The sequence below is a fragment of the Apodemus sylvaticus genome, chromosome 1, assembly GCF_947179515.1.
Source record: "Apodemus sylvaticus chromosome 1, mApoSyl1.1, whole genome shotgun sequence".
In the NCBI taxonomy this organism is placed as follows: Eukaryota; Metazoa; Chordata; class Mammalia; order Rodentia; family Muridae; genus Apodemus; species Apodemus sylvaticus.
In genome coordinates, this window is record NC_067472.1 from 82,418,698 (window position 1) to 82,656,559 (window position 237,862).

The 237,862-nt window shown below is 45.5% G+C and overlaps 3 protein-coding genes across 8 annotated transcripts; 1 reads left to right on the forward strand and 2 right to left on the reverse strand.

Annotated features, from left to right (window-relative positions):
* Positions 1-5,737: 5,737 nt before the first annotated feature.
* Positions 5,738-59,738, reverse strand: Lcmt1 (leucine carboxyl methyltransferase 1). Of its 2 annotated transcripts, XM_052199745.1 has the most exons (11): positions 59,487-59,738; positions 40,648-40,739; positions 39,603-39,724; positions 34,028-34,104; positions 32,518-32,579; positions 25,676-25,778; positions 17,960-18,080; positions 14,497-14,598; positions 13,376-13,467; positions 7,936-8,033; positions 5,738-5,957 (listed from the first exon to the last, which is right to left on the reverse strand). In XM_052199745.1, the coding sequence occupies exons 1-11, from the start codon at positions 59,591-59,593 to the stop codon at positions 5,935-5,937; spliced, it is 999 nt and encodes a 332-aa protein (XP_052055705.1). In that variant the 5' UTR covers positions 59,594-59,738; the 3' UTR covers positions 5,738-5,934. The 2 variants fall into 2 exon arrangements, with proteins under 2 accessions (XP_052055705.1, XP_052055713.1); XM_052199753.1 differs by lacking the exon at positions 7,936-8,033.
* Positions 59,739-66,453: 6,715 nt separating this feature from the next.
* On the forward strand, positions 66,454-151,535 carry Arhgap17 (Rho GTPase activating protein 17). 5 transcript variants are annotated; one of them, XM_052199784.1, is made up of 21 exons: positions 66,454-66,663; positions 101,061-101,100; positions 104,781-104,885; positions 108,163-108,236; positions 109,781-109,892; positions 110,094-110,170; positions 113,004-113,115; positions 116,006-116,074; positions 116,231-116,312; positions 121,657-121,784; positions 122,987-123,098; positions 123,600-123,681; positions 126,531-126,611; positions 128,959-129,072; positions 131,963-132,054; positions 133,174-133,330; positions 134,793-135,026; positions 137,443-137,612; positions 143,302-143,805; positions 146,494-146,542; positions 150,687-150,784. In XM_052199784.1, the coding sequence occupies exons 1-20, from the start codon at positions 66,611-66,613 to the stop codon at positions 146,499-146,501; spliced, it is 2,406 nt and encodes an 801-aa protein (XP_052055744.1). In that variant the 5' UTR covers positions 66,454-66,610; the 3' UTR covers positions 146,502-146,542; positions 150,687-150,784. The 5 variants fall into 5 exon arrangements, with proteins under 5 accessions (XP_052055744.1, XP_052055734.1, XP_052055725.1 ...); XM_052199774.1 differs by lacking the exon at positions 146,494-146,542 and adding an exon at positions 144,783-144,830 and having other exon boundaries at positions 66,460-66,663; positions 150,687-150,785; XM_052199765.1 differs by lacking the exon at positions 146,494-146,542 and having other exon boundaries at positions 66,460-66,663; positions 150,687-151,535.
* A 5,956-nt stretch (positions 151,536-157,491) lies between these two features.
* On the reverse strand, positions 157,492-197,108 carry Slc5a11 (solute carrier family 5 member 11). Its single transcript, XM_052174804.1, has 15 exons — positions 196,964-197,108; positions 192,818-192,889; positions 191,602-191,706; positions 190,261-190,320; positions 182,611-182,715; positions 180,901-181,006; positions 177,392-177,472; positions 171,400-171,605; positions 169,435-169,570; positions 165,078-165,185; positions 164,643-164,793; positions 162,326-162,494; positions 161,012-161,227; positions 160,169-160,337; positions 157,492-157,729 (listed from the first exon to the last, which is right to left on the reverse strand). Exons 1-15 carry the CDS (start codon positions 197,099-197,101, stop codon positions 157,527-157,529), a joined length of 2,025 nt encoding a protein of 674 aa, XP_052030764.1. The 5' UTR covers positions 197,102-197,108; the 3' UTR covers positions 157,492-157,526.
* Positions 197,109-237,862: the final 40,754 nt, after the last annotated feature.

Sequence of the window (237,862 nt, forward strand, 5' to 3'; positions counted from 1 at the left end):
CTCCGTGAGATCCAACTGTGAGGCATTTTCTCAATTAGTGATGGTGGGGGGAGGGCCCCTTGTGGGTGGTACCATCTCTGGGCTGGTATTCTTGGGTTCTATAAGAGAGCAGGCTGAGCAAGCCAGTAAGAAACATCTCTCCATGGCCTCTGCATCAGCTCCTGCTTCCTGACCTGCTTGAGTTCCAGTCCTGACTTCCTTTAGTGATGAACTGCAAGGTGGAAGTGTAAGCTGAAAAAACCCTTTCCTCCCCAACTTGCTTCTTGGTCCTGATGTTTGTGCAGGAATAGAAACCCTGACTAAGACAGCAACCGAGAACAGCCATCACCAATAGGTATGGAGAGAGTGGACAATTTGTCTTGTTCCTGATTTTAGTGGAAATTCTTTAAGTTTTCGTCCATTTAGAATGATTTGGCCGAGGGCTTGCTCTGAATTGCTTCTATCATTTGTGCTATGTCCCTTGTATTTATAGTCTTTCCAGGACTTTTTACCATGAAGCTCTGCTGGATTTTGTCAAAGGCCTTTTATGTATCTAATGAAACAAACATGTGGTTTTTGTCTTTCAGTATCTTTATATGATGAATTACATTTTTTATTTACACATGTTGAACCATCTTGGCATCTCTAAGATGAAGCCTATTCAGTCATGGTGAATGATCTTTTTGATGTGTTCTTGAATTTAGTTTATAAGTATTTTATTGAGAATTTTTGGCATCTACGTTCATAAGGAAAATTGATCTGTAATTATTTATCTTGAGTCTTTATGTGGTTTAGACATCAAAATAACTCTTTGGCCTTATACAAAGAATTAGGCCATGTTCAGTTTGATTCTATTTTGTGGAATAATTTGAGGCGCATTGGCATAAACTTTCCTTTGAATGTCTGGCACAATTCTGTGCTAAAACCATCTGGTCCTGGGATTTTTGTGGTTGGGAATACTTTTAATTGCTGCTTCTATTTCAATGGGGGGTAACAAGTCTAACTTGCTTATTTGATCTTCTTTTAACGTTGGTAGGTGGGATATATCAAGATAATTATCCATTTCCTTTAGATTTTCCAATTTGGTGGAATATACATTTTTAAAGTATGTCTTTATAATTCTCCAGATTTCCTCGGTGTCTGTTGTTATGGTGCCCCTTTCATCTCTAATTTAGTTAACTTGGATATTTCCTCTTCTTTTTTTAGTTAATTTGACTACAAGTTTGGCTTTCTTATTTTTCTCAAAGAACCAATTTTGTTTCATTGATTCTTTGTGTTTGTTTGTATTTTTATTGCTTTTAGCCCTTAGTTTGATAATTTTCACTTACTCTTTTGTTTTAGAGCTTTCATACATGCCATTAAGTTGCTAACATGAGATCTCTTTCATTATTTTACATAGGCATTTAGTGCTATGAACTTGTCTCTTAGAATCAACTTCATTGTGTCCCATAGGTTTGGGTATGTTGTGTTTCATTATCATTCCATTCTAAAAAGTTTTTAGTTGCTTTCTTAATGACTGTCTTGGTCCATTTTTCCTTCAATAGAGAGTTGTTCAGTTTCCATGAGTTTGTAGGCTTTCTGTTGTTTCTGCTGTTATTAATATCCATCTTTAATCAATGAAGGTCAAATAGGATATAAGATGTTATTTCAGTTTTCTTGTATTTGTTGAGACTTGTTTTATGTCCACATATGTGTTCAATTTTGGAGAAAGTTCTATGAGCTACTGAGAAAGTATATTCTTTTGTCTCAGTGAAATATTCTAAAAATATCTCTTAGATCCATTTGGTTTATGATGTCAGTTAGCTCCAGCATTTCTCTGATTAGTTTTTGTCTGGACAACCTGTATATTGGTGAGAGTTGGATATCACTGTGTGATGTTCAATATGTGATTTTAGCTGTGGTAGTGTTTATGACTTTGAGTGTCCTAGTACGAACACATATGCATAGATCTTTAGACTTGCCCTTTTGGTGGATTCTTCCTTTAATGAGTATGTAGTGCCCTTCCCTATCTCTTCTGATTAATTTTGGTTTGAAGTCTATTTTGTCAGGTATATAAAATGGCGACACTGGCTTGTTGGGGGGGGCGGGGTCATTTGCTTGGGATATTATTTTTCCATTCTTTTGCCCTAAGGTGATACTATCCTTGATGTTATGCTGATATCTATCCTTGGATGCCTAGAAGGATGGATCTTGTTTTTTTAATCAAGTCTGCTTGACTATATCTTTTTATTGGGGAAATTGAGATTATTGCTGCTGTTGAGAATTATCAATGAGCAGTATTTGTTGATCCCCATTGCTCTGGTGTGCCTTTTGATATATATAAAATTTTCTCTGCCTAAGGTATCCATTTCCTTTATTTTGTCTTCAATGTCTGAGAGTCTCTTCCACATCTTGTATTCTATTGGTTAGGCTTGCCTGAAAGGTTCCTGGTGAGCTCCAAAGTTTTTCATTTTCAGATTTCCCTCAATTTGGGCCTTATTATTGAGTCAATTTCCACTTCCATGCCTTGAACAGGTTTTTGTTTGTTTGTTTGTTTTTTGTTTTTACTTCATTCCACTGTTTGATATTTTCACAGAGTTCATTAATGGATTTATTCATATCCTCTTTAAAGTCCCTGAGCACATTCATAAAAGGTATTTTGAAGTCCTTGTCTTGTGCATTAGCTATAGTGCCATTTTTCTGGGACTACTGTAGTAGGGTTGCTGGGCTCTAGTGGAGACATATTGTACTGGCTGTTACTGTGTTTTTGCACTGGTGTCTAGTCATTTGGTTTTGGGATGATTGTAGTTCTAGGTACTGCTAACTTATCTTGAGTTTGTTGGGTGGGTGCTCCATTCTTTGTTGCCTGTTGCTTTTTCAGGTTCTTAGGAGAGTGTGATGGCTATGGGTTGCCTAGTAAAAAATTCTTCTGAGATCCCACCAGGAGTGGCATTGGGAGTCCTGGGTAGAATGTCTTACTAGGTACTGGGAGCTGACACTAAGGGATGAGGATGGGTTAGAAGCATCTGAGAGAGTGATAGTGCCTCCCAAGTACTTTTGTTGTCTCTTTATACTCAGCAGAGCCTGGTACCAAATAAGCATTAATGTAAAGCCCAGCCAATCACTTCTCTCCGTGCTGCATGTATCAGTGAGTTTCTTTAGGGTAATAAAATCCCAAACCTATAGCTTAAAGCAACTACTTTAAGCTGGCTCACATTTCTGAGAGTCTACTGGTGGATCTTCTTGTCTGGTTGGCTTGGCTGTTCTTGCCTGGTATGCTTAGACTTCTGTGGTCAGCTGTGGAATTGTTGGGCTAGGATGTAGATAAGGAGGGGCCTCATCTGAAAAAGCAAGGCTATGCCTCGCATGGTCTGTTCTCTGGCAATGAGACAATTCATCATCACACAGTGGTCACCTAGGTCACAAAAACTATGAGAAGGCAAAAACCTGCAAATCATTTTTTCAGTGGTTGCTAGTGTTTCTTCTTATTCCATTGGTTCATATGAATCCCACAGCCCCAGGGACCCCACCTTCTGCAATGAGGTAGAAGCTTCCATTTGGGAGACCTTCCCTATGTCCCTTCTAACACTACTTCTTCACCAGAATGGTTCTGGCGTCTCCTTCCTTGAGTTCCAGTCCTCAAGGACCACTCTCGCTTGCTTGGTGAGTCTCCCATCTTCATGTATCTCACACCTTCCATTTTTCCTATTTCTATCCTCTGAAGCTATGACCTCAGGTTTCAGACCTTCACACCCCAAATTTGTCCATGATTGGGAAACAATTGGTGGCCAAACATAACAGAGCTATACCCCTCCCCCAGATCCCACTGAAGAAGAGAAAATATTGCAGGCAGGGGAAGGTGGCACTGGAGATGGAGGTGGGGCGGTGGCAGTTAGGGTCTTGGGCTTGAAAGGATGGGGAGGAATTGAAGGTTGCACCAAAAGAATAGAAATGCTGGGGGCTTAAGATAAAAAAAGTGGACTGGCCCATCTTACATTTGTGGCAGCTCACTTGGGATGAAGACCCTCATTTTTGATGCTAAGGCCCTCATTTTTCTGTGAGGAACATAAACCTACTTCCTTCTCACTGGGCTGGCTCTGAAAGCATTTGGATCTTGGCCACTCCCACAACCTGGCCTTTGCAATTCCACCAAATACCTCAAATTCATTGCCATGGAATCTCCTATAAAATACTCAAGGTTCAGGGACTACACTTACTCTGCAGCTTTCACTCCTGTACTTTCTAAAAACCCTCCTCTTGATTTGACATGGATCCCCACACTGTAAAAACTGGACTGCTTTGCCCTGAGCTCCCAGAACTGCCTTCATGAATTTCATTTCTACATTAACTCAGTGGTTTGCATAAAGGGCCCTGGGCCAGCAGGGACACCCATAAAATGAGCATGGGTCTCGGACAGTTCCCTACAGTTCTGGCAGGAAGAGACTCTCAAGTTGTGGCTCTCCATGATTTTATGGAAACTGAATCACATCTCAACACTCACTGGGGGGAGTCCAGGGTTGGAGTGTCCTCTCATTCTCCGCCTCTCCCTGAACCCAGGGTTCACTATTTTGGCTGGACTGGCTGGCCAGCAGCAAGCTCTGGGAACCCCTTGTCTCTACTCCCCACCCCCAGAGTACTGGGGTAAACAGATAATGTGCCTCGCTTTTACATGGGTGTTAGGAACCCAACTCAAGGTTTTATGCTTGAGCAGAATGTACATAACCCTCTGAGCCATCTCCCCAGCCCCTAAAGAAACTCAGTTTTAAAAATAAAATTGTTTTGGTTTTGTTGTGCTAGGATGGACTATATTAATCTCATTATTGCTGCTCTGGCTTATCACAACCCAGTGGCTGAAAACAGCACACATTTATCTGCTTGTAGTTCTGGGGGTCAGCAAGAGGAAATCAGTAACTTTAAAGTCAAGTTTTTTTTGGGAGGGGGGCGGGAACCTGTGTGTGTTTGAGGGTAGGGTCTTTCCTGGGACCCCTGGCCTTTTTAAAGATTTAATTTTTATTAGTTTTTGTGACATATATACATTCACATCCATTTGTGGGTGTGTGCATGTGCTGATGCCCACAGAGAACAAGGGCTTGAACTCCCTGGAGTTGGAGTAACAAAGTCAGGAGCCACCCAGTACGGGTTTGGGGAACTGGACTTGGGTCCTCTGTAAGAACAGTAAGTGCTTTTAATCTCTGAGCCGTCTTTCCAGCCCCCTGGCCTTTTTAGCTTCTAGAAGTTGCTTTTATTACGTATTCTATGGACTTCTACATCTTTGAAATCCATCTCTCCACAATCTCTGCTCTGTCACTGCCCCCTTTCTGGCTTCTGTGGACCTTGTGATTACACCAAAGCCCCAGACGATCCCTAACAAATTTGAGACCCTTGACAAAATCTCATTGACAAAATGCCTATTTCCCACAAGTGACATATGTCAGAGTTTCAAGGAGTTAGGGTCCTTTACAGAGTCATTATTCAACCTGCTAAGGCAACTAAAAAAGAGGCAAATAAGCAGGCCAGCCTGGCAAAGGCGGCAGCAACACCACAGGAGCTCCAGCACCTGCAGCAGGTCAAGGGTTAAGGGTCACAGCCCATGAGGCATTGCAATAAAGAGCACAGGGAGGAGTAAATTTCCAAATGGATTCTGACTCACAGGGTAAATCAAGGTCCAAGTGAAGAGTCGGGATCCTGGATTTTAGCTGCCATGGATTTGAACCCTCCCCCCCCCCCCCCCCCCCCCCCGCCCCCAGAGATTAAAGAGTGTCACTGGACAGCAGCAGAGTCTGAGACAAATGGCAAGTGAGATTTATTTAAACAATGATACTGACAGAAACAGGATCTGGTGTGACCACCTTTGTAACCAAGGGTTCCGGATGTGTGACAGGACCAACAATGGCGACGAGGCTCCCCTCCCTCAGGAGGTCAGGCACCCCCTTAGCTAGAGCCTTCCCCATCCACCTCAGCACAGCCTTCAGCAGATCAGTAGGTTATCTCCTTCAAACCTGAGGGAGAAACAGATGCTGTCAGACACTGAGGCGGAGTGAGGGAACCAGGGCGTGCACACTGGCCCTGGGCACCGAATGGACCTCACTCTCTTCCTGGGTGAAACAATATCTCAGAAGGAAGTGAGAGGTCAGGGCAGCTTTTGTTTATGGGTGGTTTAAAACAGATTTAGAAAGCATTTCATAACACTTTATGAGCTCTCTGCAGTAAATGTCCAAAATTTACTAACTGTTGAACTTTGAGCAAACACAAAGAGGGTTCTTCACCTAGTGCTGACACACCAACAACATCTGACCTTAGAATGCTTACTATCCCAACCTGGGTGTGGTGTGAATACCTATAAACCCAGCACTTGGGAAGCTAAAGCACAAGAACCAGTTTGAGGCCAACCTGTGCTTCAGAATGAGACCACCCTGTTCCCAAAGCACACCAAAAACAAACAACAATAAAAAGCAGTTCAATTCACTGTTTGAAAAACAACACTTAACTTAAACTCATGAGAAACCTATCTTTCCAAAAGCTTGTGAAGGTTAAGAACATTCAGACCTAGTCTCATGATAGGATTTAATACACTCATTACAGCTACGTTCACCGAGAAGCTTAGTAGCAAGGGAGAAAAGGCTCGTGTCACATGATTACACTGAAAAAAATAAATGCAGGGGCTCAGCCCAAGGGCAGGGTGGGTCAGGAGTGCCCACCCTCCCAAGGCCCCTCTGCTTCCACATGTGTGTGTGCACGCAGCTCCATCAGGTCAAGCGAGGCACGTGAGGAATGCCAAGTTTAAGGCCAGGTTGCACTTAATGTCTCAAAATAATCAAAGAAACACAGAAATTAATTTTTGTAAATGTAAGTAAGCAGTGTCTAGAGAGCAGGAGAGGCGCGCCACTGGAGGCTGCCTGAGGCCAGACCGCGGGGCCTTCTGCGCTCTTCTGTTCATAAGTCTCCCAAGTTCCAAATACAACTAACTCCCTTTATAATTAGGAGAGGTTCTGATATAAAACACAGCAAGAAAGGGCTTTCCATCCAAACCATATTGGAGGGACTCTGAGGGCTGAAGTGTGGGGGCCCAAGAAGGCTGCACGGCCACTGCCTGCCTGTCAGGTGTCCCTCAGGTCACATCTGTGGGGGCACCAGGGACCTGGAATCTGATGTGGTCTCACTGAACTATTCTGCTCAAGGAAAAAAAAATCATCACTGGGAAGCAAAAACAATAGAGGCAAGAGTCAGCAGAAGCTGGATTGAAACCTGGAGAGCCAGGCGCCAAGGTGCCTGTCTAACCTCATGGTCTTGCCTGCCTCTGTCAGAGAACAACACCTTAACCCTAGACAAGGAGAGAGAAACTGCCCTGAAACTGAGCAGGTCCATTTATCTATCTATCTATCTATCTATCTATCTATCTATCTATCTATCTATCTATTTATTTATTTTCATGTGTGTTGGTGTTTGCTGTATGTGTGTCTATGTGAGGGCAACAGATTCTTTGAAACTGAAGCTACAGACAGTTGTGAGCTGCCATTTGGGGGCTGGGAATTGAACCTGGATCCTCTGGAAGAGCAAGCAGTGCTCTTAACTACTGAGCCATCTCTCCAGCCCCTGAGTGTGTATTTGGGACATCAAATGATCCACATGTTAGTATCTAGTAAACCTGGCTATGAGCTCGTGAAGGGCAAATGCTGGTTATTATATTAAAATTATTTACTTTAACCCCTCAAGGTTTTCAACTTTCCCAAATGCAGAAATCCCATAGCCAGCAGGACAAGGGCTGGCTAGTTATATGGGGACTTGAAGTTTAAAGAATCTACCTCATCTGTGCTATTGAAACCTGGAGAAGGAAACCACGACGTCTCTGGACACACTGTGCACATGCGTAGACGTTTCTCTAGTTCTCTGAACCTGATTGTCCAGGCGTGACTTTCCTTCTTGGAGAAGAAGGCTACCCTGCCTTTAGGCCCAGGTGAGAGGAACGCAATGCCTTACCCAGCTCCTGGCCGCCTCGGGTGGCCCAGCACAGGCAGTAGTGCCGCATGAGCTGCTCCAGGAGCTCCATCTCATCCAGGAACTCGAGGGATTCTATTCTGTGCAGGAATCAAAACAGGAGATGCAAATCACAGAGTTAGAAAGGAAGCTGCTGATCCAGTCATGTGTTCATGACACCACATGGGAAGGAGCTGGATACAAAACAGTGTGCACGCTGTGGTGAGGACGAACGGAGGGGTGACATGACTCGGCAGTTAAGAGCACTGCGGCTCTTCCAGAGGATCCAGGTTCAATTTTCAGCAGCTACCCAATGGAGACTCACAACTGTCTTTAACTCTAGTTCCAGGAAATCTGGTGCCCTCTTCTGGCCTCCAGGGACAGACACAAGACACACACTGCATGTGTACATACATACAGGCAAAATACTCATACATGTGAAATTAAAATAAATATATTTTCAGAAAGAAGAAAGAGGGCTGGAATTTTAGTGCAGGGAACAGCGCACACTTAGAATGTGCAAGTTCTTCAAGAAAGAAGGAGGAGGGTAAGGAAGATGTGGGGGGAGGGGAACAAGGAAGGGTGAGAAGAGAAAGGAAGAAGAGAAGGGTTATCTCAAAAGTCAAGACAAACAAATCAAAAATATGTTAATGGAAAATGACTAATTTCTTTGCCCTATAAAGAGCCAAAACTTCAGTATAAAAAACTATTACAATAATTTAAAAGATGAAAAAAAAAGATCATTTTGATAGAAAAGAAAACCAAGAGGTTTTCAAATTCATTTATGAGAAAACAAATATAAATAAAGACACAAGAGGGATACACTGCTGTGATGAAACACTATGATCAAAGCAAGGTGAGAAAGAAAAGGTTTATTCAGCTTACACTTCCACGGCACTGCTCATCATCTCGGGAAGTCAGGGCAGGAACTCAAGCAGGGACCTGGAGGCAGCAGCTGGTGCAGAGCAGCAGAGGGGAGGGTGCTGCTAACAAAACTGCTCCTCAAGCCTTGCTCAGCCTGCTTTCTTATCCAGGAACCCACAATGGGCTATGCCCACCCCTCCCCCCACACATCAATCGCTAATTAAGAAATGCTCTACAGCTGCATCTCATGAAGGCACTGTCTCAATTCCCTGCTCTCAGGTGACTTTAGCTCGTGTCTGGTGACATATAACTTGCCAGCATGATAGTTTTCAACTCTCAGACAAAGGTTGAAAGCTGGACAGAGAAGAAAAGGCACTGTGTCAACTGCTAGTGAGATGACAAAACAGGACTGCCTTTCTGGAGGGCACTTTGGCCTCTTTCACATGAAGAACATCTTCTGACCCTGTCACTAACCCTGCCTCTTAAGAATTTACCCTGTGTCACAGATACATGGCCAAGGGCATTTCTACAGCACCACAGCCCCAACCTAGCAACAAGCAAAACCCGAACCACAGAGGACCACCTGAATGAACTAAAACACACACCTCCAGTCTCTAAGCAGGCTTGGAAAGAGCACTGGTCTGCGTGGATTAGCACGGTAGCATGGGATAACTTCCAAGACGAGTCCTGAGCTTTCCAGGCAGGCTGCTAACGTGGAAGGTGTGCTTAGTATGCCACCATTTGGGGGACATAGCACAATCTGGGAAATGCAAACAAAGCTCGAAAAGCAAGTTGTCTCAGGATGTAGGTAGTAAACCAATAGGCAGTGGGTGGCAGGTAGGTTTCCCTTTGGTTTTTACTCTGTAATTCTTGGTTAATTTGGAAATCAGATACACAGCATGACTTTACCAAAAAAGCATTTTAAATATAAATAAATATGCACAGAAACATGTAAAAACAAAATGGCAGTACTTCTTGTACTCTCTCCACAGGAATATCGTCACATTGTGAGGGAAACTGAGGCAAAACCCAAGAGTATCAGAATGACATAAACAGGGTCCACACCCCACTGTGTGCAACAGCCTCTGCTAGGAATCCTCGCAGGCCTTGTGCAGTCTGTGTGTGTACACGCATGTGTCTGTAGCTGTGCGCTCATTCCTATCACGGCCTGTGAGCCTAAAGACCACATCTGGAGGGAAAGTGACTCTCCATTGTGGACTGTGGTTGCTTCCCAACTACTCCTACTCAGCGGCATCTATCTCACATGGTTTAAGTAAGAGTAACCTAAGCGGTTAAGGGATTAGTTCCCAGGGCAGTGCCCTTGTGAAGTGGTGGAGTCTATAAGGGACCTAACAGGAGGAATTTAAGAGACTGGAGGTATGTCCCCAAATAGAACTGTGAAGTTCTAGTCCCTTTTTTGTCCTTCCTTCCCTTTGCTGCAAGGTCAGGAGTCATGTTACTTTTGCTCTAACATGTTCCTACTATCATGTGACTTCACAACAGGTCAAAAGTAATGGTTCCCACCAGTTGCAGACTGGATGCCTCTAAAAGTCTGAGGAAAATATTTTCACTTTACACATTTTCTCAGGTATTTGTTATTAGTAACAGAAAGCTAAGTAGTGTAGAAGATTGGCAAGACATGTAAGTAAGACATGTTATGCTGCTGCCACAGACCTGATTGCTGGATAGCCTTTGAAGATGGTGTGCTGGAAGATGGTGTGTGGGAAGTGTAGAGAGGCAGGCCAGAGCCAGGCTGAGGTGCTGGTAAAAAGCAGACATTACAGCAATGCCAGGGAAGTTTATGGTGGAAAGGAAACTGGCCTGGGAACTGGACATGAGCCTGGCCTTGTCACACTGAGACAAACAAACTGACTGCATCTTGCCCACACCAGAGACTCTGTGTGGGCGGAGATGAGAAGTAACAGCCTAGCCTTTCTGGTGCACATGGCCCATAGCAGCAGGACTGGTCACGGTGAGACCCAACGCCAAAGCCCTGGAGTGGAAAGATTGGAAAGAATGCAGCCCAGCCTGGAAAAAAGACTGCTCTGCAGTTAGGGTGGAGCTACTTCCTGCCCTTCCAGTTGTCAGCACTCACTCCAGAGGACACCAGAATCCCAGCACCCATGCTGGGCAGCTCTTTACAACTGCCTGTAAAAACAGCTCCAGGGGATCTATATACTCATCCGGCCCCACAAATATAGCATACATAACAGACACATACATATAAATAAAAGTTTTTAAATGGTCAAGTTAGTGTTTATTGTCAACTGGACACAACTAAAAGTCGCCTGAGAAGAACAAACCTTTGAGGAATTGCCTAGATCAGATGGTCCTGCAGGCACCCGTCTCTAGGACGCTGACCCCACAGATCACTGAAGTAGGAGGGCCCAACTGCTAGGAGAAGCATCATCCCTAGGCAGGTGGTCCGGGCTATGGGAGAAAGGACGCTGAGCCTGGGCCTGCGACATAGTGAGCCAGTAAGCAACATTCCTCTGGTTTCTGCTTCAGTTTGCATCTTGAGTTCCTGCCTTGACTTCCTTCAAGTATGGATTACAACCTGGAAGTATAAGCCAAACTCTTTTCTCTCCAAGTTGCTTTTGGTTTCAGTATTTAATCACAGGAACAGAAAAGTAACTAACACCAAAACCAAAGCAAAAGACCAGCTAACAAAGATAGAAAAGAGCCAGGATAGCTTGGCCCACAGTAGAGTTACTAGAACCTGATTAAAGAAACAGTGCTGCCCAGGAATCACAGGAAGGACACCTCAAAGAGTATCTTAGTCTACAGGGCCACCCAGGCCCTTCCCAGAAGGCACAGCCTCAAACAATTCAGATGCGGAGGCATCTTCTTTTGGGGACTGACTTTCCAGGTGGCACTGGGTACCCTGCCTGCAGTCGGCTGCCTGTCATCTCCTCTGGTTCCCGGCCATGAGAGGACAGGGTGCTCTGCTACACACATTAACACAGTCAACAAAGTAATGGCTAGCCAGCCATGGGATGAATTTCCACACTGTGAAGCAAAGTACCTCTTTGCTGCGTTGATTTCAGATGTGTCATCATAACGGATGCTGACTAACTAAACATCCAGGGCAAATAGAGTTCCAGAAAAGAATGTGCAGAGCCTAACGGATCTTCCAGAACTGAGCACCTATCACTAAGAGCACACAGCGCAACTGTGAGGCTGTTCACTAGTGTGTGAACGCCCAAGAACTGGAGTGCTCAGGGCCTGTTTTGATCCCATATCTCTTGTGCAGATAAAACCCATGTGACACCCAGAGTCAGGAAACCTGTTCAGGGTAAACAGAGCAAAGCCCAGCTCCTGTCTCTGTTAGGGTTACATGTTGCTATTTGTAAAAAGCCATGGCTGCATGGGACAAAGGCACGCGTGGAAGAAAGTTACCCTCCCTGTGGTTGATGTCCACCACCAATTCCCCGATGGCTGTCTAGAATAAAATTTGCCAAAACAACTGCATTATAAATACCAGACCAGGGATGTCCAAAACATCGCCTTGATGTGCACCCAGGGGAAGCCAGTCTCACAAGAAAGCAGCTTCCAAAAGGATCTAGAAAGCACCAGCCTATAAGACTGCACTCCCAAGGCATTGCTGCCTAGATAAGTGATACTTCGACACAAGAAAAAAAGTGATACTTTTAAAAATGTCAGCAAGATTTAATCAAGAGCAAGGTCAAAGGTTCTTGACTTTATAATAGACCCCAAACTGTAGCTCTAGGTCTCCAAAGGAAAGGGGAAAGGACAGAAAGGAAGCACAGAGGAAGAAACGAACTAAGTAGGCACCAACACAGATGATATTACCTAGCACTGTTAACAGAGACACTAAAACAAAATACAAGACCATACTGAGCATACGGTTCTGGCCATTTTACAATTTCTTTAAAATTACCACAATACCAGTCAGTATTCTGTACATTGATATGCAAGCCTATGTACATGCAAAAAGAATATGAAGACCTCAGTATTTTGATACTAAAATATAAATATGGTCCATTAAGCTTTAAAGGGAGAGTATGACTTCTGTGACCACTGTGTACAGTATGAACTCACTGATTTAGAAGCCAGAAGTCTATGTATCAGAAAATATGTGTAGACGCCATTGGAGAATAGGCCCAACTTGTTAATGAGCACTAACTATATAGTGTGACTGCACAAGACTTCATGCCATTGACATGAAATGGTTTTAGAACAGTGAATATAACTTTCTTTTATAACAGAGGAAGAGTCTGTCTAAAGGTGTCATCTAAATCCATTAAGGGATGGCATTTAAAGATGGTAACATCATCTTCTCTCCAAAACAAGGATTACACAAAGACAGGGATTACATAGTTTCCACAGCAGAGGTGGCTCTGAGAAATTTCAGGGCGTAACTGCTTATTTTAGGTTCGAATCACTTGCTTTGACAAAGGCACTATCTCAGCCAGCGGCTAATGAGTTACTCTTACAAGCTTCTACCAATGATTACCTTATTTCAAAATAAGTCTGGTTACGGTTAGCTTTGTATTCACATTAAAGAGCAGTCAGCCTGATTGGCAATCATCTGAAGCCTGGCCCGGCACTCACATACCTGTTCACCTCTGCCCGAGGCAGCCCACTGTACAGCTCCATCATGTTCACCGCAGACGCTGTCTCCCACCCATTCAACAGCAGTCGTTCCTTCTGGAAGGGGAGAGACACGTGGAGCATTCAAAGCACGGTGTGTAAGCCTGAGGCCCTAGGACACACAGATTTCTCTGAGAATAGTCCTGTTTTTTATCTTTCTTTTCAGGTTTTCATTCTTTGTATGAGCATACAATGTTTTCATAGGGAAACCCACCAGAGTGTAGAGACACACAAGACACGCTCTTCCATTAGCTGTTATTTGTTTGGTTGGCTGAAGGACTAGCTGCTTTCAAGTCTTGCCATGTAGACCAGGCTGGTTTTGGAACTTGCTAGCTCAAGCTTGTCTCAAACATGTGATCTTTCTGCCTCAATCTTCCATGTGGTAGGATTACAGGTGTGAGCTACCACACTCAGCTTAAGTAACATGTCATGTGACAAAGTTTATTTAAATAGTGAAACGTATAGGCAAATGACTTTTTTTTTAAAGGGACTACTATAGATTAATCAGATACAATGCTATGTTAATCATCTATAAAGTGTAGATCATGGATAGATGCCAAATCAAATATACTAACTATAAAACATGCCTTTAAACTCCCAGGGAAAACTAAGGCTGGTCTGAGATCAGGGGTGTGAGGAGCTCTGGTGACTTGTGAGGGGTTAGCGTGGTAATGCGGTCCACGCCGGGAGGCTCTCTGACAAGTATTAAGGGTGAACCCATGCATAGTCCAGTGTATGTCTAAAAATACTCTGACACCACCAATAAATAACAATGTGGGCGAGATCATGAGCTGTTACTGGCAAAATACTGATAATCACTGAAGTGGCTGAAAAGATAGAGGTGTTTACTGTACTGTTCTTTTATGCTTGGGTGAAATTTTTCATAATAGTCAATTGTACAAAAGATCTGCATAATGAAAATAATACACTGTAGGAAATGCTAACGTGTGCTTTCATATCAGGGAGCCAGGCAGGACTTGAGGCTTCCTACATAGGAACCCTCTGTACCCAATCATAGGCACAACAGGGCTTCTCAGGCTGCACTGCACCAGGAGTCCTGCTTGTTGGCTGAGGGAATGCTCTGACCTGTGACTCCAGTGATTTGCAGGTTTCCACTCCTGCCAGGTCACACTGTCGCCTCCGGAGGTTTTCAATCATGATCTGCCCAAACCGGTCGTCCATGTTGACCTGAGAAGGTGAAAAGCTCGTTAGCCTCAACCTTAAAGATCTGTCCTAAATAAGCAGAGCACAATATCCAGTCAAGGCTGACATTTGGTAATGCACACAGGAGCAGCTCAGGAGGGTTGTGGGACGCATGACACAAAACTGAGCTGGTATACCCTACAAAAGGCAGCACACACCCACTCATTTGCCCACCTAGTACAACAATCCCTTTGCTGGCAGAGAGGCTCACATATATGTGCAAAGATGCACTATTACATGTAACTGGAAGATTATGGAACGAAAATACCTATTAAGTCCCATCAATTCTATTACCTTCATAAAATGACATACTATACAGCTGAGAAAGAAGACAGACTGACAGACAGACAGAGAGATGAAGGTGGGGGGGAGAATGAGACTGGCACAGAATGACTTTAAGATATTCTCTTAAGAAGCAGAGTATAGGACTGAGGAGAGTTCAGCAGGTAAAGTCACTTGTTGCCAAGCCTGACTGCCTGAGTTCAATTCCCAGGACCCACATTAGGTAGAAGAGGATAACTCCCCAGGCTGTCCCCTCTCCCCTCTCTCCTCCCTTCCCTTCTCCCCCATCTCCCTCTCCCTCTCCCTCTGCCTCTCCCTCTCTCTCTCTCTCTCTCTCTCTCTCTCTCACACACACACACACACACACACACACACATTCAAAATAGTATATGTGTCCCCACATACATGTACAAACATATACAATAAATAAATATAAAGAAGAATTTTTTTTTAAGAAGAAGCAAGGCTTAGAGAAATGTGAACAGAATGTTCCCACCTATCTCTTCTGCACTTACAAACATAAAACACAGCAGGCAGTACTGTGTCCCCGACAGAAGACTAAGATCTAGGGTCAGAGGGAAATTTGCTTGTCTTGTTATAACCAGTCTTATATTCCTGAGACTGTCTCTTGCCTAAATGGGCCTTACACTGGTGTTTTTTCTGCCTCCAGCGAGCCAGATAAAACGGTCTTAGTGTGGACAGCCATAGCATAAACACCAGTCCTTTGTCAGATACAACTAACTTATGTACATGCACAAATGTTGGAAGAAAGATGTCACTGTGCGCTGTATAGTACGCACACCTTGTTTACACTCGAGGGAACAAAAAGGAATCACTTTACCAATAAGACCCACCCCTGGGCCAGACTGGCAGCAATGCATCAGCATGTGCGTCAGGACAGGTGTCTGAGAGCAGATTCTTCATTTTATGAATGATGGCTTGAATCCTGCCTTGACAATAGCTGTGACCCTGAGAAGACTGGATGGCTAAACTCTGTCAGGAGAGTCCTAACATCAACCTTATGGACTTCTATGATAACGAAATAAGCAAATACATGGAAGTCTTACACAGTAGTGTCTAGCACAGAGTATGTGGAAAGCCCAGTGTGCACTGTCATCACGTGATTACCAGCATGGCTTTGTCACTGTAAACAATTAACTAGGAAAAACACACAGGCAACTAATCTACACTGTTGATTCAAGTTAAATTTCTACTGAAAAAGTGAGAATGGTGGGAGCTGAACCAGGTGACGGACAGCTGGGGCAGTGCTCTAGAATCTGGCCCAGTCCCAGGCGTGCTCCTGAGTGAAAAGCCTTGAGTCTGAATCAACCTGGCATCTCCCAGGGTTTGCTAGATAAATGTTCTGGGCAGAGTAGAGGCAAGGCCAATGAACAAGAGCACGCACTGGACATGTGCAGCCATTCTCCATGGGTGTACACCATAAAAGCAGACCGCCCAGGATGCAGTCACACTAAGAGAGAAGCTGAGGGGCTGGCTTCCATGGCCAATGCTCCTGGATAGATGTTTGCAGTTGTAGATGGGAAGAAAGAAAGTCAGCCAACCAAGAACCAACAACTCTAGAACCTGAACCCAGACTGGAGGGGGAGAGGAGGGAGCGAACCCTAGTCTAGCCTAGACCTGTCCATACTTATACTATATGGCCAAGATGGCCAAGTCTCCTCGTGGTGCTCTTACATACAATGAAATAAAAAGGAAATAATGAAGTGGATGAGGTAGGGCTACATAGTGAGATTCCATTAAAAGGAGAGATTTTTTTTTAAGCTAGTTATTGTGGTACACATCTGGTATCCCAATACTTGGAAGCATAATGATTACCCAGGTATGAGTCTAGCCTAGTCTACACAGCAAGCTCCCAGCTAGCCAGGGTGCACAGTGAGACTCTGTCTCAAATAAGCTAAGGAAATAATGACAACAGCTAGCACGTGTTCTGTGTAGCATCTCACGGGTTTCTACAAGGTAAGCATGCAACAGCAAAAGCCTGTGGCTAGAGAGGCAGCTCCGTGGGGAATCTGCTACACAAGCACAGGCATCTGAGTTTGGTGCTCGCTACCCATATCAAAAGCCACTGGCCACACGAGACTATAATCCAGTCCTTGGGGGCTAAAGACAGGAGGATCACAGGGCCTATGCTGGCCATTCAGCCCAGCCAAAGAGCTGCAGGCTGCAGGTTCCGTGAGAGAACCACCCAAAGGAAGGAGGCAGAAAGCAACAGAGGCCGCCACATGTTGGATATGGGTGTATAACCTCACCGGTATCCCCATCAGTAAACTACTAGAGCTCAGAAGAATGTGGACAACACACACTTACTAAACGAGGGCCAGTGGCCCAGGTGTAAACACACACTGTGTACCTCACACTATTTTCAAGCAAGGAAACAGAGGCACTTATCCTCATCACATAAGACTAAGACTTAAGCTGGATCCTTTCAAAGCTCCAAAGGGGCCTTCTGTAGCCACTGTGCCAACATCAGCAACTAGGGACTGTAGGAATAGAGCATTTTATTCTTATAGTCCTGTATATCAGACTTCTCTTACAACTCTAAGTCAAATGCCCACATGAAACTCCTTGCTAGGCATAAGGAGTGGCCACTCTAGGCCCCTAAGTTCCCAACCTCTGCATCCTTCACAAGTAGACTCTCCAGCCCCCTCAGGTCATTCCCTCTAAACCACCTGGCAGCCCCAGGTCCCCATCCTCCTCCACACCATCACACAGTCAATGTCTTCTGTTCACATCCCTGCCTATCTGTAAGGGCCTTTGAGCTTGCTCTTCCTTCTAATATGGCCAAAATTATTTCAATCCATGTTCTACAAGTCTACTGATAATATATGATAAAATAAAAATTTGAAAACTTTACTGAAGAATCAAGGTCCAAAATCTCTGCTAATAGCTGGGGGTGAGTCAAGAAAGCAGGAGCGCAGGGGTTGCTGGAACAGACCGATGAAGCAGACACATGCGCCTAGACACAGAAGGAACTGAACAAGGAAGGACAGAGGCCAAGCTCTCTGGAAGCCCCTGTAGAATCCACCACCCAGCAAACTCTTACCTGCTCGTAGTTTATGAACATGGCTGTCTCAAATCTGCTGGCTGCCCACTTTAGGAGGTTGGCTGACTGTTCTGGAGTCATGTAAACCAGCACACATTCAGTTATCAGGAGTGTTGGCAATCTTAAGAAAAAACAAAGGCGGTAAATGTGTTTTCATCAAGTCGACACATCAACTTAGGCAAACATCACAGAGCTGGTGTTTCATAGCCAAGAAATCCAGAATCTGCATGCATGTGGCTTGATGGATGTCTAGTTCAAGTGTCAAGAGACATAACTACAGAAAGGAGAGCCAGGAGCTAAGGTCTGTCTATTTTAGGAAAGTGAGTTCAGTACATGGGGCAAACTGCAGAAAGGGAGACAGGTCTGCTGCTGCCCTGGGCCTACTGTTCAGGGGCAACAGAACCCTGTAGTCTCTCCCATCACAGGAAATTATTCTCCTAATCTAGAACTAGGGCTGTGTAGACCCTTGTTCTTGTCAAAGGGCAGCAGAAAACAGACAGTGTGGAGATCACACACACTGAGAGTGACATGTTCCTACAATGGAATCCTCACAGAAAATGAATGAACTCTAGATAGCCAGGTGATGGGAAGAAAATAAAGTGTCTTTGCTGATAGCTGTCAGCTGGCCTGTCTGCTGGTCACTCAAGTGGCCACTACAGCTATCAGCATACTTGGCCTCAAGAAAGACCCCCCCCCAATCAAGCCCAGCCCCTACTGCAAATCACAGAATCCTTAGCAACATGTGAACTGTTTCAAACCTCTGAGCTGAAATATGGAGAAATTACAAATATTCACTTTAACAGAATCTAATCCTTATTAAGTGAAGGTTTGCTATAAAGAGCTGAAAAGCAAAGACTGACGTCAGAGTACAATTTAGTGGTTTAGAGCTTGCCCAGCATGCATGAGGCCCTAGGGTCTAACCCAGAACCAAATACAAAATAATTAATTTAAAAAGCTGAAGACAGTGCCATTTCAAATGGTTATATTCTTTGAGAATATAATAATATATGATGTATAAGAATATAATAATTTAAGAATAACATAAGAATATAAGAATAATTATATTATTAGTATACACTGATCTACCAGACACAAGGTAACAATACATACTGAAACAGGAAAAATAATACATTCCTATACAGTTATCCAGAAAGTATAATTCTTTTTAAAATATATTTGTACAATTCCACATATGTATGCCTTGCATACTGGGCATCCTCACCCCACTCTGTTACCCTTCTGCTTCCCCACTTCCAACAAATCTCTCTCACATTCATATCTATTCATTTTGTTTTATGTCCACCAAGATTCAGTAAGGCCACCTGTGTGAGCATGGGTTTAGAGCTATCTGTTGGAACCTGACGTGTTCAGCAGCAGGGCTTCAACTATAAACAATGATCACCCCTTTTCTAAAATCTATCAATAGCGGGTAGTTGGGGTAAAGGGGAGGGCTCTGTGAGCCCCTCCTCCTTCCTTGACTGGTTGTTGATAGAGGTAGTCCAGTGTGGACCAGCACAAGGAACCAGCTGAAGTGAATTAATGACTGCAATGGTGTGTCAGGTCTGGCGGGGCAGCACTCCCAGCCCTTTCCTATCACTGGCTCTTCCACTCTTGCAGCCCCTCTTCTACAGCTTCATCCTGAGCCTCAGCAGGGTGGGCCGAGCGGCTGGTTTAGGGCAAGCCCACAGGGCACACTGGCAAACACTCCCTGTGTCCCTAGAACATCTCCACTTGTCTTTTCTAGGCTTATTTACATTCCTTCTCAGACTCTGCTAGATCCTCATTTCCTCCCTTCTCCCTAAATAACAAGATTCTCATCACTGGCTATTTCTCTCAAATCAGGTGGCTTTCTTTTGTCTTTAATTTCAGGTTACAGAATAAATAAACTACATGAAATCAGATGGTAAAAAAAAAAAAAGAAACTGATAAAAAAAATAGTGCATCTTTTAAATGTATTATTACAAAAAGTGTAATAATTTCTTTTTCTTTTTTTCTTTTTTGTTTTTTGAGACAGGGTTTCTCTGTGTAGCTGTGGCTGTCCTGGAACTCACTCTGTAGACCAGGCTGGCCTCAAATTCAGAAATCCGAGTGCCTCTGCCTCCCAGAGTGCTGGGATTACAGGCGTGCGCCACCACTGCTCAGCTAATAATTTCTATACACCAAAATTAGAAGTTATTTGTAGCTTCTCCTCTAAGAACCATAAGCAACAACTAAAATTATAGAAATGTAATAGCGGCTCAGAGTCTTCTGTTTGTCTTTTGAGAAAGCCTCACTTTGAAGACCAGGCTGGCCCTGCAGCACACACCACCACACCTGACCATTTCTCACACTTTTGTTTTCAGTACTGAGAATTAAAACTAGGGCCCTGCATACACTAGGCAAGTACTCTATCTCTGGGCTATATCTCCAGTCTTATTTTTCAGATTTTAAAAAGTCTGTTAAAATCGACATAAATTGTAACATGGCTTGTTGGGTTCTGATATTATTCCAGTACTCAAAAGAGAAACTGCAGAAATACAGACATGAAGTAAGCTGCTCACAATCACATCCTAGTATAGAAACACTTCTACCAGAACCCCCATCTGTACACTGCACATGGCACCGATGCGCATAACTGCCATCAGTGAGAAAAATGGTGTCCAAAACAGCCTAGCACTGACCTGGTAGCACCAACCAGCCACTGTGTTCAGCTGGATTCCATTTTGGCTTTTAAAGAGTGAAATGATCTATAGCCAAGACTCAACACCCATTGCTCATTAGAAGACTGGCCAGCCACCAGACATGTGCAGGGTGTGTACATGTGTATGTGTGCGCGTGCATGCATGCATCAAATGTCTTCCTCTCCCACTCTGACCTTATTGCTCCTCACAGAAGCAGAAGCTCATCATTTTGGCTGGGTAGCCAGTGGGTAACCAGGATCTACCTGTTTCCTCCCCAGCACACTGGCCCATCCACATATGTACGCTGAAAGAGCTCAGACCATTGAGCCATGTCCCCAGCTCCACCAGACATCTTAAAACTCAGTGCAGGGTTACCTCACTTAGTATGATGTTCTCCAGCTACATCCATTTGTCTAAGAATTTCATGAATTCATTGTTTCTAATGGCTAAGTGAGGTAACCCAGTCTCAAAAGATCAATCATGGCATGCACTCATTGATAAGTGGTTATTAACCTAGAAACTTGGGACTACCCAAGACATAATCCACACATTAAATAAGGTCCAAAAAGAACGGAGGAGTGTCCCCTGGTTCTGGAAAGACTCAGTGCAACAGTATAGGGGAATACAGAGAAGTGGGAAGGAGTAGATAGAGGAACGGGGGGAGGGAAGAGGGCTTATGGGACTTGCGGGGACTGGGGACCCAGAAAAGGGGAAATCATTTGAAATGTAAATAAAGAATACATCGAATAAAAAAAAAAAAAGGTGCTTGCTGTGCAAGAAAAAGGAAAAAAAAAAAAAAAACTCAGTGCAGCTAAATCACAGTAGAGAAGGGAAAACACTGAATCCAGGAGACAGAAGTAAGCCTGTACTGCAAACATGGTGAATATCAGAAAGCAAAACCACTTTTTTCCAATTTGACAATATAATCTAAGTCTAAAGCCTTCAGCTATACAGATAGGGGATAAAACTCAGGCTAGGCTGGTATCCATGGAGTGCTGCTAATACTCCAGCAGTGCACACACTGGACACGGTAGTGCATGGCTACAATCTCAGCACTGGGGAGGTGGAGAAAGGAAAATCAAAAGTTCATAGACACCCTTGGCTGCATAGTAAGTTCAAGGTTAGCCTGGAATACATAAGACCATGTCACAAAACAAAATAAGACAGATAAACAAACAAAAACAAAACCACAAACTAGAAAGATTACAAAAAGAGAGAAAAAGTGATATTACTATATCTCATCTAATAAGTTAATGACCAAAGAAGAACAGCCCCAAGCTTTACAAAAATCCAATTATACTTATTTACATGTATGTGTGAAGAGGTCAGAGGACAAGGTGTGGGAGTCAGCTCTCCTCGCCCACCATACAGGGGTCCTAAGGATCAGACTATAGGCTTGGTGGTGAAGGCATTTAAACTGTGTCAGAAGGGAAGCCTCAGGAAAGGCTTCACAGGAAAGTTCTGTAGGATTAAGTAGTGCAGTTGGTGTTGTCAGCTTGATAGAATCTAGACTCGCCATGGAGACAGGCATCTGATAACGCCTGTGGGGAGTTACCTTGACTGAGCTAAGGTGGAAGAGCTCTCTGGCTTGGGTTCAGGGCTGCACAAGCAGAGACAGAGTGAGAGCAACATGCAACCACTGCTCTGCTTCCAGCTGCGATGTGACGCAAGCAGCTGTTCCCAGCTCCTGCTGTCCTGACTTCCTGCTGTAATGAACTACACCTTGAGCTGTGAGATGAAACACTTTCTTCCTTGAGTTGCTTTATTTGTGTTGTAGCATTTAATCACAGAGTAAGGAAAAGAAACTAAAAAATACATTTGAGTTATTTGAAATTTAAGTTAAAAATGGTTAGAGCCAAATACAGTGGCATACCAGAGAGTCCGGGATTATATGGGGAAGCCTTGTATCATGAAACAAAAACAAAAATGAAATATAAAATAAAGACCACGTAAAACTTAATGGTGGTGGTAGTGGGAGTTCTAGACAGAGTCTCTTTACGCCCTTGGCTGCCCTGGAACTCACTCTATACAACAGGCTGCCCTTAAACTCAGAGATCTTCCTGCCTCTGCCTCTCCAGTGCTGAAATTAAAGCCCTGTGCCACCACCACCCAGCTACTTAAAACTATTTTTTTAAAGATTTATTTATTTATTTTATGTATATGAAGCATTGAATCCCATTACGGATAGTTGTGAGCCACTGTGTGTAGTTGCTGGGAATTGAACTCAGGACCTCTGGAAGAGCAGTCCCTGCTCTTAACTCCTGAGCCATCTCTCCAGCCCCTTAAAACTAATTTTGAAGGTACTCATTAACATTAAAAATAGGATTAACATTTGATATTGTTTTTTAAAGACAAGATCTCACTTACTGTATGCTATGTAGCCCCGGCTGCTCTTGAACCCACAGTGACTTACATGCCGTGGCCTCCCAAATCCTGGGACTGCCAGCATGAGCCGTGACACTCAGTTCAGGATCACTACTTTTAAAAAGGAAAGCACTGAGGAGATAAGGAAGCCGCCCAGGAAATGAGGCACGGCTCTCAAACTGTAACAACTGCTCTTCACCTTTGGCATGGACTTCCAAAAGTGAGGCCAACTTTCCCATCGACAGTAAGCTTGCTCACTTATAACTGGTACTTCCCTGCTCTGTCATGCCACTACAGAAGCCACAGGTCCCTAGAGCCGAAGTCAGACTGAGGTGTGACTTACTCCGTAAGTGACCAGCACATACTCCTTTCTGTTCTCCCACCCTCACACGCATTTCTTCATCAAATCTTCAAACCCATCTAGTGATACAGTATGTAACCCATATCATTATGTAGAAAAGAACTAAGGACCAAATACATTTTTAAAAAATATTTTAAAGGGCCATTATCAAATAACTAGTTCATTAAAAGGTTGGCACTAGCCAGGCAGTGGTGGCACACGCCTTTAATCCCAGCACTTGGGAGGCAGAGGCAGGAGGATTTCTGAGTTCGAGGCCAGCCTGGTCTACAAAGTGAGTTCCAGGACAACCAGGGGTATACAGAGAAAGCCTGTCTCAAAAAACAAAACAAAACAAAACAAACAAACAAAAAAAGGTTGGCACTATGCTCAGGGTAAGAGTCTAAGACTCCTGATGATGAGGGTACACAGTAATCTAGAAGCATCCGATTCCATCCCCTGGTGACTCTCACTAACATGCTCTCTAAGCACAAGCCTGAGGAAACCAGGGTCCTTGGATATCAATACATTATATTCAGCCAAAGGAAAAATATGCTATATGCTATATACTATACTATACTATACTATACTATACTATACTATAATCTGAGATCTGTGGAGTGGAAAACCCAGGCGGGCCCTCAGACCTCCCTGACTCAGTTCTCTCCCACTCTGTAACACACCTGAGAGCCAGCTCAGAAATAAAAGGTTACTTTGGCACACAGTGTTAGAGGTTCTCACTCAAGATTGGTGGGCCCTGTTGCTTTGAACTCATGCCCAGGCTCCATATGGCCAGGAACAAATAGAATAGGGTGCACTGCATAACCAGGGACAGGGACAGAGAAAGGGATTGGCTGTAGCTCCAACACCCTTCAGGAACCTGCGCCCAATGTAACTCCTACCAAGTTCCCTTCCTAAAGGCCCCGCCTCCTCCTAAGGGCACCATGGTCTGGGAACCAACAGTGCCCTTGTAATACTCGGTGAGATAAAGACAAAGACCCCAGGATAGCACTAGGCCATCAGAGCTCTCTGTTGCATGGGACATGTGGACCTACAAGTGCTACTGAGGCTAACAGTGCTTCTGAGTGTAGGCTGAATACATCAAGAGCTCCAATGTGCAAGGACACTAGCCCACATGGGAGAAGATGAGCAGGGAAGCCATGGAGACTTGGTGCTCCCTGTTCTCTCCGTCCATCTGGCAGAGCTCACCCGTATTTCACATTCATTCCTACTCCCCTCCCACTTATGTGCCCCGCTGCTGATTTCTTTAACCTTCTGCAATGGATGCTTTGCCTTGTTTATTCTTGTAAGCAACATTGCCTTTACCACATCATCCCTTTAAATGTGCTCCTGGGTACTAACTTCAGATGGAGACTACCCAATGTTATCCTCATCTGTGCAGTTTGACCTGGACTTGGTTCCAAGGCCACACACCACTCCCCTCTTCTCTACAAAGGACAATCTCAGAAACTTGTCACGGGGGACCCTTCTTTTCACCCGTAAGCCATTTCTGCAATCTAAGCGTGTACTTCTGAAAGCACGGCGATCTGGAGGTGAGGCTTTACGTATGTGGTCTCACAGTGAGAGAGAGTGTTATTCTGCAACTTGATTTTTACTTCCTCTGGATTTTGAGTTCTCTCCATGTGGGCTTGAGTCATGCACTTCGTGTTTTATTCATTCAGTCTCCTTCTGGTGAGCCTTTCCAATTTTCTGCTACTCTGCTTGCTGCAATGAACACCCACCTTCAGCTTGAAGTACCTCGTCTGGAAAACACACCCAAAGAGGGACTTTTGTTCACACATTCTAACTCTGCTAGCTGCTTCCCACTACTCCTCACCATGGCTTATAGGCAGTGCACTCCCACTTGGTGAGTCACCGAAGCCTACCCCTACCAGCCACATCCTCACCAACTTCATACACAGTCAGAGTCACACATTCTTGCCACTTTGGTCAGAGAATACCAGAACTTTACCCGATGGCTACAGCAGTTTGACAGCCCGTTTCAGGCACACGTCGTACATCCTGACGACCGGTGGCAGTCACCATCTACCTATCTTTGGCTACTTTTCATGAGTGTTAGCCTCTATGTATCTAAATACTCGCTCTCTCTTTGCATGTTGTTGGTATAGGCTCTCGCACACTTACTTTACTATATGATGGCCAGCATTTAAAAATGGAATCACTGGTAAAAAGCACACTTAAGAAAAAGACTGCGTAGAAATCTCAGAAAACTACAATAAGTAGCAATGACACGATACAGCATAAAGAGAAAGAGCAAGCAGCAAGCCGTACTAACTGGATCTCATAACTCCCATGAAACCACAAACGCAGAAGGGGTTAAAAAAAAAATCTCACTGTGTATTCATGTTACATTTCTTTAGTTTCTCTTCCAACTCAGAAAGGTCTCGGAGATCTGCTCCAATGATGGCGTATCTTTTTGAATCCAGCATGTGACTATCTGCAAATGCAAAAAATAAATGTTCATTCAATACAAGCCAATGATATCATATTTTTAATGGACATGGCTTTTTGTTTTTTAAAGGTTACTTTATTTCAAATTTTAAATTTTTATGTGTATGTGTTTTGCCTGTAGTATAGCTGCATATTATGTGCATGCCTGGGGTCCTCGGAGGCTAGAGGAATGCATCAGATCCTCTAGAACTGAAGTTACAGATGATTGTGAGGCTCCATGTGGATGCTGGGAATCAAACTTAGATCCTCTGGGAGAATAGCAAGTGCTCTTAATGCAGAGCCATCTCTCCAGCTTAGATATGGCTTTTTCAAAATTAAAGTAACTTTAATACAGGTATGGTGGTGCACACCTTTAATCCTAACACTTGGGGAGGCAGAGTCAGGAGCTCTCTGTGAATTCAAAGCCAGGACAGTCAGGGCTACAAAGAGAAACCCTATCTCAAAAAACTAATAATAATAATAATAATAATAATGAAACAGAAAAATCTAGGTTCAGTGAAAGTCCCTGCATCACTGCAATGAGGTGGAAAGCAATAGAAGAGGACTCCTCTTCTGGTCTCCTACAGGCACATGCATGCACACACACATACACATGCATGCACATGCATGCACGTGTGTGCACATACACACACACACACACATTCTCACACACATACTTGAACATACATACATAAATCACACGACAGGAGAGTTAAAATTAGCCCAAGTCACATCTTCTAGAGATGTCAGTTTAACACTGTAGTTTTATTTTTTCTTTTATGCTTTAGCTCAAGTAAAATACTTCTCTCTTGCACACAGGTATTTAAGAAAATAGGACCACTTAGTTTTACAAACTGTTTCCTATGTAATAAAAGCATCAAAGACATCATTCTCTTTGTTTTGATTAATTTTCTCAAGATAAGGTCTTGTTGCTCAAACTCAACTTGTCCAACTTCAGCTTGTCCAGCTGGGACTACACACCTGCACCACTATGCCCAGCTGGGACTACACACCTGCACCACTATGCCCAGCTGGGACTACCTACCTGCACCACTATGCCCAGCTGGGACTACACACCTGCACCACTATGCCCAGCTGGGACTACACACCTGCACTGTTAGTATTCTGTCTAAGCTCTACCCCACAATTACCTGGCAACAGCCAGGTATGCCCTGTCCCATAGTTGCCTGGCAATAGCCAGGTAGACCTGGCCCACTATAAAAGGGGCTGCATGCCCCTCCTCTCTCTCTCTCTCTCCCCCCCCCTCTCTCTCTCACACACACACACACACACACACACACACACACACACACACACACATCGCTCTTGCCTCTTGACACTTGCACCTCTCTGCCCCTCTTGGGCTCTCCTCCCCTCCCCCTCTCTTCACGTGGTCATGGCTGGCCTCCACTTCTCTACTCTTCTCTTCTCTCTCTCTCTCTCTCTCTCTCTCTCTCTCTCTGTGCCTTCATTACCCCATTAACTCCCATCCTCTGCCCTAAATAAACTCTATTCTATACCATGTCTGTGTGTATCTGGTCCCTCAGGGGGAAAGGGTGCCTGGGCATGGGCCCGCCTAGGCACCCCCACACACAAACCACTGTATACCATTCTCTAAACTTCTCTCTCTTTTTATGAACCCATCATTTGGTGCCAAAACCTGGGAACAACATGCACCACTATGCCCAACTCAGGGTACCATGTTCTATATTGATTTCCTAGCATGCCACTAAAAGGAAAACATAATCTTTCACTGCTGAACATATGAGATCACCAATCAAAACCACCTTGTATTTTGCCAGTCCCTTACTATTGGACATACAATATTGACAAATTTTCTCCATCTGAGACACTGCAATGAACATCCTGGTATACACACTGATGAAATACCTGTCAGTCATTTCTTCAAGGCAGAGGATTGTGAGTGGAATTACAAAGTCAAAGACTAAGCCTATTTAATCACTGATACCTATTGGTGAGTGGTTCTCCAAACACTACACCATTTATAATGTGTTATGTGTTAAAAGTTTATATAGCAATAAATACATTTTCAAAATGAGTAAGATCATGAATTTTCAGGGGTGCCAGAGGTAAGATGTAGTGGTGTCTGCAGTGGTTCTCAAGCTTCAAGACCCAGAGTTGCGACTGTGTAGACCTTGCCACCGTAGACTCCTGCATCTCTAGCACATTCCCAGGGGCTCTAATGTTCTCAGTCTGGAAACTACACTCACGGAACCATGGATTCTAACACAATGATACTGGCCTTTGGTGGCCATCAGTGTAGTCATGATGCCTCAGTGTGCCCTTACAAACTCTTTCAATTATCCACTGACTGGGTTTTGTTGGTTGGTTGGTTTGAACAGGGCCTTGCTGTTTAATGATGCAGACTGGCCTTGCACTTCCAGTAATTCTCCTACTGCTTGAGTGCTGGGAAGACAGGTTGTCTGCTACCGTGCCTGGACCAATTAGCTTTCTACCACAGGACTTAGTTACTATTTCCTCAGTGGTACAGAAAATGTAAGACGGTGACAAGCACCAGTCATCCTGAACTACTGGTACTGATTCAAGTTCTGGCTCTGAGACCCCCTACCAGCAGGTGCAGAAAGTGCACAGTGCCTGCCTAGCATGTATAAAACCCTGTATTCAATCCCTAGGACTAAAGAAAAGAAGCACTACAGCATGGAAGTAGGTCCCCTTATCATCTTCATTGGCCCATTTAGCTGATGCAAATACACTGAAAAAAAAAAACAAACCACCTTCTGGGAGCCCTTAGATGTCAGGAAAGCAATAAAGGACAAACAGGGAACCCAGAGTCAACCCCCATGGCACCACAACGCTATATCAAGAAAATAATATAAAGAATACAAAAGTGCTTGTCTGACCTATAACAAAAACAAACTATTCCCATGTGCCCGTGTGCCTTTTGAAAAACAATACATTGATGATAGTAGGCAAATCTTTAATGAGTTTTTCCATTTCTGACAAAAACTTGAAAGGCACACAACAGAATCTTGAGGCATACAGTTCTCTAATGGAAATAATATAATATAATATAATATAATATAATATAATTAATATAATATAATGGTGGAAAGGGACAACCAAGTGGTTTGGGAGAGACTTATCTGACTAGAACCAGTATCAATCAGCAAACAGTACACAAGGACAGTAGATGTGAATGCACACAGTGATCTGAGGCTCTCAAGCCCAGCCTGTAACAAGGAGGCATTCCACACAACAGGCAGAAAGCCCTGGACACCTTGAGCCTTTGATGAGACAGAATCTGAGGACTAGAACAGCAAACACTATCCCCACATACAGTTGTCCCTAAGGCAAAGTTGTTGGAGTTGTTTAGATATACAAGGTCCATTGTCCTCAGAGAAAGCCTCTTTACTACCACAGGGAACACAGTGGACCTATGAGGGACAAGGGCTCAGAGTAAGTTCCAAGGAAGTTTTATTATCCTCAGAAAACAGACACTTTTATGAAATACAGCACTGGCCAGAGCCCTCAGATTGAGCAGAAAGCACTGTATCCAAGGTGACAGAAGGACTTCCCATAACCACAGAGACTCGTCCCTCCTCTCCTTCTAGGTTTTCTGGTAAGGGAAGGTGCAGGACGGTTTATAGTATTTTGTGCATTGTTATTGAAGGCTTTCTGAAATAATGAACATACCCAGGTTTGCAAAGCCAATTAACATTGATTTAAAACCTGTCTATTGGGTAGTGGGGTGCAATCCTGAAATCCTAGCACTTGGAGGTAGAGGCAAGAGGCCTGAGTACGGAAGGACAGCCTCAGTTACGTAGTAAGTTTGGGCCAACCTGAGCTTCATAAGGTTTTGTTGTTGGGGAAAAAAATTATACATGACACTTGTGTGTTACTACAGTCAGTTTTGTAACCAGCGCTCCTTTAGAGGACTTGTGGTTAAGAGAACTAACAAAGGAGAAACTTTGAAATACAACTAATACAAAGTAACAACTAAGAACTGGCTTATACACAGCCAAATGAGAAATAATTATGAAAATCTCACTGCATACGCTTAGCCATTCTTCAGTATAAGCAGTGGTTCTCAACCAGAGCAACTTCACCACCACTAGAGAGCTTGGAGCAGTACCCAAAAACGTATTTGCTTGTCATGACTGAAGGATGTGCGTGGAAGTATGCCATGATGAGCAGAATCAGACCCTAAACATCAATCAATAATGAACACGAAGAAACTCTTACATAAAGAGAGGCACAAGAGCCCAAGATCTTCTACTCCTAAGTAGTAAATTGTTAAAAGTCCTTAAATAAAACACAGTCCCAGCTACTCAGAAGGCTGAGGCAAAAGGATTGCTTGAACCCTGGAATTTGACACCAACCTGCACAATGTGGCAAGACCCACCTAAACAAAACAAATAATCTTTAAGTGGTCCTAAATATTCTGTGATTGAGAAATTACAGCACATTGTGATCCATGCAGATCACAAATTAAAACCCAAAAGTAAAACCTTTTTTAAACCAAATGGTCACATTTCAACTTAGCCACTGTCAGCCCTGTAGCTCTGGGCAAGTAACATAACCACATGACTACATTTCTTTTAACTATAAAATGTAGACAATACTGATCTCAAATGATTATATTTAGTATTGGAGATGTTAAACTGATGACCTTAAGGTTCCCAAATGTGCGCTGAGGTATCCTGGGTGGCATAGCAAATTCACAGGGATGAAGCAGAATGTTTTGAATTTCTACAGGAAATGGATACTTAACATCAGACAAACATAAGCAAAACACAGTTTCAACAATACATCGCTTTGAATTCCTCCAATGTTACCACCCCCTTAGGAAGTTAAGCTCTCATATGCTGTGGATAAAAGCAAACCATGAATGTTGATGTAGACATAGGTGGTACCCAACCTAATTCCAAGGTGAAGTTGTTAAGCATCCAACAGATACACAGATCTCATTAGTAATAGCAGTTAAAGATTGAAATAGTCACACATAAAGCAGTGGTGTACATCTGGACTCCTAGTACTTGGGAAGCTGAGGTAGAAGAACTCAAACTTTAAGGCAACCTTGGCTGAATAGCATGTCTAAATGTCTAAATGACTAAATACTGCTTGTCCAACTTGTCCATTGCCTTCAACTTACTAAAAAATTGTTACATATATACTTAAGAAATTTGAACCCAACTAATTAGTAAACTGAAGTGTGGGAGATGTCTTTTGGCATAGAGTACTGGGGATTACTGAGACCTTCAAGGCACTGTAATTTTAAACAGATAGGGTCAGCCTGACCTAGCACAATGCCTGGGGACGCACAGGAGGCCTTTGGCAAAGACCAGAGCCCAGCTGAGACATTCTACCCAAATGAACTCAACTAAAGAGACACGTTACACTGTGAGCTAAACAGATGGCATATGCTTTGAGCCACATGGTTTGTTACAGAGCAAAGGGTAACTGATAAAGGCTGTGGTCATCTGCCTTCTAAAGCTACAGTTCAGGGAAAGGCATGAGTCTGTCTATAAATAACACTCACATACATGTGTGCAGAGTGACTCAATAGTACTGGTATTTTTCAAGTAAGCATCTCAAAAGGCACTGATCTGAACTCAGCCAATCCAACCCATTATTCCTTCAATTAAAGGCTAATTTATTATTTTTAAAGATTACAAAATGTTCTTTTTAGATAAGAAAATTCCCAAGAACACTTGAGTTTTGTTTTTTATTTTAAGATAAAGGGGACTCTGTCTCAGGTGGATTTCTTGACCACATGCAAGATTAATTTACCCATCTGCCCACTCATCTGATAATTTGTTGGCACTATGTACAGAGCACTGAGCCAATTCTCAGAATACAAGGATAACCAAGATGTGGTGTGAGCTGGGCATGATGGCATTGCCTGTGACCCCAGCACTGAGGAGGATAGGCAAAAGAAACCTAAGTTCCAGGCTAGCCCAAGCTACCTATCAGGATCCTGAAGAAAAAACAAAAACCAGCCAGCAATAAGCCCCTGTTATCATGGGGCTCATTCTCCAACAGCAAAGATGAAAACTGGACCCAGCCAAGCAGGTTAACGCCATATGGGGAGTATGTACAATGGGAAATGGTTCTATGTCATACATTTCCACATTGTTGATCAAAGGGATGCAAAGCGCAAGGGTGGCCATGACATCCTAATGTGACACCAACTAACCAAGTGCATGGATGACTGTTACAGAGAAGTGAACAGCCACAACAGGCCCAACTGATCTACACGGGAAACAAAGGCTGGCAGCCATACATACTTCTGTTGAAACTTTAGTATACTCTGCTCACAGAAAACATAGTTACAGCACTGTAGTTGTGCACAAAAGGAGGTCTGTTGGGGTGCCTGAGGACTACTGTGCTGGTTATCAGAGAAAGCCACTCTCTGAATATGTTCTTTCACCTGTATGACTTAAAACCTTGACCTCTGTCAACCACAAGTGAACACAATGGAAAATGTTGATAAAGATCTACAGACAGACAAACAAAATACCCACTACAATCTGTAAGGTTCAGCACTGAGAAAATGTGTCATAAACAGTTATCATTGCATAGGGGTTTGGAAATATGGCTAAGTGGTAAAGAGCTTGACAAGCATGTACAAGTTCCTAGGTGACAGCAGGTTAGTATAAATGAATGGACTGCATTTACAGAGAACATTATATTGAGAATGGACCCTGCCTCAAACAACTAAGCGTGTTATGATCCTGACCGCCCCACTCATAGGCTATACTTGCCCATTTGAAGAGTGTCCTCTGGGTGTAACTCCATGATGGGTCTGAATAGAAGCGGCTTGCTTCTATAGGAAGATGGAAAAGAGGAGAAAAGAGAGTCAATAAATATACCAGTGAATTTATTACCAAAATGCAGCCATCTGTCACAAACTGTGTTTACAGATTCAGGATGTTTGTGAGAGTCTGTAAGATTTGCATAGACTTTACCATTACACTTCCTAACTGGACATGATGCTGAAAACATTTCTGATTCTGGAGCATTTTTGCTTCAGACTTCTGGATGAGGGGAGTTTGGTGTACTGCTAATGTCAGAACAAGGCCCACATCAGAAATCTTTCACTCCACCTACAATTGGCCCTACATGCACAGTAGCAGTTCTATCCATAGGCGTCAGGTTAGGGCAGCACTGCATTTGCCATTAAAATCACACACTGATCCTAAAGTAATTCAATTTAAAAATAACTAAAAGTCTAACACAAAGTTTCTAAGTATTCCAGGATTTTCCAGCTACCTCCAATTTCTTGCTTGCTCTCAAATAAAATTGTATCTTATGATGCTGGCTGTTCTTTGTCATACAGGTACAAAGAACTGACTCTTAACGTCAACTCAGCAAATGAAAATAATCAGAAACTAGAGACCCGAGTGCTACACTCAGGTAGAACCTGTTTTCTTCCCAGGAAACCACCTTGAGTGTGAGCTTCGCCCAGGGCCATTCACTCGCACTTCAGCCAGGGTGCTAATGAGCTCAACAGAACTACACGGTGCCCAGTACCCGTTCGTCATCTGAAAAGCCTACTTAATATAAAATGTATTTAATATTTAAAAAAACTGGAAAACTCATAGTAGACCACAGAAAAGGTTGAAAAACACTCTCAATGTATGAGGATGCAGTAACTCTAAAGAATAAACTGAAAGTTTTAATGTCTATGGAATTTTAAAACATAATAGTTAGGGTTTTATTTAAATATCTTCTTAATAACAAAACTATTAAGTCCTGACAGAGGGCTTTCAAAGTTGGGGTTTAGGTCTTAGTTCTAACCAGGTGACCCTGAGCAAGTCAACTTGTCTAAGCAGAAGATTCTCAACTCCAGAAGAGGACTGAGTACTAAGCCCCGAGTCTACTATGAGGACTGGGCCACCCAAGAAATCATGAGACAGCAAGAGGCAGAGAAAATGACACTGATGTCCTCAGCCCTGTAAGCCCTGAGAAGAGCCCTCCCAGCACTTCACATACTCAAAGCAAAACAAAATTACTATGCTAATTCAGGGCCCCATGATAAAGCAGTAATCACGAAGAATTTTCAGAGTATTCAACTATGCTCTGCATAGGTTGATTTTTAGTGTTCAGAGAAGTTAGATAACTGAACAAGGAGGGTTGTGCAGAAGATGCACTGACTGTGGACTGCACTCATGGGCCCAGAGCAAGAAAGGAAACAGAAAGCTAGCACTCTCTTCTGACACACCAAGAGCTGAGTCTCCAACCGGCATCCTGCCCCCCAACAATTCCACTTACTTGATGGTGTGCAGCTTTCTTGTGACTATCATTGGAAAGTCGACTTCAAAATACTTGTTTGGGAGAAGACCTTCATCCTGAAGAAAAACCACACAGAATCACTCCTTAGCTCACACACGAGATGCAGCAAGCACTAAGCACTTACCTAACTGCTTAGTGGGATAGTGCTTAGTGCTTAATAGGGATTTTAGGTCAGGAGACTCATATGGCCCGAAATGTTTTATTTATTTTTATTTGTGTGTACGAATGTTTGATGAGCCTGTATGTATGTCTGCATAACATGTCTGTACCTGCTGACCTCAAAAGTCATTAAATCCTGTGGAATTAAAGATGGTAAACTGCTATGCGGGTGCTGAGACTTGAATTGTGTCCTCTGCAAGAACAAGTGCTCTTAATTGATAAGCCAACTCTTCAGCCCCCAAAAGCATTTTTCAAATTCCTATGGCCTCAATAAGAATGTATCTAAGAGGAGCAAGAATGAATACAGACGCTGGGAACAGCTCAGTTAGTGGCATGCCTGCCCTGTGAGTGTGAGAATCTGAATTTAAGCCTAAAAATCATGGAGTTGTTTGGTGGTGTGAGTTTGTAATCCCAGGGCCAAGGAGACAGACAGAGGACCACTGGGGCTCCAGGCAGTCTAGCCTGTTTGCTGAGCCCTAAGCCAATGAGAAACCCCCTCTCAAAGGAGGTGGATAATGTTCCTAAGGGTGACAGCCATGCTTGCTCTCTGGCCTCCATATGTGTTTTTATACACATGTATATACATATACATAGACATATACACATACACATACATATGCATATACATATATATGCACGCATGTATGCACCACTACCACTCTGATACATACACACACACACACACACACACAAAACACATATATTAAAGAAAGAATAGATTTAGGAAAAACTAAACTAAAAGGTTTCGTATTTGTCCAGGTAAGGTTTATAGATCTTGAAGTGGGATAGTGGAGAGGAGTTGTGAGTTGTCAAAACAACAGCATATACAGTGCACAGGGTTAGGATCATTTTCTTGCTGTTATAAGAAAGTCTGGTGAAGAGTGGAGCTTGAGTCCCAGCTCCACCATTTATCTGAGTGGGCCAAGAGGTTATCTCTTAAGATGTGATGGAGAACTAGAGAGGTGGCTGAGCGGTTAAAAGTATTGATTGTTCTTCCAGAGGACCCAAGTTCGATTCCCAACACACACACACACACACACACACACAAAGTAGTTTACACACATCTATAACTCCAGTTCCAGGGATCAGATGCTGTCTTCTTATCCAGGCATATACATGGTGCACAGACACACATATAGGCAAAGCACCTATTCAAATATATTCAAAAAAATTTAAGGACACTGTTAACTCTCATGTGGTTGAAATGAGTTAATCCATGAAGGGCACTCTGAGAAGGGCCTGACTGTAGCAAATTCTATGTCTGTGCCTTTATTATTTATAAACACAGGCAGAAATATGTAGGATTTACCATTAATTTCTCACTATGGACTACAGTAACAAGTGTGAAAATGCACAGAGAAACATAAGACATGTGTGCACACCACACAGCTCCATTCCTTTCTTCTGTGTTTCCTAGCATGGAGAGTGGCTAGACCCTATCCACCCACCCACTACTATTCGTCCTCGCCTTTCTCCATCCAAATGGTGCTCCAGTCACTGACTCACTCAACCCTGCTGTTCTCAGATCCTCTTCCACTGTCCCCTCTCCCCACGGCGTCCCGCTCTTTCTGCACTACACTACCTCCTCAGCTCTTCACACTGAGCCAGCGGGAGCAGGTGCAGCCAGCCTTTCTCCTCAGTGTCTGTGCCATCCCCTGCTACCTGCACTTACATCCCAAAAACACAGGCCTGTGCACACCTAAAAGGAAGGGCAAGAGACCAGACATCCTGAATCTGGTGATGGCTTCTCGGGTGCCAGATGCAGAAAGGGAAAGGAGAATCCGGGACAGGGGATTCCTACTTTCTGCCTTGAGCAACTACAAACATGAGAACCAATCATGAAGACAGTTGTAAGAGATAACGACCGTGTGTGGAGGTATAAACTTGTCTGAGGGACCAAACACAGCAAAGACAACCTCATGGGGACAGAGCCACCACAGCCGCATGCTCACAGAAAGTAATCCTTCAAGTCTACCAACATGGAGATAGCTCCTCTGCTGCATTCCAAGGCATAGCCTGGGCTTCCTTTACAAGGGAGGCAGGAAGGAAGGACAGTATTCTGATACCCTTGGCTCAGAAACCTCAGCTGTCCACACTTAATGGTTTGTGCTCTGCAAAGCTGAGCTGTGGAGAAGCAGCCCAAAGACACACAAAAATGAAGGATATATATTCAGGGGATATGGAAACATTTCAATAAGAAATCTTATTAAGACTATTCACGGTGTAAAACCTGCTCGGGCTGTAAGAACTGTTCCTGGAGCCAGAGGTGCAGCTCAGTAGTAGAGCACTTGTCAAACATGCAAGAAGCCCTGGGTTCCATCCTTAGCACCACAAAAGCAAAGCAAGAGCACTTTACTCAAGGATACATAAGTTACAGGCCATCCACAACTCCAACAGACAGCAACAATGGAAGCAAACACATACGGTCAGCTGTCTGTCCTCTATTCCACAGGAAGGTGTCTTCTGTCAAGTGCTAGCCCAGGCACTTCCTCTCCTGAGCTGCTCAGCTTCCTTCCCAGTTGAGAGGAAAACAACTGTAGCCTGTCCTGCTTTCCTCACTGATGCCCTGACTCTCTGGACCATCAGCACTGCAGGCCTACAGCGCTCCCAGCTAATGAGCTGGTTCACAGGCCCCGAATCTCTGTCAGGCTCACACAAGGGCAGCCTGGAATGCAGAGGGAAGCCACCATGGCTAACCATTTCCCACACTGCCAAAGGCAATGCTGCTTCCTTCTATAGAACTCAAGAGACATCAAAAAGCTGAGGTACATTCTGTGACAGTCCTAGCTTTCTTATCTCCAGGGAACCGCAGCTATACAAAGGGCCTTGCTCCCCTGAGATCACACAGAAGGAGCAGAAAGTCCATAGTAATAGCTTCAGTTCTGCAGATACAGCCTTTCTAGCAGGAAGGCACGTGACACAGTAAGAACATGAGGACTCCCTATGCTTCTATGCAAAGGCATACATCTCTAAAGTATAGATTCATGGATTGTTTGTTTGTTTGTTTGTTTTACAAAGAACCAGAAAACAGTTTAACCTTTACAGGGCATATGGTCTCTGTTATGACTAGTTAACTCTGTTGATGTCCTATTCATATAGCTGCTGAAGACAGACAATATATAACAAATCAGTGTGACTGTGTTCCAACAAAACTTTATTGACAAAAACATGTGGGCCAGATTTACCCTATAGTTTATATCTGGCAACTCCTGCTCTAAAAGAGCAGACATGGAGCTGGAGAGACAGCTCAGAGGTTAAGAGCACTAGCTGATCTTCCAGAGGACCATGGATTTAATTCCTATGACCCACAAAGCAGCTCACAACCATCTGTAACTCCAGTTCTAGGGGTTCTGCTTCTGAGTACACCAGGCATTCACTCAGTACATAAAACATACATTAAAGCAAAACACCCTGATGCAAAAAAAAAAAAAAAAAAAAAAACATCCAGGCGTGGTGGCGCACGCCTTTAATCCCAGCACTTGGGAGGCAGAGGCAGGCGGATTTCTGAGTTCAAGATCAGCCTGGTCTACAGAGTGAGTTCTAGGACAGCCAGGGCTACACAGAGAAACCCTGTCTCAAAAAACAAAACAAAACAAAAAAATTATTGAAAAAAAAAAACAAAAAACAAATACAGAAAATATCTACTAAAAAAAAAACTGGAAAAAAAAAACTTTAGAAAAAAGTGTTTCAGAACAGCATGATTATCAGTAAAACTAAGAAATTTTCACAAGAGACTTCCAAACTTTCTGCTGTTCTCCTTACAACTTAACAGGAAATCTTTCTTCTTAGAAGAGGTAAACTTTGTTCATATATAAGAACCCCAGATTTAATAATTATCAAGTTATCTACATGAAGGGAAAGAAAGCAACCCATGTGATAACGGGACCTTGGGCCCAGTGGAAGGATCTCTCAACAGCAACACCCTTCCACAGACTCTACTCAGATCCTTCATACAAACCATGAGCACTCTGCCACAAAGACAAAACAGGCCTACCCAAAAAATGTCTGTCAAAAGGGGACCCCCTGAACTTCCTCAGTACCGTGAGTAGACAAAGGCTTGAGTTCACTGCATGTGTGTCCAAACTCTAAAGCCATTGGTTGTCAGATCCCAGAAGACACTTGTCCCAGCCCCTCTTGCTCCATCTGTGAAACCCTCACAGACTCATGCTAATGTCTGTCACATAAAAGTCCTTACAAATGCTAGTCATCTTATCTTAGAGAATGTGAAGCAAACAAGAACACCAAGATCACAGGCTCCTCACGTAAAACAAAAGCTGGGAGCTTTGATGACCAAAGTCTTTATCGGGTGACCTGATTAGGGACAAAGATCTAAGCAGGTCGAATTGTGTACATACGTTCTTATCTATCTTTTTCTACACTTACAAACAATCTGGGGAAATGCACATACCCATTATTGCACATGGCTGACCTCACAGAGAAGTCAAGAAGTCTGCACAAACCTACAAAGAGAACATGCAACATAGAAGATATGGAACGGTAAACACCAAGCCACGGAGTAAAGGCAGAACACCAGCAGAATCCTATTTCCCCTTATGAACACGACCAGACCTGCCTCTCTGTCCCTCATAGGGTAGCCACAGACGCAACCAGAACAACTACAACAGGCTTTATGTCACACCCCTTCCATCTCACACATCTCGGACTGACAGACATGACCAGAATGACATTACATGGTCAACTGATCTTAGTTACTATTGAAATTAAAAAATTCATAGATTTGTCCTCAGTGATTCTAGTAGAATTTTTCCTTCCCAATGTATATCAACACATATAGAAGAAAATAAGTGAATTTTTAGTATAACTTTTAGTATAATGTAATTTGAAAAACAATCTAATTTCCTGGGCCCTGGTAAGACAACACAAAGGTTGAACGTCACTGCAGAGGTTATTGGGGGAGGCATCTAGGCAGGTGGGACTGGATGACAAAGTCTGCCACTGAATTTCTTTTAATGTTTTTTTTTTTACTTATATGCATGTGTATATGCACAGTGTGTGTGTATGATCCCTGTTAGTATGCACATATATATGAAGTCAGAGGACCACCTCAAGGCTCATTCCTCTCAGGTATGATCTACTTTTTGTTTGAAATAGGACACTCCATTGTCTTGGAAAGCCCCTGAGTATTATAGGCTAGCTGGCTCAAGAACTTCCAGGGACCCACCTGTCTCTGCCCCCCAGCTCACCAGCACTGGGATTACAAGAGCAAGCTACTATGTCCAGTTTTTTCCTATGGATCCTAGGGGAAGAACTCAGGTCTCTGTGCTTTACCAGCTGAGACAGTCCACTCTTTAAATATATTTAAAATTTTTTCAACGAGGTAATCATCATCAAAAAATTAAGCTGGAACAACTGTAGTAGGAGAACCTTTAATTACCTTTAATTTCCAGAAGGTGGTATCCATCCCAGCCCCAAGGTTGAGAATTTGACAATGGCATTCTGTCTTCCGGAGAAAAGCTTTAATAAGCTGACTAACACCATGAACTCGAGCAAAATATCCTTGGAGAGAGTTTCAGAGAAATAAGCTGTCAGTCACTCACTCAGGGACAACACACATAATCCCTCAAAGTCATCAGAGAATCAGGTGCCACAAGGGTTCCTGGTTCAGCAACACTCATTAGGAAATCTGCATCAAGACTACAGGGAAGGCTGCCAAGTAAGCAGCATGGCCTTACCTCAGGATGCTTGGTATTCAAGTCTCTGCACTGCTCACAAAGACTATCTGCGAAGATCTACCTTTAGAGCTCAGGTCCCACTATATTACCCACAGATGAATTAAGATAACATGGTTGGATTTCACTGTGGCAAAAAGTAAGCCCTGTTTCTGTGTTGACAAAATTACTTAAAAGCCTAACAGCTGTTGTTACTAAACACTGTAAGAAATCACAAAAGGTTACTCTCATACAGGCAGATAGTGCATAGCAAAAGATGCATGATATTTTTGTTCTGTTTGGTGTGTTGGTTCTTTTGAGACAAGGTTTTATTGTGCAGCCCAGATGGATTTAAAATCACAATCTTCCTGCTTGAACCTTCAGAGTGCTGGAAATAGAGGCATGCCCCACCATACTTGGCTTATAAAGAAGTTGTGTGCATCTGCACATGTGTTCACGCACGTTTCAGTGCTAGGGACTGAACCCCTGAACTTGTACATGCTAAGCAGGTGCTCTATGACCGAGCCATATCTGCAGCCATTAATAGGTTCTTATAAATGGGAGAATTAGACAACAAAATTCCAGTAACATCATTTTTATGATCGAATTGAGATTAAAAGTTTTATAGAGTGCCATGTCGGTGAGGAAGCTGGAACTAGGCCCTTTCCTGTCCTTTATAAAGAGCATATCCTGGAAGGCTCTCTAAGAATAAATCTACAAACCTTCAGGGCCTACGGGGTTGAGATGGCGGGGAGGCAGGTAGCCACTTACCTCTGTTAATTTCGGGGGCCTTCCTCTCTTTAGACTGTCGTACAAGGTGCTCGATGTACGGGTCATGCCAGTAGCCGATGCTCACCGCAAACCTGGAAAAGTTGAAAAGGTAGGCAGTGAGCATGGGTTTTTCATTCCAAGGAACTACTGTCAAGTTCCCAAGAACCAGACAGAGGATCTAGAGGAAAATCAACAACTTCTAAAGGCCAATATATGCACCTGGACTGCCTAACAGCCCTTTAACAAGAGCCATCTAACACGTCCACACTCACGTGACACGGCCCTGCAAGCCTCCCACTTCCATCATGTCTCGATCACGTCTCGTCTCCTCTCCACACTGCGCATTTGCTCCCCAGGACCCTAAGCAAACCAACCTCAGCTCACCCCTCACAGGACCTATGAGCACCTGTTCACTATGGAAACACTCTAGCCACTCACAGCGAGATTTTATCAACTGTAACAGAGTTTCCTACCTGCTACCCCGAGTCTTCACACTTCACACCCCATGTTCCTTAATAACCAAGTCAAGATGTAAGGGTGCATGCAGTACATCTCCAAGCTACAATTTAAGCTCCTAGAAGCAGATGCTACATCTTTTCTTTGTATCTACCAAATTTTTCTTATTTGTTTTTGGTTTTGAGACAGGATCTTGCTCCTGAATTTGTCCTGCCCCACCCTTCCAAGGGCTAAGGTTAGGTGTGTACTACCACACAAAGTAACAAGGTTGGCTCTGCTCACCATTGCGGGTACCATTTTCTGTACAAGCTTGTGTCTCACTGATGTTTGCATATGTGTGGATACCATGAAGATGTTGCATATGTGTGGATACCATGAGGATGTTTGCATATGTGTGGATACCATGAGGATGTTTGCATATGTGTGGATGCCACGAGGATGCTTGCATATGTGTGGATACCATGAGGATGTTTGCATGTGTGTGGGTACCATGAGGATATTTGCATGTGTGTGGATACCATGAGGATGTTTGCATGTGTGTGGGTACCACGAGGATGTTTGCATATGTGTGGATACCATGAGGATGTTTGCATGTGTATGGGTACCATGAGAATGTTTGCATATGTGTGGAAACCATGAGGATATTTGCATGTGTGTGGATACCATGAGGATGTTTGCATATGTGTGGGTACCATGAGGATGTTTACATGTGTGTGGGTACCATGAGGATGTTTGCATGTGTGTGGATACCAGGAGGATGTTTGCATGTGTCTGGGTACCATGAGGATGTTTGCATGTGTGTGGGTACCATAAGGATGTTTGCATGTGTGTGGATACCATGAGGATGTCTGCATGTGTGTGGATACCATGAGGATGTTTGCATGTGTGTGGATACCATGAGGATGCTTGCATATGTGTGGATACCATGAGGAAGCACATAACTGAGATAGTTAATGCAGCATGTAAAATACTCACTGATTTGCCAGGCCCTGCTACATCTGTCACTATAGTCCAAAGCAAACAGCGCACTTATAACTTGATCAGTCAATTTCCTTGGTCTTTAAACAGTGCCTAAAGCTCAGAGGTAGACCCAGTCAGGGCTACATACCTTTAATGCCAGCATGTGAGAGGCAGAGGATCTCTGAGAGCTCAAGGCCAACCTGATCTATAAAGTGAGCCAGCGCTATGTAGTGAAATCCTGTACCAGAATGCAAAAAAACAAAACAGAACAGAACAGCTCAGTGGAACCATTCTTACCTAAGGCACTACATTCAATCCCAATACCACAAAATAAATAAATAAAAACAAACAAAAAATGTAACAGTATAGCTGTCAATGGTATGTGACTCACTACTATCAAATTCAATTAGAACAGTGTGCAAATCATTTTTTAAATATAAAAAAGAGCTCAAAGACGCATGAAGTCTGGGAATGTGTTGAGTCCTCGCTGTGGAGATCTGCTTTCAGGGAATCGTGTAGTGCCATCTAGTGGCAGAGGCATATATTCAGTCCTTTCCAATCCTTAGCACAGGGGATCATTCTCAGCTGAGTTGCTGAACTCAGGACCTCTCCATTTGACAGGCACAGCAGCCAGCTCACTGAGGTTTTCAACACATGGTTGGGGAGGAAGAAAAATAAGACTGCTTGAAGGAAGGAAGATGAGCATCAGAATCTGGGATTCACAGGCCACCCATTTAGATTAACTAAGCAACACAGAGAAATGCAACTGGGCTCCAGTGCCCAAAACCCATGAGTTGGGGCAGGTTTTTATTAAAAAAACAAAAACCAAACAAAAAGTACCACTGTATTCTCTGAGGTTTCTTTCATCTGACTTGAATCAGAGGGCATCAAAACAGTTTCAAAAAAGCAATTCAGGTTTACATTCCATAGCCCTAGGTGTGTGGGGGAGGGAGGGCAGCTGCCCAGCCGTGCCAGCAAACACCTACTGCATCTAACTGCACAGGTGATGGCAACCTTTACTGACAGAGACCATGAGACACACAAAGGGTAAACAGTATCTAACTCCAAAGGAGTAAAACACAAAGCCCTACATGACCGGAATTGAATGGTTGCCTTCCCTATAAGAGTCACTTAAGCCTGACTATCAGGTAAATCTAAAGGGCAAGGATTGAACCAGGAGAAATACCAGAAGCCCATTACAAAGCACTTACATTCTCACAAAGTAAAGAACTCTCAAAAATTAGGAAGAAATTCCTAGAGGTAAAAATGGGTGAAAACACATATTTGGGGGACAATTCATAAAAGAAATAAAACTAACTAATAAACATAAAACCTCAGCCTTAACAACAATTCTTAAAGGCAAAAGAAAAACTCAAATAAGGTGCCATTTCTCCTTTCAAATTGGCACCAAATCTATTTCTGAGAGGAGCCTGGATTTGGAGGATGAGGAAGCAGGAGGTGGCAGGCACGCCTGTGCCAGGAGGTGGCAGGCAGGCCTGTGCCAGGAGGTGCTGTGCCACAGGAATACAATGCAGGGATACATGCATACGCGATGAGCCAGCAATCCCACTTTATCCTAATAACCAACGATGGACACGAAGAGTTTGCCGTGAGAACATGGAAAATGACAATTCCATGTGAGGATGTCCAACTTGTTAGGAACTAACCCACAGGAACCCAAGATGCCCCACAAGATACCAATCGCTTGAAATGCTATTGGCAGCAGCCACACCACCCATGATGCTAAGCACCAACTCTGCTTGCTGGATCTACTGTGCTCTCGTGTGTGTGTGTGTGTGTGTGTGTGTGTGTGTGTGTGTGTGTGTGTGTGTGCGCCCGTCTGTGTGTAGTGTAGACATGTACATAACACATATATTTGATTGCAAAGACTGTTTTTAGTACCATGCTTCCATCCTGGGTGTAAACTGAACTCTGCTTGTGGTCTCCAAGGCCTCTTACTGCCCCAATTGTAATTTTATTGGCTCTCTTTCATAACTTTCAGTTTCACTTTTACAGTCCATGGCCTGAGCTTCTTGCTTTATGAATACAAAGAAGCAGCAGCCCCTTCCGGGACATAGGCTGCCCCAACTAAGCATTTACTGAGGTCTGAGTGGACCTGCTGACCTGACTTGTTGAAGCATCCAAGAAACTACACACCTTGGGAGACCCACCCCAAATGAGGGAGACGCCAGGCCTCTGGCTGGGAGCCTGGATGGAATTAAAGGAGGAAAAGGAAAAGCTAAGTGAGTATGTGTGTTCCCCTCTCTGCTTCCCAGTCTGCTATGGCCAGAACATTTTTCCTCCACCACAGGCTCCTGACACCATGATGTTCTGCTCAGACTTCTGGAGCAAAGACATAATGGACTGACTGTATACTCCTAACACCGGGAGTCAAAAGAAATCTTCCCTCCTTACGTTATCTACCCTGGGCAATCTGGTCCCAGCAATTAAAAAGGAGTCCACACACAGCTGAAACGGTACCAACATTCACAGCAGGGTGCAATGGCAAGAGTTCGCCCAGAAAGGTCCCTTGGTACGACGTCTGCAACTTAGCAAACCATAATGCTGAGACGACGACGACGACGACGACGACGACGACGATATGACAGTCTATCTCCATTGTCAAGTTGATGGGATCAACACTGAAGCAAGTTTCTGGGTGTTTCTAAACTGGGGTAACTGATATGGAGGCAACACAATTCTGTGGCTGGAGTTTTAACTGAATAAAGGAGTGTGCTAAGCACCAGTGCTAATCTCTCTCTGCTGCCCGCCTGTCTGCTGGATTGCTGGACTGACCTCCCTCTATGCCACGGTTCATTACAGTTTACAGTAAGCTTTATAACTACAGTTAGTGTAAAACACCAAGCACCATACCTTTTCTACTTCTGACCTTTTCAAAACACTTTGAATCTTTTTTTCCAGATCCTTTATATTTCTCTATGTATTTTAGAATGAACCTATCTCCTTAAAAGAAAAAAAAAATGGCCTGGATTTAGAACCTGAACAGAAATCTACTTTTTGTTTTATTCTGTTTCTGAGACAGGGTCCCAGATTGGCCCTAAACTGACTATATAGCTAAAAAATGGCCTTTGAAACTCTTGATTCCCCTGCCTCCACTTCAGACATGCTGTGATTATAGGTTTGCACAACCCCATACTTGGCTCAGATATCTTAGCAACACCCTAACTCCAATGTGAGAAAGTACATCTCCACTTAAATCTTTCATCTTGTTAAGCAAAGCAGGTTTCTGTGTGGAGAGGTTTCATATCTCTCATTAGATTTATTCCTATCACGTATAGTTTATCTTTTATACTATCACAAATGATATTCTAGCATTTTATTTCCCTGTGCATGCAGATACATGCACACAGAACATGTATGCATGACAAAGATTCTACCTAGAACATTTAATGACCTCCAACAGATAAATAATAACATCGATAAAAACAGGCAAAAGGTTTTAACACAGCAGACAAACAGCGTAGAAAGGGCAATGAACACACCAAAACGTGTGTGACCACCATTAGCCATCAGTGAAATGTAATTTAAGACCACAAGGAGATCATTTCACATACAGACACGATGCCACACTTGACAAAGATCTACAGAGACTGGAGTTCTGGTGCATCACTGGAGGGACTTGTAAACACAGAAGTCAGGAGGGAGACCAGTGTGCTGGTTGAAGATGAGCCCACCTATGTCTGGGTTTGACGATAGTAACGAATTGGCAATGAACTCTGAGTGACCCATAATGCATCAGTGTGGCATGAAGACGACTTCCCCTTGGAATCATTTAATCAAGTTCAGGTTTGAATTGCCTACGTTGTGCTCCTCCTGTCTTCTGCCCTCTGTCTGTCTGTGCCATGAGTCTAAATCTGTGCCTGTCTGAAAGCTGTCGTATAAATACATCCCTGTATCTGTGTGTTCTATGTATAACTGTGTCTTTGTGTGTGTGTGTTTATCAGTGTCTATGTGTCTGTCCCTCACAATGAGCTTTGTTCTATATTTACTGAACAGCACAGAAAGCATCACGCAAGGAAGGGCTAGGATCCTTGACAGAATTTTTTTTATTTTTATTATCATATTCAACATAATATTTTTCTACCAATCATAAAAATGGACAGGTTATTAAATGAACATAAAAAATAAAGTATTTCTGTTTGTTCATTTTGTTTTCAATAGAGCTTAAAATCCTAGCTCTTACTGTGTACAAACCCAAAATAAGAACAATTTTTAGACATTGGAGTTCATTGTGATAAGGCTGTACTTCAATGTCCCTCCCATCACCGAAGATTTTACCTCCATAGTAGCTAAGAGTTGACAGTTCTGCTCTGCCAAGGAATGAATTGTAAGCACAATTATTTGGATACAGATTTCCTATTATGGTCAAAGCTATTTGACTCTAGTGACTGTCATCATTCTCAGCCCACAGGGAACAGGTTACATTCAAGAAATGATGTGTGTATTAAGGTTTATCCATGAAGTCATTCATCAACTGTTTCAATGAACAATGGTTCTGCTTGGAGGGTAAAACAGACATTAGGTGAGGGTAAGATTCTGGTTTATTGGCTGTTATGATTTTGAAAATCATTCATCTTAGAAAAAAATAACTTATAAGGTCATCTTCTTCAAAGTTGATACAATAATTATAAATATCAAGCAAAACATTGAGTCTTACTCTTTGTTGTTCTCTTACAAGTCACCTCCCAAATTGTCTACATTTCTTTTGGCTGTATAATATTAATGAAAAGTGCTACTTCCTGTTATTTTTGTTGTTAGAGGTGGAATTATGTTTGTGTAGCTGTCTTCTTTTGTATTTGTTGTAAGATTACTTACGTGCTTTTTCTAGGGTGTAGTTTCCCTCCTTGTGTTGGTATTTCCCATCTATTATCCTTTTTTTTTAAAGATTTATTTATTTATTATATGTGTACACTGTAGCTGTTCTCAGACACACCAGAAGAGGGCCTCAGATCCCATTACAGATGGTTGTGAGCCACCATGTGGTTGCTGGGATTTGAACTCAGAACCTTTGGAAGAACAGTCAGTGCTCTTAACCACTGAGCCATCTTGCCAGCCCCCTATTATCCTTTGTTGGGCTGGATTTGTAGAAAAATATTATATAAATTTGGTTTTGTCATGGAATATTTTGTTTTCTACATCTATGATAATTGAGAGTTTTGCTGTATATAGTAGCCTGGTCTGGCATTTGTGTTCTCTTAGGGTCTGTATGAATCTGCCCAGGAACTTCTAGCTTTCGTAGTCTCTGGTGAGAAGTCTGGTGTAATTCTGATAGCTCTGCCTTTATATGTTACTTGACCTTTTCCCCTTACTGCTTTTAATATTTTTTGTTTTGTACATTTGGTGCTTTGATTATTATGTGACAGGAGGAATTTCTTTTCTGGTCTAGTCTATTTGGAGTTCTGTAGGCTTCTTATATGTTCATGGGCATCTCTTTCTTCAGGTTATAGAAGTTTTCTTCTATAAGTTTGTTGAAGATATTTACTGGCCCTTTGAGTTGGGAATCGTCACTCTCTTCTATACCTACTATCCTTAGGTTTGGTCTTCTCATTGTGTCCTGGATTTCCTGGATGTTTTGGGTTAGGATCTTTTTGTTGTTTGTGTTTTCTTTGACTGTTATGTCTATGGTATCTTCTGTACCTGAGATTCTGTCTTCTATCCCTTTTATTCTGTTGGTGATGCTTGCTTGTATGACTCCTGATCTCTTTCCTAGGTTTTTTAACTCCAGGGTTGTCTCCCTTTGTGATTTCTTTATTGTTTTATTTCCATTTTTAGATTCTGGATGGTTTTGTTCATTTCTTTCGCCTGTTTCTGTTTTCCTGTAATTCTTTAAGGGATTTTTATGTTTTCTCTTTAAGGGCTTCCACCTATTTACCTGTGTTCTCTGGTATTTCTTTAAGGGAGTTATTTATGACCTTCTTAAGGTCCTCTATCAGCATCATAAGAAGTGATTTTAGATCCAAATTTGCTTTTTTGGTGTGATGGTGTATCCAGGACTTGCTATGATGGGAGGATGATGCCAAGTAACCTTTGTTTCTGTTGCTTATGTTCTTACCCTTGCCTCCCACCATCTGGTTATTTCTAGTGCTACCTGTCCTTGCTATATCTGACTGGAGCCTGTCCTTCCTGTGATCCCCGTTGTGTCAGAACTCCTCAGAGTCAAGCTGCATCTGTGATCCTGTGATTCTGTGATCCTGTGATCCTGAGATCCTAGGTGTGTCCAAGCTCCTAGGAGTCCAACTGCCTCTGAGACCCTGAGATCCTGGTGTGGCCAAACTCCTGGGATTCTGTGATCCTGTGCATGTTAAAGTGCCTGGGGGCTTCTTCTGGGTGTTGTCTACTCAGGGCAAGGGCCCAGACCAGAAGGAACCTGTGCCACTGGTCAGGCAGAGTTCCTGTGTGCCTGGGTCCTGCTGGTCCAAGTTACTCCCAGTGTTGGGACAGATGTTGTGTCCTCCTCACCTCTGATCTTCTTCACAGAAATCTTTAACAAAGTTTTACTAGAGGTTAAGTCACTGGCTCCAATTGATCCCACCTGACCAGATAACAAACATTGTTTATCAACCATCAATGGGTACTTTCAACCTTTCTGCAGATCCCAGGGAGAGGCTTTCAACCTGTGCCTGCTGCTCTCAGCTAATGACTCACGTGCATTACTCGGTCGGAGGAATGGACGAGTACAGAACTGCAAACTGCAGCTATGCATTAGCTACGTTGTAAAAGCTGACTTCATGGGAATCTAAGGAGGTAAGGTTGATTGTACATTGTCCTCCTAAAGGCAGGGTAAACAAGCAGTCTGAGTACACAGTAGGCTAGCAGTCTTAAGTGACCTCAAAGTATATTATTAACTCTGGCTGGGAGGTCTAGCAAAAGTTTCAGTCTCTTAGAATGTAAGAGATATTTTCAGAATATTGCACTGCTACCACTGGGCAACTACAAAACAAAAAGAACCCAAGAGAAATGAAAGACAGAAAAAAGAATACTAACCAAAGCCTATTTACAATGGCCCATACAGGACCAAGAGCAGGTAAATTAGACAACAGATGCAGGACTAGACAACTTCTGACCAAATAAATATCCAGCCAAGCTCCCGAGCCTGCTTGTTGACTATGCCTTAGCTATAGGCCATAACTGCTAACAGCTTAAGGACCCACACTAACCCACCTTAGGGTAACTGTCTAAGAAAATCTGAGGCTGCTAAAAGAAGTTAGTTTGTTCCAGTCAACACCTGAACAGGGCCCTGTCTGTCTCCTAGCCTCTGCCTAACTTCTCGAACCCCAGTTAGCATTACCTGGGAGAGTTTACCTGAACAAATCTCACCTTCTAGGGATTTGAGTTTAACACCCTAACCCACTGAGCTCAGGACACTTCCGTTTTCTCATTCTCCCTTGAAACACTCAGCCTGTCATTTCTGTTGATCAAGAAGTTCTGCTCAGTTTGCACTGGACTGAGTTGGAATGGACTTCCGGAGCTTTACTGATTAAAATCTACTTTATTCTCTGTGTCCATGTATCTCTGTTGATATGCACATGAATAAACCTCAAAGAGTACACTGGATACAAAAACATGCTGGAACAAACCTTTAATCCCAGTACTCTGTGAGTTCAAGGTCAGCCTGATCTATACAGCAAGTTCCAGTCAGCCAGGGCTACACAGTGAAACCCTATGTCAAAACAGAAAAAAAAAAAAAATTAAAGAATATGTATTGTATGAATGATTAAAGAATGTACAAGAAGAGTCAAATCTAGGCTGGGGATACAGCTCTTATGTCCCTAACAGTGGCACACGCCTTAAATCTAGCATTCAGGAGGCTGAAGCAGATGGATTTCTGGGAGTCTGAGGTCAGCATGGTCTATATAGAAAGCTCCAGACAACATGGCTACTTGGAGAGAGGCTCCCCCAGAAGAGACTGCTCCCTTGACGAAGGGGGCTCGTGGCATACATCTTCTGTCAACATCTGTTTTCACTTTTCCTTCCCAAAACACAGCCAACCAAATGAACTAGGAGAATTCTATAAACTTCCCTTATCCTAAGAAACAAAGGATGGGACCCTGAATAAAAGACAATTACATAACTTTTAAGTCAATGCTTTCAGTCATCAAAACAAACAAAAGCAACTTCAGCTGCAAAGTGAGATGGACACAGCAGAGCTATCACTCGTTACAAATTAACAAGAGAGAATATTTTCTACCTGGTAGTTGATAAACAACTTAAGAAACTGAGAATATTCCATAATTCATAACATGTTTACTTTGGGTAGGAATGCAAAGTCATACAATCTCTTTCTGGATGATTCTGCCAACTTCACTGCAGGGATCTTTTACTGGAAAGGATATAGAATAGAGGTGGTGGCCACGATATAGTTTTATTCCTCCTTTCTAATCTTTAAAAATTTGATGACTATGACTATTTTGTCTACATATATGTCTATTACATGTGTGCAGTAGTATACTTACAGGCCATGAAAGACTGCCAGATACCTGGGAACTGGAGTTAGAGGGAGTTATGAGCTGCCAGGTGGGTCGCTGGAAAGTTGAGCCCAGGTCCTCTTAAAGAGCCACCAGTGCTCCTATCTCTGAAGCCACCTCTCAGCTACTTTAATAGCAAACTAGAACAGTTTTAATACAGGTAAAAGAAAACATACAGTAGAGCCCGCACAGCCGCTGAAGAGAATTAGGGGACAAAGTGTCCACTTTAAGGGAGGGAATGCTCACCACTATCCTTCTAAACTGGAGAGATGGCTGAGTAGTTAAGAGCACTGGCTTCCAGAGGACCTGGGTTCAATTCCTAGTACACACACGGCAGCTCACACTGTCTAATTCCAGTTCCAAGAATCTGCATGCAGATACACATGCAGACAAAACACAAATGCATGTAAAAAAAATAGATAAATCATTAAAAAATTTAAAAACTTAAGAAATAAACAATTAAGCTTTAGAACCAGTGAGATAGCTCAACAGCTAACGGTACCTGCTGCCAAGTGTTTACATCCGGAGCTCATCCCCATGCAAAATGCGAACTGACTCACACCATTATCCTACTATTCAACTGTAGCAATGCATGAATGCACATGTACAAACAAACAAATGTAATTTTAAAAAAGAACAAAGGAACTAGGTCTGGTAAGTCACAAAAGAAGGCCTAGTGAGGTGTGCAGGCATTCCCAGAGAAGCAGGAAGGTAATAAACTTGAGGCCACCTGGGAGACAAGAGAAATAAACAAATCAGAAACAGGAAGGAAGGAGAAAAGAAGGGAGGAAGGGAGAGAGGGAGGGAAGGAAGGTAGGTGGGTGGGTAGGCAGGAACATAATTCTCTTCAATTATAAGCAACTTTAGAAGCTCATTTATCTTGACTAGAATGATCCACTTCTACAATAGTTTATTTTCTCTTGAAACGGAAAGTAGAACCAGCTTTGGAAATATTTTAGATCAAAATCTCCACCTTGCTCTCTAGTGCACAGCTCTAAAGATGTAATCAGAGCCCAGAAAGGCCTGCACCAAAGCCCTCAGGGCAAATCTAACTTTGCCCAGAGATGACCATATGGCCTGTTCCTGTGTCACTTGTGTTGAGAAATCATTACGTTCTATAATAGCTCAAAGGAATGTCAGTCATGGTCCTGGTCTGGTTTCTATAACACACTGACCACTCACACCAGTAAACTAGGACTTCATGCGTCAGGAAATATAATCCTTAACACCACTTGGATTCAGTTTCTCATTTGACAAATGTTCACTGTGTGTCTACAACATTCATCCCTGCTCCGTGTTGAATCATTCTCTTGGAAGATACAAACATTAAGCAATGAGTTTTTGAATTATGTCTGAGCTGCTGACCACAGGGAAAACACTAGGGTGCTAGACTATTAACAGAGGTGTGGGGCTTTGGGTGTGGGGAACAGATCAAGAACTGAGTGAATGTGTCTGCTGATATGAGCACAGCCATGTCAAACACCTTAATGCCTCAGACCCATGGTAATGGCAAGGCCTTCACCAGGTCAGACTTGGAGTAATGGCAAAGCCTTCTCCAATCCTAATACAAAGGCTGACAGTGTGTACAGAACGTATCAGCCACTGCCTCCTCCTCTGGTGACTGCAGCCTGAGACTACTCTCCTACAGAGATCAGATAACTTGACTTCTTGCTCAGCAGTACACAATAAAGCACACCGAGTGTCTAGGCTACTGGTAGATCTCCTTCAGAAGCATGGCCTATCCAATCCCACGTTTTTTTGAATGTGTCTGTGCATGTTGTTCCTTCATTCCCATCATCCCAATCAGGTCAATCCCAAAGCCATGCAGGTCATGCCATGAATCAAGAGGCATCTGTTTGAGGGAGCGAAATATCCTGGAATAATCTTAAGAGTTCTCAGCCATCAGTCAGCACTCTGTGTCGCCGCTCCACCTTCCACATCATGAATGTGATGGATTTGCAGTCCTGCCCCGTGACCATCCTGCCCTGAGTACCAAGAGCTCTCACAACAGTTCCAGCAGTAAGGCTCCCTGCCTCCATCCTTGCTTCCTACCTTCCAGTCTCAGTGGGCTACTTCATGCTCCGGTTCGAAATCCTCTAATGGCTCCTAACTCATAAGAGAAAAGTTACAAGAGGAGCTGGAATGTTGTCTGTGGTTAAGAGCACTTGGGCTCTTCCAGAGGACCCAGTTTCGAGTCCCATGACAACCATCTATAACTCCAGTCCCACAGGATCCAATGCCCACTGACCTTAGTGAACACCTGGGGTGCATATGGTATGCATATATACTGGCAAAGCACTTAGACACATAATTGTAAGAAATGTTTCAGTTCCAAGAATCTATTATGCACAGACTCTTCTCCTTCTCAATCCCTCTGTATTAATACTTATAAAACAAGTCCAGCAGGCTTGGGAACATTTCCACTCTGTTTTCTGCCTGGGATATTGTTTCCTCAGATGTCTCCAGAGTGCACTCCCTTAACTTCTGCAAGTGTCTGCTGTAGATGTATCTTCTCAGTGGGACCGTCTCTAGTCTTTCCACCTTGAAACTATATCTGGCATGACACGTATGTGGCTTGCTTCCTGCCTGGTTTCTAAGAGCTCCATTTAATTTGTTTACTTCTATATCTGTAGTCTAGAACACCACTTCCATAAACAAAGCAGGCATTCCTGAAAGACTTCTGAGTGAATGAAAAGTACAGTTCTGTACACTGACACGAAACCAACGAGTCTGAAGCAGAGGGATTAGCATGCTCTGAGGAAGGAGAGCTGAGAGGAAGGCAGAGTAGGGTGACGTGATGCTGGGGACCCATCTCAGAACAAGCAGGACCCTGCAAAACTGGGTAAGGCCATTGTCAACAGGAAGCCATTAAGTCATGGAGGGACACAATCCAGACAGCCTTTTACAACTTGTGGCTTCACTATGACTTATGGATTAGGAAAGAATGACTGAGGAAGCCCAGGAGGCAGAGGAGTGCCGTAACTCATACCTAACCTCACCTTGCACTGAGAAACCAGGAGCTGGGCGGAAGGAAGGAAGTAGATTCCAGAAATACTTTGAGCAGAAAAACAATGGATCTAGGTGATAGACCACATAAGTAGAAGACTTGTAAGACCACGTCTCCCAGTTTTACCTATGACCTAGTGACCAATGGAGTAGGGTCAGGAGAGGAAGAACATGCCGGGGTAATCTTTAGCAGGCTGGGTTAGCAGTAGAGCATCTGAGGCCATTCTGAGACATCTGAATATTTTTAATTAGGTAGATATCCAATGGAGTGTGACCAGATCATAAAAAGGCACAGTGGGTCAGACATCACATTGTATGTAGAACTGCACCTGTGGCTAATAGGGATCTGGAAGATTTTCAAGTGACAGGACAATATTTGTGATTATTTAAAAAAATTAAAGCATCACCTTTAGCAGAATAAGGATGTGTATGAAGAGACTGAGTGAGGGGGAGAAGAACAGGGCTGTGGCAGACAGAAAGCCCCCTTTCCATTACCCATCCCCTGCCCGCATGTAGAGAAGTGCTGCTAGACCATGCCAGTCCACCGCTTACGTCCCTGAGGACGACGCCACCTTCTATGGGTCTTGCTGTCATCCCTCTGCAGAATCCTCTCCTGCTGCCCAGTGCCTACCTCTGTCAAGTTCCCCTAACAAACTGCTCTGCCTCTGACAATGTTTCTAGTCATGCCTGGCAGCCTCTGTGCATGTTGTAAAGATTTACTCTTCCACTGTGCATGGAAAACAGCCTTGGCCTCCAGAAACTGGCTGGTTAGCATAAGCTAGGCCTTCATCTGAGGGCAACTGGCTTGGTACCCTCTGTTTTCCTGATGGGCATAAACAATCTTGCAGAACACTAGCATAAGGCATTCTGCAAGAATGACAAGTGATGCAGATTATGTGCACTGCTAAATTCTAAACACAGATTAAAAACAAGTTCACTGTCATAGTTTGCTTTCTATTTCTGTGATAGAGCACCATGACTAAAGCAACTTAGGAAGAAAAGGGTTTATTTGGCTTACGTGTCCTAATCACAGTCTATCATGAATAGAAGTCGGGGCAGGCACCGAAGCAGAAGCCCTGGAGGAACACTTCTCACTGGCTTGCTCCCCATGGCTTGCTCAGCCTGCTTTCTTTGACAACTCAGGACCACCGGCCACCAGGTGATACTGTCACTTGACAATGGCAGGGCTCTCCCACATTAATCATTAATCCAGAAAATGCTCCACAGACTTGTCTACAAGCCAATCTCATGGAGACATTTTCTCATTTTAAGTTCTCTTCCAAGATGAAATGAGCTTGTGTCAAACTGACAAACAGTAAGTAGTACAGTCACTGTGTCACCCACAAAAATACCAAGGCCCTTCTCTCCCAGCTGACAAATGACTGGGTTTCTATTACTTCTTCAATCCTTCTCTAGATAAACATTCTAACGTCCTGAATGTGCCTCCCCAAAAGAGCTGCCTGGCCTCAGCTATTAGCGTTTGATCCACAGCATGTCTGTTTTACCAGCCGTCCTACAAACAACCCAGCTCATGCACACATCCATGGCAGTATTTTCTGTCCCCTCTTATTGAGAGACTACAACTATTAAATCTCTTCTCTAGCTGCAAGTGAGTTCTACAGGACAAAGACAAATGTCCTAGAGGAAAGGACTGTTAAGGCTCTTACAGGAACATGAATGCAGTTCCACTTGAAGGCTTCTGTGCCCTCTGTCAAGGAGGGTCCTGGACAGAAAGAGAAGTCAAGTTTGGAAGTAGATAAAGTATGAAATTTAGTCCCAGCTGCTCACAGAGTGGGAGACATAAGGACAGGAGTTCAAGACCTGTCTAGGCTACACAATAAAACCTTATCTCAAAAACAAACCAGCCAGGTGCTAGGGCAATCATACTCATCTGAGCATAAGGCTCTGAACTTTAAGCCCTAGGGCCCAGAATGTGCATAAAATCCTACCACGAGAGTCTCTAACCCCAACATTCCTAGGAAGCAAAGCAATTCCCGTGCAAGTAAAGGAGATGACTGAGTTTATATCCCCAGCACTCATGTGAAAAGCCAGAAAGTGTGTAACTGTAACCCCAGGTTGGGGGAAGGTTGAGATAAGGAGATCCCTGGAGCTCACTAGCCAGAGAATCTAGCTGAATCTGTGAGTTCTAGACTTAGTAAGAAACTCTTACTTAAAAAATAAGAGTACAACAGCTGAAGACACTTGACATCAAACTCTGATGTCCACTTACACATATATGTGTGCATGTACCAGGACATGTGTATATGCACGCATGTGCATGTGTACAGACATATATACAAACAGAAATTTTAAAGAGTAAGAATGAGTAGTCCAGAGAAGCAGTAAGGGGTACAGATCAGAATGGCAGACACAAATTCACAGGAATATCAAGTTGCCCTACTATGTATCTAACTCAAGTATTCCAGGAGAAAATGGAAACTAGAAGTTGTGCCATTTCTCTGAGATCCACCATACCCTGCTGGACCACACCTTCTTGCTATTGTCTACCTTCTGGCTACTCACCTAATTCAAAGAGATCTACTAAGACCAAAGGACAAGAGAGATATGGGCACTGCCAACTCAATTGCTGAATGATGGACTATGAACTCTAAGCTCTGACTTGAGGACAGGAAAAGCCATGGTCCTCAGGGAAGTCAACTGAATTCTAATAACTGATTAAGGCAATTGCAAAGGAGGAAGATGGTTATGCACCAAGACGAAGACCTGGGGTAATATGGTGGGAAAGGGTGGTCACAAAGGAATGTGGGGTATATAGGCAAACTGGGTGCTTACAGGACACTGAGCTCACCCAGGGCTATGTCAAGAATTAAGGAGGGTGCTCGTTTCAGCAATTGATAAGCTAAAATTGCAATGCCACAGAGGTTAGCACAGTCTTTGTGCAAGGATGATACAAAAATTTTACAGTGTTCCCTTGTATCAGTTCCTACAAAGATTGTCTAACGGGGCCAGCTATGGGATTTGAAAAGGGTACCCAAGGTCCATGCCTAGAGAGAAAGAAATAAGGAAGACCAGAAGAGGTAAAGCATCCCCCAAGTCTTCAAGGAACTGATTAACTCAGAAAGGGTAAACAACAGCCATTGGGGGAGGGATCCTGTTGGATAGAATGAACCTTAAAAATGGGAATGGGGGGGGAACAGCTTGAAGAACACACATCTCAAACACCTAATCCTTGGGGATACAACACAGAAAACAAGACTTCAAGAAAAGGACATCTGTAAGGAAGCATGAAAGTTCAGGTACAGGGAGGAAAGGAAAGAGGCTGATGAACTGGAGGGAGTTACTGAACATGGAGCACTCATCTTAGAGGACATAGTGCAGATATGGTAGACCCTGGGTCACTGGTAAACAAAGAACAGAGTGACCCAGAGCATAGCTTGATGAGCATAAAGAGAAGAGAAGGAGAGTATGTGAGTCTGATTCATGTTGCTGTAACAAAATAAGTGAGCTTAGTACCTTAAAAAGCAAAGAGGTTCATCTGGCAAATGATTCTGGTGACTAGAAGTTCAAACAGCAAGGCACCAACTTGGCAAGATGCCCTGACTGTGTCATATTAGAGCAAAGAAGTGGATGGGGGAGACGATACATTAAAAAAAAAGAGAGCAAGAGAGCTTTTCTTGACAGTCCACTCTTACAATAATCAATCAAGTCTATAAGAATGAAAATTCCCTCCCCCAAGAAATACAATATCCATGGCTGGAGAGATGGCCCAATAGTTATGATCTCAGCACACACACACACAAAGTGAAGCATGGTCTTGCACATGCCTGTAATCCCAGTGTGGGGTGGGCCAACTGAGGGGACATGCAGGTTGTAAACCTAATTGAGAATGAAAGCTCCAGGTTCTACAAGGGGCCCTGCCTCAAAGGAACAAGGCATAAAAAAAGATGCCTATAATATCCTTTTCCAGCTGCCACATGGGTGTGCACAGGATCATGTACCTACACACACACATACCAACACTTAACCAACACACACATATTCATACACATATATACCAAAAAGCCATAATTACTTGATGCCCACTCTCTAAATGATAGTAGATAATATCACTGAATCCTCAAAACCACTTAAGAAAACAGATCGCCACACCCCCTCTAACATCTGCCTGTCTGCCTGTCTCTTTCTCTCACATACTTTTACTGTGTGATATACATGTGTACACCTGCATGTGCAGATGTATAAAGCTATGCATGCACATGTGTGGTCCCGAGATTGATGTTGGGTTTCCTCCTCTAACACTTTCCACATTATTTTTTGAGACAGGGTTTCTCATTGAACCTGGAACTTACCCATTTACAATTTAGCTAGACCAGTTGGTCAGAAAGTTCCAGGGATTCCCCTTGTTTCCAGTTCCCCAGGTTGAGGTTACAGGCATGCCACATGCAGTTTCTTACATGGATGGTGAAGACATGAGCTCAGGTCATAATAGTTGCACAGCAAGTACTTTTCCAACAAAGCTTTCTCCCCAGCACCCCCACCAGCCCTACTTCAGAGCCAAGAAATCTAAAGCAAAAAGTAAAAAGCAAAAAAAAAAAGGGGGGGGCCACTGGGGAGATGGCTCAGTGGGTAAGAACACTTTCTGTACAAGCATGAAGACCTGTGTTGGCTCCCCAGCACAATATCAAAGAAAGGCATGGCTTCACACACCTGCAACCGGAGATGGGGGTCGGGGAAGGAAGACTGCTGATATCACTAAGGTTTGCTCCCTACCTAACCAGTCTGGCTGAAAAGGTAAGAGATCCTATCTCAAGGGAACAAGGAAGAACAGAACGATAGAGCAGAACACCCAACATCCTCCTCTGGCATCCACATGTACATTCACCCACACATGCATGCACCTACATCACATACATACACACACACACACACCCCACACCCTTTAAAGTTAGGAACTTGCTCAAGTTTATATAGCTTGGGCAGTCTGGCTCCCAGATTGATGCTTTAAATGCCTATGTTTAGTTTCTGAGACCCTACAAAATGTGCAGCACTCCACCCCAAAATGTGTATTTCCCATAGCATAATACCTCTCTGGCCTCCAGCCTACCCCTATCTCCAGGCCATTGTCCTAATTGTTCTAAAGCCCACACTCCTCCCTTGTTCTGAACATTGTCCTACTTCCTTGTCTCAGGCTTTTTCTTGCCAATTTAAACATCCCTGTATAAACTTCAAACTCTAAAGACACTGCTGCAACTCAGAGCCGGACACTATAGTATGAATTTACTGTTCTCCCAACTAGGCTGGGAGTCTGGTATGTCATCGCCACATCTGTTTTGTTCCTCTAAGTATCTAAGTATCTGCTATCGCTGAAACCAAAACCCACCAAGTAGCTCAAAGGAAAGGCCTAGCACAATGTACTGTCCCAATAACTTTGTTGCATGAATGAGGGACGTGCAAGCTTTGTGTTTTCTCATGCACTGACAAGACTCACCACCACCTGCTACAACTCCATAAATACTGTGGCCTATGTATAGTATTTTTTCTACAAACAAACACTGCGGGGGGCTGGGACCTTCAATCTCCCCTCATTAGTCTTTAGTTTCAGGAGCACAATGGGGAATCATGACCAATTTTAACAGGATGTAGCCTACCAAGCAAAGTTGCATTTCTAACCCAGCAAAGCTGTAGTTATTACTTGCACCACACCCTGTCTTTCCTGAAGGCCAAGATCTAGCAAGCTTTGTTCAGGGCCTTACTCCCAGTAGTGGTACACCGGGTTCACACACACTCGATAGCTATGACTTAAATGAACCTCTTCCCTGCTCCATGAACTTCCCAGGTGAGAAGCCAGGGCCGCTCCAGAGAGTGCGGCAGCTCTTTCCCAGTGTCCTAGCATGTGATTTGGACAGTGGCTCTCTAGCCACCTAGGCTCCGGACACCAGAGCCCATACCAAACCCAGCGCCCCCAGGCACCTCTTGCAGAGAGAAGCATCTTCGCAGGTGCCGCGCACTCCCTCATCGTCCAAGTCACAGCTCGACGCGCAGGAAGAGAACGAGGACTCCCTCGAGCTGGTGGCCATGTGCGTGGAATGTTCTGGGGTGCGGCACCCACCAGGGACATGGAAACGGGGAAACGAGCAGTAGGAAAAGAGGCAAGAAATAGGCACGGACTAAAGCAGTAAGGATAAGGCGCGATGTATGGGCGCTGTTCAGTGACGCCGCCCCCGCACCGCCCACCCACCTTTTAGTTGATTGGCGCCCGGGACTTGACGTTTGTTGGACCAAGGTCCTCGTCCTGTCATGCCATTGGAGGATTCTTTAGGCTCCGCCCATACAACCCGGAAGTTTCTAAAGAGAGCCCGGACATGCTGGCGCCGCAATGCTTTCTGGGAAGTGTAGTCTTAGTTCCTCTGAGTTTTCCTTTTGCCTTCTTGCTCTTCAGAAACTTCTTTTATAAATACTGTCAATTCAGGGCTGAAGGGCAGAGAGTCCATCCAAAAGAAGCAAGTTTAAAGTATTAACTTTCTGTTGCCCTTTGTGTCATTCAATAATGCCTGAAACTTTCAGTGGGGGAGTCAACACTATGTCAGGTCTTGGGCTAATTAATGCCTTTGAGATGTTAGGAAGTGACTAGGGCTGTAGCTCAGATCGCTCACCTGGGTAGGGTTCTCTCAAGAAAGGGGAAAAAGTTGTGAAAGAGAGAACTGTGAAGAGTAGAATGGAAAATTGTGTAACCGTGACAGTAAATTAGGGCTAGGGAGTACAGAATTCTTTGAACTCTGTTTCAGAAATAACAGATGTAATGAAAATAGTTCACAGGAATGAGGAACGGGTGAATAGTAATCAAGGTTTAGATGACATCGAATGGGGAAGGTGGGAGAAGAGAAACTAGTGAAACTATGGAGGGAGTTCAGTTTCTCAAATGAGTAAATATGTTTCATAATTGTGCATACGCAGTGGACTTTACAGGTATTTCATAATGGATCGCTATAAAACACTTTGTAAATAAAATTGAAGGGTTATGTTCTATTTTGTCTGTTGTTTGGGGAAGAGGAAGGGATAAGCTCTAGCTTTATGAAGTTTGAATCTTACCCATAAAAATTCTGTGGAGATAGGGCAGTGATTAAACACTTGCCCATCCTTTCCAAGGTTTTAGGTTTGAGCCTAGAAACACACACACACACACACACACACAGTCATAGTAGTCCACACATGTTTGGGAAGGAAGAGCAATAGGATCCCTTGAGCCTAGTGTTGGAGGTCAGTTTGGATAGTATAGCAAGAATCCATTTTAAATTTAAAAAAAAAAAAACTTAGTTGAGTTCTCCTATAATGAAGCCTGGTTTTTAGCTCACTGTGTAGCCATAAATGACCTTGAACTTCTGGTGCCTACAGTTCTCCAGTGCTGGGATTGTAGGTATGTGTAACCATGTGTAATTTGTAAACTATTGAGTTTTGTGCACTCTAGGAAAATATTCTACCAACTGAGCTACATACTCACTCAATTCTTTAAAAAGGAAAACAGTAAATCAATATATATGTTCATATATTTTGTTTTACCTATTATTCACTGGAGACACAAGTAACCACTTGTGACACTTCGGGGAGAGATGGCAAAAGGAATAACTGGAGTTCTGAAATGTTGTTGAAGCTAATCTTGAGGGGTTATGATAAAATACCCTGACAAAAGCAACTTAAAGGACAAATACTTTATTTTGGTTTACAGTTTGTTTTAGTTATTTTTCTATTGTTGTGAAAAGATACCATGACCAATGCAGGTTATAAAAGAAATCATTTAATCAGGAACTTGCTTACATTTTCAGAGGGCCAGTTCATGACTATCATAGTGGTGACCAAGGCGGCATGTAGGCAGGCTTGGATAATATAACCTGAAAGTTGGGGGTAGGTGGAGGAGAAGGGATGGAGGGAGAGAGAGTGAATGACAGAGAGAAGTGGAAGGGAGAACAAAGAGGAAAGAGGAAGAAGGGGAGAGTGAGTCATAGAGAGAAGGGTGTTGAAACCTCAAAACCCACCATCTCTCCAACAAGGCCACACCTCTTAATCCTTCCCAGAACTGTTCCACCAACTGTAGATCAAGCACTCAAATATATGAGCCTATGGGGGTCTCTTTTGTTAAAACCACTACACAGTCCCAGAGGGATAAACGTCAGGGAAGACATGAAAGTAGGTAAGGAAGAAATGTTGGCAGGACCGGGAGACTCACTGGTCACACTGCATGCACAATTAGTAAGCAGAGACACATGCTGTGGCTCAGTTCCTTTGATCCAGGTATATACCCCAGGATCCTAGCCAGAGAGCCGTGCCACCCATTGTGCTTGGGTCTTCCTCCCTCAGATAATAACATCAGGAGAATAAGCTACAGGTATACTCAGAAGTCCATCTCCCAAGAAACCCTAGATTCTGCCAAGCTGGCATTTAACATTAACCATCACAGGGAACTAAAACACAGCTTTCCCTGAAGTGTTCCTCTGCAAAGCAATTCACAGGCTTAGTGTCCCTATGCGGCACTGTACACCCCCTGTGGGAGTCCATAGGTAATAAATATGTCATCAGCAAGCAGTATGGGATGTCAGTCCCACAACAATCTGCCTCTCTGAATAGCCCTTCAGCCACAATTAGTTTTATCTTGAAAGGGACAGGCTACCCAGAGTACCTGAACTACCCAGGTACTGCTTTGAATAAGGCCCTCTAACAAAAAAGCTCCAGAATTTCTCCAAAATAAAATCAACAGGTACCCCTGTTGTTACCATCAGACACCCCTTCAGGGACTTAGTGGTAAACACTCATGCTTTCTGGAGGCTATGAGTGAGCCAACATGATTATAAGTTGTCTGTGGGCTTCCAATGCAACAAATCACTTCTTTGGCCATGCACTACTGCCATCAGAGTGGCACGCGTTCACAAATTTTGTTTGGAATGCCAATTTTAACTGTATGAAAGTTCATCAAGTTGTAAACTTTGGGTCTGATTAATCTTTGTGTGTGATGTTTTCATTTAGACATTTTGAAAACAAAGTTATTAAGATTTAAAAACAAGGCACAAAAGTCAGCACAACAGTCAGCACAACTGGCCATACTCTGGGTAGCCATCATAGTGCTGAGTGCTTGTTTTGGTCCACTCAGTCTGCTATAACACACAAGCATACATTTGATGGTTCTTAAATGACAAGTTTGTTTCTCACAGTTTTAGAGTCTGGGAAGTTCCTGTTCAAATTTGGTGTCTGATGAGCTATGTTCTTGCTGCCCAAACTGTTCAATAAGAGACACGTTCTCTTCGTTTGCAAGTGGAATTTCCTACTTGAACAATCAAATGATTGTTCCTTTTTTTCCTTTTCTGTTAGTTTCTATATCCAAATACTGAACATTTTCTTTTTGAAAAACATCAGAATCTCTTGTCTTTTTCTTGCGGCTGAATTTTGCTGATCTACTATGTTTCAGGGGGTTTTGTTTTGTTTTGTTTTGTTTTGTTTTGTTTTGTTTTGTTTTGAGAAAGGGTCTCATATAGCCCAGGCTGGTCTCTAATTCTGTATATAGCCAAGAATAACTCTGAATTCACAACCCTTCTCTTTCTACCTTCCAATTCTTAGATTACAGACCTGTATTACTATAGTCAATTTTTACAGTGCTAGGGATCAACCCCAGAGCCTTATGGATGCTGGGCAAGAACTCTACCAACTAAGGTGCTTCTTGAATTTTCTCTGAAAAGAACTGGGAATAGGCAATGTCATTATTTGCTTATGCTGGTTCTAAAATTAACCCCTGTCCTTCTCTTAAAACCTGAAGCAGATACATCTTACACCGCTTTTTATGCCCAGGAGTTCTCATCAATGTCATTCTTTCTCCTTAAGCAAGTCTTTCTAACATTTGGCTGAGACACAGTGGTTTGTAGTTCTGTGACAACATGCAGCATTTTAGGGTGAGCCACAGGCTCACCCCACTCTATTGTTCCCCAAGGTGTCCCATCTTTCTTGGGTAATTCTTCTGTGGATTCGAGGAATCTTTTCTTAGCCTATGCTATAAATGTTCTTGTTTCCTTTGGTGTAAGCATTGAATTCCTTTGGAAGCTCTGAACTGTCCCTTGGGCTTTTCAGATTTCCCTCTTCTTCCACTGTATCACTTTGCTCTATCACACAAGCCTGTGCTTTCAGAGGTCTACATTTCAGACTTTGTATCTTTTGAATGGAGACAGAGACACATTCTTCCTGTGTCAAACTCTGTTACTTTGTATAGGGAATAATAATTTATTTAAATCTTTAAGTGTATCTCCAAGTTCTTCACATTGGGGGCTTGACTCCTTTTGTTTGTAAGTAGGCCAGTTAAAAAATTAAATATGTGTGTGTGTGTGTGTGTGTGTGTGATACGAGTAGGTGCACATGTGCCACTGTGTGCTGATGAAAGTCAGGGAATAACTTGCTGCAGTCAGGTCTCTACTTCCACCATGTGAGTTCCAGGGATGGAATTCAGTTTGTGAAGTTTGGCAGCAAGAACCCTTCCTTGATGGCCCAGCTCTTGTGTGATAGACTGGTGTTTAGCACGGTCTAAGGTTTTGAGATTGATGACTTCAATCTCTGAGCCACTTGGCTGAAACAAGGTTTCTCACTCTTCTGTCTTTGGTTCAGTGTCACTGAGGTTTTCTGGATGCCTGCAGTTGACAATTGAATTAGTGATTGGCAATTCCCCGGCTTCTGTTCTGTGTAAGCTCCTTATGTTGGTAGATTCCATTTTCCACCTACTAGCTCTTCCTTCTACACGGCAAGGCTGAGCAGCTCCTCAGGGATCTGCTCCACAGTCACGTCTTAAAACTGTCTGTCCATGCTGTGACCAAATTGGCATTAAAATCCACGTCATCTGCTTGGAAAGCTAGTGCATGGTTAGTACCACAACTGAATGAAGTTTGTACAGTGCTCCCTGATATAATGACAGCATCTGTTTAGCATTGCTCTTTTACTGCTTTCTGTAGCCCAGGCTGGGCTGGAATTTGTGATCCTTCTGTGTCAGCCTCCTGAGTAACTGGATTTCAGGCCTACATCACCACTGTCTAGTTTCATAGTAGCATCTGAATGTAATGACTCAACGGCTGACTCAGGTTTGGCAAATGGTCTTGATGTCCTGTCTGTCTTGCTTTAATAAATATTGTTGGTGTGCCATAAGCCTGTAATTCTAGCATTTGGCCAGTGGAGGTAGGAGGATCAGGAATTTAAGGCCATCCTCAGCTACAGGCAACTCCTCAAAAAAAAAAAAATCGTATTTCAACACTTCCTGTTGTAATTAATGTTGATGACTTGCAATTTGCTGCCTGACTGAAGGCTCCACACTTGAGTTGTAATCGCTACACAGTTTTAAGTTTCTTGTTCTTCGAACTCAAGCCATCACTTGCACTCTACTGTCTGTTGTAAGGAAATGCAGGACAAGAAGCAATGTGAGGGAGAAAGGGGTCAGTCCAGCTTCCAGCTGGAGGGAGGGATGTCTACCATGATGGGGAAAGCACTGCAATGGGCGTGATGAGGCTGAGGGCAGCAAGACCACACTGCCTCCATGTTCAAAAAGCAGAAGGAGATGAAAGCCCCTGGCTCAGCTAGTTTTCTGTGGTCTGGGGCCACAGACCATGGAATGCTCTCGTCCACATTTAGAGTGGACCGTCCCATCTCAATTAACCTGATATACATAATTCTTCACAGACATACACAGAGATTTGTTTCTGAGGTGATTCTAGATCCTGTCAACTTGACACTTTAAACCACCACACGGCCCGTAAAGGATGCCATAGCCCACCGGATGTAGGGAATGTTGTGTATGTGGAGCCAAGGCTGCCAAGTCAGGAGGACATGGCTGCGGTTGATAAAACTAACTTGGTTCAGTTGGACGCAAGGGTTGTGCAACGCAAAATGATCCCACCAAGTTTCCCAGCCCCACTGTTACTACAGGGCAGGAATCAGAACCTTGTGGTCATTTAAGACAGCAGGGACTCAGAGGACCATCAGTGCAGGGGTCTAGTGAAGGCCAGTCTCCTTTGGTTCGGGGGTCTGGGTGTATACTCTAACAGGGCTCTCATTTGATTGACCCTACTCTTTTGGCCTTTCCCATGGACCAGTGAGCAGCTCAGGCAAAGAATCACATTTTCTCTCCTGATACTTTGCCCATTGGGCGGGACAGAAGGCGAGAGGTTGAGGTATTGAAGGCACGGAGCTGGTTCACCCCATTGATCTGCCTCAGCTCACTCCTGCCCTGCTAGGATATACCCTGGTTTGACCTGCCTTTCTAGGTTAGGTCCACTCGGCTCAGCTTAACCTCAGTTGGTTTCAATTAGCCCGCACTTTGACTGGGCATCACTCGACTAAGGCTACTCCGATTCTGCTCGCATTGGCCGGACTCTCCACCCCCTCCCCCGGCTGGCTTGACTCTCGGGTCCGGCTGGGCAAGATCCCCATCCCTATGTTCCACCTTGCCGGACGGGGCCAGGATCTGCGAGGCTCACTTGCATTCTAGTTGTCACCACTAGAGTAGGTAGCAAAGTTTGGCTCTGCTCGGCTCATCCCGCCCGGCTCTAATTCAGAACCGCGGAGTCCAGCCACTGGGCTGGGACGTCTGCACTCTACTCAGCCCACACGCTCGTCCGTCTCCGATTGGTTCAACTCCATCCCTCCGCTCACCGATTGGTTCGGCTCCACCTAAGTTCTCCCAGCTCTGCTCCGTCCTGCTCTGCTTGACTTCTCTGGTTTCGGCCGCAGCTCGGCTCCACCTATCTGGTTTCGGCTCTGTTAGGCCAGGCTCCACCCACTTCGGCGCGGCCTCATTGGTCCCCGCCCTGGTCGGCTTAACTCCACCCATCTTGGGTCGGTCCGCACCTGTTCCACCTCTCTGGTTTCGGCCTCTTTCGGCTCAGCTCGGCTCGGCCCCACTCGTGGAAGGGGCGGGCGGCGGCGCTGGAAGTGACGCGAGAGGGGGCGGGGCCGAATCGTAGCCTCCGTCACCGCCTCCGGGGCTGGGAAGCGATGTAGGTAGGACCCGCCAGACGGTTCCCTAGTTCTCCTCGGCCCGAGCCCCGCGGCCTGCCGCCGCCGCCGCCACCGCCGCCGCCATGAAGAAGCAATTCAACCGCATGAAGCAGCTGGCCAACCAGACCGTCGGCAGGCGAGTGCGCGGGGCGCGCCGGCGAGGGGAGCGCGGGGGGCGGGCCGGTCCTGCGCGCGAGAAGCCCGGCAGCCTGGAGAGCGGGGCGCGGCCGGGCCTTGGGCCCCGCGGGGCGGGGGTCTGCGCCAAGCTGCGGCTTGGGCGCTGCCCATTGTCCTGCCCCGAGGAGCATCGTCCTCGGGAGACCCACGAGAGTCTTTACTTCTCCCTGTCCCCGCCAGCCGGAGTTCCGCCACCTGGTGCGAAAACTCCGTAAACTTGTGAGCCTTGCGCAGTGCCAGGCGCGCAGCTTTGGGGCCGGTGTTCTCAGGCTCTCCCCGCTGACCCGCTGTTGCAGCCTTCCCCCGGGAAGAGCTTGCTGGTCACTAGGAACCCAAGGGTTGTTAGACTAGAGTGGCTTGCCCAGTTAAATTCAGCCTCCCTCCCCTCTGTGAAGGAATCGAGAAGTGCAGTCTCAAAATCCAGGCTTTTGGGGATTTGCTGTGAGTTCTTGAGGTCTAGAAAGCGAAAAGGATGCCTTTTCTCACCTTGGATGTGGTATTTTGTGACACTGCGTGAGTGCTTGACAAGAAACTTTTTTTTTTAAATGAAAGAATACAGGAGGGACAGTAGATGAGTAGGCTGTAGAACAGGAACGATTTGCGGTTTTTAGAGCTTTCAGGAGGCTGTTGTCATGTGCTGTGCTATCTGGAACAGATATTTCAAGGTCTTGCAGGGCGGATAGCTGTGCTTCGTGAACCAATTTGCTGTTTATTCTACACGGAGATAGATGGATTTTTTTTTCACAGCTCTCGGTCTTTCCCTCCTCCCTTAGCAGTTAAGGGGAGTTTAGTTTGGTTGAAGCACGTGAGACACTTCTTTTTTTATGTGTAGGAAAATACTTTTACTTCCTCTTGGGCTTTCTAAATTTGCTTTTTACAATGTTTCATTTCCCTCAACCTTTTGCTAAGTTTTGTTACTGAGTTTCTAAAAAGAAAAAAAGAAAAAAATCCTGCCACCATGTAATCTTGGTATCCTTTATCCAGACTGAGTCCCTGTCCCTTAAACCCAGACATGCCTAGTTTTTTTGTTGCTTGTAGAGTTAGAGAAAGAGGAGGATGGAGGCAAGTAATCCTAGTGGCGTGAAAAAGAAATAGTACGAGAAATGATAATGCCTCTTGAGTCTTGTACACCTTTCAGATATGCATGGCAGAATCGAAACTTAGTGGATGCCACAATGTCTTTGTTAAATTGTTACTTATTTATTAGGTTTTAGACTGTATGGGACAAGGAAAAGTTGCTGGTTTTATGCAAAGTTCTGAGCGCTTTGTGTCTTGAAAGCTGGTTAGGGTTTTGTGGGCCGCTGTTTCTCCTTAGCTTCTCTTCCTGCATTTAGCCTCTGGCCATACTTGCCCACTTTCAGTTTCCACAGGAGGCCTATGTTTCTTATATGTTATCCTCTTCCTGGAATTCCCAGAAGCCTCTCTTACCACACCTAGCTGATAGATAACCTCTTTCTCATTCTTCACTTCTCTCCGTCTCTGTACCCTTAGACGATCCTTGGTGTCTCAGATGGGCACTATCTTGATACCATGTGCTACCCACTTTCTCTAATCAAACTGCCTCTTTACCTGCTTGTGTTGGCTATTTGAGCACCGTGAGAGTCTTTGATTCCCTGGGTCTGTGACTCCCATCCCATGACAGATGACCTGTCAAAATTGTCAATTCCAGGATTCTAGCTTGTCCTACATTGCCTGGTGCTGGGGGATTAAGTTTGGGAAAATATGAACAGGATGGAGTGGTAGTGATTCATACTGGGACAGTAATTCTGGCCCTGACCTTTGACTCTGTTTGAAAGTCTTTATTGCTAGATGCCAGGGGAAGCTGCAGCTATTACAGAGCTGTAAGGGCGTGGCAGCCATGAGACTAAAGTCAGAACATCTGTTTTTACTGGGGAGAAAACTTGTCGCTCTCTTGTCGTTGATTTCCTAGATAACCTCCGTGTGTGTGTGTGTGTGTGTGTGTGTGTGTGTGTGTGTTTGTGTTTTCCCTATTTAAGTAACTCTAAGGGGGTAGGAAGAAAAATGGAGAACAGAACTGAGAATTATTATTCAGTGAGCCAGATGGTTGGTACGTATCAGAAGCAGATTGTGGGTGTATTTGGGTAAAGAAGAATGCTTTTCTAGCCCAGATTTCTCCCAGCTGTGATCTGGAGAGAGAAGAAGTTTACTTATGTGGGCATCCACTGTTATCAGTTTGTGGAACTCTAGGTGCTAGTTTGCAGTGAGGAATTTCTATATGATAGAATGCTCGTGGGTAACTCCACCAAAAAGTTTCATGGGACTGGCATGGTTGAGGATTAGTAATGCCTAGAAAGAATGAGCTGCCATGATGCAGTTTGTGTGCAGAGAACGGGCAAGGCTTATGAGGTGGTCTCACGAGGTGGGTGCCCTAAAATAGAGTAGTGGGATGGGTGTTTTTGCCACCTGCTCTTTGTTGAGTCTCATGCAGTGAGCACTGAGTGAGGCTACACTGAATACCACTGTTCAATATTAAAGAACCAAAAACCAATACAAACAAGATCTCTGCCCTGGAGCTTCTCAGTAGATATCTGGAGGAGATAGGCAAACCCCAAGTAATTATAAACATAAGATAAGCACTTCCAGAAGGATGGCAGGTGCGCAGAGGAGAACCTGCCTGCCACTGGGTGCAGGAGCTCATAAAAGCTGCTCTGGGGAGGTGTGAGCAGAGCCTTTGCTTTCCTTCCCCCTCCACACACTTCTTTCAGCCTTTCTTGTAAGAATTAGGTCTCTTCTGGTGAAGAAAAAAATAATTCAAGGTGCCTGAGCAGAAAGGAATTTGTTGGCCTGTGAGCAGGAGTCTAGGCATAGGAGTGCTTTTGTTTGAGACAATCTCACTGTATAGCCCAGAATTCCCAGTCCTCCTGCTCCAGCCTTCCCAGGGCTGGGATCTCAGGGCATTCTGGACCGTTCACTCTTGAGACAGGCTCTGTTCACAGATTTCCATTATCCTCAGCGCAAGTCTCAGAGGAAAAGAATACTTTGTGACTGTGGCCAAAGTCCCAACTGGCTCTGTTTCTGGGTCACATGCCTTCCCTGGGTAATGGAATGGACTAAACCCCACCCAAATAGAGAGGGGAGGAGTGCTAGTTCCCTAAGGTAAACTGGGGCACTATTACCAGCAGGAGAATGGGCAGACACGGATTAGGCAAGCAAGAAAAGCCCTGTCAAGCTTTTGCAGTCTGGCTGTGGAAAAGGAGAAGCATTCTCTCACTCTTGGCTTCAGATAATCTAGAGAGGGCAGATGGTGCAGCAGGGAATCAGGGGTGATGGTGGGCAAATGTCTGGCTAGAGGAGGCTGTACAGGAAGATAAGGAGTATGAAGTTAGGAGCCGTTATGTGTCAAGAGAGGAACTGGACAGGTGTAACTAGGAGTCCACCCCTGGCAGGGAGTCTGCCCTGATAGGAGTTGTTCTGAGTGCTTTCATTTGGCAACTCAAGGTCCAGGGAAGGACCGGAGAGGACCTGAAGGGCCATGGTCTAATAAGAAGGTGGAGGGGTGTCTATGGGAATGTGGGTCCCATCCTCTGTGCCTAAAATGTAAGTTTTGGGGAACATTAGCTGATATTTAACCCAAACAAGCACAGCAGTATTATGACATTACACTACACAAAAAATTTTAGGGCCAGATGTGGTCTGTGGCTGTGTTAGCAACTGCTTATCTGAGAGGACCTGGAAGTTTCCACTTCCTGGTTCCTTCTTTACCTGACACCGTGGCGCCATTGGTTCTCTGGCTCTGTGCAGAGCTCTTTCTCATTTGCTGAGATCTTTACTAGGGACAGAGTAATCATTTCACCTTTCTACCGTGGTGTGTCTTACCAGGGGCTATGCCTCAGCACCTGGCCTGGTTTTCACCCACGGTGACTACCATTTAAATTTTATGAAGGAGGACAAATGATTTGCCAGACTGGCACACCTACTTGGTGACCCACACAGGACATGGTGTGGGCCTTCCGCCTCTGCAGCTCATATATTTCTGACCACAGAAGTCAGGCTGCTTTTCACCAGGAAAGGTGGTGTGTCTATGAACAAATGTCTTGAACATCTTCCGCGATCATTTAAGCACTTCTCATAAGGAACCCGCTGCACTTTCCGCGCAGCTCTGGGGTGGTGTTGTTTATTCCTGATTTAACAATAAGGAAGCCGGAGATCAGAGAGGTCAAAGAGCTGGTACATGGAGTTGTGGATCCAAACCAGGTTCTGACTTTGAAGCAGACATGTATGGTATTTGATTTCTCTTCAGTGCTGCCTTCATCAAATCTTGGGAGCTGTGAGTTGGGTGTTACTGTAATAGTGGCTTGCTTCCTGAGGCCGTGTTTCCTCAGGGGACCCTGGGCAGTAGCTAGATGCCATTCGAAGCTTTGATTTGGACAGGCGCTCTACCACTGAGCCACATCCCAGCCTTCTTGATGCTCATTACTTGGATAGGTGGGGCGGGAGTTGCTGCTGGCTGCAACACAGTGCTGAACAGTGCCAACTACAAAGAATTATACAGTACCAGCCACATTCATGCGAGGTTTAGAACCCAGACTTAGTCCTCCTTAATGTTCTAGAGATATGAATGATGCAGCCAAAGATGCAGACTGTTGGCTTGCAGGTCACAGAGGTATGCACTTTGCATTATTTGATATGTATACGCTTATTATCACTTTATAAAATTAATACTCTTCATCTGAAAAATATGGATCTCATGCTTCTTCTAGAAGAATCTTGGAAATTCTGTCAGGATCTGATATCCCTGTCCAGTACAGGTCCTGAAGCAAGCCACAGCGTTCCCATTGGGGTGGTCATCAGCTCCCTGTGTGTGTAGTCCATGGCTAACAGGTTTTATCTCTTTCTATTCCTTGCTGACCTCTTCCTGATCATCAAGATCTAAGGACTCTCTCTAGGAGCAGAGGTAGCTGTCCATTATAGCAATAGGAATTTTCAGTCAAAGTACATGGCTACCTGCTGATGTCACAGTGGTACCATGATGTACCTACCCCTGGTACCATTGTATAAAACTTCTCCGAGAGGCAGAGTTCATTACCTGTGCCTGCCTGTCACATAGCAGCTCCTTGCTGTGCCTGTGGGGACACTCTGTATTTCTCACTGACTTAACAAGCTTTTTTCCTCACTTGGGATTTGTTCTACCTTTCCTCAGGGCCCTGAACAGGGGCGTCTGAGGAAAGCAAGGTACCAAGCCCAGTGGCTTCCATCCAGCCTCTGATAACAGCAGGATAGGGAAAGGATCTCTATCTAAGCATCTTCTTAGGCTTTCTGAGGCCACCTTGGGTGGGTTGCAGGTTGTGGAATTCTAGAATGCCAAACAGCTTATTGACAGGTATATAAAAATCTGCTCCCCTCCCCCCCATGTTGTTTGTTTGTTTTGTTGTTGTTTTTTTGGATTTGGTTTTTTCGAGACAGGGTTTCTCTGTGTAGCCCTGGCTGTCCTGGAACTCACTCTGTAGACCAGGCTGGCCTCGAACTCAGAAATCTACCTGCCTCTGCCTCCCAGAGTGCTGGGATTACAGGCGTGCGCCACCACCACCCTGCATGGGACACTGTTATGAATCATCTAGTGACAGAAGGTCCTGGTGCTGGGGAGAACCCTTCATGGTTTGCATTTGTAATGAAGGGTGCTCTATGCCAGACTATGGAATATTTTGGATATATCGTTCTAATGTAGGTGGATACCATGGTAACCAAGTAAAAATCCATTGAAACAAGTTATTGCATATCTACTGTTCATATAATTTCCTGAAGGCAGAAAGACCCATGATTCCAGATGTGAAACCCTTGAGATCTTTGGTTTGATGAAGAGGTCTTGCTGTATAGGTCAGGGTGGCCTTGAACTCTTGATCTTCCTGCTCAGCCTTCCTTGTGCTGTGATGACAAGGATTCTTCTGTGTCAGCTCCAGATGAGTTTCAGAATTGAGAACTTTTCAGGTTCTAGAGAAGCAGTGTGCGTGTGTGGCGGTGTTATAGGTAACCTCCAGCTGAATCTGGCTATATATTGCATATACCAATATGCAATTGCAATTGCATTGCATATATCCATATGGTAAATATGCATATACTATAGGCAAAACCTATAATTATATATATAGGTAATTATATATAATTACCCCAAAGGATATATAAAAATGTGCTATCTATGCATGGTATGTTCTTGCCACCACAGGTCAAGTTTATAGTCAGTGGGTTTCAAGCTTCTTTTTATATTTGTCCTCCCCAAATAAAAAGGATTGTGGCTCTATTTTTAGTTTTAGTAATGTACCTATGTGATTGTCTGTAAATCTTTTATTTCAAATAATGTTTCCCATACTCCAAGAGATTGAAAACTACAGTTAATAGTGTACGAGCAAGGCTCACCCATTCAAGTGCAGGACAGATAAAGAACTGAGGTGGGAGTCAGGTGTGGGGCTGTTGAGCGCTCGTCCATTTAAAGAGGGGCTGCTTTCAGCTCTGGCCACTTTTTGCCTTGGAGTATGTACATACGGTTTAGCCACAACTCCCTTTTTTAAAAAGAGGGACACACATACACATCCATATGTTGTATACGTGTATGTGCCTGTGCATATCTATGTGCACCACATACCTGAGAGTCTGTGGAGGGCAGAAAAGGCATCAGCTCTCCTGGAGCCGGAGTTCCAGAGGGCTATGAGTCATCATGTGGGCTCTGGGAACTGAACCCAGGTCCTCTTCAAGAACAGCAAGTATTGTAGCCAGCTGAACCAACTCTCCAGCCCCACAACTCCCATTTTTAATGATGCTCCAGAATGCTGATTTTCCTGCAAAGTTTTATGACGCTTAAATGTTAGCAAGGAAAAAGAAAAAAAAAAATTCCATCCGTGTAGGCCAAAGAAAACATATCTGCAAACTTTATCTGGCCTTGGGCTGTCTGCCTTGACCTCCAACTCAGAGACTAATGCTTGTGGCATGAAACGTAGTCTGTGGAGTTAGGACTAAACTGCTTCTTAAGATGTAGATGGCTAATTTGTTTTGTCATTATTTGTTTTGGTTTTTTACATATATGGTATTTTCTTGCATATACAGTAGCTTATACTAAGAAGAAAATAAAAAAGGTTGGTAGGTATTTTATTTTAGAACTGCCTTCCTTTCTAGCCAATTGGAGAATTTCCTTTTAATCTAGCACTACCAGCTGAACTTTAAAGTTATTTACCTTAGAAAAGGGAATGGAAGCCCTCCTTTAAAAAGAGCACTGGACCTTAAGATTACTTGCTGCTCTTCAGAGGACTGGGTTCCTAGCACTCACGACTGTCTGTAATTCTAGTCCCAGAGGACCCAGTGCAGCCTCTTGGCCTTCAGAGGCGCAGCACATACACGATGTGCGTGAATATATTTAGGCAAAGCACATGAAGTAAAACTAAATCTTTAAAATCCGAGGAGTCCTCCCCCCACTTTTTTCGAGACAGGGTTTCTCTGTGTAGCCTTGGCTATCCTGGAGCTCGGTATGTACACCATTGCCTCGAACTCTCAGAGATCAGCCTGCTTCTGCCTTCCAAGCTCTGGGACTAAGGGTTTGCCTCACCATGGCCAACAAGAGGAGCCCTGCTCTTAAAAAAGATGACTTAAGGGTGTGCTATGCTATTCCTTCCTTCCCGGACCTTAATGACTGCACACTGCAGAATCCTTGTATATTTGTCACTGGGCACCTTTAGAATTGGCTTAGGCCCCATACATATTCTCAAATTCTCAAATGTTCACGTCTCATAAAGTGTCATAGTGTGTGCCCATAGCCATTGAAGTTGTTCTGCATTCTTTAAATCATCTCTAGATGGCTTACCATAACTAATATATTGTAAATGCTATAAATAAGTGTTATGCTGTATATTTTAGGGTATCGTGATAACGGAAAATCTATTCAGATCAGAATCAATTTCCCACCCACCCCCCAAATATTTCTTACCTAGGTTGGTTGGATCTGCAGATGGGAATACAGGGAAGGCCAAATGTATAGGGAAAGGCCAACTGTATAGGGACCAGGAAGCACTGTTGGTCTCTTCTCTTCCTAAACCACACCCCTAGGTGATCTCAGCCCAGAAACTCTCACCTCTTGGGTGATGATTTGCAGTTTTATGCTCTGGTTCTGGCATGACTCCACTCCTAGGTGATACCCCCATTTTAATCTCCAACATTTAGTCTCTCACTAAGTGTGCTGCAGACATTGAACTCATAGCCTTCATCCTTAAATTCACCTCATATTCTTAACTTCCCTAAACCAGGGATCACTAGATTTTTGCTGAATCTGATCCATCCTGTTTTGTCAAAGGCTTTTTGCAACTAACACAGTCACATACTACAGTGGTAGGGTTGAAAATTAGAAAGGTAATCTGTGTGGTCCGTAGAACTGAAACTGTTGTCAGTTTGAGTTTGCTGGCCGGGGGAAGTAGCTTACTAGTGAGTACTTGTGGGAAATTCATGAGTTCTGGGGTTCTGTTTCCACAACCATAAAACAGAACAGATATTTATTTTCCTTCCCCATGGATGCAAATGCCACCAGCTGGGGTTGCCCCAGACATTTTACATGTCCTGTTTCTCCCCCACATTTTGAATCCTGCTGTCACCATCTCCAGCTTTCTCTTCTTATCCTTTCATGTGGTGTCTGTTCTTGATGAACATCCATCTCTCCTGTCACCTTAGCCTCTCAGTTGGAAGACATAAGATTGTCTTCCAACTAGTTCTACTGGCCTAAGGAGCACAGCAGTGCATTGTGTGGGGTAATGGGTTCTGGACTAGCATGAGTCTAAGAGAAATTCTAGGAGATCGGACAGAGCTGTGGAAAACCTGTATCAAATGAAGTTGAGATCGTGTTTGACGTGAAAACAGTGTCCAGACCTTTTCCGTCAGCTGTAAAAGGGCTGGTGACCCTGGGTCACACCCTGTCGTTGGTTGCAAGTTTGTGGCTGAATTGTTATTGGGTAGTGATTGTCTTAAGAAATATCTCCCTTGCACTCCTTCCCAGTTTTCCTTTTTAGGTGTCTGCCTTATCAGAGATGGCTTCTGGTCTTGCCATCCATCTGATCTCTCCTTTAATGTTTCATTAGCATTTCTTCTCTAGTTCCTCATGCTCTTTCACATGAGTTCATCAAATGTTTGCTTCATAAATGCTTGAACCCTGGAGTAAGTCCTGGAGCAAGTCAAGAGGAACTCAGGTGAACACAAATATTCAACAAATGTTGAGAGGTGCATGAAGATTCTTCGAACTAATTGTCACATGTCAGTGTAAACATTAGAACTCCACCAGCTTGGGTTTCACATGGTTATTGGATACTTGCAGATGTATGGGCTGAAGTGGCTGATTGAAACCAAGTGCAGCCAGACCTGGGCGAACACACCCAAGTATTCTACTCATGGCATATGGGACTGCGAGGATTCAAGGTGTTCCTTGTAGCACAGGGGTCTCTGGCATGTGCCTGGGGCCAGGGGAATATGTTCAGTTAGGGCTTCTCTGGATACAGAGCACCTGGGCTTCATATGACAAGCTGTTGGAGCTACTAGGTGGCAACAGAGTTGTAACAGGACAGAAATAACCTTAGGGGACATGGTACTCTGTATTTTCCATCCTTTAATATCTTCTGCTTATGAATCAGAGCCTCAGGGAGACTTGGTAGATGCAAATCTTTCTGGGACCATAGGGAGATTGGACGCGACACTTTTTATGTATACAGACTTTTATGTACCTGCCTCTCAAGTGTTTTGCTGTTCTTGAGAACCCAACTACTTTTATTGGTTAACCTGGGTGTTATTACTGTGCTGTGTATAGTTGACTAGTTACAACTGATCATTTTATTATATCTTTTGTGTGTGTGTATACACTATATCTGTTGTTTGGTTTTTTTTATTCTGTTTCTTTCTTTCTTCCTTCTTTCTTCCTTTGCCCTCTTCTCTCCTCCTTTTGGAAGCAGAGTTGCTGCTCCCCTGGCTGGCTTTGCGCTGCATTCCCTGTTCCTACCTGGCTGTGCAGAACCATGATGAGGAATGCTTGAATCCTGTCTTACTTAGGGTTTCTGTTGCTCGCCCAAGGAGAAGTGTCCTCTCAGGGATGAGAATTCATAGTCATCAATTATTTCCTCACAGAATGAGCTTTCTTGCACTTAGTTGACTGCATTGTCCTTAAAGACCAGACTCTAGGGTGTCTCCCAGCCCAGGGAGCTGAGGCACCACTGTACTGATGTCACATCTTGCCAGCAAGCATACTGTCTGTGCTGTCTCTCTCTCTCTCATTCCCTCCTCTCTCTTCTCCCTCTTCTCTCTTCCTCCATTCTTCTCTTTTCCTCCTTCCTTTCCCCTCTCCCTACCCTGCTTCTTTTCTCTCTTTCACCTCAGCTTGGTCAGCCCCTGTGCTGTGCTCCAACAACTTCTGACACTGCAGTAGAATAAGTCCCAGTATGTTTAAAACATTGGCACATAAGTAAGAGGTATCATAAGACATCGAGGAAATAGCATGAGACAAGTTAGTTTAGCATTGATTGTGGACCACTCAGGTTAGATATCATCTCACCATCATATGCCAAAGTAAATCCCAACTGGATCAAGAATTTTATTCAGTGGCTGGGGTCAGATCGGTTTTAGAGCACTTACCTAGCATCCTTGAAGCCACTAGTTCCATGTCCAATATAAGGAAAAATTAATAGCAACAAAAATTAATAGCAACAAAAACAGCTTATCACAGAATATATTTTGTGGCTTGGCATGAAAGTACAGGGAAAGAACAATAGATAAATTTTGGGCAGAGCTCAAAATTGCCTAGGTGCTCAAGGCCTTAGCTTTGGTCCTCGGAATCACAAAATAGGTAGCCTTGTCTGTTGTGGTTTCATAATGAATGCTATGTTACATGCTCTTTAGAAAAAAAGAGTAGCCACAACTAAGGGCTAACATCCCAGTGTGTAAAGTTCTCCCTTTAAAGAACACTGGCTTAATGAGCAGATGAAATAGAACACTCATGGTTGCATGCAGATAACTAGGAATGGATGGGACTCTTTTTTCTTTCTTCTTTTTGTTTGTTTTATTGAGATGGCACCTTGCTATGTAGTTCTGGATGGCCTGAAGTGAGTCTGTGTAGACCAGGCTGGCCTCAGACTCACAGGTCTGTCCACCTCTGCCTCCTCAGTGCTGGGATTAAAGGTGTCACCACCATGCCTGGTGCGACTGTTCTCAGAAATGCAAAGTTTAAGATTCAATTTTTCACCTGCAAAATTGTATGCAAGATAATGGTGTGCTGCTTTTGGGGGCTGGGAGGGCATGCTGCACACTACTGCTGGGGATAGAAATGGATTTTAAAGCACTTCTAGAAATGTCATGCTGATTCTTTGTCTACTCTGACCCTGTCTTAGTCAGGGTTTCTATTCCTGCACAAACATCATGACCAAGAAGCAAGTTGGGGAGGAAAGGGTTTATTCAGCTTACACTTCCACATTACAGTTCATCACTAAAGGAAGTCAGGACTGGAACTCAAGCAGGTCAGGAAGCAGGAGCTGATGCAGAGGCCATGGAGGGATGTTTCTTACTGGCTTGCTTCCCCTGGCTTGCTCAGCCTGCTCTCTTATAGAACCCAAGAACACCAGGCCAAAGGTGGTACCACCCACCAGGGGCCCTCCCCACTTGATCACTAATTGAGAAAATGCCCCACAGCTGGATCTCATGGAGGCACTTCCCCAACTGAAGCTCCCTTCTCTGTGATAACTGTAGCCTGTGTCAAGTTAACACACAAAACTAGCCAGTACAGACCCCTATCTGTCCCTTCTTAGAGTCCCCTTCCTTCAGTGAAGTTCCTTCAGCGCTTCTGGTGTGACTGAGTCAGTCATGCCATTTCCTCTTGGACTTCACTTTCAAGACTTATTCCAGCTGGCCTTTCCTTTCATCTCTCCTGCAAAATGTCTGACTTTGGCTTCTCTCCTGTACCTGGAATGTGGGGTGTAGCACAGAAAGAGTCCAGTTGTGCAGGTTGGCACTGCTAAACCTTACCACCTCCAGCTCCATTGGGCCTTAGTCCTTCCTTCCCATCACTGGCTCTGGTTCCCAGTCCATCTCCGAGTGCCTTTGCCAGACTTTCCCTTTTATCACGACAGGCACGCCTGTTCCCCTTGCTTACCTCCCCAGTTTTCAGAGACTAGAGGCTGCTGCTGGCTCATGGTCTAGTTGCAGGCTCTGTTCATGTCATTTCGGCAGGTGCATCTTTATCCTCACTTCCCGGGCCCGGTCTCACTCTTCTGCTCTGCCTGCCCAGCCCCCTCCCTTGCACAGAACTCTGTCTTCTTGGTTGATAAGTTTTTCCTCCCCTCTTGATAATGACTTCTGGTCAGTGGCCTGCATCTTGACCTTTGAGACCCATTTGGCTTATTTTTGTAGCTTAGAGAAGGCACCTAACAAATACTATTTTAATGAATGGATCCCAAACCAATTGAAGTTGAATTTTAAAAATTTTATTTATTTATTTTGGTTTTTTGAGACAGGGTTACTCTGCATAGCCTTGTCTGTCCTGGAACTGACTTCATACACCAGGTGGGCCTATGCTCCTGCCTCTGCCTCTGCCTCTGCCTCCCAAGTGCTAGGAGTAAAGGCTTGTGCCACCATGTCCCATTTACTTATTTATTTTTATTTCATGCGTATGACTATTGACTGCATGTGTGTCCTGTAGCACATATGTGCTGCTGCCCATGGAGGCCAGAAGGTGGTGCCGGATCCTCTGGAACTGGAGTTACAGATGATTATGAGTTGTCCTCTGCATAGGAACAAGACCCAGGTCCTCTGGAAGAGCGGTCAGTACCCTTAATTTCTAAGCCGTCTCCCCAGCCCTGAGATGAAATCTTTAAATCAGTTTTTCTAGGAACTAGAAAGGAAGTGATAACAATACTCACTTTTAGACAAATATAGGAAACGCCATTGAAGTGGGTTTTGAGGGGTCTCAGCCGACTTCGCCATCCCATGTACTGTCCTTCATCCCAGCCTCAACCCATATCTGCGTCTGACCTCAGCTCTCCTGCCACCTGTCACTCAGCCTTGGTTTCTTAGCAACTCTTCTGGCATCTTCCTTCCTTCTGCAGGGATTCTTTCCTGTCCCCTGTTGTGGATCTCCCTTGGATGTGTGGACATGCCTGCTGGCCTGTCTGCAGGTCCTTGGAACTCAATATATCCAGGGCTGATACCATTTCCCCCATTAGATCTCTGAGATGCTTTCTCAGAATGAAGCTTGCCATGTCCTACAGGTATTCAGTAGATGCTCTTGGTGGTTGTGTGAGGTTCCTACTTCTCACAAGTGCTGCTTATTACCATTGGATCCATTCCTGCTCAATCCAGTTGGAGCGCTTCCCTGCCCCTGCTGCAGAATGCCAGCCTATTTGTCTAGGCTCTCCCCTTCTCACCTGAGTCCCATCTTTTTTATGGCTTCTGATATTTTCTTCCTTAGCCTCTATCTTAGCCAGGCTTTACTATTACTGTGATGAAACACCATGACCAAAGCTACTTGGGAGGAAAGGGTTTATTTGGCTTACACTTCCACATCACTGTTCATCATCATAGGAAGTCAGGACAGGAACTCCAACAGGGCAGGAACCTGGAGGCAGGAGCTGATACTGGGGCCATGGAGGCATGTTCTTACTGGCTCGCTCAGCCTGCTTTCTTAAAGAACCCACCTGCCCAGGAGTGGCACCACCCACAATGGACTGGGCTCTCCCACACCAATCACTAATTAAGAAAATGTCCGCAGGGCGATGGTGGCACACACCTGTAATCCCAGCACTCTGGGAGGCAGAGGCAGGTGGATTTCTGAGTTCAAGGCCAGCCTGGTTTACAAAGTTAGTTCCGGGACAGCCAGTGCTACACAGAGAAACCCTGTCTCAAAAAACCAAATCCAAAAAAACAAAAACAAAAAAGAAAGAAAGAAAGAAAGAAAGAAAGAAAGAAAGAAAGAAAGAAAGAAAGAAAGAAAGAAAGAAAGAAAGAAAATGTCCAGTAGACGTTTCTGTGGCCCAGTCTTATGGACAGGGAGCAGAGGCAGAGGCAGGTGGGTTTCTATATAGTGAGTTCCAGGACAGACTTCTCTCGATGACCCTAGCTTGGGTCAAGTTGACATAAAACCATCTGGCACAGCCTTCAATATGTGATCCCTCTCACTTCTTCTACACAGTTGCCTGGAGAACTTTCTGGAAGAACAACTACAGTAATGATAGCTAATACTTGATTTACTAGATGTCAGCACTGTTTCAAATCCAGTCATGTGCCAGCCTGTTTAGACTCAGCAAATCCTGGGAAATGGTTGTCTGGTCCTTTTTTGCCAGTAAGACAGGCACAGATCTTAGACCTGGTACATCCGTTTTTTCTTGTTTTCTAGGAAGCAGGCACTTTGCCCATCTATCTCTTTGAATCTTTCAAGTATTCGTCCTTTTCTAATAAGCACAGGCACAGAGATACCAAGTAATTTGTTCATGGTTGATTAGGTCTTTGGGGTGGCTAGATGTGGCTCCAGGCTTAACTCTTAGACATATTTCCCCATCCTAAAGAGCCAGTACATTCCTAGGAAGAAGAGGCTTCCAGAAAAATTTATGGGTGCTTTAGGTTCTTTCTTCAGGGTTCTGGAATAGTTGTAAATATTTGGGGACTAGTGGGAGGTATCCATGCTCCTACTTAGCATGATCAGGGACCAGCACTGTACTAGAACACTTGAATGATTGCAAGAGAAAACTAATATCCCTTTTGAACAGCATCTAGATAACTCATGCTGAAATGCTACATTTTCCCAGCAATCCTGGAGATCAAGCCCTCCATGCCCTGCCTCCCTCTCCTCCCAGTTCATCATCTGACTTCATGAAGTGATATTTGTTTGTTTATGAGATAGGTTCTCTGTATAGCCTCGACTGTCCTGGAAGTCACTATATAGAAATCCATCCGCCTCTGCCTCTCTCCCTAGGATTAAAAGCACACACGACCACTCCCAGCTACAAATTGATTTTTGACAGTCTTAGGTATATAATGACCACAATGGTATGTTGCAGCTGCACAGCACATTGAAGTTCTGTCTTTACCTCCTGGTACATCTCTGAAACTCAGCAGAGAAATGTGGAGCATTGGGGGACACGTCAATTCAGTTGGTTCTTAACCTTCCTGCTGGAGCCCTTTAATATACTTCATGTTGTGGTGACCCCAACCATATAATTATCATATTGCTACTCCATAACTGTAATTTTGCTACAGTTATGAATGGTAAAATGTAAATATCTATGATTTTGGTGGTCCTAGGCGACCCCCTGAGAAAGGATTGTTCGACCCCCAGAGTATCAACCACAGGTCGAGAACCACAGCATTAGTTGGAAATGATTGGCTAAATATGTTTAGTTTTTCTCCCCTGTTTAAATCCATTAAATGCTATAAGAGACTTTTTTTTGTTTTGCTTTGTTTTGTTTTTTTTCGAGACAGGGTTTCTCTGTGTAGCCCTGGCTATCCTGGAACTCACTCTGTTAGACCAGGCTGGCCTCGAACTCAGAAATCCGCCTGCCTCTGCCTCCCAAGTGCTGGGATTAAAGGCGTGCGCCACCGCTTATAAGAGACATTTTTAAAATACGATTTGTTTCTTTTTATTTATGTCTTATTACCTGCATGTATGTCTGTATGTGGAAGTTGGATCCCCTAGAACTGGAGTTACAGACAGTTGTGAGCTGCCACGTGGGTACTGGAAACTGAATCCTGGTCCTCTGAAAGAGCAGCCAGTGCTCTTAACCACTGAACCATGTCTCCAGCTCTGACATTTAAAAAAAAAAAAAAAAAAAATCTTGGTTGGGGGAAGGGAATGGGGTAATGGAAGCCATTTAGCAAAAGTTCCAGGTGTACCGATTAAGAAGAAGGTCCCTGGACAAGGAAGTAAGGACAGTCTGTTCATTCATTCTTTGCCAGATCAAGCCAGTAGGACTTTAGACTAAACTTCAGAAATGCAATTATATCTAGCCTTTAATGAAAAGCGGGCAACCGAACAGAATGCAGAGTTCATAGAAATTAAAGTCTATCTCACTGTGACATGTTCAGAAGCAGAAGTCAGATGTGGACAGAAGGTAAAGCAAGTGTTTACACCCTCTGCTTCCCCAGGACCCAGGGCTCGCAATTACACAATCCCTACTGAACTGTGGGCTACAACAATTACCTTGAGTAAGACACTTCTGTCCTCCTACAGACACACACACCTTTCTGAATTGTAATGCTGAGGGCAGTGTTGCCCTGCCCCCGTCTCAGGGATGGTTGGGAGTATCTGCAGACATTCTTTCTGTGACTGCTGTGGAGGAGGAGAGAATGGAACACATTGTCACTCATTGCTATGTGGGTAGAGAGGCCAGGATGCTATGAAATACTTCACAGTGCTCAGGTCAGCCCCCACAGGAAGGAATTACCTACATCAAAATGCCAGGAGTGTTAGGTTTGAGAAATATTAAAATTTTAAAGAGTTTAGCCGGCTAGCAGCCCAAGTTTCTCTATCCCAGGACCTCTCTATCCAGGACCTCAGACACCAGAGAAAGAAGTTCTTAAGAGTTAGAAATTGGTAATCTTTCAGAAGCCATTCTATTCTGAAAGTCTCCTGAAAAGTAGACAGAAATCTTCAAGCTCTTTCTTTGTTCCTTGGGTTTCTGCTTGAATAGTGGGGTTGAAAGCATGATAGCAAGATGCCGGCCTGGAGCAGGGCTACCTTCTGGAAGATCTCTCTGCCACTCTCTGGGGGAGGGTCTGGGTGCAGCCTCTTTGGAGTTGGCTTGTGTTGTGAGAGCTCTTTGCTATCCTTCCCTAGGAGACTCCCTCCTGGCTTCTCTTCATCTGCCTTCTCTTCCCTACTCCAGGGGTAAATGGGGGCTCCTGGAGATGACCTTTTGGTTGTTGTCTCCCTAAATACATTTTCTCCGGGACTTCAGGATGCTGTTCTGGTCCCTTGGCCTTAGTGTTTCTGCAAGTCAGCCTTGATTCTTTTCCTTGTTCCCTGTGTGTCCTTTCCTCCTATCTACATTTAAGATTTATTCCATGTCTTTGGTATCAACAACAGTTTTTGTTGGTGAATATAGAGAAAATACTGATATTTTTCTCTGTATTATCCAGCTTTAGGGTTCTCTGGGCTTGTTGGACTTTTAGCTTACTATCATTCATTTAAAAAATTTGTCTATTTGTGCCTGCCTGCCTGTCTATCTGTCTGTCTTGTGACCATGTGTGAGTGGTTGGGGCATCAAGAGAGGCCATTGGGTGTTTGCTAGCACCCTCCACCTCTCCCCAAGAGCAGTCTCTCCCTGAGCCTGACCTGTGTTTCCTCTGCTAAGCTGGGAGCCAGCAAGCCCTGCAGTGCTCCTCTGCGTCCCCCCACTCAGAGTCGGAGCTACAAGCCTAAATGGGGTACCCAGCCTGCTACACCAGTGCCAGCCCCTGACCACCACTCCTGTGCTCTTGACTGCTGTGAGGTTTGTTCAAGGTTGCTCCAGCCATTGTGGTGGCTGAACTTGGCTCCAGGCTTAGCTCTTAGGCATAGGCCCCACCCTCAAGAGCCAGTGTGTTCCTGGGAGGTGTCTTCCAGAGAAATTTGTGGGAGTTTAGGTTCTATTTCCTATAGGAGTTGTAAGACTTCAGGGGCTGGTCTCTCCAGCCTCTTCTCGGTTTGTTTTTTAGAAAATTCTTAGATATTGACTCTACAACATCCCTGTTCCCACATTTCCCTACCTGGGATTAATAACGTGCATGATAGACTTTTGGTTTTTATCCTTTAGATCCTGGGCACTTTATTGTACTTCTTTTTTGCTGTGTTTTAGTTGGGAGACTTCCTGTACATTGCCAGATCCCACATCTGCTCATGAGTTGGTTTTTTTTTTTTTTTTTCCGTTTTACTAACCCCTTTTATACATTTATCATATTGTTTTAAAGTTCTTGCATGACAGTTTGAGCCAGTACCTTTGCTGCTTCAGAGTTCAGTTGGATTGACTGTCATAATGATACCTTCTGGGTTTTTCCTAGTTGTTTGTGGCCAAATGTTGGCCAAAGGGTGAGAATGGCGCGCCCCTTCTGCTGGGCTGCAAGTGTTGATTTAGCTTGCAGTTGGGTCTTGGCTTAGTTGTTGCTTAGCATAGTTCCCTCTGGGCAGGTCTTATCTATCCTGTCTCTGCTGCCTTGCCTCAGAATAGCAGGCCTGTGTCCATGCACTGAGGGCTCCCTCAGCTCCCCTCCTTCTGTGGAGGACTGCTGCCTGATCCTCACTCTAAGGTCCAGAGACACAGTTTCTCTCAGGTTCCCATTGTTCCTCAGCAGGCTTTGTATTCCTTTGCCATAGTTGTCCTAGAGGAACTGATGTATGTTGACATTGCCAGTCCCCTCAGCAGTGTGCTGAGCATAAGCCAGCACAAGAGCCAGCACAGCCTCTGCACAGCATAAGGCCAGGATAGGAGATTTCTCTGGATAGATTGTCTTGCTCTCTGACTTTGGCAACCCCATAGGTTAATCCTGAGAATCATGAGAGGAAGACCAGTTCCACTTTTTTGAGTAAAATTTGAAGCAAGTTTTAATTAAATGCTAGCCAGGATGGTGGATTATAGCCAAGACCATTCCAGAATTGCCATTCCAGCAAATGGTGAGGAGTTACATTTTGCAGAGGCTTATAAAGGCAAACCCATAAGGCTATGTTTTTCCCATCAGGTCCAATCACAGGCCAGCATACCCTGACGTACTTCCTGCCTACATAACCTCCCTTCTACATATGATCAAACATTTCTGGTTCAGTTGGGTCAAACAAACTTGTTTAGGGGAGTGAAAACCTAAAACAATAGCCTCCAGCATTTCAGGAAGTGTCTGTCCTTGGGCAGGGCTTACAGGCACTTTTGTTTTATGGATCCCTTAGCACAGTAATTAAAGCTTAAGACCTAACCTCGGCTCACACTTGCACCTCTGCTTAGGCACTGGCCGAGTCACGTGTACTATATCCAACAGCCCTCCCGTTAGATTACATCTCAGAAGTCACTTCTTTTGGAAAGCCTTTTCCATATCCAGGATCTGTGTTCAAGTTTCTTCCTGTTTCTTAATTTTTTTCTACAAGAGTTTTTTGGATTTTTCTGTACAAACAATTGAACCGTGGGCCTTGTATATGCTAGGCAAGTACTCTGCCACTGTGCCACAGCCCCTGTTTTGCAAGTTAGTAAACTTGATGTGCCTAGGAGTCTTACCTGTGAATTGGGTATAGTAATAGTACCACTCCCAAGGCTATCCTGAGTATATTAGATGGTTTATAGCAGGATCTTTATAATGATGCTGTCCAGATTCAGACCCCACTGCTAAAATTAGGCAAGTTATTTCCCTGTGCCTCAGTTTCCTCACCTATAGGATGGGGATAATAATACCATTATTTTGGGTTTAGTGGAATTATTTCAGACAGAACACCTGGATCACATAGAGCCCACAATAATGGGCTCAGTAGAGCTCACAGTCCAGGATTCTGTGACTTCCCCGATAGAGTGCTCATTGCCTAGAAGAAAATAGTTCATTTTCCTCGATAGTCTGTCAGGACAGGGGCCATATCTCTTACTCACGATGGGCTCAGAGAAGGGAACTAAACAAATATTTATTCAATGGCTGAATCATGAAAGGTTGTGTGAATGTGCATGATGGCAGCTGTGGTTGGATTCAGTGCCACTGCATGGCCCCACTCAGTTCCCATTAAGTTATTCTGTGGATCCTTTTGAGAGCAAGCCATGTGTTTGAAATGCGTTTTCTGTTTCGAGTGTCTGTAGTAGTATTCATCTACCAAGCACTACCCGACCTTTAGAAAAAGTGAGTAAGATTTATAGTGTTCCACACCCAGGGCCTTCCTGTTCACTCCTTCAGCACAGCCTTACCCGGTTTTCCAAGTCAACAGATTTTCCTTTCATTTCATGAGCATGTTCCTCTTGGAACCTTCTGGGCTGTTTCTGATTTGTGGTCACTGTAGAAACCTGGATGAGCTCGGCTATTCAGTTTCTCAGTACCTCTCCTGTCTTGAAATGTTTGTAGAGACAGTCCTGCATTTTCAAAGCAGGTTTGGATATTGTCTTTTTTGACTATCTAATTGAAGCATTCTTAGCGTGGGAATGATCGTGCAAATATAAATAAAATGAGGGCTGGAAGGTAAAGATGTACTTTTAGATCATATGATTAGTTTGTGGTGATAGCAGCAACAGAATTTGCCGTGAGGATAGAAGAAAAACACAACTTTGTTTAGTGCTGAGGTTTCTTCTTGAGGCTCAGAGGCTGGTGACATGGTGTCATTCTAGTGGGTGTCAACCTCCTAAAGTAAGGATTGGGCTGTCAAGGTTTCTATCATCTTATTAGTGTATTGAGAGTATCCTCATAAAAATGACAATGTCACACGTTATGTTTTTAAACTTTCTTTTGTAGTACTGGGGTAGCTTGCACTGGTAACCAAGGGTTCTACCACTGAGCCACACCCCCACTCCTGAGACCTTTCTGAATGATAATATCAGCAATCTGGTCAAGTCTTTTATAAACCCTGGCCCTCCTACCCCCTGGTCTTTCTGAAAGGTTTCCTGAGTGAGTAGTGTATAGACAATGATTTTGCTATGCTAATTAACCTGTTGAAATGGCCACTTACCATTGGCTTTGTGTCTATGCTCTTGAATGTGCCTTGGCAGCTGAGAGGCTGGAGTCAGTCGCTACCTCTGTTCTTGTATGCCACAGTCAGAACCTGTGTTTTCATTGGAAGGATCAACCCTGGGTCCTTAGATGGCAAAGATCTCATGGTGCTCCTCAAAAATAGCAGGGATCTTAGTCAGATCCCTGCCCTGTCTTGCTGAATCCAGACACTTCCACAAGGCTTTGTCCATACCCCTTCCTAGACCCATCTGAATACATATGTAAAAAAGGAAAGAGTTGTGTTTCTGAGTAACCAGTATGGCCGTATTACTATTTTTACTTCTGTTGGTAGTTATAATGACTTCCAATTTACACAATAGACACAGAAAGTCAAGGGCATCTGGTTTCACAGACCTACTTCCTGGTTCCTGTCACAACTTAAATCCATCTCTTTTCTTGAAATGAAACTCAGACTCTTATCACTGGGTGACTTCCTGGAAGTAAAGAAGGCAAGAGAGTGGTTCCAACCCCCAGTCACATGCTTGAGATATACTCCAGAAAGCACTGAGCTAGGAAGAGTGTGCTCTCTGCTTAGTATGTGACAGGCTTTAGGCTAGCCTTGTACCTGGCAGCTTTCACTTCAGGGTTCCACTGCTGAGACTCTGCTGTCCCTAAGACTTCTACTACCATATTGCCCCATGCCAACTGTGCTTGGGGATCAGCTGCAGAGCTTTTTCTACAAAGGAATGAACGGGGGCGGGGGGGGGGGGCAGAGGGCTGTGGAGAAGATACCTGACACCGACCTCTGGCCTCCACTTGTGCTCAAAGTGCTATAACACACACACACATGTATACATACCCTTTCCCTCTCCCTCTCCCTCTCTCCCTCTCCCTCTCCCCCTCTCCCTCTCCCTCCTCCTCTCCCCCTCCTCCTCTCCCCCTCCCCCCTCTCCCTCACCCTCTCCCTCTTTCCCTCTCCCTCTCCCTCTCCCCCTCTCCCCCTCTCCCTCTCCCTCTCCCCTCCCCCTCCCTCTCTCCCTCTCTCCCTCTCCCCCTCCCCCTTTCCCCCTCCCCCTCTCCCTCTCCCCCTCCCCCTCTCCTTCTCCCTCTCTCCCCCTCCCCCCCTCTCTCTCTCCCCCTCCCCCTCTCCCTCTCCCTCTCTCCCTCTCCTCTCCCTCTCCCTCTCCCCCTCTCCCTCTCCCTCTCTCCCTTTCCCTCTCCCCCTCTCCCTCTCCCTCTCTCCCTCTCCCCTTTTCCCTTTCCCTCTCTCCTTCTCCCTCTCTCCCTCTCCCTCTCCCCTTTTCCCTTTCCCCCTCTCCCTCTCCCTCTCTCCCTCTCCCTCTCCCTCTCCCCCTTTCCCTTTCCCCCTCTCCCTCTCCCCCTCTCCCTCTCCCTCCCCCTCTCCCTTCCCCTTCCCCTCCCCCTCTCCTCCCCCTCCCTCTCCCTCTCCTTTTTTAGGACATGGTCTCTCTATATTACATAGCTTTGGCTGTCTTGGAACTTACTCTGTAGGCCAGACTGGTCTCCAACTCAGCAGTCCTCCTGCCTCTGCCTCTAGGATTAAAGGTGTGTGTCACCCAACTTAAGAAGTACATTCTAAAATAACAATGAAAAATGTAGTTGTGATGATTTAGTGTTAGTTAAAACTTGACACATCTATAATCAGCTAGGAAGAGAATCTCAGTGAAGACTTGTCAGCACTGGGTTGGCCTGTGCGCATGAGCGTGACTGTAGACGGTAGTCTTCAGTTATGGAAGAGCCAGCCCAGTGAGGGCAGCACCATTCCTTTGGCTTGGCTCCCTGGCTGCGGAAGAATGAAGAAACAGAGCTGAGTGTGAGCACATGAGCATGTGTGCATGCATTTTATATGTGGGTGCTATGTGATTAGCTACCTTGACTCCCCTAATGATGGACTATAACCTGGAACAATAGAGGTAGGCCTCTAACCTCCTCCCCTTGAGTTGCTTTTTATCAAGGTATTTTATCACAGCAACAGAAATGAGACTAGAACAGGTAGTAAATACGGAAAGTGGTAACCATTCTCTTTAATCCTTATCTAGTCCTATATACCCTGGATGTAATTGTCTGTGCTGTTTTCCTGTCGTGGGCAGCAAGGGTGTGTTTACAGCAGCATCTCTACAGATGTGTGAGAAGTGCACCATGCTCCCACAGTGCACCGTCGTTCAGTGATGGAGTACTTACGGTACAGCCTACCTGTGCATGAGTTTGATCCATCAGTGATTACACTGCCATTAGGAGACACTTGTTCTACATGTCCAACTCACTTCTGGTAAATTTTTCATCACTCCAAGTAGCATCCCTCATTCCCTTTTCCAGTGAACTGATAGCCATTGCACTCCACCAGATGCTCATGCACTTACTGCCTGCCCAGCAGGGGCCTTTTCTGACCGATTTCAAAGTGCCAGGAGTGATAGCAACTCTTTTTATCTTTAGTATTATTCTTTTCATCACTATTCTTTGGATCTAGTGTGGTTCACTAAAAACCATAGGCCCCTCCTAGGGCTGCCATTTGCATCAGTTGAGTGTGCCAAAGCTGCTTTGTGAGCAGAATCAGGAACTGAGTTATCATCTATAACCTGAGTTCTGTGGAAATTTGCTTTCCAAAGTCAAGATGTAATAGCACTGAGTTAGCTTAAAGAGCATTTAAATTTGTGGTCTTTTGGCACTCTGTGTGTGTGTGTGTGTGTGTGTGTGTGTGTGTGTGTGTGTGTGTGTCTGTGTGTCTGTCTGTCCATGTGGATAGAACCTAAAGCCTCTTACATCTCTTATATGCTAGGCAATTATTCAGCCACTGAGCCCCACCCAGACTGCTGGTGACTTTCTATGTGGTTTTCAGCTCTTCCTGGCCTCTTGTTTGTTGCCTTGCATAGTAATAAACAGGTCCATTTCCTGTAACTTGTCCCTTAGGCCATGGTGTTCCATGCCTTGTCTGCCTTACAGTAACTTGAATGTTTGTTGTTGTTGTTGTTGTTGATGATGATGATGATGATGATGATTTTTCCTGTTTCTGATTTCAAAAAGAAATTTAGCAGTCTGAAACTCTCCTCCAGGTCCAAGCAGGTGAAAACAGACCATGTAAGTGTGTTAGGGGTGCGGAACTTCGGGGAGTCCTCTAGGACACCACTGAGAGAAGTACAGTATGCTGGTGGCAGAGACATTTCCTTGGACCTTGTCATAGGCAAGAAGTTTTGGTGGAGCTTTGAGACTTAGACCATGTGGTTAGAGTAGGGCTAGCAAAAGATTCCATTTCATGTGCCCGAGGGGAAAAGGCCAGCCAGCCCGCAGAAAGCTGTGGACATGCTCACTTGTGTGAGAGAACGATAAAGTGTGACTGGTGGGTTTAGTCACACTGCCTGGGATTCCATAATCATCTGAAAAGCTTGAGTTAAGATTGATAAGGCATTATGTCTGTTAAAATAAAAGTAAAGAGATTAGCTCCATCTCAGAGAAGCTGGACAAACCCTAGGTTCGGAATTCAGAGTGTAGAATGCTTAGCTTTCTCTGCCTGGGCCGTTGCTTAAATCCTCTATATGATCTTTTCCAGGAGACACACCCTTACTTTTACATGTCGTGCATGGGAATTCCCTGCCCCCATGCGACCCATTAGAGTTCTGTGAACTCAGGACTTTCCAAACTATTTAGTGGAATGTGAAACAAATCGTTTGATGTATAAAGTATGAGAGGGGCCTTTATTTTTAAAAATCCAATTAAGTAGATTTCAGATTCCTTTTTAGCAGCTCAAGAAGACAGCAGAGTTGGTGAGAGGAAACAGTAAAAGCTCACCCAAGCCTGCAGCTCACCCAGGCCTGCAGCTCACCCAGGCCTGCAGCTCACCCAGGTCTGCAGCTCACCCAGGCCTGCAGCTCACCCAGGCCTGCAGCTCACCTAGGCCTGCAGTTCACCCAGGCCTGCAGCTCACCCAGACCTGCAGCTCTTTGGGTTTTAGAAGCATTTGTAACAGGATCACACACACTTGAATTTCTAGAGATAGAGATGAGATCCACTTCTTATCTGTAAGCCTGGCCTCTGTCATTTCCCTGTGGATACAATCATGATGTGTGCAGTCTCCAGCTGTGTAGAACACTTGGATTTCTTGAGCAGCTATAGCTTCCCTGTTTTGTTTCTAGGTAACTAAAAGTAAAATCGGTTTATTAAAAATTATTCCAACATTCTGTGGTAGAGTTTTTTTGTTGTTACATATCAAAGTGATGTGTGGGCAGGACTGTGGTCTAACATGCGAGTATATAAAACGAAGGCAGCAGTATGGTCTCAGACATGAGATGGCATTAGTGTTTGGTGTCAGTGTTGATGCCCCATCTGTTTGCTTGTTTAGAATTGTGAGCCTCTACACTGAAAAGGATCCATTTTTAAAGGTGAAGTCTTGGGCCGTAGTCAAATCCGTCCACGTGTTATCTATGGCTACTGTCAGTGGGGCTGAGCAGCCCACCATAGTGGTGTGGTCTGCGAGCTTGGAACATTTACTCCCTGGTCTTTCCAGAAGAAAACTAGCTGAACTCTTCCTTAGAGAGAGAGGTGCTCATTTCAGTTCTGTCCTCAGGTTTGTTTATGAATAGAGACCAAATTGAAGGTAGTCCACTGTCTCTGTGCCTGATGGATGGGGAGGGGGAGGAGAGACACACACTTTCTCATCAGTCTGTCACCATTGACAGCCCCGAGATGTGCCTCTCTTCAGAGCTGTATCAGTTCAGCCACCACCATTCACTGTAGTTAGTAGGCACATTTTGAATATAATGCAAAATATTGAGAACATGTAGTGGATAGTAGCTTATATACTAGTCTACTGAATGGTCTGAAGACTAGCTTCCCAGGTCTCTGCCATGCCTGGTCAGAGCTGCTGATATGGACCAGGTTGGCATGCACTTTCCATAAAGGCCCTCCTGATAGTGAGTTCTTGGAGCTCTGATGATGACACTAACTCAGCTCTGCCCCCAACAGTCGTAGGTGGTGGCAGTGCTAAGCCTGGCAGTGCTCCAGTAGACTTTATTTATAGACAGTGTTTATTTATCCTAGCTTCATTTCTGTGGTGGTGATAAAACACCCTGACCAAAGTAGCTTGGTGAAGGAAAAGGTCTAGTTAGCTTGAAATTCCAGATTATAGTCTATCCTTGAGAAGTTAAGCTGGGAGCTTAAGCGGATGATCATTTCAAATGCACAGTCTAGAGCAGACAGACACATGGCCCATGTTGTCTGCTCATTGCTGCCGCTTTTGCTCTAGGCTTGTTTCTTGCTTTTACGTGGTGTGGGATCTTCCGCCTAGGGAATGGCACTGCCCACAACTGTCTGGGTTCTTCTGTATCAATCAACAACCAAAATAATCACCCACAGACATGCCCACATGCCTGCCTGATATAGACAGTTCCTCAACTGCTGCTTTCTTCTCAGGTGATTTCAAGTTGTGGCAAGTTAAAGTTTAACACTGACCATCACAAACATGCACACATGCACTCATATGCGCATGCACACACACATACATCACACATGCTGACATTTGGATTTCAAGTGCTATAAAACATTATTCCTCTCTTAAAAACTATTTAAAATTAATAAAAATCCTCTTAGCTTCTCAGACTGGCTTTGGCTTACAGATGTAGTTTGCTGAACCCTGAGATAAACAAGGGTTAAGGCTTCTAGATGAGGTATGCTGGGTTTGGCTCAGAGTCTCTGCCTCTAACAGTATGGCCATGGGCAAGTTACCTTCCACGGTCTCACTTTGCTCATCTGGAAATGGAGGTAGTAGAGGCTCCTACGTCATAGAGTTGATGCAAGAATTGAGGGAGCTACAGGCTGAGACAGCTCATCTGTGCCTAAGATACACCGGCTGTCTTAGCTGTGGTGTCTCAGCTATCAGTCGCGCTCTTACATGTGTCCCACAGTCCTGGCAGAACTGTTTGTGATATGAGTGTTGATACTCTGGACCCGTCTTTAGTCATAGTCAAGTAGACTCCACAGAAAGGGAGGCTTGGGAAGCACTGCCTTAATTTCATGTAGTAACCATCAGTGTGTTTCAAAGGTGATGGTGCATCTGGGCATTTACAAGGTAGGCCATGAAAGCAGGGAAGTAGGCCTGAGGGTTCTGACCTGTGAGGATGCTCCTCAGATGTGCCTGTCAGACCTGTGTGGATGGATGGGTGTCATATTCATGATTCTATATTTCTGTGAATCTATCATTGAGATTGGATTCTTCAACTTTGGCACTGTTTATATTTAGGACCTGTAGCTGGCAGAAGGATGCTTGCTATCCCTAGAGGTCTCACACAGTGGTCCCCAGAACTGTGCATGCATGACTTTGTAATGGCAGAGGGAACCAAGGCGCCACGTAGCTGGGAAAGGGCAATTACACTGGGTTTCAGGTGGACTCACTGTCATCCCAGGGCCGGTAGCCATGGAAGGAGGGAGTCACTGACAGTCCTGATAGGAAGCTGTGACTGGGAAGAAAAGCACAGAGCGTACATTGCATGTCTGTCCTGAACAGTACAGGAAAGGCCAAGGAATGTGGGTGGCTCCCAGGAGCTGGAGAAGGAAGGAAGTGGATTCTCCTGAGTGTCCGGAAAAAAGCCTGGCCTTCCTGACCCCCAAGTCTCTGCCCAGCCATCTTGCTTTGAATTTTTGACCTCTAGAATGGCAAGCTAATAATACATTTGTATCGTTTAAGCCCTCAGTGTGTGGCAGGGTGTTCAGCAGCAGTGGGAGCTAATGCAACTGGAGACTCTACCCCTGGTTCTCCACACTGGTGAGGAGAAAGCAGCTTGCTGCAGTGGGGTGTGGTAAGGGGACAGTCACCTCTAGTTAGGAAGCACTAGTTTAGATTTAGAGCCACAGGGAAGGATGCATAAGTTGATAACAGTAGCTCCACCAGCAATGCGGAGTCACAGGGTCGAGGATGACGTTCCCTCCTCTCTAATGTAAAAGGTAAACATCTATAGTAATATAGGTGGGTTTACTCTTTTGGTTTTTGTTTGTTTTGGCTTTTGGCATTAAACTTGCTATTATTTGTTGAGGATGACTTACTTTGAACTCCTGACTTCCCACCTCCCCCTGATGAGCATTGCATACAGGTCTGCATTACCATGCTCATTTCTCTCCTCCTAATTTTTAAACACATTAATTTTGAAAAATACTGCCCTGGTTGTGTTTTAGTGGCTGTGGGTTTTGCTGGGGAAGGCAGTCTATGCCACAGCCGCTCTTCTGCCTGGTTCCATTGGAATTGTTTTACTGCTTCTTTAAACAGTGACCTCCCAGTTGAGTAAGAGACCTGGTCTCAAGAGAGTGACAGAGTAAACCTGATGGCCTTTCTGGCTTCCATATATGTTTATGTGTGCACACGTGCATATCTCTGTCTCTCTCTCTCTCTCTCTCTTCTTGTTCTTTGCTCTCTCTCACATACACACAGATAGATAGATAGATAGATAGATAGATAGATAGATAGATAGATAGATAGATAGATAAATAGATAGATAGATAGAGCGAGCAGATACTCTGTGGCGTGGGTGGTGTGTGAGTGCTTTGAAGGACAGCAGAGTGGCCTGCATAGGAAACAACAGGCCCAGAGTGACACAGCGAGTGGGAGGCCCTTCCTGAGTGCTATTGTTCTCCCAGTTATGGACAGGAAACTGTGCAGTGTACTTTGAAGCACAGAGCAGGCTCTAATGGTGCAGAGATGAAGTCTGTAGTGAGATGTCTGGCTCGAAACTTGTGCTTAGCAAATGCTTTATAAGTGGCTTGTTTTGTACTGTTGTTTTTATTCCCACCTTTAGGGGTTTGTTCAATCCGTTATCCCAATCTTTGTTCTAGCAAGTTAAAAATGGAGACAACCAGTCAGTTAAACAGTCCACATTCCTGTGGAAAAGCACTATAGTCAATAATATAATACAACTTAGGAAACCAAGCAAGCTTTTATACTGGAGTGCACCTTTTTTTACAGAGTGCTCTTTGGCCAGTATTCTGAAGAATTGCCAGCCTTTCCCTGGTAGGAATTTTACACTTCTTGTAAAGATGAGTACTTTAAAAATAGTTACTAAAAATAGAAAGGAGACTGTTAGGAAATAGGAAGGAGCTGTGAAGGAGGGTGAGAGGACAGATCTTGGGAGAGTATAAATAAAATTTAAGTGTCTTATTCACACATGTGATGAATGATGTCACCAATATACACAAATGAGCAACAGTTGTGCTTAGAGAGTCATGCACCATCCCAGTGAAGAGGGCAGGCTGGGTCATTGGAACCATATATCTGGTGGTGAGGACAGAAGTAATTCTCAACTGATGTAAAGCTAGCACAGGATAGCAGAGAATTTCTGTAGATAGAGCTATCCATTTGCTGATTACACGTCATAATTGGAATTTAGCAGTTTAAAACAATGTCTCCTAATTTGTAGGTAGTTTTTAATAATTTCAGTGATCTCCAGTATCTGATTAAGATCCATAGTGATTTATTTTCTAAAGGCAGTTATGTGAATGTAATAAGAAATATCCACAAAGGCAAAACCAGGCAGATTCATTTTTAAACAGTATGTTGTCAACAGTTAAATGTAATATGGTGATTGTATTTCTTGGCTTCCAGTGCCTTTACAGATCAGATGTCTCTTAATTCAGTCATTTATTTTAAATTTATTTTTATTTTATGTGTGTGAGCATTTTTGCATGTATGCATATCTGTGTATCATGTGCATGCCTGGTACCTGAGAAGGTCAGAGGAGGGCATTGGATCCCCTGGAACTGGAGATTTAGGTGGTTATGGGGGAATTGAACTCAGACTTCTGTTCTTAACCTCCGAGCCATTTCTACAGTCCCACCTCTAAATTTGAAGCAAATGATTAATTTAAATCAAAGTTAATTTAGGAAAGGATACTAATGTTGTAGATTTCTTTTCTATTTTAGGTGCTTTGAGGGTTTAAGTATTTTGATACTCAGGGCAGGAAAGATGGCTCAGAGGTTAAGAGTACTAACTGCTCTTCGAGAGGTCCTGAGTTCAATTCCTGTCATGGACAGTCCTAGCCGGGAGCTTTCAGATCCAAGGGGGAAACTTTTGGATCTCAGGAGAGGAACAGGTTTGGTGGGATGACAGAAACAACCACACACACAGAGGTGGTTTGAATCTGAATGTATTTAGGAGCTCTAAAGCAAGGATTTTATACACGAAGAGTTGGTATTACCGTTTCAAAAGATGTAGCCAGTAAAGCAGGCACAATTATAACCATTTGGCACAAGGAAATGCAAAATCAATCAGGTACAATGTTTCTCATGTAACAGATACAGAGGATCAATTTACAGATGCCATCAAACTTCCTGATTAGAATACAGAGTCACTTACAGTTTACAGTAAACCTTCAAAGAGTTTGAAGTTTCTTATACCCCCTGGGTCTTAAGTTTTTGTGAGAAATCCTTATCTAACATTTAGCTCCTACCTTGTTAAAAAAACTTCCTGACTTAATCAATACTTTCTGTACCGGAGTGCCAGAGCCACTCTCATCTACATACACACAGCCATATAAACCTGTATGTGGTTGGAAGGTTGTAATTATGTAAACAACTATGAGGCAAAGCGTTGCACTTCTTAAAAGGGAGCTTTAGGTCAGTGAATCGACTTCAAAGTAGTGGACTATCGGCCAGGCCATAGGAATCCCCATGAAGAGAGAAAAGGAGGAAGTCCAGAGCAAACTGCTTCTTGAGAACTATGGGCCCATCTTAATTTGCTTGGTTTTTCTTGGTCCCGGCTACTAAGAAAGGGGAGTTTAGGAAATTGCCAGGTGAGATTTTCGGCTTCTGAATAGGGTGTTCCGCAAAGTCCCAAGAAACATTTCTCGCCTCATTCTGTAAAATTTTGTTTTACAGATTTCACTGGGGCCACTGCAGCAAATTCCCAGCAACCACATGGTGGCTCACAACCATCTGTAATGGGATCTGATGCCCTCTTCTGGTGTGTCAGAAGATAGCTGCAGTGTACTCATATACATAATATAAATAAATAATTCTTTGAAAAAAAGTATTTTGATACTTTGCTAGCTTTTGAAGAGATTAATAGTTATACCAATTGCCTTAAGTAACAGGTAATTCTAACCATATAAGGCTCATCGTGTAAAAATGTAAGTAACAGGCTGTTTTTAAACTGTTGGGTGGGTGGGCTGTTGAGATGGCTCTGTCTTTAAAGCACTTGCCATGCCAGCATGAGGTCCTGAGTTTGGTTTCCCCATATGGAAAAAGCCAGTGTGTGGCTCACACCTGGTGCTGTGGAGGTGGGGATGGCCAGCCAGCCAATATGGCAGAATCGGATAGCTCGCATCCCAGAAAATAAGGTGGAGGTCAAAGAGCACAAATTGTGTGCCCCCTCCACACACAATTTGGGTGAGGATTATAGTTTATTAATAAATGAATCTGATTCATAACACAACACACACACTCACACAGACACACACACACACACACACAGAAAGAGACAGACAGACAGAGGGGGGACTGTAAACATGTAGTTATAGCATGTTCCCTAGCAGCAGCTAGCAAAGAATTATAGCTATTTTTTTCTGACAGCTACTTATATCTGTGTTTATAAACAATATGTATAAGCTGTTATTCTTTGATTCCATCATTCTTCCAATTCAGTCATAGTATAAATTTTGACTGCATTACTATTTGATATGTAAGTTATTAAAACTACTTATTTGCAGCACAGTATAGAAGTGTATCATGACTGTCTATGGGCATTTAGCTTTTAGGCTTTTTTGGGTTTTTTTAGTTTATTACTTGCTTTGTGTTTATATTTGCTTAATTTTATTTGTGGCTATTATATTACTGTATTTACAAACTTACAGATCTTAAGCCTAGATCTCAAAATTCTAAAAAGGCCAGTATGATAGTATACCTCGGTAGTTCAGTGCTTACAAGGTAGAAGTAGAAGAACCAGAAATTCAAGATCATACTTAACTGCATAATAAGGCCAGCCTGGGCTACATGAGATTCTGTCTCAAAAAAACAAAACAAAACAAAAAATGTAAAACAACCAAAGATTTAAAGGCAATACTTTGACCTGTTTGTGGGGATTGCATTATATTTGTTTTTCTGGTTTTCTCCTTTCAGTCCTAGGAGTGGAACGTAGGGCCTTGCACATGCCATGTTTTATTTCTGAGCTGTGTCCAGCCCTAATATTCTATCTCAAGGCACCCATAGGAAGTCAGTGAACAGGACTGGGGAAAACTGCAGTCAGTTCTCGTGGACCAGCTAAAGTATCCCTTGGAGCTGCCTCTTGTGCCCACAGGGGACTGCAGAACAAGTCCCCTCTGCTTGAAATGTGTTAGGTTTTCCCCGTCTTAAGCTGACAGATCTGTTCTGCACATTTATTCTCTTCCTTTAGATCTATGAGAATGTCTAGGAGGCCTTGGGACTAAGCAGTTTCAGAGCTGAAGTAGGTTCAGACAGAAGCCTACCAGGCCCTCTGCTGATTTCTGGGCCCTGATTAGACAGGAAAAAGAAAAGGTTATACAATCCAGGATGGAGGGTTGTGGCTGTCCGTGAGAGACAATGGAGGGATCTAGGTGCCTGAATGTGTTAGTGAGTCCCTCACAAGTAACCTCAGGCTAACTTCTGGAACGTGAGTTTCATCTCCTGGTCATTGGGCTCTTGCCACACTTCCCTGGCTGGCATGATTACCAGTGTTGGCGCAGTGTCAGTGTCCACTACTCCAGGCAAGACTAAGAGGGCACGTGTCAGCTGCTGCTTACTGAGTTCAGAGCTCTACCTCTGCTGACTGGGGCCTTGGCTCCCCCAGCCGCTGCAGCTCTGGTCTGTGTTGACCTGCAGAATCTGGTAAGCGAGCCGCTCCTCTAGGCATCTCCAGTTTAACTGGGACACTGTGTGGCACATGGTGCTGTCATTTTGTGTAGCAATGCCCATTTTGGTAACCATGCCACCACTGTAGGCGTAGGTTGGAGGGTCTGACATTTCTCTCCCTTGCCCATAGGTGTAGCTGCTCTGAGCTGGGTGTCCAAGTCATTCTAAGGGTTCCCCTCAATTTTTGGCCAAATAGCTTTTTTTCTTCTCTTGTATTAGTTCAGGGCTAAGATTATGCAGCCCTGCATTCTACCATAGTTTGTTAAAAAGTCATTTCTTCTAGGTATGTGGCACACACCTTTAGCCCCAGTATTTGGGAGGCAGAGGCAGGTGGATCTCTAAATTTGAGGCCAGCATGGTCTACATAGTAAGTTATAGGCCAGATAGTGTTACATAGTGAGATCCTGTCTTCAGGAGGTCCTCAGGTTTCTAGTTCATTTGGGGCCTCTCCTAACTATTCAACTTTTCTCTCTCCTTAAAATTCTCCTTGTTCATTTTTAATGGAAATTTGGTAGGTATCACAAACAGCTTCTCCAATCACTAGTTGAACTACAAGTTCAAAATAACACTTGAGACTTTAGTAATTTGGGGTTTTATATGTCAATAAGCAGCCCTATGACTGCAGAAAACACATTCTCCACTTGTTACAAAGTACTTGGCACTTGGGGACAGGGTGGCTTGGGAGATGGCTCAGTGGGTAAAATGCTTGCCATGAGATTGTGAGGACCAGGCACTCAGGTGAGAAAGCAGGTGAGTGTGGTGGCCTGCCATGGGAACCTGGCAGAAGATGACTGGCTGCATAGCTGGGTTGCTGTGTGTTGGTAAGCTCTGGCTGAAAGTGGCAGTCTCTGCTCAGTGTGTAAGATGGGGAGCAATTGAGGAAGACACCAGGCATCATCCTCTGCGTCTCACATGCATACCTACCTACACACATGTATGTGCACCTGTGCACACATGAGCTTCCACACACTTGGGAACATGTACACACATGCACAAACACTCATACACATTCATACACATGTATATGCATACACATGCATGCATGCTGAATCCATGTCAAGCATGTAAGGAAGAAAGAGTTATTTTAGCTCCTGGCTCCAGAGGTTTTTGTCCATGGTTGCTTGGCTCTGTCACTTTGCACCTGTGATTGCACAGAATGTCCGGGGAAAACAACAAGCAAGCCTGGTCACTTCATGGTCCAAAACCACGAGAGACAGGAAATCTTATCCAAGGGTATGCCAGATGACCTACCTTCTCCAACTAGGCCCGGTCTATTAAAGGGCCACCTTCCTAATAATGGCAAACACTCTTTAGCAATTGGGTCTCTGGGCAGTTTTCTTCAGCTTTGTAGTCCAGCAGCCTAGACGTGCCCTGCTTCTGATAGCTGGCTACATCCTGTTCTCTGTGAACTACAGCAAATCTAATAGTTGATCTAAACACTGCAAAGAGAAAGCTAGGAAACAACCTTCTCTCCATTTGAAATTAAAGAAAGGAATGGTGTGATGCCTAAGTTTCACAGATTTAGGAACAGCTTTTCTCCATAGGTCTGGCTGTGAAAACTTAGCTATGATCACTTCAGGATCTGAAGTTAAGCCTTCAGAAAGGAGTTGTTTCTCAAAGCATGGCCTGTGTAGACTTCTGTAATTCAGGATCGTACTCCATACACAGAGAGTCAGTCTAGAATGCTGTGTGTGGCCAGCCCTGGAGAAAGACTGCGAATGACCCACCACAGCAGGCTCTTGTGTTGGTTGCTGTTCAACCTGTTTGTTTTTCTTTGGTTTTGCTTACGTTGACCTGTGATGTAAATTTCCTCTTGCCTGTTTGTTAAAACTCTCCAGTTAACCATTTTTAAGATTCACCGATTACTTTTCCTACCTAATTCTGAACTTCATTTTTTCCCCATAGAGCTGAGAAGACAGAAGTCCTCAGTGAAGATCTGCTACAGGTAACAAAATACATTTTCCCCCTGACTAGGGATCCTATCCCAAACTCCATGCATGTTTGGCAAGTGCTCTACAACAGGGCCTTACTGCATTGCCCAGTCTAGCCTCGAACTCGCTCTGCAGCCCTTCCAAGCCTTGAACTCACAGTACTCCTGCTTTACCCGCCCCCAGCCCCCACCAAGCTAGAATTATATATCTGTGCCTCTAATTGTCTTAAAACAATCTCTTTAAAGATGTGGAATGAAGACAAATAATAAATGTGGGGCTGGCCACAGCTCTGGAAAGCACACTGTACCACACACAAGCCCTGGGTTCAGACCCCAGCACAGGAGACCATAAGGGCAGACTTGGGCACTGGCGTGGGGCAGACACGAGAGACTTGGAACTTGTGAAGCATTTCACTTCCTCCTTCCTGGGTGGAACAACATAACTGAGTTAGCATGGGTTTGTGTGGGGAAAGAGGCGCATGGGATGGCATTGGGAAAGGAAGGGGATCTGAAACTTTGTGTCATATTATGGAGTACAGAGGGTGCTTGTCCTGCTGCTCTCAAGTGCCAGGTGTTGAGGTAGGTAGAGCCTGGTCACAAGCCCTGGGCAGGCTGGCACTCTGACACACTGCTGTGATACTGCCCTTGCTGGGACAGGTGCTGCCCATTGCGTGGAGGCCCCAGTGGCTCCAGCCTAGTGATCTGCTGTCTCTCCTGCTCTGCTGTTTCTCCCCAACTCTGGGCTGCTTGGAAGCTTAGGCTTTAGTAATGGAGTAGATGCAGCACAACCACCCAGAGGCCTGAGACACTTGGGTCCTCAGCTCAGCCCTTGCAGAGGGCTGAGGGAAGGCAAGCCCAGCTGCATGGAGTCCTTGTTAAGCCGTGTATCCTGCCTGCCTGCCTGCCTGCCTGCCTGCCTACTTTCTGCTTCCTTAACAGCAGTCTGTCTAATCAAGCGTGGCTCTAAAGACCAAAAGTTTGGCCCTGGGAGTCTGTCCATTCCTTCCTGTGGAGAAAGGAGCTGGCATAGATCAGAAAAGGGTTTCCCTCCGTCACAGCCTGCCAAACATCTTGAGTTGCACCAGCCACCTGCAGGCAGAATGTAGTCACTTTGGTTTCCATGGACGGATTTGGTCTAAATATCCTTATTTAACAGTGCAGTGTTGGAATTTAGCTTGCACACATCCTTTTGATAGCATATTTATTTATTTATTACTAACTTACTATTATGCTGAAAACCAAACGCAGGCCTTTGCACATAGTAGGAAAGTACTCTGCCACTGAGCCCCACTCCGGCCTCATCTGTACTCTAACGCCCTTCTTGGTTATTCACGGTGCCTGTCGTGGTGTTGGTGCCATGTGCAGAGTCCTCACGCTGGGTTGTTTAGGGAACAGCAAGGAAAAGTGTGCAGTGCTCTTATAAAAGTTTTCTTTTGAATGCTCTTGGTCCCTGGTGGACTGAACATTATGGATGTCCAAATCCATGGATGGTGGCAGGGTGGCAACTTGGGTTTGGTGCTGGGGATTGAACCAAGAGCAGCCTAAGCTTATATTCTGCTTTGAACCACACCTATGGTCTAGTATATTTGTAAAAGCTTTTTGTTTTTGTTTTTTTTAAAGGCAGGCAGATTCTAAGTTCGGGGCCAGCCTACAAAACAAAAAAGATTTGTTAAGGAATTATATTCTTGACACTTCTTAGTTTGGGACACATATTTTAAATTCACTTTCTTCCTGAATACTGTTTATGCACTTTAGCTTCAGCTAGGTTTTCATGTGTTTTCTGTCATCCGCACCAGTACTTACTGATCACATTTAATCTTTGATGTTCTGAGATGAGATCCTTGTAGTTGAAGGAGAGCTGTCTATATTGTCTGTGGGGTGTGAAAGCTTTGCCCCCTCTGGAACACGCTAATTTGATAATGCACATTCTCCTTTGCTGTCTGTCATTACTGCCACAGATGTGTTCTCTCTCTCTTCTCTCTCTCTCAGTCTCTCTCTCTCAGTCTCTCTCAGTCTCTCTCTCTCTCTCTCTCTCTCTCTCTCTCTCTCTCTCTCTCTCTCTCTCTCTCTCTCTCTCTCTCTCTCTCTCTCTCTCTCTCCCCTGCTGTTTTTAACTTGAAAGAAACAACAACAAAACTACCCAAAACAGTGGTTCCTGGGGCTAACTCTACTGCCAGGCTGACCCTGTAGCCTGGGGTTGAATTAATCCCCCAGTGCCTCAGTTTCCACTAGACTCCAGTGAGGATACTGGCAGTCTGCCCCTTGGGGGAGACTAATGAGGGAATAGACCAAATGGTGGTGAATCCTGACAGTGGGGCCTGAGAGAAAGGTTTGTTTGATTCTGCTCTCATCTCCTCTACAGGCCACCAGGTTTGTGTTGCTGACCTGTCTCTCATCTCTTTTTGCCAGAGCTGCCTTTTATTTTAATGGCATAATGTTGCACCAGGAGGCTGTGAACTGCAGCAGACAGAAACCAGAATGTCTTCTCTTTGGCTTTTCTAATATTAGGCATCTCCGTACTTGTCTAGCATAGTCAAAAGTAGACCTTCTGATCCTGTGACAGACATGGAGCCAGGCACTTGGGGGCCAGTGAACAAAACAGACAGGGCTGTTGTCCTTGTGGAGCTGATGTGCTAATGAAAACTTTGGGGATGCCAGGGATTCATTATGGCACGTGGAGACTGCTAGTTTTCTAATGCTCTGCAGTGGGGCCACTGCCGATGGGAGGTGCTATGGCACTGCTCCTGAGTATCAGCTTGACTTCAGGTCATAGTCCTGATGACTGGGGTTTAGATCTGAAGAGATGCTCCTGTGTCCAGGTACCTTTGAGAAACAGGCACAGAGCAACTAAGGGTCAAAATGTATTCTGCTTCAAATTTGCTGATTTTTTCATTAAAATAGTGAGTATCCCTAGGGGCTTGCTCTCTCTCTTCATGAGTCATCAGAACACACATATTTGGCATTCCTTCCTGTAACAAGCAGCCCTCTTTGCCATAAACAGTTATATCTCAACAGTCTTATTTTGGGAGCCTAGTCAAGATGTGTGGGCCCCTAGGCCGGTATTCCCTGCTGCTAGGTATTCTTCTGTGGGGGCCTCAGAACAGAAACAAAAGCCTACCCCAAACTTAATATGGAAGAAGGTTTTTATACTGGTCTTGTTTCGGGTTACATGGATTTGGGGTCTGTCGCTCTGTGTGGGGAAACCCCAATTGCCTGTGCTTTTGGTGTCCCTGTTGACTTATCCCATGTGGCAGTAGGTAGGAGTTGGTTTGATTGGACCAGAGCTTTGCTGATGCTCTAGCTGGTAAGCTGACTGCCACTACTCTGCCTCATAGATATAGGCACAATTGTCCCTCAGCCTGAACAGATTCAGCTTTGGAGGGGTCTGGACTATTCAGTGTTAAGGAGGCTAGCTGTGTGCTTTCCTGGAGATGACAGCTTGGGGAGTGGAGTGCTACTTGCTTCTAGTAGGTAGGGACCAGAGATGCCACTGAACACACCACAGTGTACAGGTCAACCTCTACAACCTAGGACTGAGTGTCAGCAGTAAAAACCGTGGTGTGAGTATGAGGAGCTATCTGTCAACACCCAAGAGCTGAGCAGTTCCACGACACCTTGCTTTTCCTACCTCCATGAACACACCACACATGGTGTGAAGAAGCCCTGAAAATGACTCTCTGCCTCTGCTTTGACAGATTGAACGTCGCCTAGACACTGTGCGGTCAATGTGCCACCATTCACATAAGCGTTTGATAGCCTGCTTCCAAGGTCAGCATGGCACCGATGCTGAGAGGAGACATGTGAGTATCAGATGGTCTCAGCCTCATTACAACAGCAGTTCCGTGGCACATCGTGAAGCTAGGGTTTGCTGCTTTGTTAGTCACCAGACATGGAAGAAGGGAGAGCTAGTATGCAAATAGCTGTGTCACCCTTTTGAGTTCCCACAGTTAATTACAGGGCACCTGACCACAAAGTTTTCCCTCCATTGTGTAATGGTTAGGATGTGATGGTTAGGTGCAGTTGTGTAAATCTAGTGAGCATTTGCATACACCTATGTGTCCAGGAACGCTTGCCTTGGTCTGTCCCTCAGAGGCAGATGTCGCTGATTCTGTCCCCACTGTTCCTGTTGTAGCTGGCTTCCGCTCTGCTGGCCTTCCACCCTTATCTCAGTCCTCCTGTAGCTGTCTTTCTGGCTAGCCCAGTGGTTCTTTCTTGCCATGGGTGTCTTTAAAATTCCTCACCCCTGCCTCATCCCTACCTTTTCCTTAAGGTGAGACCTGGTTGCCATAAACACCTGAACTGTCTGGGCTGTCATCCTGTTTCCCTTCTGAACCACATTCCTTTCTAGTCAGTCCTCAGTCTGATTGCCAAGGTGGAAAGATGCTGCATATTCTGTGGTGTTGGCGGCAGAGCTGGACACAAGAAGGTGCCCAAAAAGCTAGTGGGACCTCTTAGGGGCTCTGCCAGTTGCCAGTACCTAGAATACAGTTCAAACTCTTGAGTGTGACTTAAACTCTTTGTATCCTAATCCCTTTTCTTTGTATCCTAATCCCTTCCTCTCATTCCCACTGTGGTCCAGACACATAGTACCCAACATTCCCTAAATATAACACTGTTCTTTACACAGCCATGTCCTGTTGCTTCTGTTGTCTGCTTTGAGATACTGCTCCACTGTCACACCTTTTCATTAAAACCAAGCTGAATTTTTATCAAATACTTACCGTGTTTGAGTGCTCAAGATAAAGAGAGCTCATGGCCCAGTTAGGGGATGGGTGCCACCAGTGGATAATTATACAGCAGCATGGTGAAGAAAGCATGCATAGGATGCTGTGAGCGGGAGGCTGAGAACAGAGAGTGAAGTCAGGTGGGCTTCCTGGATGCTCAGTGCCTGAGCTGTAGGTAGAAGAGTCGCTGGTGGTGAGAGTATGCCAGCAGTAGGGGCAAGGGGCTTCATCCTAGTTTCTGAAATGTCTGATTACTTAGTTTTCCTTTAAAACATCAAGCAAATGTGCCAAAGAACAGGCTCTGAGAAGAGACACAAAGAGTTGCCATGACAGTGTTGAAAGATTAGGAGTCCTCAGGAGAGCATGTAACATGCCGAGGGCTCCCAAGGGCACAGCAGTAACCTCCACAACATGGGAAGAAGCAAGGAAGGGTGGGAAGAGGGATGGAGCTCTGAGCGCCTTCCTGCACATAGCAGAGCCATAACGTAGGCCTTCAAGAGAGCCCTGCTGGCCTGTCTGTGGTTGGCACTTATGTCACCAGTGGAGAGCTTTTCACTTCCTCCCGCTGATGGAAGAGCTCTTCACCTCTGGGAGCCGTGGCGTTTCAGTACAAATAGATACATCTTTGTTAATAAGCTCATTTGTTCAGCAGACTTTCCTTGTTTATGTAGGCCTGGAAACAGGGTCAAGGCTATTGAGTCAGGGATGGAAACCACAACTGGGATCATGAGTGGTACTCATTAAAATAGGTTCTTTGTGATTTTCCCTCAGAGACTTATGGAGTTCTAGAATTGCAGGAAGTCTCTCTCGATTACTGTGTTGATCTTACATTTCATCTCTTTGAAAGAAGCTCACCTGAACTGTGACTTACCCTCAGTTATGCTCAGATCTTTCTGTTTTGAAAGCATGGTAACCAGTTGTGGTCTCCTGGGTGCTGAGAATGAAACCCAGGTCCTCTGGAAGAGTAGCAAGTGCTTTTAACTGCTGAGACATCTCTCCAGCCTCATGGATAACATCAATTCAGAATGTACAAAAGAACATAAGTGAAGTTTGACCCAGACCCCCTCCCTCCTCCAGAGCCACCACTGTTGGTACTTTCCTGGATAGAAGTCCTCCCAAGTGGCACAAGGCAGTGCATGCAGGCAAGTCAGGTGACAGGTAGTGTCTGACATGAGTGTCCTTTTCACTGGGGAGGCAGAATGGCATGGTTTTTTCAGAATGAAAGCACCGTGTTGCAAGCACTGGGTCATTAGAAGTATCCTCTCTGTTACTTTGTAGGCCTCTCCATCTTGTACTCCAAGATTACACCAGCCACAAGTATATAGGTGCTGACTAGTGTTGCTCATTCATGCCAAGGTCTGCACTTCCGCCCTCTTTGAGGTCCAAGCCAGCTACTTTACCCCTGTGTCTGAGTTCCCTGATTAGATGATCCTGTTGTTGATTAAGGACAAATCTCTGATAGGAAAATGCTTCATGCTTTAAAACACCACAAAACTTGCTTAGATATTTTTTAGATATTTAAAACTATATTTTAATATTATAGCCAAATCAAGACCCAGTTTAAGAATGTTCTAGCCAATGTTTTGCAGTTGAGCATTTTATTATAATTATTTATGATAGTTAGTGAGCAAGGTCTATTCATGAAGCACAATCTGCAGCTCTGGCATCCAGAGACTGGGGCTCTAGTTCTGGTAGGTATCAGCTTGGCATGCATGAAGCCCTAGTCTCAGTCCCCAACACCACACAGACTGAGTGTGGCAGTACCTGCCCATCATTGTAGCACTCAAAATGTGGAAACAGGTAAATCACCCTTGACTACAAATGGTGAGTTCAAGGACCCTGTCCCAAGAACAAGCACAGCTGGCAGGATGACTTAGCAGGTGAAGGTGCTCTACATCGTGCTTGATGACCTGAGCTCAATTCCAGAAGCCCACAGGGTAGAAGGAGAGAACTGACCCTCAAGTTGTCCTCTGGCTTCCACAGTTGCACGCACACACACCAGTACATGAATTAATTTTTATAATTTTAAATTTTAATTAAAATTAAAACAAAAATCTGAAATCCAAAACAGTCTGAAATCAGAAACTTTTTGAATGCAGACTTTGGTCCATTACATATTTTGAATTTTCAAATTAGGGATACCCAGCCAGTAAAGATAGTGCACATATTCCAAAGGCATGCCCCCATGCTAAGAGGCACCTGAAGTTAATTTAGTTAAAGGACAGCCACAGGGACAGTCCTCTTCCTGGTGCAGAGTGCCTGGAGGGCAAGGGTACTCACAGTGACCTGAAGCAGACCGGTGAGAATGACTAGGAAACTACACATAGGACTGCACCTTGTTTTTGTCTTCCAGAAGAAGCTTCCTCTGACAGCTCTCGCCCAGAACCTGCAGGAGGCTTCAGCCCAGCTGGAAGAGTCTCTCTTGGGGTAAGTGGTGCTTCGGGAGAGCCCTTGGCCTGGAGCCCGGGGGAGATGGGCAGCTGTTGTATCTAGAAGCCACCATAGCAATTGGGAGCACAATAGTAGGGGCTCTTTCATCAGGGAGCAGCTTAGACTGTGGGGACAGATACCTTGGGGCTGTGATGCTAGGGAGGAACTTCTCTACTCAGAGCTTAGCTGTGCCAAGGGTCAGCCTGCAGTCCTCCATGCTTGGGCATGAACGTGCGCACCCCCGTGCCAGTGTGTAGGCTCAGAATCAGTACTGGCCAGTCCTTCCAAGTCACTCACTACCAGTGTGGCCACCAAACATGGAAGGAAAGTGGTGTTCTCAGATGAGTATGTTTCCTGAATTAGTTGGCTCATGTGGTGATTGTTTTAACTTCAAAGTGTTAGGCCTACTTTATTTTCTTTTTAGATATATTTTTATTTTAATTGACCCATATATAATTGTATATTTATGAGTCTGAGATATGATGTATAATGACGGTATCTGGGTAATTGTAATGCTTATCACGCACATGCATACACACGCACGCACGCGCGCATTTTTCTCCGAAACCCATTCAGGTTTCTTGTACTAATGCTATTTTCCTCAGTGACATCACAACAGTGATACTGTATACAAGCCCACTGCTGAATGCTCTCTAAGTATTAGCTCTCTTAGCCTTCACAACAGCCTAGGCAGTAGCCAGGACGGATGCTTGTGTTCATAACTGAGGCAAGGAAGAGGGTAAGGGAGCTGCCTGAGCACATGCTGCAGAGCACAGAGCCTTGTTCAGACTCCTCACCTTGGCTCTAATAGGACAGCCACCTCTCACCACACCCTTTCCACAGAGGACTGGAGGGTAGGCGGAGTCCGTGGAGTCACACATTTATACATGTATTTGGCGTTACATCAGCTGTGTGTTTAAGGAAAATGAGAAGGAAGTATGACATTGAGTAGTATGGTGCTCGGGGCACCTAAGTGTTAGTCAGCCTCCTCATCTGCCGTCAAGAACCCTGGGGAGGAACCCACATTGGTGCGTGATAAGCTGGAGACCCAGTTTCTGTGTTGACTCTGGAGGAAGCACATGTAAGGCTAGACTCATTCAGAGTCTAAAAAAACCACGTGTAAGGAGCAACCTTTGCACATGGTAAGTTGTTTTGAGAACACTCTTCTCACCTAACATGAAAACCTAATTCTTGTTTAAGTTATGATCTGACTGTTCACACTTTATTTCCACCCACATTCAGTACATGTGAGAGACAGTCCATCCCTCCTTCCCTTCATCTTCCTGTTCACAGGTTGCCACCTAGGGCCCCATACTCTCCAGGCAGGAGCTATATCGTCAGTGAACCATCTTTCCGTCTCCGTTCATTTCATTTTAAGAGCCCATATATGGACTTGTGTTTTAGGTGATAGCGCACATGCAAAACACTGTGAAGGTTTGTTTGGGTGGTGCTCCACTGTGTTCCTGTCATGGCAGAATGCAGTCACATGACATCTTGGTTTAACGAGTGCACGGCTGTTGTTTGGTATCTTGTTCCTAAAGGAAGATGCTGGAGACCTGTGGAGATGCTGAGAATCAGCTGGCTCTTGAACTCTCACAGCACGAAGTCTTTGTGGAGAAGGAGATCGTGGACCCTCTCTATGGCATCGCAGAGGTGGGTACTTGTGCTGCCCGGCCTGGCAGAGATCAGATGGTAAAGAGCTAGTGTGTCCCTAATCGGCAGCTTTAATGTAGACCTATTTGGGGAAGTAAAGGAAGTTTGTGTTTTGAAGAAAACTTTTGTCAAGAGGTAATTGTTCTTGAAGAATTCAGCTAAAATGTCCAGTTTATCTCTGTGGTCTGTTTTTCCATCCAGGTGGAAATTCCCAACATCCAAAAGCAAAGGAAGCAGCTTGCTAGATTGGTGTTGGACTGGGATTCAGTCAGAGCAAGGTAAGGTGGTGAGAGAGTAGTGAAGAACGCAGCACAATCCTGCCCTGTGATCAGCATTCAAGCCTGTCAGTCAGACACCAGAGTCACTGACCAGCCCACAGCCTGCGCATGCCCCTTCTAAGCCTTCCTTCACCTGTGTCAGGGCATGTTGCCAGAGCATCCTGAACTACGTGAGCCACCAAGGAAAGGGAGCAGAGATGAGCACTAGGAAATGGGTAACTAGAAGAAGGGTGGGGCTGACAGTTCCACTATCACAGTCCTCAAAACATTGGAGTTGAGGGATGATAGAGCTGTGGTCCGTCTAGCTTAATGAGAGCCTCACCAGGTCTTAAATCTTCCTTGGTCAAGAAAGGGAAGGACTCACGGAACCCCAGGGAACCAGGGCCATAGGGCTGTTGATCCCATTCGAGGAATGTTATAGTGGAGCCCCTATGACCCGGACAGGCCTGCTGCTCCAGCTCTGCCCTTATTTTAGCCAGAATTTATGTGCTTTATCCTGTCGTGTGTGGGAACAGAAACAGAAAGGACCTATAGCCCAGTCCTTTCTTTTACTGTATCACAGTAGCCAACAAACCCTTATAAAAGGCCAGGCAGTGAGTATGTTTAACTTGCATCCGAGATTTGCTCAGTGTAAACAACCTCAGTCTCCTGTCAGAGCACAAAGCAGCTGTGGTCCAAGGTAAGCACTTGCCTGCCTGTCATGCGGAGAACCCTGGGTGCATTCCCAGCACTGCAGCAGTGATTGACTTAGTAGAAGGAGAGTGGCATGGTAGTACAAGCTCCAGGGAAGCCTTACATACACACCCAGTCCTCGTGACTTCTGGGCCCCTGGTTCTGTGGGGAGAGAGGAGCTCTGCCAGGGTGCCTTGGAGAGCAGCTCCTGCTCTGGAGCACCTGCATTCCAGTGGTGCATTGCTGTTATTTCTTAGACACCACCAAGCCATCTCTGAATCTGAACCACTTAAGGGGGTGAGGGTGAAGGAGGAAAATAGCCCATTAAATGTATAAATCAGTGGCTCAGTATTCAGTTTAACTGTCTGGTTTAGAAATGATAAGAGGTACAGTTGTCAAGCCAGTGTGACTTATGGCATGCCAGGTGTCAGTCTTCATATTCTCCCACTGAGCCCTCTCTGTTTCCTCCTCTTTATTTTCAGCAAATACTGCTTGCTTCCCACTTAATGCAGTGGTCCCTTGCAATCAGCTGGAAAGGCCAGGATGGAGCTGATAGAAACGCCCTGTGCTTCTGTGAAGAGAACTGTTTCACAGACAGGCTGGGACCCCACATGCTAGCTGTATGATATACTCCAGACCCTAGAGACAGCAGGTGTTGGGACTAGTACCTGACAGAGGCTTCTGCTGTATGCTTGTCATATATTCACGTGTGTCTAGAACCCTGCATGACAGGCAGACCAGGGAGTATGCCCCAGTACTTAACATTTTTGCTTAGAAGAAAGAATGTGAACTGGTTAATTGGGTGAGGTCTTGTGTGTCCCTCACTGTGCTCTGCTAAGCAAAATATAGATGTTTATCAGGCATCAGCGTCTCAAGCACAGGATATCCAACATGGACTCTTACCATATGTCCAGAGTCATACTTGCTTAGTTAACCCAAGTGGGAGTTGGAGAGACTGCAGTGGTTGCATGTTCCTCGTTTGCTTGTTCTTGTTCCTGTGGCTCTGCTCTCCTGGAAGGAAAATGGTATCTGATGCAATGAGCACCTGTTGTATGTGCACTGCAAGAGCTGTACCTATCCCTTTCTGGTTTTGTTGTTTTGAGATAGGGTCTACATATAGCTCTGACTGTCCTGGAACTCACTGTGTAAATCAAGGTGGCCTCAAACTCATAGAGATGAGCTTGTCTCTGCTTCCTGAGTGCTGAGATTAAAGATGTGCCAACGCCATGCTCACCTACTTGTCCCTGCTTGTCCTCTCCTTTACTCTCTGTCCTAGTTCTGCAAGGTAGACAATATCCATCAGCTTCACCTAACAGATGTCAACCTAGGCAGTGATTACACACAGTTCCATAAGATGGAACTGCTCTTCACACGGACGTCACACTCCAAATTCTGTGCTCTTCTCAGACTCAGCACTGGCTGTTTGCTTCTTGGGAAACGTTCTGTGTACCACACTGGGAGTGGGGAAAAGGTGGCATCTGTGGGCAGGCAGCAGGTTGCTAGTGTGGGTTTTCATGCTGTGTCTGCATAGTATCTGTGTTTAAATTTTCAGTGAGTCCAGACATCTGCATTCAAACCGAAGCATATTTGAAAACCAAAACTAATGTTACAGATGCATTGTTCTCATCTGCCCCACCACTCTTGCTATGAGTATCTGGAGTGCTGCTATAGTTGCAGTAAAGTTCTAGCTTTTACTGCTAGAAGCAGTCTCAGGTCTCAAGAGGCAGAAAGGTGCATCATGAGGTGCATCAAGAGCAGGGACTTGTTGCAGATCATGTATAGGGAACGTTGTAGATCAAACCAGGAGGAAGGTGCTTCATGATTGGGCCCTGAAAAACAGAACTTCCTCAGAGGCTCCACTATGTTCTGGCAGTGGTGCATGACATAGGGTGTGCTTGGTTATGCTACCCCCAGTACTACAGGAGTCCTGCCTTGCAGAGACACTAGTACCTGGTTTTGCCTGCTTCTATTCTAGAACCTAAACATGAGGTTTTTTTCTGTCTGTCTGTCTGTCTGTCTGTCTGTCTGTCTGTCTGTTTTTAAAAGGGAATCAGCTCCTATCCCAATGGAGTCAGGCTGCAGGAAGGATTCCTCTTTAGTCCTGAATCCTAGTTGAGTTTTCTCAGCTCCTTCTCAGACTGGCTCTTCCTCTGTTTTGCAGATGGAACCAAGCACACAAGTCTTCAGGAACCAACTTTCAGGGGCTTCCATCCAAAATAGACACACTAAAGGAAGAGATGGATGAAGCTGGGAATAAAGTTGAACAGTGCAAGGTATGGGAGCCCCTGACTGGTAGACTTTCAGCCGCCTGCTGTTTGCTGTATAACTGGTAAAAAGTCTGTTGTAAGTTCGTCAGTGTTTTGCCTACTTCATATCAGAATATAATGAATGATATTGAAGAGTAGTTATATTTTCTAATACTATATAGATTATTTTATAATAAAAAAATAACAGTTTTAAAAATCCAACTAGGGTCTGAGTACATATTGCTTTTGCAGAGGACCCACATTGGGTGACTCACAGCCACTTGAAGCTCAAGCTTAAAGAAATTCGAACACCCTCTTCTGGCCTCTGCAGGCACCTGCACCCAAATGCTCATATCATACAGGACACATTCACATACATGTTCCTAAGTATAACTAAAATAAATCTAAAGAAATGCAAATGGGATGTTTAAAGAGAACTTGACTGAGCTTATTTATTTATAATGATGGGTTGAGAGAGAGAGGAAAGAAGATATAATATAAAGTTATAATTATAATGACATGACAGGGCTAGAGAGATGGCTTAGCAGTGAAGAGCACTGGCTCAGAGGTCCTGAGTTTAATTCCCAGCCCCCACATGGTGGCTCACAACCATCTGCAGTGGGATCCAATGCCCTCTTCCAGTGTGCATGAAGACAGTATAATAGTATAGGCTTTTAAATTATAAGCATGGTATCACATTATATAGTAAGTTGGTCACATTTACTTTAGTAAGGGAAGGGTTTTGCTATTTTAGTTTGGTTTTGGCTTTTGGGTTTTGAGACAGGGTCTTGTTTTGTAGCCCTAGTACACAAATACACATAAAAACAAATAAGGAAAAAATTCTTAAAAATAAGTAAATGACACGGGCAGTTTGTATGTTTAGAGTGGCACGTGTCCACGAATGCAACCGAGGTGAGGGAGGCACTTGTCTCTGGGGCCCTGGGAACTAGAGGCAAGCGTCTTACAGTGTCCTTTCCTACACCAGCCCAGTCCACACACTGCTCAGTTCTTCCCATGTACTGATGAGTGAACTTACTGAAATCCTCCCCTTTGCTGGCATATAATTCCTTACAAACACTGTCCTGAAGTGGCTTGAGCATGGTAGTAGATGCCTTTAATCCCAGCTCTCTAGAGGCAAAGGAGGATGAGTTCAAGGTCAGCCTGGTCTACATAGTGAGTTCCAGGACAGCTAAGCTGTATAGTGAGATCCTGTCTCCAAAATAAAGGAAAGGAGAGGAAAGGAAGGAAAAGGAGAGGAGAGGAAAGGAAAGGAAAGGAAGAAAGATACACCAGGCGCAGTGGGTTTCTAGTTCTTCTTTAACTCTCCTAGTTTCATGCTTAACAGTTTTCTGACCCTTGAATGTGCACAACTCCCACATCCCAACACGTCCAGCACAGGTTGTCCCCAGCTTTAGTTTCTATTTTATATTGACTTCATTTTTTCCCCTCTTTTTTTCTTAGGAGCAAGGTGAGAGCTTAGGAAATCCACTTTCTTGTTTTCTCATTTATTCTAAAGAGATACTTGTTGTTCCTAATGTGCATTTCTGAATAAGAATCCTCATATTACTTAGAAGATAGTGCCTTAAAGAGCTCACTCAAGATATACGTATAGTTTTCTAATATATGTGCTTCTTGTGTAAGATGTCTAGACACACATATTTTAAGACATGTATATTCAAATCCTGAATCTGTCCTTTAAATTTATGTCCTGAAGGTATAAGCCTGTAATTGCAGCTACTTGAGAGGGTAAGGCAAAAGATTACAAGTTCAGGGCCAGCCTAGGACTTTTGTGACACTTTGTTTAAAAGTAAAAAGTAGAATATGGGCTCAGCGGTAGAGATTGCGCAAGGCCTAAGATTCAAACCAGTATTGCAAGATAATAAAAATAACAGCAATTTTTACATAATCGATTAGTTTATATTAGTTCACATATTAAAAAATTTCAGCAGGAAGTGAAGATCTTTCTTCTGTCTATCTCTTAGTCCAGCATCTAATGCTGCTAACAGAAAACTACTGTTTCTAGTATCTTGCTTTTTTCCATACACACTTTTATATGTATGTGACAAGAGAAGTATGACCTTTTCCCTTCTTTTTGTTACCCAGAGCCCAAATGGTAATAAATGACAAACCATGTTTAGTACATTTGGCTTTCAAGAAGGAATGCCAGTATATATTTTGGTATCCTTTTTTTTTTTTTCTATTATAGTGATAAAATCCTCTAGCAAAAGCAACTTAAAGGAGAGGGGGCTTATTCTGTCATGGTGTTGAAGTCAAGATGGCAGGTGTTTGAAGCTACTAATCCCTTACATCCATGTGAAGAGCAGAGAATAAAGACTGTTGCTACATCGCTGACCCTTTAACATGTGGGGACATGTTGCCTCCCACTCTTAGGGTGGGTCTCCCACCTCAGTCTAATGAATGTAATCCTTCTCAGGCATTCCTACAAGGTTTGCAGGGTTCTTGCTTTGGAGGTAGGGTGGGGTTGGGTACTTGGATGCCTCTCTCTTCTATCTTTTTTGTATGTGTGAGGAGGTCAGAGGATACCCTTGGGCATTGCGCCTTCCCTTCCACTTGTCTGAGGCAGGTTCTGTTGTTTACCACTGTGTACCCAAAGCTAGCTGGCTCACAAGCTTCCGGAGAGTCTTCTGTCTGGACTACCATCTTCCTGTAGGCGTGCCGGACTTACAGATGTGTGCACAGTGCCCAGTTGCCCTCAGTCCTCATACTGTGAGGCAAGCGCTCTGCCCACTGGGCCATGTCCCTGTCAGAAAGCTTTCTGTATGTCATTGTGCATAGTTGTCACTTGGTCAGCAGGCATTTCACCTGTGGCTCTTGTCCTCCCTTTCATTTGATCTAAAAATCCCAGGGGTTGTTCTTCAGGTACTAGTTTCATATTAATAATGCATCTTCTCTCCAGGATCAACTTGCAGCAGACATGTACAACTTCATGGCCAAAGAAGGGGAATACGGCAAGTTCTTTGTGACGGTAAGCACCTTCCCTTGACTGAACCCTAACACGTTATAAAAATTGAATCATTTAAGCTTTTATGAATGAGTTCATTTTCAGTTTTGCTCAACCACTGTGTCCGTGTCCATCCAATGCTAACGTTACTTTTGTTTTTGAATGTGGGTCTGTTCTCAGTTATTAGAAGCCCAAGCAGATTACCATAGAAAAGCATTAGCAGTCTTAGAAAAGGCCCTTCCCGAAATGCGCGCCCATCAAGGTAATGTAACCCGCGTCTGCTGACGCCTCCTCTCCTCTGCCCCTCTGCCTCTGCTCTCTTCAGCCTGGCTCCTTTGCATGCCTTTCCTTGGGACAAAGCCTCTGCTTAGCATTTCCCAGTATAATTTCATCTTTCTTGCTGCATTTTCTAATTTCTTCCAAACTCAAATTAACACACTAATGGAATATTGCACTTCCGACATCTTCCATTGAAGAGAAACAGCCTCTCTGCTTCTTCCTCAGATTTGAAAATCTCTGCCATCTAATTACCCTTTCCAGTCAGTTCCATAGGGAGCATCCGTCTGTTCTGGAGAAATATTCCAGACTTACCAAGGAAGAGTGTGACAGGCCCACCCTTGATGCCTTGATGTTCACTGTGATCAGATTCCAAGGCCGTGGTGGCCACTCTAACCTTCCATAGTTATAGTCCCTGCTCTTACCAGCTCCACTGAAGCGCATAGCCCTTTTGTCCAGCAATGCTGTTTAATTTAAGTTGGATGTTTAAAGCCTCCCCCCAGTCTCAGCTCTTGCTATTGCTTCTCTGCAATTTACCATTAGAATAGTTATCAGTAGACATGGCAGAAGTTGTTGATTCTGTCATCTTTGGGACAGACTATACTTGTCCCCTGGTGTCTGAAAGGTTGACTCTCCAGAACAAAAGTCCCAGACTTCTAAGTGCCTTATGTAAAGCAGCATAATGTTTGCCAACACCCTCCACACACACATACCCATATATTAATCTCTAAATGATTTATATAATGTCCACTATAATAACTCAAGTGCTACATAAAGTTTTTAGCTTGCATTATTTGGGAACTAGTAATAAGAAAATGAAGGTCTCTACATATTCAGTACCGATCAGCCTTTTCCAGTTTCTTTCTCTTTCTCTCTTTCCCTATAGTACTGGGATGGAACACAAGGTCTTATATATATGAGGCAGGTGCTCTGTATACCACAACTGTTTGCCTACAGTTACAGGGAGCTGACTCTAGTTTTGTTTGGTGCATAGCTCCGACATTTGGAGCTTATGTTCCCTGTAGAGCAATTGGGCTTGTAAAGCCAGGGGATCTGACCAGGTGCTGAGCGTGGCAAGGTTGGCAAATGCTTATGTTCACCGCTGAGTGGGCAGCTGGTCCGCTAGAGGATTCCATATCGTGCCTTAAGTTTCAGGAAGCCCTGATGAGTTACTCTGTGCCTGGATGCTTGCACTATACAGTCAGGGCTCCTCTGGCCTGACTGAGTAGGGTCTTGAGCTATCGCAGGTGCAGTGCAGTGTCTCATTCCTGGGCCACTCTTTGTATGACAGGCTGTCGTTTCCTAATCACCCAGTTTCCCAGTTCCTGGATGATAGATTGTGTCTGAGCAACAAGTGCTTATCTTTCCAAGGGACAAAGTATTGCTGTCAAGTTCAGAGCATTGAGAACATGTTTGTGATATGTCCACTGCTGGTGGGGCCCTGTACGGGACAAGATGATCTGCAGATGTCATTCTCATCTTTGAATGGTGAACTGTGTTGGAAGAGTTGCATGTTAACATAAGCAGGATGTTGGAGTTCTTAGTCACCCTCATTCAGTGTTCGTCCCCAGAGAAACAGAAAGTCATGGGAGCAAAGAGGAGTTTAGTCTAGAAGAGGGACCACTGGGGTGTGAGGCACATAGCTGTGTGCTCTCCTTCCCAGGCCACGCCCTCTGGCTGCAGCCTGTCTCCCTGCCCACTTGCCTGTCTAGGTACTTACCTCTCTTTAGCCCTGCCTTTTCTTTGTAGCTGTCTTTCAGAAAGTCTCAGCATATCAGAAAATATCATACAGTGGGACCCTCCTGTCCCCAGGCCTGGGGACTGCAGTCCACCTTCAGTCAGCGAGTGCTTGTCCCGCCCTTCTTCCTGTTTTGAACTCATTCATGCTCATCTAATTTTGGTTCCTCATTTTCTGAGGGATCCTGGATGGCTTTTCACCTTCTTGTCTACCTTTCTATCCTTAGCCCTTTGCAGATTTGCTTCTGTGCCCACTCGGCTATTAAAGGAAATTACAACCCCTAAGGAGCAGCAACCCGCTTTTCCAAATCTTGGTATTGGACATAGCCCAGGCCAGCACTCTGCTAATGCTCTTCCTCATTCAGTCCTCCGTCACAGTTAGGATTCCACTTGTCTGATTCATTCCCCTCAGCAGAGAGCATTCTCTGAGGTCCGTCCTCACTCTTCCGCTCCTTTCCCTCCCTCATCCCTTTTCTCTAGAAATCCCCCATCCTGACACTTTCCCAGCACCAGCAGCACGGCACCGTTCGCACCTCTGGTTCCCTGGGTCTGGGCGCCCTTGCCCTTGACAGACCTCAGACAGCACGAGAGGCCTCCTGCCCCAGCCGCCTTTCCCTCCTGGTCTTCCAGAGCTGCCTTTTTTCACAGGCAGCTGTGAGGCCTGGGAGCTGGCACTCTCTGCCTACATCCCTGTGGCTAGGTTCTGGGTAGTTGGCACAGAGCTCCACCGTCCTTCCATTCCACCAGCTGCCCCCTGCCCCCCACACACACTCATTTCCGCGTGTCTCAGTGCTGCTCCCAGCCAGCTCCGTCACATGTGCTTGTCTGTTCCTTGATGCCTGAGTCCCTGCCTCACTTGCTTCCTTTGAGGAGCCTTCTCTAACCACTGCTGCCAGCACTAAGTACTTTGTCTCTGAAGTGCTGTCACATTGATGGTCTATACCAGAAGTCTCAAACAGCCTTAGATCATTCAAATATATTTTAAAAATTAGTTGTCATCGTTGAAAACCCAGACACTTAATTAACAGTGCTGACCTCTGCCTTCTTGGACTTTTCAAATATCTCAGCACAGCATACTTCCCCCTGTGGAAACCTGCATCCAGCTGTCAGAATGCTGTAGCCTTAGGCTCTCTAACCTGGCCCCCAGACCTGTCACCCCCAACAACTGTGTTTGTGACCCTTGTCTAGACCATTGATCGCCACATCCTAGCAATCTGTCCTGTCTCTCTAATGGCCGTTATATGTTTATGTGTGTGTGTTATGTGTCCATCACAGTCCAGTTGCTCTTACTAAGAAAATGAGGAGTCCTTAAGAATTTTGTGTGCCTTCTATGTGTACGTGACACATATAGGCCTGTTGCTTGAAGGCCAGCTCTGGAGCTAGAACTTGCCTTTGGAGTAGTATCTAGGCCAGAAGCTCTTGAGTGTTCCCTCTGTGATTATCACTTCAAAGTAAGTGGTAAGTCGTACTCTACTTGATGTTTACTAGAACATTCTAAGAGTAGACTGGAGTATGGTCATCTCTCAGTGATATTTGGGTCTCAGTTCTTGTCTTCTCATAGGAAAGTGACAGACATTAAAAACTTAAGCAGAAATTTATTTATTTAGCAAGACAAGTACTACAAAGAGAAACTGAAGTGGGCTGCCCCAAAGGCTGGAAGCAGCAAGGTGGGCCCTGTGTCATTGATTTTAAAGTCTTCATAAATGTTTATGCGGTAGGGACATATTTATGGGGAAAGATGGCCATTGTCTCACCCCGAATCCCAGTAGACTGGATCTCCCTTTAGGGTTCTTTGTGTGGTTCTCTGATCAGGTTCACAGAGGGCCAGAGATGCAGGCCCTTTGTTGGTGATGAGTGTAGGGAGATGTCCCAGCCTCCTAATGTTCAGTGTAGTAGTAAAGACCCCTGTGCAGCTTCAAGGACATTTCACCATGGGGCATCTGCCTGGTAAGACACAGCCACCAAAACACTGCTGTAGTTTTCTTGGTTACCTCATTTCTAACTCCCTTTTGAGATTCAAGGTCTATGATTGAACTCATAACTGTCTGTCAAGATACATTGCTATTTTAAAAATTATGATTTGTTTTAGCATGAGGCTGGGACTATGGTTTTACAGTAGACTGTACAAACAGGAAATAGGACTTGGGTAGGGTATTAGACTTCTTCCCCCCAGCTTGTGTCTATCTTCTGTTTGACATCAGCATCTCAGGTTGGACATATTGTAGAAACACTTAGGTGCAAACCCAAGTACCTCCTATGTATCCATGAATGATAAAGAGAATGGTCACATGCTATTTTGAGCATAGTTGACCATCTTTGCTTTAGGTAAAAGGAACAGAGTAAGATCTAGCCTTCAAGAGAACTGTTATAGACCTGTCTTGTGAAATAGGACAGGACCCTCACATAGTTTCTTTCCTGTTAGAAAGTTCCTTGGGCCAAGGCTAGGACCTGGCCAGGCGTGAAGAGCTGAGAATGGCAGATCCCGAGGTTTGTGTCTGTGTCCACTGTCTTCCACACCTTTCCTCACTCCTGCTTGCTGTCATTTTAAACTTTTCATTAGTTTTAGGCCTGTGGATCTGTGGCATTTGTGTTTCCCCCTTCCTCTCTGAATGGTGCAAGGGGCCCCACCCCTCTCAGGGAGGTGAGGGAGGGAAGTATCACTGGACAGCCCTGTTCAGATCCAGCCCTCCAATAGCAGTTTGGCGACAGGAGGGGCATCTGTCAGACTGGGAAGGATGTATACTCTTCTTTAGCTGACCAGGATCATGTATTGGTTTCTGTATACTTCCAAGGTAGCACTAGAGCTCTGTAGTGTCCACAGACAGGCCAGACCTGCCAAGAACTCATTATCTAATTTAGCATGTCCATGTTCTAAATTCCTCTGACTGCTTTATTGTACATATTTCTGTGGAGCTACCTTAGATCTGTAGTATATGAAATGGCCTGTGGCCTAAAAGTCATCGGAAACACTTGCTGCCGTCAGCACAGCCTTCATCCTAAGCTACTTGGGAACCTCAGATGCCTCAGTTTTTCTGCTTAGGGTTTTTTAATTGGGTATAGGTTGGCGAGCAGTACTGTGTGTCTCAGCATGGCCCTGCTTTGTGTTCACATTGTCCTCTGTTGGTTTTGACACCCCTGTTTGGAATGCTAAGGATTTTCCTGCTTTCATGTGATGGAGTCTTTTTCTTGTCCTCTACCCATGAGGCAGTACTTCTTTGTGTGGCTAGAGTACATTTATTTTCAGTAAAGTTGCTGTGCTCAGATGTAGCCTTCGTTTTAATGCAAGGCCTCTGACTCCATCCACATGTGTTGGCAGCATATAGTGGCATCCATGACCATCATCAGCATCAACCCTGGCAAGTCGTGCCATGTGGCATGTTAGGGCCTCTATCCACCAGTGACTGTCCCAGACTGACACATGTCTGTGCTCCCATAGTTGCTAAATGACAAAAGCTCACCAGATGTCTGAGTGTTTCTCTTCTCCTGATCCTCAGTCACCCTTAGTTTTCTAGGGAGTCCTTGGGTGCTATAGAAAGTAAATGTCCAGAATTCATGAGGTGTCCAAAGGTCTTACCAACTGTTTACTGCTCTAGATAAGTGGGCAGAGAAGCCAGCCTTCGGTACACCTCTGGAGGAACACCTGAAGAGGAGTGGGCGTGAGATCGCTCTTCCTATTGAGGCCTGCGTCATGTTGTTGCTGGAGACTGGCATGAAGGAGGAGGTGAGGGGCACCTCAGGTCCTACCTGCCAAATCCTTTGACTCTTTCTCTGTCCAGATCACCACCCTCACACACGTTCATTTAACAGCCACTATGGAGGTATAGACCAGTGGCTTTCAAACCTTTGATCCCCATGACCCACATTTTCCAATGAGTCTATGAACCTTTATTCAATAAATAAAGTGGGGCCTCAGAACAATGGGTGCTTGTTCTGCTTGCAGTGTACTCTGACCTTTAACCGTCCTCTCTTTCCTTTTGAGTTCTGTTTATGAATTGGGACAATGCTCTGATGGCCAAGAATGCATGATCTCTTGTTCATGACAGTCTTGAATTGTGTGTGCTGTGCAGTGATTTTAATGGGTACATGTATGTATTGTATAAGATCCATACCAAAAATACACACATGAACCAAGCAGGGCAGCTCTTAGTCCTACGTACATAGAGATAAGCATGCAAGAAGTTCATGCAGGACAAAGCCAGATTCAAAATACAATATACTTTATCCTTTGAAGAACCTTCTGTTACAGTCTCATACACAGAGAACAACAGAGGCTCTGTAGGTGAACCACACAGCAAGTTTTTGCAGATATAATTTTGGCATCTAATCCAGCCCAAATCAAGGCCATCTAGAAACTCTCATGTTGGCTTCTGGTGCCCAACTCAGCTTTTACTAGCTCCAGGGCCTGCTTCTGCACTGGGCCTGCTCTTGCTTTCCGGGAGAGCAATGGCACTGTTGGTTGTGATCAGCACTGCCACTTCCCGTGCTCCTCCCCAGTGAAGTCTCTGGGTGTGTGAAGGGCTGAGAAGCCTGCTGGCACTGCTTGAGCCTAAGGCTCCTGGATTCTGGCCCTGCCTTTATACACTGGCTGCGCTTGGCTGATTCTCTGTGTGCTCACATTTAAGTTAGTGAAAGTGACATGCAATCTACTCTACTTTCCCTGAGATAATCAGGTTTTTAAAATAACTAAATTTATAAAATATGTAGTAGTCAGTACTCAGTACTATGAAAGAAAAAACTTTCAATAGATCAAGAACAGGCATTAAGAAGGTCTGTGTCCTGTCTGTCACCATACACTAGGCACATGTGCATTCTTCATTCCTTGGAATAGGGTTGTGAGGTGGGCAGTGTGGCTCTCACAAGCAAGATGAAGTTCCCCAGGGTGAGACTCAGCTCTGACTGGCTGCTGGCGCTTTGTTTCTTTAGGGCCTTTTTCGGATCGGAGCTGGAGCCTCCAAGTTAAAGAAGCTGAAAGCTGCTCTCGACTGCTCCACGTCTCACCTGGATGAGTTCTACTCAGACCCCCATGCTGTCGCAGGTGAGCTCCAGGGACTGTGCTGAGCAAGCCTCGGCTCAGGTCACCAGCTGAAAGAACAGTTGTCATTTGAGGAGTGAGCAGTCCAATGAAAGATTCCCCTGATTAAGTCTCCTAATGCCCTGCGTGTGTACACGCATGTGTACCTGTCTCTTCTTTCTGAGTTCTTCCCCTCCCCCATCCCCCATTGTTAAGCAAAGGTGAAGATATCGTGCATGTATTTATTGTGGAGATTACTTGGAACCTCCTTCCTATCACCTATGACCTATTTGCCTGGAGAAATTATGTATGTTAATAGAATTACCTTACAGCTAATTTTATTTTAGTTGCTCTTAGTGTATTTTTGTAAGGAACTGAGTTTCTTTTCTGAGGTTTTATTCTCTTAAGCACAGCTGCCCAATTATAATTTGTTCTGTGTAGCTTGGAATACTTGGAATACTTTCATTTGTAAACAGATGCAGTTTTGGCCCTACTGCATACTCAAGAGTGTGTTCATGGTTTCAGGTGCTTTAAAGTCCTATTTGCGGGAATTGCCTGAGCCCTTAATGACATTCAGTCTGTATGAAGAATGGACACAAGTGGCAAGGTAAGGTTAAAGTGTTCAGAGTCTTAAAGTTCAACGGAATGATGTGACACTGTGCCCCACTTGTAAGTACACTCAGGAATCATAATGGGACACTGAACTAGCATGTATAGGGATGGCCCTGTTCTACCTGCATCCAGAGTGACCGTGCTTAGTATTGTTAGCATAGAAAGCCGGTGTGACTTCATCCACATTGGTGAATTGCTAGTTCAAACCCTGCTGTGGTGAAAACAGTTCTGCAAGTGAGGCATTGTGGGGTGTCTGTGCTGCTGCTTGGAGGCTTAGCTGTTCAGCAATAGGACGGGAGTCTTCCTTGCTGTAAGAGTATTTTCCCAGTGTCCACTGAGTGCTAGAGTGAGCACATGCCCCCTCCCCCCGCCATTCTTTTTATTTATTTGTTTACATCCCAAACACTGCTCCCCCTCCCTATCCCTCCCTCACTGACTCCCTTCCCCCTATCCTCCCTCCCCTTCTCCTCTGAGAGGGTGAGACCCGCCTGTGTATCCCCCGACCCTGGCACATCAAGTCTCTGCCAGATTAGATGCATCCTCTTCCACTGAGGCCAGACAGGGCAGCCTTGGAGACTGAGCTGCCTGAGTGCTGTGCGTGTGTCTGGGGCCTTGTGCCAGCCCGTGTGTGTTCTCTGGTGGCTCAGCCTCCGAGAGCGCCCAGGGGGTCCAGATTTGTTGGCTCTGTTGATCTTCCTGTGGAGTTTCCATCTACTTTTGACCCTTCAATCCTTTCCCCAACTCTTCCATAAGTGTCTCTGACCTCCTTAGGTATCTGCTTCTGTTTCTGTCCACTGCGGGGTGGAGCCACTCAGATCACGGTTAATGTCAGAGATTGGTGTTTGCCCATGGCATAGGTTTTGAGTTGTGTGTTATTGGTTGGCCTTTTCTTCCGTCTCTATTCCATCCCTGCATTTTAAATAGGACAAATTTTGAGTCAAAAGTTTAGTGGGTGGGTTGGTGTCCCTATCCTTCCACTGAGTTCCTGCCTGGCTACAGGGGGTGGCCTCTTCAGGTTCCATGTCCCTATTGTTACGCATCTCAGCTAAGGTCACCTGCATTGACTCCTGGGAGCCTCCCCACCCCACCCCAGGCAGCTGCAGATTTCCATTCATTCTCCTGGCCTACTGGGTCTCTCTCCTGTCTCTCCCCACACCTGATCCTGTCCCCACCGTTTCCCTCCCCCTCCTCTAGACCCTCCCAGCTTTCTCCCTCCCTCTACCTCCTGTGACTATTTTGTTTTTTCTTCTAAGTGTTATTCAAGCATCCTTGCTTCGTTCTTAACAAGCATCAAGCATCCAGAACACGCACCTGTTCTTGTTACTTCATTGTATAGATACAGGAACTGGGAGCTAGACCAAGCCATTGTCAGAGCTGGTATCCAGATGGAGACAGGTCTTCCCTGAAGGCTCTGCCCATTGTTTGATCATTTCTACACTGCCTCTCCCTCTCCCCCCCACCCCCCAGCTTCCACATGCCCAGTAACAGGACAGTATGTGCTAAATGCTATCAGCTTCTCCTTGGCCAGTCCAATGATCTCCTTGTTACCGTCTCACTTTATTTCTTAATTATCTAATTCTTCAGTCCTGGGAAAGGAAGGACCAGTCTCAACTCCACCCCTGCCCCTCCCCTTTAGTTTACCCTTTGTGGGGATCACAGTGCTGTTTCTCAGGATCTGCAGTCACTGTGGCCTAAGACTTTCTCCCTGGTAGGTGCTGAGGTTTTAAGTTCCTAAGTTCTCAGGATGTCCTGGGACTGAGTTAAATGAATCAAGAATCAGCATCAGTAGAATTGCTTGTGTAGAGTAGCCTCAAGTATCCTCTAGACTCCTTTACAATTCTTCCTTAAGGTGAAGGCATCCGCCTGCTGGCAGACAGGTGCTGTAGTTGAGAAATGTCAGCATGGGCCTCCATTCTATTGGCTCGGTGGCTGGCCTCTAAGGTATAGTAAGGCACCCCTCTGTTCTGCAGCACATCAGCATTCGTGGGCAGCTTTTCACTCTGTGTGGTGGACAGAGTTGCCACTCCGTGGGTTCTTTTCTTTCCATCTTGTGTTTATGGGGGGTTATCCATCTAAGCTGCGTAGAAACAGAACTCTTGTAACTGTTTCACACAGGAATTAGCTCAAACAGCAAGAAAGACCTGAGGTCTGGGCCCCTGGGAGCTTGACAGCTGATCTGTGACTTGGTTCTCTTTATGTTAAGGAAAGCTAGGCCTCATAATGCTCCTATCAATATACAGATTCCTTGACAGAATTTTCAGTGGCGTCTTCAGTGCCAAGCTTGGGGCAGGATCACAGGGTTCTGCCTCTAGCCTTGAGATCATTTAACAGAATCAACAGTAGGTGAAGTGAAGTACCTGCTCCCTGTCAAGTAGTGTGGAACTGGGATTTGACTTCAAACCTGTTTATTTCAAAGATGAATGCTACCGTCCAGTTTTGAAAACAGATGAAAGTCACTGTTGATAAAGACATGTGTTAGCTTTCTGCTATAAGAAGCATGTGACCTAAAGGAGGGCAGGTTTATTGTGGCTTGGAGTCATTCAGTTCCTGTTGCTTTAGGCTATGGCTACCCCACACATTATGGTGGTAGAAGAAGCCTGTTTACCTCATTCTGGGAAGTAGAGAAGCAGGTAGGGACTGACCTCCTAACACTTCCCCCTAGGATCCAAGCCCTCCAACTAGGCCCTACTTCAGAAATGATTGCCTAAGAGCAAGCATCCCAGACTGAGGATCAAGCCTTTATCTCTCTTTGAGAGATATTTCAGATCTGAGCTATAATAACACATTAATATGGGTATTAGTTATGTGTGCTTTTATATACTTTTGTGTATATTTCTTTCCTAGTGTGCAGGATCAAGACAAAAAACTTCAGTATTTATGGACAATATGTCAGAAGTTGCCGCCACAAAATTTTGTTAACTTTAGGTATGTATTTGAGTTTGTTTTTCTGTTGCAGTGATAAACATCATAATCAAAAGTTACTTAGAGTAAGAAAAGGTATATTTGGCTTACAGATTGCAGTCTGTCACTGAGGGAAGCTGAGGCAGAAACTCAGGGCAAGAACCTGGAGGTGTAAGAATCAGAGCATGGAAGACTTGTTTTCTGGCTTAGTCCCAGACTTATGCCTAGCTCTCTTACACAGCCTGGGCCAACCTACCAGGATGGCACTGTCTGCAGTAGGTTAGGCCCTCCTACATCAATCATTAATCAAGAAAAAGCACCACAGACTTATCCACAGGCCAGTTTGATAGATGATGCATTTCCTAAGTTGAGGGTCCCTCTTCCCAGGTCTGTCAAGTTGACATCAAATTAGCCATCACAATATATATGATTCTATGAAGGAAGGTATGGTAACCCTGGTTCCTCCAAGATGACCCTAACTCTGGCATGCTTGGCACATTCAAAAGGCATGCACACTAATATGGAGCTGCTGGGATGAGATGGGCGTGCATGCACTGCTGAGGACTAATGTGTAGGTGATGTTGGTATAAAGAAATGTAGATGCTCTGATCAATTTGACCCTGCAGCTATTAGCAAAAACATTGCTGTGAAAAGCTTTGGTGACTATATGTTGTATTTGGAGTCCAAGCTGTCCCGGAGATAAATGCAATTAATACGTAGTTACTGATTCTGTGGCCGTTCATAGAAAATAGAGCCCAAATCACTGTACAGTAGAGATTATATTTCAGTACATTATTAAATATGTCTCTAAGAAAATTCCTCATGGGACAAACTTCTGGGACTTCTCTTTCTCTTGGATTTCTATGCTTGGTAGAGGCATAGATGAATGATAGCCCCGGGAAATTGTCAGTTAAAACCAAGCCAAAGGTCTAACAATGAGACTCAGTGAGCAGAGGCCCTTACTGCTGAGCCTGAGAAGCTGCGTAGAGTTCCTGGCACCTACAAGATAGAGGGAGAAAATAACTCCTGCACGATGTGTCCTCTGTCTTCTCCCTCCCTGTCCCCACTACTCTTTCTCTCTGATACACACATTGGAATAAATTAATTAAAATTAAAAAAAAAAAAACTCTTAAAATCAGACAACTTTTTTTAAGCAATTCATTTAAAATCCACTCTCCAGGTGACTTGTGTGACGTGTTCCCTGACCTCAAACTTGGTCTTGGTCTTTATCTCAGCTGCGTTAGATGCTCCCTGTGCACATGTAAAGGACTGGCTTGGCCTTGTGAGTTGTTACTCTTCTCTGTGACATCGCATTGATTACAAGCCTGGCTCAGAATGGCAGATAAAAGAAATCTGTCTATGTGATGTGGTGGGAGAGCTTAGTATGTTGAGGTTTGATCTTTTAGCTTGCATCTTTTTCTCTGTAACTTTTACTAATCATTCCTTAAATAATAAGAAGGATATTCTGATGGCTCCAAGCTAAAAATATACACACTGAAAAATCTCTGTGTATCTTCTTCATCTGAGATACAGTATTGACAATTTCTTCAATGTCTGTCTACTCTACAAGAGCTTGTGTGTGTGTGCTTGTGCATGCAGGCATGTGAAGTGCATTCATACATATTTTTCTCTCATTGATCACTTTTTAAAAATAATATTTTTATTTTTTGAGAATTTCAAATATGTGTCCAACCCATTGTGACTGTGTCTACCCCATTCATGCACCCATCTTCCCCTGAGCCCCTTTGTTTTCAGCTGGAATGATATGTGTATTTTATGTATCATTCTCTCCCTTGCCTGCTTTGCTACATATCTTTGCCTAATACATCCTAGAGATTTTTCTGAATGATTTTTTCGGTCACATAGTATTTTACTGCAGATCAAGATAGACTATAATTTACCTAATTAATTCCTTATTCATAGATAACTTGGTTGTTCATGTTTCATTTTTATACTACTTATGTGTAACAACATATGTCTATGTGATAAATATTTTCATAATTAAAATGAAGGCTTTCAAATAGTGTCCTTTTTTAAAACGACCTTTTTATTAAATATATATTGGGTCCACTATTAATCAGGTTAATTAATGTAGGGGCAAAGTAAGTAGATTTTAAAAGAAAAATAAATTAGAAATTGGTGTGGTTAAGTTGGTGTGGTGATGTTGGACATGTGTTCTCCTTCCAAGCCTTCAGTAATCTGTTTTGAATAAAGTACATGAGGAGTGTGAGTAGCACTCCACATGAGGCCGGCCCCACTCAGTGCCAGCCTGTTGAAGTACCTGAGCCATGTGTGCCCCGCACAGAGACAGCGCAGCAGGGACACTCCACAGTGCTCAGAGATGCTCCCGCCCTTCTGTTTTGTCTCACAGGTATTTAATCAAGTTCCTTGCAAAGCTTGCCCAGACCAGTGACGTTAATAAAATGACTCCTAGCAACATAGCCATCGTGCTGGGCCCTAACCTCCTGTGGGCCAAACAAGAAGGGTAAGTGGTTCTCCCACCTGGTGCTTAAGCTTCTCCTTCCTGGTGCTTAGCATGGGTGGTGACAGATTTCAAGAGACAGACTCAAACTGGAGGTGACTTCAGAGTGTTCTGAAGTTGCCTTCCCAGCCAGCTCATGTTTGGAAGACATAGCTGTGCACTCGGTGTTAACTCCTGTGCAGATGACACAGAAACACAGGAGACATTGTCCCTACCTAAGAGAGCCTCCACTCCTGAGTTCCGAGTAGTTAGGCAGCTTAGCAGCCCCTGTATGATGCAGCAAGACACGCTCTGTATATGTACCAAGGGATAGACCAAGCCCTTAAGTGTCTCTAGCTAGGCCTAAGAATTTAACTGACAAAAAGCAAATTGACAAGAGAAAACTAGGTTTTTGCGAGTACATAGGAAAATGAAGGCACAAAGAAACACCCACATGTTGCTCTAGCCGAGCGAGCAGTGTTGTAGTCTGTGAACATGTAGCAAGAGACCATGGACTGGACAGTTGAGTGTAGACATGTTAGGAGAACAAGGATTGTCACAACAGTTTATTTATACAGATTGGCCTCATCATTCCGTCATCCAAAAAGAATGTTTCTTTTATCCAGTGTGGGGAAGGTGTCTTTTATATCTCCTGTCCTCAGGAAAGAAAAAGAAAGCCAGAACCCGCTCTGGCATCTGCTGTTCTCACGTGCTTTTACCTCAGCATAGCCCTATCCCACTGGGGCACAGTGTAGGTAAGAGGGTGTGGCAGCTGAGAAGGCTGGTGAGCACCCTCCTCTGGGAGTAACACTTGTTCACCTTAGTGAATGAATAGTTTCCTGCCCTTGGTACTGAGACCAGAGAAGGCACCATCGTGAGGCACAGCTTCGATTCTCCCTTTGAGGACAGTATATATGGTCCTAGAAAACTGGAAGATGCCTTGACAGACAGAGGTGGAATGTGAAGGGCCTCGTGTATATGGCTGACTGGTTAGAAACTTACTCTCCTGGGTCCTATGGGAATTGTCAAGGCTCCTGTTCTGTTGTTAATATAAAATGTCCTTCATACAATCATGTTTCAAACATCTGTTTCCCAGGTCGTGGTACTGTTTTGTGGGGTTGTAGAGAAGTAGGGCCTGTTGTTGAGAGGCAGGTTTTCAGGGGTCATCTTTGAACCCTGAATACCTGGCCCCTGCTTCACCTCCATATGAAGATCCTTCCCAAAACTATTCTGCTGCCATGACAGTTCTTTCACCTGTATGGTAGAAACCGTGAGCCCAAACAAGTCTTTGCTTCCTTGAGTCACTTTGCCATAGCAATGTGAAAGTAACTAATACTATCCTAAGCAGAATGACTTCACAGTGTTGCCTTTAGGAAGCCTTTGCTGGCTGAGCCGTGTGGGTTAACTTGAAGAGATAGACATGAGGGCTCAGCTGGGGAAGCAGGTGCCATCTGAGGATGCTGAGTCTGAAAAGAGCCAGTAATTCGCCTGGAGCTCTGTGGCGGGATGGTGGTGGGGTTTAAGCACTGGCTGCAAAGTCCTGTCCTACCTGTCACTTCCTTATTGCTGCTGACCAGCTTAACAAATCAGTCATTCAATTGCTAGTGTATGCAGTTTTGTTTCATTAAATAGTTGTAAGCATACAGTGTCATAAACAAAATTACAGTTAAGTAGGAAGATGGGCTAAGTGCATAGATCATATAGCAAATAAACCCGTGACCAAAGATACCCACATAGAAAGTAATGCAAGACTTTAGCTGTGGGGACAAGAAGAATCCTCAGAGGAAAACAGACAGATTCAAAAAGGAGTACGGCCTAGTTGATTAAAAATCAGTACACAGCTTTCTAATTCCCAGAAACTTGCCAGGGAGTACCGTAGATCAAAGCTAGGAAGAAGATGCTCCAAAAGTCTGCGAAATACCTGAAAGAAAGCTTTGATGAATAATCAGCAGTTTGGTTTTAAAGAATTTTTGGAATAGAATACATGTGGGCATGGGAGCTGATTGAAATCTTCACATGAGGAAGGCTAGAAGGGGACTTTGCTAGGAGAGCTTGTGTCATGCTGGAGTGTGAAGGAGCTGGATGGTCTGCTTGGTTAGGAAGTGGGTGACACAGTCTGAGGACTGAGGCACAGTGACACTAGGACAGAGAGGTTGGTTTGAGGCCATCAGACCTGAAAGTGAAGGCTCCTAGGAATCCAGTGTCTATTCCTAAATCAGGTCCCTTGTGCCTTAGAACTTCATGATGTGACAGATACCTGAGAGGACAGTTTAAAAGTAGGAAGGTCTCAGAGGTGTCAGCTGGCTGTGTGGCTGTGACCATCTGACAAGGCAGACCCTCAGGCAGCAGGAACATGTGGCAGAAGTGTTACCTAGCTCCTGCTGGCCAAGAAACAGAGCCAGAGAGGAAAGGGCCAGAGATCTTTAAAGGTCGTTAGAGGCACTGCTGGTAAAATTCCTCCCCAAAGATGTGAAGTAGCATCTGTCCCTTCTTCCAAGGTCCCAATCAAAACCTGAGGCATGATTCTGCCAAAGTTCAGTAGGGAACCAATGAATTATTGGGTGGTGGAGAGGGTTATAGAGGTGTGGCCACTCCTGCAGCCAGCTGAGATGAGGGCTTCCCCCAAAGCCACATAGCTAAAGCTCCAACTCCAGTCTCTCTCAGCCTTATATACTCTACCCCTCACCCCATGCCAGGCCACTCCAGGCAATTCCACTCTGCTGAGGAAGGATTGATAAGAGTTGAGTAATTCTTCCTCTTGGGCCATTACTGGCAACCTCACAGGAGAGGGCCTTTTGGGTTTACTTTTTGTATCCGTATGTAAATATTTTATCCATTAGCAAGATGCCCTAACAGCTTGCGGAAATGTGAAGCTGCCAAGTGGAGAATTTCAACTATGTGAACTTCCTTGCAGAACACTGGCTGAAATAGCGGCTGCCACATCTGTGCACGTGGTCGCAGTGATTGAGCCCATCATCCAGCACGCAGATTGGTTCTTCCCTGGAGGTACTCACTGCTTATGGATTGCTGAAGCCATGCGACAGTAGTATATCACATTTTTAAAGGAAGAAAATATGTTGATGATTATGTAATTGGTTTCACTTTCTCACACTTCACTTCAGATTTCATTCATGTCCATTCATATTTTGATATGGTTTATATTGTTTTCAATTTCCCTTAGTTTCACTAAAATATGCTTGCATAGTATATTGACTGTCCACTAGTTGCTGTGATTGTATACTGTCTGCTCTGGAGGAACTTGGATTCCCTGAAAAAGCAACCATATAAACAGATAAATTATAAAATTATCAAGTGGCAAATTAGAATGTTGGATAGAGAAAGATTTGACAAGCTCGGGTGCTAGGAAGAGAGAGCCAAAGTCTTTTTCAGGAGTGATGCTGAAGGCACAGGGTTTTGGTAAGTTTGGATAGTTGTTTGGACTATCAGAGGTAGAAAATAAGCAGGCAGTAATAAGAAAATAAAACTAGGGCTAGTTGGAGCTGGTTTGCGAAGGTCAGAAGATTAGGGTTTCATTCTACAACTGGTGAATTTTCCAGTTTCTCTTGTGATCATGGGCTCCATAGAGGTTCCCATGGCCTCCTCTTGAGCCTCAACATTTGTAAATGTTGAGTCCCATGCCCTGCTCTGCTTTCCTCTGTAGAGCCCAGCTGCCCTGCCCCTGCTGTGTGAGCTCCTGATGCAGGGCTGGGCTCTGTTCTCTTCTGTCTTCCTGTCCTTGAAAACCACTCCTTACTGATGCCTAGAAGGTGGGCAGGAGAGTGAAGACTGCCGTGCTGCCTAGGATTTCCTGAGTGCCACGGGCAGTGAGCCTGCGGTGCCTTTCACTTCTAGTTTATATGAAAGGGTTGGTTTCTGTCACTTTTTAAATGATTCAGTAAGTCCTTGCTCCTTGTCCTTTCTGAATTCTTAGATTTCTCTTACAGCAGTAGAGCTGTGTGCTCAGGTGGCGGCCAGGCTGGCCTCCCTGGGGTCAGGGCCTCTCTAGTGTACTTGAGCGCGCCCCCCTCCCCCCTCCCCCCCTGACCTGCCGAGGCTCTCCTCCCGCTGGGGCATTGGAGAGCAAGCTCCCTGGGCCGAGTCTCACGGTTGTTTCTCTTCTGACAGAGGTAGAATTCAATGTATCAGAAGCATTTGTGCCGCTTGCTACCCCGAATTCTAACCACTCCTCCCATCCTGGAAATGACTCTGATTCGGGGACTCTGGAGAGGAAGCGACCTGCCAGCATGGCAGTGATGGAAGGGGACCTGGTGAAAAAGGAGAGGTACGTGCAGAGTTGGTCACTTCCACAGAAACAAAGGGTGTCATGTAGGAGGGCATTTGACCATGCGTCTGGTACTGGCTTAATGGCCCCCTGTGTGACTCTGACCTACAAAGTCTAGATAATTCAAAAACCAGGCTGTCCATCTCTACAGGCATTAATCTGAGCACAGAGTAGGGCGTGTAGCTTGTCTGTTAACATCTGTGCCTTGTGCACAGCCTTTCCTTGATGGCCTGTTATGTGACCCACAGTAAAAAGAGTGGCCCACACACACTAAATCCACTTACATGTGTCTTGAGTGTTAAGGAAACATAATTAACATGTGTGGATTTTGGCTGAAGATCATACAAAGACAACCACATTTCCCAGTGGGCTGTGGAGAAACATATTTTTGGCCTTGATACATTTGCTAACTGCTGAGAGAAACCCAGAATTTGACAGTCCTAGATGGAGTAAAATATGTTTTAAACTTGTGTTTCCATCCTTTTGTCTATGGGCAGTTTATGAGATGTTCAGTGCTAATTAAAACTATGATTCTTGCCTTCAGCGGGCAACATAGCCCCTATGTAAGGAAAATGCTAGCAGCTTACAGTTTGTCCAAGTAAGAGCCATGCGGAGCAACATACTGTCTCCATACACCTGACGCCTGCCCACAGTGGCTTCTCTTGTTCAAAGAAACTTTTACTGTCAGTCTTTCTCCCTGGAATTCACGGTCATCCTTGTAATTGAGGACTGTTAGCTGAGCCTCATTCAGTCCTTATCATTGTCCCCTGGTGGTTTGTTAGAGCATCAGTCTTCTGAATTTAAGTTACATGAGGTGGGACAAGTCTTAGTAGCCCATGACACACCATTCTTAGCTGTCTGCTCTGCTTATTCTCCAATGAACATCAGTCAGTGGGGGCCAGGTTCTGTTTTCCAACCTTAAGAAAATTAGGTTTGTCAGTGTGTGCCCTATGCTCTGAATGAAGAGTATTCCGTCTGCCCCTTCCACCAGACACCATCCTCCCAAAACCAACTGGTTTTTCAGCCATATGCTCATGTGCACACACGATTGTGCCTGTGTCCCCTGCGGGCTCAGAGGCAATGAGATGTGAGCTTGCACAGCTACTGCTGTGCTCCAGGGTTCAGCTTCCACCTCTTCCTGTGTTTGAGATGGGGACTCATCAGCACACAACAAAGTGTCACTCAACATGAGGCTGCCTGTTCGCTCTCAGCTGCACACACCCACCTGATCAAGGGCATTTGTTGATCAGTATGTGAGGTGTCGGCTTTGCTAAGGTTCAAAGCCAGATCCAGGTGCTTGCTTTGGTAACTGGGATAACCACTGACACATCTTGCCACTTACCTGCATGCTGGGCAATGTGGGCGGCTGTCCCTTCTGTGGTTTTAACCTATGAGAACCAGCGGGCTTCTGTCTCTTTAGTCGGCATGTGTGGTGTGTTGACTGTTTCTTCTCTCTGTGTAGCTTTGGTGTGAAGCTTATGGACTTCCAGGCCCACCGGCGGGGTGGCACTCTAAATAGAAAGCACATATCCCCTGCTTTCCAGCCGCCACTCCCGCCCACGGATGGCAACGCCTTGGCTCCAGCAGGTCCAGAGCCCCCTCCTCAGAGCTCTAGGGCTGACAGCAGCTCAGGGGGTGGGCCTGTCCCCTCCTCTGCGGGCATATTGGAGCAGGGGCTAAGCCCAGGTGACAGCAGGTAAGGAGCCCACTTCTGCTGGCAGTCAAGGCTGGATGCCCCTGCCTTCTTCCAAGTGACCATCTTTGGCGTGGTGGCAGAGAGCGAACCAAATTTGCTTTCACTCTTTTGGTTAGTGGGGGAGAAAGATTGCAAATTGCTTGTTTGCTTTTCTGTTTCCAAAAGAAAGCAGCACTTGTTTGTGTGCTTTGGTGCTAGACTAACAGGTGTCTAGTGGTGTGCTCAGCCTCTCCCTGTTCAGTGTGGAGCTGTCAGTGTTCACGCACCATTTGCCTGTCGTCGTTCAGAGTGCTAAGTAGGGAGCATTGGAAAACGGCGCTAGCTGAGTCACAGGATTCCTGCCATTTGTCATCCGTTTGCTCATTTAATAATTACATCCAGTTGCACAGATTCACCAAGTAGCTGCTGTTGCACCAGGCTGCGGCACACCAGCACACTAAGGGTCCCTCCGCCTCTCAAGCACATGGGTTCAAGGAAGGAAATAAGGTGGCACGTGTTCTGAAAGGCTTGTTCATTGCTCAAACTTCTGACAAGATGCTGGGAGCTGGGCTTCATAGTGGATCACCTTAAGAGATTTCGGGTTGGAGATTTCCACTCTGTACCACTCAGTTCTCTGCTGATCAAGCAGAGGCCACTGCAAGGCTGATCTCTGCTGCAGATCGGTGGCTCTGCAGGAGATGAGCCCTGCCCATGTGCTGATGTTTGAATTGTCATTATTTTAGTCCTCGTCTTTGGTGGGCCACACGGTGCCGCATGGTCACAAATGCACAAATGTGCATATATGTGCAGAAAATGTGCACAGAACAAAGCCTGCTCACCCGTGCATGGTTTATCAAACAGATGGATTTTCTTTGGAGAATTCTGATTGCATCTTTTTGGTGGCTGATAAGATAGAATAGGCCTGCCCTCATGGTTTAGCCTACAATCCCAGTTACTTGGAAGAATAATTACAAGTTCAAGGCCAGTCTGGGTAACAGTGAGACCTTGTCTCAAAGTAAAAGTAAAGCATTGGGCTGAGGAGATAGCTCAGGTCAGAGTACTTGCATGGTATGTCAGTAGACTTCAGAGAGAGCACAGGAATTGTTCTGTCGCCATAGCTGGACTCAGTGCTTTTGTTCATCCATGGGTGGTCCTCGACACCTGTAATCTAGGAATGTCCATCTTTCTGTTGAGCAGTCTTCAATTCTGCCCTTGGCTGTGCTTAGTAAATGTGCTGCAGGTGCCAAGCTGTCGGTGACCTCCCCGACACATGGGCCTCGGCTTGAGTAAATGGTGTCTGTTTGTCCGAGTGGATAAGCCAATACATGTATCCTTCTTTCCTCATGGCACTCAGTTTGTTTAACCAAAGCTGAATGTTTAAGAAGTAGTCAGTCAGAAAGAGGAGTGTGTATCAGCCATCGTCTCCCTTCTAGTTTTGATACTTGAAATCTTTTTGTGCACACCTCAGTGGCATCTGCCCTTAGGAGACCTTGACAAATGTAATCTTTGGTATAGAAAGCTGTGAGCCAGGAATTAGGAGCCTGGATTGGCTCCCTGCCTGCTGCGGTCAGCTTTGGGCTGCGTCAGCTCCTCAGAGCTTCTCAGTCCAGATAACTGATGACAGCTAAGCCCGTTCTAATCAGTTCCTTTGTGATTGTTACTGTTGTACAACAGCCAGTAAAAAGTCCCCAAGCCTCATTTTCTTACAATAACACGCAACTTAAGTACATGCAAAACAGAGCTTGAGGCTAACTGTGGCTGCTCTGAAATGCTTGGGCTTAATTTCTGTGGCAAAGGAGCTAAAACTTAGTCTGCTGCAGGGAATCTCAAAATGCCGAGTCTCTGAGTAAATATCTACTTACCTGCCCGATTTGAGCTATTTAAAATTTCAGATAATCTTCATTTCTCTGGGTGCTTATATACATACATCCAGCTGACTGTGTTTCAGATAATTTTTAAAACTCTTTCTGTAGGGTTGAAGAGATGGCTCAGTGCTTAAAATACTTGATACTCTTCCAGAGGACCAGAACTCAATTACCAGCACCCACAGAATTGCAACCACCTGTCACTCTAGTCCTCCTCTGATGTCTATGTGCACCTGCACACATGTAGCACATACAGAAATCTTACACACAAAACCCTGTTGTATTGGACACTTTTTGTCTGCCATTCCCCAAACAGTACAGCATATCCAGTATTCCCACAGCCTCTCCACTGTCGTGGTTGTCATGAGAAGTAACTTTCAGTGCCCAGGAAAGTGTTGACAGGTTCTAATGGCATTTTGTATACAAGGCTGCTGTAGCCTTGACTTTTGATAGCTGTAAGAAGTCCTAGAACTTCACAGTCCCAACCCCCCTACAACTATATTTTATGTGTTTAGGTTTTTACCAGGGAATGCCTGACCACTCACCTCTAACTTTACCTTTACCCCTCTCAGTCCTCCAAAACCCAAAGACTCTGTGTCTGCAGCTGTCCCTGCAGCAGGAAGAAACAGCAACCAGACAACCACGGTCCCAAACCAGGCCCAGACAGGTGGCAACTCCCATCAGCTTTCAGTAGGCACACCCCACAGTGCAGCTGGTCCCAGCCCGCACACTCTGCGTCGAGGTAAGTGTCCCACATTCCTTATGCTTGGGGGTAGTATAAAAACTTCTGGAAGTTACTGCAAAGAGTCAGGAGGGAAAGGTCTGAGATATCTTTTTTTCATGCCTGTTACCAAGTAACAAAATCAGTCATCAAAGAAGAGAAAATGTTGAAGAAAATGAAAACAAAGAGGAAAGAAATGCAGGAACTCTAAAGCTCAGCCAGCAAAAAGTGAACTCTGCAGTCACTTCTGGGGTTCTAGGAAGTTGTGTTCTAAGCTGTTGCTGTCTGGGAACCAGTGTGGCCTCTCTGATACTAAACTTTGTGAGCCAGACCTGCAGGGTCAGGGTTTTCTGGTTTGGAGTAATATAATCTAAACAGCTCCCACATGCCTCCTTGCTCTCGTCAACCCAGCAGCCAGGACTGATGCTCTGAAACACAAAGAAGCCACGTCACCAACCCCTTCTCTCCCACAGGCACAAGCCATTCTATCATGCCACTCTTCAGGGGTTTTGGTTTTCTTTCTTCTGTAATTCTCCCCAACCCTGTGCCACAGTGCACATGGCGCGTCAAAAGGCAGCCTGGGTTTTTACCCAGGCTTTGGGTCCTGTCTTTCCACTGTGTGTGCCGGGTCAGCCGCCCAGGGGAGTTCTGGGGATCCTCTCATCTCCACTCCATCTCTCCTCTGTTGGAGGAGTATCACAGATGTGCTCCCGTGCCTGGCTCCGTGGGCCCTGGTCCTGTGTCACAAGTCTTTACCTACCTGAGGTGTTCTCGCTGCTGAGTGTCTTTCTTAACCTGGATTTGTAAGTCTTGTTTAGTTCATTATCATTCTCCCCTGATCTCAGTGAGCTCAGTTCTTATCTGTCTCATGCTCAGCAGTCACATGTGTGCCTGCTGGAGACAGCACTCAGTAAGCTCATGCGGTCTAGAAAACCTGGGACTAACTTTATCCCTACCTTAATCAGTATTCTATTGCTATGAGGAGACACCATGATAGAGGCAATTCTTATAGAAGAAAGCATTTCATTGAGGGGTTTGCGTATAGTTTCAGAGGGTTAGGTTATCCATGATTACCATGGCAGGAAGCAGGCAGATGCTGCTGGAGCAGTAGTGGTTACATCCTGGTCTATAGGAAGCAGGCTGGCAGGCAGACACTGGGCCTGGGGTGGGTCTGTGAAGCCTCAGAGCTACCTCTGGGGACACACCTCCTCCAACAAGGCCATGTCTCCTGTTCCTACAAACTTCCACTAACTGGTGACGAAGCATTCAAACATGATGCTGTGGGAGACGTTCTCATCCAAACTACCACGATCCCCCAACTCTGGACCTGCGTTGATGTCTGGAGGTGTTTTTGGTTGTCACAAATGGCAGGAAGTGACAACAGGGGACAGAGTCAGGGATGCTGTAAGCAATGGCAGTGTGGGGCACAGCTGCTAGTACTGGTGGAGCAGGGGGGTGCGTGCGGGGACCAGGGTCGTATTCCAACAAGGATGCGCAAGGAAAGCCTCACCTCTTCCTCCAGGGCCAGCCCAGGTAAAGTCCCTGGTGATCAGGTTGCCCTGTGTTCCCTCCTGTGCTTACTAATGTGTGAAAGATCCTCACCTCAAACGTGTCTCATCCTTCTGGATACTTGAGAAACAGAGAATTTAACATAGCAAAGGCACATACATGCTAAAGCATGTTTCCGAGTTTGATTTTCTTAACATCTCTCTGAAATGAAGACGGGAAAGACAGTTCTTTACCATTGGAAACCTTCCGGTAGGATTGAGGAGGATATGGACACGATGCTGCAGAGAAGTCACATGAAGACTCTCTGACTGACTTATAAAGGGATTTATAGTCCTCAAGGCTAGGAAATCCAAGGGTGACTTGGTGTCAGTCTTAGGGGGAAGCCTTATGCTGCTTCAACTCCTGGTGCAAAGCAGAAGGGGAGAGAGCTGCAGGAGAGCACCAGGGAGCCAAAGGCAGGAACAATTCATGAGGCGCTTCCTTCAGGCCTCCCACTAGGCCTTGCCTCCCACTGAGAGTTACGGTCCCAACACACAGACTTGCTGCAGGGAACTGAAATCTTAGCACAATGCATGTAATAATATTGCACACTTCTGTACACATGCTCACAGGAGTGCACAGTGACCCTTGGGGAGAGGTGGTTGAGTTCCTCAGAAAATTGGACATAGTACTACCTGAGGACCCAGCTATATCACTCCTGGGGATATACCCAGAAGATGCTCCAACATGTAATAAGGACACATGCTCCACTATGTTCATAGCACCCTTATTTATAATAGCCAGAAGCTGGAAAGAACCCAGATGCCCCTCAACAGAGGAATGGATACAGAAAATGTGGTACATTTACACAATGGAGTACTACTTAACTATTAAAAACAATGAATTCATGAAATTCTTAGGCAAATGAATAGAACTAGAAAATATCATCTTGAGTGAGGTAACCCAATCACAAAAGAACACACATGGTATGTACTTGCTGATAAGTGGATATTAACCCAAAAGCTCAGAATACCCAAGATAGAATTCACAGACCACATGAAGCTCAAGAAGGAGGAAAACCAGAGTATGGATACTTTGGTCTTTCTTAGAAGGGAGATCAAAATACCCATGGCTCACAGCCAACCAATACACTGAGCATAAGGTCCCCAGTGGAGGAGCTAGAGAAAGGACCCAAGGAGCTGAAGAGGTTTGCAGCCCCACAGGAGGAGCAATAATATGTACCAACCAGTATCCCCAGAGCTCCCAGGGACTAAACCACCAACCATAGAGTGCACATAGAGGGAGCCAGCTCCAGCTCCAGCTGCAGATGTAGCAGAGGACGGCCATTTCAGACATCAATGAGAGGAGAGGCCCTTCTTGTGAAGGCTCGATGCCCCAGAATAGGGGAATGCCAGGTCAGGAAGGGGGAAGGGTTGTAAGCAAGGGGAGGGGGCTTTTGGAGGGGTAACAAGGAAAGGGGATAACATTTGAAATATAAATAAAGCAAATATCTAATACAAAACAAGTAAATTTTAAAAAGAGAGAGAGAGAGAGAGAGTAGTAGATGCTTTCAAGCGGCCGTTGCCCATTCTCCAGGGCCGGCCTCAGAGCAACGCCTGACAGACTGCGAGGCTCTTCTCTACTAGACCTTGGGATGGCCAGTGTGTGTGCTCAGCACAAGGGATGCCCACACTCAGGCGTGTGGGTCATTACATTCTCACATGTCCTGACCCTGTGAGAGTCACTGACTGATGGCCTGTGAGAGGCAGCAGGCTCTAGTAAGAAGGAGAGCAGCTGGAAAGGGTTGCTTAGTTTTCACCTCAAAACCAGCTGAATGCTGGAGCTGGGCAGCTGAACAGGGCTGCCTGGGATGGGGCGGGGAGACAGCAGGCAGGCCACAGGCAGTGTCATCAGAAAAGGCCGATGACTGTTGCAGTGACCCAGGGAAGGTGGCATTGGCCACAGAAGAGGAATCCAGGAGATGGACCTATCTCTTCTATGCCACTCTTCATGCAGGGCATTGTAGAAGATGAAAAAGACCCTGAACTCCAGTATGTGTTCTGGCTTTAGCCTGAAGGTCCACAGTGCTTATAGGATGCTACCTTGACCTTTTCCAATGTGTCCTACATGTATATAGGAGAAATAAAAATACAAGGAGGGTCAAAATGAAGGAGTGTTTTAAGTATTAAATTCATTGTTGAATTTTTGAGACAGGATCTCACTGTGTAGCCCAGACTCTCACACACTCAGTGTTCCAGCCTCAGCCTCCTGAGCCCTGGGATTACAGACGGGTGCCCCTCCCCTCCTGGAGCACATGGACTCTTTCTGAAGCACTCCACACACACTGATGAACATGAGTGAACTGTTGAAGCAGGAAAGCAAGCTTAGTTCTGAGTGGTCCACAGGGCCCCCTTCATCCTTACTGCTCTCCTGTCCTATGCTCCTATCCGTCTGTCCTGTCTGCAGTCCTCCCTGTAGTCCAGCTCAGCTATAGCTCTGCTTTTGGAGAGATGGCTCCCCGGAACCCAGAAGTCCCCACAGGACATGTTTTATTCTGCCTGCCTGCACCTCAGCATCCCAGCACCTCCATCATGGTCCCAGACAAACCTGTTGTTCTCCAGCCGGGCTGCCCGTGCACTGTTCTATGGCTTCCTCATCTGCGTCTTCTGATTGTAAATGTCAGACATGAGTCCATCTCCAGTGTGAGTTACAGTTAGTACTGCTTAGAGCAGAAAACCAGACTTTCCCTCCTCGCTCTCCTCCTCCCCTCCTTTATCTCTTCTTCTTTTTCTTTTTTCTCCCCCTCCTCTTCCTCATTGCTTAACATCAATCAGAATGGCTAATATTCCAAAGAGCTTTTCCTTTGTAAGCTGACTGTTATTTCTGTAGGGCAAGATTTTACAAGTTGCTGGGCTCACTTCTAGGCCAGTATATTGGAGCAAACACCATGTAACCCCTCCTGCTGGGCCCTGTGCATAGGACGAAAAGCAGTGTGGGAAGGAAGAGGAGGAAAAAGAATCCGGGAGACCACAAGAGATGGGTTTGACTCTGTTCCGTGGCCTGTTAGTGTGCAGTTGTTAGACAATGACCTGCCAGAGGCCACTCTCTGGGCCGTCCCACGGTGATCTAGTGAGATGGGCAGATGGACTTGAGAGGCCCGGTTTGCAGACGAGTGGTGCCTGCTCATTTCCGTCCTCTGATTCCTCCTGTCTCGGTGTTCTCAGTGTGACCTCAGGGAAATGGAAATGCGAGCAAGACGCTCCTCTTCGCCCCCACCATCCTCTTTTCACTGCCAGATTCTGGTCAGATGTAAGCTGGCCTCAGAGCAGGGATTGTGATTCAGCTCATTTTAGGGAAATAGATGCAGGCTCGTGTGTAATTGAGTCTATGTAGAGTGTGTCAGAGTTAGTAGAATTTCCATGAGTCAAAACCAAATCAGGGTCTGAGGGGAGGATGTAGCCCCGTGGTCGAATGCACGCCCAGCATGGAGGGGCCTGGGTTCAATCCCCAGAGGCTGCCCTCCCCCACAGCTCCGAGACCCTGCAGAAAATGCTCAGGCAATTGGGAATGGGGGCAGGCTGCCTCCATTCTTCCCTCCTGGGCTGTGTCCATCCTCTAAAGTCCAAGTATGTGGGGACTCTGCAAAGGGCCATTAAGAAGCCCTCAATTTTCTGTTTTGTATGGGTGTGTAGACTCTCTTAAACTGAGTTTTCTTCCTTTTAAACTTGTAAAATGATATATATATCATTTATATATATTATATATGATATTATATATATCATACAATCAACTTTTTACATAAATTGCTTATTATTGGACTAGTTTAAGTTTACAGTTCTGTTCCCACTATGCCTGCTACCCCATTGTTACTGTCTGGCTTTATCACCCCACATTTGTCACAGCCGAGACACCAGTGTCAGTGTCATTAATGCCACACTGAATTCAGCTCCTCCATTTGTCCATAGTGCCCATCTTGCTTTCTACTTCCTGCCCAAGGGACACCTTGGCACAAGAGTTCTCCTGGCTCCTTAGCGTCCTCAGATTGGGAAGGGTTCTGTTTTTCACTGGTCTCTGTAGCTTTCTCTTTGCCAAATGTTCTTGAGAGTGGACGGAGCTGGGGGCTCCCATGGCCGGCTTCCTCCTGGCACGTCTGTACCCTCCCTCAACCACACCCAGTCCTAACGCTTGCTCTTACTAACCCTGTTTTCTCTTTTCTGTGCAGCTGTGAAGAAACCTGCCCCTGCACCTCCCAAACCAGGAAACCCACCTCCTGGCCACCCTGGAGGACAGAGCTCTCCAGGTACAGGCACAGGCACCTCCCCAAAGCCAAGCGCCCGAAGCCCATCACCGCCTCAGCAGCAGCAGCAGCAGCAGCAGCAGCAGCAGACCCCAGGCATGCGTCGCTGCTCCAGCAGCCTGCCTCCCATCCAGGCACCCAGCCACCCACCACCACAGCCCCCCACACAGCCTCGGTTGGGTGAACAGGGACCAGAGCCAGGCCCCACACCACCTCAGACCCCCACACCACCTAGCACCCCGCCCCTGGCCAAGCAGAATCCATCGCAAAGTGAGACCACGCAGCTGCACGGAACCCTCCCAAGACCACGGCCAGTGCCTAAGCCCCGCAACCGGCCTAGCGTGCCACCACCCCCGCATCCACCTGGCACCCACATGGGGGATGGTGGCCTTACACCATCAGTACCCACAGCCTCCAGAATTGTCACTGGTGAGTAGCAAGTGCTCTAGTGTTCTCTCAGGCTTCCATCGAGGGCAGTCAAACCCAAGTCAACTTGGGCATGTGCATGCTGGGAGCGCAGCCACACTTGTTTGTGGCTGCTTTTATATCAAAACAGCAAAGACGAATATCGTGGCACAGATCATAAAGCCTGTAGATTCTTCTGTCTTCATTTACATACTGTAGAGTCAAATGCCTTTAAGTCCAGGTTTAAGGTGTTGTACATGAACATGGAGTTCATAGTGAAGTTCTTCTCGCAAGCTGGGCATAGTGCCCAATAAGTACCTGGAGACAGGAGCCTCAGCCGCAGGCAAGTTCCAGGCCACATTGGACTTACTCTAAAAGTAAACATGCACATACTAAGTGCAGAATTTCAGAAAGCACCCTCTGTGCTGAATTGAATGCTCTGGGAAGACAGAGCTGAGCAGATAATATCACTGTCCTAGCCTCAGATGGCTTAGTGGGGGGCAAGTGGAGATTTTCCCATCATCCCCATGGGTCTGCCCTAGGCATGGGGTTGATTGTACATCGTAGAGCTTCCTTGTGGGATGTTTTAATAGATAGTCCTATAAAACATGATCCTTTTTTTAATTATGGGAAGAATGTTTAAAAACTAATGGGTTCTTGAGTGTTTTCAACGGTCATGGGCTGGGCATCATTTCTTAACAGCAGCTTGCTTTTAATTCCCGCAACCTTGCTGTGGATCGTCCTGTACGGGAGCCTGCTAGGAGAGGCCACTGAGCTGTTCCTCTGGCCCTCCAGCCCTCCCAAGTGACTTCTCAGCAGATGATAACCCAATGCTAAACCCAAAATAATAAGTTAACTAACTACAAAAGTATTTTTTCCAGGAATATGATGCATAGTTTATCATATGTTACCAGTAGTTAATAACCATTTCTATGACAGCAGGTTGTTTCTTTGACTAGCACAAAGCCACATTGGTTTCTTTGCTGTGTGTTTCCCACTAGATGCCCTTCCCGGTGCCCTCACAGGTGGGGAAGGTTTCCAGAACTAAGGTAACCCCAGCAGCTTCAACTGCAGCTGCAAGCGCCCCGCTTAGCCATGTTCTGTGTGTGCTTTTGACTTTGTGCTCAGAGTGGCCGTTTGACCCCATGCCATGGCCGTCAGTCAGCCGTTCGTTCTGTAGCATAGAGTGATGCCTCTTGTTCCATCAGAAGAATTTTGAGCTTTGGTTTGCCCCAAATCTAAGAAGTGGCTGTCACTAGGGTGAGATCTCAGTGTGAAGCCCTCAGATAAGATGCTGTATCATTCCATTTTTCCTTTGGGTAAGCCTCTCCCAGTGTTCTGCTCTTCTCAGTACCGTTAACCTGTCACTGGCCTATCAATGTCCAACAGAAGAGGACCAGGGTACCATCAACACAGAAAACTGTGCATCCCTGTGTTTTGTGCTTTACTTTTTAATTTTGTATCTTAAGTGCGAGGTAACTGCATGGAGCTTCTTAATTGATGTCTCAGACTGAGCCCGCCAAGCGTCCCACATAATCCTCCCCTGGGCTCCCTCATGCCCTTTGCATCCAGCATGCTTACATTTTGCTTTCCTAAGATGTATGAGCTTTTAAAAGACACACTGAGGCTCACCTGAGCATACCTTTGGGCATAGAATGGGCAGCAGAAGGCTCCCATATGGTACAGTCACTTTATTCAGTGCCCTTAGCCTTTTATAAGATATATAGCATAAGTGTTCACAGCTTGGTTCAAGCTTGAAATGGTGGAGGATGTAGACATTTATCTGCTCTCCTCAGGACCTGGTAATTAACCCATTAGTTGAGTGACTGAACCTTAGTTAAGGCTGAGCCTTTTTTAACACTTTAATACTTAGGATACCAAAATTTTACTCAGTTCTTTTATCTAGACTAGAGAAGTCTGCAAACCAGAAATAGGCCTATTTTGTAATACCGTGGACACCCATGGTATTGCCATGTATGTGTATTTATTGTCAAAAGATTGTTTCAATTGATTTATCAGTCACTATACTTTATAGTGAGGTGAAATTTTACTTTTAAAAATGATCTAAGAACAGCCGGGCAGTGGTGGCGCACGCCTTTAATCCCAGCACTTGGGAGGTAGAGGCAGGTGAATTTCTGAGTTTGAGGCCAGCCTGGTCTACAGAGTGAGTTCCAGGACAGTCAGGGCTACACAGAGAAACCCTATCTCTAAAAAAACAAAAACAAAGAAAAAAGATCTAAACCTGTTTTTTTTAATCATTGCTATAAATTTTCTTAGCACAAGAAATCCAGGGTCCCTGTAATTTCCTTTGTATTGTAGCATTAGCCTAAGTATCTTAATGTCCCCAGCCTATGCACACTTGGAAACGTACAGAAGGCCAGCATGTGGAATTTAGGAATCTCCTAGCATGGATCATGTCATAAAGTATACAACAGAGCCTTTTATCATGACACACTTTAACTTGGGAAGCTTTGGAAGACTTCCTGACAACAGCTGAAAGTTGCAGGCATTAGGGACTGAGTGAACACTGTGGGCAGGGCACACACCAAGCTGACTTGGTAGCTCACTCCCTCTTCAAAGCTCAGTCTCAGAGCTCTGGAGAAGGGAGGGCTTCTGGACCATCCTAAACATCAAGCTCTCGTTGTAATTCTGTAAAGCAGTAGGATTTTAGCAAAGAGTATTCTAATTTAAACATTTTATTAAATAATTTAGATGTATGACCTGCCATATTCAGTAAGAACTGAAATTGGAATGTTTAATGGTAAGGAAAAGGCAACTGATTGGCCAAAGCATTTTTGCTACTTTATGATCATATTTGTGCACTAATGGCTGTCACTAACCAAGTCATCCTAACCCCGCCTGCCCGCCCGCACCCCTACTAATAGTGCATGCACTAAGGAGGGCTGGCTGTGTCCATGCTTGCTCTTCATTGTTCTAAGCACTAAATGTGTTCACGGACTTTAACAGGTGGTCACTGGGCTGGCCTTGTTTCGCCTTCATTTGCAGTCCTTCCTCTTCTAGCTTGAGATGTAGTAGACAGAGCTGGTGCCGTAGCACGGGAGATACTCTTGGGAAGGCACAGCCTGGTTGGTGTGTCAAGGGCCGACATTGGGCACAACGGGTAAAAGGATCAGATGAAATAAGAAAGGCTCTAACAGCCCATAATAGCAGTGGGTGAGGGAACGATAGTTACCTATTATCATGTTACATGCCAGAGTAGGCCTGTAGGACCCAGAGAGAGACAAGAGGTCGCAGGCATCATCTAGGTATTCAGATCTTTATTTTCTAGTGGCAGAAGTCTGCTTCTAGCCTGCCTTTCAAGAATGTATTGGCCTATGTTCTGAAGGCAGGAAGTACATGATCTTATTTGTCCTGTATGAATTTTATCCCAGCATTAGGATTTTCCTTTGCATTCTGTGTCATTGCCCACATAGGAATATAGACTCACTATTTCATCAGCTACATTACTTATAGCTAGACATTTACTGGGCTTCTGCTTCTAATTGCAGTTTAATATATAGATGACATATTCATGGGAAGGGAGATATTCAGGGAGATTGAGTATAATTTTAACTAGAGCAGTGGTTCTAAACCTGTTTGTTACAACACCAAAAGACCATCAGAAAACACAGACAGTAGTAACAAATTACAGTTATGAAGTAGCAGTAAAAGTAAATTTTTGGTTGAGGGTCACCACAAGATGAAGGACTGTATTGAAGGTCACAGTAGTCAGAAGGTTGAGAACCGCTGGGCTAGAGTAATAAAGCTCACTCTGTGGGTCACAGACCAGAACTCGCTAAGGGATCGGGGCCTTTCAGGCCTGAGAGGCTAAGCTGGGTGGTGGCAGTAATGTTTGGGGCTTCACTTTGCATTGGGTTGCTTTCTAAGGTGTGTTTCAATCTGGTGCTTATATGAGTTAATATCAGAATAGCATTTTTGATGAAAAGGGGTTGCAACCTAAAGCACATAACCAAAATTAATTAGAGTGAAAATTCTTTAAAACCCATACCATAAACTCTATATACCAGTCCTGCCACTTGGAGGCTTGTCTCCCATAGGGAACCAGTCCTGCCCTTTGGAGGCCTGTCTGCCAAATTAAGACACTTACTCAAGAAAGAATGAGTTCCATTTGTCAGGATCCCAGGTCTGTCTCATTGTCCTTCCTGTGCCTTGAGGCCAAGCAAGGCCTGTTACCTGATGCTCTTTTCTGGGTTTCTTGTTTATCATCTTGTTATATCTTTAATATGAACTTAATTCCAAGCAACACACAGACCAGCCCTTCTTGGAGATGTGTAGAGTCATTAAAAGAGGGGAAAAGAAGGCTTGAGGGTGTCTTCTAAAATGACAGTAAAGAAATTTTTCTTTACTGCAGTGAAACGGTGTTCACGACTTCAGCCATTATCTCCTCAGACAAAGTTTTCTCCTTTGGGACAATCACAGAGGATATACATGGTCCTCTGGGAGGTGGGGCACACAGTGCAGTCCAGAGAGCCCAGACATGCTGTCTTTGCTTTGTATATGACCCGTGCTGGCATGTCACCTTGATACAGTGGTCCCCTGTCTCCACGGTGGAGCTCATGCTGGTTTAGTGTGCACAGCAGCTCACCCGGGTGGTGTGGCACAGCTGCAGAATGCATGCCTTCATTCTGCAGCAGATGCACAGTTGTGTTTGCTGTCCTTCCAGAAACTGACCCTGCACACAGTGCAGCCCGTCTTACCACTCCCTGCATACACTGCAGCCATCACTCCCTGCACACACTGCAGCCTGTCTTACCACTCCCTGCACACACTGCAGCCCCTCTTACCACTTCCTGCACATACTCCATTGTTTGCTGTCACAAAACAATTTCTGTGAGAATAAGAGAAGCTGGGGAGGGCAGATGGGACAGGCAGGAGGCTGAGGAAAACCATGCCCCTTACACCTTACCACATGGGTTTTGTCCTAAATATATTTTTATTTTCATCATAAGTAGAGAATTTCAGAAAAAATACAAATTAAGAAATGATATATACACCAGGCAGTGGTGGCACACACCTTTAATCCCAGCACTTGGGAGGCAGAAGCAGGCAGATCTCTAAATTCAAGGCTAGCTTGGTCTACAGATCAAGTTTCAGAACACCCAGGACTATACAGAGAAACCCTTTCTTTAAAAAGGAAATTAATTTTTTTTAATTTATTTATTATATGTAAGTACACTGTAGCTGTCTTCAGACACCCCAAAGGAGGGCATCTGATCTCATTACAGATGGTTGTGAGCCCCCATGTGGTTGCTGGGATTAGAACTTAGGACCTTTGGAAGAGCAGTCAGTGCTCTTAACCACTAAGCCATCTCTCCAGCAGGAAATGAATTTTTGAAAAGTGTATCTGGATGGATTAGGAGAGGAAGAGCCAGTTCATCCTCTGTAGCAGCTGGCACCGAGCAGAGGCAAAGGAGTAGATGGGGTGACTGTGCACTTGCACTCTGCATGCTCTGCCAGCGGGTCTGTCCCTTAGTCCTTGTGAACTCCCTGGGCTGGTGGTGGCACCTGTGGTAGGTAGGGTGAGGGGGCAGAGACTTGAGTTTGTGATGATTTTCTTGTTCACTGCTGCCTTGAGTCATGGCCACCTCTCTGCCTGAGGCTGTGAAAAGGGAGGGTTGGAAAGGTGTTTGTACCAGCCCACTATTTATCTATCCATCCACTGCCTAGCTTTATAGGGTCTGCTTTGTGCCAGTTGTGGCTGTAAGCACTGAACAAGACAGATATGCCCTTGCCCTGTGTGAGCCACAAGTCTGGGGTGTCCTTCATTCTGTATACACAGACTGCTTTTGATTGTCTGTGAACCATGAGATTCAGACCCATTCAGTTGGTTTTTGAGTTCCAATAAATCTGAAGTGTCTGGAATGGCACTGAGCATCTGGATCCTTTAATGCCTTGGCACATTCACAATCTAAAAATTTCCCCTAGTTAGGGTACAAGGACAAGTTTCTTGACCTAGGAAAAAAGAAACCTATAGTTCAGAACTAGGCAAAGGCAGGCCAGGAGGGACTCTGAAGAAGGGGAAGAAGCCAGTCTCCTGGCTTACCTCTGGGTTTCCTCAAGGCCACGTCTATCTCATTCACTAGTGTATCTTCAGCCCAGAGCAGGACCTAGCATGTGGTAGTCTGTTAGAGAGCTGTGGTGAATGAGGGGGTTTTGTGAACATGGAAGGGGAGGGGCAGTGGCTTAAGGCCTGTATATTGTGATCTTACTAAAGGAATTTTCAGTCAACCTAAGAAGACATAAAAAGAGGTTTCAGTATATTAGTATTAGAAAAATAGTATTTAGAGATTTGGGGGTCTACTGAAGTTGTCATAAGAGGTGAATATGTCCCATGGGGACACTTAACAGTGCCTGGAGACATTTCAGGTTGTCTCTCTGGAGGTCAGTAGACTATATGCTACCAGCATTTTGTTGGTAAAAGCCGCCAGAGTCTACCCAGTATTCTACAGTGCAGAGGACAGTTCCTGCAATTCAGAATGACTCAGTCCCAGCTTTGATTCAGTGCAGGTTGTGGTCACAGCTTTATGACCCAGAGGTAAGGCCTGCAGCCTCAGAAGAGAGGTCTTCCCAGGGTAATCTTCCACAGCAACGTAGGTGCTGTTAGGAGCCCTTAGTCAGTCACTGGAGGCCTAGATGAGAATGGACTTGCCCTCACTCAGAGCAAGCATCCTTCAAGGGTCGCATCCCTCCAGCTGCCCAGGCTCTCCGAGTCCCAGTGGGCTGCAGTAGGCAACTGCTGCCTAGGGTCTCAAGGCCTTGACACCTCTGGAAAGGGCTGTGTTTGTACACAGGCTGACTGACCTTCCAGCCTCCTTATCAGTGCATTGGGTGGCATTGGGACCTCACTCTCACTGATACCATGTTTCTTCATGTTTTTTGTCCAGACACCAATTCTAGGGTTTCTGAATCATTTCGCAACATCTTTCCTGAAATACATTCAGACTTGGCAAGCAAAGAAGTGCCTGGCCACATCCTGCTGGACATAGACAATGACACAGAAAGTACTGCATTGTAAAGAAAGCCACTTGCCAGCCTTTGGCCCTCCATCCCAGTGAGCAGAACTGGGTCAGGCAAGCCTCTGTCTCTGCAGACCAAACAGTGAGAAGCTTTCAGTGGGGGAAGGAAGGTCTGACCATGAAGGACTAGACTCCCACGGCCCAAGGAGAAGGCGAGGGCCGGTCCTCAAAGCTGAATGACCTGTGTCGTAAAGAAGTTGGCTTGCTTTATCTAGGATGAAAATCATGCCAAAAATTATCAGGACAAGGAAATACCTACAGCAGAGAGTATTCCTACCGAGAAATGTATGGGAAGCCTTTGACAGTGCTGTCAGCTCAGATAGCACTGGAGTGACTGAGAAGAGACTTACCTATCTATTTAATAAAACATTAATTATGCAATTTGCCTACTTCCTGCTACTTGGACTTTGGTTCTCACATACCAGAGGGAGCTTCTGTTCCTTCAGACTTGCTGCAGAATCATTTTGTATTAAATACAGTCTGTCTCATCCAACGCCCAGAACCTCGAGCATTGTTGGCGACTGCTGGCTCTGTCGCCTCATCAGAATGGATGTGAGTCGTGCCTTGTGGATCACCAGAATATGGAGAGAAATATACCGTTCTTTTTTAAAAAAACAAACAAACAAACAAACTATAATTGCTACTTGATAAAGAGCAAATGTTATTCTAGTTTCATGTTTAATTTGAATTAAATATATTCTGTGGTTTATATGAAAACTTGCTAATTTTTGGAGGCAAACTCTGGTGTATATACATTTGTGTTTGTGCATATATGTGCATGTGTGAGCATCCCTATGTGTTTGTCTATAGGAATTTGAAACAATAGCGAGATGCTAGCATGGTAGTTTCAGCACTTGGGAGGCAGAGGGTTCTAAGTTCGAGTCCAACCTAAGATACATAGCAAGTCACTGGGAGTAGGAGTGGGGAAGCAGGTGTGGTATGACAGGCAGGAGGATCAGGTGTTTAAGGTCATCCTTAACTACATAATGAGTTGTAGGCCAGCATGTACTCTATGAGGCCATGTCCTAGTCTGCCCAACTATGACCAGTTACCTGGACCTGTAAGGACCATCCATGGTTAAGGATGCAGGTTGCAGTGTTGATATCTCTTTGGTCTGTTCAGAACAAAAGACTTGGACTCAGGGAAGCTGACTCCCAGTGGTGACTCTCAGGACTCTGTGTGTGTGTGTGTGTGTGTGTGTGTGTGTGTGTGTGTGTAACTGTGACTTCCAGTACCCTGAACATTCCCCTGTCCTTCTAAGAGTAAGACCCTGGGAGGAGCACAGTTGGACTGAAGTGAGGCTGTCCATCGAGACAGCTGTCCTTCTTGTGCCCCCTCCCTACCTAGAGTGCTTTTCTAGAAAACAGAAGTAGACACTGACATTGGTAGATGCCTGGGACTTTAATTGTTAGAGGTCTGTGATCTCTGGCTTAGAAGACATTGTGACTGGCACAGTATCTGGCTGCTTGGAATCCCAGCACTCAGGAGGCTGAGGCAAGAGCATCGTGAGTTCAAGCCTCTCTGAGCTGCAACTGTCTCACGAAATAAACCAAAACTATGTCCATATGTGTATGTGTTATTATCTATACACACACACACACACACATCTAAGCAAGATCTCTTCCCTCAATATTCCATGTACCTCCAAAGTGCTTTAAAGTACTTTATTTGTTAATTACACTGAAAACATGCACCTAGGAACATTTCCTCCATCTGTATAATGGTTCACAACCATCTGTAACTCCATTTCCAGAGGATCCAATGTCCTCTTCTGACCTCTGTGAATACCAAGGACCGATCTGATACACATACAGGAATACAGAGAAGACACACACAAAATAATTTTTTAAATTTTTTTTATTAAATTATTTACACTCCAAATGCCCCTCTTCCCTGTCCCCCCTCACAGGGTTCTTCACCCCATCCCCCTCCCCTTTGCCTCTGAAAGCTTGCTCACCACCACCACCAGCATCTCCTTTTCCTGGGGCATCAAGTCTACAGGGTTAGGTACATCCTCTCTCACTATAAAAAAAAATAAGTGTTTGAAATATGTATCTGCTGAAGGCTCCCTCTCCTTGTTTTTCATGATACTATGGAAGCTGTGAAGAGTTTCTCTGTAGGTTGTACCTAGAGCTGTGCCCCTATTCTAGAGAGCTAGGCATGGGCGTTGCCTGCAGCACCCTGAAGATAACCCCACTGTGATGCACAACTGTCACTCAGAGGAGAGGCTGGGATGGGGCTGAAAGTTCATACTCGCTTTCCTGCCTGTGGCCCATGCATGGTGTCTGATGCCAAAGCATCTACCACACTCACTACTTGCTTGGGTGGTACCCTGTCTAAAGTTTGACTGCCCAGTCCTTAGAAGAAATGAAAATTTGATTCCACAATGTCAAAAAAATACAAAACTGAAGCTGTCGCCCATTCTCACTGAGGACCAGGCTTGTGTGGCACTCAGCTCTTAAGCTCCAGAGTCATTTTCCAAGACTCACCCAGTGCAGAACCAAGTGTGGCACCTGGTTCTCTTTCCTTCTTTAAGGACTTGTCATGTGCCCTTTTGGGACACTACATGTGTCAGAGTGTTTCTCCCTGCCTGACATCATGGTTGTATCTCTGGCAATCCAGAAGGATGATGGTCTCCAGAGAGATGCTTCTGGAATCTGCCTTTCCTTCCCTTCTGGTTTCCTTCCCTTTTCCATTGTTTCTCGAAAGCTCTGTGGCTGTGCGTAGAGTGCTCTGTGGCCACACGTTAGCACTAGGGTCATGGATCCGTTCCTCTTCCCCCTCCCCAGTATGGTGCCTGCTAGAAGGAGCCTGCTTTTGACCCCACACAGTGAGGAGGTGGCCCCTGGCTGCTCTGCATTGTAGGGGGTTGTATGCTGTGGACATTCATGAGTTAAAAGTGGTTAGTGTGGTCTGCTCCCTGGAACTGGTGGGAATGGATCCCTCTCCTTTGGGGCTCCACTTCCCAGTGTGAGCACATTTGAAGGTCTTAAGACAAAGCTTCCCCTGGTTTCTTGTGGGTGGTCTGTTCTCAACATCCCTTCCTTGCTGTAGAGCCTCCACCCTGTCCCTTCACACTGGAGCCTGCGCAGACTCCCAGACTCAGTCTTCAGGTAGCACTCGGACACAGCCTTCGCTAGCAGGTGCTTCTACACAAGAAGCTTCTACTTTTTGGTGTAACATTGGTGGAGCTAGGAAGGAGAAATGAACTGGCAGGTGCAATCAAACAGTGTGAACACCCCATAGACTCCTCCCATCCCATACCTCCCTGGCTCATGTGGATTTACACAGCTTTGCACATTTATGAGCCCCTTAGCCGGAAAGCAGGAGCATCTTTCCTGGCACAGTGCTTAGGAGCGCTAAGTGACAACCAACAGTTACCATGCATGCCAGAGAAAACCAGCCTGTGAAGAAAGAAAGAGCTATAATTGTGTTGGGAGACGGGTACAAAAGCTGAAGGGGTGCACACACTTGGTTTCCAAGAGTCTCCACTTGTCTTGAGGCTGTTTTGTATTTCCTGTACTACATGCTCACCGTAAATTGCTTTATTTTGTTTGTTGACACTTGGCATAAAGTTTGCTGGTTTGTTTCTGTTACAGTCAGCCAAAAGCCTCATACTCGCTAGTCTGAGGAAGCTGACTGCTTCTCTGGCACCCATGGCCTGTGTACCCCACACAGCCATCAGGCAAACACACTTCCTTCCACTCCCGACCACTCCAGCGTTCACCATCACACCCATGCCTGTCAGCGATGGTTCTCTGACAAATGATCACACACTTCACAGCTTCTGTGGGTCAGGGGCTGGGGAAAGCTCAGCTAGAGCCTCCGTAGGCTCTCCGAGGGCTGCAGTTGAAGGTCAGGTGGGGGCTGTGCTTTCAGTTGGACTCTGTACTGGGAAAGGAAGATCCAAGCTGTCAAATGCCATTTCCGTGTGTTTGTGGCCACACGGTCTGAAGCCCTGGCCACTTGCAGCCATCCTTTGGAGGTGATGGGTCCTGGAGTCCCTTGTTTATGTCAGCGCAGTGGCTGCTTCATCAAGCAAGCCAAGAAGGCTCCATAGCGAGTCAACTAATAAAACTGTCTTAATTTTTTTTAATTTAGATTTTATTTATTCTATGAGGGGTTTGCCTGCATGTGTGCCTGATGCCACACCAGGTAAGAAGAGGAGGGTATTGCATCCCCTGGAGCTGGAGTTACAGATGTGAGCCACCATGTGGATTCTGGAAACTAAAACTGGCCCTTCTACAAGCACAAGGGTTCTAAACTGCTGGGCCATCTCTGCAGCCCAGCGGTCGTTTTCATGACTTAATGCTATGTGTATGCACAGGTGAGTGTGGCATGAAGACTAGAAGATCGCTCTCGTGTTCCTCTGGAGCTGTCCACCTTGTTTATTAAGACAAGGTCTCTCTCATTGGCCTGAAGTTCTCTTAAGAGGATAGGCTGGCTAGCTAGCCAGTGAGCCCCAGGAATCTACTTGTCTTGCCTCCCTAGAACTAGGATTGTTAAGTGTTTACCTCAAGCCTAGCCTTTTATTCAGGTTCTGGGGCTCAAACTCAGCAGGTTACCCCCTGAACTGTGTCCTCCGTCAGAAGAGTCAGATATAATCTAATCATTACACATAAGACATTACAGTGTCATCCCATGACCATCACCCATGTTCTGTGGGTGACATTCAAGTCACAGGTTCTGGCCACATACAAGGGAAGGGAACCAGGCAGAAAAGATCACTGACTTGAGTTCCATCCACCAGTATGTTAAAGGTCATCCCAGACGACACACGTGAGGTTACTTGATAAGGGAAACAACCTCCTCAGGTTTGTTTCCATTCTTTCTGCCTGGATCAGAGTTCATTCTCTGCATACAAATTATACCTGTACAGAAAAGAATACGGCTTGGCATTTCATGTAGAAACATTTTTCATGCAAAGACCCTTAGAATTGAAGCCAGGGACTTAAAATTCATTTTTGTCCTCCAGGCAAATGTTAGTGGCTTACTCTTCTGCATGTCCCTGCTTACACTCTGAGGAACTGACATGAACAACAGAAACAGTGTTTGGGGGGGGGGGGCAGGAGGAGAACATGGGGATGGCTGTGCCCTAAGGAGCTCAGAGCTCAAGTGGACAGTCCACGGAAAAGGTGTGGCTGCAGGCGTGGCTGTGAGGTGGAACTAGGGGAAGGAGGCTGGAGAGGTAGGTGGAGCTCCAGTTGGGAGATGGAATCAACAGAACAGATATCTGAGAGTTGGTGAAGACAGTGGGTGATGGGATGGAGTCTACTGGGTGGGGTCGGTGAGGGGTTAGGTCAGAGGAAGATGGAATCAGCAGGGAGTGAGACCAGAGCAGAAGGTGGTTCTGGGTTAAGAGCATTCGCTGTTCTCCCAGAGTACCCAGGTTGTGTTCCCAATGCTCACATGGCTGCCAGCAACTATCTGGAGCTCCAGTTCTTGCTGCAAGAGGTGGTTCCACGGGTGGTACATATACATACACAAGGTAAAACATTTGTACACATAAAAAATAAATATTTAAAAACTTCCGAGGCCTGGGGCTAGAGAAATTGCTCAGTGGTAAGAGTACCAACTGCTTTTCCTAAGGTCATGAGTTCAAATCCCAGCAACCACATGGTGGCTCACAACCATCTGTAAAGAGATCTGATGCCCTCTTCTGGTGTCTTAAGACAGCTATAATATACTTATATATAATAAATAAATAAATCTTTAAAAACAAAACAAAAAACTTCTAGGCCTGAGCAGCAGAGGCAGGCTGATCTGTCCTAGTTCAAGATCAACCTGGTCTACAAAGCAAGTTCCAGATAAGTCAGAGCCACACAGTAAGACCTATCTCAACAAAAACAATCAAACAGTGCTGAGGACAAGTGGTGGGGTTAGAGCTGGAGGCAGCAAAGAGCGGGAAGAGGCTGGCTGGGAGGCAGAAGCGGCATAATCTTCTCTCCCTGATTCTGAGCCCTTCCCAGACCTGAGGGTTGACTGTTAAGAATGGCCCAGGTATAGGAGGACTTGGAGGGTCCTCTGCAGAAGCAGCAAGGACTCCTAATTTCTGAGCCATCTCTTCAGTCACTAACCTAGAATTGGAGAAGTGCAACAGTTACCTTCTTGTCCTTATTTCTTATTTTTTTTCTATTGTATTTTGAGGCAGGGTTTCATGTGGCTCTGGCAAGCTGGCCTTGACCCAGAATTCCTAGACCTCTGCTTCCACCTCCCAGGTATTGGGATTGCAGAGGTGAGCCACTATACTGTGCTTTAGCATCCCTCCCTCCCTCCCTCCCTTCATCCCTCCCTCCCTTCTTCCTTCCCTTCCTCCCTCTGTCTCTCTCTTCTTCTCTCCTTCTCTCCCTCCCTCTCTTTCTCCTCTCTCTCTCTCTGTCTCCTCTCTCTCTCTCTGACAGAATCTTGCTAGTAGCCCAAACTGGCCTCAAACTTGCAATCCTCCTAATTTAGAAGCAGCTGAGATTATAGGCATGTGCCACCACACAGCCCTGATTTTCACAGTGTGTGAAGTTTCAGGGCACTGCATACAAGTCTGCTTCCCACAGACTCTAAGCAGGAATAAGTACAACATTAAGGAAAGATCCAGGGCCATCCATCCATTCCTTTTAGGAAAAAGAAAACGTCGATTGTCTCATCAGCAGCAGCACCTCTGAGCTCTACAGTAGACAGACACAGCTTTATTATCGTTGCCTGGCTCACCCTGAGTTAAGCAAAGTAGCCCCAAAGGAAGATGGCGCAGCTGATGCACACAATGCAGTTGACATCGAGCAGGGTTTTCACCAAGGGATTTTCCTCCAAGGAAGCTATGACAGGCTCCGCTTTGCTGGGGGGCTCCTCGTTGTCCTTTTCCATCCCACAGAGCCACAGGATAGCCCTCACCACCTTGGACCGTCTGGGAGACACGCCATCTAGAAAGAGCCCAGCAGAGGAAGGTCACAGGGGAACCAACACTCCCTAAGAGGAAGAAGAGGACCAGCCACGTGTCCGTGAACTGAGATGCGGAACTCGTGTCCTTCCAGAAGGTACAGCTGGCCTTCCGTATTTGTTGGTTTAACCAAACATGAATCAGGAATATTCAGATAAGTACAGACTTCATCATTCCTCCCTAAATAATCCATATAATGACTACTTATGCGGCACTGACATTGGATGTGGTGCTCTGGATAATGTAGAGCTGAGTTACATATGCAGGAGGATGTACACAGATTGCATGAAGGAACTGTGGCATTTGTAGGTTCACATGTGTAGGCCTGCGTGTGAGCCAGAGGACAACCTTAGGCATCATTCCTCACAGGTTGTCTGGTTTTTTAGACAGTCTTCCACTGGCCTAGAACTCCCCAAGTACGTCAGGCTGCTGGCCAAGGACCCCACTGATAGTCTGGCTCTTCGGTCCAGGTGCGAGGATTCTGAGCACATGCTACCTTGTTCCGGCTGCCTTTCCCCTGGGATCCAATCCAGGTCTTCATGCTTGCAAGGCAAGCACTTTACTGCAGCTGCCTTCCCAGCCTCTGCTTCGTCATTTTATACCAAGGCCTTGATACATTTTGGAACTGCTATGGGTCCTGGGATCAGTTTCTCTCAGGCAAGAGGAATAACTATAATTAGTACCTTAAGTCTGGAAGATATCACTGTCTTCAGATGAAGAGGTCAAGGCTTGCCCTAACTTTAGCAATGCCACAGAGCTGTTAAGGAATGGCTGTGTTGGGCTGAGGACCCAGCTCTGGTCCCCTCTGCATCACAGTGCCTTCCAGGAAGATGAAGGACTTTGGGCACTTTGGGGATGCTGTTCCTTTATGTGGCACTCAGGGTACACACTCAGGAGCATCCAGAAGTCTAGACAGCTGATCCACCTGAGTCAGGGAAGCCAGTTTATACATCGACTATGATGGCAGTGGCCTTCACGTCCATGGAGACATATGCTCATTGATAAGGCCTAGAGGGAATGCTAGGGCCTAGGTAACTGTTACCTGGCTAGCCTGCCATTTTGCGCTGTTACTAATGTCATAGGGAAACTTTATCATATGCTGTTACTGCTCTTACTAAGAAACTTTCTCATGCCCAAGTTGATTGCATAGTCCATTATGTTTTGTGCTCTTCGAAACCATTCACAACTGAAGTCAATTAGAAATGCTTTGTATAGTAAACCACAATAAGTTGGACCTGAACCAACCACCCAGCAGTACTTCCTGTGCCTGTGTATGAGCTTTTATGGTATTTGCTTTTGTAAGCTGCCCCTGGCATGGACCCCAACATTAGATACCTATACCAATTTGGAATAAGACTTCTATTTTGAATAGGGGTCCAGTAAAGACCTCCTTGGGAACTGGTATCCTGTTTGGCAGGAAGAAACATGTGCTTGGGTAACTGAAATCCTGGTTGGAGAGTTAAAACATGAATGTTAGACAAGTCTCATCCTGTTAGACAAGTTAGGACATGAATATTAGACAAGGCAAGTCCCCTGTCACAGTTGAATCCCCCAACCAATAGGAGCAGGGTAAGTGTACAACCAAGACATGCTCCTAAGGAAATCCCCTCTCCCTGAACCCTGATTGGTGGAATAACTTGGCACAAAGGGATTTTAGGCTTAAAAGCCCTGATCTTTACTCTCAATGTCATGGTTCAACTCCTGAGTCTGTACCACAGCCCTGATCGATCAGTCCGGAGAGAATGCTCGGTAATCCTCATCTGACTGAGATAGGTGTTCATATGGTTTGTGAGGCAACTTCCAGACCACAACACTCACTTAGTTTTTAAAACACATGACCTGGAGTTTCTCACTTCCTAGGCTGAGCATTCACAAGGCCCTTGGTTCAATCCCTAGCACCTGAAGAAAAAGAAAGTCCAGGGGTGGGGGAGGGGAGTCTTCAGAGTTTTTTACCTTGAGGTGACATGGATTAGGATCCATGACTTTTTAAAATGACAACCTGAATCTTCACATCATGAGAGATAACTTTGTCTGTAAACATGAAGGCCTTACTTATGTCATTGGAGTTTTTCCATTGCTCATGAAATGGAAATCTAGACTCTCATATGAAATCTCCAAACTTTAAAACATTAAGTCACATTTTATAAAGGGAGTTAAACTGCCATCAGTGACTTGGGGATGGCTGCAGAGCCCCAGCCTACAGTGTGGGATTACATGTAGGGATTACATCTCCATAGGCTCTGTGTTTGCTGTCAATGTGTCTCTGAAGAGTCCCCTTTAGTTAGGGAGAAAGCCGGGCACCAAAGTCAGGGGATGCTGAAATTTCTAACCTTCCCCCTTTCTAGATGGTGATCTGACAGAATCCTCCTGAACACACGATGCTTCTTAAGTTCTACTGTAACTGAGACCGGAGGCAACTCACCACTATGGGCTTTGGTCGTATTTTCTTGGACTGTCTCCAACTGGATGCTGGTGCTGGTGGTGTCTGTAGTTCCATTCTGAGAAAGAGTTAGAGACAGGGGGTTTTCCAGTGGTGCTGAGTCCTTCTGGGCCACAGGATCATGACGAGTAAACCAAGTCAGGCGACTGACCTGAGAAGCAGAGGTGACCATGAGACACAGGTGGAAGCTGCCATTTTTCCTTATTTTTCCCAACCCTGCACTCTCCTTATCTTTCATGTTGGACACTGCTCATTGTGTCCTCCAAGCAGCTTCAGTTCCATTCCCCCTGATTCCTCAGAACCAACGGCCATACCTCTTGCTTGCTCCCCGGTCTTCTGACAGCCCTCCTCTCAGTAGAATCTAACTGTCCTAGCCCTTGGGTACAGCCCTGTGAGCCACAGGTTGGCCCTTTAGCTCAGCCTTTCTTCTGGTTCAAGGACAAAGTTGTACCTGAGCTGACAGGAACTGCTAAGAACCAGGAATGTTTGTGGCTTTACACGATGGCAGTTCTTAAAAAAAAAGAAAGAAAGAAAGAAAGAAAGAAAGAAAGAAAGAAAGAAAGAAAGAAAGAAAGAAAGAAAGAAAGAAAAGAAAAGAAAAGAAAAGAAAAGAAAAGAAAAGAAAAGAAATGTGGGGGGCATGGCCCTAGGAATTTCCTGGCTCCCCACAGACCTGTGAATTGAAACAGAATTGAAAAATGGAGTCTATGTCCCTAAAGCCTTGCTCCAGACTTTCTGAATGTTTCAATTGTCTTGCTTAAGCCTGGAGTCCATATTCTGTTCTTATGATAACTCTCAGAGGATAGGCCTGTCAGTCCAATGTACCATCTCTTTGGAGGGTGCTTCTGTGAGCCAGCTCACAGTGAACACGGTGATGAGGGTGGTAGATGACAGAACCATAGAGAAGTAGAGGTAGTGGACGTCCTTCACCACAGCTGGTCGGTTATCGGGCTGGTCACACCGAGGCTGCACGTAGATGAAGTCCAGAATCAGCCTGACCAATCCTAGCAGCAAGCCCAAGATCAGGCCTGAGAAGGCACCCTGCAAACCAAAGGAAAGCCATCATAAGGATGCCAAGGTCACCAAAAGTTCAAGAAGCCATCTCAAGAGCTTGTCTTTCTTGTGATGTTCACTGTATTGCAAAGGTGTGGAGTTATGGACCTGCCCAACTTCTCCAAATACCATCAGCCTTTGGTATCCTGAAGGATCAATTCCAGGCCCCATAGATAACAAACTTCTCATATGCTCAAATCCCTGGTATAGAATGGCATAGTGTTTGAACATGACCTATGCATATCCACTTATGTATGTTCAATTGTCTTTAGGTTATGTATAACACCCAGCACAATGTGAATATCATTGTAAATAGCTTCTATACTATATCATTTATATGATAACGTCAGAAAAATATCTGTACTTGCTCAGTAGAGACACAGAATTTTTTCTTGCAAATATTTTTATCCTGCTGTTGATGGAATCCAATTAAACCCACAGGTGCAGATGGCCGACTATAACGAGCTGATTACATATGCCTACTCATTCCCTTCTAACTTGGTTTCCCAGTCAATGGCAAGAGTGTGTCAGGAAGCCAAGTGTGGTGGTGAGCACTGGTAACCCCCACACTCAGGAGATGTAGGCGGGAAGGTTGTGGGTTTGGGGCCAGCCTGAGCGTGATGGTTACTTTTGTCAAGTTGACACAACTTAGGATCACCTGTGAAGGGAGGCTCCATGAGGAATTGTCTAGACCAGGTTTGTCTGTGGGCCTGCATACTACTCATCCTCCCTACTTGTGACTGGATGTTATATGACTGCCTGCGTCAAGTCGTTGGTACCTTAACTGCACCATAATGATGGACTGTGACCTGGAACTGTAAGCTCAGTTCTCCCCTAAGTTTTTTGTCAGGATATTTTAACACAGAAATAGAAATGTGCCACATAGTAAGGCTCTGAGTTAAAAGAACAAACACAGGAGACACTTCTGAGAACACCTATCTAGTCTTTCCACCGCCTGGTGATGCCCTTCCTGTTGCTTCCCACACAGGGTTCACTCTCCCTGGTGACAAGGCTAGCCCACACAGGTCCATTTCTCCCAGTGCTTATGGACAGCACCTGGGTGCTGTGTTGCCAGTCCAGATTTACCTTTTCATTGGTACGTTTCCAGAAACATCCCATAATGAAGACCATGGCCACAGGAGGCTGCAGGTAAGAGCTGATGGACTGAATGTAGATGAAAAGTTGGCCTCCCTGGCTGGCCTGCACGATGGGGATCCAGAGGATGGAGACCAGCACCAGTGCAAACACAAATATCCTGTGAGGAGACAGGGAGGGAAGCGTGCCTGTCTTCTCCGCACACCCAATTTCCTCCCTTTACCATGCAGCTTCGCCGAGCTGTAAGATCTGTAAGACGTGAGACCTGTCTCCCCCTCCCCCTCGAAGAGTACGATGCAGTACCCTTCGCTGAATTGGCAGAGTACCATCAACCCTGAGCACAGGCATCATGTCCCAACACCCTCTCCCTCATTTTACAGCGTATTCCTGCTGCCGCTGAGTGAGTGTGGATGTGCCTGCTCCCGCCGCCACGCTCGCCTTCCCTGGAGCTCCTACAAGTGCCCACTGCCACTAAGAGTTTGCTTCAGCTGCTGCCTCAGCTGTGTAATGGTCTCTGAGGCCCATCTAAGGGGTAACACACATCTGCTTTTCAGAGACAGGGACAGCACACACCCAGGCTGACCTTGAATGTGTAATCCTCCTGCCCCAGCCTCCCAAGGGCTGGGATTACGAGTGTGTGCTAACTCATCAGGATATTTCATTGATTAAAACAAAACAAAACAAAACAAACAGGGCTAGAGAGATGGCTCAGTGGTTAAAAGCACAGGCTGTTCTTCCAGAGGACCTGGGTTCAAGTCCCAGCTCCCACATGGCAGCTCACAACTGTCTGTAATTACAATTCCAGGGGATCCAGTGCCCTATTCTTACTTCAAGGGCACAAGGCACACACATGATACACAAAAATACATGCAGGCAAAACACTCACATACACTAAATAAATAAATCTTTAAAAAATTGTATTTTGTAGGGAGTGGGGCATTTGGGGTTCATGACCCTCACATGGAAGCCAGAAAATTTACTGGAATTGGCTTTCTTTTCCACAACGGGATGCTGGGTATCAAACCCAGGTTATCAAGCTTGGCAGTTAGTATTGTTAACTTGTTGAGCTATCTTACCAGACTGCATCTTGTGAATGAAAAGTGTGTGCCCTGAACATGACATTCTCTCCCTTTGCTTGCCCTTTACCAACTGATGACAACAGAATCACCCCCTCCCCTTTGCTACTGTAAACCACTTGTATAAACATCTGAATATAGGTCTCTGGACCTATGTTCTCATATCTTAGAATACAAGTTTTTAAGTGATGCAGTAAGTTTCTGCTTAGCATTATAGGAGACCGTAGGGTTGTTTTTAAATGGAACCATTCATAGTCCCGTCGGTACTCGTAGGAATCCTACCTTCCTGCATTGGCTTGCCAAGCACTGGGGTGATTGACAGGCGTGCACCTCCATGCCTGGCTGTTCCTGGCATTCTAGTGCCCTGTGTAGTAAACAGCGCTGAGCGTCATAGTCATTTCTACACCTTCCTTGGTGAAATGCCTATTCAGCTGGTTGAGTGGTTGGTCTTACTATGTCTTAATAGTGCTTCATATTTTCTAGATCACAAGTTCTTAAGCATGTAATGTGATTTGCAAATATTTTCCGCAGTCTGTGGCTAATGTTTGACAGTGTCTTTTTCAAGTGACCCAGTCCAGTGCATCTGGCTTCTCTTTAATGCGTTAACATTTGGAATCAAGTCTAAGGACTCCTTCCCTGAACCACGCATGGCTGAGACCGCCCTCTGCATGCATCCTCGTACATGGCAGGGCTTCACGGAGAAGCTTATCTGTGTCTATTTTATATCACATTGTCACGATGCTCATTTCTGCTCTCCTACTGGACTTCAGGACTTGCAAGAGTCTTGGAATAGAAATTATCCCTAACCCAGCTTCAGAATACCCCATTGCCTGACCCAGATACCTCCTACTATCCCCCCAGGTCCCAATGCAGGCTGGTACTGCCCCTCCGAATGTCTAGGTCTCCTGATTCCCAGTCAGAACACTCATCAGGGCTTTAACTGTCCATTTGACTTCTTCTCCATGTCTAGCATTATGCCAGCAAATGCAAATCTTTTAGTGTTGTGTTCTTGTACTGCAGGATTGTTTTTAAATACTGGAACATTATATTAGAGTACTGTTCTAATACCAGAACACAACCGGTGTCCATGGGACATCTCTTGACTAAGTGACTAACTCCTGCCAAGACCAAGGCAGCTCGGGTACTGACTTTACCTGGCCATGAGCTTAGTCCCTTCTTTGCTATGTATTTGGACTTTTTGCTGCCCAGAGTCCTACCCTATAAAGCCTTACCTGCCCACAATCATGAGCTCCCTTTCAGATGCCCGTGGCCGGATGTGGTTCCACAGGTCCATGGTGAAGATGGTGCTGGCACTGTTAAAGATGGAGGTGAGGGAGGACATGAGAGCCGCCACCATCACAGCCATCATGAGCCCACGGAGTCCTAGGGGGCAGAAGGGAGGTCTATAGACCTTGGGCTTTCTGATGGCAGCTTCTGTCTTCGTTGTGACTCTATTACCCCAGGTCCAAAGCTAGCTGATCCTGATGGCTGAGCCCTGAGAAGGTAGACCTTCGATTGGCATAGGCAAAACGTTGTGGTCCTGCCAAGTTCTGGCCTTTGGGGTGCCCATAGCTCTCCATCTCATTCATACCTCAGATTAGCACCTAGACAGTATCTTTCTTTCTGGGTGGTCCAGGGGCTTGAGTATGGGGGTTAGGGGACATTACCTGTGGGCAAAAGTTCCAGCACAAGTTTGGGATATGCGATGTCTGAACAGCCAGAGGGGTTGCTACAGACCCGCTGGCAGATGTCGGGATTCGCACAGGCTACTTGATCTACGGAGGAAATGTAAGCCCACAGTGAGACAGACAGGTCCTGAGTGCAGGCCCGGCTACAGTGTGCCGGAACCAGACCAACCCTAGAAGGGTCTATGAGCTTATAGCCAAGAGAACTAAGAAAGAGCCTCAACGCCAAGCCATGGCCACGCCCCTTCAGCTTTCTGAGCTCCTGATGCCAACCCGTAGAACTGGGGTAATGGCATGCTACTTCATAACATTAGGGTGACCGTTGTCTGCAAAAGCAACTCTCTTTTGTAAGATTAGAACAAGGCTGGCAAGATGGTGCTGACCATGGCGGGAACCTGTTTGATCCCTGGTTCTCTGTGGTAGAAGGAGAGAACTAAAGCTCACATGTCTCTGACTTCTACATGGATGTCATGACATATGCACACACACACACACACACACACACACACACAAACATACCTACCTCACCCCAGCCCCCACATACACACAGTTCATAAGTAGACAAAGGGCCAGCAAGCCTGAGGAGCTGCATTTAATTTCAAGGTGCCACATTATAGAAGGCGAGAACAAACTCCTGCAAGTTGTCCTCTGACCTCACACACACACACACACACACACACACACACACACACAAATAATGATTTTAAAAAATGGGTTGATGGATGAAAAGAGTATACCAATTCAAGACACATTAAAAATTTAGCACCCAAGTATGATCATACACATAGTAAGAACATACGACTACTGTCACTGGACACCAAATAGAGCTGTGACACCTAATAGGCAGTTACAGGAAGAATCCTACCTCAGACTTCATCTCCTCGACGGCCAAGGTTGGGGACAGCTATTCACATCAACAGTGAAGTCCCTCTGTGTTTCTTTTTAAAAACAATACTTACATTTTTTCTTCTCAAGTGTTGGGTCTAGGACTCAGGGCTTTGTGCACACTGGGCACACAGTCTACTACTGAGCTGCACCCCAGTCCTGTCAGTGCTCTTAACTCCCCCACTTTCCTGCCTCCCTCAGCTGCTCATAGGGTTCAGTCACTACTTTTCATTTTAGATTCAAGCTCTTAAACCGTGCATTTGAAACCCATGAGTTTCAAACCCTGAATATCTTTCCTCTCTCTTCTCATCTTTTAAAAAACTACTTTATTTTTAGCTGAGTGGTGGTGGCATATGCCTTTAATCCCCGCACTCAGGAGGCAGAGGAGACAGGCATATCTCTCGGGCCAGCCTGGTCTACAGAGCAAATTCGAGGACAGCCAAAGTTACACAGAGAAACCCTGTCTTGAAAAACAAAACCAAACAACCAACAAAAACAAAAACCTTTGTTTTTAAATTATATGTCTCTGTATGCGTCTGTAAATGGACTTGTGCACCTGATTCCGAGAGCCCAGAGAAAGGTATTGGGTCGCCTGGAACTGGAGTTCCGGGGGCTGTGGTTGCCTAGCCTGGGTGCTGGGGACTGAACTCAGGTCCTCTGCAAGTGTATTACGAGCTCCTCACTATGAGCCATCTTTCCAGCCCCACCGTTTTGCTCCCCCCGCCCCAATTCTTTCCTCTCCTGAGAAGTTCTCTGATTTCTGTAGTATAAAACTGCCTGCCCACCCTGGTTCTCTAGTTTGTCTCAGTGGTGCTCCTCGGCTGTGACTGGGCTGTGGTTTGAGGCCATGTGTTGGGATTTGGGGTCCTCAGTGTGGCAATATCTGGAGGCGCTTTAAAAGGTGGAGTTTAATAGGAAGTCCTTAGATCACTGGGGATGTGTCCCTCAGAGGGGGCTAAGGGGAGCTGGGGAGATGGCTCCGTCAGGAAGATGCTGCTGAGTGCGCATGGGGACCTGAGTTCAGCTCCCAGAATCCATGTGAAAAGCTGGGCACAGTGGCACACACTGGCGATGCCAGCCCAGGAGTGAGGGATGGGGAGGCAGATGGGAGGATCCCTGGCGAGCAAGGAAGGGCTGGCCCCTAGCCAGAGCAGTGAGCTTCCGGTTCACTGAGAGACCCTGTCCTTAATAAAAATCAGATAGGTAGAAATTGAGCAAGGTACTCTATCAACTTTTGGTCTCCACATGTGCCTGCGCATATAATGTAGTGTCTGCACACACACACACACACACACATGAAATTATATACACCCATAGGCCATATACATGCATATCCTACCCCTCAGAAAAATCAAGGACTAATGGCTTTTGAGGAAACCAGCAGAGAGGAGAACACTCAACAGCCTCACTGCTGGGGCACAGACGCCTCCCACTGCAGAAGCTCGGGCCTGTGTGCTTCCTTCTGCCCCTGGGAAGTTCCCTTCTCTGTACAGAAGGAGAAGGGGGAGGGTCCTCTCACAGATTAACTACCAAGGGCTTTTCCTAAAGATGCAACCTGTGAGCACAGGCCCGTGAAGGGAGCAGAGCTTACAAACCATGTACAATGAAGAGCAGTGTTCTTCCTTCAGTGTGCTCAGGCCCAGGAGAGTGGCCTGCAGGAAAGGGGCATGCTGTGCTGGCAGCAGGCAGGAGGACTGAGCACGGGCACCTGGCACCCACTTAAGGCTGAGCGCAGCCCAGGTCTGTGAAGCAAGGGCAGAGGAGATGGAGGCAGGCAGAGAGAGCCCTGCAGCTCAATGCCCCCTAGACCAGCTGAGTCAGTGAGCTCAGAGATCAACCATTCACACACACACATACACACAGGGACAGACAGACCCACTGAACAACTGACAGACAGAGTCACAGAGAGACAGAGTGAGACAGAAAAAGAGGCAGAGAGAGACAGAGAGAACAGACAGAGGGGCATGAAGGGAGAGGAGGGACAGAGAGGGGAGGACGGGGGAGGGGAGGAGAGAGGAGGGAGGGGGAGGAGGTGGGAGAGATAGAATGTTCACATTAATGAAATTAATTGGTTCAACTACGTTTTAAATGACCCCAGCAGCCCTGTGTTAACACATCACTCAATAACATTTACTTACCTGTTAATTAATAACTATTTATATATAACACGTCTGCTTGACAGTGGCCTCATCCCTGCCCATCTTACCGAAGAGAAAACAAAGGGAAGATGGGTTAAATGATTGAGGCCACCTAGCTCCTAAGAGGCAGAGCTGAGGCTCGAGCTTAGACAGTCCAGAACAGCCCCAACCATCAGGACCGCTCGGTGCACAGGGACCGGCCCTCAGCAGGGGCACGGTGAGCGTGAGCGTGGCCCTCAGCAGGTGCACAGTGAGAGTGAGTGTGGCCCTCAGCAGGTGCACAGTGAGAGTGAGTGTGGCCCTCAGCAGGTGCACAGTGAGTGTGACCCTCAGCAGGTGCACGGCGAGCGTGTCCTTTATACCATGCTCGTTGCTACCTGTCAGGCTTCACCCGATAGCTATACTTTTCCATGGAGTCACATCTCCGATCTTGCCCTCCCCCCCCCACGCTGGTGGCTTTTCCCCTCTGCATGGGGGCACGCCTTGTGAGCCCCATCAGCACCGTGGATGGTGTGCTTCCCTGCAGCTCCCTCATGATTCTCAAAGATTCTAAATGATTTAGATGTAGCTGGACTGGCTAGTGGATGACCACTCATCCTAACTTTTCTTTGCCTCTGTGTAACATAGGTAACACACTCTCCACTTTATGGTCTGTCTCCTTTGAGTTAGTAAGCAGCCTTGGTGCTTTTCAAGGAAAAACAGGTTTGTTATGTGCAGATCACCAGCTCCTGACACCACAGCACCACAGAGGCTCTTAGCCACATCATCCTATTAAGCCACATCACACTATTTATCCCTGTGTATAAACCTCTTGACTGCATTTAAAGAAAAAAAAAACTAGCCAAACATGATAGTGCACACCTGTAATCCCAGCACTTGAGAGGCAGATGTAAGAGCATCATGAGTTCAACGCCAGCCTGGGACCTATAAGATTCTGTCTCAAAAAGAAAACCTTATGGTGTGTGGGGGTGGGGTGGTGGGGGTTGGGGTGTTCCCATAGAGTTATGTCCCCTGATATTTATTGTCACAGGAGGGGCTCCATCAGGCCAACGTTACCGGAATACTGAGCTCAAGCCATAAAGCACAGCACATGACTTGTCTTGGGGGAGTAAGCATGTGGAAACACATGACCTTAGAGTAGTTTGTGGTATGAAGAATGCAGACTCCCACAAGCAACCACCCCAGTGGGTCTTGTCTGCTGAGTCAGCATTGGGGAGCAGCGTAAAGTCTGTAGTTAGATCATGAGATGAGATCATTTCCCAGATCCTGAGACTTGCAGAGGGACTGATGACCTCTGCCCCCAACGGCCTTCTCACCTGGGAAGAGGATTCTGCTGACCATACCAGGAAACACCATTAGGAAGAGAGGAAGCACTTTTAGGTACGCAGCCATCAGGGAGCCGCCTTTGGCATGAGACAGGTTCTTGGCAGCCAGACTCCGCTGAACAATCACCTGGAACAGAGCGAAGGTGGTTGGAAGCTGAAGACGGTGTGCTCACTGGCCATGTGTAGCTCCTCAGGAGGAGTGGTGGAACTGAGATCTGCATCTTTGTTTAGGAGAAAGCATGTCTCTTCACCTTGTCCCTGGTCTGACTGGGGTGGCCATGACTCCTTCACTGTCCCCTCCTCATTACAACCAGAGTTAGACTTTGTCAGTTACAGTTCACTCCAGAATTAACCTACCTCTTGGGCTAACATAGTTAGGTAAAAGAATGTACTGAAGACAGCCCAGTTAAATTTGTCAAAACAGCTTCATTGTGTTGTGTATATTATATAAAATATATATATATACACATATATGAATATATATGCAAAGGAGGGGCCAGAGAGATGACTTAGCAGTTAAGAGCACTAGCTGCCCTTGCAGAGGATCCATTGTCAGTTTCCAGCACCCACATGGTGGCCACAAGCATCTGTTACTCAGTCCCAGGGTATCTGAAGCCCTCTTCTCATTTACAGGCACCAGGTACACATATGGTACACCAACATACATCCTGGCCAACATTCATAGACATCCAGTAAAAATAAATAAATGCTTAGGAAGAAAAAGGGAAGGTGTACTCTATCAGGATAACTCCAGTGGGATCGCTGACTGTGGAGAGAACATGACCTGTCAGGCTGCACCCTGGACATCTCATAGGTAGGGTTCTTAGGGGATGACATCACCTTGATGATGTCACCTGGATGATGTCACGTCAGAGGAATTGTGCACTTTAGAGGTGGAGTTTCACAGCCTGGGTTCAAGCCTGTCTCCTCACGGCCTGACTGTGTGAACCTGCTCACCCAGTGCTGCCTCTCTTTGCCGTAGTATTCTCACCAGTCAGATGAACAGTTTTGAGATTAGGTAGAAGTATTTGGAGTACTCAGGATAGCATCTAACACTTAGTAATCTCTCATAGACAATAATTGCCATACTTTGCATGAAAAATTTTTTCTTTGTGTTCTGCTTTTGTTGTCATTGGGTTTTCTTTTTAAATCTCCTTTCTTGTTAAAATAACTATTTTCCTTACTAACTGGAGTCCTCACTCAGGACCCTAATAAGAAGAATGTTCAGGGGGAGGGTTTATCCCCATCTGGACCATTCCCCTAAATTTTACTAAACTTTATGTACAATGGGCATAAATTTAGGGCAAAGGTAAGGCTACCTTGAGGCTCATTTCTCTGAAGAAGCTTTGAGACCAAATTCCATCAGACAGCCACGGCGTCACAGTGTCGAGGATGGTGCTAAACATAAAATGATGGCTAATGCTATGACTGCAGAAATAGTGACAGAAACTGAGCCAGGGGACGAGTATTGGGACCCAAAGGATTCATCCACTCAGAGCTCAAAAGCCCAGGTCATGACTGGGACAATCTCAGTCTGTGGCTTTTAAATTCCAAACTGATAGAAATTGTAGCAATTGAGTGGTTCTTTTTATTTTTGATTCTGTGTGCTCTCAGATTCCTAAGTGCCAGGAGTGTCTGGGCTGTTTGTTGAACAAATGACATGCACTGCAAATCTTGAAATAAAATTTATCATTTCTTTATCTTCTTATAATGGAGCTTATGACTGGCTCTTCCAGTTACACACACACACACACTCACACACACACACACCCTTTGTGACCAGCAGCTCCAGATCCACCATTACCATTTGTAAGAGTACGAAGGAAAGCAACTGGTAGAGGAGAGGATGGAAGAAATGGAGGAGATGGGAAAACAAAGGGCAGCATTTTACAGCAAAGTCATCCACGGGTGTCAGCCACCCCAAGGCCACGGGAGGCCTTCAGCCAGCTCCCATACCTGATCTGTACACCAGTACCAGAGAGATGGGATGGACATTCCAAAGAGGATCCCGGGCCAGGGGAGATCAGAGGTCAATGGATCTCGGAAGATGTGGAAGGCATCTTCTCGGGGTAGCCCACAGCTGCTGTTCTCACTCCGGTTACTAGCCAGGGCTAAGAAGTACTGGTCCTTCAGGCCTTCCATCCCACCAACAGCTGCAAAACCTAGGGAGCAGAGGAAGCTTGAGATTTCCAGGACCCCATGGAATCCATAACAAGGTAGAGACAGGTGTTGGCCTAGGTAGAACAGAGCTTCTGAGGAATGGTGTCCCATTAACGGTTTTTAGTCTGTCTTTTTCCTCTTGTCTTCGTACCTGCTGTAGACTGCTTCTCAGAATAGTTTTCTGTTAGGTCTATCTATTTATACACAGAGACTTGGGTGTGCAGGCATACGGGCGTATTTGTGTGCAAATGCCGAATTGTGAGTGTCAAGATTAGATCAGAGAGCAACTTGTGGGAATCAGTGTTCTCCTACCACTGTGTGACTGCCAGGGGTCAAGCTCAGGTCATAAGGCCTGACAGAAAGTGCCTTTATCCCCGGAGTCACCTCACTGACTGACTGCTATCTCAGAATGCATGGGCGAGTATATGTATAAAGTAGGAAGCAATCTATCAAATAATAGGTCTCTGATGTTAAATAATAAAATAGTAGATCTTAGAATGGTTTGGTTATGAAACTGTGAACACACACACAAAGGTATTCAAATAGCAAGAAGCTGGGGAGATGGCTCAGAGGGTAAAGTGTTTGCTTCACACACACACAAAGGCCTGAGTTTGAATCCCCAGCATTCACATAAGAGCCAGGCGTCACAGTGATCATCTGTAACCACACCTTTAGGATAGCAAAAGAAGAGGCTGGAACCCAAAGCCTTGCTGCTCACCTAGTCTAGCTCATAGGTGAGCTCCAGGTTCAGTGGGAGATCCCTGTCTCAAACAATAAGGTAGGAAGAGATGGAGGAAGACGCCTGACATCAACTCCTGCCCTTCACATGTCTGCTCATCAGCAAACATACCCACAGACATGTGTACACACACACACACACACACAATCAACAACACCTCTAAGTCATTTAAAAGAAACTTGAGATATCTTTTGCTACCAAAGTGATAGGTCCTGCTAATACCACTGCAGTTTGTGATCTGCCTTTAAAATTGGGAAATGTTGGATGAAGACACCAGAGGCCCCACTGCCTTGTGGCCCACCTGCAGGGGGAGCCACTATGATGTGCAAGTATGTGGTAGAGAGTTGGGAGAGGAAAAGTTGCTGAGCAGTTTGAACATTATTTAGAAAGGTGGAACTGGAGGTGGGAGAATAGTGAGGAACAGCCTGGTGGGAGTAGCCTCTGCTGCCACCTGAAACCACAGTAATGTCCTGACTGGTGCTAGGGGCCATGTTTGTGTCCCTGGCTATGCAGCAGCAGGGGTCTGTGCCAATGTTTGTGGCCCACGTTACCACCAAAGGCAGTTATCCCTGGTCTAGACTGCTGCCTGGGGCCATGGCGATGTTCAATGTCTATGCAGAGTTAGCCCTGATCATTACCAGCTGTGGCTCTTGGGAGAGCAGGACCCATACCTCCTCTGGGCAGCACAGTAGAGTGATCCTGGTAGCAGGATAAGGACAAAAGGTAAGCTGCCAAACCCTTGTCTAGAGAGATAGCTCAACAGTTAAGAGCACTTGCTGGATGGAGTGCTTAAGAGGAATGGGGTTCAGTACCCAGCATCCACACCAAGGCTCACAACCATCTGTAACTCTGGTCCCAGGGGATCCAACGCCCTCTTCTGGCCTCAGCAGATACTGCACACATGCAAGTACACATGTACTCATGCAAGCACACACATACATGCACCCCCACCCTATCTCCACCCCCATACATACACAAACACACACATACACACACACAGAGAGAGAGAGAGAGAGAGAGAGAGAGAGAGAGAGAGAGAGAGAGAGAGAGAGAGAGAGGCATAAACGCAGACACAATATCCAAGCATGTAAAGGAATTTAAACGTTTTGAGAAGCAAGTGAACTTGAACAGACAAGCCACAGCAGATAGCACAGTTGAGTATAGAACTGTACAGGAGCGGATCAAGCCTCCTGAACTCGTCAATCATTGGTGATTATTGGAGCACAAACTGTGGACCAGAGTGAAGGCCAGGGCCTGGGATTCTTTCTCACTGAAGTGCAGATCCTGACTTGACAGGTCAGGCTTGGGGCTGGGATTCCTTTTATGAGCTCCAGGGTAACACTGAGGTTGCTGGCCATGCTACACTCTGGTAGCATCAGGGTACCAAAGAAAACTCCACTGAGATAAAAGACAATGACTTCTGAATTTCGGTCTTGATCTACTCAACCCCTTACAGATCATTTTCCCGGGTCATTAAGCAGCCAATCACACCAGTAGCTGTAAATGACGATGTCATCTCTTTGATTTCAATAGATGTATCTTATATTTTAAATGGCAGCAAGTAACAAAAATAGTCTCTTCCTGTTTTTACAAAGACAGGTTATAGTATCAAAAGTTCTGGTTTCTTCCTTAGAAATTGGACTGTTATGGTTTTCTATTTTTTCTTGAATCAAATTTAATAAGTCACAGCCTACGTATGAACAAGGAATGGTGGTTGTTCTTCGATCTCCACCCGGCTATTTCCTGTCGTCTGGCTGATTCCTGCTGTAATGATGTAAACTTCTGTTCCATAGGGCCCTCCCCACAGTGACAGACTGAAATCTCTGAAACTGTGAGCCAACATAGATCTTTCCTGTTTCTAAGTTGTTCGTGTCAGCAATTCTATTGCAGCCATGGAAAAACTAACACAGACATGAAAACAAAACAAAAAAGAAAAAAACCCTCTGGAAGGCCAGACTCCATCACAGCACAGGTAATGCCCAAGGCATTTGAAGCTGGAGGTGTGCAAAAGGGCTATCAAAAAAAAAAAATCTAAACTTGGCTTAGCCCCTAACTAGACTGGCCCCTCATTAACAACCTGGCCAAAGAGCTAGGCTCGTATCCAAACATAAATTCAGTTTACTCAACATCAAAGGAAATAATGAGATGCCCAAGAAAGAAAGAAAAATGACCTACCGTTTTGAAACAAAGTGATAAAGGCAAACTGAGAGGTGACCCAGATGTTGCAACTGTCAGACAGGAAATGAAAAATAACCGTGATTAATAGGTTATATAGGCTGCAGTGCAAATGTGGGCGATATTCATGACTAGAGGGACAATCTCAGCAGAGATACACAAGGAAGGGCTAAATGGGACTGGGGTCACTTAGCGAGCATAAGAAGGTTGGTTTGTTCCCCAGTAACAGAAATGAAAGAGAAGGATGAAAGAGAGAGAGGGAGGGAGGGGAAGAGAAGAAAAGATGCAAGGGCATGGTGGAGGTGATACAGAGATGGCAAATTGCTCTTCCTTCAGTGGACAAAGCCAAAGAAGCCATCAGCACGCTGGAGAACATGCAAATAGAAATAACTCGTGCTGAAATAGAAAAAAAAGAGACCACAAGAAGGTACGACATAGAGGGTTTGGTGAGACTTGGAACTAACTGGGTGTGGTGACACAAGCCTTTAAACCCAGCAGTAAATCTAACCCTGAGAGGCAGAGGCAGAGGCAGAGGCCAGCATGGTCTACAGGGCAAGTTCCAGAATATCCAGGAGGAAGAGAAGAAGGAGAATGAGGAAGAGGAGGGGGGAGAAAGAAAGGAGGGAGGAGGAGGAGGAGGAGGGGAGGAGGAGGAGAGAGATGGGGAGACAAGAGGAGAGATGAGAAAGCAAAATGTGCCATTAAATCACAGTTCCCCAAATCCCAAGAATCTCAATGAGGATAAACACAACCCCATTTACATATCGTATTAGAAATGCTGCAACTGAAGAGTAAAGTACCCAGGCACAGAAGTTCAGCGACAGCCTCAGCCACACTGAAAAAGAAGCAAAAGGTGTTAAAGGTTAAACAATAAAACAGATGATGCCAAAAACTTCAAGGTAGCCAAAGAGGGGGAGCTGGAGAGTCTCGGTACACGGAGGTATAGGAGTGAAGTGAGAACAGCAGACAGACCTCCCCGCTGCACTGTGGTTCCCCCGCTGCGTGCAGCAGGCAGGAGAGACTCCGTTAACACATTCGGAATCAAGTTCCAACCCAGATTATTACATACAGTAAAGGTGGTTTCAGAAGTGATCAACAAACAGGGGTGTTTTTCAAACATTAAAAAAAATTGCTATAACAGGAAGAGAAAACAGAAATGAAAGATCTTATTTTTCTTCACCAGGGTGTAGAACAGTCTAACTAGAAGCTAGCGAGTGATTTTTGTTGCTTGAAGCATGAAACAAATGTATGACTCTGTGGTTATTTCTTTGAAATCCCATTTGAAAGTTGAAAGTGACATATGTCCAAAACACAGTCAGTGCCCCGAGCAGTGCTAAAAGCCAAATTCTTCCTGTGCCTTTGGCACCTGCCACCACCACCACCCCACCCCCCTCCATCCCCGCTTCTCCACAGACTTCATCAGTTTCACTGCCAGAGGCAAGATGGCTTAGGCCTGAAGTCTGAAGCTGCAGGCCTAGACCTGAGTCCTCGTGTTTTCTTTGTTTTCTAGCATTCTGTCTCTTTGTGTTTCCCTGGCTGACCGTGAGCTCCCGAGCTCCAGCTGTCTTCAGTCTCTCGAGTGTCTGGACTGGGTGTGCACATCACCACACCTGGCTGCCATCTACACTACTGGCCTTGTTTGCTAGTCACTGCCTTGAGTTTTGCGATCTAAAAGACTAACAGGACAGGAAGAAGGCTCGGAGGCGAAGGCACTTGCTATACAAGTATGAAGATCAGAGCGTGGATGCCTGGAACCCTGGATGAACTAGTTGTACGTGACAAGCCACCTGTAATGCCATCGTGTAGAGATTGAATGTCCATGGCAAACTGACTAGCTATACCAAAACGGATGGGTCTATGTGGAGGCTTAAAGACACAAGACACCCAAGGTCAACCTTGAACGTCCACATGCAAGTACACACACCCCATATGTGTGCCTGCACACAAGTAAATATGCATACATACATGCATGCAACACACACACACACACACAGAATAATGAAGATCTCCAATGTCACTGTCCCGAGTTTTACATGGACATGCAACCAAGTGTCATGTGCTTTGACATACTGTGTGACACAGTGACATTGGGTGCAGAGGACATGAAAGCACTGATCTGCTGTCCAAATCTCTTCCATGTCCAAATCTCAAAAGGTCAAAAAGCATCACTGTCTGTCATCGTTTGACACCTCCCTCCCTTTCATTGACTTATGTAATCGTTTATCCACACCTGTATTAGAAAAAGATTGTCCATTTTCCACTCTGAAAAGCTGTCAGTTCATTCTCTGTCCACTACAAAGTGGTCAGCTCTGAAACTGTATACACACAAGCGACAAAACGAGACTCGGCAGGTTGAGCTTACATACTCCTATATGCGTAATGACCGTACTCAAAGAAAGAGAGACAGACCATCAGTATGAGAGGAAGTGAGGGAGGCATGTAGGAAAGGTTGGAGGGAGGAAAGGGAGAGCAGAAGGTGACATAATTATATTTTAGTTTAAAATATTTAAAAAAAGAAAAATAGTAAATTCCAGAGTTGGTGACGCCGTGTGACAGCTGCATAGATCTATAATCTTGGGGGAGGGGCAGACAAGTGATTCCAGAGTTGACCAGCCCAGCCAGTGTAGGCAAGCCAGTGAGCTCTGACTCAATGAGAGACTGTCTCAAAACGTTAAGGTGGGAGAGCGTAGCTGAGGAAGAAACTGGATGTTGCACACTCACATACAAACACACAAGTGATAGCCTGCCTTCTCTCCCCTCCCCCCTCTCTGTCTCTCACACACACCGGAACAGGAAGAAGCAGGTAGTAACTAAACATGCTCCTGTTCTCTGCATTTGCTTACCACAGCTATGAAAACAGTGCGCCCCACTTACTGTAGCCCATGAGGATGAAGGCTCCTACAAGCATGATACCCGTCTGCAGAGCATCTGTGTAAATGACAGCAGCCAGACCTCCTGGAGGGAAGAGCACAGGTTAGGGTCAGGCACGCCCACAGGAGGATCACTCTGGGTTAGAGGGAGTCAAGGTGGAGATCCCACAGATATCGTAGGACTGAGGAGCTTCCTAGATGGCTGCCTCGGCTGGTCCCCCTGTGCTGTGAACATTCACAGTGTTGCTTCAACTTCAGCTCCCAGTGAAGGAGCTGAAGATGATTTCTCTACTTTCGTGACTTGCAGTGATCAGAAGACTAGGGTGGACACGCTGGCATGGGACTCCACACTTTCCCTCTAGGAGCCTGGGACTTTGTAGCCCTGAGAAGAGCACACTTTAAGAAACCTCAGGAACTGTGGTACCACACCCGGAATCCCAGACTGTGGAAGGTGGAGGCAGGAGAGAACTGTGCTTGCTCATGACTAGGCTGGGAAACTTAAGGCCATGTTCCAAAACAAGGTGGCTGGAAGGAGCTCAGAGGCAGAGCACTTAGCAAACCTCGGGTTGAGTCCTCGGCCGCACTTAACTCAGTGGAGAGGAAGCTGCTCCCCACAGCCTAGGCTGGCCACCCACCATGTGAGGAGGCCATCTGTTTCAGCCAGCCTTTCCAGCTGACACTCAAGTATAGTTCCACAAAGCCATGCGAGGCTGCCTGTGCACTTAAGGGATTCACAGGCCACTGTTTAAGCCCCTATAAGGTGCATGGACGCCTTGTGACATGGCGTGTGTGTACTTTTTACACGGTGTGAGGGTACTTGTTACACGGCGTGAGGGTACTTGTTATACACATACTTCCTCACCCACGGGAAGTGGGGCTTGTACTACAGACCTAACTCTGAACCCTTTTTTGTTAAAAACAAAAGTAGCTTAGCATACCAGATATTAAGTTTCACTATGGAGTACTCAAACAAAATTAGTTCTCAATTCTCCTCTCTTCTTTCCCACACCACACTGGGCCCCGTTTGCCACAGTTCCATTCCGCTTACATGTCACCTGTGCCCTGCTGACCTCTGCCTCTCTTCAGGAACACCTACGTCATTTGTGAAAATCGTTTTCAAGAGTTGTACTTTACTTTTTTACTATTTGGTCACATTTACTTGTGTGTACACACATGCCATGGCTCATATGTGGAGGTCAGAAGACAGCTTGAGGGACTCAGTTCTCTTCTTCCACCATGTTGGTTCTAGACATTGGACTCACGCTGACAGGTTTGGTGGCAAGCCCCTTTACCCCCTGAGCCTTCTCTCCAACCTGACACCTTTATTTTTAAGGTTGGAAAAAGAATGTGAGTTCTAGCTATATCAAACAAACCACAATGGCCTAAGAGGATTCTCATTGAATTTGCCCCTCTCAAAAAAATCTTTGTGGGGTTAGCAAGTCCATGTGGACAGAGCAATGGTTCCAGCCTCCTCTGGGTGTCTCCCTCTGTTAGGGGAAAGGAACGCTGACCTGTTACCTGATATGTTTACCAACGGGCAAATTGCTGGGCAATTAAGGGAAACGTGTAGAAGGGTGTGGCATCCTTAATGTCCCCTTCTTCAGCAGCAGTAATAGAGCCCTCTCCCGAGTGATGGGAGACCTGGCTTACACTCTCACCCGAGCTCTCTGCTGTTCTCTCAAGTGAGGCAGAAGTCACGAGAGCTCATAGCTTAGTGCTCTGAGTCCATCCTGTTTCTAGATCACAGTTTGGTACCCACTGAGCCCTTCTTTACTCCATACCGAGGCATATCATCCTATTCCATTGGTCACTGGATATCTGGTGGCACCAGGCTCTGTGTGCCCACCAAGAGGCATGTTCCTGCCCTCCTAGAACCTCCAGCCAAACAGAGGAGAGACTCCTCCATTCAAGGAACTCCAAGACGAAATGGCCATGACAAAGATGAAATGAACATGACAACTGGCTCACTCCCCTCCGACTCTGAGCACTTGGCTTCCAGTAGTCCTTCTGCACTAGGGGCCTCTGTGTGCACTGAGTTGTATTCCCCGCCCTCCCTGATTAGAGCCGCCAGGGGGTGGTATTCTGTGACACTTGGAGCAAGTTTTTTTTTTTTCTTTTTCCTCCAAAGTGCTAATCCCCTCCCCGCCTCCTCGTTTCTCCAGCTCCATAGTCATCCTTGATAGCATTTTATCAAGTGTGATAATAAACTTGATAGCATTTTATCAAGTGTGATAATAAACTCAGAGATTCACAATTGATTTCTTTGTTCTTGATTTGTTTCTTCATAGCCACTAGACATTTTGTGTGTGTGTGTGTGTGTGAGAGAGAGAGAGAGAGAGAGAGAGAGAGGGAGGGAGGGAGGGAGGGAGAGGGAGAGACAGAGACAGACAGACAGACAGGCAGCAGACAGAGACAGACAGACAGAGACAGACAGAGAAAGAGAGACAGATAGGCACACAGAGAGAGTGAGTGTGTGTGTGTGTGTGTTGGGTTGTGTTTTGATATGGGAGAGGTGTTCTGGAAAGACAGGATCTCTGTATAGCTCAGGTTGGCTCTGAACTCCTGCCCCAGGCTCCCAAGTTCTGGAATTATAGGCCTGAGTCAACACAACCAGCTTTATAGTAGAGACTTTTGTTTCACGGGTGTATTTCCATACCCAGTTTTCTATGGCAAATGGCACACAGGTGTCCACACATGTGAGTATGTGTGGGTACACATACACTTGTGGAATGAATTACACTAAGAGGCAGACAAGGGCAAAGCCAGAGTAGACAAACAGGTGACTAGTCAAAAACCAGCTACTTGCAAACCTCCTACTGAACACAAATCTAAGAAGAGAAAGATGAAGCTGTCTACACATGGGTTCCCAGAAGCTCTGCATTGCCCAGCTCTGTGTTACACGTGTGGAGTCCCATACTTGGCACTCAGGAATCTCTCAACTAGTCCTTCTGGAATACCTGAGTAGGAAAACACTGTGTGGCTGTGGGAAGATTTGTTTGGTTGTTGAAACATAGCTCAGTCTGGCCTCAAACTCAGGATCCTCCTGCCTCAGCCTCCAGGGTGTTGGGATGATGGACATGATCCCATCTGCCTTACCTGGCTTATCTGTGGGGCTTTTTTGTTTGTTTGTTTGTTTGGTTGGTTGGTTGGTTTTTTGGATTTGGTTTTTTCGAGACAGGGTTTCTCTGTATAGCTCTGGCTGTCCTGGAACTCACTCTGTATACCAGACTGGCCTCAAACTCAGAAATCCACCTGCCTCTGCCTCCCAGAGTGCTGGGGTTACAGGCGTGCACCACCACGGCCCGGCTCTGTGATGCTTTTAAATAATCCCTTTTCTTATTGGATAACCTTCTTTCCTTTGCAAAATGATTTTTAAAATGTGACTGTTCAGGATAGTGGAGTAAGAATGATATTTCCTGAGTAAATGGTATGTCATAGAAGGTGTCAGGATAAAGCGGGTGGCCCACAGTCCTACCTACCAACTCTCTAAGTATCACCCATGCCCCATGATACCTGCAACAGTATACAGAGCTGTGATTGCCAGCAGCCCTACTATGGCCAGGTACAGATCCAGGTGCAAGGATTGCTGAATGAAGATGGCCCCTGCGTACATGTCCACCTGTAGGATGGGAAGTTGAAGAGTGAATGGATGGGTAGATGGACTAGGGAGTGGATGGGTGGATGGATGGGCAAGAAGTGTGTGGAAGAAAGAGTGTGTGGATAGATAAATAGATAGGCCAGGGAGAGAGTAGAAGAGGGAGTGAATGGGTGAATGGAGGAGGGAGTGAATAGGAGGACTCATGAAGGAGTGGATGGACAGATGGATAGATGAATGGATAAATGGAGGATGGATAGATGGGTAGATGGGTGGATGGATGGAAGAGTGGATGGGTGGATGGATGGATGGATGGAAGGATGGAGGAGGATGGATAGATAGATGGATGGGTGGATAATGGATGGACAGATTGATAGATAGATGAATAGATGGATAGATGGATAGATGGATGAAGGAGTGGATGGATGGGTGGATGGATGGATGAGGGAGTGGATGGATGGATGGATGGATGAGGGAGTGGTTGGATACAAGGTCCAGGGAGTTGATGAGTGATTGAAGAGGAAGGAGTGGATTATGATGAGCATTCCCAGCAACTCCCCATGACCAGGCTCTCTCCCAAACTCTAACAAATACAGAAAAGCTACACACATTATTTCCCCAAGCATCCCATCCTAAGCTGGAAGAAGGGGGCTCAAAATGAAGCCCCGTGGGCAGTTAATTTTGAGAGACCCTCCCTGCACTCTGGCAACAGCCTCATGGCCTTCCCACTTCTGCTGTCTTCCTACCTGCCCTCCTCCACACTGTGACCTGCGTGTTCCAGCCAGGGTGGTCTCATTCACCTGTGTGGCTCACGTCATCCACAGTAGGTAAGAGAGAGCTGTGCGCCAGGTCATTCAATGCTGGCCAGCTGTTAACCTCATATTCTTTATCACTTTGTATCTCTAGGGCTTTGGACTCCATCTCTTAACAGATCATGATTTTGTGCATCTTCCAGCTTTGGCTTGTGTTGGTCTAGCCATCTGGATGGCAGTGTTCCTCTTTACAACTGGTGGGTTGCTTCTAAGATGAGACTCACCCTGTGCCAGACTATAAGAAAGCATTCTAAAAAGACCACCTTGAATCTGCAGCCAGGACACAGCCAGTTGCTACCATTTGTACTAGATGAGATTTCTTCTGCCCTTGCAGGACAGTCATCCATGTGGGACAAGAACATCACCACCTCCAGAGGTGACATCTTGAGGTGATTCTGCTGAGCAGTCAATGCCTGGAGGTTACAGTGCATCTGGTGTTTGCCACCTTCCTGGAGACCAGCCCATCCAAAGGTCAGCATGAGGCATGCCCAGATAGTCCTCAGCACATCTGATTAAGATCTGACCACTCTCTCGTTTCTGGAGGAATTTCACAAGTGCAGGGAAGTGGGGGTGGTTCTTAGGTCTTCACTCATGCTGGGAAGTCACCAAACAAAATTTGGCAGGCCTAGAGAGGGATTCCTTGCCTCTGCCTGCCCTTTATTCCTGATTCTTCTGCCTCCTCCCCCGTCTCTATTCCCTCTAACTTCAAACCTGCCCCAGAGAGAGGTGATGTGGAGGAAACGCCTTGCAGTGCCCTGCGGTTGGCATCTCGCAGGGCCGGAGGAGCATGGCGAGGCCGTGTGTCTGCCACCTTACCGAGATCTTGGTGAAGATATAGATGAACAGGTAGAGCACTGCCAGAGTGATGGAGATCCTGCTGCCCCCGAAGCGCCGCCTTAGGTATTCCGGCATCGTGGTTACCTGGGGGTTGAAACTGCTTGTAGCCCTCAGATGGTCATGAGCATTTGCTTCCCAGCCTAGCTGCCAGCCCCGCCCACCTCTCCCATCCCCACTGAACTCTGACACACAGAGTATCTTTTGGGGCTTCTCCATGGGAAACAATGAGGAACAGGACTTGAGGAGGGGCGGACTGTGCAGGCATTTGGATCTAGATAGGGCTCTGCACCTAACTTGTGTTTCAGGGGTGTGTGTGTGTGTGTGTGTGTGTGTGTGTGTACATGCGCATGCACATGTGCGTAACAACTGGTGGAAATCAGAGGACAGCTTGCACGAGTTGAATCTCTCCTTCCATCATGTGGGTTTGAGGATCAAATTCAGGTTGCCAGGCTCGGTGGCAAGCACCTTTCCCAGCTGAGCCACTTCATCACCCAAGACGACTGTGTTTCTAAACAAGAGGCAGAGTGTTTTCCATCCTAGGCTGGATTTCCATAACTTTTTTTTTTTCTATTTAAGCGAACTTGCCTTTTTACTTAACTTTATACTAAAAAAAAAAAAAAAACCCAAAACAAAACTTTATACTTTTGATTTTTTTGAGGGGGAGATTTCAAGACAGGGCCTCTCTATGTAACTCCAGCTGTCCGGGAGCTCTCTTTGTAGACCTTCAGACAGCCTGTCTCTCCCACCCAAGTGCTAGAAGCACCACCATGCCTGGACATAATTTTTTTTTAACAGTGTTAGCAATTGAATTCTGGGCCCCCTTGCATATTAGGTACTCCTGAGCTATACTCCAACCCTTGAAAATGAAACTTAAATTACTACTAGAAGTGAAAAATCAGTCCCAATTTAAGGAAACCCAGAAAAATGAATAGAGGAAAGATCAGGGAATACAGCAGGCATTGTCTGTTCTCTTTTAGCAGCTTCCTGTTGCAGAGAGCCGCTCTTGGGTACAGAGGGAAGGTATCCATGAGCAGATGGGCGGTACTAACTGGACATGGCAGGGAAGGAGGAGGAGAGGGGAGGAGGGGGAAGAGGAGGAAGAGGAGGAAGAAGAGGAGGAGGAAGAGGAGGAGGAAGAGGAGGAGGAAGAGGAGGAAGATGAGGAGGAAGAAGAGATAAGGATAACATGAAGTTTTAAGGGACACACTGAGGCAACCCAGGGTGTGAAATTGGAGGGGAAATGTAGTATATGATCATAATATGTTGTATACATGTATGAAATTCTCAAAGAATAATTTTTTTAAAAAACAGAGAGCAAGAGATAACATTGCTGAAGTACTAAGGGCATCCAGGCTGCACGTGAGACTTTGCCCTTTGTCCCAAGATAAGATGAGCGTGCCCCACAGCATATCACATAAACACACACAATGACTGCATGTCATTAAAAACAAAATAAAGCTCACTTCAAAAATTAAGGGGAAGCCGGGCGGTGGTGGCGCACACCTGTAATCCCAGCATTCTGGGAGGCAGAGGAAGGCGAATTTCTGAGTTCGAGGCCAGCCTGGTCTACAGAGTGAGTTCCAGGGCAGCCAGGGCTATACAGAGAAACCCTGTCTCGAAAAAAACCAAATACAAAAAACAAAAAACAACAACAAAAAAAAAATTAAGGGGAAAAAATCCACCAAACAAGGTGGTTTATGCTTACAATCCCAGCATTCAGGAGGCTGGGGCTGGAAGATTAATAAGAGTTTAAGGTTATTCAGTAAGACCCTGTTACAAAATAAAATAAAATAAGAAAATAAAGAGAAAAATAAAACCCTGAAAGACAATGGAAAGAAAAGTTTTGCTCCATGGAACAGTGTAGTTGGCCCCACAACCAACACTGAAATTATTACAGGAATCCCTGTCTTCCCATCCTCCGGGAGAAGCAAGGAATTCTGGGAACAGAATTATAGCCTTGAGAAATGGTGAGCAGCGAACATGTTCATCCAAGAGGCGCTGAGTTCTGACCACTCCCAGACATCTGGAATGGGAGGCAGAGGCTGGAGTAGTCACTACCACGTGGTACACTCCAGGGACTGGGCCGTCCGGGACGCTGAGAACCATGATTTCGGTTGCAGTTTTTAAAGGATATAAAATGTTCCTCTGGGGGTCACTCTGGGACCTGGGACCAGCAGACATTCTTCCACAAGTTCCCAGGTGTCAGGTGATGGTGATAATCATGGGGTGCATGTTTACATTTGGAGAGGCCATGCTGTGGTTTGGACTCACATCTTCCAAAAACTCACATGGAGAGGGCTTGGTTCCCATGGATTTAGTCAGAGAAGTCATTGGATCCTGGAGGCTCTGACCTAGTAATGGATTAATCTGTTGGATTTGTAACTTGCTAACATTTCAGAAGACAGAAGGAGCTAGGACTCTGGCCTGGCTGGAGAAAGGTCACAGCAGAACTGCCTTGAGGGATAGTTTCTGTCACTAGCCCTTTCCTGACTCTGCTTTCTGGGTACCAAGAAGTGAGTGGCCTTTCCTGCCACGCTTTCCCCTCCAAGAGGTTTCTGCCTTGCCATGGGTCTAAAGCAGTGAGCCAGCTAACAGAAATCTCTGGAAATGTGAAAATAAGCCCCTCCCCTTATTTATCTCCAGGACTGTGTCACAGTGAAGACAAATGACCAATGTGGACTGGGTGGCCAGACCTGCCTCAAAAACAAGTCATGGCAGTGATCCCAGCACCCAGGAGACTGAGGCAGGGAAATTATGAGTTTGAAGACAGCCTGGGCTACCTGGTGAAAACTTGTCTCAAAAAAGTTGAACAGGTAAATTCGTAGTAGAATCTGATGGAATGTTCTAAACAGTAGGAGTGTGCCAAGCAAGAGGAATTAAATGCTGACATGTGTTTGAATTTTTCATGTTAAAATATTGCCAAAAATAAATATGGCAATAGATATGTTAGTAGGCTTAATAAGGCTTTGTTATCCATCTCTTCTCAAAAGGCAAGTTGGGATGCTGACTCTCACGGGTGTCCTGCCTGAGTCCTTTTATTTGCTGCAAGGATGCTCAGCAGGAAGTTTCCAGAAGTATTTTGTGCTGAGTTCTGACACTGTCAGGAACACTGCACAGAGAGATTGAAGTGAGCCTTGTACACTGTGGGAGCTGAGACCTAATCAGAGAGCACAGCCTGCTCCAGTCCGTTCAGATAAACAGTGCCAGAAAAGACGCTCGGGGCAAGCACTATCTAATCTGTGAATGACAACTGCATCTGGCCTCGGTTCCTGAGCTAGACTCCTCTCATTGGCTGCTGGCTTTGACTATCAGTTGACCCTGGGGTCAATCTAGGATAACTTCAGCTTCTACCTACAGGAAGTTTCTAGTTATTAAAAGACAGAAGAGGAGGAGGAAGAGGAGGAAGAGGAGGAGCAGAATGAAGGGAACAAAGGAGAGTGTGTTTCACTATACAATAAGCCTTTGTATCTCAAAGGTACCCCTTATTTAAAGTCTGGCCATTCAGGAACTAGCCCAGTGAGTCAGAGGACCTAGACCACAGTACTCCTCCACATCTGGACTCATGCTGAAGGACCGGGGGATCAATTAGGGACCATCCTTCTTGATGCTGGCTGAGTGGGCAGAAGGAAGTACAGCAGCTGGATGTGGATGTGGTAGCACACACCCTTGACCCTGACAGGGAGGTCACAAATTCAAGGTCAGTTTGAGCCACATACCGAGCCTGTCCCAAAAGCTAACTAAAACAAGATAACTCAAATAAAAGACAGTTCCCCTTAGGGACGGTCCACTACCAGCTCCCAGGGCCCTGGCTGGCGGTGGCTCTGTATTAGGTTCTACACACGCTGTGTCTCTCTTGATGGTAAAGGTGTTAGAGGGAACCTCAGAAACTGTCTCCCGATGAGTCTGCCTCTCATCCAGGTCTGTGGGAAGCCCTCACTACTCTTGTGAAATCAACGCCACCTGGTTATACCCCAGCATGAAGCTTAACGCATGATCTTCACTAGACGAATGCACAAAGGAAAGACAGAAGAACGTGTGGTTGCTTGGTAGGCACCTCAGGTGATGGCTCAGTTTCCATGTTCATAAGCAAAGCTAAACTCTAAGGATGGGAAGTGTTTGATGCTGTCCTCTAATATGGTAAATATGCAGTAATATCTAAAGGCTGAGGAGGTGCTCAGTCTGTAACCTGCAGTGATATCTAAGGGCTGGGGAGGTGCCCAGTTTATGCTTGCTGTGCTCAAAGAGGGTCATACTTTGAACTCCAGAACCCATGGAAAAAATCTGTGTGTGTGGTAGCACACTTAGAAACCCCAGCCCTGGAGCTGGCGAGATGACTCAGTGGTTAGGAGTATTGACTGTTCTTCCAGAGGTCCTGAGTTCAGTTCCCAGCAACCACATGGTGGCTCACGACCATCTGTCTATAAGGGAATCTGATGCTCTCTTCTGGCCTGCGGATGCATATGCAGTAGAGCACTTATACATTAAATAAATAAAATAAGAAAATCTCAGTGCTGAGGAGGCAGAGATGGGAGGATCCCAGTCAGTGAGCCTAGGTGAATTGCTGAGCCTCAGAGCCCAGTGAGAGTTTCTCTCTTAAAAAATAAGATTTGGCTGGGCGGTGGTGGCGCACGCCTGTAATCCCAGCACTCTGGGAGGCAGAGGCAGGTGGATTTCTGAGTTCGAGGCCAGCCTGGTCTACAGAGTGAGTTCCAGGACAGCCAGAGCTACACAGAGAAACCCTGTCTTGAAAAACCCAAATCCAAAAAACCAAAAAAAAAAAAGATTTGGCTCCTGAGAATCAAAGGCCCAAGGCTAACTCTGGCCTGGAAGTACATGTGCATAAGTATGCATGTTCGTCCACACATGAATGTGCACATACATGTGTATACACACATGTAATAAATAATAAATTTTCAGTGGATAACAGCAAATAGAGAAGGTATAGAAGACAGTATACAGAAAAAAATATCTTTATGACCCAATCCAGGGACTGTGTCATCTGTGCTACTGGGAACTATGATTTGGGATGTAGTTTCTAAAGGCTATGGAATGTCCCTCTCAGTCACTCTGGGACCTGGAACCAACAGACATTCTTTCACAAGGTCCCAAGTGTCAGGTGAGGAAGGATGGGTGAGGGTTTTTGTTGTTGTTTTGATTGGAAAGAAGGTGTTACTCTACAGACTGGGCTGGCCAGGAACTCATGTAGGCTAGGATTGCCTCAAACTCATGACAATTCTCCTGCCTCAGCCTCCTGAATAGTAATATAACAGGCATGAACCATCACATCTAACTAGGAAAAGGTATTTTCAAGTGAGACATTGTAAGGAAAGGGAAGGAAAGGAAAGGAAAGGAAAGGAAAGGAAAGGAAAGGAAAGGAAAGGAAAGGAAAGGAAAGGTGATAAACAGGACTATGATAAAACTGAAATCTGTTTATGGAAAAACTCCAGTAATTAAGTGAATGGTTAGGTGAATCTTTATTGGTAGAGTACCTCCATGGCCTGCGCTAGGTTCCATGCCTGGTATCACATACACACACACACACACACACACACACACACACACAGAGGGGGGCAGGGGAGGGAGGGAGGGAGGGAGGGAGAGAGAGAGAGAGAGAGAGAGAGAGAGAGAGAGACAGACAGACAGACAGACAGACAGAAAAGGAGAAGCCTCTGAATAGAAAACACATTTCTAACTCCTAAGTTCCCCCAACAGCTTGCTTCCAGAACTGATTTTGCAAATTCCAGAATTTATAACCTCTAAGAAAGTGTCATGAGCACCATGGCTCCCCACAGTCCAATAGAACAAACTAAAAGCCCACAAGTCACAGAATGGTTAGTTACAAGATCTGGAGTCACTCTACACAAACCCCACACAACGACTTCTCACCTCACCTCACTACACGGCTAAGGATAGCCAGCTGCACACATCCAATTCCATGCCCACTCAGCTTTAAGGAGTCAGATCAACTGCACTAAACTCCACTGAGTAGGGTGTGTAATTGAAACTGTAACACTGAGGCAGGAAGTGAGCGGCCAGATGAAAGGGGAAGACGCAGCGAGAAGAGGTGTGCATCCAGTCATGGATGTTCCTCTTACAACGCATCTGTGCTTTACGGCTTGACTCTACGCTTACTATGTGCTGACACACCTGCCTTTATGTTTGCCTAAAGCAAACTGAATGGTGGTTTATGTTCTCACCACCAAGGCACTGACCCAGGGTGGGCTCACTCTCTCCTTGCACCACCCAAAGGATGTCTTTGTTAATAATCCCAGGAATTTTATTTTATTTTTCCTACTTTATGGTTCAGGGCATGGAACACAGGGCCTGTGTGCCTGGGCTAGCAAAGTGCCACTGGGCTGCGCCATGGCCTAATATCATCTTGTTATAGGACAGTGAGAGTGCACAGCTCTGTTCACATTGTCCCTTTGCCTGGCTTTATGTGGCTATGCCCACTCCCCATAACCAACCTCCCAGCATGCAACGTCACTGTCTGCTTTCTAGAGAAGATGGGATCATCATCTGAGAACACCTGCTATTCCTCTCAACTCTGATGAACAGCCTGCATCTCGCCACCCTTTCTCCTTCCCCGTCTGATGAGTTAGACCCTTTTGCTTAGCAGGTGCTTGCAGGCCAAATCTGACAACCCAGCATCACCCTCCCAGACTCATGGATGGAGAGAACCAGTTCCTGGAAGTGTCCTCTGACCTCCACAGTCTGTGGCACACATGTAAGCACAAACTTTCACACGCCTGTGTGCACACGTGCACGCGCACACTCACAGACACACAGACACACACACATGCACATACCCAAATGCATGCACGCACATCATACTCTTGGCATATCTGAGCTATTTTGTGTATGTACTCCAGTTTCCCTATTTTGCATGAGGTCACAAGCAGGCCCAGGTCCCCTGCTCATCCAAGCCTCCTTTAGACTCCTGGTAATCTCCGTAGGGGACTCCATGTGTTCCAGTCAGCCACTTTTTAACTTCTCATAGTCTCTAATCCCCTAACGCCCCCTACTTTGTCGATTTTTAAATCTTCATATTACACCGCTAAATTCAGTTATTGCTCAGTGGGTGGCTCTGATGCCACCTGACACAGACATAGGCCTGAGGAACATGAGGGAAAAGCCTTGGCAAACCACTCTCTACCAAATCTATGCCAGGGGTGTGGCCCGGTGGTAACAGTTCTGGATTCCAGCCCTAGCAGACACAGACAAAAACCTAAGTAGATATCTCATCTGTCCAATTCATTGCTGACCTGCCCTCTCAGTCAGAAATAGCTCAGCCACTGTGTCACACACATGAGCATGGATGTACAGGTGTGCGTGTGTTTTAGCTAAGAGCAGCATGTTGTGCCTTTTGCATATAAGGGACTGTAAGGTTTTCCTTTGGGTTGTGACATTGAGAAGATCTTTTTGATCAGACTCTGAGTGCCCTGTGTGTACGGTGGACACTGGGTCCAGTCAGAACTGCATGGGACGAGGTTCCTTTTCTTCTCACTTGTGCAGCGTCTGTCCCCAGTGGCAGATGTAGTGGCTGTCTGAGGAATATCCACAGTGGGAAGTGTGCTGGCCTTCCCACGGTTGTTCCCACGCCATATTGCCCTCCCCCTTCACACTCACCTGGCCAGCAATGTAGATAGGAAGGAAGATCCAGGCCAGCATCAGCACAGAAAACAAGCCCTGTACGGAAAACACAGTCAGAGCTGCCCCTCCTACATGATGGAGCCGTTCCCCTGCACCTTGAGCCAGCCTAGCCTGCACTCCACCCCTGATTCAGTCCTGTGACTCCACCCCTGATTCAGTCCCTGCCTCGCTGAGTGGCTCGCTTTCCCTGACCTTTACACTTCCATTTTTAAAATGCCAAGAGACTAATGACATAGGGAAGAGTTCTCGAGTTCTCAGCTTCTTAGAGGTGAGGTGGGAAGTTCATTTTAGCTAAGGAGTTGGAGACCAGCCTGAGCAGCACAGTGAGAATCCCCAGAAAAACATAACAAAACAAAACAAAAACCCCAAACAAGCAAACCAAAGAGGATAAAGGAAAGAGGAAGCAGAAAGAAAAGACTTGGGGACATCTATCTCTGTCTCCTAGTACCACTGTCCTCCCTGGTCGGCTCTGCACCTCCATTCTATTCCCCTGCAGGGGGGGGGGGGGTGCGGAGGGAGCTATGTTAACAGGGAGCTGAGGCTTCTGGGAAGAGTTACCAAGGCAAGAGCCATCTTCCCCCTTATGAATTAGCCATAAGAGAACCTCACTAGACTGCTTCAGGAGAATCAGTCCAGTGGTACTGAATGAGCTTTTAGTCCACGCCAGCCTTCAAAATCAGGAGTTCGATCAATCTCCATGCCACCTCCTAATGTACACAGAAGGTTCAGGAAAGTCAAGCAACTTGACCACGGTCACACAGCTTTCGAGTATGAATGCTGAGACCACCTGTATCTTGCCTGTAGGGGACTCTTACCGTGTGAAAGTATATGTGACATATATGTCTGTGGCTGGCACAGGGTAAGCACTTAAAAATATTTGTGATTATGAACAACACAGGTGCCCCTAGAAAAAGGTACACTGTGAGATGCCTCCAATGAAGAGGAGTGTGACGAATCCGGCTGTCTCTGTGTCTCCCGGGACATGAAGGACCGACAGCACTAGCACTTCATTCCAGTGTTGGCCAACTGATGCCTAAAATATATGGCTATGCTGTCACCTGCTGCCTGCCACTTCCTACATAGGCAAAGAAGCGTCCTGAGCCTCTTGAATTTTTGGATTGTGGCCCTATAGGTCCCCACCAAGCAGATACAGAGAGACACAAATAGCTTTTGTTGGCCAGGAGCACCTTTGAAGCCTCTTGTTTGCTTAACTAAAAATGTCATCCACTTTTAAAGTACCAAGTAAGTATTCTCATGACTCCTCTAGTTCTTACTGAAAAACAAAGGTGAGAACAAAGGTATCATGGCAAAACTCACATTAAGCTCATAGGCAGCAACAGAAATGCCCACAGCAGCGCCAGACCCTGCTAGGCCGATGAAGTGTCCACTTCCAACATTGCTGGCAAACAGGGATGCACCCACCTGTGGGGAGATGGATGGGAGAGACCCTGGAGCTGGGCCTGGAGAAACGTCCTGACTCCCAGTTCTGACCAGGTTTGAAAAGGACCAAGACAGGTGGGGAAATAGGCTGTGGGACCATTCTGTCCTATGTGCCTTATCTGTACAGTGCACAGCTGGAGAATGTGTCTGTAGCATCCATGGTTGATTACGGGTAAATACCTCGTGATGCCAACCAGCCCTGCTTCCAACTCAGCAAAGTGTGTGCATGTATGTGTGGTGTGTGTGTGTGTGTGTGTGTGCCTGTGTGTATTATTTGACAGTATCTGCAGATCCACTTAAAGAGGAATAGCTAATTGGACTGTTGTGGTTGTTATCTGTGCCTCCAGTCCACTTGGCCCCACGGACAGCCTCCATTTTCATTCTGACATCTAGCCCAGCATGTACCCCTCAGGTCAGGTGTTATGTGCAAGAACCAGGCTTTAGCCCAGGCAGAGCATCAGTCTACCCTAGCCGTGGCAACTGGTACAGCGATGAGCTGGAGGTGCAATCAGGGATGCAACAGTTGCCAGAGATGCTGACATGGAGGGAGGTAGATGGTCTTCACATGCGGGTCTGGACCTGGAGGGGGGTGAGCAGTCTGGAGTGGGGTTCTCATGAGGCTGAAAGTGTTTGACCATAGAGATCTTAGAGAAGGAGAGCGGCTAAAGCAGATAAGTGACAGATGATGGATGGATCAATATGTGACAGATGGTGTATGCGTGTTGATTGCTAGACAGATGACAGGTAGATACTAGATCAATAGATGGTAGAGGACGTTTTAGAAACTAGGTTATCCGGCCATAGCAATATTGGTAAATTGAACCTCTGCAAGTACCCTGCAGGCAGGATGACAGATTCTTTTTGTGTAGGTAAGCTTGAATTGGAGCAAGTTTTTTCCTAGTTTTCACTCCAGCTTGAAGACGACACGGAGTGAAACAATGTCAGAGACTGAAGAGTCTTTGAGAAATGACTTAAAACACACAGCTTTGCAGTGCTTGTATAGGAACCAGAGCCTTGTGTACCCTAGGCAAGCATCTACCACAGAACTCCATCCCAGCCTAAGAAGAGATGAATTAAACCAGAGACCACTTACTGGCCACCACACCATGTTGCCTCCAGCCAGGAAGTAGCCTTTCACAGTGTCCCGTTTGGTCCTCACTGTGGACTGCAAAGAAGAAGAGGGCTGTGTGAGGAATGCCGTGCTCAGCCATCCACGGAAAGCAGAGACTGTGAACCACAAGACCACATTTAGACCGAGATTCATTTTCTCTGACTGAAACTTTGACATGACTATCTCTAGGGCAGACCTCTTCTCTGGCCAGGTAAGTCCTGCCAGTGTCCGCTTCCATGTTTGGGATGACCTGCATGTCATCTAGACATCTGAGCTGCACACCTGTGGCTTGCCAGTGGAGGCTCCAAGTGGATTTCATTGTTGTTTTCAATGTTCTATAAACTGTTTATGTGAGGTTTTCCATAAGTACCAGATCATTTCTTTTTATCTCCTCCTCCTCCTCTTCGTCGTCGTCGTCGTCGTCTTCTTCTTCTTCTTCTTCTCCTTCTCCCTCTCCCCCCCCCCCTCTCCTTTTCAAGATAGGGTTTCTCTGTGTTCTGAAACTCTATTTGTAAACTAGACTGGCCTTGAACTTTCAAAGCTCCCCTTGCCTCTGCCTCCCAAGTGCTGGGATTAAAGGCCTGATCCACCACATCCAGCGCCAATTTTTTTTTTTTTTTTTGAGACAGGGTTTCTCTGTGTAGCCCTGGCTGTCCTGGAACTCACTCTGTAGACCAGACTGGCCTTGAACTCAGAAATCTGCCTGCCTCTGCCTCCCAAGTGCTGGGATTAAAGGCATGCGCCACCACCACCTGCAGCCAAATTATTTTTTTAAATACATTTTTTACTTTCTTACTTTAAATTTTGAAATGGGTTCACAATGTAGCATGGGCTGGCCTGGGACTCACTATGAAGATCAGGCTAGTTTAACTCAGAGATCTGCCTGCCTCTGCCTCCCGAGTGCTGTAATTAAAGGCACACATCATGCACAGCCAACAGTGCCTCCCCATCGATCCCTATGGGTTGCTGTTTGGGGGTTTATATCACCGCTGTTGAAGAGACTGAGGCTGAAACCCCGGTCTATCCACGCTGCTGTAACACAGTACCCAGAGGTTGGGATCTGTAAACATGAAATCTCTCTCTCACAGTTCTGAGGGTCAGAGGTCAAGGTGGTAGCAAGTCCAACCTCTGGAGAGCCTGTCGCTCTAGATGCAGCCTCCTCTATGTCCTCCCCCATGTGATGGGAGAGAAGGATGATGCAAAAAAGACTGGCAAATATCTTTATCTCTTTTACAATGTCCCTACCCTCCTGACAATCACTTTCTGAAGGTGCTGCCTCTTAATGACAAGTCACAGAGGCTAAAATCCAACATGAAGCTTGTAAGGAATGTAAGTGGTTCATTCTCGTATTCAGTCTCTCTGTGTCTCTGTGTCTCTGTGTCTCTCTCTGTATCTCTGTATCTCTGTATCTCTGTATCTATCTATCTATCTATCTATCTATCTATCTATCTATCTATCTATCTCTCCCTCCAGGGTCTCATGTAGCCTATGCTTGGTATCAAAGTCTCTATATAGCTGAAGGTGACCTTGAACTCTTGATCTTCCTGCTTGCATCTTTAAGTGTTGGGATTACAATTGTACATCACTGTGTCCAGTTTGTGATGCACTGGGGATATAAACTAGGACCTCATGCATGCTAGGTAATCACTCTACCAACTGAGCTAGCCCATAGGTATTTCTTTATTTAAAACTTTAATTACAGTTATCAATTTATTCGTTTGTGTGTGAGCACGTGTGTGTACAAGTGTTTGCCACAGCATATCTGTGGAGATCAGAAGGCAGTTTGTGGGACTCTCCTTCCAGCAGGTGAGTTCTGGGGATCAAACTCGAGTTGCTAGACTTGGGAGCAAGTGCCGTTACCCACAGAGCTATCTTGCCAGACCCCATAAGTAGTTCTTAAACATACCCTATGGAAGGATATCCATCCCCATTCATTATAAGTGAATGTTAACAATGTCCTGAGATATCCTTTTCCCATGTCAGGTTGGCAAAATGAAAGCAATACATTGCTACTGAGGGTGGTACACAGGCTGGTATATGTCACTGTTAAGGGTGCAGACTAAAACTAGCTTAAAGAGGGCATTCTGATGGCAGCTGCTACATTACAAATGTGGGTTGTCTTATAACCTGACAAATCTACTGTAGGGAAAGTATCCTGCATTAGCCTCACTCCAGAACAATGGGTGTGCACAGTTGCCCTGTTACAGTGCTGTGGTAAGAAACGGCAGAATAAAAGTCCAGATGACCAGCACAGGTCACTGTATACATCACACTGGAAGCATCTGCAGGAACACTGCAACTTCTAAGAAAATGAAGATGGTTCTATGTACTGATGCAAAAGATGTCTAGGAGACAGGGCTGGATGGAAACAGCAAGGTTAGAGAAAAGACAACAGTGTGCCAACACACACACATGTGTACACACACATACACACAGGTACACATACACTACACACACATACATTACACACATGTACAGATATGTACATGAATGTATACACTACATACACATATACACATATGTATACACACTACACACAAACACACATACATACACTATAAACATACATGTACTACACACACATTGTTTTCTCTGTTTCTCTCTCACTCTCTCACACATACAGACACATGCTACACCACACACACACACACCATTTGCTCTGTCTCTCTCATAAACACAAAATTATTTTCCCTGTCTCTGTCTCTGCCTCTCTCTCTCTTTCTCTCTCACTCTCTCTCTCTCTCTCTCTCTCTCTCTCTCTCTCTCTCTCACACACACACACACACACACACACACACAAACATTTGCTCCATTTCTCTGTCTCTGTCTTCCTCTGTCTCTCTGTCTCTCTCTCTTACACACACACACACACACACACACACACACACACACACAGTTTGCTGTCTGGTCACGTTATTGCACACCTGTAATTCCAGCATTCTAAAGGCTAGTGCAGGAGAGAAGGGCCACAAGTTTTAAGCCAGACTGGGCTGCACAGCAAGACTTTGTCTCCAAAGTACATAAATTCATTTTGATTTGCCTTTAAACCTAGAAGAATATATTAATAAATTGTATGTCCAAAACTCACGAGTTAATAATATTAGTCACCTCTGAAGGAAATGATCTTAGTGGGACTTTATATGATATTTATTAAGCTACCATTTATTAAGCTCCCATTAGTTTTGAACCATATGACTATAACTGTATTACTGTGAAAATGCATATATACATGCATATATAATATATAATATTATTTATATGAGAGCATAGTTTTCTTTTTTTCCTTTTTTAAAAGAATTATTTACTTTAGGTATATGAGTACATTGTAGCTGTCTTCAGACACACCAGAAGGGGGCATCAGATCCCATTACAGATGATTGTGAGCCACAATGTGGTTGCTGGGAATTGAACTCAGGACCTCCGTGAAGAGCAGTCAGTGCTCTTAACCTCTGAGCCATCTCTCTATCCCTGAGAACATAGTTTTCAAAGTTAAAAAAAAAAAATTAGTCTAGCTCATAATTTAGTAATAGATTAAAGAATCTAAATTCTTAGGGCCAAGGTTTCCTTTATCTGTAAATTAGGGTTAAGAGTGCTCACATTCCTTGCATAGGACCAAAGCTGGGTTCCCAGCACCTACATCAGGTGGCCCACAACCATCTTATATCCTCTCCTGGTCTTTTCTTCTGACTTCTGTGGGCACACACACATGATCACATATCTATACACACATGCACGCATTAATAAAGTAAGAAAATACTGGTTTTCTAAAGATATTTTCCTTACAAATTACATAAAATAGCAAAATGTATGCCCAACATGCCGTGCATTTAAAAAATTCAGCGTCTCCCTATTCTAGCAATGTGCTCTACCACTGACTTATACTCCAGGCACCCTGTATATTTTAGGGTAACTTTTTGAGACAAGGTCTCACTGTGCATTCCTGGCTGTCCGGGAACTTGCTATATAGGCCAGGCTGGCTTCAAACTTAAAGAGATCACCCACCTGCATGTGTTTATGTCCTAATTGCTATAGTTCATGTCTTCCTTTCTTGGTTCTTGTTTTCCCAAAGGACAGGTTTTGACCAGATATTTTTCCTTGCTCCATCTCTCACCTCATCTCCTGGCTTACCCATAATCCAACAGCCAGGACAAAGAGGAAGTACAGAACCAGGACGACAATGTCTGCAGGCTCCATGCTCTTCTGAGGAAAGGCCTCCAGGGCATCATCAGACTGTGGGGGCTGAGGGCGGAGTGTGGTGCTCTCCATGGTGCTGAACGAGCCTCTCAGTCCTGGGGAAAGCAAAGCAATGTTAGATTCCTTTTCTTCTCTTGATCTGTGGCTGCCTGCCCCCACCCCCCGCCCCATGGAGCAAGTGAGAGAGAAAGAGAAAGAGAGAGACCGAGAGACAGAGAAAAACTGAGACAGACAGAGACATAGAGACAGAGACAGAGAGATACCTAGATGGAGATCTGGTGGAGACAGTTTTAGGAAGTCAGATCTATCCCTCTGACCATCCACTCTTTCACCTACTCAGGAAATACATAGAAACTCACACCACTGCGGTTGATTTGTTTGTTTGGTTTTGGTTTTGGGTTGACAATTCAACTATTCACTCAGCAAAAGATAAAGAACAAACAATTTAAAGAGTGCAGACAACAGCGAGTTGTTAGTGATCCCAGCACGTTGGAGGATTACTGAATGTGAGGCCACCCTGGGCTATACAGCAAGAACCTGTCAGAAAGAGAAAATTAGAAAGAAAGTTACAGCATTCTTTTTGTCCTAGTCTAGTTTCTGTTGCTGTGACAAACACAAGCAACTTGGAGAGGAAAGGGTTTATCTCATCATCTATGTTACAGTCCATCTCTGAGCCAAGGCAGGAGCTCAGTGCAGAAGCTGACGAGACCATGGAGGAACACTGTTTACTGGCTTGCTCCTAGGCCTTTCTTTTACAGCCCAGGCCTACCTCCCAGGGATAGCAGGGCCCACAGTAGACTGGACCGAGCCACATTAATTAGCAGTTGAGAACATGTCTCAAAGACATGACCACAGGCTATCCTGATGGAGGTGATCCCTCAAATGAGATTCCCTCCTTCCAAGCATCTCAATTTGCTTTCTATTGCTGCAATAAACATTAGGACCAAATGCGACTTGAGGAGGAAAGGGTTTATTTGGCCTACACTTCCATATCATGGCACATCCTTGAGGCAAATCAAGTCAAGACAGGACCTCATGCAGGGGCCTGGAGACAGGAACTGATGCAAAGGCCACAGAGAAATGCCACTTACTAGCTTGTTCCCATGGCTGCTCTCTTATACTACCCAGGATCACCTGCTTAGCATGGCACTGCCCATAGTCAGCTAGACCCTTCCACATCAATCATTAAATCAGAAAAATGTCCCACAGACTTGACCCCCAGGTCAGTCTGATGAAGGCAACTCCTCAACAGAAAGCACCCCTTGCCCTATGTCATAAGTTTGTGTTGAATGGATGAAAAGTAACAATAATTAAAAATAATAAAAACTAGTCAGCACATTTTTCTGCTTAGTAAGCACGCGGCCAGAGTAAACTAAGAGAAGTCAGTCTTGTTCTAATGCTGCATCCTTCCACAAATTGCTTGTATTTAATATGTACACAGCACCCACTGCCTTCCCAGAGTCTCTCTAAAGTTCTTATTTCATAGAAGGACTTAAGACAGAAATGCTAAGTAGCTTTTCTAGGTAACACGATTCAAGTGGAAGGGTTGGGCTTGAACCTGAATAACTTACTCGAGAATCCATGCTTTGAACAGTCATTAGAAACCACTTCTCTGAAGACTGCATTTCTATGGGCAATTTAAGAGAGTCGTATGATAAGCTGAATAATGGCCCCAACGATATTAATATTTAATTTCCAGAACCTGTGATTGTATGGTTGTATGATTGTATGCTAGCCAGTTGACCTTAAAATAGAGTGATCCCTGGCAGCGCTTGGAGCTTCTAATGCAACCACTAACGCCACAGAATCAGAAGGGCCAGAGAAGTGATAGGGTGAGAAGGGTCAGCTCAGTATTGCTGGCTTCAAGCATGAGATGATGGGCCCTGAATGAAGGAATGCAAGTGGCTTTTAGAAGCAAATGAGCAAGCTGGGCGGTGGTGGTGCACGCCTGTAATCCCAGCACTCTGGGAGGCAGAGGCAGGCGGATTTCTGAGTTTGAGGCCAGCCTGGTCCTCAGAGTGAGTTCCAGGACAGCCAGGGCTACACAGAGAAACCCTGTCTCGGAAAAAGAAGAAGAAGAAGAAGAAGAAGAAGAAGAAGAAGAAGAAGAAGAAGAAGAAGAAGAAGAAGAAGAAGAAGAAGAAGAAGAAGAAGAAGAAGAAGAAGAAGAAGAAAATGACCCAGGCCTACAGAAAGAACTCAGCCCTATGGAGGCCTGTGTGTGTGGTAGAGGGTATTCAAGTCATGTGTATGTGCCTATGTGGATGGTAGAGGGTGTGTATATTAGGGTTCTCTAGAGTCACAGAGAATGTCTCTGTATATTAATGGAATTTGTTAGAATGAGTTACAGTCTGCAGTCCAACTCACCCAACAATGTGCAGCTGTGAATGGGAAGTCCAAGAATCTAATAGTTGCTCAGTCCCACGAGGCTGGTCTTCTGGATAATCCAGAATCCCGAAGAGGTAGGCTTCCAGTGGGTGTGCTAGCAAAATAAGTGCAAGCAGGTAAAGAAGGAGCCCTTCCTCCCATTGTCTTCATGTGGGCCTCCAGCAGAAGGTATGACCCAGATTAAAGGTGTATACCACCACTTCTGGACCTAAGATTTTTCTCATCTTGAAACTTGTTCTGTTTCGGGCTGGCATTGAATTCAGAGATCTGCTTGTTTCTGTCTCCTGGAAGACATGTACCACCTTGCCTGAGCCTAAGATTTTCATGGCCACTAAGCCTCAAGGTCCAGATCAAAAGCATGTGTCTTCCAACCTCAAGGTCTGGATCACAGATGTGCCCTCCATTTTTGGATTGTTCATTCCAGATGTAGTCAAGTTTATAACCAGGAATAGCCCTTGTCAACACCCCTTGTCAATACCCCTTGTCAACTTGACACAAATCATATCTCATGTCCAAATGAAAACAATAGCCAATGTCCCATCCTCTGATATGTATATGTGTTATTTACCAACGAGTCCAAAGTGGTTGCTACCTCCTGCTCATTTTGTCCAATCAGCATAATGTTGTCTATATAGTGCACCAGTGTGAAATTTTGTAGAAAAGATTTGCAATCAAGATCTCTTCTAGCCGGGTGATGGTGGCGCATGCCTGTAATCCCAGCACTCTGGGAGGCAGAGGCAGGCAGATTTCTGAGTTCAAGGCCAACCTGGTCTACAGAGTGAGTTCCAGGACAGCCAGAGCTATACAGAGAAACCCTGTCTCAAAAAAACCAAATCCAAAAAACAAAACAAACAAACAAAAAAAGATCTCTTCTAACTAAGTCATGACACGGGGCAGGAGAGTTAATATATCCTTGAGGCAAAACTGCAAAGGTATACTGCTGGCCTTGCCAACTGAAAGCAAACTGCTTCTGGTTGTCCTTATGGACAGGTACTAAGAAAAAACATTTGCTAGATCAATAGCTGCATACCAGGTACCAGGAGATGTGTCAATTTGTTCACGTAAGGAGCCTACATCTGATACAGCAGCTGCAATCGGAGTTACTACCTGATTTAGGTTTCAGTACTCAACTGCCATTCTCCACAATCCATCTGTCTTCTGCACTGGCCAGATAGAGGTGGGAACCACCACCCCTGCATCTTTCAGGTCCTTGATGGTGGCGTTAGTTTCTGCAGTTCCTCTAGGGATGTGATACTGTTTTTGAATCACTGTTTTCCCTGGCAGAGGCAACTTGAAAGGCTTCCATTTAGCCTTTCCAATCATAATAGCCCTCATTCCACAGGTCAGGGAAACAATGTGAGTATTGTGCCAACTTCTAAGCATATCTATCTCGACTATAAATTCTAGAACTGGAAAAGTAACCACAAGATTAGTTAGGGGACCTGCTGGACGTCTTGAGTTTTCAGACATCAGCCAAAAGTCTATTAATCACCTGGCCTCCATAAGCCCCTACTTTAACTGGAGGGCCACAATGTTTCTTGGAATCTCCTGGAATCTGCATCAATTCAGAACTAGTATCCAATAGCCCAGACAGTCTGATTATTTCTTTTCCCCCAGTATAGAGTTACCCTTGTAAAGGACTATGGGTCTCTCTGGGGAAGAACGGAGAAAGGCTAACAGCAAAACTTTTAGGAGTCTTATTAAGGTACTTCATCATGGGAACCTGGCCATCCCTTCATTCAAGGGGTTCCGGGTCTGCAAACTGGCTCAAGTTTGGAAATTGATTCACTGGCTGAGATTACTTTTTGCTATGATCCAATGTAGCCTTTCTTTCAATTGTTTGAGAAATTCTCTGCCTATACAGATCAAACAGAAATGCAGTAGGATTCATATATATTTCATGCTCAGAAACACTATAAGTACTTAGCCAGTACCAAAGACCCATATGAGTCATGCTATTATAAAATTGACCTCGCTTGTGCTGACCATTATGAGTTAGGTGATTATAAATGTTGTTTTGTCTACACTGACCATTATAATAACTATGATCTCCTTGCCTCTGGAGATTCAGTGTTGGCACCTGGCCCCTGCTACCTCAGGGCAATTAAACCCATTGCATTTAGTTCATCCAGTGGAGCAGCAGCATCTCCAACCCAAAGGTCTAGCACAAGGAAAAGGGTGACAACAAAACTCTTCAAATGTGCTAGTGCCCTTCTCTCCATTTTTCATCTTATAGGATTAGTGAAGGGCATATCTTCTAGGCCTTACCATGGTGGAAGATTAGGTTTTACACAGTGTACCCATTCTGGCATTGCAATTTTCCTGAGCCTTAAAATTCCCTCATCAGGGCTGGAGAGATGGCTCAGCAGTTAAGAGCACTAACTGCTCTTCCAAAGGTCCTGAGTTCCATTCCCAGAAGCCACATGGTGGCCCACAACCATCCGTAACAAGATCCAACACCCTCTTCTGGAGTGTTTAAAGACAGCTACAGTGTACTTACATATAATAAATAAATAAATCTTAAAGCCGGGCGGTGGTGGCACACGCCTGTAATCCCAGCACTCTGGGAGGCAGAGGCAGGTGGATTTCTGAGTTTGAGGCCAGCCTGGTCTACAGAGTGAGTTCCAGGACAGCCAGGGCAATGCAGAGAAACCCTGTCTTGAAAAACCAAATCCAAATAAATAAATAAATAAATAAATAAATAAATAAATCTTTAAAAAATTCCTTCATCAGCATAAGGATAAGCCAAGGAATATCAGGCATCTCCAACTCCAACTTCCATAGACCATCTTTTGATAAATGTTTCAGCCAACCATTCAAACAAACATTGGACACCTTTTTTTTTTTAAACTGTGTAAGCTTCCATATTAAACCTAGAATCTCCACTCAGAGGATTTATATCAATAAACTCAGCCTGATCTAGTCTTATGTTCCTTCCACTATTATTCCACATCCTCAAAATCTATTCCCACACATGTTCTCCAGACTTCCGCTTGAATGAATTATCAAACTCAATGTGGTAGTTTGAATATGCTTGGCTCAGGAAGTGGCACTATTAGGAGGTGGGACCCTTTTGGAGGAAGTGTCACTATGGGGGTTGGCTTTGAGACCCTCCTCCTAGCTGCTTGAGAGACAGTCCTGTCCTGGCTGCCTTCAGATCAAGATACAGAGGGCTGGAGGGATGACTTAGGGGCTAAGAGCACTGACTGCTCTTCTAGAGGTCCCGAGTTCAATTCCCAGCAACAACATGGTGGCTCACAAGCATCTGTAATGAGATCTGATGCTCTCTTCTGGTGTGCATGAAGACAGCTACAGCGAATGTCTCCCCCAACCCCAGCCCCATCTCCTCTGCTAAAAGAAAAAGAAAAAAGAAAAAAAAAGATGTAGAACTCTCAGCTCCTCCAGAACCATTCCTGCCTGCCTGCTAGGATGCTGCTATGATTCTCACTTGAACCCTTGAACCTATAAACCAGCCCTAATTAAATGTTGTCCTTTATAAGAGTTGCCTTGGCCATAGTGTCTGTTCATAGCAATGGAAACCCTAAAACACTCATTAAGCTCCTTAGTAATATAGCACACTTCCTTATTCCTCTATCAATTTATAGAGAAATGGTAAGAGCAACCAACCAGCAAAATCATTTTCCTTATTTTCCCCCAAACTGCAAAAAGTTTTATATACCAGGTCACTTAAACCATTGCCTTCAGAATTAGTAAATATATATAACCACAGTCCTTTACTTCTTTAAGTTTGAAATATAGTTTCCGCCATGCGCTTTCAATATTCTCCAAGCTCCTAGGAGAGAGAATGACTAGATAGGTTCCAGTAGCTGAAGGTGCTGGTGAATTAGAAAGTCCCGGCAAAGGCAGGACTGCCCAGTGGAAGGATAAGTACACCAACCGATCTACAAAACTTTCGACACAAAATTTGTCCTGTCTATAAGAAATGAAGGGACAAAGATGGAGCAGAGACTGAGGGAATGGCCAACCAATAACTGGCCCAACTTGAGACCCATCTGATGGGCAAGCACTAACTCCTGGTACTATTAATGATGCACTTTTATGCTTGCAAACATGAGCCTAGAATGGCTGTTCTCTGAGAGGCCCCAACCAATAGCTGGCTGAAATAGATGCAGAAACCCTCAGCCAAAAACTGGAAGGAACTTGGGAACTCTTATGGAAGAGTTGTGGGAAGAATTGAAGGCCTCGAAGTGGATAGGAACTCCAAAGGAAGACCAACAGAGTCAACTAACCTGGATCTTTGGGGGATCTCAAAGACTGAGGCACCAACCGAAGAGAATACAGGGGCTGGACCAAGGCTCCTGGCACATTTGTAGCAGATGTGCATCTCCGTCTCCATGAGGGTCCTGAACAACTGGAATGGTGGCTGACCCTAAAGATGTTGCCTGTTTGTGCAATCCATTCCATTCCCCTACTGGGCTACCTTGTCTGGCCTTAGTGGGAGAGGATGTGCTTAACCCTGCACAGACTTGATTAACCAGGGTAGGGGATACTTGGGAAGGGAACACTCTCTCAGAGTAAAAGGGGAGACCAGCAAGGGGGGTCAGCAATTGAGCTATAAAATGAATGAATGAATGAATGAATGAATGAATGAATGAGTGAATGAATGAATGAATAAATAAAAAAATAAATAAATAAATAAATAAATAAATAAATAAATAAATAAATAAATAAATAAATAAATAAATAGGAAAAAAAGGGAGAAGGTGCTGTCAAATTATAAAGCCTACTCCAGATACTTAAAAGATTCATCCTTATACTTCTGCTTCTCTAGAACCACTCCAAGTACCAACTTCTGTCTTAGTCAGGGTTCTCTAGAGTCACAGAACTTATGGAATGTCTCTAAATAGTAAGGGAATTTATTGAAATGACTTACAGTCTGCAGTCTGGGTGTTTGAGCTGGTCTTCTGTATAAACTGTAGTCCCGAAGAAGTAGGCTCCAACAGGTGTGCTTGCTGGCTAGTAGGTGCAAACAGACAAAGAAGAACAAACCCTTCCTTCTTTCATTGTCCTTATATAGGTCTCCAGCAGAAGGCGCAGCCCAAATTAAAGGTGTGCACCACCACACCTGAACCTAAATTTTTCTTATCTTGAAACTTGGTCTCTCCCAGGCTGGCCTTAAACTTAGAGATCTGCTCGCCTCTGACTCCTGGGATTAAAGGCATGTACCGCCTTGCCTGGGTCTAAGGTTCTCATGACCACTATGCCTCAAGATCCAGATGAAAAGCATGTGCCATCCAACACTTCCAGGATCAAAAGCCTGTGTCCTCCAGCCTCAAGGTCTGGATCACAGGTGTGTCCTCCGTTCTAGATTGTAGGTCATTCCAGATATAGACAGGTTGACAACCAGGAATAGCCATCATTGTGTGTAAACTGTGGGTGTGCCTGTGTATGAGACACTGCACAGGCCTGCAGGGGTCTGCAGAGGTCAACATCAGGAATCTTCCTTTTTGGCTCTCTACCTTATGTTTTGAGTAAGGTCTCTCACTGAACCTGGAGCTAACCCAGTGCCTAGAGTGGCTTCCCAGAGAGCCCAGGAATCTGCATTCTCTGACCTTCTCAGAGCTGGACAGGCTGTCTTCCAGGCAGGTACCACACAGCTGTTTACTGGGGATCTGAGTCTCATGCTTGCACATCAAGTACTTTCCACACTGAGCTAGTTCCTCAGCCGTCTCCTAACAGATGGACTTGAGCTCAGTGAGATGCATCTGGCACTTTGAATCCCAACCTCAAGATGATAAGCATGTGTGGTTTTAGCCACCCAGTCTGGGATAAATGGCTGCCGCAACAATGAGAAACTACAAAAAATCCTTTGATGGTTATGACTGTGTTATGGGCATAGTTACATTGTCCCCTATCAACCATGGGGTCAGGGATAATCAGCCCCACCATCCACACTGTGCACCCCAATACTGGGACAAATCCCCCAGAGACAATACTCTGCCTAATCTATATAGGTCTGTGTGATACAAATGCAGAGATTCAGAGAAATCAGATCTCTTAAGAATTCAAGCTCTGGCCAGGTGGTGGTGGCGCACGCCTTTAATCCCAGCACTTGGGAGGCAGAGGCAGGCAGATTTCTGAGTTCGAAGCAAACCTGGTCTACAGAGTGAGTTCCAGGACAGGCAGGGTTATACAGGGAAACCCTGTCTCGAAAAACAAAAAACAAATATTCACGATCTGGGGGCTGGGGGTGATCAGTCGGTAAAGTCCTCTGTGCATGAGCCTAATCCTCTGTCCCCAGGGAAAAACAACAACACGAAATCTGGCCAGAGTGATCTGATCTTGTCATCTCAGCTCTCAGGAGGTAGAGACAGGAAGATCTTTGGGGTTTGCTGGCCAATCAGGTTAGTCTAATTGGTGAGCCACAGGCCCCACTGAGACACTGTCTCAAACAAACAAACAAACAAACAGCCAAGGTGGGTATTTTTTTATCCAAATTGAGTTCTGGTGGCCACATGCATGTGCATATGCATGCACACATATTTGCAATACAAATGAACTTGTATACACACCAAGGGAAGGAAGGAAGGAAGGAAGGAAGGAAGGAAGGAAGGAAGGAAGGAAGGAAGGAAGGAAGGAAGGAAGGAAGGAAGGAAGGAGGGAAGGAAGAAAGGAAGGAGGGAAGGAGGGAAGGAAGACAAATATTTAAATTTATAAACTGAGCTATCATTATGATATACCATGCTTCCAATTTAAAAAAAGAGTCCTAAGAAAAATATTTTAGATAATACTGTGAATATTAAAAACAAGTGCATGGCTAGGCATAGTGGCGATGCCTTTAATCCCAGCAATTGGAAGGCAGAGAAAGAAGGAGCTCTGTGAATTCAAGGCCAACCTGGTCTATATAGTTAGTTTCAGGACAGCCAAGGCTATGTAGAAAGACCCTGTCTCAGAAAACAAAAACAAGTACACTAGTGTCTTCCATAAATTGGAGAAAGTTCTAGACTCATACACTTACAAGCATGTTTTTTTTTTGTCCCCACGACTGTCTGGATGTCTGGAAGCCTTATCTATGAGGTAGTCCTGTCCATTGTGACATATGTTGCATCTGGTCTCTACGTACTAGGTGTCCCATGGTATAAATCATCATGATCAAAATCTCTCACATCCTGAAAGATCAATATCCCCAGTGCACATCTTTGCTCCAGGTTAAATAATGCCATTTAAAGGATTTGTAATAAAGAAGTGGAGGGCCCAGGAATGCAGCCTGGTGGTGGAGCACCTCGTTGACTAGTGTCCACGAGGACCTAGGTACCATTCCCAGCACTGCAGTAAAATGATGATAACAACAAGGAAGCAGCATGAGCAGTTGGGGATGGACAGACAGGCTCAAGTAGCAGCCAGAGATGGGCAAGAGGGTGAGTGTGGAGGCTGTGGCTCTCCCTGGGCAAAGGGCAGGGTGGCCTCAGAGGCTGGCTGGTCTGTGACCACAGCTGTAGCAAAACACCTTAGGCTGCATACATTTTAAAGGTTTGTTTTATGTATACATGTATGTGCCTGATTGTAGGTATCTGCATCGTGTGCGTGCAGGTGTCTACTGAACCAGAAGATGTCAGATCCTTTGGTGCAGAAGTCACAGGCAGTGATACGACTGGTGTACAATGAGACCAGGCCCTTTACAAGAGTGGCAAGTGATCTTAATGACAGAGTCACCTCTCCGGCCCTGGGATAATTTATCAATAGTGTGGATCTGTTGGCCACAGTTCTAGAGGAGCCCCAGATCACGGTGACAACAGTTTGCTGCTGTCGGTGAAAGCTGGTCCTCGTTAAATGATGCTTTTTCTGAGTCCTCCCAGGTTGGAAGAAACACGTGGCCTCCAGAAACTTCTTTTATGAAGGAACTAATCCAGACTGTCATGGCTTTGCTACAGGCCCTAAGCACTGCTCAGGGGCCACATCTCTTATCGCTTTTGTGCTGGGGTTGGGGTTGTAACCTATGAACTCATAAGGAGACACACAAAATCTAACCACAGCATGGAGAGGATCTGAGAAAGCATCTACAATTTGCTTATAAAACTTGACCGTAGGGTAAGCAGTACAGGGACATTTGAGAGCAATGTCCTGCTTCTGTTAGGAGCTGCACAGAGAGCATGGTGGCCTGGTCACCTGAGCAGAAGACACTTGGCCCTTAGAGCTGGCTTTTCTCTTTATCTGTGCTATTGATTTTTTGGGTCTAAGTGCCAGAGCAGGGGAGAGAAAGGGGTGGAGGTGACAAGGGATGTGCGTGTGCGTGTGCGTGTGCGTGTGCGTGTGTGTGTGTGTGTGTGTGTGTGTACTCTTGGTCCTTAGAGATACCTCTCTTTCTCAATGCTATTAGCTCTTTGAATGGTTTGTTTCGAGTTTGCTTTTAGAGTAGATCCTGCTGTATAGTGTAACCTGAATTAATATATAGCCTTACGATATTGCAGCAAGCACTCTCAACCAAAAACGAGCTTCACTCCCGCACGCTCACGTACATACACTGTGCACCCTGCTCACATCGCCCAGCCACCCTCATCCCTCCTACTGGCTTCCTGCTTTCCTGTGACTGAGTAAAAGTCCCCTTTCTTTCCTTTTATGACTTATTTTCATTTATTCATATCTGTCTCTGGTATGTGCACATGAGTGCAAGTTAAACCGGGAGTCAAACCCTGGAGCTGGGGTTGCAGGCATGGTGAGCTGTGCCGCGTGGGTGCCGGGAACCAGGTGTAGACCCTGTGGAACAGCAGTACATGCTCGTCTCTGCAGAGTCATCTCTCCAGTTCCCAAATTCCATTTTCATTCTTTCTTCATCTGTTGGTGGGCATCAAGGTTGACTCCATACTGTGGCTGTTGTGAGCATCCAGCAATAAACAGGACACGCTGGTAAATCTGTGGAATGTTGACTTTGAGCCTTCCTGCAAATGCCAGCAGCACAGCACACGGTAGTTCTGCTTTTAGGTTCTGGAGGAACGGCTATGCTGATGCCCATAGTGGCCGCAACAGCTTGCGCTCACAACAGTAACCAGAGTTTCTCTTTGCTGTATCATCACCAGCGTCTGTGGACACTGGCTTTACTCAATGGTGATTTAACAGGTGAGATGGAATCTTAAATGAATTTTGATTTTCATTTCCTTCTAGTTGCAGGATGTTGGACATTTATTCAAGTATCTATTGGTCATTTCTATCTCTATTTCAGCGGGCACCATACAGGAAGAGCTACAGTGGGCAAGCTGAGAGATGGACCACCATCTTGCTGGACTACAATGGATGCACTCTGAAAAGGCATGGCCCCAGAAGCTTTGTCCTAGGATTGCTTCCTGCTGCTGATGTGCTTTCTGGTGTTTGTCATTGCTATAATCCTAGTTCATCTGGCTTGGTGTGAGTGGACTCCCAGAGACCCTCATTGCCTATAACCTGGTGTGATTACTTCCTGGGCGGCAGCCCATTCCATTGGGCAAGTTTCCTGCAGATCAACATGAAGATGAAAGTTCTTGAGATAATTTTGTTTACATGAACTAATGATTTCATGGACTTCCCGGTTTTACTTAAGTAATTTTGGGAAGCCAGGGTAGTTGATAGAAGGTTTAAAGTTAGAATCAAGAATAGAATGTGTCCCTTTCTCATGGAAGGGTGAGAGCTGTATGGTAGGAGCACAGTGGGCGTTCATGCATTACAAGCATGTAATTGTAGTATCAGCAAAAATAGGCTTGGGACAAGTTAACGATCAAAGAAAGCATTCGATCTAGGTCAGGCCTGAGTTCCTTGATCTTGTGATTGAGGCATATCACAGGTTTTCAATGTGCAGGAAATAAGATTGTAAATAGGGTGGAGACAATTCTATTATGAGTATAAAAACAGAGACCGGTCTAGCTATGCAAGATGTCAAAAATAAGGCATAAAACAAATGTCCTGTTCCTTAGTAAATACAGATTGTCTTAGCCAAGCATGGGCAGAAATTTGTTACTATAGACTCAGCCTGCTTAAACTTTGTTAATCTATGACAAGAGAATTACTGCTTTATGGTTACAATGAGATTGTAGAAAGAAAGAAGAGATTTGTTTAGTTAGATATAAACCTCAAAAAAAGGAATACGTAATAATCTTGTAATTTACCTTTGTGTAGTGATTTTAATCTGCTTTTGAAGAATGTTTTGGTGGTGATTGTTTTTAGAAAATGTATAACTTGTGGCTATGAGGCTGTTTTCTTCCTACATCGGAAAACTTTGTCTAAAGGGACATGTATACAAAGGGTTAAGAGGAAAATCAAACGTTAAAGCCTGCTTTTACTTCAACCATTCTTTGTGCGTGACTCCAGTAAGCTGCTATCACCACTGACTCCAATCATGGACGCCACACCTGGCAGCCTGACTCAGTTTACCTTATGTGTCATAGCTGGCCTTTGTCACTATTTTAGATAGCTGTCCACTTAGTTTATTTTTCTTGTTCATTGACTGGACAATTGTGGCATTTGGTGCTTAATTTTTGTAGATCTTCATATACTCTAGATATTAACCCCCTGTCATTCTCCCTATTCCTGAGGCTGTCTCTTCTCTCTGGCACTTTGCTTTGAAGAAGCTTCTCAGTTATACACAATCCCACACATTGATTCCTGCTGTACATCCTGCATTGAGGGAAGGCTTTTTAAAAAGCCTGGCTGCCTCCTACCTAGAGTTTCATGCCTTACATTCAGGTCTTTGACCCATTTTCTTTCTTTCTTTCTTTCTTTCTTTCTTTCTTTCTTTCTTTCTTTCTTTCTTTCTTTCTAAGATTTATTTATTTATTTATTTTATATATACATGAGTACTTTGTAGCTGTCTTCAGCCACACCAGAAGAGGACATCAGACCCCATTACAGATGGGCCACCATGCGGTTGCTGGGAATTGAATTCAGACCACTGGAAGAGCAGTCAGTGCTCTTCACCTCTGAGCCATCTCTCCAGCCCTTGACCCATTTTCAAACTCACTTTTGTGTAAGGTAATCAAGAGGAATCTTGTTTGACCAGGCAGTTCTTTTGGATTTTGTGGGCATTGTGGGACGCTGAGCAGCATCTCTGGTTTGTATCCCCTACGTGCCAGGAGCATCTCCCAAGTTATGAGAACTAAAATACCCCCTTAATTGTAGGCTCTCTGCTGAGAAGCCACGGGTGCTCCGAGGCTTGCAAGGTCCCTCTCATGGGCAAGTGCAGCCCTGACTGTCTTTCCCCAGGCGGGAGCTTGCTGTTAGTCCTGAGGCACCAGCACTCCCAGTTTTTCAGATCTGGCATAGGAGACTCTCTGACGAAGAGAAAACATGGGCAAGTGCCAATATAAGCTCTTATAGGGAAACAAAAAGGGAAGGAAGGCACTGAAAGACGGGCATTGTGTTTCCGGGGCCTATGAAACAAGAGAAAGGGGCAGGCAAGCTCCCATCCAGCTCTGCCCTCCCCTGAGGCCCAGGCAGGTCTGGAATTTATGGCCCCTTGATACCTGAGCTGAGGTGTTATGTGACCAGAGGCGGGCTCTAGGATGGGGATAGGGTGTTGTAGATTCCAACTCTGACTCTGGAGGCTTGGGGAGGAGGTAGCTCTATGGGTCTTGGGTGCTGTCTTAAGGATCACAGCCACACTAGGTAGGACATGTTCCTTTAAAGGTGAGAATGTTGTGGGTCCTAGGCGTAGCATCCTGTCTGAAGTCACATAGGTGATGAGACAGCCCGGGCCCCGGCTTGGCAGAGCCACTGCTTCAGAAACAGGGAACTCTGGGGAAGCACAGAATGCAATCCAGCTACCTGAGAAAAGTGGTGGATGGATCTAGAAAATCTCAGGAAAGGAAAAGAAGCAAGAGGGGAGGAAGGACAGCGGTCCTCTGCTTTGAACCCTCAGGGCCATCGGTGGCCCCAGCCCCGCCCCCTGCTGGGCACCTTGCCTTTCTGCCTACCAGGCACTGAGGGGGCCCACACATAAGCAAGTCTTTCATCACTCCGGGGGAGGCTGGCACGGCTTCTAAGTGATGTAGAGACATTGGAGCTGGAAGGCTGCTTCTTCACAGTGGGGACAGGAGCTGGACCACAGATCCTGGGAACCCAGGCCTGCCTCCCTGCACCCGCCTTGACCCACAGCACACAGTACAACTGTGAGCTTAGTGACAAATAGCTTGGGTGCAAAGTGTGTTGTGTATTCTCTGCATCCTCTTGTTCCGTCCTCCTGGTCATGTCTTCAGCTCATGGGTGAGAAACAAGGCACCGGGATGCCACAGTGAAGCCAGGTCAGGGCCGGATGTGCCAGTCAAGGCCGCAGGTGCTATTGGAACACAGGACAGAAGGTCACTGTGTCCCTGCAGCTGTCTGTTCTGCTTTCCTCTCTTCCCCTGCCTTCCTCTCCTGTCTCTCTTTTCCTCCCCCTGACTGCTTTTTATACACTGCAGGCATATTTGTGCTGGGACTTAGGACTCAGTAAAGTGTTTGTTAGGCACCAGCTGTGCGGCAGGTTCTATGCTATGCCCTGGACATGCAGCAGGACATTCGAAATGTTTTGTTTATTTTTTTTACATGCATGTGCCTGAATATATGCATGCGTGCTTGTGTACCACGTGTGTGTGTGTGAATGAGCTCAGGAGAGAGCATGGCATCAGTTACAGGATGGTATGAGGCACTGTGTGGTACCAGAAACTGAACCCAAGGCCTCCAGAAGAGTAGCCAAGGCTCTTAACCACTGAGCCATCCTTCAGCCCCTCAGTAAGACATTTAGTAGGTGCCAGCTGTGTGCCAGGCTCTGCGTTAAGCCCTGGAAGTCCACAGGAACATTCATTAGTTATCATCTGTGTGCCAGGTTCTACATAGTGAGCTCTGTCTGACTTCGAGGGTTCAGTAGAGCAAGCATCTATTCAGCACTAGCTGTGTGCCAAGCCTGCCACATTTAGGGAGGCCACTTTCCTCCCAGTCTCATGATTTTCACCCCAGGCCCCTGCCATGCCCAGAACCACCAAAGGAAATGAGCTCCATTCAGTGTATTTTGCACAGAGGACCATGATTATTTGAACCCGGCCTGCCTCCGAGGGCCAAGTGATGGGTGGGCCCTGCAATCCCCTTCTCAAAGCCCCTGCCAGGCTCCTTCCGGAGGAGTGGGGTGAGGGCAGCCAGTCCTGACAAAGGCTTTCTTTTCAAGCAGAACAGGCTGCCCTTGAGGTTGCCTAGTGGCCAGAGCACAAAAGGAAGCTCAGTCAAGCAGGGACAGCTCTCACCCTTCCCTTCTGGCCTTTTCAGAACGATTGTGCTAAGGGAGATGTGGAAATTTTCCACACCACAGTGCAAGGGCAAACCAAACCAAACCAAACCAAACCAGAAAAGCAAGCTAAATCAGAGCCACCTGTGGCTGATTATATTCGCTCCAGGGTTTTGTCTTGTTTTGTTTTGTTTTGTTTTGTTTTGTTTTTTGGTCTCAGTCTGGCTCCTGTGTATGCCTCCTAATGAAAGTCACATTCTTTACAACTCATATGTGTTCCAAACTTTTCACAAGGGATGGAAAAGAAGTGTTACCCACACCCTATTACTCGCAACTTAATGCCTTCCTTTGTATGTTAGAGACACTTCCAACACGAAGTGTCAAATTTGATGCATCTGCCAAGATGCTGGCAAGTTTTCCAGGAAGAAGGGGGGAAAAAAAAGAACACATGTGGGGAGGCAGGAAGTGGTTCCCTTGCACCAGTAGAAAATGACAACTACTATCTAATTATACATTTTAACTATGGGCAAAAGACTCCCTGGGAAACAGATGTATTTGTTGTAAACCAACTGTGCAGACTTCAGAACCTCAGCGCACTAGCTCGGATCTCTCCAGTTTCCTCTATCTGTGATCTAGAGCAATAACTTCTCCCAGGCTGTTTCTCCACCTATAAAATGGGAATGACAGTCAGGTGTCCACCGCAGTGAACAAGTGAGCTGGGTCACATGATTTCAAAAAGCATGCTTGGCCTACGGGTGTTCACATCCTTCAAATACAAGCAGTGGGGAAGAAAGAATGGAGTGTGGACTTTGCGGCCAGGGAGACCTGGATGCTTTTGAGTGAATCTCATTTGCAACTCAGCATTACAAGGTCAGGCCTCCAGTGATCTCCACTTAACAGGAAAGTACCTCTGGTAAATGACTGAACTAGGCCCCAGCCCAGGTTCAACTCGGTGACTTCTACTCACCATGAGATACATAGAACCTTTGGCAGAAGCCCAGAAGTGACACCGGTTTTGAGCTGTAGCCACTCACACCCTCCTTCCTGTGCCTCAGCAGGAACCTGCCACTTCATAGCCACAAGCTGGCCCTGTGTCTGGCCTGGTCTAAGGAGGTTGGTGTGGACCAGCCTAGCTAGGGGCAGAGGGTATACATTGCAAGAGCAGGAAAACTGAGAAGGCCTAGGGCGGCCGGAAGAATGAGCTCACCAGCCTCTTGATGCTTGGAATAGAAATGGGTTGATGGAGGATGGAGAGAGGGCTCAGCGGTTAAGAGCACTGGCTGCTCTTCCAGAGGACCTGAGTTCAATTCCCAGCAACCCTGTGGTGGCTTAAGACCATCTGTAATGGAATGTGATGCCCTTTTCTGGTGCACATATAGACAGTATTTTATATATAAAATAAATAAATCTTAAAGAAAAAGGCTGATGGGCAGACTTATCCCAGATCATTATAAACAAAACAAAACAAAATGAAACAAAACCCACAGTTCTGGTGGTGAGGGAAGAATTTCAAAGCATGGAAGAGCAAGGCAATTTTTCACAATGAGCCCCAGGGGTAAGAGATGGGAGTCCTGGGGAACTAGATGAGTCTTCCCCATCCACCTATCCTTTTCAGGGACGACCCTGTCCCAAAATACCAGAGAATAGGAGTAACAAGATCATCTATTTAACGCAGACAGATGCCCACAGATACCCAAAATTAGCAAGAACAGGCCAGAGATCAAGCTCTTCAGCAGAGCAGGTGCCTAGAACACTCCGCCCATGTCACTAACTGCTCAAACCTGAAGCCCAAAGCATCCTTAAGTCACATCCACCCCCACACCCAGCTATCTACTGGTTTACTCATCCATTTTTCCATGTGATTACCCATCCAAGAATCTATCCATCTTTTCATTTATCCATCCATCCATCTGTACATCCATATATCCATCTGTGTATCCATCCATCCTTCCATGTGTCTATCCACCCAAGAATCCATCTGACCATGCATGCATGCATGCATCCATCCATCTATGATCCATCTGTATTTCCAGCCAGACATCCAACAAGCAATATCTGAGCATCTTAGTATGCCAAGCACTATTTCTAAAAACCAAAGATGTCATCGCATATAAGCATCCAGCAAATAATTGATGGTGTCTTTCTCAGTTCTCCAAATCTATTCACCTGCAGCTCTACTTTTCTCTACTTCCAAACATACCTTGAACCTGTCCATGTTCCTTCCATCACTTCCATCCTAACTAAGCACCTTCGCTCATGCCCAGCCAAGAGCAAGGAGCTCCTCTCTTCCTGCCTGCTGCCTCTTTAGATTCCTTTCGATTCTCCATGTTATGGAGGCCAAAGAGGAATCTGAACACAAATCAAATCACTTGCTTGCTTCCATCCATTCTTGAAAGCTCGCTATGAGCTCAGGGTCCCTGGATTCCATTCCCTGTCTGATATGCTTTCACCCAGTTTCCCAAAGCCCTCCTCATTCGTTAGACACCAACGGACATAGATTCCCACCTTCCCTCTCCTGGCCTCAGCCTAAGTCAGGTCCCTTTCCTATCAAATGTCATTTTGATGACAGTTTAATGAAGCCTCGCACATGGCTTGTAGAACTCTCTGGAAATTCTCACATTAATGTAAGCACCCAGAAGGCAGAGGTAACTAGTCTGTCTTATCTCGTGCCCCCAAAGCAGACACCCCATAAACACTGGTCTTCCAAACAAATATCCCAACAAGAACAGCATTTGTCAAATGCAGAGTTCCAGAATCATCTATCAACCATCCTCCAAGGCTGACCAGCTCACAGCCATGGGGGCTAGATCTCAGCTTCTCTGTGTCACCTTGAGCAAGTTGTCGAATGGCCTTAGGGGATGTCCGTTCACCCACCCTCCCTAGCAGCTGAGCAGTTGGAAGAGATCCAGGCCACGAAGGTGGGCTGTGCAGGTAGGCCATGGCTTTGCCTTTCTAATTAACAGCAGCAGTATAGCCTTCCAGATTCCTGTGACCCATGCAGGTTTCCCTTCCTTATCTCTGCAGACTCTCCTCTGCCACACCTGAGGACTGGCCCAGGTTGACCTCCAAATTCTCATCTGACAGATAAAGAACCTGAAACTTCTGTCCTTCAGTGTTCCTGAATAGAAGAGCTGAGACCCCTGGCCTATGCTGTCAGCTGCTGACAACCCCCCACCCCCACCCAAACCACACTCTGTAGGCCAGGAGCAAACGACACTTCTCTGACTCCCATGAAGTTCACGAATGGGAGCTCAGTCACAGTGGTTGGTTGTCCAGTCCTCAGAGCCAAGGAGCTTCCCAGTTTAGACAGTGGGTGTCTCAGGGAGGACGGATCTTACCTTCTTCAAGATGCAGGCTCTACCACCCCAAGGTCTCAGGGACTTCAGAGGCCGAAGGCAGTGGCTGTGAGAAGGGAGACCCCTGGGATTTCCTGTCCTTTGCAGTAGAGAGCAGCAGAGGACAGCAGAGGCCCTGCCTCCTTGCCTGCTGCTGAGAAAGGTTCCACGCAGGTCAAACTCCAAACTCCAGCCTCGGCTGCAGCAGCAGTTTAAAGGAAGCCTGGATGATCTCTCCAGAACCCTTGAACTCTGAGCAGGCCCCGTGAGGAAAGGGGCCTGCCCTGCCCTCATTGGGCCTTGGCCAGTGCCCTTACCTGGCAGGGGGCCCATGGCCTGGAGAGGCAGGGGAGCCTGGAGCCTGGGTCCTGGGCTGCTGGGTCCTGGGCTGCTTCACTCACTCACTCACTCTCCTGCCTTCCCTCCACTCTGAGAGCAGGCAGCCTTAGGACAGCTGGAGGAGCAGGGGAGAAGGGGGTGCAGGAGATAAAAGGGGCATGCCCGGAAGGACAGCAGCCCTGGAGCAGCAGCAACTGTGCCTCGGCTCCTCAGACCAAGGCAGCACTGACACACAGCATCTAGACTAACTGTGGGGAAGAACCAAGCCCTGGACAGAGTTCACACAGCACACAGGACTCCGGGGCAGGCAGGGGAAGAGCTGCGTGCCTTCCAGCTGCTCAGGGCTGCAAGCGGTTTCATTTCATTCCTAACATTTGCAGGCTGCTGTGCTGAAGTCACTGTCAGTGTTACTTGGTGAAAATCACTTAGGAGACGCCTGACGTGTCTGTCAGGACGTTTCCAGAGAGGCTTAAGCAGGGGAACCTCCTGAATGTGGGCAGAAGCATGCTGTGGGATGGGTTAAAATGGAAACAGAAGAAGAGGACTGTGCAAGCCAAGAAACTGCATGTGGTTCCCCAGCACCTTGCAAAGAACTGGGCATCGCGTCTGGAGCCCAGCACTAGGGGGCTGGGGCCAGGAGGCTGCCACGGCTCACTGATCAGCTTATCTACCAATCAATACACGTCAGATTCAGTGACTGTCTCAAAAATAAGGTAGTAGAGGGGTGTAGAGGCACATGCCTTACTTAATTCCAGCACTGTGGAGCCAGGGGCAGAGAGGCATTGGGGCAGAGGGGCAGAGGGGCAGAGGGGCAGAGGGGCAGAGGGGCAGAGGGGCAGAGGGGTAGAGAGAGAGGCAGAGGAGCAGAGGGGCAGAAGGGCAGGGGGCAAAGGAGGGCAGAGGGGGGGCAGAGGGGCAGAGGGGGGCAGAGGGGGGCAGAGGGGAAGAGGGGCAGGGGGCAAAGGGGGGGCAGAGGGGCAGAGGGGGGGCAGAGGGGCAGAGGGGCAGAGAGGCAGAGAGAGAGGCAGAGGGGCAGAGAGAGAGGCAGAGGGGCAGAGAGAGAAGCAGAGGGGCAGAGGGGCAGAGGGGCAGAGAGAGAGAGACAGAGGGGCAGAGAGAGAGGCAGAGGGGCAGAGAGAGAGGCAGAGGGGCAGAGAGAGAGGCAGAGGGGCAGAGAGAGAGGCAGAGGGGCAGAGAGAGAGGCAGAGGGGCAGAGAGAGAGGCAGAGGGGCAGAGAGAGAGAGGCAGAGGCAAAGGCAGAGGCAGGCAGAGAGCTCTGTGAGTTTGAAGTCAGCCTGGTCTACATAGTGAGTTCCAGTACAGCCAGAGCTAACAGTAAGATTCCATCTTGAAAATAATATCCTCATCATTATCAACACCATCATCATCATCATCATGTAGTAAATGATAAAGGAAGGCTCCTATTTCAACCTCTGGTCTCCACATGTGTAAATGTTTGAGTGCACCCACACACATTGCACAACACAGGCACACACACACAGAGTGAGCTGAGCACTTTCATCCCTCCCTGCCTACACACACACACACACACACACACACACACACACACACACACACCTCATCACCACCCACCCCCTCCCATCCCCGCTCAGGTGCTTAGAGCAGCTGTCAGAGGTGACAGCCATAGCAAACTGGGCCACCTCTGCCCTCACTCATGACCATCATGAGCTCTATAGAGTTCTGGAGAACTCAAGAGGTGTGTGTGTGTGTGTGTGTGTGTGTGTGTGTGTGTGTGTGTATGCTTGGTATCTGTCTTTCTTTACCTCCATCCCCTGCCCCTGTTCCTCCCTGCTGCTTCTCTTTAGGATGTGTCCTTCCCTGACGGTCCCCTCTACTCTCTTATCATATCCATAGGTCTATTTTTTTAAATCTGAATACTGTGTAGGAGAGAAAACGTGTACTATTTGTCTTTCTGAGTCTGGCTTATTTACCTTTGACAATTATTTGGGGGTAACCCCTAATGTACTTTTCTAACTGCTGACCTAGCCAGCTCCCCAGGGGTACACTACAGATGCCCGCTGTTTCTCCTGGCCATGGGCTCCCTTCAGGGAGTCTTCCTTCTCTCTCTTCCTCATTCCTCCTCCCCTTTCTTTCTGCCACCCCTAACCAGGTAACTCAAAACCCACCTATCTCTATTCCCACCAGTAATTGGGGGTGGCCATTTTTATTTAACCAGTAGTTTTAAATTAAGGAACTAGGTTTGCACAACAAAAAAGCTGGTAATGTGAGAATTCTCCCATAGACCTAGAACTTCCAGTACAGAATTTAGCATTGCGACCCATAGCAGCAAACCAAACCTTAGTACCTTGCAAACATATCGCTATAGCAGGTGTCCATAAGTATGACAATAGTTAAAAGATGGTACACAGGAAGAGTTAGCATGGGAGCCTTGGCTCTCAGGCTCTTCCTGATTGGCCAGGACCTGTCAGTTGCCTTGAGAATTCCAAGCTTCATTTTTTTCTCTTTTCATGGCTTCAGAGAGGAACACCACACCCTTTCCCCTCTGATCTTTTAACCCAGACTTGTGCTGCTGGAATTTTTGGATCCCTAATATCTCCATTTGTTTGCCGCCGTTGTCATCGCTATAGTTGATTTTCAGAGCCTGGATGATTTATAAAGCCTAAAAGTTTACTGTGTTTATAGTTCTGGAAGTTGGAGTTTCAAGGTTGTCACAGACCAGGGTTGCCTTCATCTACAGCAACTGTAGATGAGCGCGAAGGCTCAGAGCCTTCTGAAGTGTCTAAGCACTGATTTTCTAGTCTAAACTGCAGGATGATTACAGTACCCAGACGGTTCATCAAGCGGATGCCTTGAGATACTGCCTATAACATCCGTCCCAGCCCAGGGGTCATGTCCCTTCTCGTCTCTTTAACTCAGGAGTGTTCTGTGGAGTTCTCCAGGGGCAGACAGAGTGCAGGGCAGCCATGAGACTCCAGTTGTCTGCTCTGAAGCCATGACTTAAGGAAATGTGCACAGTATTTGTGAAAAGGTGGCAGGGCTCAGGGCCAATGTCGTTGTACACTTGAGGGGATGCTAAGGCAGGCTGCTCAAAGCCAGCCTGGGTTCCGTAATGACAGAAAAGAAAGAAAAGAGAAAGACTACAAACACTAAGGACAGTGAACTGATTTGAAGACAGAAGTAGAACTGATTTAAATAAATACCTGGGGTGGGGGAGGGGTGTTGTTATCTTAGGATCAATAACTATTTAAAATGGTTTCCTAAGTGTCTAATAACTCTGGAAATAGTCTACCTTACACAAGTTCCTGTATGCAAGGATAGCTTACAACCAGAACATTTGACTGCAAAAGCTTTCTGAGATCTTTCAAATTGGGGGGGGGGGGTCCTCCCTCCCCCGGCCAAGGTCTGAAAACCACTGGGCCATGCAGCCAACACGCATCTGTCCTGTGAACTCTCTGAAACGCATCCTGCCTGACCCAGAGCCACAGTATTTGTGAAAAGGTGGCAGGGCGCAGTCAGTGAAGTGCTTGCCCTGCGAGTACCAGAAAGAACCCAAGTTCAATCCCCAGCACCCACATAAAACTCAGATACAGCAGTGTGCGCCTATAATCCCAGTGATGGAGGGTGGCACAGAGACAATTTGGCAAGCTTCGGGTTTAGTGAAAGACCCTGTCTCAAAATGTAAGGTGGGAAGGGATCTAGGAAGACACCTGGCACAGACCTCAGGGCTTCACACACACACACACACACCAGTGTCTTGGGATACCTGTAAGAGCAGCAGGCGCTGCATTAATGCAGGTGTTTATATCTCAATAAACTATAAAGGGCCTTGCAAAGGAGGCTGTTAGAGCTCACGGCCTCTTTTAACTTAATCACTAAGCACTTCAACCTCAGGGGTTGAGGTTGAAGCTCAATGTTGGCAGGGGCTGAGGTCTGAAGTGGAGTGTGACCACACTGGAAGTTTATCAGAGTGGAACAGGATCTGTGCAAGCTGAGCACTGCGCTTTGTACCTGAATCTGTGGGAAACTTTATCCTCAGGGTCAGAGATTAATGGCCTTGGAGGTAAGGCCTGGGAAAAGTGATTAGGATTGAGGAAGTCATTTCTGGATCCGTGGTTATCTCTAGAGTGTGTGTATTATAAAAGCACCCCTTCTCCCTTCACCGGCCCCTTCCTCCAAAGTTTTATTTTCATGGGAGTGATCTAGAAACAAGAGTTACAACTAAGAAAGTTGTAAGGGCAGGTGAGGGGGAGAGTGACTACGTGTTATGTGTGACAATGTGCAGAAAAACTGACCTGACATAGGGACTCCTTTCAGTAACCTGTGAGCGGTAGGGCTGAGGCTGGGCTGTCACAGGTAACTGCTGTGTGTTAGGCTGAAAGGATGAGCTAAGGTTCAATAGAGAATTCCTTCCTCTCCACCTCCGACTACCAACACTGCACAGAGGCTGGACCAGACAGTGGGAGAATCGTAGTGAGCAGTCTCATGCTGTACCTATGACTTTGGGCCAGCCACAAGATGGCTTAACCTTTTGAGTGCACGCTGCTCTCACAGCGTGGTACTCTGGCCTTCCTTAAGAATGTAGAGTTCCTGGGGGCTGGAGAGATGGCTCAGCAGTTAAGAGCACTGACTGCTCTTCCAGAAATCCTGAGTTCAATTTCCAGCAACCACGTGGTAGCTCACAACCATCTGTAATGGGATCTGATGTGCCTTCTGGTGTGTCTGAAGACAGCTACAGTGTACTCACATAAATAAATCTTTTTTTTAAAAAAAATGAAAAGAAATCTTAGAGTTTCATCAAGCTAGTTCTTTGCTAGATATAATCCTTCTACCTTGGACTCCCAGCCTCTAGAACCATGGGGAGATAAAGCTTTATACATTACCCAAGCTCTCAGATTCAGTTATAGCAACAGAAAACAAACTAAGATATCAGCAGACTATCGCACTATCACAAGTCTGGGACGTGTTTTTGTTGAATGACTCAACATGGGGTTGAGTCAGCATGGGGCCAGCTGCCTGGCCCTTGTACCTGGGGTCTGTAGCCAGTGTTCAACTAAACCTTGGAGGTAGGAATGCCACCTGATGTGACTCTGTGCCTAAACCCATCCATTAAATCAGAGCCTGGGAATGTCACCCTCCTTTAGAGGCTAGACCTAGAGCCGGGACCAGGCCTTCAACACATCCACACTGGAAGAGCCTCAAGAGCACAGGGTTTGGCCCTGGCATGTCCACCCAAAGCTCATGGAAGGAATGGTCTATGGTGGGTCCAGGGCACATTTTTAAATGAAGGTTCTGCCATCTTGCTCTAGAAGGGCAGAGTAACTCCATCCTCAGCCTAGGAAGGATGGACACAATATCCTGGGATGTCATTGTCCCTCCACTTTGCATCTGGCTCCTGTGATTCAGCTGGTGAGTGTCCTGATAAGCTGTTTTGCCTCCTCGAACTTGATGCACATCTGTAAGAGATGCACATCTGTAAGAGATGCACAGCTGTATGTAAAAGGAGGCAACAAGACATGTGAGGCTGAAGGCTCAAGGGAATGCAAGCCAATTGCCGAGCTTTGCTCTGGGAGAAGCAAGGACGCTTTCTTTTGTTGATGTTGACTTTCCTGACCAGTTTCAGGATTACTGGTGTTGCTGGCTCACTAGGCTCCACCCCTTGACTCCTCAGGAACATTCACCGACAGTTCAAAACACCCAGCTCCAGGCTTATCACCGCATCCCACAGGAGGCTGTGTTAAGGTTGAGAAGGCGGATACGGGACCCTCGGCCACGCTTTGGGAAGCATCGCTTGCCTTTGTGGCGCCTGTTGACACCACAGACACACAGAGTCCATGCCTTTTCTACCCTTGGCTGGAAGAAGCAGGTTGTTGCAAAGGCTCATAGGTCCTAAGCTATACCATGTCCCTCTACTGCTGGTTTTGTGTGTTTAATTTGAGACACTGTCTCATTAAGCTGCCCGGGTAGAACTTGCAATGTTGCCTAAGCTGGCTTTGAATGTGTCATCCTCCTGGTTTCTTAGTCTCCTGATGACAAGTGTCCATTACCATACCAGGGCCACTGACCTCTGAATGCTGCAGTGCTCAACAGTATAACGGCCTTCATCCAAAAACAGGCAGTGAGAAGTGTTTTGCCCATAGACAATGGGCTTGCATCAGGGTCCTAGGTATCTTTATTAGCTAGCACAGGCAAATGAACTCCTCAGTTCAAACTAGTTGGAAGCAAAATGGTTGGCTCACATGGCTCTGAATCCAAAGCTTGGGGTCTGACCTATACCAGCCCCTCAGATGGCCGCCTTGGTGTCACTTCTCAAGCTAGGCTTCATCTGGTCTTTACTCTGTAGCAAACATTTCCCCCTTTAGGATCTTGAAAAACTCAGCGGGCTTTCTCAAGGGTTCAAGGTCAGGAGGAAGCAGAGATTCCTTAACAGATTTGACAAGTCTAACTTCCTTGAACAGACTCTCTTTAGTTCCCATTTGGTCACATGTTTAACTATGCACCAATCAACGTAGAAGGACAGAATGAGTATGTCTGCGCATCTGCTTGTTTCTGGAAGGAAACTGGTTTAGAGTTTCTAGAAATGGGAAGATGTGCTGGACAGACAAGTCAACAGACCCACCGCCTCTTGTAGCTGTCTTGAGTGTACATGATCTGCTCTGACTTTGACCTGCTCCCTGGGTGTCTCTATGCAAACCCCAGCATCAGATATCTTGAATCCCACCTGCGGCAGGGAATGCAGTTTATCCTTTGTAATCTTACCTTGACCCCTTTCCAATTACACAACCCTGCCCTGAGACCAAATTGTACCTAGCAGCCACCCAGATGTACTTCCTAAGACTGGGCACTGTCTTTGGAACAAACGTGTGGCTCATGAATGCGATTTTCCCTCAAACAAAAAAGATGGCACCCTGGTGTCATCTCCGTAGACACACTTACTTCATTACCTGGTGACTGAGCATTCCGATTTCTGGGTGCACTATGGTTTATTTGACTGGTCCCCTCTAGTCTAGCAAGTACTGTTGGCCTCCTTCTTCAGGCAGTGCCCTCTCCTCCAGTAACAGAACTGGCGACATGGTAGTCAGGTGGTCACAAGGACATTAAGCCACAGCCTCACTGTTTGTGTGAGCTTTCCCCAGCGGAATGCACTCACCCTTGGTGGGGACCTTGGGAGCCAAGGCTGTACAACACCACAGTGACTCCCTCTCCCCTGGCTGTGACAGGAGAGTGGCAGTGTAATACTTTGGTCCCAGTAGATGAAGCAAACCCTTGAGGATGGAGGAGTCTCATGTCCCAAGGAGAGCGAGGAAGGCACCCCCAACCCCCGACCACTTACAATGGCATTCAGAGACAGAGCGCTGCAGTCCATCTCTCTGTGTTTGAACCTCCTTCTCTTGAAGACTTCAGTGCTGACCTAAGCTCGTGGTCCTCTGGTCTACAGAAGCAGCATCCTCTGGCCACATCCCAGATCTTGCAAACCAAGCTCTATATTTGAACAAATTCTCCTAAAGCAGTGGTTCTCAGTCTCCCTTTAATATATAGTTACTCATGTTGTGGTGATCCCCTAATCATAAAATTATTTATTTATTTATTTTTAGATGTAATTATTTTATGTATATGAGTATTCTGTAGCTGTTTTCAGACATGCCAGAAGAGGGCATCAGATCCCATTACAGACGGTTACCATGTGGTTGCTGGGAACTGAACTCAGGACCTCTGGAAGAGCAATTAGTGCTCTTAACTGCTGAGCCATCTCTCCAGCCCCATAAAATTATTTTTGTTGCTACTTCATAACTAAAATTTTGCTACTGTTATGAATCATGTTTTTGGATAAATCTGTTTTTCCATGGTCTCAGACAACCCCTGGGAAGGGGTCATGACCCACAGGTTGAGAACAGCTACTCTAGTTACATCCATGGGCATTAATGTTTGAGAAGAGATGTTTCCAGGTGCTCATGAAAGGCAGGGAGGAGATGATCCACTTTCCTGGACTAATGTCTGTGTCAGCCAGATCAGAGATGTGAGGCCGCCATGTTCTCCAGGGAGGAGATTTATAAGAGAATCATCAGTGGTGTATCTGGCTGGTATATATTTGGTATTTTAAATTTTAAGTAGGATTATGTGGGAAAGCCAGCTGAACCCTCTTCTATTTTTTTTAATATTTTTATTTTCTATATTCTTTGTTTACATTCCAAATGATTTCCCCTTTCCTGGATCCCCCCTCCCCATATGTCCCATAAACCTTCTTCTCTCCATCTCTTCTCCAATCACCTCCCTCCTTTTTCTTTGTCCTTATATCCCCTTCCAATGCTAGATCAATCCTTTCCAGGATCAGGACCCTCTCCATACTTCTTCATGGGAGTCATTTGTTATGCAATTTGTGCCTTGGGTGTTCAGGGCTTCTGGGCTGATTAATATCTACTTATCAGAGATTGCATTCCATGTGTATTCTTTTGTGATTGGGTTACCTCACTTAGGATGATATTTTCCAGATCAAACCATTTGCCTAAAAATTTTGTGAATTCATTGTTTCTAATGGCTGAGTAGTATTCCATTGTGTAAATATACCATATTTTCTGTATCCATTCCTCCTTTGAGGGGCATCTGGGTTCTTTCCAGCTTCTGGCTATTATAAATAAGGCAGCTATGAACATAATGGAGCATGTGTCTTTATTGCATGCCGGGGAATCCTTTGGGTATATGCCCAGGAGAGGTATAGCAGGGTCCTCTGGAAGTCTCATGTCCAGTTTTCTGAGGAACCTCCAGACTGATTTTCACAGTGGTTGTACCATCTTACAGCCCCACCAGCAGTGGAGGAGTGTTCCTCTTTCTCCACATCCTCGCCAACACCTGCTGTCTCCTGAGTTTTTGACCTTAGCCATTCTGACTGGTGTAAGGTGAAATCTCAGGGTTGTTTTGATCTGCATTTCCCTAATGACTAATGATGTTGAGCACTGCTTAAGGTGCCTCTCGGCCATCCGAATTTCTTCAGGTGAAAATTCTTTGTTTAGATCTGTATCCCATTTTTTAATAGGGTTATTTCGTTCCCTGGGGTCTAACTTCTTGAGTTCTTTGTATATATTGGATATTAGCCCTCTATCAGATGTGGGGTTGGTGAATATCCTTTCCCAATTTGATGGTTGCCGTTTTGTCCTTTTAACAGTGTCCTTTGCCTTACAGAAACTTTGTAATTTTATGAGGTCCCATTTGTCAATTCTTGATCTTAAAGCATAAGCTATTGTTGATCTGTTCAGGAACGTTTCCCCTGTGCCCATGTCCTCAAGGGTCTTCCCCAGTTTCTTTTCTATTAGTTTCAGTGTGTCTGGTTTTACATGGAAGTCCTTGATCCACTTGGAGTGAAGTTTAGTACATGGAGATAAGAATGGATCAATTCGCATTCTTCTGCATGCTGATCTCCAATTGATCCAGCACCATTTGTTGAAAAGGCTATTTTTTTTCCACTGGATGTTTTTGGCTCCTTTGTCGAAGATCAAGTGACCATAGGTGTGTGGATTCATTTCTGGGTCTTCAGTTCTATTCCATTGGTCCACTTGTCTGTCACTGTGCCAATACCATGCAGTTTTTAACACTATTGCTCTAACCGAGGTTGGTAAAGTTTATTTTGTTTTGTTTTTTCCCAGAAGACTGTTTCTGTGCGCCACCCTGTGGCTGCCTGCTCCACTTACACGCAAGGCATGTCGCGGAGGTCCTTTAGTCATGGGCGAGCACAACTCACACCATGAGTCACCTGCACTCACAAGCGCATGCATACACACATATCCAGCCCATAATACCTATTTTTAAGGTAAAACAACAAAAATAAAAAACAAGACCAGCAAGATGTCTCAGTAAAGTTTCCTGACACCAAGCCTGGTGACCTGAGTTTGATCCCTCATCCCTACGTAGGAGACGACTGATTTCCTCAAGTTGTCGCAACTCACACAGACACAACAATCAATCAATCAATCAATTAACAAATATAAATAGAAAAAAGATAGATACATAAATTAAATAGGTTAATTAATTAAAGGGTCAAATGAAATAATAGATAAATGGTGTTATGGAAGCTGACAACCTCACACACTGAAAATACAAGCCTGGAGAATTCATGTACTGACAAAACTATCACCACAAGGGAACGGCCATTGTCCCTTGTATGCCTGGGAATAGGGAAAGCTTGAAACTTCAAGTCCCTGAGAAATAACCTGGGTTAACTGTTATTGTCATGGCCCACAAAGAGATGCCAGCTACAGAGAGTTGGCAGAAGGCCAATATGTCACACAGTGCTCATGGGCACACAAACACACACACACATATACACATACCTGTCGGGGCCCAGCTTCAACACAAGACCAGAGTTCTCAACTGGAACAAATGTAATTCTTAATTATTTGTGGGATGTGGTATACTTTTGAATTCGATTTGGCAATGATTATACAATGTCATTTTTTCTACGTGCTTTTTGGAGTATCAATAAAAGACTGGGGCAAGAAAAAGGCGGAAGAGCGTGTGGAGAGTGAGTGAGGTGAGCGTGAGGTGAGTGGAGAGTGAGTGAGGTGAGCGTGAGGTGAGTGGAGAGGGAGTGGAAAGAATGTGAGAGAGACTGTGAGGTGTGTGTGTGTGTGTGTGTGTGTGAAAGGAGAGTACATGTGGTGTGTGTGTGAGTGAAAGGAGAGTACATGTGGGGTGTGTGTGTGTGTGTGTGAAAGGGGAATGTGTGTATGTGTGTGTGTGTGTGTGTGTGTGTGAAAGGAGAGTACATGTGGTGTATGTATGTGTGTGTGTGTGTGTGAAAGGGGAGTACATGTGAGTGTGTGTGTGTGTGTGAGTGAAAGGAGAGTACATGTGGTGTGTGTGTGTGTGTGTGTGAGAGTGAAAGGAGAGTGCGTGTTGTGTGTGTGTGAGTGAAAGGAGAGTACATGTGGTGTGTGTGTGAGTGAGTGAAAGGAGAGTACATGTGGTGTGTGTGTGTGAGTGAAAGGAGAGTGTATGTGGTGTGTGTGTATGTGTATGTGAAAGGGGAGTGTGTGTGTGTGTGAGTGAAAGGAGAGTACATGTGGTGTCTGTGTGTGAGGTGTGTGTGTGTGTGAGTGAAAGGAGAGTGCATGTGGTGTGTGTGTGTGTGAGGTATGTGTGAAGAGTGAAAGGGAAACACACAGAGGTGTGTAGGAGTGTGGGAGTTCGAGAAAAGAAAAGCACACAGGAGAAAAGCAGAGTGTTTGCAGCCTCAAGCTGAGAGAGAGAGAGAGAGAGAGAGAGAGAGAGAGAGAGAGAGAGAGAGAGAGAGAGAGAGAGAGAGAGAGAGAGAGAAGAGAGCAACTTTATTTATTTTTTTAAGATTTATTTATTTATTATATCTAAGTACACTGTAGCTGTTTTCAGACACTCCAGAAGAGGGCGTCAGATCTCATTACAGATGGTTGTGAGCCACCATGTAGTTGCTGGGATTTGAACTCAGGACCTTTGGAAGAGCAGTCAGTGCTCTTAACCACTTAACCATCTCTCCAGCCCGAGAGAATAACTTTAAACCTTGAAAAATTGCCTGTCGGTGTGTACCCAAAACGTAGTCTGTGCCTGATTATTATGCACCTTCCAGATATCCCTGCTTCCAGTTGAGACCTCTGGTCCTGTGTCAACTCTTGGCCCCCACAGGTATGTGTATGTGTGTGTGTGTTTGTGTGCCCATGTGCACTGTGTGACATATTGGCCTTCTGCCAACTCTGTGTAGCTGGCATCTCTTTGTGGGCCATGACAATAACAGTTAACCCAGGTTATTTCTCAGGAACTTGAAGATCACCCTTGTCAAGGCCACTGACCCTTGATTTGGGCCTTCTGATAGTGACATTTTAACTTCCCGGGTCCCAAAACCTTTTTCCTTGGGATATGCTGGTGCTGCTATTTTCTAAGCAGAAATCCTATGAAGATCTGTGGTGGGTGCTTCATGCAGAAGGCACAGTCTGCTTTGCCTGGTAACCTTCAGTCACCAACTTCTGTGTCCTATATACCCTGAGGACTTGTTCTGTGGAGATGCACTGGAGAGTAGGGGCTCCTGCTTCCACACTTGGCCAATAAATGCTTGCAAAGCTGATTTCAGCTACTGGTCTACGGCATAGCAGGCAAAATAAGCTGGCTCAAGTGGCATCATTCCTGGGGGAGGGGGCATTGTCTTCCTCCTGTTTAAGGACTACTGGTGGCACCTGGGCAATGAAGCAAACACAGTCGTGTTTCCACTGAGATCATTTTATTTCATTTATTGGTTAAAGAACTTTTATGTTGTGCGTCTAACATGTGCAGGCATGTTACATTGGGCCATGTTAGCTGTTCTCCCCTACAAGGCAGGGTTCCTCTATTTCTTCTTCTTCTTTTTTAAAGATTTATTTATTTATTTATTTATTTATTTATTTATTTATTTAATGTATGTAAGTACACTATCGCTTTCTTCAGACACACCAGAAGAGGGCAACAGAAGCTATTACGGGTGATTGTGAGTAACCATGTGGTTGCAGGGAATTGAAATCAGGACCTCTGGAAGAGCAGTCAGTGCTCTTAATCGCTGAGCCATCTCTCCAGCCCTTCTTCTTTTTTTATAATTTATTTTTAATTTTATATGCATTGATGTTTGGCCTGCATGTATGTCTATGTGAGAGTGTTGGATCCCCCGGTACTGGAGTTACAGACAGGTGTGAACTGCCATCTGAGTGCTGGGAATTGAACCTATCTCTTCTGGAAGAACAGCCAGGGCAGTGCTCTTAATCGCTGAACCATCTCTCCAGGCCTGAGAGTTTCTCACTGAACCTGGAATTTCATGTTTTCAGCCAGGCTGGTGGCCACTGAGTCCAGTGAGCCTTCTGTCTCCATTCCCTGTAGCCCTGGGGTTACAGTTTCATGTGGCCATGCCTGGCCTTGTTTACACAGGTTCTTGGGGTTTGAACTCAGATCCTCATGCTTGCACTGCAAGCTCTGGTCCTCCCTTTACCATCTCCCCTTCTCCAGACAGCACTTTTTACAAGTAAAATAAAGCCTGTGAACGAGGATGCCTTAGTTAGGGTTTTACTGCTGTGAGCAGACACCATGACCAAAGCAACTCTTATAAGGACAACATGTAATTGGGGTTGGCCTACAGGTTCAGAGGTTCAGTCCATTGCCATCAAGGTGGGAGCGTGGCAGCATCCAGGCAGGCATGGTATAGGAGGAGTTGACTCCCATGTGGTCAGGAGGAGGATCTCATTACCCACCTCCACAGTAACACATTTCCTCCAAGGCCACACCTCTAATAGTGCACTCCCTGGGTCAAGCATATTCAAACCACCACCAAGGTTGAGTCATGGTTCAGTGACAGAGAAGCATGTACAAGGAAGGCCCTGCGCACTATCCTCAGCACCTAAATAAATAACAATAAAACCTTTGCAAAGACAAATTCACCAACAAGTCTTTGGTGTTCAAAGCTTTAGAATGGTAGATAAGTAATCTTTGACATGGCTACATCTGAGGAAGTAGAGACTTAGAAGGTCAATGAGATGCCCAACACAGTGTCACATGCATCACAATGCTGTGCCTCCATTGCAATTGTGGGTACTGGGATGTGAGGAGAAGAATATGCCCACACTTCTCTTGGACAGTTGATACTTCACAGAAACTCTGTCCTTGACAGCCCCAGAGGGGAAGCCCTACAATGCCAACACAGAGGATGGGATGGCTACAGTGTATTCCAGATGGTCAGAGGGAATGCTACTAGGGCATGAAAAAGAACAAGGTTCTCATCCATGCTGTAACCTGAAAAAACTTCAAAACCATACAGGCAGACCCGCAGACTACATATTGGCCAAATCCAATTAGAGAAACATCCAGAAAAGACAGACGGAGAGAGCCATTCCTGACAGCACTCAGGAGGCAGAGGCAGGAAAATCAAGAATTACAACCCAGGGCTGGAGAGATGGCTCGGTGGTTAAGAGCGCTGACTGCTCTTCCAGAGGTCCTGAGTTCAATTCCCAGAAACCACATGGTGCCTAACAACCATCTGCAATGGGGTCTGATACCCTCTTCTGTGTGTCTGAAGAGAGCAATGGTGTACTCATATGCATAAAATAAATAAATCTTTAGCTGGGCAGTGGTGGTGCATGCCTTTAATCCCAGCACTTTGGAGGCAGAGGCAGGTGGACTTCTGAGTTTGAGGCCATCCTGGTCTACAGAGTGAGTTCCAGGACAGTCAGGGCTATACAGAGAAACCCTGTCTCAAAAAGAAAAAGAAGAAAGAAAGAAAAGAAAAGAAAAGAAAAGAGAAAAAAGAAAAGAAAAGAAAAGAAAAAAGAAAAGGACAGAAAAAAAAGAAAAGGACAGAAAAAGAAAAGAAAAGAAAAGAAAAAAGAAAAGAAAGGAAAAAAGAAAAGAAAAAAGAAAAGAAAGGAAAAAAGAAAAGAAAAAAGAAAAGAAAGGAAAAAAGAAAAGAAAAAAGAAAAGAAAGAATTACAGCCCAGCCCGGAACACACTGTCCGTGGAGTGGCTCAGTACTAGAGCACTTAGTGACCTCATGAGGTAGGGTTCGACTCCAGCCCAACACGCAGCCAACTGGTGGTTGCCTAGAGCAGGGAAGGGCAGTTTGTGGAGCCAATGGGGGGGAAATCTAGCCAACAGTGGTGAGCCAGCTGTGAGTGTGTCAGCTGGCCCACTGGCCTCTGAGCACACTCGATGCTTTGTTTTACAATGCTGGCTGTCTAATAGGAACCTGGCACCACTGAACACAACCAGTCGTCTCCAGGCCATCCGTGAGTTATGCCATGGGAACTCTGTCGATGTTAGGCTCTTTCTAATAAATAAGAGTTCTTGGAGTAGGGTGCTAGCTTTGCTTGTTTGTTTTTGAGACAGGGTTTCTCTCTGTAGCCTTGGCTGTCCTGGAACTTATTCTGTAGACCAGGCTGGCCTCAAACTCACAGAGACCCACCTACCTCTGCCTCCCAAGTGCTGGGGTTAAAGACCACCACTGCCCGACTGGACCTTTTTTTTTTTTTTTTTTTTTGGATTTCAGTCTTTTTGTATGCTTGTATTAATTAATTGTTTTTTGTTAAATCTCTCGGGGGGGGGGGGGATGCCTTCGTGTTTGACTTTGAGGGACCTGCTCGTGGGCTTATAGAGGCTGGCAAGTGTAAAATTTGCCAATGGACTACAGGCTGGCTAGAGATTCTGGAAAGGCTGATCGCCATTCCTTCACTGGCCATCTACTACCGAAGTCGCCAGCGCTGAGGGAGGACACTAATCTGTTCTGTTCAATCTCCACTGGTTTGGTGTGACCCCACCCACATTCTGGAGCACAATCTTGAGTTTTAAATATTCACCAGACCCAAGCATAGCCTCACAGAAACATCCAAAATAATAGTAATCATATTATTTGCAATGCCATAGTTCAACCGACCTGACACACAAAATTAGCCTTGGAAGATTCTATCTCATTGATGTCGAAAGTCCTCTTCCTTTCCACCTCCTCCCCGTGACTTCTGCCTTTCAGAACTCCCTCACGGCGCTGCCCACCTGAGGTCCCTCTAACTCTTAGGCCGTAGTTGGAACTGTCTAGGGGCTTCTTTCAAGAGTACACATGCGCATTGGTGCAGTTCCTGGCCCCGCCTCATTCCCCATCTCCTTCTCCCAGGCTTCTAACCTGGCTTCCTTATGCAACTCCACCCCTGAGTTCTGGACAGAAGCAAGGCTTTATACCGCTGTGGGACTTTGTGACCCTCGGCCTCCCAACCCTTTCGTGTCCAGCCTTCTCCCCACTTGCCTGCTGCCTCAGTCGTCTTTCTGTTGCTGACACAAAATATCTGAAGCTGTATAACTTACAAAAAGAAAAAAAGAAAAGAAAAAAGAAAAGAGGTTATTTAGCTCACGGTTCTGGAGGCTGGGAATTCCAAGAACATGTATTTGACTTGTATTTGGCATCTGGCAAGGGTCTTCTTGCTGTGTCTTAACGTGAAGCCAGAGCAAGCTTTCTGGAGAGAGCTTACATTTACCACACAGCCACATTCCATACCCATTAATCCATTAGGGCATGGATGGGTTGGTTTGTTTTTGTTTTTGTTTTTTTTTAACCTTCCAAAGGCTCCAAGTACCATTAAGGTGTGAGAGTGAGCATCAAGTTTCTAGCATGTCAATTGTAATGAATGGGAGGACAGAGCCAGGCTGCCCCATCAGATGCCCATCCTTTTATACCCACTGCATTAAGGGTACTCTCTACCCAGAGCAGTGGTGCACTCCTGTAACCACAGCACCCAAGAAGCTGAAGCCAGAGGATTGTGTGTTTGAAGTTAGCCTGGGCTACACAGTAAGAACTTATCTCAAAAGTACAAAATGGGGGTTAGGGGAGTCCCTGACCATATCCCTTCTATCTCTTGTCTCCTCTCCGGGGTGTGGGGGTCCTCTTTGGAATGTATAGGTTACCTTGTGAGCAGAACTTGCTGGCCGTAGCTCCTCCCATCTCTCACATAGGTAGCTGTGTTGGGGCCAGGAAAGTTGCCAGGCACCAACCAGGAAACCTGAAGCCAAGTGGAGAAGAGAAGAAAGGGCAAGAAGCCCTGGGTGCACAAACAGGTACACGCACTCAGAGGTCTGCTACAGAAGCAGATCACACAAGACCTCCAGGGCACGGTAAGCGGCAGCAGCTCCAGAAAGACCACACCAGGCCAAACAGTTCTACTTGAGGTTTATTGAGAGGAGAAAGGGCAAATGTGATGGTGGAAAGAGAAGGGAAGAGAGAGAGGAGGGGTACTCCTCTTATATATACAGATGGTGACGTGGTCGCAGGTAAACGTGATCCCAATGGATTCTGGGGATATAGTTGCTGTTGCCTTGGCAACAGGTGTATAGGTCGCACTGTCACTTATGTGACCTCACAGGTTTCAGAGGTCCTGGTACCAACAGTAAGATTTGGTTATTTCTCAAAGGCTTGATAGCTGGAAGTCCCATTGAGTCATTCTTGTTGCATTTGGAGCCTATATATGGCACACTGGCCTTGAGGCCTGTGGGAGTGGCTAGCAGCGCCAGGAAGGGTCTCCTTCATCAGGGTTCTGGCCACTGTTCCTTAAACCTTCTTACACAGATCCACTCACCAGTCTGGAAGCAGTGAGGCGTCTCTGGCATGCCTGGAGCATTTAAGGCAGACAGTTTGGGCCAAATCTCATGTTGTGGGATACCTCCTGGGAGGGCCCAGTGGACAACAAAGGAGTTGGGGTACAAAAGAGGATCTCAAAAGGGGTCAGGTTAAAATGGCAGGGGCTGTTCCAGGCTCAGAACAAGAACAAGGAACAAGGGGAGGGCTACCACCCAGCCTGAACCAGTCTCCAAGGTCAATTTAGTTAAGGTCTCTCATAGAGGTTTTGTTTATTTTCTCTACCTGTCCTGAGCTCTGGGGACAGTATGCCCAATAATGTTTTCAATTAGTTCCCAATATCTCTGTCAATCCCTGACTTACCTTAGAGACAAAAGCGGACTATTGTCTGATCCAGTTACCTGGGGCACTCTGAAACTCTGGGAATTTTCTTTTAATCATGGTAGCTGTTTCCTGCTTGGTGGGGAAAGCCCCAACCCATTCAGAGGAAGTATCCACAAACACTAGAAGATATTTGTAACCATATCTTCCTGCCTTAACTTCTATAAAATCTCTTAATATACTCTAGGCTGTTCTCTCCTAGGTCTTTTGCCTTGTTTACTCTTGGGTACATAAGCATTCACTTGCTAGCATACCATACAGTGTTCTGCTATCTCTCTGGCCCAAAACCTGAGTCTTATAAATATATATACTTTAGGTCCCTTAACTGCTTTGGACAAGCTTTTTATCCCCTAAATGAGTCCATCTGTGCATTTGGCCTAGTAAGTGTTTTGCTTACTTTCTGGGAGTATAGTTGACATTTCTTGTGTGCACCTTCTCTTGGTGATAGTTGGTGAGTCTTTTTCTTCTTCAGCATATTCTAAGTGAGGCCTTCTCTTAATTTAGTCCCATTTCCCAGTGGGTATCTCTTGTAGACCCATAACCAGTATAGGCTCCTGCATAGCCACCCCTGGAGCCACTTGATCTGCCTGGTTATTGCAAACTGAGTCTTTTCCCCTCTGACATCCTGGACAGTGATAATACAGTTGCCGGCTTCATTAGGGCATCTAAGAGGTCTAAGACTTCCTGTTGGTTTCCTCTGATGTGAGCAGTACTCTTGGCATATATCTCTGTGGATGTGGGCTGTGGCAAAGGCATACCAGCCATCCATATGAATGTTAATTTTCATGCTGGCCAAGTTTCACGGACTTGGTAAGGGCAATTAGCTCCACTTTCTGCCATGGATGGTCCCAGCCGGGAGGATTTAGATCCGAGGGGGAACTTTTGGATTTCAGGAAAAGGCACAGGTTCAGCGAGATGACAGACAGACACAACCACACACAGAATCTGAATGTATTTTTCTGTTTAGAGGCATGAGCCTTTAAGCATGAGGAATTGACATTTACATATCAAAAGATGTATCCATTAAAGCAGGCACAAGGAACAATTAGCATAACCATTTGGCACAAGGAAGTATAAAATCAACCAGGTAAACCGTTTTCACGTGTAACAAATTTAGAAGCTCAAACACAGACAACATCAATCTTCTTGATATAAACTTTTAAAGGACATTTTGTCAAACTCCCTGAGTCTAAATGAGTCTCCATAAGTAATAAGTATGAACTGCATCCTGAATCACACCTGGATAAGTTAAGAATGTTGTTTTGGCCGAAGACCCCCTAGGTGGGGTCTGTCAGACAAAAGCAGTTCCTCACAAGCTTCCATTGAGGCAGCTCTGAGCTTTGCACCAACTCAAATATAAATTATTTCTAATTTGCCCAATACCCACCTGTTCGGGCAAGGACTTTGTATAAGGTTCCTCAAATGTAAATATCTTCTAATCTGAGCCTATTGTCTAAGACCAGACCCAAACCCACCTGTCCTGCAAGGACATTGTATGAGGGTCAAATAACAAAAGAAACTTGTACTGGTCCTGTCAGAGACTCTCGAGAGGAAAATAGGTGGGCAGAATGCTATCCAAGGGCCACCACTGGGTGGTGCAAGTGGTCTGTTGAAACTTTCGCCCTACGTAGCTCCAATCCTAAAGCCTCCTAAAGCCTCCTTAACCAGGAACCAAAGGCAGCTTCCTGTGCCCTTCCCCCAGCCTTGAGTAGGCTAAATACACCTTAAGTATTTGCCATAGTCTGACCTTAACCGACTGGGTGGAGTCTTCCGGTGAACTAAGTGGAGTCTTCTGCCTAGTGGCACCTGCAATTTCCAACTGGAGCAGACCGCCGGCTGAGCTCGCTTTGCAACATAATCCAGCTGAAACAAAGGATGGGTCTGTGGGCTCTCCTATATAAACACAGTGCTAAGCATTAAACTTCGAGACTTGATCAAAAACCTTTGTCTTGGCTTCATCCTTCTCTAGCCCTCCGGTCCTTTTTCATTTCCAGCCTTCCTCTCAGGTAGACCAATTCTCCATGGCTGCTGGACAGCTGCAGCTTCCAGGGTCAGGAACTGGCAAGTGTAAGAGCTCCACCCTGGTCTGCTCCCTCATCCGTCCACACTCATGGTTTCGCCTAGGAGTTTTTATCTACTTTTAAACATTTACTGCTATTTATGGGTGTGACTGGCTGCATGTCGATATGAATATTATGTGCTTGCCTGGTGCCCTTGGAGGCCAGAGAGGGTGTAGGTTCCCCTGGGGCTGTAGTTACAGATACTAAGAGATGCCATGTGAGGGAATTGAACTTGGATCCTCTGAAAGAACAGCTAGTGCTCTTTAACTGCTGAGCCATCATTTCAGACCTACTTAGGAGATTTCTAAAACTTGGTTCACCTCAAAATCAAGATTCAATTTAAGAATATTTGGGGGCTTGAAGAGATAGATCAGTGGTTGAGAGCTCTGGTTGCTCTTCAGGGGACCCGGGTTCTCAGGACCCACCTGACAGCTCATTACCACTTGTAACTCCAGTTCTACATGACTTGACTCTCACTTCTGGCTTCCTTAGTCACTGCTTAAATGTGGAACACATACATACATTTAGGCAAAACACACAGACACATACATTTAAAAGGAAAAAATATTTTTATTTCTTCCTACTTGAGCATGCTAGGCAAGTGATCTACTTCTCAACTGCATCTCTGCTGGGGTGGTGTGTGAGTGTATGCATGTGAATATGTGGTGTGTAAGTGTGTGTGTGTGCATATGAGTGTGTGGTGTGTGCACATGAGTGTGTGGTGTCTGAGTGTGTGCATATGAGTGTGTGGTGTCTGAGTGTGCGTGAGTGTATGCATATGAGTGAGTGGTATATGAGTGTGTGCATGAGTGTGTGGTGTATGAGTGTGTGCATATGAGTGTGGTATATGAGTGTGTGATGTGTATATGAGTGTGTACATGAGTGTGTGGTGTATGAGTGTGTGGTATATGAGTGTGTGTGGTGTGTGCATATGAATGTGTGCATGAGTGTGTGATGTATGAGTATGTGGTGTGTGCATATGAGTGTGCATGAGTGTGTGGTGTATGAGTGTGTGTGCATGAGTATCTGATGAATGCGTGCATGCGTGTACATGAATGTGCATAAGTGTGTGGTGTATGAGTGTGTGTGCATGAGTATGTGTATGCGTGTGATATATGAGTGTGTGTGTGCACATGAGCGTGTACATGAGTATGTGAATGAATGTGTGGTGTATATGTGCATGAGTGTGTGCATGAATGCATGGTATATGTGTGCATGAGTGTGTATGAGTGTGTGGTGTGTGTGCATATGAATGTATGTATGAGTGTGCATATGAGTAGGGGGATCTGTAGAACCAAGGCAACTGTTGGTGTCTCCCTCTGTCACTATCTACCTTACTTATCTATTCCTCTGGGTATGAGTGTGTGGGGTGGGGGCGGAGTACTTGAGTGGAGACCGGGGACTTTTAGACCCTGGTTACCTCCTTCCACCTTTATGTGACCTCCAAAGACTGAACAACTCGGGCCATCAGTTTTCGAAGCAAGTTCCCCCACCCACATTAGCCAGTTTGCCAGCCCCTTCACCTTGCTTCTTGAGGCAGTGGCTCTTGCTGAGCCTGAGCTCTCTCTGCTAGACTGGCTAAGTAGACTCAATGCTGAGGTGACTGGAGCTTACTGTCCGACTCACTTCTTAGGTGAGTACTGGGGAACTGAACTCGGCTCTTCATGCCTATACAACAAGCAGTTTGGCCCCTAAGCCATCTCCTCATGCCCAAGTTTACAGTTTTTAACTGGAACCTTTTTTTTTTTTTTTTTTGGTCTGTAGATCAATACATAGCCGTAAGAAATAAAGAGGAAACTCATGGATTCCCAGATTTTCCTTGATGGTCCCAGCTATCACTGTACATCACCACAACTTGAAGTTGCATCTAGAGAGTCCAGGGCCAGCAGCGCCTCTCTCTCTCTCTCTCTATCTATCTATCTCTCTTTCTCTCTGTGTGTGTGTGTGTGTACGTGCCAGTTGATGCCACCAAACCATTGGTGTACACTGCATTATTGACTAAAGTAGTCAAGACACCGAGCATCCTATTAAAACCAGGATCTGTTGTGGAGTCAATAATCCGGTTGCTCATAGCATGCCAGT

Bases quoted from the DNA above. Each gene is read 5' to 3' on its own strand.
- Slc5a11 (XM_052174804.1), bottom strand. From the start codon at position 197,101: ATGGAGAGCACCACACTCCGCCCTCAGCCCCCACAGTCTGATGATGCC. The intron at 171,606-177,391 runs GTAAGTGGGGCG...TCTGCTCCCTAG, and splicing joins CTTCATCCTCATGGGCTACA to GTTTTGCAGCTGTTGGTGGG. The intron at 164,794-165,077 runs GTAATGTCCCCT...TCTGCCCCCTAG, and splicing joins GCTGGAACTTTTGCCCACAG to GACTCCGTGGGCTCATGATG.
- Arhgap17 (XM_052199765.1), top strand. From the start codon at position 66,611: ATGAAGAAGCAATTCAACCGCATGAAGCAGCTGGCCAACCAGACCGTC. The intron at 110,171-113,003 runs GTAAGGTGGTGA...TCTGTTTTGCAG, and splicing joins TGGGATTCAGTCAGAGCAAG to ATGGAACCAAGCACACAAGT. The intron at 135,027-137,442 runs GTAAGGAGCCCA...TACCCCTCTCAG, and splicing joins CTAAGCCCAGGTGACAGCAG to TCCTCCAAAACCCAAAGACT.
- Lcmt1 (XM_052199745.1), bottom strand. From the start codon at position 59,593: ATGGCCACCAGCTCGAGGGAGTCCTCGTTCTCTTCCTGCGCGTCGAGC. The intron at 8,034-13,375 runs GTATGTGAGTGC...ATTCCTGCACAG, and splicing joins CCTCGGGCAGAGGTGAACAG to AATAGAATCCCTCGAGTTCC. The intron at 5,958-7,935 runs GTAAGGCATTGC...TTTCTCCCTCAG, and splicing joins CCGAGGCGGCCAGGAGCTGG to GTTTGAAGGAGATAACCTAC.